Below are 243793 nucleotides of genomic sequence, written 5' to 3' on the forward strand. Positions count from 1 at the left end.
TCTGCATCACCTCGTTCCCTCGTCATTAGTCACCCAGTGTATATATACCGGCTCATTTCCTCTCTTCTCTGCCAGATCGTCTAGTGTGTTTTCTCCTAGCTTTCCAGCGTTATCCCGTGTTTAACTCTTCTGCCTGATCTCTGCTCTGACCTGCATTTTGGACCCTGGATTCCCGATTTGCCTGCTCCCTATCGGATTTGTTTGATATCACTGACCGTCTGCCTGGTTTTTGACCTCTGCTCGTCCAATAAACCAGAACTCTTGTCTACTCCCATAACTGCTCAAGTGTCGTGCTTCTGGGTTCACGTCTGCCATTTTGCGCATCCTGACACTATGAGACAAATTGTGATTTGTGAATATGGGCTATACAAATAAAATTTGATTGATTGATTGACCGCTGCCTTGAGGAAGCTTAAAGGTGAAGTATATTTAAAATCTTGTATGAATATTTTCCATTAAAACAATTGACAAATTCTATCAACGATACAGTTTTCTTTTCTGTTCCTGTCAGTCACACTCATTCTGTTTCCGACCATTAACTCAAACTAGCAGTGGTGAAAATTTGAGTTTGGTTTATTTGATCATATAACACTTGATACACAGTTGAACGATATATGTTTTGTACAGCATAATACATGATTCAAGTAGTACATGAATATGATTCCATGTTTGCATATCGTGTACAGGAAGTACAAAAGCATTTTACCATTTGTCAAGGTATCCAAACTGGCTGAGGATGAATTCTTATGGATATTTCCTAAAAGCATTCATTCATACATTCATTTCTCACATTCAGATGATGCATCAAAACAAGAACGATTTAGAAATTATACTGCATAGACAGGCTAAATAAGAAGATGGATAATTGTGCTTGGCTTTGAAATCTACCATCTGACATCATTACATACTGGAGCTTATGCAGTTTTTGCATTACACTTTACAAATCTTTTATACATACACTTTATGATTGTGAAATTCGGGATAGTTTTATGGACAGACATTTATAAACATTCATTTGGACAAAATATATTGCAATTTATTAAAACATAAAAATGTAAAAGAATAGTTGGGATAGCATAATGACGCAATGTGATTTTTAATCCCTTGGTACTATAACTGATGAAAGAGGCTTAAATCCAGATTATCTACAAGGAAATATGTCCATGTTAAAAAGAAAACGCAAATTCAGTGCAAATGAATACCTGAGAAAAAAGGAGGGTTTCCATTCTGTATGCTAGCTGTTTACCTCTTAGGTTAGTAAACATGGTATCCTAGGCAAAGTTAGCTAACCGCTCAGAACACCAGCTTCCGTATTCATCTATATTCTACGATGTCTCGAGGTTGCACTGAAACAATTTTACATTTCCTATCTTTACTGTAAAAAAAAAAAGTAGAGAAGGATGTTAAGTGGCAAGTTTACAAAAATAAATTTTTCCAGAACTGATGGAGCACATTAAACAATGCTGCGAAAACAAAGTGTCACCCTCATTTGGTTCCATTTAGTTGACAAAGTAAGAATGTGACAGAAGCAAAATCAATCATATATTCACATGTCCTTTAAAATAGTTGGCAAACCAAAGCTTGAACTTTTCAAACATATGCTGTCCGCTGATCATCAGCAGGTCACGTTTTTGTATTTGAGATGTTTGAGATGATCAGGATGGTGAAATAAATGTTTCATGGCCTGTTGTAGCTTGTAAGAGGCCAGTCGGGCAGTTCAGAACCTGGTGCAGCTGTAATGTTACAAATGTAAATGTAGACATTTGGTTTGTTGTCATGTCACTAATATCTCTTTCACATTAGAAGTATGTTTTGTTCCACCTGTTTTTACAGGCAGTTTGACTCATTAAAGAAGATAGAATGGGAATCTATTTTAATTTGAAAATAAAATGACCTAAGATTCTCAAAATCAGGGGAAAAAACGCAATAACGGAAACCAATTTTTTTGACTTTTTAGACGTCTTTATTCTTAGTTTGTTTAATCTTTTTGCAGCTTCGTAGGAGTAGTTGCATTACACTCTTATATCCGCAACATTTGAATGGAAATAGTGTTTTCTCATGGATAATTGTCTACTACAGCAGGACCCTCCAGACGCATTTTGTTCAGTGCTATTGCACTAGTTTACCAAACCTAACAGAAAGGAATTCGAGGAAAACAGAGTTTGTGCCAAATTAGTCAAGTGTCACAATCTCTTCAGCAGTGTTTCATTTTAGAATTATTATATGGGCCTACTTGACATTGCTTATTAGAATTTTAGTCTAAGATTTTCCACTGTATATCATAAAGCAAACACAAGAAAGTGGTGTGAGAACATTGCGGTGACAGCCCCACATTAGGCCTGAGTACAAAAGGCCTACAGCAGTGGAAAAATGTCCAAGATAAAAATATTGTTGTCATCTTCATATATATACGGAAATGATATCAATATATACATATGGAAATGATATCAATATTTTTTTGTGTATATATATATATATATTTATACATATATACACACATTATACAGTACATGGCATGAGTTGTTTAGATCAAAACATCACAAAAAGCCGGTGATACCTGTTGATATTGAACACTCCTTTTATAAATACATACATTCAAAAAGAAAAAAGTTAAATACAACAGAGAACACTAATCTTTACTCCACCATTTGTTATCCCGACTGCATCCCATCACTTACTGGGATGCAGATGTGGCAATGAGCGCTTTTTTCCCCACTCGTGGCATTTCCATGCACCAAAATTGTCCAGTTTTAGTCCCGATAATGAAGTACTCGCTCGCTCTAAAGTGGTGCATGTAAAGGCAGACAGAAAAAAGACAGATCTGAAAAAGTCACACTTACAAGCTTATGAATATGAAACCCCAAATGAGATAGTTTGGATATAAATATTGAGCATGATAAAACCTTAGCCAGTTTAGTCCATGCTATCAGCGTACACTTAATGTAACTACTTAGTATTTAATGTGTTCTATTATACATCTGGATGAACTGGAAATAAAGTAAAAATTTCTGCCACATATGCCCTGGAATGCAAAACACTCAAATCAGCAACACTGAACATTTCTCTTCTGATGACATTGCAAACCCATATACATATGGTGGAAGGGACACAGTTAAATATAAAGGTCTGTTCAGCAGCTTTCACATTTCCCCAGTTTGACACACGGGATCTCTCCAAAGCTCCACAAACAAACAAGAAATCAGTTTATATGCTCACCATGGCTGCTAGCATGAGTGGTGGATGTACTTGTTACACTGCCACACAGTCCTTTGGTTTAAAAAATAAATAAAAAGAATATATATAAATATATCTGATGCTCTTTGATTAAAATGTCCATCCTGGGTGTTGTTCAATTCACTCGTCACTGGGTGGAGGCTCTCCTATCGGGTGGCAGAAGTCCATTCACCGAGGACTGGCTTCTCTGCCACTCCTGGAAGGCTGTGATGCAGTCCTGAAACACTGGAAACAACCTGTGCGTGTTTACCTGTTTGCTTCATGTGTGTGTGCAGGTACAGCTTGACACTGAGCGTGTGGATGCCAATGTGTGTGTGTGTGTGTGTGTGTGTGTGTGTGTGTGTGTGTGTGTGTGTGTGTGTGTGTGTGTGTGTGTATGTGTATGTGTGTATCCAGTCTTCTACTGTGTGTATATGTGAGACTGACAGGAGTTTCAGTCAATGTTGGTGCACATGAGCATATTTCGGTTTAATTTCAGCCTTCTGAGACTCGGCCGCTCACTCAGACGGTGACAGGACAGGTGATGATCTTGTCCTCCAGCATGACACTGACGATGAGGAACACGAAGTAGAGCACGAACATGAAAAGGCCCAGGATCTTGCTCATTCTCCACTTGCAAGACGCGATGGAGATGATGACGAAGAGGAGCATGATGAAGAGGAGGACGATGGCGCAGAACAAGCCGTTGCTGCTCACCTCTACCGGCTTGAAGTCGTTGATGATGTTGTAGACGAGCCAGGGGAATGGCAGGCTGGAGGGAGGATGAAGCACAAGCAGAGAAGAGTTATTTCAGGCTAGGGGATGCTCCCGTTTATAAATGGATATTAAACTTAATACATAGCTATGGAAGTTGATGTTTTCCTTTACCCCACAGTGATGTCAAAGATGTTGGAGCCCACAGAGCTGGACACAGCCATGTCACCGAGGCCTTTTCTCGCCACAATTACACTGGTGATCAGGTCAGGGATTGAAGTGCCAGCTGCTAATATGGTCAGACCCATGATCTCCTCTGTGATCCAGAACGTTTCTCCAACCTGAAGGCAAAAAATACATCACTTCATGTTGCAGCCGCACAGTTTGGAAACTTCATGAAGTCAGGAAGCCAGCATCTTAACTTTTGTAACCATGGCTTTTAAGGTATTAACACCAACCATCTCTGCTACACCTGTAATGAGTGCTGTGATGTAGCTTAGCACTACAACACCATGCAAGATCACAGCTGCACAGTTTGAGGGGAAAGCATAATCACAAGTTGCTGGTAGAAACAAAAAGATTGGTTTACTCTTTAATGGTACGGTTTGCATGTTCTTCTACCAAAGAGTCATTATTACGTGGATTGCAAATGACCAAGAAAATATTTCCAGAAACTTCCTCAGTGACCTTGCACACATAACCCCCTCTTAGGCCTGCGCTGTTAAAATAGAGCGTTACAGGTTGATCTGGCTGTGGATCAAGGCAGATTAGTCGGGATTAGCTGTCGTGGTCACACATTCAACACCCTGACTGCTGCACTCTGATAAGCAGAGCAGCTTCAGAAACAGAGAGATAGAGCAGAATGCACAATAGTTTCATGTTAAATTGACAAACAACGAAAGAGATTAAAAGAAAAGTTAATGTTGAAGTGCGGATTTCACAGATATCTTTGGAATTGTGTTGCTTGTGTGTGTCGTACCTGGTGAGCCCACCACACCATCAGGTAGGAGAAGAAAGCAATCCAAGAAATGGAGCCGATGAAAGTGATGGGGAAGAACCTTGCCGAGCTCTGAAAATAAATAGATAATTATCCTACACATACCTTGTTTCACAGTGTGTTTAAATAATAACACATAGCTCTACGTGTGTTTGTGTCATAGGTTTGTGTGCGTTTATGTTTATGTGTGTGTGTGTGTGTGTGTGTGTGTGTGTGTGTGTGTGTGTGTGTGTGTGTGTGTGTGTGTGTGTGTGTGTGTGTGTGTGTGTGTGTGGGTTGTCACCTCTCTCCTGACGTCGGGCAGTGTGAGCCACAGTGGTAGGACAATGGGCAGAATAACGAGGTAAGTGAGTCTTTTCCTGTTGGTGTCAGGCCAGGCCAGACTCAGAGGCTGGTCTTCATCTTCCTCTTCCTCATCCTGAAGAAGAGTTGCATAAATTATACGGTGCATATCAAGAGATACACATTTTAAGTGATGTTAAAGCTACGGCTGTGTACAATGACGTCAGCGGGTATATTTAGTGGTGTTTTTGTTCTGTAGTTGGTTGACGCTCTATCAAAAATAAATGATTTAAAATGGTGGTAAACATGAATTTGTAACAAGGCAGACAGACAAAGAGCCCACCTCGTCCCCTCCCGCGACACCGTTCATGGGTGGCGTCACTTCCACTGCCACGTTTGAACTGTTGGGGATGTTTTTATCAGCTTGGGGAAAGGAAAAGAAGACAGTTTAAGTGACTCTCATGAGAACAGTGTCACGTTGAAATAAAAATGGTCGTCTGACATAATTGAGAGAAAAGATGAATCTCATTACACATTGCACTTCTTGAAGGTTGTGCCTGGGGCAGGACTCCTATGTTGGGAAACACAATGTATGTGTTATTATCCCAATCCATCCTCACACGTGTGAAAACATATGGAAGCCATTTTATGCCTTGTGAAAACTGATTCACTGCCATATTGACAAATGTCTGGTAAAACTCAGATCATTGGATATTACTGATGAATCAAAGAAATAAACAAATTGTACAAACAATAAAAATAACTACAATCTGACACCACAGAAACTCCAAGCTTTAGCAGTCGCTCACTTTTGATTTTAAATACCACCTGCTTTCATGATTTATTAAAAATATCACAGTGTATTTATATAGTAATGACAGAGGAAGCTAAGTGAAAACTTCAGCTAGCATCTATGACATCTGGGAAATCATCATTTTAAATTGAATAAAGCAAATAAATAAATAAAAAAAGTGTATCTTCAGCTTTGTCTCACGGTTTTATGATTTAATGACTTGTTATTCTGCAAACTCCCCATTGTCCACCCCTCAATTACATTGGGATTCCAATAGCCACAGTTCTTAAGGCTCTTATTGATTTGAAAATTGATTTGTCACTGGATTTATCAGTTGATTATTTCATGAGACAAATGGGTTTACAAGCCGTCACTGAGACCCACCTACACCGTTGGCATTGATAGCGTCGTCTTTACACTTCTGCTTCGCCATTTTGTGAAGAATCGACGCTTTCTCTTTGAAAGGTCCTGAAACAGAGGAAATGGTACATTTCGTAGTCCAGTCTCCCTGACGGAAATATGTTAATTTATTCCCCCTTCATGTGTAGCAACCCAACCATTAACCACAAATGAAGCTTTAGTTAAGCAGATAGAGGTGAAATGTGTCATGTTGTCTCGTTCTAAATGGACGTATTTAATGATTACATACTGTACACAGTGTCACAGAGTTTTACATCACATCTTGTATAGTGGTCTTTGTGTAGATTTTTTGGTTGTAGTGTATTTGTTGTGCAGTGAGTTTTTTCTTACCCATACCTTCATCACTCAGCGGGTCCAGGGTGTGGATCATGAGCTGGAAGATGCTGTTTCTCATCAGTGAGTTGTGTAGAGAAGCACAGCTGCCCTCCCTCTGCAGCCGGGGCTTTGCCTGTAGGAGCACAAACACCAAAACAAAGATGAACATGTACTTATTCCATACCTTGTCATCAATGATATTTTGTTTATTCATTTATGAAACTCATGATACTTCTCCACTCAATCACCGTTTAACTCTCTATCTAAACTGGTGCAAAAAGCAAAATGAGACACAAACACAAAATATGCAACGTTTGTGTTGACTGACTCATACAGAAGTATATTTTAAATATAATGTAAATATTGAACATAAACTGCTCTCTAACACTGCATGATACATTTACACACACACACACACACACACACACACACACACACACACACACACACACACACACACACACACACACACACACACACACACACACACAAGACAAACCCACCATCAGCTTGTTCTCATCATCTACTGGTGCAGCCTCCTAAAGGGGAAAACAGAAGAAAAAAACATAATATGTTGTATAAACAGTATAAGTTATCTTACACAGTAATGTACAAAACAAGGAGTGGACACAGTAATGCCAACACATGAGCTATATACAATCCAATACTTTTGAGCTGCAACAAATGACCTTTTCTGACTCTGTCTCCAGTTTGTGTTGCTGTTGATTGCACCACTACAATGTCAGGGTGAGAAAGAGAATAAGTGACATAATTAGTGGATACAGATACAAAAAAGTTCCAGAACATAACAAAATTGAAATGAAAATGTTTAATCACTTGATGTAAACACACATGAGCAACCAAAGCAATGATGCAGAGTTTAAAGGATTACTTCCAATGATTAATAATCAAGGAAATATTTTTGCTATTCACTCACTTTAGTAGAAATATGGTAAATCTTATCAACAGAAACTTCAAACCAGGAAGAACAGAGACAGAATATAGGGTCTGATTCTGAGATATGTATAATTGAACAGCACTGGCATTCTTTTCATGTTATCATTTTGTATGTGTAATTTTCCCTCAATGATGTGTTTTTTTTCTATACTCAATAAGTATGCTGAGAGCACAGAGAGGTAAAGGCATTGTATAAAAGACAACATGAGCTTTTTCCGACCCACGATATCATTCTAAAAACAACTGATTCAAAATGTTTCTAATTCTCTTGTACCAAGAATATACTAATTTACTTTAGAAACATATGTCACACGTCCACTGTTCATGACCCTGAAGACACCACTGTCTCCTCCTTCTTTACTGCTCCTCAGAGCTGGAGGGAGCAAACCAGAGCCATCCTACACACACACACACACACACACACTTTCTTGTACTTCTATCTCAGTGAGAATATTCCAGCCCCTTACCCTAAACTTAACCATCACAACTAAAGCCCTGACCATAAACCTAACCCTAACACTAACCCTTACCCTATCCCTAACCTAAACCAAATTATAACCCTAACCCTAAAACCAAAACACACAACTGAGTCAAACAGAGATTGTGATGTGAGTGTGTGTGTGATAACACAGATGTGGTGATGTCAGCGGTGGGGGAGGTTTAGGAATCGGGGATGAGGAGAGGTTCAAGAGAACAGATAGGAATATGAAGTTTTGTGTGTTGTGTTTTGGTAAATTTGCTCTTGTTGGCACAACCATTTTTAATGTATTGATTGACGAGGTTTGCTCCAAACGTCACAGTTACATCAATGGGGATTCTTACGTAAATGTTTTAAACTATATATCATTTATTAGTGCTTATACCGTAGTATACAATATATAAACTATCACTGAGAGTGAAAACTCTTACATTTGTGTTTCTAAAGTATGTAGAAAAGTTTGCTCCGAAAAAGAGAGAAGAAACTCAGCAAAGAACCAAAAACTGATTGGAGGTAGAACAGATCACTGTGTATAAAAAATAAAAAGTGAAAGTAAGAAACATCAAGCATCAAAAACTTTGAAACCTCATGTAAATCTCAAGATGATTGACAGGTATTTGAATAAACAAACCCAAAGTATTTGCTAAATTAAGTATAAAAGAATGTCATAGAGCATAAGAACACAACCCTGCGATAATGTGGTTGTACCAGATATTAACAACTTACATTTTATAACAGATTCTAATATAATGGTGGTCAGTGTCCACTGCCATTCAGTCACCTTTGATTAAACTAATATTCAGACTTGTTAATATTATTAAATGGTTCAGGACGATGCTTTAGTAGTTTTGTAATTCTCTGAAATGAATTATATTCTAGAACAAACAACAAATCAACAGAGCTGTCATTATTTGTGTTTGCCACTCAACATCTGTCCACGTTCCTCCTGATGTGTCAGGTTTATATGGACATGAACTCATTCACTATCTCAGCCACACACGTGTGCACTCATATATTTTCATGGGGCCAAACACAGTGAAAAAAGGCAGCCTAGAGAAGCCTTGTATTTAATCAATGAAAATGATGGAATAGAAATTTCAATCAAAGATATTCACATGAAAAGTCAGATAATTTCTACTGAGTAAAGAGCTGCAGTCCCTCTTTTGCCTGAGGTTAATTTTGCTCATATGCCTCTTCCTGACATACTGTCGTGCCAAACCTATAGAGTTATCTTACACAAACAATTACATAGCAGCTGCTCACAGCCGTCTCTACTTCCCTAGTTCATATTACCAAGCGCCAACATCCTACAAAGACACTTGAGAGCCAAGCAGAAGCACAAACACCTCTGTGCTGTAGGTGGGTAACCAGCAGCCGAGAGGTGGAGGGTTTTGTTGTTGACACAATTTCATGATGGAGGCCTCAGTGTTGCAGGAGATAATCACATTAGTCTGCTGCTGATAAGACAGCTGCTGCTGTTATGGCACACACGGCCGTCACCTGTTACATGTCTTTCCAGTCCAAACATGTTTGCGTGGGTTTTTGCAGCAGTTGCTTGAAGACCCCCGGGCTGCAGATTACTGAAGGGGATGTTCATGATTCAAGGTGACAGACTCATCAAATGGAGGATATAACTGGATAATATAATGTCAAAGATGTTGGACTACCAATCTGCATACAAAGAGGATTTCCTTTCTCTGTTTTATATTTTTTTTTAAATTTGATTTTCTAGAAAGAAAACATGTTGATGAGAAGGAAACAGAGGCAGTGGATTCTGTGTCTGTTTGGTCCATGTGATTGTTGAGCAGCCCGGCCTCTGCTGTGATAACAGAGGGCAGCTTGGCATTAGCTCATGTTGTCTTAACACTCACATGGCTCCTGACAAAAGAGAAGAAGAAAGAAGAAAAGAAGTAGCTGGGACTCAAACCTGCAATTAATGATCATTCCATTATTTAATGCAGCTCTCATTCCCCCTGCTCTCCTCAGGGTTCTGGCCTGAACCACCAATAACCACCGCCGAAAAATCCTATACAACATGTTCTCAGGTACAACTGCTGAAGGTACCATGACCTGGTGAATCGTCACGGATATTATTTGTTTCTCATTCCACCAGGTTCCAGCAACAGAATCAAAAACACACAGAACTAATTAGTAACTGCTGAAGCAGCAGAAACATAAAAACAACTGTTACAGAACGAGATAATCTGCACTTGACCTTGTTCAGACCATTAGGTAGTTTACAGCAATCTCTATTAAGTAAGAAATAATCATATAGAGGGAAGATTGGATTATCCAAATGTGTATACATGTGTATACAATCTGCATCTATCATGAAGCCACATGCTGTCGTTCATAGTTCAAAGTTTGATCCTTTTTTTCCCTGTTTTTTTAGAGAATAAATAAGTTCAGCTCCACAACAAATAATATTGCCTACATTATTTTTCAATGGCGGAAACTGTAAGGAGAGGATGAGGAGTTTCTTCGTGTCACCAGAGAAATTAACTTTCAAAAGCCATCTTTGTTGAACAACAGGAAAAAATGCGGGTAATTTTCATTTTTAACTGCTGCAAATTATGAAGCAAATTAGTTTTCTTACATTTAAAACTTTCTCTTTGGAGTAAATGTAGATTTAATGCATGCAAGCTTAAACACACTCAAGCAATCAAAATCTGTTTTGGCAAGTAAAATGATTTCTAACTGACATATTAAGCTCTTTCATGCAATAACAATGAGCTGTTTGAGGTTTGAAGATGATCAGAAGAAAGAGAATGTAAAGTGATGTAAAGTGCTGACGTGGAGGCAGCAGCATTACACAGTTATAATCATCACCGCTGTCAACAGAGAAGCAACAATCAGATCACCTGCACAAAATTCAAACACATGCACGTTCCCTCTCTCTCTCCCTCTCCGCAGCGTCCACCTGACTGTCAGAGCTGTGGGACTTAGCGAGGATTAATCGGCAGAGATCACCGCTTTTAGACTGGTTATTTTCCAGCCTGCGTGTGAAGTCCTGCAGCCACTTTCACAGGTCACTGCGCTGTCGAACAATCACTATCACACTCATCTTTTGAGTTTTCACCCAAACTATTTCTCATCCTGACTCAAATTTCCTCAACAAGTTCCACTGCAATTAATAGGGAATCCTCAATAATTAGAGATACTGTAGGTGATCAAGCATGACATGTATAGGTGACAGTGTGGGAAAGAAATCGTTTGCTTCCTTGCACAGGGTTAGGGTTAGGGGGCTGTTGTTGTCTTCATCAGATTTTGATAAAGTTCACTTAAACACACAATCCACAGTTGTGTTGTGGAACTGCTGCAGGTGTAAAATCAGTCATTTAACTTTTGTGTTAGACAAAGAAAAGTGTCCTATCAATTAATAAAAGGTGGTTTTATCACTTCAGCTGCAATTTGTTGGATAAATGCATCAAACTGTCAGTGTACGGCTGAACTCAGGAAAATCAAACATCCTCGAAACTAGAATTAGCAACCACCTAAACCAGACCATTCCTCCTTTTCTCTCCAGTCACTAATGTCAGGACCGTCACACTGCAACATTACATGCATTGTGATCCATGCAGGGTAGAAATTTATGATTGCAACAAGAATATGAACATTTTGTTTGCAGCGGAGCACAGCCTCGGTGCGCTGGGCTGTGTGTTTGCTTTCGTCACTGCAGGTAAGCAGTTGATAAGGGGATCAGAGAGGATTGGCGTCTTTAGTGCCATCACCAAGCAAACCAGCAGATCTTCTCTCTCTCCCCTCTCCTACAGAGACACTGTATATGCAACATACTGTACATAAATGCGCAAAAACCTCCTGAAAAAACCCTAAATTATGCACAAAAGCCCCATCACGAGCAAGACTGCAGGCTGACAAAGGAGTATCCAACCACTTCTTCCCTGTGATCTGCTGATTCCTGCTCCCCTAAGGAGCATCTGACTATAATTAGCGACTCTAATGGGATTGGAGGGCATTAACCTGGGGGATTACTGAGGAGCTACCAACACATGAGGGCAAGGGAGTTGGACATCAAGTGCCGGACGACAGAAATGGAAAAGCTGCCCTTGTGTTGAGGTGAAGCAGCCATGGAGACCAGCTGATTCCAAAAGGGCACAAATGTCACACAGAGCTCCTGATACTAATAGAGGGTTGATCAGCACATAAATAAGAGAAATTCGACAACTTAAAAAGTTCATATGATGCACTTGAGATCTGGAATCATAAAACTTGTTGTTATTATCAATAAATGATCATAAATGATTGGATTGCGATAAATAAAACACGTTATATATGATTTTCATCTACCTGATGATAATGGAAGAAAGTGGGAAGAACTAAATTATCTAACAATCTATTATTAGGGAAAAATGTAGAAGGGGATATACTGTATATATGATTGTTATACATAAGTGACTGTGATGCAGAAGCATAATAACTAATAACGCTAAAGCTCTAAATAAAAGCAAGTCATGCTTTGTTTCTCTTGTTTAAAATGATCTAAACAGTTAAAGGGAGGAACGACAATGCAGATACAGGGCCTGGTCTCCATGGATTCATCCGAAAACAGGACTTCTGCTGGTCTGAATCACTACAATTAAAAATATTTCATCATTATGTGATTCTACAAAGTGCTTTCAACCCCTATTGTATCATAACAATTTATTCTGTCTCACTTTGTAGCCTTGTAATTATCTAATGTTATGTTAATATCAATGTGGAAAACAAAAGTAGCACTGCACTGCATACGCCCCCCCGGCCAACTGGTGATGGGTGACGCTTGTCTAAGCTACGGGGCAAACTGCTCTAGAATCAGCCTACGTACAGTTTTTGTCACCTGAGAGCCGTACGAGATTACAACATCAGAGAGCAACAGATCTGACTCCAACTGCACACACAAGACAGAACATACAACAGACGGAGAGACAAAAACGTGAGTTCAACCATGTGCATCACATCATCAGTCCCCCAGCCCCGGTTCTAAATGCAGCCTCGAGCTAATCTCAAAATTATAGCTTCCCGTCATCTTCCCCCTGCAGACGTGAAGTGATTGGTTTCGTGATTGCGAAGTGATTGGTATGTTCTAAGTGTGTTCTCATCAGGTCAATATGCTCTCAGTGTGAGTCATGCTGTGCAGGAGCCAAAGAAAAAGAACAAACAGCAAATGATGGATGTTTTGGATTATTAAAACTCAAAATAGTTCAATTTCTCTGTTTCCTGGGCACAGAGGTTCGTTTGATCTGTGTGCATTGATCTGACATGGAGGACTCAACACTTCCTCCACAGTCAGAGGACCCTTCACCCGATGTCACCACAAAGACGAGGGCAGAGAAAAGAGGGCGCGAGCTGATGACGAGAGACCAAGAGATGCTATATGTTGGGTTTTTTTCTATTTGACAAATTTCACAATTTCTTTGCTTCTATCTTTGCTTTTAGTTTCCATGGGATAGAATCCATCTCAACTCTCTCTGCAATAAACAATGTGAAGGTTTCAGGATTATCAACTTAACGTCTGGATTCACTTTGGCCAGAAAACAATAACTGCATCTGTCAAAATAATGGTTCAATAAATATCTCAATGTACCACTGTGATTATAGTAGGGGAAAAAGATAAAAGACTTGATCCCAACATGTTATTTAAAATACTTTTAAACACAAACGCAATGACATACATTGTATTTTTTACGTGGAATAAACCACTAAGCAATTGAAATAATCCTGTTGAGAAATCAACAATTATCTGTTGTACTCATTTATAGATTGTAATTTATATTTTATGGTTAACATTTTACTAAAAGTATTTAACTATATTTTTTCATGCCATTTACACTTATTTTGGCAGGAACAAAAAATCAGTACAGTAAATGTCTGTTAAATGTTTTTTCACAGTGTAGAAAAGCATTAATATTCTCTTGTAGGATCTTATAATCGGAAGAGAAGAATGTAACTAAATGTAATTGTCCTCTCTCAGAGCAGATACAGCTCTTTGTAAAATGTTTGGTAATAAGTGTGACCATAGAGAAACACAAGCATCGTGTTAATTTAGACACTTTTATAAGGAATCGACACATCAAATTTATTCTTCTGAAAAATATCTTTTCATATTAATCCTGTTGAGGTCATTTCAGTGACCCTCTCCGTTACATCCGTCCTATTCTGAGAGACTTTGCTGGACTCTGAAGATCAGGCCTGCTCCTGGACTTAGTCAGCATGAAGACACTGCAGTCTGGCCCTGCGTCTGGCCCTTCATGAGCTGCACAGGTGGCAGGTTAAGACAAATCTTTATATCCTTGCAGAGGGGAACTCAGGAGGGTTTGGCTTCCTGACAGAGGTCTGTCTGTTCAGCAGCTTCTGCTTTAACACCCTCCCTGCCCCAGTGGAACACCCTCTCACATTCACAGAACAGGAGCACTGCTATTCTCAGGATCATTAGCCGGGACGGGTTTTCCCTGTGATCTTTCTCATTGCTTTTCCTCAAATCAATTATCAAGAGATTCCCAGATTTCAGCCCAGAGGCACTGACAAAAAACAGCAACGTGTTTCCTTCCAAAAAACATAATTGTCAGAACAGTTATGGTTTATGGTTTATGGTCAAGTAAAGAAAGAAAAGGAACGGGATCTTTTATATTTTGACCTTAGTCGGATATTTTCCCCTTTTGCTCACTGATATACTACAGGTGCATTTATAGACTTTAAAACATCTTGATGGTTGTTACTGGTGAGTCTGATTAGTCAGTGAATAGTGGTTTAAATGTATAGATGGATGGATGGATGAAGGTTTCTGCTGCTGGCAAGATGGATGGAAGATGGTAACAGTGGGGTAGATACATCAAAAGATGGACAGATTGAGGGAAGGATGGATGGATGGATGGATGGATGGATGGATGGATTAATAGATGGATAGATGTCAGCTGATGCATGGATGGATGGATGAGTGATGGATGGATGATGGATGGATGATGGATGGATGATGGATGGATGATGAATGGATGGATGGATGTCAGATGATGAATGGATTAGTGATGGATGGATGATGGATGAATGAGGAATGGATGATGGATGGATGGATAGACGGATTTCAGATGAGTGATGGATGAATGATGAATGGATGATGGATGGATGATAAATGGATGGATGGATGGATTTCAGATGATGGATGGATGAGTGATGGATGAGTGATGGATGGATGATGAATGGATGGAATGGATGAGGCTCACCTTGGGTGCACTCTCCAGCTCGTCCACCTGGTTGCTGCCCAGCAGGCTCTTGATGAACCTTTCTACTTTGCCATTGAACTTCATGAATGTCACATAGCAGGAGTAGCACATCAGCAGGCTGATACTTTCCCCCACCACAATTTGATTATCCAGAAAGAAATAGATGAGCATGAGCAGGCCAATGATATAGAAGGAGACGTCTCTGAACAGAGGCCACCAGGTGAGGTTCAACACCTCTTTGGAGAACAGGGCGCACATCCCGATCACAAACAGGATGTTGAATACAGCGGAGCCCACGATGGTGCCGATACCTACATTACTGTGGGAGACAAAGACTCCAATGACAGAGGTGAAGAGTTCTGGGGCTGAGCCGCCTGCAGCCATGAAGGTGGCTCCTGCGACATCATCAGAGATCTCCAGCTTCTCTGTGATGACAGTTAGTGCAGGTACAAAAAACTCATCGCAGACGATGGCTAAGGCTATGAACATGTAGAGCATACCAAACATATGAAACGCCACAAAGCCCTGACGTCTATCCTCCACAGTGAAGTAGTCCGTTGGGTAGTCTCCGTGATTCATCTCTATCGCAGATGATCGCATGGCCACCGGTGTGTCGTCTTGTGCTGCTGAGAGGTTGTTATATTGTAGAAGAGTTCTGTGGGGCACTGCTGCCTCTGCTGAGCCCTCGGCATCTGGTCCCAGCTCTGTGGCCACCATCGTGGCCAGCGAAAAGGCACTCCATGAACCCACTATGCTGACCACCACCAGGCTGAGGATGAAGCCAAAGATCCGTCCAGGCCGCAGCTTTCTCTTGACGCTCTGGTAGTGTTGCCTTCTGCAGCTGCTGCGAGGGCCCAGAAGAGGAGAGCTGGAGGAAGACTTCTTGTCTTGACTTCTTATGGGTAGCGTGAAATCCATGGCGTTTGGCGCAAATCGTCAGGCAGAGTGGAAGTGTCTGGAGTCGCCCCTAAAGCTGGGTTGGTGGTGCTGGTGGCTATGAGGGTGGGGGTTTAACAGGCCACGGCGGTTCACCGGTTTGTTTGCATGCTGCTCCCCGGTCTAAATGCAATGGAAGCGCCGCACTCTGATTCCTGGATCTAGCCCATTCAAAGGCTTCCACATATTAGTCACTGGATGACAGAGAAAAACAGAAACACAAGTGTTAATGCAGGTGAGCAGATGAAAAAAATCAAGCTACATGAAGATAAAGCTTCCTAATGAGTATATGACTGTCTTTCTTCTTTAAATCTTCTCCACTCCTCATTTCCATCCACTCACAGGCCTATGCATGCCTTGTTAGCAGTAGTGAAAAGAAACAAAGTACATTTCCTCATCTGAGACGGTTAAGTATTATATACTGATATAAAATATTCCCTGCTTTCAGTGGCAAATACTGAATCTTTTACATCACTACATTTATCTAATAACTGCTGGTGGTTGCCTCACAAGATGATAAAAACACAACGAATATGATTTGATAAATTGTGATACAAACCAACAGTGTATAAAACAGTACAACTAAATTCAATGGTTCTATGTGTTGATGCATTAGTAATAAGGCCATAATATTATGTGTATAGTAATATAACACTGGAAGGGACAATTCAGCATTACAATAACTTAAGCTTTTTGCTATTTTAAGTATATTTGGCCAAAGTAAGAACTTTAATCTGTAATGCTGAATTTTTAGTAGTATTGCTACTTTTACTCAATTAAAGGTCCTGAATAATACAAATAAATCAAATATAGCCTCAGAAAAACTAAAATTATAAATGAAATAACTAACTTTTCTTCTGTTGTAAACAGATTTGAATGAGCTCATTTGAACTGTGATGTCTAAATCTGGGTCTGCTGCTGACAAATATTTAAAAACCTGACTAAATTCAAGGCTCAGATGAAAAATAACTGCGGGTCCAATATTCTGTATAGGTCGACGAAACCGATGATATAACAATGTTGTATCTGCAACAACAGTATTAATGTTACATTTCTTACTCTTCTTATAGGTAGAATTAAAGTATGCACTAGATAGAAAGTAGTAGTTGATAGTAGCAGTAGTAATAGCAGCAGATCTGTTAAAGTGCCGTGGCCTTCTTGACATTGTGCTGAGAAGCTGCAGTCAGAGCTCTCCCTCAAGTGAAGCTTGGACATTATTGAAAGCTCATTAGGAAGCTATTTAATCCCTGAGAAGATATACTTAGATTAGCCCCGCACACTGATGCCACTGCACAAAGTCAAAAAGCTGACACCAACGAAATAAACCCAACGACTAAATCACAAGTTGATTCATGAAGCAGCTGCACTGGAGACAAAACTCCTGAATGTTTGAACCTTAGTCTCACAAATCCTGAAGAATGAAGAGTCTTGATCTGCCGTCAAGCACCAATGTCAGACATCATAAACATACAATTTGAAATCCTGCTGCTCCACGACAGCAGCTCTTCAACAACACCATGCACTTATAACAATCTTAAAGCGCAGTCAAACTAAAGCAGCGCACACACAGATCACACAAGCATCAATTGCTTTGTTCTCGTACCACTCTTGGATGTTTCCCGTTCAGGCAGGACGGACTCCAGCAGGTGTTCAGGTCCAGATTCTCCCCGAGGGAAATATTCCACTAAAACTGAATCCCGGAGGAGTAAGGTCCTGAGGGCTCAGTGTCCAGTGTGAAGGTCTGAGCAGTAAATCCTCTGTGAGATTTTCCTCAGCAGAGGTGGAGCTCCAGTGCATCAGATCAGCAGCTGAGGACCAAGTCCCCCCCCCTACCTCTCTCTAAATATATATTCCTCCCTCCTTTTACCTTTTACCTCCCTCAGACTTCCTTGTCCTCCCTCCCTCTCTCTATCTTCTTGTCACTGTCCAAGAACGAGGATCGCTGCGGCCAATCACCCTCCTCCTCCACCTCCTCCTCCTCCTCCTCCTCACCCTTCCCACCTTTCTTTTAGTGTCATGTATCGTTTCATCCCATCCAGACATCCAAGAAAATGGTCCTTACACAACGAGCTTAAACAGCTTGATGGGGCTGAAGCGTTTTGTGCCATCAGATCACAGTGCCGAGCATGAAGCTTCTGAAAACGATCCTAACAGCTGAGTGATGGGATGCACCGCAGTGGAATTCACTGCATGGATTGAAGCTTTAAAACTTCTAAATTCAGGGGTCATATACATTGGAAGAGGGAAGGGACATTTTGCACAACACATTAAAAACTTTCCTCACGCAATCACATTATTTAGATCACATTTTTAATGACATTTTAAATTTTCTTGTTGATTACAAATATCTGCCTTAAGTTTTACCTCTTTTTTTTTCCAATTCTTGTTTTTGATTTTAGTCTCAAACAGCCAGTTGTTGGACGTGACGTCACCACACCTCCTACCTCTCATTTCCCACATTTCTGTTATTGGTTTTGAGCACAACTGTGATTTACGGAATCACAGTAAAGTGCATGTACTGTGAGGAAGCCCCCTTCCTCATTATGTGGCCAATGCCCTTTTAATTCACCGCCTTGTCTGTTTTTTTTTTTTGGGGGGGGGGGGTTCTTATTGTCTAGCAATTTGTATCATTGTTAAGAAAAGTGTGATACAAATAAAGTTTGCTATTATTATTAAATTCTTTGTTGAAGAATATGAAAAAGCAAATATGTACAAAAATCTTTTCTAAGGGGATTTTGACTGTGGTGGTGTGTCACTGACTCTTCAAGGCAGTTCAGGCTTTACACTTGAGCATTGCACACTTTAATAGCCAGCTGAAGGTGAGTTCAAATGATGACCTATGACAAATGACCTCTTCTGTTACGTATAGCCTGTCTCTTGGCTCCTTCTTCACGTCTACAGGAGCAGTGTGTGTGTGTGTGTGTGTGTGTGTGTGTGTGTGTGTGTGTGTACACTGATTCACTGTCTTCTGGGAGAAGGGAGTAATTTTACAAAGGAGAGACAGAGAGAGGCTGTGGGCATTGAGACAGAGGAGGGGTATGGAGGGGAGTCTAGTATTGTTATAAGGGAACTTGAGAAAATAAAGCAAGGCTTTTTTCAATTGTTTGGGTTAATAAAGAGTATTGTTTTTGAAAACGAATAATGTCTCATGTGAGACTAATTTATTTGCCAAGGTGTATATTTTGGCAGTCTGCGACATATTCCCTGCTGGGAACAAATCCAACCAGACCTGCCGATTGTTTCTGATCTCCTACTGTTCTTATCCAATTAAACCGGAGCATACTTAATGGAATGGGCTGCTAACTTTCTCCTGCTCGCAAAATCTTGCTCTTAATGGCTTAGAGTCAGTCTGTTTCCTAACCCAGCCATGACCACATCAAAGGTTGAACAGCTTCAACAAGCAGGACTGTGTTTTTCTGCTAAAATCTTGTGTCATGTTTCTGGATTTTCTTTGGTTGGATGATCAGGTAATCTATGGACTTCTTTGAATAAAGAGGGAGTAGTCTGTTGAAGGTTGTTGCTTTTTTCTCTACATTTCGAACAGTCTATTTATTTGCACTGTAATTACGTGCTAGTGCCACAGCCTGATGTGACACTTGCTTTGGTGCAGGAGTGCGAGGATTCTTTATTTGGGCTGCAGCTGCTATATTAAGAGCTTTGTAAAGACCTGAAAAGGCTTAACTTGTGACATAACCAACCAGTTAACCGTACGCTACTTCTAGGTAGACCGCGGTACATCGCCTGCAGAACTTGAAATACAATAAGTCTCTTGGCATGAAGAAAACAACATCAACAAACCTTTAAGGTTTCAAGTGAACTTCACAATATTCTTACAGAAATAAATACCAGTACGATCTGATAGGGGGTGACTTTGAGATAGCTGGAGTTAGCAGTACTTTTCACGGTCTATTAAAAGATTTGTGAATGAATTACTCTTCATCATATTTAATCATTCTACATTGCATCAAGGTGAGGGTAGCTAAGTGACCGGTGGCCCAGATGATGAAAAGTGAAAGAGATCGATCAATGTTCCTTTGTGAAGCTGGGATCAGCAGCAGCTTACTGGCTAAAGCTCCTGCCTGAAATAGCCGCTAAGTTATAGGCTACATGCTTTAGAGAGAGAGAGACCCTTTATCTATGAGCAGGGAGATGGCCCAGGTCATCGCTGGAAACTGCCTCCTCTGAGGGACACCGACCCTTCATGGAGCTCTGCACCCTTTAGTTACTGTTGCTACGCCTACCAATCATAACCCAGATTCCCATATGTGGAAGTGGGGGTCGGGGTAAAAACTTGATTAAGGAATATGCACTGGAAAAAAGCAAAGGTCAATCTTGAACGTGGTAATTTGACATCTTGGAAATGACGACGGCGGCTCATTAGCTCTGCGTAGCCCCTCCTCTTAGCGTCAGCCCGTAGAGCCATGACACCAGAGGCCTAAAACTCGTGTCAGACAGACAACTTTACATAATCCGAGTAAAATCCTCTAAATCTCAAATGCAGAGTAGGATTATTACCGGCACCGTGACCCTTGTGTGTTAGAAAAAATGGGGTTGTTGTTGGTGGTTTTATTTATGTATACATGCTGTTTTTAAAGTCTGATATACATGATATATATTATATCTCATGGGGATGGGTACGAACATGATTTCCCTTCCGTTAACACTGGAAGAGAAATGCGATAACACCATGTTAACACTCTTGAGTAAACAGCCCCATCTAGTGGTTCAAATTACTCCAAAGAAGTGACAGGTTTACTCAACATAGCAAAGTATAAACTTGTTTGCAGGGAGCTGGAACACAGTTGGACATTATCATCCGGGTTTTACGATTTTTGTGACAATAACAATTACTTTTGCGGTATCTTAACAACGGTCAAACACCAGAGCAAAGCTGCAAAGAGGTTTTGGCAATATTGGTATTTTATTTGAAGACGTCATCTTTTCAGAACATTGTAGACTTCTCTACAGAGTCTAGACAGACTCCTGGATCATGGCTTAGTGGACATTCATGGAAACACAACAAAGACGATTGATGACAAAAATACAATAAAAACAGGAACCCCACTTCATTCAGTAAACAACATTTTGACAACCAGTCATTCTTCTTGTTGTTGATATTTTGGGCCTGTTAAGGAACATTTTTTGATTGAGCATTATATTAAGGCCGCTTTTAGAAAATTAGGAAATGTATTGAATCAGAACACAGGATCTATCTATCAGACTATAATGCCTCTTCCAATTACATCACGTAACCTGTTGCTGTGTGTGTCTATCCAGGACCTGAACATCTGGGACCTCAGCAGCAACAAACTGATTCTCCATCAAACTCCTTCACATGTCATCTTCAGCTCCTTCAGAATTATCCCCAGAAGAAACATTTCCTCTTAATTTTTGTTTTTTATCCATTTCAAACCTCGATTCCATTCTCAGCACTTTGCCCTTTTGCCGTAGTTGTCCACCACCCCCGGCACAACGCTCTCGTCTTCCTTCACGTCCTCTGTCACCTTTTTGCCGACCAGCTGGTAGATGTCCTCGGCTGCGACGCCCATGGGCTCGGCCACCTTTACCGTCAGCATGTCCAGAGTCAGAACGGTTCCACTGGGGATCTTCACTTTGGCCACCACTGATTTACCCAACTGGCGGAAAAAGGAAGAGCAGAGGGACATTAACAGAAACTGTTCTCTTTCAGAAAATGTCTCTTCAGGACATTAAAAACATTATTTCAGAAATTTGTGTGCATTTTCTAGACGAAAAGAGGATATTTAACCTTATCATGACATGGCTTCTCGCAGGGTAACATCTGCTTAAGGCCACTGCCCAGCGCCCTCTCCACCAGCCGGATGGAGCGGACCAGCTCTGTCAGCTCTGAGGGCTCCAGTGAGGCTGCATGGTCGCTTCCCTTCCACGACTTGTCCAAGGTTACGTGGCGCTCGATGACCTTCGCCCCAAGAGCGACGGCCGCCACTGAAATATTGATCCCAGACTCGTGGCCAGAATACCCGATGGGAATGTCAGGGAATTCCTTCTGGTATTCCTGTGGTGAGTTTGACAAGTAAAACTCGAATTAAAGACTAGTTCAAAATTTCACTTGTCACAATGCTCATATCTCATGATCAGGTGGGGGTGACTGTTTGTGAACATAAATGGTTATTAGCCAGTAAAAGCTGAATAAAGATTTCAATGAAATATTAATATATTTTATGTTCTAGGATGGATTTGAATTCTTAAAATATGGAGGGGGAGTCAACCTGTTTTTGCGGCAACATTTTTATACGAGAGTAAAATCCTATAAGCTTTATTTACAGCGATCACTCGGAGGTTGACGTCCTCGGCCTCCAGAGGGTAGGCGCTGGTGCACTGCAGGATGGCGAAGTTCTGGTTGTGCTCTTTCACCGTCTTGTAGACCCGACGCATCGTCTCCATGGACTGCATCCCGCTGGACACCACCATGGGACGTCCTGACACAGACGGAAAGAGGATGTGTTGCCACTTTTTTTTTTTTTTACTCTCAGAGTAAAAGAGCAGTTTATAAAATAATGTCTAGAGCAGACCAGCACCGCGGCCCAATAATGATGGATTGTTTTAATCGTGAGTTATTAACACCAATTCAACCACTTGTTATATCTAAACTTAAAACATCTAATTGAGTTATAACCATTTACACTCACCCTTCTTGGCAGTCTTCTCCAGATAGGGGAAGTTGTTGGTGTCTCCTGATCCCACTTTGAAGAAAGGCACATTGAGCTCATGGAGAAACTCCACTGCCATCTAAAAAGACAGAAACATTTATGCTCAAGCTCAAACTTAACCGTGACCAAAGGTTTAACATCTGTATCTTCCTTACCTCATCCATCCCTGAGGCAGTGAAGTAGATCCCCACTTCCTTTGCATGTTTCTGCAGCTCCCTGTACTGCTCGTGGCTGAATTCCAGGTGTCGCTTGTGCTCACCGTACGTCTTCCCCCAGGATTGTTTGGAGGTGTAGGGGCGCTCCAAGGCTCGCTTGTTAAACTTGTGCTCTAATTCGCTCTTCTGAAATTTGGCACAGTCAGCTCCGCAGTCCTGTGAAGGTGGATAGAAGGAAGTGAAGATTGGAAGTCACAGTGAATAGTAAGGATTTTAGTCTGAATCTAGTTACAGCCCCAAGGCTCAGGAACAGTCTCCTGTCCCACATATTTTACATCTGATAATGGTAATACATCTTAATTCAAGCTGATTCTGTCTCATGGATCAGTTTATGTCCGTCGTTATTTCATCTTATTCTTACTTTGTTTTTGCATTTCTTTCCTTTTATCTTTATGTACACGTTTGTTTGTTTTTATTCGCCATATAAATAAATCTGACTTAACTTGACTTTTAAGGGTCCTCTAGAACTTCCTAGGAAGCAATTGTAAATTCATAGAAAGGCTCCTGGAGATGAGCTTGTATTCCCTGGTAGGTCAGCGGAACATGGAAAAGAATAAAAAAAATGTAAAAAAGGAAATATACTAATCAGCATATATGGGGAAGACGTTAAAGGGGACATATTATGAAAATTACACTTTGTTAGTGCTTCTACACGTTAATGTGGGTCTACCAACCCAAAAACTCTGGAAAAAACCACTTGCGCGTTTTGTTATGGTTCCTCTAAGTCAGAAACGTCACGCTTGAGTGACTGGAATGAGCTTCCTATGTACTCTCTCGTAACAATACACTGGAAGTCTCCCTACATGGCCTTGGCCCACCCCCCACCTCCCCCCCACACTCGTTACGCCGGGTTAACACCGGACGCGGAAGCGCCGCGCCGCGCCGCTGCGGGGCAGCGCAGCGCCATTCTCAAGCGCGCAGCCGCCTGGCTGTTCACACGGGACGCGCATTTCTCCGCGCTGGTCAGCCCCATAGACTGTATATATAAGGTCAGCCCGCGATTCTGCTTTCTCCGCTTGTTGTTGTACCCGTTGAATGTCGGGGTTCGGGGGTAAATGATGGTCTTCATAGCCCCCCCCCCCCCCTCTTTCTCTCTCTGTCTGTCTGCTTGTGTGCTTGTAGTGGATGGGCAGAGGGGGACATTTAATTATGTGATTGGGAAAATTAAAACTCCAGGACAACAGAAGGGGAATACAAAGTATGGGATGCATATTTGATAATTTATATCATATAAAATATGTAATTTATATCGTTTAAAATCATGGGGGGAGAGGGGGGAGGGGGGAGCTGGCTCATTAGCATTTAAAGGAACAGGCACTCAAAACAGGTCACTCTGTGGAGGGCTGTTTTATACAGGGTAAAAAGGGTGCTGTTTTATATGATCCTTGTGGTATTTTGACCAAAGTATGTTACAGACATTTCATTAAGACCCCAAGGAACCATATCAACTTGTGGTAAAATGGGCATGCTATGTCCCCTTTAAAATAAAGTAAATACTGTACTTGGGTTGAAAAGGAGCAGTACTTATTACTTATAAACTCAACACAACCAAATTAAAATAAAACTCTTATCTTTGTAAGCATTTACCTGTGAGTGCTGCCAAATTACAAAAAAGATCTTTTCAGCAAATATCCCGGGAAATTGTGGATAAATCAGATATCTGCATATTTGGAACATAATTAAATAATAGTGGATGAGTCACATTGAATCTTTTGCCCATGTTTCTGCAATGGTGTGATTTTATGCTACATCTAAAGTTTTAGTTTCTCACCATCTGCTGCACAAAACTTAAGCCACCACTCTCCACACACCAGCACACAAACCCACCAGTGTGTGTCATGTGCTAGATAGGAATTTACACACCAGACTCCATTCAGAAATCCACTAATTTAGTGTTCATGACTCAACATCGTTATGCAAAATCCTCCAGAGCCACTTGGACACAGCACAGTTATGATGTTAACCATGTATTCCAGCCATAGACAAACTAGCAGTGTTAATATTGTATTCACATGGATGGTTCAGAAGAGGAAGTGGGGCAAGCAAGATTTTTAAACCGGTCGATTTTAAGTGGACGACAGGTCCTGACGTGTTTGGGATAAAACAATATGAAACAATACATTCACAGTTTGAGCCGATACGTTTTGTTTCCATGTGATTTCCTTACCTTTGCCATTTTGATCATTTTCTTGGCAATCTCAATGTCTCCCTGGTGATTCTGTCCGATCTCAGCGATGATGAAACACGGGTGGTTCCCTCCGATCATTCTGTCCGGACACAGCTCGAACTTCAAAGGCATTTTGTTTCAGAAAATTACACGTTTAACAAGTAAAAATGGTTATTTAACAGAAGACAGGACTAACGCAGACAGTGACGAGTCGTGTCAGGAAGAGTTAATGTGCTGCACATCCCGGATGCGACGACTTCCGGTTTAATGAAACTACGTAATAACCGTTTTGTTCTCAAAATAAAAGTCTAAAGCTGGGACGATGCCCTTGACAAAGAAGATGTTTAACTGCTAAATAAAAATAAAATAAGAAAATAGAGCTTATGTGGTTTATTTTTTAGAATGCAAGATTATTATTTATCTATTATCTGTTTATTTACAACATTCATTTCAATATTTCTTTATTTTAATTTGGAAGCCCATTTTATTAGCAAAATCAGTTTTTATTTGCTATGTTAATTTTTTCATTTGCAAGACCATTTTTATTCGCAGTATTTATTATTATTTGCAAAACAATTTTTATTTGCAACACTCATTTTTATTCCCGAGACAATTTCTATTTGAAATGTGTATTTCTATTTGAAATGTGTATTTCTATTTGCATAACCATTTCTATTTGCAAGATACATTTTTATTAGCGGAACCATTTTTATTTACAAGATTCATCTTTATTTGCAGTATTTATTTTATCTGCAGGACCATTTTATTTTCAATATGTTTTTTTATTTGCAGGACCATCTTTATTTGCAAGATTAATAGAACAGAATAGAATAGAACATTAATAGAATCATCTATGCAAATGAACTGAAGTTGCAAAAGAAAACCCAACACCATTAATCTTGAACATCCTCCACAAATACGTACTGCATATAACCTCATCCCTTTTTAGATGTACAGCTGGGTAAAAATGGGCAGGTACAGATCATTCCATGTACAGATGATGTTCACACCACACATGAGAAATACTGACATGGTGGATTTCTCAGTTCTTGACAGGGCTGGTGGAGTGACTATTTGAACTTCAGTTAAATAGTTGTGGTGCACAACGCAAACCATGCACCACACCCTGTAATTACTGTCTGCTTGTAATTACATCTCACAGCAACACCCTCTTTGGTTCAACTATCAGCATCATGTGGTAACTTTAATATCTGATCAGATCTGTTCACCCTGTTTTAACTTTTCTCTAGCTGCACTTCTCTCTCTATATATCCCACCTCTTTCTCTTTCACCCCGACATGATCCTCTGCTTGTCTCTCTTCTTCCCTCTGGATCTCTCCATTGACTGTATCTCTTCCTGTAGACACACAACACACCCTGTCCATATTCTTATCATGTACCTTGCTCTATCTTTCCGTTTCCCTTTCTGTTTGTCTGCCTCTTTCTCCCTCAACCGGATCCTGCGTATCCTTTACTCTATCATGTTGGCCAAGATGCTGTCATCCTCCTCCACGGCCACGTTGAGCTTCTTGCCCACCAGCTGCTGCATGGTCTCAGGGGAGATGCCCTTTGGCTCGCCGACCTTCACCGCAAACATGTCCAGGCTCAGTGCGGTGCCTTTGGGGATGGCCACCTTGGCCACCAACGACTTACCCAACTGGAACCAAACAAAACCATTGAAAGATTAATACAAATGACAGGTTAGAAAACAAAATGCTATTGAGCCTTGTAAGCTGCAATGGAGCAAGTTGATGTGTGCCCATTTCATCATCACATTTGTTTTCATCAAACTGACATTTGGTCTTGTGGAAAAAAAGGGAATGTTTCAGTTGAGGGAATTTAATTAAACTTATAAATATGTGTATTCACGTGTGAAGGCAATCATACTTTGAGTTTAGAATGAAACAACGCAATCGAAATGAAAGGGTAAAATGAGCAAAATTGGCAGAGTGGCCCTTTAATTCTGGTTGGTGTAATTTGTATACTATTAACGCAAAAGGGGGTGAACACTAGAAATAAAACTGCTGACACAGACTCAAGTCACACCAACCTTATCGTGGCAGTTCTTCTCACAGGGTAACATTTGCTTGGTGGGTGATCCCATCGCCATCTCCAGCAGTCGAATGGCTCGGACCAGCTCTTTCAGCTCCGATGGCTCCAGGGATGCCTCGTGGTCATTTCCCTTCCAGGTCTTATCCAGGGTCACGTGGCGTTCCACGACCTTTGCTCCCATCGCCACCGCGGCCAAAGTGATGTAGAGCCCCTGCTCATGTCCAGAATATCCGATGGGAACATCTGGAAATTCCCTCTGGTATTCCTTCAGGGAAAGAGAGAGGGTGTAAAAATCTGAGTCTCTCAAAATGTGAGTTGTGTGTAACATTTGTTGTATAGTTTGTTATATTAGTTTATGTGTATGTGCTTACCAACAATGTTACTGTTGTATTAACTGTAAAGACGTTTTTATTCATGAACTGAGTGAATTCAATTATTTGTAAGACAGGAGTGGGAAAGTTACCTTGGAGGTTTGCCTAAAATAACAAAAAGAAAAACATTCCCACATGGTGTCTCACTCGATAATAATCCACTGATGAAAAATACACCCACACACACACCCAGCCACACACACACACACACACATTGTTTTCAAAGATCACCTTTGACAACCTTTAACTTTAACAATGGACCCCAAAATCTGCTTTTCCCCAATTGGGGGACACACACCTCTCATCCCTAATTTGACTGTTTTATATTGTGAAATCTGTCCCCAAAGGTAGCCTATGAAAAAAAAAATATACAAACACACCACACACACACACATGGTTTAATTACATTGACTTGATATAGAACATTATATAGATGAGTAAGACTTTTGTCCCCAATTTCTTAACCCGTCCCCCAATTAAATGGTATTTTTTTTGTCCCCAATGATAGCCTATGACAGAAATACACAAACAAACACACAAACACACGCACGCACACACACACACACACACACACACACGCACGCACGCACGCACACACACACACACACACACACACACACACACACACACACACACACACACACACACACACACACACACACACACACACACACACACACACACACACACACACAATGTTGACTTGATTTCCCAACATACAAATATGCTCTTCCTCCTCCACAGTTTGCTGAGACTGTCTGATGAAGGAGGGAGGGAGACCGCAGTTTCCAGTCTAACTGGTCTTCATGGGAACTCCCCAAACTGAAGTGGAATAAAACAAAGACATTATCATGCGGACGTACGAGAAATGTAAATGTGTTATCTAGCCACACCCTACTCCTGATGGCATGACAAGGCTCTGTGGAACAGTTGGAGTTGCACGCAGCTGTGGTATCACATGATGTTCAGACACTGGAATAGGAAGAAACTGTTGATCCAGTTTATGGTGTATGAGATATGAGAGTAAATCATTGACTACTGACGTTAACATAATAACTGATTTGACGATGCTGTATTCAGATCTCAAATGTGATTTCAAACTCACTGACTGGGTTACACTTAAGAATCAAACTGATTCCTATGCATTCTCGATAGCTAGACTGACATATGCACAAGTGAAATTTGAATTTGAAAAGTCTAAGATCACTTCTTCCTGTATATTATGGACTTTTTTTTAGGGACATTTCTGTTGATAGTATTACAGCTGGAATTATTGAATATACTGTTATCCATGCTTTTGTGAACCATTAGATGTGTGTTGTGATGTCTGTTTTGTGATTTTGTTGGTTTGCTTGTGTGTCTGTTTTGTGTTTTCCTTCCCTTAATTAATGATGTAAGTTGACTGTGAAGAAAAATGAAGAAAAACTTAAATGACAAAAAAAAGTAGGCTACAGTAAATGAGCTTTGAGAATAGGGGCTAACTGGTTATGGTCTGACTCTCTGGGTGTAAACTGTGGGTATAATCCTGCCGTTGGACACCCTCCGCTATGAGAAACAACAATATCCATTAAGCTAGCAACCTACATGCAAATTTAGAAATATTTGTATCATGCAATAAAATCACACCATCATTATACGTATTTAATGAGTTGTGTCCTTTTCTCTGTTGGGAATTACTCAATCGTGGCATCTCAGCTCTCTTGCCGCACCTTCGGGCCATTTTTACAAGGTGCTAAAACGTTTGTCTTCTTTTGTTGAATGACAGCACCACCCAAGATAATTATTACAGACAAAGCAGGGGTGCAGCCAGACTGTTAACTCGTACTGCCAGCGCTGTGGAGATACATACGTACCTTTCATCAGATTTCAACCACTTTAGGGAAACATCCAACATCTTGTCGAAAGGATGGTCTTCACCTGAACAGTGAACATGAACCCAGCAATGACCTTAGAAGCTACGGTTATAAGACTGCACACACACAAGTCTTCGGTAGGTTTAGCAAATGTATAGCAAATAATAGATGGATGAGGGGGGGAAGAAAATCCATCTCAATGAAGACGTGTGCATTAACCTCAAGAACCTGAGGTATTTACTCCTAGTTCTGTCCTGCTGTGTTTGCTGTCTACAGTCAGTTATACAGATGACATGCAGTTATACCTTTCAATGAAACCCTCTAATTTTTAAAAAGCTATTCACGCTGCATCACTGCTTATCTGATCTGAATCTGAGCTGAGCACCACTATGTTAAAATCAGCTACTGTTTGTTCATCTTATCCTGAGCATTATGGTTCAAAGAACCTGGGTTCAATAAACTTTATGCACTTTATACTTGGACCAAAAACTGTGCAGAAGTCATTCACTGGCAAACTGCAACTATCATGTTGTCAGCAAGTGGGAAAGCTAGAAGAGAGCAACCTTCCCACTATGTTTTTGAAACTGAAAGTCCAACAAGCATGGCCAGTTCACACAGTGACAGGTAAGTAAAGGGAGCAGGTTATAAAGTTCAGTTCAATGTGCACAGCTGATGAATGTGTGTTATAAGTTTAAACACGTTTGTCTTCAGCTATGGTCCAAAGTGGACACAGGCCCAGTGCCCTGGAGCCAATGGGGGCCCTTGGACTTGGTACCACAAAAACTAGGTGGAAGGATGTGGTACGGGTCATGGACGAACTCATTTAATTTTGGTGTGGATTCAGATCAGGGTCAGATCCAGGAATTCATGGATCTTGATGAAAAAAACTCAAGCTGATATTCATGGAGTGTGTGCAATTTGGTGCAGATCCAACTAAAAATATGGATCTAGTGAATTTAAATGTGGTTTCATTAGAGGACTGTTGGGCCTTGGCAGAAGTTTCTGCTCTCTGAGTGACATTCTTTATGCATTTTTGTATTTAGACTATTGGAGTAAATGTGACTGAAAATGTTGAATGATTATGAAACTATTTGAGTGTTTTATAAATCAGCAGATTAAATCATGTGCTAACATACACATGTGCTAAGACTGATTCTGATGCTTCATGTCCTGTTAAAGCGATAAAATAACAAATAAAATGTAGTGCACAAGTGATATATGTGTGGTTGTAGGTTACTCAAGGCCACGCAAACTGTGAATGTACCATTTGCATGTGTGCGTAGATCTCTGTGGCCTCCAAGAAGAAAGTCTCAGTATACTGAAAATCATCAATTTCAAACTCACCCCCATCTCTGACATATATACGAAACTTACTGCAGAACCATCAAATCTCTAAATAACTTACAAACCCAAAGAAATAACTACCACCTAATTTTATTGTATTTAGTATTTTAGTTTTTTTTTTTTTTTTAAAGCACCGGACATCCTACTCTAATTAAACTAGTTTTTACTGTATTTAAATTCATTCTGTATTTATTTTGACTATTTTACATCAACAGATGTATTTTATGTTGTTGTGGCGAGGGGGTTATGTGTCTTGTTTCTTTTCTTGTAATGTGTTATGCTGTGATTGTTGTCTCGTCGTGGGCACACAGAGGCAAATTGTTGTGTGGCAATAAAGTACTGAATCTTGAATCATCAAGATGGAGGCTGTGCAGCTCTCTCTACTCAAAGCCCACTCAGACAGGGCCTCAATTGAAGACATTGATATAAAATGAACCTCAAGTGACGGGAGAATTGAAGCACAAGTCTTGGATCACACATTGTTCATCTCTGGAACATGGTGGGGATTACCCAGAGTCAGTGGTGCATTGGATTCTGCAAAACATATTGCATTAAACTGCAACAAGAACTACGACAGTCATGTGTGATACAAATCTACACTGTATCTATTCACACACATTGCATGATTCAGTTTCTCCATTCAGACGAGACTGCTGTTAAAACAGTGAATACAAAGTCAAGTGCAGAAAATCTGAATCTGTTCAGCACAAACTGGCCGGGGCTGTCGGCTACTATGTAGAACAGTTCAGAGTTAAATGTCTGCAGGATGATTGAGTGGGAGGAGAAACTGGTTCCATTCATCTTACCCGGATCACACTGAGGTTGACGTCTTTAGGGTCCAGAGGGTAGGCGCTGGTGCACTGCAGAATGGTGAAGTTCTGGTTATGCTCCTTCACTGTCTGGTAGACGCGACGCACCGTCTCCATGGACTGCATCCCGGTGGACACCACCATGGGACGTCCTGACACAGACAGACGTTTTTTAAAAAGTCACAGGGAGATATGGTGTTTGTTATGGGATGCACGTCCCTTTACATATTTACAAAGGGAACTGGTCTATAACTTTGTGTTGTTCAGCCATGAAACCGTGCATAGTCATGTTTTGTTGATTCTTTTACATCTTGCATTTAAAAATATGTGTTGACCCCAGAGACTCATCACTCACAAAATATCGTGTGACTTAAAACAACATAGAAAAAAGTAAATAGCGCTCCCTACTGGCTTGAGTCAGTCTAAGTAGTGGATGCTGTCAAATATTCAGAACACAAGAAGAAGGCAATGGCAATGGACGTTTCCTGGTAGTAAACAGTCTCTGCTTCACTTCATCTACACAGCAGCAGTTGACATAAACAGGTCAAGAATTTGGTGATTCATCATTCCATGGCAGATTTCAATGGTGACAAGAGTTGTTTCTTTTACACTCTGTTGCAACCATTGTTGAAGGTGTGGTGATAAACATATTTTCTGCTGGATTCCAAATATCAAACAACAAACAGGTGGAATCTATTTACCTCTGAGCTTAGTCTGCAGGCACATGAAACATCCAACAATCAAATTGCAACCAAAATCTTGTATTTTTTTTCTTTTAGTTTTCTTCTGAAACCTGTGGGTTTCAATTTTTTCGGAGGTTTTCAGATTCATTTGAGGTGACGTGCTGTGCAGCGTCATACCTTTTTTGGCAGTTTTCTCCAGATAGGGGAAGTTGTTTGCATCGCAGGAGGCAACTTTGAAGAAAGGGACGTCCAGCTCATCGAGGAACTCCACAGCCATCTTTGGACACCAGTGCACAGTAATTAGGACACAAATACACTGTAAATACACCTCTCCTCTCCGGGTCAATTAATTCAATGTTAAGTAAAAGCAATTCTTGTTTGTTCCTGTCATCTGTTGCTAGTATTCTCTTTTATTTATTTGTTGATTTGTGTAACATAAAAAAATGCTGTAAATATAAAAGAGGCCATTTCTTTTATCCATGTTCCCTAACCAGACATTGAGGATGTTTGAAATGACAAAGTTATTATTCATAAGCATGCAGAACAAAAGTAAAGATTCATGTTCATATGAAAATCTCTCAGGACAGAAGACTCCTGATACAAGACATAAACAAACAGAGAGACAGCCTATATGTCATAATACAGAAGCACAGATGTAAATAACATGAACAGCATATAAAATAATATATGAAAAATAATTTAGAAACAACATATATGTGAAGATATGTTCACACGTTGTCTTAATGTCATGAACAGCCAGTGTCCTGAGATGCACTACACTATTCCTGTGGATAAAAGACAAAGTGACCTGGATCATATTTGGATTATTACCTCATCCATGCCAGAGGCTGTGAAGAAGATGCCAATTTCTTTTGCATGCTTCTTCAGCTCCTTGTACTGGTCGTGGCTGAACTCCAAGTGACGCTTGTGCTCCCCGTAGGTTTTGCCCCAGGAGTGAATAGATTTGTAGGGGCGCTCCAAGGCTCGCTTGCTGAATTTGTGATCCAATTCACTTTTCTGGAACTTAGCACAGTCAGCACCACAGTCCTGAGACGACAAGACAATGAGGCAGGGGAGATCAGAGGATGCTGGCTTCATTTTGACAGCACAAAGCAATATTGTTTGTATTGTAAATTCACAGTTTCATCTCTTTAATTTACCTTTGCCATCTTGATCATTTTCTTTGCAATTTCAATGTCTCCCTGGTGGTTTTGTCCAATCTCAGCTATGATGAAGCAGGGATGGGAGCCCCCGATCATCCTGCCGGGACACAGCTCAAACTGCAGAGGCATTCTGGTGGTGTACGCAGGACAAGTGACGAGTGAACTGCAGACAGGAGTCAGGTGCCCTGTGTTCCAATCAACTGGATTTCAGGACTTAAGATTCAGAGCTCAGAGTCAGATACAGAGTAAAAAGTGAAACGGTTCAATTTACTTTAAAACAAAACTATCCAAAAACCTTTCCAAAAATAGCAAAAGGCAAAAACACAGAGTGAAAGCTCGGGTACCGGTCTGACCAGGTAAGGCAGCAAAGTTTTCCCTCTGCCTTTTATAGGTTAGCCAGAGAAATCCCGCCTCCATATGGACCGCATTTGCATATTAAGTTTTTAGTTATACACACATGACCATGTCTCTCTCCCTCACACACACACACACACACACACACAGCAGATGAGGCAGTGCAGATATTGACGAGAAGATCTGCATTATACTGACAATGTCTAAAACTACTTTGATGTTTGATGTCTAGAATTCAGATTTTATTCTCAACAGGTTCATGAAATATTTCAATAAAAGATCTTTATACTTTTTATTTATATTGATGTTTTAAAAAACTATCTATGTATCTATCTATCTTTTAATCTATCTATCTATCTGTCACGTATCCTTAAGTCATCAGCAGCCACAAACTTAGGTGTGTGTGTGTGATGGCATGTATGCAGTACACCACGTTCGCATCAGTAGTTATACCAGTTTGTATCAGTGATGAATGGATGACCTTATCTTGGGGGCACGTTAAGGTCGGGTGAGACATTTGAGCTCTGACATCGAGAAGTGAATTGTGCAAAAGCTTCCGTCATCACTGGAGTCCTTTAAGAGCAGTCAGTTGATGTGTTTAAACACAGGGAGGCAGCAAAACCTGTTGTTTGTTAAACATTGATATTTATTTTTTCTAGACATCAAGCTCTCTCTCCCAGTGTCAGCTGGAACTGGCTCCAGCCAGACAGCGACCCCACGTAAGCAACCCAGCACCAGGTAGCAATAACAGATAACATTTATGTTGGATACATATTTAATTAGGCTGAATCTATGTGTACATGTTATTGTATTGTATGAATTTTACTATTTTTGTTATTCTTTTTTGTTATCTCAAATTAAATGTGTACGACTGTTGCTCTCTACAGAAGCTCTGCCTCCTTGTGGACACAAACTGGTACAGATTCAATGATCAAACTCACACTCATCTTTCCAGGACCTGCAAGCAGGCACCATGATACTTTCAGTTGACTCAGTGCACCACAGTAATAACTACAGTAGCACTCAGTAGAACACATATCTCCAACAAGGCCCAACCGTCTCTCAGAGGCTGGACTGGTACCGGCTGGGTGGGCCTGAGAGACGAGTGCGAACCCATGACTCATAAGGGGGAGGAAGTACGAAACCAGACGTTTCAATAACATATTTCTTAGAATGGACTGAGTGATAAAGTCCGCTGGGTGACTGTTTTTCAGGGGGTCCCTCCTGACCCCCTTCAAGTCATTACGGATAGTAAAAGCCCAGAAAATGTATTTAACACAATATGGGCCCTTTAATATGCCCGATTTTTTCTATCAAGATTAATGAATTATTCCCTGGGAAATAAGTGAAAATGTCAAAAAAACACATCACAATGCACCAAAACTTAACAGGTTCTTCCCCGACCAATAACACATCCTTCCTCCACGTTCCACGGTACACTGACAACAATCAGACAGGGAGGAAAACAAACTCCTTGGCGAATGTGATAAAAATTGAGCTGAAGAACGACAGGACAATAACTTTCATTCAACTTTTACTGATATTGAAATCAAAAGGACAATGAACACACATGGTCAAGCAACAGCTGGCTGATCGTTTTAGTTATCGTTAAAACCACAAGTGTCTAATTTCAATGACATAATTGTTTTATATTCTGTATATATATTGCCTTCTGTATATGTACAAAGGTACACACATAGAGTACATACACACACTGTTGAGGTTTAAACGCACATACAAACAGCTCACATATACTGTAATGACTGGACTTTGTTCAGTTCCTGACTGGAGAGAGAGGGAGGGGGGACTTTTCAAAAGGAAATGCATAGATTGGAAAATTTAACACAACATATACCACAAGCAGGCTCTAAACACACACAGGTCAAAGGACTGGAGATTTGCTTTAGTTTGGTCCTTAAACAGAAAGAAAAAAGAAAATGCTGAAGATACATTTTTGTGAGGCTGGGAGAACATGGGGAGATGGAGGGCAAATTAAATCCATTTAACAACAACCAACCCTCACAGGTCAAACATTGACAGGATCAGAATGAGTACAGCATCGTGGGAATGATATTGTTTGGGGGCCATGAGAAGCAGGCTGTAGTGTCGCTGTCGGCCCAAACAAACAACAACCCTTCCCTTTTAGTGTCCCAACTCACCAGCCCTACACCAGCCATACACAAGACTACAGAGAACTGGTCTGGTTATTCCTAACATAAGATCTAACTGGTCTTGATCTCGTTAAACAAGGAAGAGGAATTACGAGGTGTTGACTTGTCTGCAGAGGAGGTTCTCAAACCTTTCAGGGGAGCAGAACATGGTGAGCTGGTGCTTTGAGGCTAATCTCTACAGCCCTGCCAGGAGGAGATAGATGGGGATGGGACCACTGGCTCTGTCCTTCCACTGAGGGGGAAGGGCTGTGTATGGCAAACGGATAGAAACAGATGAGGTGCAAGCCCCCTTGTCTTTAGAATACAAATGGTGGGACGTCGGTAGTTAGGTTGGTAGGTGTGTGTGGTGGTAAGAGGGTGATATGGAATGATGCCCTGAGCGGCCTCGGCGGCCTAGCGGACGAGCGGAGACTGCTTCAGGGAGATGAGGACGGAGCGCATGCGGGACACGTCTTTGGCCTGCTTGCTGGACTTGGGGTTGAAGTCGCAGAGCCGAGCCACCCGCTCCCACTCTGTGCCGGGGTTGTTCTCATCCAGATCTGAAACCATGGCCTCCTCGGCCGCCCTACACGCGACAGGGAAGACAAGAATGGAAAGGACAAGGAGTAGAGAACCGTTAGTGGGGGAAGAGGCGAGGTAAACATAAGACATACGTACAGCCCTGAGAAAATCCTCTGCTGATAGCCAACAAACAGAAGCTCTCATGGGGGGGGGGGTTAGACTCTGGCATCACTGACTGATTGGATCAAATAAAGCTCAAATTTCTCTCTGAAAAAGGCTAGAAAAAGACTTATTGGATCAAATAAAGCTCAAATTTCTCTCTGAAAAAGGCTAGAAAAAGACTTGCAACAACAGTAAATGAACTCATGACATTTGAGTCTGTTTTATAGTTTTTCTCAGCTTGGTGTTGGTTCAGCAGAGTCGACCTCAGGACAGGACAGTCCAATCATCGCACAGAGACACACACATCTATCTTAATGCTCACAAAGAGAAACAAGCTACAACAGATTCATCACCAGTCACATGCCCCGGACTCTGCTTACATGTTACAGTCACCTGTATTTAACTCTCCACAACATTAGGGGGCGATACATGTGAAATACTGATGAGAAAACAAATTGAAGCTAAAATAATAATAATAAACATAAGGTGTGAAAAGCAGTTTTGGTTGGTTAAAATCACAGTTCTGTGTAGAACTGAGGGAGGGGAGTTTGCCCACACCCGCCCAGGCATATTTACACTGTTCTCTTTCCTCAACAAGACGCAAGTACAGAGATGTGAAGATCATCTGTATACTTGTCCTTGATTTTAAAAAAGGAACAATAATGACAAGTTCTTTTTTTCCACCAAGCCCAAAAGAACTGGAAGCACTACTGGGCCGTCGCCATGCATTTAGCTGCGGCTGAAAAGCAGGCGTGAATGTGTTCATTTTGATTTCGTGTGCCATCGTCGTGGATATCAATTTGTGTCTTTTTGGTGATGTTGAGGAGTTTTCAAAACCATGAATCAAACCAAAAGAAAAGCAACATTTACACTACAGGACTGACATTATTTTAAATGAAAACACAAAACTGATTTAACAAAGAACAAAAATACAAAACTTGTGCCACCATCACAATACACTTCAGGATGCAAGCCACAGGTTGTGGCTAAAGAAATTAAAACCCTCATCACACCCAACCCACAAAACATTTAGTCATAATTCCACTGCCAGATTTTATTTCTATTTACAAGGACCCCCCGCCCCTACCCTGCCCCCGCCCAATTTAAGCACAGACTCAGCTCTAACTACAACACAGTACACAAAGCAAAATGGGGGATGAGAAGCCAATGAACATTCACCGTCACAACCAACTACAAATACACAAAGGGACCAGAAGGACCACAACATCACAGAAGGGACATTTTACCATTTAACTAGGCAGTGGATCCAACTGTCGGGCTCGTAAACTAGAGTATCTGAGCAAGGTACAAATATCTAACACACACACAAAGAACTGTATCTACCCCCGTCAAAAGAAAATATATGGAGTATTCGGAGGTTCTGGGGTTTTATATTTTTACTTAACTGGTCTAGGCGGTAGCAAGGATGGTTAATGTGTGTGCTTTAAGGTGCATAGGAAAAGAAAACAGGGAGAAACAGTTTCACAAGTCAGAATTTAGAAAAGAGAGATAGAGAGGGGAGGGGACGAAATGAAAGACAACAAAAATGAGCCAAATGCAGATGTTGAAAGCAAACATGCAAAAGCAGCAGTTTATAAAAAACGTATTTGTTCAAAGTGTTCTACAGAAAGAATAGTGTGCAGCCTTTGGTTTTGGTGAGAGTGAGTCCCATGTTAGATTTGTGTCAACAAGGACTTTAGGCTCTCATTTATGAAACTCTGTAGACTAGTTGCTAATGGGTTGATGTTTTTTTTTGAGCACTGCATAATCTTACATAATCCCAAAAAGTGCATCTACAAGCAGTTTTCCTTTCTTTAAAAATCGCTTATTAACACAATTCATTTCAATTACTTATTTTACAATTATGACCAGCTCCAACTATTTTGAGGGATTTTCACAGGCATTGATCAGAGACTGTGTCGAGATCTGTTCATTCTCTTTTCACCTTTTCTTACTTAAAACACCACGTTTGTGTGGGAGGCTGTATTCACATCTTTGAAGCCTACATGTCCTTGCTCGATGTTCATAAACAAGTTCCCAGCAGTCCTCGTCACAGACACAAACCAACAGGACGTAGGAGGAAGAAGGTTTGATTCAGCATCTTTCTATTTCATCACTGAGGCTAAAAAGCACATTGTTCAGTAGTATTGGGGGAAATCTCACATATGAGCTGCATAGGCTGCATTGAGGAGTACACATTATAAAATATAGAGGTTAGTAACATTGTAAGATACTGCTTTCCCTTATCAACAGACAAGAGTAAATTACCCAGCAGCAGACATATATTAGTACTGATGTTACTACACTGTGGGAAAGTGACACCAAGAACAGCTCATTGATTGAATAGGTGAAGGGGAAGAAATACAATGACTGAATATAAAAAAATGTCCAGCTCATATTCTCACCAAGCATGATGCCTTTCAGCTGTACATTAATAAAAACCTGCTACGAGTCCTTTGACTTTGAAAACCAGAAAAGAAATGTGTACACCATAATGCAGACTAATACATGTTCCCGGAAGATTTGATAACAAAACCAAAGGCTGCACAGCTCGGGCTTCTGGACAGCTAGCTTTGGTAAATCAGTGTGTCATCCTGTCAGACAGCAGCAGCTACAGAGCAGCTTACCATCTAATAAAGCGTGAACACAGTTTAGTTTGAAGCAGTTGTGTATTCATGACACGACCAATGGTGCCTCCAATGACAGCTTGCTGTACGTTTTAATTTTAGCAGCACGGACTGCTAACCCGTTTCAGAGCCGACTGTGTCCCAAGTCAAGATTCTTCAAAAGGTAAAGTGAAACACAATTTAGAACCAAAGTCATGGACACAAATCTGGAAACCTGTGTTTCCGAAAAGGTGATTAATGCCCTTAACCTTTACTGAACTTTGTGCAGCATATTAAAGATAAATTATACTTAAAATTATTAATTGTTTCTTAATCCTGTATAGAGCTCAAGTAAAAGCCCAAATACCCTTAAGTAAATAAAATGCAACTCACTAACACACTAATGCAAACACCACGTCCACATATGAACACACAATTGCTTCAAATAAATCTATTGGCATGCTACTCCTGAATATATTTTGTAGATTCATTTGTTTAAAATCACAAGTAGAAAAGCCGTCAAGTAGAAACAAAACACTTTCTCTGAGACTTCATACAGTTAATGTAAGCAAGTGAGAAATGTGGGAAACTCAAGAAATGTATTTGCAAAATGTAAAATAGGTTGATGTGTAAGGCAGAGTGATGACAGAATTCAATTGGTTTCAGTGGATTGTGAGTGTGTAGTAGCATGTAGTCATTCTTCTGACAGGCATCCAGTCACAAATGGCATGCGCACATGTGTGGAGTAAATTACTGCAGTTTATATTTACAAAAAAAAAAAAAAAAAGATAATGAAGAGCTGGATGAGAAACCATTATCCAGGTAAGTACATATGTAAAACTAAAGATGGAACTGAAACATGGCAACACAGCGACTAATGAAAATGATATAAATGATGAGAAGCTGGGAGGGGATGACGATGGAGAAAACAAAACAAAAAGAAAGAAATAAAGAGGAGGATGTTAGTTGGAGCAACATACACATAACCAATGAGCTCAGAGAAGGGCTGCTTGTAGAAGTCTTCATCCAGCACCCTGGACAAACATCCGCCCAAACGACAGAGCAGCAAGAAGGCAGGAGAGAAGAGAGACAGTGGTAAAAGGGAGAATAGGATGGAAACACAAGCATTATAAGTTACGACATAATAATACGCTCCGGCATATAATCAGAGGCTCGGGTTTTTGGATGGACTCATTGCAGCGTCAGGGTGGGCTCGAAGGATCAGGGAGGCTCCGATTTAAAATCTATAATTATACAGCAGTAGTGATGCTCAAAACATCAGCTCCTCACATTTATAAGTCATTATTTACGTGCACGAAAGACTTCAAAACAGTATCAATTTTAACTCTTCCCCTCTGAATGTATTCCTCAACTATTAATGAATCATCATGACACTGCGTGTTGAAAGCATAGGTTATAATTCCATAATACCAAAATATGTGATATTCACATTTTTTATCGTGAGGGAACTAATTTGCTAATTTTTGATTCATATAACTTTAACTGAATACTTTTGTGGTTATATTTTGACAAAAATTGTAATTGTAATACATACAATAAATTTGGAGGAAAGGAATCGGTCTTCTATTATTATTATTAACAATATAATATGATTATATGATTAGTTCAGAAAAACAGAAATTGTTAAAATAGTTGTAGGTTGCAGCACCAACTCAGTAGAATTTACATTTGTAGAATTCTTCGCCATTTGTGTGACAAGTTTTTCAAGGTTAGTATTTTTACGAGACAGACACATCCATAATGTATTGTTATAGAGCAGAAATAGTTTACCAACCAAAAAGAAACAGGATCGTCACATGAGTAGGAAGACATGGCTGCTGATGGTGCATTATTAATAAGGCAGCAGGGATACGTTACAGTGAAGCAGTAACTGACATAGTTTCCACTTCAACTCGTAAAAACAATGAGTTACCTGGAGGCCGGTGGAGGAGACGAATACACCAGCCAACATTTAGTGCATCCTTTAATAGTAATACACGTTAGCAACAATAGGAGACCTCAACGTGTTAGTCTTTTCAAGTGTCGTCATTTTAAAACAAGTCAATACCAATTAACTACATTAATTTGATTGAAGTTTGATTTAGCCAGATCTAACGTGGACAGATATTACAGGCATTTAAACAGAACAGTTGGTTAGTAAAGGGTGCCGTCCTCATTACAACCAATTCTGTATGTAAATGAGTGACAAATTACACAATAGCGTTTGTAGCAGTGTTATTGCATTGGTTTTTACATAGATTTAAAGAGGTATTCATTGTTCCAGGGTTGTTATAGGACAAGATTTGTAATAAACATGACCCAAAAAAGCTCATTTGTTTGTACCAAAGCATGAAATCCTACACTATGACTGAATATAATGTTTTTGACTCATCTACTGTTGCTCTCAGGTTGAACCCTGAAGAATAAAAACTTTCGAGTTATTGGGCACAAATGAGCTGAAAACTGGAGTGTTTGGGCTGATGATGGATAGGTGCAGGCTGACCCCAAGTCTGCTGCTATTATTAAGGAACTGCTAATTACCTTTTAAAATATTCACATATTTTCCAAGAATGTGAGCTGTTCAAAACCTCTATATCATCATCTTGGCTTTTCTAACAGTAATATTAACCTTCCCTCAGTTCCATTAATCTTCTGTCCTTTTTCTATCTGTCTATGACGCCAGTACCTGTTGTTGGTTTTGGTTTTCTCCAGCTGCTCGTTCTGCCTGGCGTGCCACTCCTCCAGCTCCACCTTGGCCTTGTCCTTCCACTCCGACTCCTGCTGGCGAGAGTTGTCGTCTGGGGAGGGAGATGAGCGAGGAGAGGTACAAGAAACAAGTGAAGAGCAGATGTGAGGGTAGAGACAACAAGGCAGGAATGACAGGGAAGGAGACAAGGAAGAAAAAATATAGGAATTGGTAGAGGAAGTATTTATGATTACAGTGTACGGGTTATAGACTATATATCTATATTTGAATCTCCACAATATTGGGCCACAATATTACGCTAAGCTCTTCATGTTTCAGAGAGCAGGGTCAGCCACGTTCACTCTGGTCTTACCTAGCAGCTCCAGCCTGTCGCTTTGCTCCTCCCTCCACTTGCGTAGGCTTTCAGGTTCGGCCTGCAGCCGGTCTGCATTGGAAATTGCTGCATAAGCATCTGATGGCCCATTGCTTTCCTGAGAGACAATGAAAGTGATGATAGGAAACCATTCTCTCAACGATATCACATGTTAAAGAAACCGTCCTCCGTACTGAATTATTCAATAATTCACCTTTCAAACTCTGAACTAAAGGAACAAAGTCATTTTGACTCAGGGACTGTGGTCAGTGTCTTGTCCTAATTCCAATATGCACATAGTTTGTATAGTTTTTCTGTATAATGAACCAAATCTTGGTCACTTGAGAGTTTTATCAGCTTAGTCTCTTTCACAGAAGGACGTCATGACAGTGCAAAAGGAAGCAATGTTGCAACCACAGCACAGGAAAAGGAAGTTGGAGCAAATCTAACAGCCGCATATTCAAGTGTTTTAGGTTAGTACTAAAATCACACTGCCACAGTACTAAAAGTGTTTCCCACACCTCTAGATAAATACTAGACACATTCTTTATACGGTATTCGATGAGAAAGAAAAAGAAACACCAGAGCAATGGTCTACATCCCATTAACATGCCAATTGTATATTAAAGTTATCATCACACTGAATGCATTATTCTGGCTTATTACAACATTGGTATATATATTTTGTGTCTTCAGTCCCATCAGTAGCTGTAACATTGCACACACTAAATTGCTTACATCAGGGACCATGGTCACATCACTAAGATGAAGCCAAGATGTCGAACACTCGACAGCTACCCAAATCTCTTTTTTAGAGTGAAAACTTAAGAGTGAGGTTTTTTTTACTTCAATTCTGCAATGGAAGAATCCATCAAAGATTGCAGACAACTTATTAGTTTAACTTTGACCTGACAGAACTAGATGTAGTTGGGCTTGCTCACATTTTTTCCCTGTACTATAAGTCTATGGGTTTTACTGACATTTTACATAGAATAACTTTCAGATTGACATACAAATACTGTAAAGTGGTCTAGTATATCTGTCTGAACTTTTGGCTCACTGAAAACCTGTCCAATCACCTCCCTGCTTCAGCTGCTTCACCCATCTGACTTCTTTATTGCTCGATTTCTGCAATTTACTTAGTGGGGAAAACATTAGCAACTACTTTGCTGAATACAATTGTAGAAGCCAAAGTTAATGTTTAGCCTGGGCTTGTGATTGTTTGTTTAGGCAACAGATATTTGTTGTATTTAAACTTCCGGTTAAGAGGGGCAGGGGGTGTGGTAAGATGAAGACAGGAGTAGGGCTTCAATATTTACTCTTGACCATCAACTCACACTTTCCCACAAGTATTAAAACAATTTTGAACGTGTCAAAGTAAGGATCCTGCTTAGTGGCGTCTTTTTATTTTTCATGGACAGTTGCTTGCTACAACAATGTTATAACCGATAGAGATGAGATCGACTATGGATTCAGCAGAGAAAAAACCCACAGCTCCTGAGAGTCTGCAAGTAAAGACTATTTTACAAGTCCAAATATCTGTATAGAAATATGTTCAACACATGAAAGATGTGTGTGTGTGCGCGTGATGGGCACAGATAGGCTGCTGTCAAAGTGTTCCCTAATCACAAACAACATACAAGATACATAACTTTGAACATTTATCAGCAAACTGATTGAGAACAGAAACAAAGTAAAGACAGTTTTACCACATGTAGATCTCCATTGACGGCACCATCTAAAAGGAACACATGGGAAATTGAAGTGAGAAACCAAGCAGACAAATGAAAAACACAAACAGGGCAGGAGAAAGGAAACATTATGAGGACTCGACCTCGGCTAACTGCCCTGCACTCTTGCTGAATCCTCACATTTTTAACACACACACACACGTATTTCGTAATATGATATGTCAGCACATCTGACACAAGGCAGCTCCAGCCTTCAGGAAGCGAGGCAGCCGTGGCCAAAGGTGATTAAGCGGCACCAGTTTCCTCATGAGCCCGAGGTTGGACCCACAGCCTATGGGTGAGAGCCAGCTGCACGTAGCGCTGTCAGAGAGGAGCTCCGATGAATGACGCGACCGATCATCTGATGTTATCACACAGCTTCATTCATTTCACAGGCGAGAGCCGGAGCTCAGATAACCACCTAAACTCACCAGTGAACAAGTCATAGTCTCCACGTCACGTGTTTGTGTTTCTTTGACATTTTAAATGACGTGTACACTGGGTACATCTTAACGCTAGCTTCTCCCACTTAGCTAAATTGCTAGTTCAGCTAACGCTAACAAGCTAGCTAAAAGACTCGAGGGTCCATTTAGGACCAGGTTAACGGTTCAAATGAAGCTTTACTGTTCAGTAGCCTCTGTTTAAAGCTAGTCTAACCAACCCAGCTGTGTTAACGCTGTAGAGAGGCTAACTGTCTCCGTTCGACCACAGCGGTCACCCACCATTAGACTCTCCCAGCGACGAGGGGACCTCTCCGCTGTCCAGGATGCTGAAGCCTTCGTCGTTTTCGATCCCCGCGATCTCGCTCTCCTGCTGGGCCAAGAAGGCGGCGGCGGGGTCCTCCTCCGAACCGACACCGTTATCGGCGGCGGGGGCGTTCAGCATGTCAAAATCATCCATGTTGAGTGAGGCTGGACGTGAGAGACGGGGAGCGGCAGGTGTAAGCAGCGGACCGACAGAGATTAATGCTCAACGGGAAGGAAGAGGGGGAAATGCACGGCTCAGAGCTGGGGAAGCGGAAACGGGTGAGCGACCAATCACAAACCGGGATGGGCGAGTGATAGGGGAAACCACCAATCGCCCCGCAGCTGCTTCAAAATTGGACCAATCAAATCTTTGGACCCTGCTGCATCCGGGTCCCGTGACGCGCTGCGTGACGACTCGACTTGTGAGATAAATCCGCAGTCTGCAAATAGGCGAGATTCACTGTTACATGATGATTGTGATCACTGTCAGACCGTGGTGTTATTTCTGTTCGCATATGTTCTGTTGTCAAAGAAACTGTGATGTCATCTGAATGTGTGCTCTGCATACATATATGGTCCAGGTATGGATTTTTATTGCACATGTCCAAAACAAATGACAGAATGTGGACTTGTTGTGTTGTTATAAAGTGTCTTTGATGTCACAGTTGTGTTGTTGTGGTGCAGGCTGCAGCAGGTTCGTCTTGAGTGTGTTTCTCAGTCTCTGCCTTTACAAGCCTTTCAGGGCCCGGAGTCAAAATTATGGTTAATTATTAACTCTCACGGTCTCAAAGGGCTCAGGTGTCAGGTAGACACTCACCTGACCCGAAGCTGAGAGCAACCACTGTCAAACAATCACAATATCATTAAGGTTCAGCAAATACAACAAGTAGTCGTTGTACAGATTCACTACGACAGTGTTAGTTGCTCAATTGGAAATTGTGATGATGTTGAACATGATAAACACAAAGAGCAAGAAGCTTCCAGTTGTTGTTAATGTAACAGAGGTCATTGCATTTGTTCCTTTTGCAACACAGTGTAAAATATGTGTCTGCTTGCTGATAGTTCAGTTAGAACATCGTACAACAGCATCAACTAGGTTTTCTTTGTGTTGGGACATGAATGGTCATCAATGGCAACACATATCCATGGAATTTACAATCAACATAAAATAATTGATGGGAATAAATCATTAAAAAGACAAAACGATTCAAACTGATGAAAAAGTCCATACATTTTTTTTACGTTACGTTTTTATGATGGCTGTAATCTAGGATTAAGTTGAATCACAGCAACAAAACTGGAACAGCACTCAGTAGTACGCAAATCTTCACCAAGGCCAAAGAGACCTCTTTAAGTCACACAATCACAGTTAAACAGATCAGTCACCAAAATATATCTGATCAGATTGTTGATCAAAATCTATGTATTATTCCCTGGGAAATGTCAAAGAAAGTGAAAAAAATGTCCTGCATCCACTCCTTTGTCCAGATGTGTGTCAACATTTAAATGGTTCTTTTGTGGCCCATGTCCAATCCTTCCATCAAGTTTTCGTGGAAATTTGCTAAGTAGGTTTTGCTAAATCCTGCTGTAAAAAAAACAAACAAACAGACCGAGGGAAAAATAACATCCTTGTTGTGAAGTAATAACTAAACACGTGAGGAACAAACAATCTGCATGAGAGTGTCACACTAAGTTTTAGAGATGAAACTGATGGCAGACTGCTTTTAAAGCACAGCAGTGCATTAACTTGAGTGGAAGATCCAGGTGTAAAAGGGACATACATTATATGTCCCTTTTACGTTTAAACATTATGCACTAAGAAACATGGGAGAGTAGGAGAGTAGTGCAATGTCATCCGCAAAGTCGAGGTCCTCCAGATGTTCTGTCAGACTCCACTGGATGCCAGTCCTTTTATTGTGGGTTGATTGTACCATGTCAGTCAATGCACAGAAGTCAATGCACAGAAGGAAGATGAAAGGGGAAAGCAGGCAGCCCTGTTTCACGCCGGTGAGCACTTTGAATTTTTCTTGTGCGCATCCCTGGAAGAGTACGTTGCATTGCATGTCCCAGTATATGTTCTTAATGATGTTGATATACTTTGGGGGGATTCCATAGTGTGCCATGAGTTTCCATAGCATTTCACGGTCTACACTGTCAAATGCCTTTTCAAAGTCTATGAAATTGACATAAACAGGTGTTTGCCATTCTATGGACTGCTCAATAATGATCCTGAGGCTAGCAATTTGGTCGCTGCATGATCTTTCATTCCTGAAACCAGCTTGGTTTTCTCTCAGTTCATCATCAACCCCCTTGCGCAGTCTCTCCAAGATGATGCGGCTGAACACTTTGCCTGGTGTTGATAGCAACATGATCCCTCGGTAGCTGTTGCATCCCTGAGGTTTCCTTTCTTTGGTATGACAGAAATGAGCCCGTCCTTCCAGTCTGTTGGTATGTTTCCTTCTTCAATCCATATGGTCTTTATTAGCTGGTGGAGCATGGTGGTTGAGGTGTCGAGATCCGCTTGTAGAGCCTCTGATGGGATGTCATCTGTCCCTGCTGCTTTGCCACGTCGCAATGCCTTGATGGCCTTCCTCACCTCAGATCTTGTTGGGGGGGCACAGTTGATGTCAAGCGTGTGCGTGGCTGGTGGGATCTCTACCTTTTGGGCAGGGGGCTGTCTGTTGAGCAGCTCCCTAAAGTGTTCTGTCCACCTTTGATGTTGTTCTTCCTTGGTGGTGAGGAGTCGTCCCTGTTTGTCCCTGATCTGAGTGTTTGTCTGCCTAAACTTTCCAGCTAGTTTCTTGGTGGTCATGTAGAGTTCTTTGAGGTTGTTTTTTCCAGCTGCTTCCTCTGCTTCCTGTGCCAAATTCTCAATGTAGTTCCGCTTGTCACATTTTGCACTTTTCTTCACCTCTTTATTTGCTGTTTCATATTCTTTGTGAGCTGCTGCCTTTTTTGCTCGGGTTTTGCTTTTGTTTAGTGTGTCTTTTTTTGCCCTCCTTTCTTCAATTTTCTTCTGTGTGTTTGTTGATAACCAAGGTTTATGGTTTTTTGTTTTTCTCCCCACTACTTCTAGGCATGCCTCCTTCCATATGTTTTTCAGGTTGTTCCAGTGCTCTTCCACTGATTTAGATCTGCATAAACCAATTAAATTACATAGAAATGTATCTAAAAATGTCATAAAGCATGACATGTACAATACAGTTTGTAATGGCACATGCAAACCACATAATCAGAGATACAATATATCTCAGAGAGGCATAGAGAACACCTGGTAAAATCTTCATAAGTCTGTTGTTATGTAATGTAAAAGAACAAAAAGAAAGTTTACCTGATTCAGGCAAATGTTTCTCACTCAGATATCAGTGTAGCAGCGGTAAAGCTAAAACATTTGCTGCCTGAACATTTCATTCACATGAGCCAGCATAGCATTTATACTGATTTTATAATGACCGTGTATTTGTTACATCTTAGACCACTGACTGTACTAACATTCTTAAAGCACTTCTGTTTTTCAAATAATTTAAAAAGGGACAGGAAATGGAAATGTGACATAGTAACTGGACAGTAACTCTTTAATCTGAAAAAGAGATAATTACTCCATACAGGACTTACAGAAAAGTGAGAAAAGCATGTAGAGAGAACAGAGTAGATGATACAGGGGCATGTTTCAGCAACAGTTTTGGTCACATCTGAAACAAGTGTTCCCATTTCTTAGCTGACCTCTCTGTGAGAAATCACATTACAAGTAAAGTGGGAAAGTCCTGTCTTGAATGGGTCATTTTGGCTTGAAAATGGATTTGAGGTGGATTCTAGCCCTGGGACTTTTTCTTTTAACGTTTCCAACATGCAGTTTACCAACCTAACATTTGACCCAGTCAAGGCGTGATTCTCACAGACGTGACAGTATGCAATTTTGTGGAAAACAAAAGTAAAACAGTAACTAACTCATCCAGGTTATGAACAATTAGGACATACAAAATAAGAATATATAAAATATTAGATTTTTCCTTAACAATGATACATTTTCATTCACTCTATAAAATGTATCCTATCTATATATATCTATATATATCTATATATATCTATATATATCTATATATATATATATATATAGATATATATATATATATATATATATATATATCTAGGCGTGACAGGTACTACTTTCCTTTCAGTCTTGCTTTGCTGTTTTTGGTATCGGTCCTAAGCAAATCAAGACTATTTCCTTCAATATGTTCTTCTAGTTGCATAGTCCAACACCATGCTGGCAGCTCCAAGTAATGCAGGTTCCTCCAAGTCTGATGTGACAACTTTGATGCTCTGGGCAGAGACGAGGGCTCTCTCAGTGATGATGTGCTGCACAGGAGACTCGTAGTAAGAGGCCAAGACTCCAGACAGAATCACCAGTGACGGGTTCACTACGTGGAGGATGTTGACAATGCCCACGCCGAGAGCTGTGCAGGCTGGAGAGGAGAGGAGAGGACATTGTTTTAAGCTGATTTTATAGCCAGCAGCCTAAGTATTATTGACTTCACTACACTCCACAATGAATGCAGTGAGTCACTGTCAAACACACCTCTAGGCTATGTTTGCAGACTGCGCAGAAGGAAGGTTTGTTTGAACTCTCTAGAAGTTAAATAAAACACATTTTGCACTTTGATCTCTTTAAACAGAATGGAGTGTGTATGTGCGTATTTGTGTGTCTAATTTGTGCTCTTACCCCTGTTCAGGACAGCGTTGGCTTTTGAGTTCCCCAGTTTGGCTGCGCTGATGAGGTGGGCAGCAGTGATAGGCTCAGAAAGCTTCATATCCATCCCCTCCACCTTCAGCAGGTCCTCTGAGAGACAGCGACACTCAAGTCAGACGCTACAAAGCCTCAAGTATGTTAATGATCCTGTCTGTCAAGCCCTTTTGGAAATGCGTGGTCAGAAACTATATTTACTTTATCTGCCTCAACCACTTTGCTTAGTTGTTTTAATTCTTCTAGATTAGTTATACAATCTAAGACATTTTTTTTAGCAACACAACAATGATAATGATGCAGAAACAAATGTCATGATCTACTCTGTCTAAGTTCAAGCAGTTCAGAACAAGTGAGAGTCTGAACTCGTTAAAAACATTCAGGCTTACATGCATAAGCCTCTCTATTTTGGAAATGCATGTTATTTGAGGGTTAACAAAACTTAAACGTTTTCAGGGTGTGACATTTCTCCACTCTTAGCACATTCCTGGAAGGTTCATGAACACTAAAAGCAAACACATACCGTCGTGCAGCCTCTTGGCCTCTCTCTGCAGGGCCTGGCCGGACGCGTAGGCCTCAATGCATCCATGGCTGCCACATGAACACTCTGGGCCTTCTAAGGAAACCATGATGTGACCCAGCTCTGCGGCGCAGAAGGAGCTGCCATGGACCAGCTCACTGTTATGGATGATTCCGCCTCCAATACCTATAGACACAGTCATGATATTTACTTCCCCACACTGTCAGTGCTGTTAAGTAGGAGATCTGGTTTATAAAAGGAACCGAGTACAAAACAGCATCCCAGATTTACCATTTTACTGGTTTGCACATCGTGTTCACACGACAAGCTCCTTTGAATAATGTCTTAAAAAGGTAAGGGTTTACAGAGCACATGTGAAAGTAGCTTCTGCCTCCGTCTGGGTTACAGACTCCTGCTCCAGCGTTCTGCCTCTCACTCAACAGAGTTGATACAGAGGTGTAACTCTCCCTCCTATAGCAGCACTGTCAAATCTCTTCTATGGAAAGAAGTTAAGGTTTGTCCAAAGCTTTGCAAAAAATGGTTTGATAATGGAAATTGTTTGCGCCATTTCATTTTGAAAGGGCAACAGCCGCTGGGAAAAGTAGTCGAGCTGACCAGAGGTGCAACTTCAGTTAGTCTCAACTCAATTACTCACTCTCTGAGATTCCAAAAATAACATAGCTGGATCAATTCCTGCCTCCTCACCTGTTCCTGTGATGATGGTCACAAAGTTCTCCACTCCTTTGCCATGACCGAACTTCTTCTCAGCCAACGCGGCGCAGTTGCCGTCGTTGTCGACCCAGACGGGGAGGTGCAGAGCATCAGAGATGGGTGTTCTCAGGTTCACCGAGGACCATTCCGGGACCAGCTTTGTTGAGTGCAAGACCACACCTTCTTGTGGGTTTACACGTCCACCTGTGGACACTCCTGAGAAGTGGAAAACACATTTTAACAAAACCATGAGATGATAGAGATGATTTTAACAAAACCATGAGAAAATATTTTCATACTTTCATAATAGAGTGTTTCCATAACGGTGTGTGTTGAGTTGGAACATTTTATGGTTTTGCAGGTTCGGTTCAGAGAAGGAGCTTGAACAGGTTTTATTGACTGGCTAGACTGACATTTTTCAGGATAACAGGTTCTGACAAATTAAACGGTAGCTTACGTCAGGGTCATCATGGTATTACATCAGTATTAAGAGAACAATATATTGCAGAGCAAAGGCCGGCAACATCAAACTTCATGAGAGGGAGGGGGGGGGGGGGGGGGGGGGGGGGGAGTGTCTCTTCACGAAAGTTAATGTGTTGTTGTTTTTTTTTAGTGATAACAAGAGGATTTGAAGTGGATCAAGTTCAATGGTCCTTGTGTTGTTCGAGTAATAAAAATATAATAGTTACAACTTCCCTCACGTCTCTTCTTATTTCGTAAAATTGTGGACTGGAGCTGCTACACTCTCATTCATTGACTCTCTGTGTCACTTCCAGTAATATTCCATTCAAGGAGTGTCTGCCAAGTCAAGTACGACACCTTGTGGTAAACATGTTTTACAACGGCCCAACCCCAGTGAGAGTTAACATACCAACACCAAGTATTCTGCAGTTGAGGTTCACAGCGTCCCGCATGGCATCAGAGCACATCTTTAATAAGAGATGCATTCTGGCCTCAAAGGTCCTTGGGTTGGGCTGAGCGTACTTCTTGACTATCTTACCCTGGACAGAGAGGGAAGGAGTGAATTTGACACACCATCATGGAAAAAAGTCAAAAATAAAAAGAAAGCATCACTTATTCAAATACTAATTATTGATCAATTAATATTGTAAAAAAAGGTACAGCGATCAAATGACAGACGAATAACAAAGTGAAACTAATATCTTCAAGTTAAAGACTTAAGGCCCATAAAAATCTAGCTACATCAGAACTAATGCACTGGTGTGTCTCTATGCAGCCAACCTTCATGCAGATGATAGCCACTCTGAGGTTGGTCCCTCCCAGGTCAACGGAAAGAGCGCTCTGTGTCTCCAGGATGTGATCGATGTCTTGGGAGATGGGGTCTTTCACCGGCGGGAAACAGAAGGTCTTCTGGAGGGGCTCGTCCAGGTCAATGGTGTGCAGGAATTTGAGAATACGAGGCACGGCGTTGCCATCGCCATAAATCTTAGAGCTGACGGGAAACAGGAAAATACTTTTGTTGACATCACTGTGAGGTGTTCACAAGGTTATGTAACAGTTATATACAACAGTTATAAAGGTTTATGTGAGCTAAAGCATCACAGAATCAAGAAAACGTGATCCACACAGAAATCAGAAAGCCTATTTCTAGTTCAGCAAAACTAAAAACAGTGGTCTGCAGAGGAAAGCAGAAACAACTAAAAACACACAAACAGAGATGCTACACCCGCACTGCATTATTTATATACTATCCAATAATATCACTCATGTAAGCAACAGTGTGGGTGACGGTATTCTCATGGTATCTAAATGACCAAATCTTCCGGTTAGAGAAAAAGCAGCAACATTCCAAACATCCACTTATTCCAAACATGAAGGCTTGAAATCCCGGCAAAGTTAGTGGTAGATTTGTTTGTATTTGGTAAGTGATTCACAAGTGATTCCCATTCACAAGCTAATAGCCTGCTAATTACCACATGAGCTCCTAAACAATATAATATAGACAACCAGTGTTATTGTACAATGAAACATAACATCAGGTACAAGTGATGAGAACTTACATTGTCACCTACGCACACTGTTCAAACAAGGATATTTAACACTATTGCCGAATGCACCTGCCAGACAAGTTCACTACTCTCTAGGTAACTGCTATCGTGTAGCGTTGGTATAGCAACTACATTTAGCCAACTCTAAGAGGCATGCCGGTGCTTCCACATTCAGTCGAACCTGTTGTGCAATTTACAGTGTGGACTGAATAAAAAAAAATCTAAAATCAATATTTAGAGGATCTGCAAGAGAAAAACTGAATGACTAAGACAGAGACTTAGTGAGACAGACAAGCAGGACGTTGGTCATACCAGGGGTATCTCTTCCCAAACTGCAGCTCCAGAGCGTGGTAGATCTTATTGTGAGTATCAGCATCCCTGACATGTAGAACATTTTCACCTGGCAGAGGGAAATGTCATAAAAAGGCCATTAGAATTAACAGAATGATACTTGCTTTGGGTTGCTTACATGAAGAAATTGATCTTGACACCTTGGCAGTATCTTTGTCTTCAAGCTGCCCATCATCCTTTACTATTCATCAAAAAACATAACCTGTGTTCGATGATGAAAGCAGCTCTATAATAACACCAGGATTAGCTTAATTAACAGAAGGAATAGATGTAATCTTGGGTTTTGTCTTTCTCACCTGTCTCTCTGCCAGTCTGCCTGGTTCCCAGGTTAATGACGGGGGTGCCGAAGGCCCCTGCCTCTCGCACGCCACAGCTGCTGTTTCCGATCATGCAGCCGGCGTGGCACACCAGCTGGATGAACTGCTCAAAGGGAATGTGCTTCACCGCTCGAAAGTTGGGGTGCTGCTCGATGCCCTTTTTCCTCATCACACGCACCATCTCCTTACTGCCTGTTTACGTAGGAAAGGGAAGATCAAGAGACATATTTATTAATGCAACTATTCAAATATTTTATTAAATCATACAATAACCCTGATGATAGGAGACATAGGTGAAACTAACCGGCATCAATATTAGGGAAGAGGATGAGGGTCTTCTTGTTGAAGGAGAGGAGGGCATCCAGCATTAGTCCATAGATCTTTATGGAGTGCTGGATGTCTGTGGTGACTGGGTGCTGCAAAGCCACGACATAATCATGCCTCTGCACCTTGTCACCTGCAACAAGAGCAAAACACATATCACATAAAAACACACACACAAAAGTTTAACGCTACCTTACTGTGTAATGACTGTATCCCTGCGTACCCAGCCAGCTCTTGATAATATCCATGTAGTCGCCTTTTTGATGAGTTGACAGCAGCTTATCATAAGAAGGGCAGCCAGCCAGCAAGATGCGAGAGTGGTCCTCACACATGGCGATGAGGTACTGCTCCGCCCGGGGTGTGCAGCAGGCGTGGTAATGGGCCAGTTTACTTATAGCGTGGCGGATCGAGTCATCAATCGTACCACTCACCTGCGAAAAGAAGCCAGACCACGTTTTAAGATATAGTGTATGTTATGCGATCTATTCTGTTGCTCAACACTGACGCCTCCTCACCTCTCCACCCTCCAAGTGAAGTATTCTAATGTTCATCAGTGCTGCAGCAGTCGCCAGGGCGAGTGCATCAAAACGGTCACCATGGATGATCAGGATGTCAGGGCGCAGCCTCTGCAGGACATCAGGGAGTTTCACCAGTGCCAGCCCGACGCTCTCCACCATGGCTGCCTCATCCTCTCCTCTCACGATGGTGTGGAGCTTGGAGCCGATGTCAAAGTTATCCTGCTCGATCATGCGAAAAGTGTTCCTGAGGAGTGGAAAGTAGGAAAAAACAAGACAAAGTGACAAATGAATCCTGGAGAAATAAACCTGACAGAATAACTGTTGCACTGTTCTTCAAACACAATTTCACTGTTTTAGGACATATGCAACAAGCTTGTTCAAAGGAAGCTGTTGTAATGGTTGTTCTTACCCATAGTCATCGATGAGATGTGAACCAAGCACCACAACCTCCAGGTCAAACTCCTCAGGGTGTGCTTTGATGCCAAACATGATGGGGGCCAGCTTGGAGTAGTCTGCTCGGTTGCATGTTGCCACACACACTCTCAACCTCCTCTTAAACTACAGTCAAAAGAGGTGAAACCAACAAGCGCATCCAGAGACCATTTAATTTGATTCAAATTTATTACCCACAACTCGTAAAAGCCCACTCCACTTCACATCTAGAGGCATTATTACAAAAAATAATAATACTAGTATTTCCTCACATACCTGATTCTGATCGCCCATTTTCTCTTTCTCCATCGATTCCCTCACCCTCTGCATTCTCCGATAGTAGAGCTCCTGCAAAACAAAGACAGAAGAGAGACTGAGATTGATCCAGTAAAAAGATGGTAAAGCAAAATGTGAACCATTATTTTACAGCCAAAACCCCCCGTAGGTCATACTCACTTGGGCCTTCCAGATATTCAGATGCTGAAGCATGAAAACACAACAAAACTATGCTAAAAATGTTTTGTTTTTTTCATAAACAACACTTTTTTTCCAGAGGTGAGAAACATGCTGTAGGACATTGCTTTGCATGGCAAGGCAACGCTCTGGTCACATGAATAAAACTGGTAGGGAGGAGGGATTCTTTAATACTATTTACTAATTGATTGGTTTGATTGGTTTAATAACCAGAAACTTCATGCTCACATTTAATTTAGGGTCTCCAGTTAACCTAACCATAATCTGCATGTCTATGGACTGTGGGAGGAAGACACGTAGACACAGCGACAACATGCAACAAAGACCCCGGCCAATCTGGGATTCAAACCAAGAACCTATTGGCTGTGAGGCAACAGTGCAAACCACAGCCCCACCATGCCACAGACAGTATAACAATTGTGTCTTTGTTTTCCAACTAAATATGAATCAACTACCACTTTCTTAGTATCTTTCAAAACTCAACACATATGTAAACATTTAGCTGTGTGGAGAGCTCACAATTCCTCTCATGCTCTGATTCTTCTCCTTCAGCCATTTCACTTTTGTTGTCATGTGGACAAAAACTGTCAGACTTGGCTAAACTGGGGAACTGCTTTATACTAAGAGAACCATTTGGATAGCTATAGATGTCACAGGCCTCAGCTCATCATCTGTGGTAAATGCCTTTCTCTGGGCTCATTGGCTGATGAGAAACAAGGCATGGCAGGGAGCCACCACCAAGTAGGTGGCTCCCTGCACATGCCTGGCATATTTGTGTCGGTCCATTTGAATTGAACTGTCCCTCCCTTATTCTTGTCCCATGGGCTGAATACAGCCTCCCGAGGGTTAAAATGGAATCAAGAAATTGTCCAAAACTAATCTGTAGCACAATTGTGATTTTAGCTGATGATTTTACATACAAGACAAAACCGCAACAACACAGTTTCAGTCTCACACATATTGACTTCTCATTAAAGCACATGTTACACATGATGGATCTGCTCTCTGTTCACAGTAAGCTGTTTTAACAGCAGGTGTCACAAGAGTGTTTCACATTCATTAGCTGGACTGTGGATCAAATTATCTCTATACACTGTGGGTTGATTTAGTCTCATTTGTCCCGTTAGTTTCATTAGTGGTTTCTTTTACATAATAACATATAAGGTTAGTTTGATCTTAGTCTTTTTCTACCATTTCTTCATTGCAGAACTGTATGTGGCGCTCTTTCCTTGGCACTTTCAACCTCTCTCTCTCAGCCTTGCTCTTTCTCTAACCTTCTATCATTCTTTCTATAACCCAGTAGAACTAGTATTAAATATTTTATTTTATTTTATAATTATTATTGTTAATAATAATAATAATAATAATAATAATAATGGCCTATTAAAACTATAGTGTAGGATGACAGAATTATATTGTAACTGTTGTTATTTTTATGCAGACAAACTGCTCTCCCCCCCAGCATTTATGTATTTATGTCCATGGGTTTAATTATCTGTGTCAGACTCTGTTGTGGATGTGTTCACTTCAGAATCACAACTATAGCTTATAGTGATACTGCACAATGGATCATTCATATACCGTGTATAGCTCATCCAGCTATTTTAAACTGTAGTTAGTGTTCAAGTTCTCAGTGATACATGCATACATGCTGCCCTCTGCTGCTGTGGATGCATTATGACAGTTGCACTTGCCTAGTTAAGTACTGAAAGTCAACTACTTAAATACTTTTTCAAGGCGGTCTGGTAAACCACAGGGACCTCAAATTCCTGAGTGGATTGACGGCTTGGAATTCCAACAAAAAAAACAACCTCTGGGGTTTGATCGAGTTACTGACTGAGCTCAGTTTCACTCTTCTGCACTTCTGGGAATTGAAGCCAAATGGAGAGTTCAGTGACATGAGAATGAACCAACATAAAGTTCAGGAGAAATTAAATTAGATTAGATTAGATTCAACTTTATTGTCATTGCACAGAGGTACTGCACAAGTACTGAGACAACAAAATGCAGTTTAGCATCTAACCAGAAGTGCAAAAAAAGTGTATGTGCATATGTAAAGTGGAATATGTAAATAAATAAGATATGTACAGTAAGAAATAGATATGGAATATGAACAGTATTGATACAAGACTAGCAGCAACAGAAGTAGGTAGTGTAGATATGATAAGTATATATAAAGTGCAGGTGTAAATATAAGTGGTGGTAGTAAGTGAGATAAAAATTATCACTGTGGTGCAGAGTTCAGCAGGGTTAGGGTTAACAGCGATCCCACTGTGGTACAAATATTAAATTCCATGAAGTTTTCATTTCCTAGTAGACTAGTGTCAGTGGAATGAATAGTAAAGGTAGAATCAATGCCTGCTGTGTATGGACACTTTGTTCTGCTGTAACGTATCCAACTGAGCCACCCACACAGAGGAGCACAATCAAACATTATGGGTCTAAGTATACTCAGAAAGACAGAAAACCCAAATAAAAGAGTCTCTGTATCAGAGAGGAGCAAAGAACATCTCAACTTACACAAACATATTTTAAAAGGCCTGTGCTACATCATGTGACTTCAGCTGCACAGAGAACGCTGCCATACGGTCATAATGCTTAGAATTTCATCCATGATGTAATTCAGTATTCTTATTTGTACCCGCTTCAAAAAGCACCACATTAGTGCAGTAAAGTCTTCATACACTCCAAGGTAAAGATGACATTAAATCAACATTAAAGTACATTTTACTTTCACACAACCACGTTGTTATGAAAATGACTTCATTGCAACAGGTTGCAAAATAGGAACTAATTATCTTCTGACTGTACTAAAGACAACAATCAACACAGCTGAATACTTGCTTAAAGCCCTGCTGAGATTTCAACTATTGCAAAATTACATGTGCTGTGTCTCTGTGTCTCCGATGTCTTGGGCTGGTGATCCACTGAAAATAGTGGCGTCATGCGCTGTCAAACAGATAACCATCAATGATTAGTGAGGGTTGATCAAATATTGTTATAGGCAAAGATCCCAGTCTCAGGACACGTATGCAGGAAACTCTCAGGGTGTAAATCCGTGTAAAGAAACACTATATCTTCTTAAAAAATCATCACTTTTGAGGATACATGTCTTTTTAATATGATGCTATAAGACATTGTATTCTCTCCAAAACAGAAAGACAAATGCTTAGTGTACAGGCACAGCTACTTACTGTAAGTCATGTCATTTTACAATTTATTTGTACAGTTTATATAGGGACGGCATTGTTTCAACAGAACAGAGCCACTCTTTACGACTTCTTTCATTGTAATCAGATGAAATACATTACTTATTTAAAATATGAAACGAGACAAACTGTAAAAAATGGAGGTGACATATGCAGAATGTACTTAGCCTAGCTAGCATTCTGTGGGCGTGGCATGCCTCTCTAATTTAATTTATTTTAATTGATTCCATGGAGCAGAAGCTTGTGGATTGTCTTAACCCAAAAGTGGGGTTTAAAGCAGCTCAAAACCCTTTATGTAAAAAATATTAAGGTATTTAAAACTGTGATAGCGATTTTGAATGTTGTGTTGAGCTTTATAAAATCTTCCCTCTGCTTCCAAAACATTTTCATTGATGCATCTTCAAGGAAATTCATTTCATTCACTGTAAGGGCTGATGTTTTCCTATATTATTTCCTCTGAGGAAGTGCTACTGTTCAGTTTTAGATTTTTATTCCACATTTTAGTCGTCTTATTCGTTTCTTAAATATTTAGAAATGAGTTATACAGGAAGATCAGAACAATATTTAGACCATGTCCTATTAAAGTTCAAACCTACTATGAATGTAGGGTACAAGACCTTAGCATAACAGAGCAAATGTCCATCATATCAGTACGACATAATAAAAGCAACATTAAGATTCTTTTCTGCTTTTCTTTAACATTCATGTATCAGCTTACACACACAAATGAACCCTTCTTGGACTAAGTCCTATGATTTAGCCTGCATCTCATTCAGCACGCCGTGGCCTCCACTCAAGCATCACAAGACAGCATCAGCAGCCGGCATCATGGTATGGGGGTAGGTACGCATGCATAAAGCTAAGGCAGGGATGACACTGCAATAGAGGCAGACATACTGAATATACAGAATAAAAAGAGAGGTAATACAAGATAGTGTGAAAGAAACGGAGGATGAAGACAGAGAATATGAGAGATGGAAGAGAAAAAAAGGCCATTTGACTCACATGAGGGTTGGTGCACAAAGATCCCGGATGATTTTCCATCCCACGCGTCTGTGGATTCCCTTTATTATTTTTCAAATCCCCTTTCTTTTTTTAAATGCCTCTCTTTTGCCCTGCCGCATTAGTCAACAAAAGGAGGGCATGTACGAGCCATCAAGCAGCACAGAAGGAAGGGAGGGAGGAAGAGGAGGAGGGTGGGTGACACAGACGTACAATGGGGGAGGAGCTGCGCCAGATTCGGGAAGGTCTGTTTGGCTTAAAGACACAGTTAGCTGAACGGATGGAAGAAACAACATCCTGAAACAACCTCCTGCCAAACATCATATAAAGCCATCATATAAAGCCCTCATAAATCTATGACTGCTTCTATCACCGAGATGACAAATGACAGAAACAACATGCTTCAGAGGAAATATGCGATGCAAATAATTCTCAGAATTCTTTGTTGCAATCCTTGCTTTTACCTCTACCCCAAAAAAAAGGTACAGGAAACAGAAGGTTTCTTTCACACAAGAATGAAATCAAACTAGATTTTTATCATGTTTATCATCAAAGTGTACGCACCAGAAAGCGTTAGGAATTAGCAGAACCTGCAGATAAAATCTAGAGATGCAACAAAGCCACATTTTAGGTTGCTACAACAACACAAGGTCAACCTGGCCCACATTCATAGCATGACAAAGGTGTCTCTATTCAATGTTTCAGGTGACACAATGTCCTATAGTCTGCATGCTTTCCATTATTAGTCAGAAAATCTCCGTCTCCACTGACTTAAATTGTCCACCTTGATCAGAGGTCAGCTTTAAACAAATCGGTAAACAACAAACACGATTCAGCCTATTGCATCAACCACGTCATATGTTCCTTAAATCACTTTAACTGGTGTCCTCTGTTTAATCAACGAGTTCAGGGACCTTATGGCTTCTGCTTTCCCACATTTATCTGAAGAGTTCAAGGTAACTTTGTTGTATTATGTATTTTTACAAAACCATTCCAGGCAACCTATTTATCTTCTCTTTTAAACTGTAATTATAGAAGTCATAATCTTTGGTTTATGGACATTTTGTGGTTTGTTGTTCCTGAAGTCCGGACTGACTTGGGATGGAAAGCTTTTAGGTTTTGGGGACCTAATGCACATAATAATTTACAGATTGATTTTCAGCTTCAAAACGTAGTTAAGTTGAACAAGTTAATTTAATCTCTTGTAAATTTTCTTGAGTGCACACTGTCTTTGTGCAAATGTTTATGATCAAGTTTTAAGGTTATTAATCTGTGTGTTTGTCTGTTAATTACTTTTACTGTTGAAATTTACTTATAGCACTTTGTAGTTTTGCTCTTTTGAAGAAATTGTACTTTCTTGATTCTTGTTGTTCTGGGTTTGTACCCTCATGGTTGAATGCACTTATTGTAAGTCGCTTTGGATAAAAGCGTCAGCTAAATGAAATGTAATGTAATGTAACTGTGGTGCTGCTATTCTTAACCAGGTCCCCCTTGTAAGTGATGCTTAAACTCAGTGGGGCTAACCTGGTTCAATAAAGACAGAATACATTTTCTTAAGAAATCACGGAAAAGGGGCAGGTGAAAATCACAATGACATTCAGAGTAATATAAAATGCAGACTACAAAAGGAATCCAGGCTTGAAGGCCTTGAAAACAGGAACGCTGTTTGCATGTCTGAAGGGGAATTCTTCCTGCTGCCTCCTCTGGCACAGTTGTGCTAAAAAGTCATGATCTTTGAGTGCTGCCCTGAGGGAAGAAGCTGGGTGAGTCACTCTGAAGAACAGCTGGAAGCACTTTGGTCATTGTAATGACCATGGGGTCCCTCAAGAGTGTCTGTGTTTGTCTTTTGTTACAGATGCATTGTATCTGTATACTCTCTGCATTTGAATTGCAAATTAAAGTTGTGTACATACGGAAATGGAAATACAGGTGAACTCATTGTGTAAATTCTTTGATAGTCTCTGATTAATAACGCCCAGGGTAAAAAGTCAAAATATCTGAGTCTTTAAAACTGGAGCAGAAACAATTTAATTCACTGAAGAGCTGATTGACAGACATTTGTGGCAGTTTTAGTTGATTAAGGCAATTTTTGAGGAAAAAAATTAAGAATTAATTAGTTTTTCTTGGTTATGAGGAATCGTTGGTTTTATTTTACCTTTACGACAATAAATTTGTGGGTTTTGGTCTGTTTGTCTGAAAATGTCCCCATGGAAACTGGGATTGTCAGATTTATCAAAAATAAAAAGCCTTAGTTTGAGCAAAGTGGCAACCCACCGTGACATCCTCCATTGGTTATGTCAAATGTTTCTGAAGCCTCAAGTTTATCATTTTGTCCACTACCATCCTCTTTTTTTTTTAACCTGAAGTAACCACACATGCATACCATACTTGATCATCTATTTCAAACCAAATGGGACCATAACCTAACAATAAACATCATGCTGTATTGAAAAAGACCTGAAACTAATGATTGAGGCCTTAACCTCCATATGACAATGTTAACTGATGTTATAAATCAAGTAAGAAGTCAGGTCATTTTCTTATAATCGTCGACAGAAAGTTACTTATTCTTGCATCTAGTGGAGTCGCCTTTTGCTGTTCATTCCAGAGAATACAAGTTTCGTCCAATAGCACATCGGCTTCACTTTCTGGAGTCTAGCTTCATTTTTATATACAGTCAATTGTTGCAGCCCTATATCCTAACTAAAAAGGGACAGTGGAGATGCCTTGGTCAATAATAGCCAAACATACTGTATTGTAACACAAACCTAATAGGCCTAAAAAGGGATTTTTAGCACCCGTTCTCTAAGCCTGTGTCTGACATGGGGGGGATGGCAGTGTGGGCACCAGAATGGAACATGGACTGAGTAAACTAGCCTCATTGTTGACACAGTTGTGACATCGTGGTTCACATCAGACAAAGATAATGCCACATAAAACCAAACCAAACTCATCAAAAGAGCAAACATAGTGACGGGCTATGAGGCTGTGCGCTCAACCTGCTTCTCCACAGAATTACCATTAAATGACTCATACAGTGTAAATCATACTCGCGCTATAACCGACTAAATGAACAAGCATTGCTTTATTGAAACTGTACTGGAATGATTTTAGCCCAGAGAAAGAATGAAAAAGAGGAGCACTCATTCTGCAACTTCTTCCTCAACTAAATGCTGCCCAAAGGACAAAAAAAACAAATCGACAAATGCTTGACTTAGTTGACTGAGACGACTTGAATCGTCACCCTTCGGGAGGCAACACGGTATACAAGGTTGAATTACCGGTTTACCAACATGTGAGATGCAAGTTTAAAGTTCTCCGAACCAAGTTATAAGGAACAACAACCCAAATTAGTCTTTTTCTTTATTTCTCCTACTGACCCTAGAGCTGTCTATACAGGTATCTTAAAATAAGCTGTGAATTTTCCTACTGTATTCTTACATGGGCTCACTCAGACAATATCCAGTTTTTACAAGGGGGGCAGGAAGGACATACTCCGCAACTGACAACTTTTTCAATTTGACACAGTATTTTATCAAATTAAGTTAAATATGATATCTTATCTTGGAGTGCAGGACGAATGTCTGTTTTATGAAGCTGTGGTTGTGATATAACAATAAAGGATCATTAAATCAACACCTTACAGTGAGACATGTGTCACATCACTGCTCATGACGTTCATAAGGAAGCAGACACGTTGCATTTCTAAATATTTGTACATGAGGCCCTACCAGGTGATGAATTATATCATGGGTTATACTGGATTAACTGGGAATGATGCAAGTCACATGTGTTAAACACAGGAGTAGATGCTGCATGGGTGATGCCAAAGATGCCAAATATAAAAAGGTTTTAATCAAACTATGTGATGATAAGATAACATTGTAACATTAAAGGAAACTAAGACTGTTTATATTAGTTAGTAGCTGTACAACAATAGTTAGCTCTCTGAAACTAATGTGTTTTAATGAGTCTAAACGTCCTTGTTATTAAGTTAAATACGATCTCTGGAGTACAGTAACCATGACTAATATCTGTTTTATTTATCTTATGAAGGAAGTGGGTTGCTGCGTCATAAACAGGAGACACCTTACAGAGGGACACACGAGGATGTGCCACGTAACTGTCCATGTCATCAGATGATGCTTGTGAGGAAGTAGACATTTGGTACATCTTAATAGTTCAAAGTAAGGAACCACCTGATGATGGAGGATACCGGATTAACTGGGAGTGGTGTGGGCTGGTTGTACAGTACATTCATACCGGCTGTTATCACTGCATTATGTAGTAAACACAGCAAGGGCTGCTGGTTGGTGCTAAACATGCCAAAATAAAAGGTTTGCATTTAACTATGTGATGACAAGCTAACGTTTAAACATTAACATTAAACAACACTGTTTAGCAGTTGGATAGTTAGCTAGCTATACCTCCAGGAATCCACTGTGTTTTAAACTGAGAGTGCCTGCTTGTTATTAAGTTGCTGCAACACGTGAGCATCTTCCTAACGTGGCAAATACGTTTAAATTCAAGTTGAAGCGGTTTATGACAAACACGTGAAGTAACCATCAGCCGGATGTGTGTGTGTGTGTGTGTGTGTGTGTGTGTGTGTGTGTGTGTGTGTGTGTGTGTGTGTGTGTGTGTGTGTGTGTGTGTGTGTGTGTGTGTGTGTGTGTGTGTGTTTTAAAAACTTTAGTATTTAAGTTGCTTGTGTCCAAGCGAGGGGCTGTTTGAGCTAACATGAGCATGTTACACAAAGCTCTGGCTTTAGCCGAGGTTACAGTGTTATGCTAGGAGCCGCTCGTCCCGTTACAAGCAGGACAGGGAATTAAACCAACACACACAAACACACACAAACACACAGTTGTATGGTCAGACTTAGGGACACGTTTCCCTCTCTCACACACACACACACACACACACACACACACACACACACACACACACACACACACACACACACACACACACACACACAGACACAGTGGGTGGAAGGAGTAAAGTTAGCTAACATTAGCCGTTGAAGCCTCCTCACAGTCGAGTCAGCGCACGTTTCCAGCCCCTCCCACAGTTCACGCTGTTAGCACGGATTCGAACTCACCTTGAATTAGCCGGAGACAATGCGCTGCGAGCTGAAACCATCGGTGGACACACGCACTGTCTTGTCTCTTCCTTTCCGGCTCCTCAGTGGTTAACAGAGAACATTGAACATCACAAGACCGAGACCGGCAAGAGCCAGGGCAACTGCACCGGATGGGCCTGCTTTGGACCTTCACAATAAAACCAAACAAGGCGAAGGTTCTCAGTTGCGTGTCCGCCAAGGCACACTCCCCTTGTGAAACCACATTTACATCCACTGGATCTGGATTTGTATTCGGATCTGGACCAAATTGCACAAATATCAGTCCCCTAAACATGTCTGTGGTTGTGTGAAAACAACTGCCAATAAGAAGCTTTTTTTAAAGGAGTATTTCTGACTTTGTTTCTTCTCCGGCTTCTTATTCACAGTCCTGAGAAAGTACACATACACACTGTGCCTTAAAGCAATGGAGATTAAAAAGAGGATAAGGAGCTTGCCAGATGGATTGCCTCAGGTTCCAAAAAAAGGAAGCTTCAATTTGTACAGCTTTTATGTGTCTTGGAGGTGTTTTGGTGAAATTAGGATTTCTAAAGGTTGAACAATGATCAGAACTAGATTAAAGATAGATCAATAAAAATGAAAGGATGAATCCAGAACACAGCTCTACCTCAAACCTCTGACATCACATAATTTTAGAGTCAGTTTAGATTAGAGAAGAAACTTGATGCCTCAGGGGAAGGTTACAGCTGCAAAAGAACAAGTATCTCTTGTTCCTGCGAGCTGTCCAACCCCTTGCAGGAGTTTGGTGTTTGAGTGGGACTAATGCCAGTAAGTTTGCTAGTGTGAGGAAATATTTTTCACAAAAAGACTGATCCAAACTTAGCAGCACTGAGAGAGCAAACCCATGTCAAGTCATCATATGTACACTACCGTTCAAAAGTTTGGGGTCACTTAGAAATGTCCTTATTTTTCAAAGAAAAGCACTGTTTTTTTCAATGAAGATAACATTAAATTAATCAGAAATACACTCTATACATTGTTAATGTGGTAAATGACTATTCTAGGTGGAAACGTCTGGTTTTTAATGAAATATCTACATAGGTGTATAGAGGCCCATTTCCAGCAACTATCACTCCAGTGTTCTAACATTGTGTTTGCTAATCGCCTTAGAAGACTAATGGATGATTAGAAAACCCTTGAAAACCCTTGTGCAATTATGTTAGCACAGCTGAAAACTGTTTTGCTGGTGAGAGAAGCTATAAAACTGGCCTTCCTTTGAGCTAGTTGAGTATCTGGAGCATCACATTTGTGGGTTCGATTATACTCTCAAAATGGCCAGATAAAGAGAACTTTCATGTGAAACTCGCCAGTCTATTCTTGTTCTTAGAAATGAAGGCTATTCCATGCGAGAAATTGCGAAGAAACTGAAAATTTCCTACAACGGTGTGTACTACTCCCTTCAGAGAACAGCACAAACGGGCTCTAACCAGAGTAGAAAGAGAAGTGGGAGGCCCCGGTGCACAACTCAGCAAGAAGACAAGTATATTAGAGTCTCTAGTTTGAGAAATAGACGCCTCACAGGTCCTCAACTGGCAGCTTCTTTAAATGGTACCCGCAAAACGCCAGTGTCAACGTCTACAGTGAAGAGGCGACTCCGGGATGCTGGCCTTCTAGGCAGAGTGGCAAAGAAAAAGCCATATCTGAGACTGGCCAATAAAAAGAAAAGATTGATATGGGCAAAAGAACACAGACATTGGACAGAGGAAGATTGGAAAAAAGTGTTATGGACAGACGAATCAAAGTTTGAGGTGTTTAAATTAACAGCTAGAATGCCAAAGGTCTGCAATGCTATAATTGCTGCAAATGGAGCATTCTTTGACGAAAGCAAAGTTTGAAGAACAAAATTTATATTTCAAATATAAATCATTATTTCTAACCTTGTCAATGACTTGACTATATTTTCTATTCATTTTGCAACTCATTTGATAAATAAAAGTGTGAGTTTTCATGGAAAACACGAAATTGTCTGGGTGACCCCAAACTTTTGAACGGTAGTGTACATTATAGTCTCAGTGTTTTATTTTTTTAATTATATATATTGGCACCCCATTGACTTCCCAGTCACATCACAGGCTAATTAGGCTATGGATGAGAGGACTAAGTAAAAGTGAATAGAAAAGTGACAAGGGGGTTGTCTATTGAGCTCTTATTTTCTTGAACCTTGGACGGAAGCGGTGTTGCTTTACAAACTTGATGGTGAACTACGCGAGGAAACCTGGCAACAACGCAGGGCACGGTGAACACAAGAGAAATGTGCACAGTAATGTAGTGTAGCTGACGTCATCTAAGAGGAGGGGGAGGAGATAAACCCACATCAGCATATTCACACATCTGTGCAGGGCAGATGTGTAAATAACTATGTAACACTGAGCAATGTTTAAAGATGTAAACGTTTTTTTATGTAAAACGTGATGCTCTCGATTTAAATTATTAGATGTTTATGCAGAGAACACAATGACAGAATTGGAGACACTCAACGCCATTCCACTGGATGGCGCTGTGGGTAGCCTAGTGGAGTGTAGAACCAATCAATCACCAACCAATTTTAAGTAAAAAATCATGTGTTTTTTTAAAGATCATAGTATATTTAAAAAATATATTTAAAGAAATATACTATTATTGGTATATGGTGAGAACATATGAACCATGTAAATGAGATGTACTGTGTCTGAAAACAGCCCTGCAATGAGATTACACTGATCTGACCTTGAAGAAAAATATTATAAAACACCTATTCTTCTTTTTGGGTATGAACTCTAGATAGAAACATGTGCATTAAGGATGAAGCAGTGCTTTTTTTTAAGCAGCTCCAGTGTAACCACACACAACGGTGCAGGAAGTGGCAGTGTTCTCGTCTCAGCTGCAGCCCCCATAATTCCTGCTGCTATTTTATAACTGCACTGCATTGCAGGGCTATTTCCCCCACAACCAGGGCTGGGGTTGCATAAGAACTGACAGCGTCATTGTGGTTTGGAGGAGTCCTGAGAGCTGGGTGGAGGAGGGGATTTTGCCTGAAGACAGAAAACAAAAACGAAAAGTTAAGAATGAATGGGGAAAAATAAGTTTTTTAGAAGAGTTGACGACTGAGGTTGAGTGTGAAACGGAGTAAGAAAGACAGAAAGAGAGAGAGAAGCGGGGGGTGCGTGTGTGTGTGTGTGGTTGTGACGCAGTAGGACGTGCACAGAGACTGAAATGCACTTACTTTATCTCCCCCCTCTCCTTTCCTCCTTCCATTCAGACCTGAGATATCAGACAAACACAGCTATTTATTACGTGTGTGTGTGTGTGTGTGTGTGTGTGTGTGTGTGTGTGTGTGTGTGTGTGTGTGTGTGTGTGTGTGTGTGTGTGTGTGCGTGTGTGTGTGTGTGTGTGTGTGTGCAGACATGAAGGATACTCTCGGCCTGGGGCAGTGCAGTGGGGTTTTAACAGGGACGTTGCAGTGCAGGACTGGCTGCTGTCTCTGCTGACATGTTCAAACACTGCACATCCTTTTGTACACAACAACTCACCCGCTACTATCCTGTCTATTTATTTTGATGTGAAATTCACAGACACACCTTTTGTCAATGGACAATTTACAGACTAAGGCTTTTCTGATGAACTTTAAATAAACATGGTGTTTTCTTGAATAAAATATAACCTCCTAATTATTTAATAAAACAAATTCGTATTTGAGTTACAGCATTCCTGTGTTATGTGAAGATAAATAGATTGGGAGTATTACCTAATTAATACTCATTACCTTTCCTTACCTGGACAATTCCATTTTTACCTTGTTTGTTGGTGTAATCTAGTTCTCAGTTGTATTGTGTTGTGCTTTCCTTCACTGGCTTATTTTAACACGTAAATCCAGTGTTCTACTGTGCAAATGTGAAACTGCAAACTTCTCCCTCTGAAACTGTACCCTGTAACATATGAGAGTCGAAGCATGGCCCTCTCTTCCTCCTACGTCCACAGGAGTCCGTTTCACAGCAGCCGTAGAGGCAGACAGAAGGAACTGATGCATTTTGATGCACTAACAGAGAAAATGCATCCGAAGGGTTTGGCTGCACAGAATATGGGCCTCACTTCACTGCACCTGGTCAGCTGTTCCTGTGATGCTTTATTCATCTATGAAATATACTCACATGAGTTTCAACATGAAGATTTTAAAGTCAATGTGTAAATGTGGATTTTTGACTATTTCACAGATTACAATTTGTTTACAAAGCAATCGAGCAAAAACTGCTGCTAAAATCAGAAAAACACAGGGAATGTGTGACATGCACTCACACACACACTCAGTCTACAACTTATGACAGTCACATGGTTCTGCCAGCAGCAGAACCGAAGCTGCATTTCTCGTCACACTTCAATTTGTACAGCTTTTATGTGTCCTAGAGGTGCTTTGGTGAAATTAAGATTTCTAAAGGTTGAATAATGATCAGAACTAGATTGAACATAGATCAATAAAAATAAAAAGATGAATCCAGAACACAAGTCCTGAGAAAGTACACATAAATACTGTGCCTTAAAGCAATAGAGATTAAAAAGAGGGCAAGGAGTTTGCCAGATGGATTGCCTCAGATTCCAAAGAGAGGAAGCCAATGGGCCCTAAAAGTCTACAATATAAATTAATAAAGTAGGTGTGGTGCTACGGCACAGAGTAAGGCCCTGTCCTCACAAATGCAGACAGTTTGCAGATTTGAATAATTGGTTTCTGTGTATCCATGTGTTCATGTAAATCAGAGCCTTAGGGAAGCAATGATGATGTCACAGTTTATTTCAAGCATGCACAATATGAAGCTCATCCAATAAGCTCACTGAGCATGTTCACAATATTTTTCTCTGGTAGACGGATCGCTGATGTAGACTTTATCGCCAGCTACTGGCCCGGCATTCTTACTTGAGCATTTGTAGTTGTCTTTTGTTCTCGTCTGGACGGAGACATTTTGTAAATTAATGGTTGTGTGGACAAAGATTTAAAAAGAATGAGGGGGAAAAATCATTAAAAAAAGCCAACCTCCCCCTCCCCCGCTGTACCTGCAAGGCCTCTTTCTTCCTCATTCTTAAACTCCCTCCACACACACACACACACACACACACACACACACACACACACACACACACACACACACACACACACACACACACACACACACACACACACACACACACACACACACCTGAATGTTGCAACAGGGTAAAGAATTTTCTTCTCACTCAGAGATCAGCTTATTACTGCAGTTAGAGCTGTGTGATAACTGGCAGGATTTCCCCCCCATCCGACGCTGAGCAACAGAACAACAACAGCAAACAAACACAGTAGATAAAGAAAATCCCATCCAGACACAGATTATCAACTGTTACTGCTTCGCACCGCTTTATCTGACTTCCTTTGAATGTACTGCCCCTTTCTCTTTCTCTGGCCACCACCTTTTTTTTCAACACAATCCTGCTGCATCACTGATAAGGAGATACTGAAGGGGAGGGAGTGTGTGTGTGTGTGTGTGTGTGTGTGTGTGTGTGTGTGTGTGTGTGTGTGTGTGTGTGTGTGTGTGTGTGTGTGTGTTTTTGTGTGTGTGTGCAGACATGAAGGATACTCTCGGCCTGGGGCAGTGCAGTGGGGTTTTAACAGGGACGTTGCAGTGCAGGACTGGCTGCTGTCTCTGCTGACATGTTCAAACACTGCACATCCTTTTGTACACAACAACTCACCCGCTACTATCCTGTCTATTTATTTTGATGTGAAAATGTGTGTGTGTGTGTTGAGCCAATAAAAAGCTTTTTTTGAAGGAGTATTTGTGACTTTGTTTCTTCTTCAGCTTCTTATTCACTGAGATAAACGCGAGGAGGCGCTATCACTTTGCACCAATTCCTTTGACACCACTGATGCCTTTGTTGACTCGAGCGATGCCACATTGCCAAATGATGGGACAGGGTTCTGCTATTCTTCCATTATATTATATTATATATTATTATTATATTATGTTCTCCATCACCATCAGGCAACACCTCAAACCTCTGACATCACACCATTTTAGAGTCAGTGTAGATTACAGAAGACACTTAAATGATCCCTCAGGGGAAGGTTAAAGCTGCAAAAGAACAAGTATCTTTTGTTCCTGCGAGCTGCCCAACCCCTGGTAGGAGTTTTGTGTCTGAGCGGGACTAATGCCAGTAAGTTTGCTAGTGTGAGGAAATATTTTTCACAAAAAGATTGACCTGTTTCCTGGTTTGGAAGATGTGCTGTTTTTAGGAATATTTTTGGCAAGGTAGTTACCTTTGAGTTATAGTATAAACGACAAATTATTGTAAAAGTCACACCATGGTTGTGAGTTTCTAATTCTAACAAACTGTTTCACTTCTCCATCACACATGCTGTTTTTAGACTTATTATAAAAATTAGTTTTCATCAGTTCCTCATCCACTGAAGTTAGAAACATGCTTTATATCATATAACGCATGTTTTTAACTTCAGTAGGTATAACAATCATTTGAATTATATGATTTCTATACCTTCACACTGAAAAACGTGTGATTTTCAACTCCCATGATGCAATCTCCTGCATTTGGGTGCACTTTTCTATATTGCCCACTGAGGGGCAGCAGCATAACCAGCGTGCCGGTTTCTCTGCAATCATCATGACTGCAATGCCAGCCAAGGTCTCTTTCAAGGACACACATCATATCTGCAAAGTCACACGTAAAGCAGGGCGAGGCTGCATGGGCGTTTTCAGCCGGAGCAAACCGAGTCATTCAGACGAAGGGGAAATGCTTTTTCATTCACCGGGTAGCTTTACACCAGACACAATGGGTCACACACTGATTTCACTATTTGAGGGTGAAACTTTGATTAAGAGCAAAAAGATGACAGCACCGCCACTGTCTTTGTTGTCTTTTATCATAAACATATATATATATTTGTACCTGAAATGTCCTCATTATGTGCTTTGTAATAAAAATCTATGTGCTATTCTAAATAATGCTGCATAGTTTTGTGGGAATAGGAAGTGTGTACTTAAAGAATGAGCAGAGCCTTCACAACTCTCCCCCAGCCTCACCTTTTTATAGCCATCAAATATGCATGGCCCCTCTGAGTGTACATACTGTATAATGTATTCACGGAGCTCCACTGCACTGGAAAGCTCACCCCATCAGCAGTTTGTGTGTGTATGTGTGTGTCAGGGACAAGACATAAAACATAATCAATAAACACTGATTCATGGTCTTATGGAAGAAGGGAGTCATTTTACAGAGTTTCAAAGGAGAGACAGAGAGAGACTGTGGGTGGCATGTTTTGTATATCTCAGCAATAGTGTGTGTGTGTGTGTTATAGTTAAAACATGAAAGTATTATATATTATATATATTTTCCATGTGACCATTCAACCACCATCTTGGACCATCTGCCATCAAACTCCATTAGCCTAGAAGTAAAAATCCTGCATTTCAAATCTCACCGTTTCCTTCCCTTTAACTTGTAGAGAATTACAGACGTTTTATCACCCAAAAAAGACAGTAGGAAGCCGCACCACACCTCAAATGTTTCTTGGGAGCTGAAGTTATATAACTCGGAGTAACAACTAGACCCCGTATTTTTTTTCATCCATGTAAATTGGTAACAAATTCTTGGCCACCCTGCTGTGTAACATATTCCACATTTGCACAATTTTTCTTTTTGTAACTCCCCCAAATGAAAGGCAAGAATTACACCAGACTTATATATTTTAACATGAGTGAGACTCCCAAGCCATGGTCTGCATTTTCATATTTGGTACACACACACACTATCTGAACAGGAGCCAGACATGCTGTAAAACTGCTCTGTCAGTGCATCTCTATCATTGTTGGGCTGTATAGAGTGTGTGAGTATATATTTACCGATCCTTATTAGGGCTTTGCATTGACTTCCATTCATTAGGGACAGCCTTACCTGATTTTCTTTTACTCTTTTTTAATTCTACATCCTAACCACCTGCCTTGTCCACTTACCCTAAATCCAGGGGTCTCTATGTAAAACAGGGGCAAATATATATCTCTGCCTGCGTCTATTCAACCCCTTGAACATATTGTCCCCTAGCCTTAATCATGACCAATTCATGCCTAACCCTAAGCTCAACCTGACCACAATTAACCGTTTTAACCTCTAACCTTAACCAGGAACCTCAACCTCATTAGGATCAGGCTCTGGTCCCCATGAGCTCTACTGGTCCTGACAAGGTCAGTATTTATGCTGGAGAAAAGGTCCCAAAGGGGTAACAAAAATGAGCACACACACACACACACACACACATACACTTTTTGTAAAGATATTTAACATACTGTTGCTATAACTCTGAGGAACATGGGTGCCAATGTGACTGCTTCACCCTGCCAAGTTCGACGACAGAGGGTTTTCTAATTTAAGGAACTCTGCTTACAGCCAAACTCTTTTGGCTATTAATTAGAACGACTCCACTGAGCATCCAACAAACACACACTCACACCCCAATGCTCATGGGAGTGGACAAACACACAAACATATTCATATATGCAAAGATGCACACACACACAAAGTTAACGCTCTAAGAGCAGGGGTGGGGGGCTGGTGGTGGTGGGGTCTCTCATATCTCACGCATCCCTCTCCGTGCTGGCTCTTCTTCTTCTCCTTCTGTTCATCTCTGCAGTCAATCCAGCTTCTCTTCTCTGACTTCAGTTCAAACAATAGCTGGTTGGACACTTCCAGTGTGCTTCTAACACAGGTCTGCATTTTGAAGTCCTGTCTGATATGTGTCCCCTGTGAAACCATGAAACGATTGGATTTAGGCTGAAAAGGTAAAAGTCATATTTTCTTCTGCTGCTCGACAGAATGAAGAGAAAACCACTTCTTCTCTTTGGTTGGGCAGTTTTTACTCTGAACAAACCTTGTTACAGTTCTGTAGGTCTCTTTATCCTTTACTATACAAAATGTTCCTTTTATAATAAAAGTACAGACAACCTTGATCTGTCCGTCTGTTTGTGTAACTGATTTCAGTGCAGTATATTCTACAATAAGAGAAAGTCACTTTCAGGCAACCTGTCAGAGCTGCTCTGAAACTGTCTCCACTGCAGTTTGTCTCCTCGGGCAAACTGGACACTTTGTTCCTGATCCAATTCTTTGTGCTTCTTTCAGATTCCCCTGGTGGGTGGCTGTGTGAGGGCAGTATCGTTTTGTCACAATAAGCTAATGTAAGCATTCACAGCAGTCTGTGAGATAGCTCACACTCACTGCTCTTTGACCACACTGCCATTTTAAATTTGGGACACAACCGCAGATGTTGTAATTTGAGCTGCTTAAAGCTGATGAGCTGCAGGATCAATCCATCGACTGATGTGCAATCATCAATTCTTCTCTGTCTCTACGTTTTATAGTGTCAAATAAATATTATAACAAAGTCTCTGTCACAGTGTTTAATACAGGGACGTTTACACAAGTGCATTAATGGAGAACACAACTGCAAAAGCCATAACACAAATGCAAAAGCCACAACACCACAAAGCAGTTGTGTTGTTACCTTTGCATTGTGCTTGTGTGAGACGTCTCAGCCACCGTGGTTTCGACTTATATTCAGTAAAACAAGTGAATACACTGGCTACACGTTGCACCATGATCGAGATCTTAAAATGTAATTCTTTATCCTTTCAGACAGATATAGTTTTAAATTCTGGTCACAGCAGCTTTTCCTGACTTCCCATGAGGGTTACCAGGGCAGGATGGTCCCAGCTGCGTTATTACAGCTTTTATTCAACTGTGTCATAAATCTGCTCAGAGGAAGTCTAACCCTCTGCTCTGGCTGTCCACTGCAATACCTTTCATGCTCATATTTTGCTTGTGTGGTGGGTGGTGTGTGAATCCGGCTCCCACCGTCTAACGGGCACGTTCCCCTCCTCACTGCATTGCTCCGTGACAGTTCTACTGCACTAGCTTTCTAGGGCACGATGCGCTCCACTCTGGATGCTTTCCAAATGTGTTTGTATAGGAGAGTGGGGGGCCCAGCCTCCTGCAGTATTTCATTCCTATTTCAGACAGGTACAGGGGAAGGTACAGGTACAGCTATGGGGATGTGCACTGCTCACACCCTGCAGTTCAAAGATGTGGACAGAGCAGCCACCAGGGCAAACCGAGTATATGCAACCCGAGAGGTCCAGCCCCAGCCCTGTTTTTGTATCGACAGACGGCACAGTGGTTAATGTCCTCGCACACCTTCTGCACTGAAGCCATGCTGGGCCCGAAGCTGCACCCTTTCCTTTCCCTTTTTGTCCCACTTATCAAGGGCAAGGGAGGAAATTCAGTGTAGCACATGCAGGAACCTCACACTTTTGCACTCTTTCACGTCGTTCTTTATCTTTTTCACCCACAAGTGAGCGTCGTCTCCTCACACTGGAGGGTTTCCAGTTGTCACACTGAGCTGCTTCCTTCATAGCTCCTTCGCCATGCTGTTGGACCTCGGGGAGCGAATGATCTCTTGACACCACAATATGGCGAGCGCTGGTGTCACGGTTGAGTGAAAACCTCGAAACTCCAATAATGGGGATTTACATGTTTAATTAACGAGTCGTTCTGCAAGCAACACACTCAATAGAACTGCACAAAAAACGTCAGCACACAAGTACAGTGAACAAAAACCACATGCATATTAGTAAGGACAAATGTTATTCACAGTAAACATGAAAAATGAAACTACAAATGAAACATATGGTTCAACTCATTTTGAAGGCTGCAGGAGTTTAAAAAAAAAGCTAAATGTAATAGTGCAGAAATTGGTCTAGATTTAGTACACCTGTCTAGATATAAACATATCCTCCATTATTGCAAAGAATTTCCGGGTGTAAATGCATCTAAATGACAATAAAAGAATAGAGCACATAGCTTCTCTGGAGGAGAATATACTTTTCTAACTACAAGATTTAAATGAAGAACAGGAAACAAAACATCTATTATCCGATGCTTTGTTTCCTATGGGTCGCCTATTAAGGGACCAGTGAATGTGCAAAGTTCCTTTTTTTAAATAATAAGGGAGACCCAAAGAAGATAATTGATTAAGATGTTATAAATGAGATGCTGCAGAACTAGAAACACGGTCATGAAATTGACACTTTTCTTGTCAATTAGCGCTATTGTAAAATATTAAACTCTTTGCCTTTTCTCTTTTTCGGCACAAAAGGTTATTAATACTGGGCCTTGTCCCTTGACCACGTTAATAATCTAGCCCCAGCAACTGGGTTCTAACAAAACACACCACAAGATTTTCTTGTGGTAATTAACTTAATTCAAAATTTAGTTATAGGATTATATCTCACTACGGTGAATGGACCTGAATGACAGCATCACCTGTGGTTGTTAGGAAACGGTATAAATGGTATAAATCCCTGATGCAGTCCGTCAACAAGTCAGTCAGCCATTCAAGTCAGTCAGTCAGTCAGTCAGTGTGCCGACTGCATGAGGCCGTGAAGCTGCGATGCCTTTACGCATTGCAGCAGTGCACACCTCCCTCTGTCTGGGACTTCAGAGGTCCTCTATGGGTTGATGGACACACACACACAAACACACACACACACACACACACACACAAACACACACTCACACACACACACACACACACACGCACACACGCACGCACACATGCACGCACGCACGCACGCACACACGCACACACAATTACACGCAATCCCTCTGCCTCCTCCTCGCCCCTCCTTCCTTCCCTCCCTTCGCCTCCTCCTCCTCCTTTCGTTCTCCCAGTGTCTCCGGGGACCTCAGAGCGCAGCAGAAATGATGGACAGCAGACTAATACCCTAAGCTAACGACTCCTCCCCTCTGACTTCACAGAATAGCCTGACAGAGGCCGCCGTGCCCTTCAGATGGAAGAATACGACCCACGATACAGTGTAAAGCAAAATGGCAAATTTGGCTATAATGACGCCCTAAAAGCCTGAGAATAAATTGAGAATGAGAACATTAATATTGTAATCTGCACTCTAAAGTATGAATATTGTGCCTCTGCTTTCCAGACACTAAAGTCACTGAAGACATCACCAGGGCATGAAATCTCTTTCACCTCGCAGTGTGCTGATTCACGGAGGAGTTTCATTCGGACCAAGAGAGAAATATCCTATAACCGAACATAACACATTTACCAAAAAGATCATAAAACTGTTTTCTGGCTGTGAGGTAGCTCACACAGGTTCATTGTGCAGGTCATAATAGCTACCTTTTATCACACCCAGGAGTGGATAAAACCTTTGAGCTATTTTGGGACAGTAACTAAGAGACTTGCTTGAGTCTGCAAGGGGATAGGGTGAGAGCAGGGATGTCATAAAGGTTTATCAAGGAGGCGCCTCCTATTACAGATGTTAAGTGTCAGCAAGAATTTCTAGCGTCCTGCAGTTGACCCTGTCCAACGGGGAAACAATCTATTTGATGTAATGCAATGTCGCCACTCTCAACACCTACACAAAAGAAAAACACGAAGGCATGTCTAACCATCGTGGTTTGATAATGGCACAGCAGTTCTGAACGACATTGAATCCAAAAATTTTTAGATTTTGTTGTGAGGATATTGCAACACTATGAGTTTTGTTTCAAGAATGTATGTTTGTATTCTTGTATCTTTCGTAGCGAAGAAGCAAAGATCAATGACAGCCCTGCTTGCAGTGTCCAGTGTGTTCATCCAGTCAGTGATGGGTAGGGTTCATCTGAAGGACGGAGCCCGTAATCTACGATTCAAATTATGTCTCCAAAAAGCTAATAATATTAGAATTACATTGGATCCAGTTAGTTTTTGTTTCACATTGCAATTCTGGGCGCAGAGTAAAGACCTTTGTATGACATACTGCGTCTATACTGACATTGATTTGTTTGTAGCCGGGTGTGCGTCTGACGTCGGCGTGTTAATTTTGTTGCCACTGTAATATCAACCAGCAAAATGAACATCCTTTTTGTTCAAACATGATATCATTGGAGGCAAATTCTAAAAGAAGTCCTGAGAGCCGCCTCGTTTTCTTCTTCTTCTTCTGTTGTTTAATAATGTAGCAACTTCCTACAATTGGTCCGAAAGTCCAACCTATCCAAGAAAATGTTTTCACGCTGCTAATGATCCAAACCATGGTTCATTTTACCGGACCGATACCATTTCTTTTGCTCAGACTAAATTTGTAAAGTCAGAAGATCCGGACAAACCAAGGTAGGTACGAAAAAGCCCTTAGACACAGTGGCCTAACATATAAGGCCTCCAGAACTAGGGATTGTAGGTCTCACCTGGGGTTCATTTGTCCAATTTGTGTCCAATTCCATGTAACAACATACACGAGGTTCTCCGCATGTGTACATGCAGTAATTGTACACTGATGACAGCTGTCGCAGAAAAAGAAGACATCTGCTGCAGTTACATGATCTATCTTTCTTTCCAATGTTTGATAGAAAAACAGTTTAGGGTGGGGCTCTGTTATATGCAGGACTGAAGCCAGCACATTGCTACATATTGTGTACAATGCTGCATATTGTATCACAATGAATAGGATTTGATGCAGACTAATTACATATCCCTCTACATGCTTCAGTAGTTGATACTTCATGATTCAGAGGTAGTAGAGGTGGGACAGCTGGCTGTGTGTCAGCAAAACAGGCCATCTGTTATGTACAGATGTGACTGAAAGAATACATCTCATACTAAAACCACACATTCTGTGATCTTTCTATCATCTATAGATTGGAAAATAAGATTAAAAAGACAAATGTTGGCTGACATTACACTATATGTTGTGCTACTAATGGCGGGTACTGTAACTAAAAGGCACAGTGAGAGGATTTCCAAAGGTTATTTACTGAGAATCTACTCATGCAGACACATCAATCCTTTGTTTTGCTTCATGCTGCCTCGAGAAATGGCACAGCAGCACTAAGTTGCTGTCCTGCAACATAATCCACGTTTCATTTGACAGCAGCTGTGATGGAAGAAAGGAGTCCAGGGTTGATTACTGTATCAGTATTGAGCACTGGAGCAGGCGAGATGGCTTCAGCAGGTCAGATGTAAGCATGTATATGGACCTGAGGCCAAACACAGCTTTTTTTTCTTTTGTTACAAATTTTGCTGCCGAACATGTAAATACAGCTAAGACTGTTGTAAGGAGTTTAAAGCTTTAAGTCTCGTATGATCACAAACTGGAGGCCATTAATGGAATTCACCAAACTATTTGATTACAAATATAATTCGATCAAACATACTCAAATCTATTGGTTCTTAATTTTTATCGTTTTCTCTAGGGTCATGGTAGCAAAGGTGTGAAAGATGCACTGCTGCTAATCATGCTAGCAACATGGCTGCAGGATGCAGGTTTTGATTCACTTCAATTTTTCAGGCTAATTAGCAAATATTAGCATGCTGAAAAGTAAAAAGAGTTTTTTGAAGATGTTACCTTCAAAACATCAGCATTGTCTCTGTGAGGATGTTAGCATATTGAAGTTACATGACGGCAACCATAAAGTGAAGCCAAAGTGTCTCAATCTCCCCCTTGTGGCTGGCTGCAGTATATGCCATAAACCCTGACTCCTCTATGTTAGTAGATGGAACATGGACCACACGAGAAAGTCAAATTACAAATTATGTTTTCTCAAAAATGCTTTCTGTCATTTTAGGTAGTTTCTATCACAACGTATGTTGAAGTGTTAATTTTCCTGGTAAGCTGGTTTTAATTTTTGATTCTATAAAAACTATCCTCTGGATGCTACTGGCTCCAAAAGCAAGATGGCAGCTTTCTTATGCAGTAAATTTTGGCCTAATTGTGGGAGGAAGTGGAGACACGTGGTCCATCTTTACATACAATCTATATGTTAGCCTCGTTGCTGCTCTTAGCTCTAAGTTGTTAGCTCCAAAATGTGATGTTTTTCAACCTTAACATGAATTACATTTCCTCCGAATGGCGGCAAGGTGTTGTTAATGTCAGAGAATATGCAACAACCTAACTTCAAAACAGCTTGAGGAGAGCGTGGAAACCAGCACCAGTGCAGTGTTTTCATGTGACAGCAGTGATATGTTAATTTGCCCTTTTTGGAATGGCATCCAGTCCCTGCGGAGCTCAGCCGTACATATTTTGGGTATCAAATGCTAATGTAGTTATAAAATGGCATTCATGTTTGTGTGTGTCTCACAGGTTGCCACACCAGCACCGGCTCAGTGTATTCAGAGTGTGTTCGTTCCAGTAGCTCAGGAGTAGATCGGTAACTTTTTTCTATTTTGGCACATGCTCATGGTGACTCAGTACTTGGACGGAAGCCACATGCACACAGAGAATTAAGGAAAATACAGCCGTTTGAATTCCTGTTGTGAGAGTGACAAAAAAAGATCAACGACGAACAAAATAAACAAATTCCCAATACCCAATGAGTCACAGTACCGGGTGTCTGATTACCACCTGGCTGTTATTGTGCTATTCAAAGTGTTAAGTGTCCACAGACGCCCAGAGTGAAATGCTGTTAAAACCACAATAGTTTAGTGTAAACTCTGCATTTTGGTTTGAAAGCTTTGGTCTGCATGGGATAAATATGAGACAGCATGGATGTGAACATTTTTTTTCACTGTACTTGAAACAATAGCACAGTGAATATGGGTCAAGAACAAAAACAGCCCAGTCTGACCTTCAAACCAGGGGACTATAAATCATAGGCATATCAAATAATAAACAAAACTATATGACAGTATGGTGGACGGTTAGAGGACAACAACAGAGTGTGTAAGTGTGAGTGTGTTTGTGGGTGTGCACCCGCAACCAAGTTTGCTGCTGTTGTTTCAAAGCCTTTCTGGGCTACAAACAAGGTGATGGATGCCTGTGCCAGAGTGTGTTGACTGGACGCAGCCACACAGCCTCCTAGGTCTTGATTAATTGATGGGAGATGGGAGCAGTTTAAGCTCCCCTCGGCCCTCTGGTGGCTCTCGCTCTCGCCCTGTGCGACTCACTACGTGTGCAAAGTGCAGCAATGGTATAAAAGCAAGGACTTTGCAAGCATTTGCAGGGAGAAAGGAGGCTTATTTTAGAGCAAGAGGTTGAGAGTATCATCAGAAACAACCTGCCACAAACCTGAAGCCTCTTATTGCTATAACTATTTTAGAGCCTTGTTATTGTCACTTGGAAAAGCGGGGTTGAGATGATCTTTCAATGCCATTTCATGACTGACATATCTACCCATTTTATTGCAGTTATCTATGGATACAACACAAAGAGCTGCCTGAAATGAAAGTAGGGGAACAGAAGAAGCAGACAAAATGTTTGCTGCAAACACTGAAAGACAAAGCACAACATGTCAGCTACTCCCCAGAGAGATTTTTCAAACCAGCTGGAAAAACTGCTATAATTAATATTTTATATCCACAACGGACTAAATGACTAGATGCAAATCAAAGGTACGCGAAGTGACAAACCCACAGATCACCCGACTCAGCTCAGTTCCTCTCAGCTCTTCAGACCATATTTAGTGTCTTTCAGCTCGTGGTTTTGGTTTTTACAGCCCTCTTCACTCTCATCAACCTCTACACCGCCTGCTCAGCACCGAACACACAGCTAGAGTGGACTACTACATATGGTTTTATCAGCTTCGGCAAAAACCAAACCAGAGCAGAAAAAAGAGAACATGACCCCAAATGAACACCGCTATCCTTCTGCTTTTGTTGGTTAGTTTGTGTGTTTATAAGCACGTTTACACAAACACCACAAGACGGATTTCTACGGAACTTGGTGGAAGGATGCGGTATGAGTCAGTGAAGAATCCATTACATTTTGGTATGGATCCAGATCAAAGAACCAGGTTGTTTTGTTGCGAGATTGCAAGATTGGGCGTTTTGCACCATCTTCCTCGAGAATAATTCATGGTTCTTGATGAAAAAAAAAATCAAACACGTTTAGGCGTCTGATATTTATGAGTTTGTACAATTTGGAATACGTTAGGGTTACTTGGGCCTTGGCGGAGGTTTGCGCTCTACTGAGTGCCATTGTAATATTACTCTGCATCTGCTGACTGTGGAAACTATTTGCCAGCATGTACCCTGCAACCTTATAAGCCAGCTTGTGGCCTGATAGTGACAAAATAAATCTAATTATGATGTTTAAAATCTGCATATAACATGTCACTTTCACAGAATAAGTCTTTTTTTATGAGAAAAATCTCTTTCGGGAGACAGTTGAATATATCTTGAATCTTTTGGATCCTTTAGATTAACTTGTAAATGGTAAAAGAAGAACCCGGGATGACGTAAATTCAAATTTTATGAAAATACTTATTGGATGTTTTTCTTACTCATTTTGTTTACCAGGGCACATTTTGTACTTTTAAAAGTAATTCATGTGCGCTTGAAAAAAGCGTCACAAATGTTTCATCTTTTGTGCATTTTGTCGGAAACTAAAGACAAGCCTTCTGCCAGGGTGCTGTTCCATTCATGCACTCCCTCCCTCCCCCTCTCTCCCTCTGCATGCTCTCATCTCCTCCTGCAGGAATACAGCCTCTTCCTCCGCCGCTGCAGCCTGACTCTGACACAACCGGCATGTCCGCAAACTGAGAGCCAGAGAGGAGCCACCATACCGACCCCACGTCCACGCACACAACTTGTGTTTGCCCCTCATCCCGCAGAGGCAGGAAAAATAAAGGTGGTTGTGACCCTGCGACGACGCTTTTTCCTTTTCTTCTTCTTCTTCTTCTCCGGAGGGATACAGACTTGGGAGGAGGATCATAACAAGGTAAAGGATGCTCGTACAAGAAGGGGGGGCGATGTGCGGCTTTTACTGTACGGGACGGGATGGAGGTTGTTGGTGCAAGATGCTGATGCTTCCCTAACGCAGTCTATTTGATCCAGTGTACGTGCACGGAGGATGCAGTGGGTGCAGAAATACACGCAGTGTACAATACTGTCATGTAGCGCCGAGATTCAGCATGCAGGTGCAGTGAGTTAAAGGGTTCACGTGAGGGGAAAGTGATGCTGCTGCTGCTGCTGCAGATGATGATGATGATGAGGGTGAAGAAGAGGAAGGGAACCAGGAAATGATTTAAAGACGCTCGGCTGTTGCCCGATTGCACTTTGGGCGAATGAAAAAAAGTACAATACTAATAATACTAATAATACTGATACTACTACTACTACTACTACTAATAATAATAATAATGGATTGGATGAACGATGTTTTTTTCTGCAATGGCACAGGGATGTTGGCAAAAGGCAGCAAAACTACCAGTGTTAAGTATGTCATGAAAAATGTTAAGTGCAGTAGGTCGCTATGAACTGGGTTTAGAACCATGCAAATCCCATGGAAATATTACAGAAATTATAGAAATATTAAAAATGTTTTTATAATATATGTTTTTTTTTATACTTCCATACTCACAACTGAGCACCCCAGCAAAAGACGGTGTCGGAAATCTGATCGAAACATGTCAATTTCTGTGTAAAGTTATTATAAATTCACAGTTGAGCGGTCCTGAGTACATCACAGAGTAAATCCCAAGAGAAAAAGAACAGATAAGAGTGATAAGAGATGAGAATAAAATGCCATAATGTCTATGTATTTACACGAGAGCCATATATACACATTGTAGGAAAGCAGAGAATCTATAAAAAAAAAAATTCCCCTTTCTCTTGCAAATTAACGCTCGATTGTGTGAGCTTCATGTACTGACACAAAGCACCTGATCATCTTTGACCCCTATCTGTGTTACTTTGTGAGGACAATTCATTTTTTTGTTTTACATTTTTATTCTTGGAGTTATTTCCATGACAATACATTACGAACAGTCTGGCAATGTCAGCATAAACCCCCACAAGATGGATTGTGATCGTAAATTGAGGGCGCAGGTGCCTCGTAAAACTCATGTCCACGGGCTGGAGCTGAAGGGCAAAGCCACTTTAATTCATTTTCATTCATTGGAATAAAGGTGATCACATTTTTAGAGTGTTCAAGATCATACAACTCGGGTATATGAAGGTTTTGATTTGTTTTGGGGGTCCTTTGCCTTTTTTATCAATCGTCTTCATTCTTCCCTGCCCCATCAAACTCCTGAATGTTTTAACAGTGGTGTCCACACAGTTATACAGCTTTTGTATTGTGTCCCCTGGCTGCAGGTCCATCCCTGAAAACGTGACCAGTGAAGGAAGAGAACACAGAACTGCTTCATCATGAATTTTGTAATGAAAGCTGCGATGGGAGGTGAGTAGTCTGCCCGGGCTGGAGGTTGATTTAACAGCACTGCAGTGTAAAGGATTTAAAGGGGATGTTCGGCACCAGAGGCAGCAGTGCTGTTCGAGTACTATACTGTAGCCTGGTAGTTGTGGGTGCTGACACTGGGAAGCGATAGATAATCCATCCGAGCTGCACCCACACTTCAAATATCAGCGAGGATTTCCCTCTTTCTTTCTCTGCATCCATCTTTTAAAAACCTCTCAGGGCAAAAAGTCATGACTTATTAAATAAACAAGACATCCTGTTGGCCAAGTCCTTTGACACTGCCACAATGAGGAGGAGGAGGACGGAAACCTTGCTCCTGGTTTGTTGCTCGACATTTCTCCTCTCGTAGAAAGAGTGACCTGTTTCTGTGACCTGAGTGAACAAGGTCAGGACTGCTGCATATGAAGGTCACGAGCAGCAGCAACACAAGTAGAGCAGTAGGTCTACTCATATAATAATAATGCACCTGTCTAGTGAAAACCTCTTATATCCAAAGTGTCACCCAGAGGTGGGGCCAGAGAGGGGGGATGGGGGGGGGGCTTTCATTAGCCCTTGAAATGCCTCTATCCTGCCAGTAGTCTTTTTTTTCCTTCTAAATAAAATAGTCACTAACTCACAATAATAACAATAAATATGACAATGTGTGAGGTTTTTTCTCAAACTAAAGAGCTAACAATAAACAAGGAATGGCTTAAATGTGCACATTACTAAATCAGTATGGATGTTTACATTTAATTGGCCCCTCTATGTTAATTGTGGCCCCCTTATGACCCCAAATCCTAGATCCGCCACTGCTTCTCTCTAATGCATTTTTTTCGTTTATAGGCAGAAGGATAGCTGTTATGAAGTCAGTGATTTATGGGGGTTTTTGTACGACATTATTAAACAAATTGAGTATTCTGTTTGAAGCCAACTGTTGGTGATGTTTGAGGCAAGAGATAAAGAGCCAAGAACATGAGACTTTTGTCCTTTAAAGCCTTCAGGTATTATCCTTTAGAATATTATCTCAGCGATTATTTGCCCCCTCATTAGTCCTCGTTATAGCCTTGTAATTCAGCCTCCTTGTCAGCTACAGCTTCAAGCGGAAAAGGCAGGAAAGTGGCAGCGGTTATACTGGAGCAGCTGCAAGCACATACTCCGTGGTCGGTCAGCCGGGACCTTGATGCTGAGCTGCTCTCGTTCAGGTTTCAGAGGTGGTTACAGCTGGGACGCGGAGTTTGAAGCGCAGTGCTGGCTCCTCATTGGGATGCAGAGGACGCGAGTGCTGCCTCATTCTGCATACTTGCAGTGGCTCGTGTCTGCGCCCTGAATTCTTAAATCAGCTGCATTGCATTGGGGCGCCGGCTGTACTCCGCAGAAGTCTTACAACATTCCGCCTGCGGAAATCGGGAGTACATTTAACAGTGCGGGTGTTTGCAGGAGTGTGTGGGTGTGTCTGTACTTTGCCTGCAGACATTTTATAGATGCTATAGGACTGTGTGTGTGTGTGTGTGTGTGTGTGTGTGTGTGTGTGTGTGTGTGTGTGTGTGTGTGTGTGTGTGTGTGTGTGTGTGTGTGTGTGTGTGTGTGTGTGTGTGTGTGTGCTGCAACTCTAGGCAAGTTAAATGATGGAGGCTGTACAGGCCTAATTTAGAGTATAGATTTTTGTATGTGAGAAAAAGTGAGAGAGTGAGAATATTGATAATATGTGTGTCTAACAATTGATACTTGTGTCTTTTGTGACTTCTGCTGTCAATGCGTTTCTACATCACATATAGGAGTCCTTTGGTTTTGGTCCAATTTCACTGACTGGGACATAGTGACCTCTTTCCACAGAAATGTCTGCAGAAATGCTGACAGTGTGTTGATCACGAAAGCTTCCTGAGGGGGGGGGGACAAAAATCAGATAATGAAACAAACCAATTAGCCAGCTAATCAATCGGTTAAGCTATCACTCTGGCTGCCAGAGACTGTCAGTCAATACGTCAATGTTAGTGAAATATTCCTAAATCAATTACACTGCATTATTGGGTGGCCCTGTGGCTCAGTGATCTAAGCTGCCAGAGTCCTCGCTTTTTATTCCAGCTGGGGACAATTGTCTCATGTCGTCCTGCTTTCCACGTCCCGTCCCGTGTTTCCTGTCCGGCTTCACGGTTAACTATAAAATAAAGGCAAAAACAGAAGATTAACATATTTTCCACTGCATCCTTTAAAGAAAGATAATTACCATAATTTGGTAATTTGGTCGATCCATCAATTTGTCATACAATTTTCCCTCTGTAGCTTCATCATGAGGTAGACTTTCATGATTTTGAGTAAAACATTTCTACAACAGTTGGACAGATTTCCATGACATTTGGTTCAGATATTCATGTTACCTGCAGGGTTGATTGTAATAATCTTAATCTTTTCATCAGCGCCATCATCAGTTCAAAATTTCAATTTGTGCAGGACTAAAATACCTAAAAAACTAATGACATCACAGCTTGTATTTTTTACACTGTTTCAGCAGTGGGGTATTACAACATGTTCCAAAAATGTCCCAACAGCTTATACATGGATATTTTCATGATTCAGAAATAAAGCAGCGTCCTAAAGCCTGTCAAATTACCGTTAAATGAGGACACATTTTCTTTTATGTGCCTTGTTTTTGTTAACCACACACCATGTGTCCTGCAAACAGGACGAACCTACTGCAGTGAGAAACGGCAGCTGTTGCAGTGATCATGTAAAATAAGGCTATATAAAAAGTGGGTTAGCGCTGCAGGTAGAGAGAAGTTACTTGTATAATTAATAAATAAATCAACAGCACAACGTTAGCATAAAAAATGCTGCTCCACAATGAGTGCAATCACACTCATTCTGGTTATTACATTTGTATTATTAGGATGGATTAAATTCTCGATCTTTCCTCAAAATATACCAGTCACTGCTAAATTGCTATATTAGAGATGACTGGAGTATAAACAGGTATAGAGCTTCACTACCGACATCATGTGTCAATACAAGCTTTAGTCAATATTACCCAGCATCCATGAGAACTCTCACAAGAGACTCTGCATGTTTGTTAAATTGTAATGCGCCACTTCTCCCATCCCAGCAGCCACCAGTCTGCTCCTCTATCAGCCGTCGGCGAGTCCCAGACTGAAACATGTCAAACACAAAGCAGTGTTCATTTATCAGCCTAAAACACACAGTAACCATGTCACTTTGTGACTTTAGACTCTAAAAATGATTTTATACTTGCAAAGAAATGTTTCTGTACCTTCAGCCTTAAAGGAGACATGTAATGCTCATGTTCAAATTCATAATATCCACATGAATTATTGCTTGAAATGGTCGCCAAATAAAAAAAAAACTCATCATGGTGACAAAGATGGCTGAGCTTTTGCTCCAAACCTGCTGACTCTACACTTCCTAACTCTGAAAAGTTGAAGTATAGTAAGTGTGACAGAATATGAGGCTGTTAATTGAGGCAGACTTCATTCCGAGGATTTGACGCTCAGTCAAACCCAGAAGGCCTCGGGCACCAGTCAAACATTCAGTCAGAGGTGCAGCCTCAAAGCCAGCGGTTAAATATAATAACCAGATTTTAAAAACCTTCACTTTTGTATTACTGTATGTCTCATTAAAAATGTGTGATTTGCCCAACTGTGAAACCAGTCTCCTGCAGCATTAAAGATGTCCTGACTAACAGGAACTATACTGTACTCTTTCACATCAGAAAATCATTCATTTTAATTTGTTTGACAAAAAAATTGGTTGTAAGTTAATTTTTTATATGTAAAATACTGGAATCAAAAAGGGGCCGTTCTTATTTTGGAAGACAAAAATAAATAAAGATGCAGACGTGAGTCGGATATTTTCACTATAGGTTGACACCAGAAGTGATAAAATGTATATGCAGTCTGAAAAATACAGCATCTGTGCTGATGACTCTTAAAATAGACAGTGAATGGTCCTGACTAAAGATTTGTGAAGGACTCAATAAAAACAAACTTGTTTAATTTTTAATCCCATTAGACTGCACTGACAGTAGCACTCTCCAACACACACCCTATTGTTTTTTTTTTCTATTCCATTTTGCAAAATGTTGCAAGGATGATGTGCTTGTAGAAGGCAATTTAAAAAAAGGCTGTCACTGCTGCCACTTGGAAAGGATTTAAGACAGGAAAGCAGTGAACCAGAGAAGACCCCTCCTTGACCTCAGTGCTGTGCATTATACAAATCAGCTAATGTTACTGTGAGACTGCTGTCCATCAAAGCATGAAGCTTCTGAACCCTCCAAGAAATTAAAGGAGAATGAATATTCTTTATTTTCTTATTTCTTATAAAAGACCAAAACCAACAAAAGAATCTTACCTACTGACCTCTATGACAGTATAACTGCTGCATTATGGGACATGGTCCTTCATGACATAGAGTGTTTTATTTTATTTTATTATGATAATCAATAATAATTATATTAAATTATTAAAAAAATGTATTAATTGAAGAATAATCCCCCAAAAAACGATTTACTCATGTTTTAGAAACATCAGCTGAAGTGGCATGCTGTTTTAGTAAATTGAAAAACAGTAAAACCCCAAATAAAGAAACTAAATGATTGATATACTTTAGGGAAAATGAGGCTCTACAGCATCTACTGTAGCACGTGTTTCAACATATGTGGGCTGTTTAACGTGACATAGAAACGAGGACACCTTGAGATGGTCCTCCTGCATCTCATCTCCTCCATGTTCAGATAATCCCATTTAGCGGCACTGATGTGATTGGCTGAGGCAATCAGGTCTTTCATGCTTGATAGGTCCACAGGGCCACACAAAACACACACACACACAAAACACACACACACGCATGCACACACACACACACACAAGCACACACGCATGCACACACACACGCACACGCGCACACCCACCCACACACACACACACACACACACACACACACACACACACACACACACACACACACACACACACACACACTTCCCCATCTTCTTGCGTGTTCAAATCCACATGCATGTTTGGCAGTACAATGAGATTTTATGAATAATTCATTCAGCCACTTCCTGACTGGAAAGTCTGTAGACCCATATCGAATCAGTCGTGTTGTTGTGAAGCTCTTCTTCACTGTCGAACACACAAACATCACTATCGCAGCTATGGTGTGTTTGGCTGGTGGATTTACAACTGTCTTATTCTATACCACTGTGTATGCTATACTGATAGAAGAGAGATACAGCAAGCTCCTCTGGGTAATCTGTGGAAACACTGTAATTTATTGCTGTGGGGTGGACAAGTGGGGGGCTACAAGATGGCAGACGGACCATCTGCAAAGCGACCTGAAAATAATCCGTCAGAAGAGTCCTGGTTGATCATGTAAGTCAGACTCTGGCCACACGGCAGCAAAATCTAACCGCTTGTTAATTAAATTCTGTGCAGAACAGAACACAGATCATTCAGTCACAACACATTGAAATCCAAAGATCAAACTTTCCTCCTCCATCATCCATGAAGAATAAAAAGATTTTTCATTTACATGTGAAATTAATCTATCTGACAAAATGAAATTGGCATGTTTTAACTTTGCCGTTGAAGCTTTGAGAGATCTCATCAATAAGATGTGTTTCATCAGGCACTCGTGAACTGCCCTCTTGTGTGTCAACAGTGCAATGCAGGTCTCTGTTGAGCAAATTCAAGATGGCTGCCTCTGTGTTGCTGCTCACTCATGACTTACTTATCTCTCACTTTGACAAACCCTTGGTAAGATTGAACTTTTTTATTGTTAGTAACTCTGATGAGTGATGGCCAGATTGAAGCAGCATTTGTGCTTCATGTTGTTTTAATATGCTGTTGCTAAGTGTTCATAAAATATGATACAGTAGGTTTTTAACTATGTGTATCTCTAAATCATTATTTTTGTACATCATAAAGACTATATGTAATTTAATTATTATTTTCAATTCTGTCAGAAGCTTTAAATGCAGATTTCTTTAACAGTCAGGCCTTATACGGTAAAATGAAATAAAATTTCAAACATTATATCTAAAGATGTATCTTGCTACTATTAAGTTATATTTTTAAGTAAACTATAAAGTGGTGTTTGCTGCATTGCTACATTTGTAAAGGAACAATACTGTACAAGATAAATAATTAGCATGTATAATATATACAAGCATAATATTGTAGTGTATTAGCTACCTTTGCAATGCTTATTTACATTTCAAAAATGTATTAGGAGCTCATTCTCATACACTTAGATGTAGGCATTATATAATGAAAAGGGTTTTATTGTGTTGAAACTGCTTTGAAACTAATAAGAGAATAAATTATAAATAAAGCTTAAGGCATAAACCTTACAAACGTAATGACAAAAGTTACAAACAAACAAACAACATATATTTCTGGAAAAGGGCAGTCATATTATATTATATTATATTATACTATATTATATCATATTATATAAAGCTATGTAAAGCTTCCTCACTTAGGTCCCTGCTGATAAATTGTGCAGCGCTGTTTCACCTGAGGGAAATTTAGGCTGACTCAAAGCAAAACTGCCACCAATTAGAGAAGAAAGAAGTGAAGTAGTGGAACAACAATTCCTCTCTCCTCCTTTTACTACCAATGTCTCCTTTGCCACATTTTTTTCCTGCTTTATAATAAACTGGGTTGAGACAATAGTTTCTGTCCTGAAGGCCAAATCTGGATCTTTACACACATCTGCTTTCCCACAACACGTCGTATTTCGAGAGGGGTTCTCCTGAGGACCGAGACTGGGAAAAGAGCAGATAAGAGCTGTTTATCTGATGCTGTCTAAAGTTCAGGCACTGGCAGAGTCAGCTAAGGTTACTCTTCTCTCTCCCTTGGCCTCAAGACTTTGGATTTAACAAAGACTTTGCAAAGAACTTTAAGAAGGAAAGGGATTAGATATAAGATGTTTTATCTCAGCAGTGACGCAATGTCCAAGTATTGAGGAAAGAAACATGATATAATTCAGCTTGTGGGCAAAATTAAAAGGAGATTGCTGCCATGGGAAACATTCCTAAAAATTTACTATAGGAGGTGATCAGAAAGGTCTTAACCTCAGGTTTGTCATTTGTCATTATCACGTTGTACATTTTATTTTGCCTAAAAGCCACAAATCTTCGTAAACTGTCTTTTGCTTTGCATGATGGAGAATTTCTCCACAAAGGACCTCTTGTCTGTTCTGACTCATTGAAATGTGGATTATACAAAAACATGACAAACAGGTTAAAGGTCAACCTGTCAACTTTCCGTTACAGGCTTTTATTAGCTTATATATTCAACGTCATTTCAACAACTACAAAAACACAATGTGCTGGGCTAAAGTGTGAGGACACTTTAATCAGAAACACTCAAACGTAGCTCGACGCGGCCTGAGAGCTTAATGGAATTATTCTGGTTTAAAAGGACCCTGCTGTATCTTTCACAAATGACTCACAAAGTAGGGGCCGGGATCATAGCTCAGTATAACTTGAGGCTTTGTCTCCCAGGATCCTCTCTGTTTTACATCTGAACAAAGATGATCTCAGTATTCTAATAAGATTTTGTGAAACCAGGCCGAGTTTGTTTTGGGTCGGCACGGTGAAAGGTAAAAGAGTTACCTGAGGTTGTTGTTTTTTTTGTGGGCTGTGCAATCGTTTGACAATGAGGCTTAGCTGATTGTGTGAGTCATTGCTCCAATTACAGGATTGAATGGCAGTGTTTACACGGGCGCTATTGATAGAGATAATTTAGGTACTCGGCTCATGAGCTGCTCCCGAATCCTGCGTCTGCAGTTTTCTGACATTGCTGAAGAAACCAATATATGTTTAGTTTCATTTGTTAGGATTCATTTTGATTGACACACTCTGTACCAGCTCACTTCTCTCCTGACTAAATCATAGGTATTAGATGGCTGCTCACCAAAAGTGAAGCCTCCTCCTCTATAGGTCATTAACCCCACCTCCTCCATGGCAACAGATGGGACATGGACCAAACTAAAGATTAAAAGTACACATCCCATTTTTTTCCCAGTAACTTTGGTTTTTGGTCATGACTGACAGCTGAGACTGACTCGCAATTGGTTGGGCGGGACCTTGCCCTTCCCCGATCACTACTGCACAGACTGGCTCCAAGTAGATTGGCAGCATTGTTATCTGGGATATCTTAGTTAAATTTCTGGACAGTTGGAGAAAGTGGTGACAGGTCGCCCATCTTTCTATACAGTCTATGTGTACACGACAAAAAGGGTGTATCAATGAATAGTCTACCATTTTTTCTGCTGCGGGCACTGATTCTTAATTGTTCCACTTTTAATTCATGTTGCCGAGTTTGCCGATATCATCCGATGACAGGAGTTAAATTTCGCTCCAAGCTGTTTCCTAGCAACGCGGTTAGGATGCTGTAGACCAGCCATCTCTATACAGTGTGTATATATATATATGGAACAAGGTGGCTGGTGGATTAAAGTTGCATATACACACTTCAGAGTCACACTTCAAGTAGGAAATGAGTCGCTATCCAGAATGCTGCTCCACTGCAAAGAAACACCAGATATTTTGCATATATTATGTGCATATGCAAACCCACACTTATGGACATGTACATACAAATGCGTAAAGACAATTGCTCTACCACACAGGAACTCAGTTGCGTTTCACCAAATGGAACTAATCAGTTATTTTTATCCATAAGTGCATATAGAAGCACTTACTGTATATGCACTATAGCTTTATTTCTCCCTCCCTCCCTCCCTACCTTACAAACACACACACACACACTCACACCTGGAAGGAGATAGTGTATCATGGTTGGATGGACAGATATTGCTCTGTCAGTTTCGCTGTGCTGTTTATCAAACACTCATACATCAATTTACTTTGAATATCGTAGTTTCTCCTTGAATTTCCTTCCTCATCTGTCTCTTTCACTTAGATCCAAGTGGTTCATTCATGTGAATAATGTCTTTTAGTTTGTCTTTGCTTGTGTGTAATGTTAATCTCATTGCGGTGTCGTGCACTGCAATTCTGCGAGACCTTCTGTAGGCGTCCATCTTTGTTCTTCTCTTGAATGCGTGGTTTATATTTACACATTTAAGGAAAGCTCTTAACACCCTCTTGTCACAGACTGTTAGCTTAGCTTAGCATAAAGACTGAAAAAATGACCTCCACACGACCACAGCATGTCATTTACACTTCACTTTTTGTACTGATTGTAGTATGGACCAATTTGTGGAGTTAACATAGCTATTGTAGCCAGCTCCAGCCTATTATTTATAGAAAGTGGTATAAAAAACGTATTTTCCCAAATCTCTAGCTATTTCTGAAAAGATTTGGTTGTAAGGGTAATCAAAACCTCATGTTTTTTCTCAGCCTTTCCTCCAGATCTTTTATAGGCCTAATTATATTTATTTATCTGATCCAAAAAACGCACCATATCAAAATTAAGAACTTGAAATTATATAAATTAGAAACGTCATTTTCTCTTTCGACAGACGGCAGTTTCTCTATGTTCTTATGTCCCTGTCACACATTCTTGTTCTCCTTCATTGCTCCTACGCTCATCCCTTCCCACTTCATCCTTTCTTCTCCTCCATCTCTCCTTTTATCTCTCTGCGCATTTTGCTGCACTTTACTTTTATTATGCTGATGAGTCAATACCGGGGGGCAGCTGCAGACTGAAGGAGTACTCTGTCTTTCCTCTTTGGTTGCTTGCTTTCTCTCCTCACATGCCCCTCGGCTGCATCCCACCCCCTCCCTCCTTCCCTACGTCCTAGTCTTCCTCCTATCTTCACCCTCCCTTCTATTTTTTTTCTCTTATTTGATCACTCTTTCATTTACACCTCATTTCTTCCACACCTTCTTTTCCCCCTTCCACACGCTCTGTCGTTTTCCTCTCACAGCTCCCTGCTCTTTTACCCTCCTCTCCATCTTTGTATCTGGTCACACTCCATCCGTCCCTCTCTCTCTCTCTCTCCGGTCCCACGGAAACTGCTGGGTAATCCTACTAACTGGAACAGCTCAGCTAATTGGACTCAATAGTTTCTGACAGATTCTCTCCCTCTCCTCATGCTCCCCTTGTTTTCCTAAATATGTCTTTTTTGCTGCAGAATACTGACTCCCCATCTTCCTTCTCGTCGTTTTCCTCCTCACTTCTTATATGCTCCAGTCTTTGCCCAAATCCCTCAGACCACAGGCTTTTCTCCTTTGTGTGTTTCCTCTTCTTTTCTATTGATGCTTGGTGACAGTTCTCCCTCTTCTCCCTCGGCGCTGGTTAGCAACACTCAGCATTTGTCCGTTTTGGCATCATGACGCATTATTTTATGGGACGTATAACACCTATATGTACAGCAAGAGGGTTTATAGAAGACATATTCAGGGGCTTATGTTTATTAGTATTACAGAAAACATAATGCTAGATCTATTGTTGGATCCCAACCATCAGGTCTGTAGCTACGATTGAAGGCACCAAGGTCATATCTTCACAATTGCTTTTGGAACTTGTCAGGATTTGTATTGACCCAAAGGAGTTTGCATTCTATAAACACAAACGACAACTTGAGATTTTTTTTTGATTGGTTGATTAAAAGGTTGATTATAGATCTTTGTTATTCTTCAGGGCGACTGCTTTTAGGACAAAAGAAATTGAATTGGACATGTCGCCACAAGTTCTTCGTAGAAATCTGACAGGAAGTGGTCTGATAAACTAAATGATGTATATGTCATAAAACATAGTCAAAGAATATCTGAAAAAAATCTGCATCCTCACCAAATGTAATGTTTTCTTTCCAGGCCAAGGTCTCATTGGTAGTTTGTGTGTAATCGGACTAACAAATAAACCAACAAACAGACATGGGTGAAAATATAACCTCCTTGTCAGGTTAATGTATAAAAGTAAAATATAAAGAACAGTTTACAGAAATGTTGTTACTTGTGACAAATGTCCCATGTTTCCCTACATAGGATGATTTGAAGTCGTGACATCAGCCTTCCTAAAGCCCTGTCACTGCACACTGTTACTATTCAAGTATGAGTAACTGTATCCTCAGGCAACTATTTTCACACTACTGACAACTGTTTAGTCACATATTTGTATTAAACTCGAGGGTATAATCCCCCCCCCCCCCCACAGAAACACAAAGCATGTAAAGGATTTAGCATGTAAAGGATTTAGATGCCACGTAAAAGAACCTAAGCTAACCCAGTAAGAATAATAAAAAACTGAAAATATAATATGCTACTGTTTAGGCTTTGATTTGAGGAGAAAAATTGTTTACATGAATAAAAATATGGAAAACATATAAACGGTAATTCTCAATAAGTTGACATTAATTAAAACAATAGTAACAGCTGTCATTGTGACTCCTGTCTCTCATTGTCTCGCACCTTTTCTCAGGAGGACCTCCCGATGTGGGCAAGATGCTGGGAGGAGAGAAGGAAGAGGAGGACCCCGACGCAGCGCAGAAAGAGGAGGAGCGACAGGAGGCACTGAGGCAGCAAGAGGAGGAGAGGAAGGACAAATACGGCAAGATGGAGGCAGAGAGGGAAAGGATGAGGCAAGGCATCAGGGATAAGGTATAACGACAGATGACAGGCTGTTTGATTCTTCAATGACTAAAATACCAAACCATCATCAGAGTAACCAATGGAGAGAAAGGCCAAACAGGGAAAACATTTAAGATGAATTTTCTTATAATCAGTGCTTATATATGAAAATCTAAATGGAGGGTGAAAAGCAAATACTAAAATCCTTCACCACAAACATTTCTTATACGTCGTCAGATCTGTTTGATGACTTTGGAGGCCGTTCTGTCTTGTGATGTTAGCGCAGCTTCTAAACACTTCACATTCTGGCTGCACGACAGCAAAACTCTCTGTATGACAGACCCGTGTTTGAAATCACTCTATTTTTATTTGCTTTTGTGTTATTTTTATCTTCTTCTGAGATTATAAAATGATCAGTGGAGGATCAGGAAGCAGTGGCACAGAGCTGAGAGCAGAAGTAGGAACAGTAGATGAACAAAATCATGATTAATAAAGATCAGTTTAAAATTTTAGACAGAAATGGGTGGAAATCCGAGATCTTTTTTCTTTTCAGTGCTTTAGGTACAACTGTGTGCAACGGTCTATATGAGGTTTATGTATTATGAAGAGGAATATACATTATACATTGTGTGTTTGGTGTCACATTCAGACAGTGTTTGGTTTATTCCTCCCTTCAAAAATGTCAGGCTGTGGGGTGGCTGAGAAGGTAATACTGGCAGTGTACCCACTAAGGTGTAGAGGCGATGTGAAAGACGGGCAGTCTGTGGGTCGGGCAGGTCCAAGGGGACTGCTGCGAATCGACGGTACCAAAAGCAGCACTCCTACCCTCGCTTCGTCGATTCTCCTTAAGCTCTCCCAGAAGAGAACAAAGAAGAGCGGGGAAAAACTCCCAAAGTGCTCGTTACTGAAAGGTTCCCGTCAGCGTCTTCCACGGCTTTATCCCTTTGTGCCAGATACTGCGAGACATGCCAATATCAAAGCTGAAGCTTGCAACTCTTTACTCGGTCAAATCACAGAACGACAGAAGACAGAGCAAACTGAGTCACAGTTGTAAATGTGTTATATTCTGTTAATTTGGGGACATTTAATGATTCTGAAATACTTTGTGTTAAAGGGGAACAATAATTTCCCTTTTTCTCAATGCAAAAAAAATCCAAAAAGCTGGAGTGTCTTTGCACCACCAATATATATCCTAACACAAATACCTAACATGCACTGTCATAGTGTGGACAATGAAAAGCAGCAGCTACAAAACATCTGCTCTGTTATTGCTTCGCTGACAGACACAGACAGGAACAAGAGAAAGATAAGGGTTAGCAGCTGCTCAAACTGTGAGAACTGGAAAATGGTCCAATGGATGAGTTCAATAGGAAGGATGATGGATGAGTAGGAGTGTATGTGCATTATGACACATTCATGTTTTATCAGATTTCTCATAATTATGAGATTCCTATCCAAAAATAGTGCCCACGGGCCCATCTGAGTCTGGATTGGACTAGCAAGCTCTGGTTGAAATGATAAAAATCATACAAAGAAGAATCATACAAAATCATTTGGGTATTCAGATAAATGTATTCATCTTTTTAAAGTGATTTCTGAGCCCCTGGGTGTCATGATGATCCCCAAAGTTGCAATACCCAGAGTGACCACAACAGCAAAATCAAGTTCCAGTAAAGCACTATTCCTGGGGCCAGCACCAATATAGAACAATTAAAAGTTAATTATACTATCACTAGAACAAGGATCTACAGGCAGCAGGTAGCGATCATAGTCTAAAGATGGGCAATGCATCTCCACTTCCACCCACTATATAGAAATCAAGCCAAAATATTCTGGGCACCTATGCTGCCATTTCGTGCCAGAGTCGGCATAGTAGCTTGATTGGAGGATGGAGTCTTGCTATTGATGTCCAGCCAATACATGTGTTAAACCAATCGCAAGTCAGTCTCAGCTGTCAATCATGACATTTCACCCCATTTTTATAATATCAGATAAGTATTTAAAACCAGACCAATGAACACATGAACATACGTCAGTGTGATAAGAACTACCTAAAACTAACACAGAGGAGGCAGTGTTTATGACCTATACTGCAGTCAGCCAGCAGGGGGTGATCAATATGCTCTGGCATTACTTTTGGGGAGCTGTCATGTCGTCCATCTTTATATTAGGATCAGTGTTGTCCACTTGACAAGTGGCCTGCAAACTAATTAGACAAAATATGGTAACATTTTGAGAATAACAGTTTTTCAAATATGTTGTGGTTACCATCAAACTATGGTGGTTTTCCTTACCTGTATTTTTTGCATCATTCACTCTAACTTTAATATATAATACAATAATATATTCCTCCAACTACATGATTCTGATATTTCTGTTTGTCCACCAGTACGGCTTGAAAAAGCGCGAGGAGGCCGAGGCCGAGGCGGCAGCCGCCCAGGAGGAGTCGGTAGCCGGCAGCTTGACCCGACCCAAGAAGGCCGTGCCGGCCGGCTGCGGCGACGAGGAAGAGGAGGAAAGCATCATGGACACAGTGATGAAATACCTGCCAGGCCCACTACAAGACATGCTGAAGAAGTAGGTTAGCTAGCTAGCTAATGCTAACATTATCTTGCTTAGTTCACAGGCAACATTCACAAGGTTGGCTTTAATCAGGGCTTTCTTCCATTCACATGTAAGTGCTAAAAAAAAGAAAGAAAGAAGTTGAAATACATTGCGGTCTTTTTGGTGTTTGGATAAATCGAAGTTTCATGGTTGGGGAAATAAATCAGATGTGAAGCAGCTGTGTGAATTGCAGTCGTTAGACTAAGCTAGGCTAACCCAACGTCCAGGTGAACATTAGCTTGACTGATGTTAACGTTAGCTAAGTTACGCTTATGAAGCTAACAGCGAGCAGAGGGGCTGAAGACACAGTGTTTGATGGTTTAGCCTTTTAGTCTGAGGAATTTTAAAAGTCCTTTTTTCTCTCCTCTGCCGAAGCTGCAGAGCTCTGACATATAATCACCTTGATCACTCAATTTGTACATAGATGAATGAATACATGAGACGCCTCAAGGTGGGCAAACAATCATAGAATACTATATGAAATTATTATACTAACCGTGTGTCTGTCTCTAAAGTAACAAAACATGTGATAACTTGATAAGCCATATTTGAAAAAGGAAATTTAAAGACTATTGTTGTGTGCTCCTAAAACTACTGTTTTGTGTTCGCCCATGTCTGAAATTTATGTGAAACCTTTTGCACACAGTGTCACCCATTCTCTGTAAGACCTAGTGTCCATGTCCCTGGCACTCCTACAGCGCCTGACGTCAAAGTGTATCCATGTAGCGTAGTGTTTAAAAATGTTTCTATTCCCCTGTTCGGTGCGTTTTCCTTCTTACGTCTTGCATGCCATTTGTCTGGAGAAGTTTGTCATGTGAAAATGTAAAAACCCACGCCCCTTGCTCCCTTTTATCCTCTTCTTTGTCATGCAAAAAAAATTTAAGGCAATAACTCCTGAGTTTAAGTGTGTTTTCACTACATGTCAGTGTAACCGTTAATAATATCAGTAATTTAAAAAGAATTACATGTATGCATTCAGGAAATTTGATTCACAGATTTGCAGGGTTTTATTTTATGTTGTTTTGTCTCGGTTTTGATTTAGAATGACCGTGTAGCCGTTCATACAACAGCCAAAACCTTAACCTTTCAGCCATAGACACAGAGCTTACAGTATATACTCTTACTATCAGGATCTACTACTCGGGAGAGAATGCTGAGAGAAAGTGTACGAATAGATAAAAGCATGTGATCATCTGGATTTTGGATCATGTGAATATATCTGGTAGAGATTGCATTTCTCTTAATACACACACACACAAACACAGAGCAAAGTGAATACTACAGTTTGGCTACTGATTTAATTACGCAACAGAGCCAGGATTGTTTTAAAAGAGGACATTAAAAATGCTTGATTCAGTTTTAGTTATTGTTGGTTTGGAGGTGACAGTGAGCCATTGATTAGGATGTGGAATGCCATGAGCAATAAAGGGTGATCATGTATATTTCTGCCTGAGATTCAATAAAAACTTAAAACCTTGTTCACACACATTAAAAATGTGTTTTCCTCTTTTCTCAGTGTTGTGGGTTTGGGCTTCAAACCACCATGAACAGGGGGGGATTCCTGTGTTCATTTATGAGAAAATTCAGGCCTGTGTGAAAAAGGAACTTGCATTTAGTGCTTTAGATCTACTAGGTTTTCTTTTTTTCCACAAAATACTTTCGACATGCCACAGTAGGAAAAGCACAGTTATTAAATGTGAGTGTTTAGATGATCCTGTTTCAGAGTCATGGTATGTGGCATTATACAATAGAACAGAGCAAACACACATGTTGACACCTTCCACTTATTGCTTTCCCTAGTAATTAATAGCAGTTACTTAGTAAATAGTGAATATTATGAAGAATGAAATACAGCTGTTAAAAAGCCCAATCAAAAAGCACATGGTGTCTGAATAAAGAAGCAATCACTCTGGAACAAAACAAAGGTTGAAACTAAAATTATCCCAAGTCTTAGACAGCAGTAATTTGAGTAACTAACCAAGAATGGACAAAATAGTGGAAACAACTCCCCAATTTATAACTAATTAAAGTTGAATTAAATCAAGACAATACGATGAAACCACTTTTAGATTCATTAGATGCAGATGAATTATTCTCAGCAAAATCAACTAAAATGTTGAAAATCATCCTACCTCGCAATGTTAATGTGAAACAAAAGCAAAAATTCCTGCATCAGGCCCCTGATCCGATTCCACACCGAAATGGGTTTAATGGGTTCTCTCTTGACCCATACCATATCCTTCCACCAAGTTCCGTGCTAACAAAGAAATGCAGAAGAAAAGATGTATAACAGTTAATAAGTTACAATAATTAATATTTCATTGCTTCATATTTTGGCTTTCATTCACATCATACCTACAGTTATGACCTTGTCCATAGACTACATCTATGATCTAGTTCTATAGATAAAATGTTGCTGGACAAATCCAGTCTTAACATTACTAATCGATGACCTCTGAGTTTGACCTGGACATAAATAATTAAAAAAAACTTATATCTCGTTCATTGAAAGAGAAAAACTTTGCACTGCAGTGCGAGGACACCTCACACATTCGAACACATGGGTCCAACACATCGCTGCATTGATGCTGAACTCTCGAGGCTCTGCCATCGATTTCCCCACCTTGCATTAACACACAGCCCAGCATCACAGCTACATATGTGTATTCAAATTCTTTCTCTTTAAAATACCAAGCACCAGCCTGGTGTATCATTTTATGTGTTACGTCAAACGCATTATTGAGTATAAAGTTTGGTTCCTCTGCGTTCTATCACAAGTAAATAAGATGGTAAAACTTTGTTTCTCTTCACTGGGAACAAGATTCATATTATTCTGTCTCTCAGGTGAAATCTGAACAATGACAAGGAAACGGGACAACCATCATTACAGGTTAATAAAATATATAATGTATAATGCAGTACAATTCTTTGCATGATGAGGGCACTATGTGGTAGAGAAAGATGGATTCTCTATGCTGTTGTGGTGTATTTCTTCCATTTAGCCACTGCGTGTCACTGTTGTCTCTAAATCGAAGAACATTGCACTCTATAACATCCAGCTAAATGCCAATAAAGTTTAAGCACATGAACATTGTCGGATTTGTATTTTCAAGCTTTATTTTTCCCCTAATCAAAAATTCAACCAAAAAAAAAAGAAAAAAAAAGAAGAAGTGAACCATCAAACAAAACACAAGAGTCAAGCACTAAAATATCAGAGAACACCAGACAGAAGAAAAGAGTCGCAGGGGCCCAGTCCTCGCTGCCTTTCAGCATTCAGATACTGTCTTAAAATGTTTACAACACAACACCCACAGCACCGACGAAACAGGAACAAAGTAGTGGTGACATTAAGTGGGTTAGCGGACTGTTTTTAATCTCTGAGAGTCCGCGTCAGGTGCAGTTGTTGGTAGGAGAGACGGACAAATCTCATCTCAACAGTGTGCAGACCATTTCTGGAAAAAGCGACATTATTGCTCTAGTTCCTCTTTTTTTTTTCTCATTGTGCTGTTGAGTCTAAAATTAAAAGAAATCAAATGAATTGTTACCAGATAAACAGCAGCATTTATCATAGTTGGCTGTGGATTTGGTAATCTGACAGCTGTAAAGACATTAGAGGTTCCCTGTGTTTTTAAATCTGTCTAAATATCCACTCATGAAATAATCCGAACCTCGACTGAGACGTTAATGTGAAACTCGTAATAAACAGTGAGTCAACAGTACCAATCATTTCATGTTAAGGCACACCTTTTTTTTTTTTTTAGCTCCAGTAAATAAAAACAAACAAACAAACACAGTCAACAAAGCAGACCTGGTTTAAAGTGCAGCAGAAATCCATTCGAATACTGTATGAGTTGGTACATAGTCAAAACGTCCACAATTACCTCGATATCACAAGATATCGTTTGTAGAATATTTTATAGTGGGTTCATAGAATATCCAATTTCAGTAAACAAAACTTGAATTGGCAGTTGTCATTCGCAGCCAATAGGATTCCTCTGTAGAGCCTGCTAATATAAATGCTAGATAATGTAACCGTGTAAAATTCACATTTTGTTTTACAGCAAAATGTTTTTATTATACAATCCAGCACAATGGATCCAATTAATGCCAAGTATTTGAATAGACACTGACTCTTTCCCAGGTCTGTTAGAAATAAATATAATCCGTATATAGAAACAATCTCACAGGTTTACAAATCTGTCTATAACTGAAGGTCTGAGGACATGAGTCACTAAAATACAGTTTCAAACAGAGTAGGGAAAACGGCTGTAACGTCAAACTGTCACGACAGGGTCAAAGTGTGACATTATAGTTTTCCTGTAGTTTTTTTTTTCAGTTTTGTCTGTCAAACTAAAAAAGGACATTGGCTTTTGTGTAAAGTTGGTAGAAAATACCTTGTATGTATATGCTGACGTTGAAGCAAGACACCAGAAACTGTTGGGAACAACAGTGATGACCGTACAAATCATTTACAGCACATTGATAATAATAATATAATTGATTAAGCTCAATTGGAACAAGGCTTGTGAAATAGGCCCATCAACTCTCAAATGGATGCGCATTAAAAACCAGACCTCCAGCCCTTCAATATGAAATCTAGACACTTCATAAGATACTTAAGGATTCAAGATGAGATCAAGTTCATACAAATAGCTGTAGATGTTGTTGTCCAAGACTAAAACCAGAGTCAAAATACAAAATTCAGAGAACAAGATAATATTACTCTTTTTAGCATGCACCAAAAGCTCATAAGGACAATGCTGATTAATCCCATTGGATCCTCTAATATCTACTAAAACTGTCAGTAAGAGATTTTCTCCCAACCCTAAACTGAACCCGGCGTGGGGGTCGTGGTCTTCTGAAGGGTCGTCAGAGGTTGTTTACGAGACGAGGCACCGGAAAGGTGACGGGGGTCAAGGAGGGAACATGGGGATTGAAGGTAACCCTGGTTTCTACACATTCGTCCGACACTTAGGGAAGATGGGTCCTCCCTCCAGCCTTCTCTTTCTTACTACAGATGGAGAGAGGGATGGAGGAACACACAAGGGAAGAGAGAGAACAAAGGAGGGAGAGGAAAGAGAGGAGAGGAGGAAGAAAGGGAGACAAAATTAGAAAAACAAACCAAGAGGATTTATCATCATTATCTTTAACTAAAGTAGAGAAGAGGCAACTGAAAATGTTCAGGAAGCAGAACAAAGGGATCAAAGTTTTACAAGTGGCTGCAAAAGGAAATGGCTTTGGCAAGAGCTGCTGAATGGAAAGAAGAGCAAGAGCCATAGGCTGGAAGGTAATAAGAGTAGTGCTGGATTAATCCACTCTGGGTTTTGCCTGATTGGCCAATTAAATAATCCATCATCCATGGTTTGGGGCCTGGTGGCACTTGCCTCATTTTCCCTGTTTGCCAAGTAGGTAATCCATCTTTTGATAAGAGGAATTATAAGAAGAGAAGAGCAGAGCAAAGAGGCCGAGCAGAGGAAGAAAAATTTCTCCTGACAGTGCAGGAACAACTAGAAAAGCCACGCTGTTGTTTTAACTCTCCGCCCACCGGTGCAGTTTCATTGCATTCACAATAATACAAGGTCACCTTTGACCTTTGACTTGAAAGCTAATCAGTTAATCTTTGAGTCCAAGTGACAACGGGTTAAAATGTAAAGAAATTCCCTAAAGGCAGACTTGGCATATCATGTTCAAGAGGCCAAAAACGTGTTTTGTGTGGCCACCTTGATCTTATGACCTTTGACCACACAGATTCAGTTAATCTGTGAGTTTATGTAAATATTTGTGCCAAATTTGAAAGGATAATCTTAGAGCGTACTTAAGATAACGTGTTCACAGGGCCAAAAAAGGGCTTTGTGAGGTCACGGTGATCTTGACCTTTGAAGAAATTCCCTCAGTGTGTTCTTGAGATATCGCTTTCAAAAGACAAGAAATTAAAAGGCCTCAGTGACCTTTGACCAACACATTCTAAATCAGTTCATCCTTGAGTCCAAGTAAATGTTTGCACCAAATTTGAAAGGTACTGTGAAGGTGTTCTTCTCAGAAGAACAGATGGACGGAAGGTCAAGGCTCAAACCTTAATTAACATTAAATATTATTTCCTTTTTGATCAGATGTTCTTACACTTTCTTGGAAACCTTTGGCAACAAATCGTATCATTCCGACAGCTGAAACACGGGAGGCAGTGTGTCATTGCAAAGAGATGACCAGAAGAGGAAAAGAAGGAAGGTGATGATAGGTGCTGTGCAGAAGCAGCAGAATCCCTCAGAGGAGCATGAGAGGAGGTGGCAGCAGCTCTGGTGGTTTGAAAAACAACCAGGAGATGTTGGCAGAAGAGAGGCGAGGCAGAGCAGTCAAAAGGTGCCGTGTTTGTGTTTCAAAAGGTTTCTTCTTTTTTTTCTTCTCTTTCAATACTTAGTCTTGCACTTGAACTTTTTCCCAAAGGCCCTCTCCAGCTCAGGAACAGACAGAGTGAGGGTGAAGGAGCCGTCCGACTCGGACCTGACAACCCGGGCTTAAAGATGACGAGGGGGAGGGAAAACCATGACACATTATGACACTTCCATGCAGCTTTTCAATGGTTTGTGACACAATACAAGCAGACTATGAAAATATCAGGAACTCACAAAAACATAATCTGAACCCAAATGTGATATTAATTCCCAGTTTAATCCTGATCCTGTAGTTGAGGAGAAGAAGGACAAACGTATCCTCACTCTTTAATCTGAAACTGGTTGTGAAGAGCAAATAAAAACACACAAATATGTATAAGTATGCACTTTTATTGCTTGCCCAGGGACTACAGATGAAAATTTGCCTCTGTGGCAAACTGGCATATTTTCAGAAATGTTGTTAATATGCACTGTCCCTGAAAAATAAAGAAATACGTGTAAAATGTCTAAAATTCACAGCGAGCACTTGGGCATGTTGATGATGTTTCTAACATGTAAAGAACGCAAAGCTGAACAAAACTGCAAGAATACAAATATCTCATTAAGAAAAAGAGGTGCCACACACATCTAAGATGCCAACGAAGATGTCAAGTTGGAAAGACAACGAGATTTGAGAGCTTTTAGCGATGAGGGCCAACGCCAGTAGGTGAAAAAAAACTGTGCTTTCCTCAGCAGAGTTTCTATGTCATGTCCTGCCTCCTGCATGATGTAGCCAGGCACCTGAATATTCAGGACATTTTCCTGTTGTTGTGACCGCGTCTGACCCAGACAACCTCCTGCTGCGTTTTTCAAATATTAAAAGGCAAACCCTGGAAAATACCCAATTTTCCGGACATTTCCTGGTCTTCATTGAAAAACAGCTTCTGAGGATATTCTGTTCAAAACACTATTGGTGCAGCATCCTTGCAATCTAACACAATACCAACCAATACATACTAACTAACTCAACTCTTTTGTTTAATAAATAATCTTGCCGAATAAGAAAGGTCAAAAACTGAAATATCTTGTTCCATGTGCAAGAATCATTTGCTCCACTGTGTTTCATTTTTTCCTCTCTCTCATGCAAACAGTCTTTTCTTAGTGCTGATGTCATCACTCAGGAAGGTACTGTTTTGATTGGCTGGGGCTTTTTAGCTGATGATATCACCCTAATACTTGTATTCGAGTCTGATTAAAGTAGAACTCAAGGAGATGTAGTGAAGATAGAGTGTCAGCGCTGATGCACATAACAACTCTAGCGCTGCCAGAACACTGTGTATGAGTTATGTAATTGACTAAAGCACGGTGAGGTGAATCGGTCATCAAATACAGTTTGTACTTGAAATGTTATCCGTTTGAGTCAGGCCAAAGGACTTTTGTCATGTTCCCAGATCTGTTGGTATGTGTTCATGTGCCTGGTTTCAAGGCTCAGGGCTGCATCGTCTCCATCAAGTGTGTGTGTGTGTGTGTGTTTGTGTGTTTGTGTGTTTGTGACTAACCCAGGTCGTTGTTGTTCATCATGGCGTTGGAGCCTCGGAGGCGCGGGCCCTGCTGGGTGAAATGGTAACCAAACTTCAACAGCGTGGTGTTTTTCTCCAGCATGCTGGCTATCTCCATCTCCACTTTGTTGCCTAACGGCTGGCTCTGGAGTTTGGAGAAAGTGTGGGATGGATGGAGCAGGAAAGACAGGAATAGATGGATGAATAGTGGTGGGAAAAAAAGGGGATTTGTGGTAGAGAGCTGGAGGAGACAAAACTGATTGCTAGCACCACTTCAGATAACAGACTGATGTGATAACAGAGGATGAAGCAGTGGGGGGGTAACATGCTTTTTAAAATTTCATTTTTGTATCATTTCAACCAATCGATCCATGGAGCCAAATGAAGTTAATGACACGCAAGAGAAAGTGGCAAGATAAAACATCTGTGAATCATTTAACAAGTTGAACTAATGGGCGAGCAGTGAGTCACAGATTTACGACTCTGCACTATGACACATCACTATGAAATCTAGGCGCATTAGACTGAAGTGGCAAAGATGGTCTGTGTACACGACCTGGCACACACCCACACACACATTTCTCTACATGGTTAGTGTGTAGGAGTCTGCATGTACTCTATGCAAGTGAGTGGTGTGTTGGTACCTGATTGTCTATCTTGAGCTCCTGTAGCGTGGTGTTATACTGCAGTGACCCTATGAGGAAAAGGATTCCCGTCCCCGTGATGAAGTTGGACTCGACGTTGAGGCTCTTCAGTGTCGTGTTCACCCTCAACATCTCTGCCAGGGCCTGAAGAAACACACCACAACACATTACAAACCTTAAGCAGCTCATTGCGTCGCAGCCATTTTTCTAAAATCCTGCTACTGGGTCACTGAAATAAGGGATAATCAGCATGAATGGTCTCTATGACACTACATGATTTTCATGAATATATTTTATTAGTTAGTAAATGGTAATGTGATTATATGCAACACAAATTATTACCTACTAATTCCACAAACTAGTCTTTGGGTTAGGGTTAGGGCTCTGTCTGTGGAACTGATATCTCGCAAACTGTTCATTTTATCAGCTTCAGATTTTGCATGTGAATTGTTAATGTATTATTAATCAAATCTGAATGAACAGGCTCAGTGGCGGTCAGTGGGGCGGGGCTGTGTTGAATTGAACATGTCTTCTACGTTCCACTGTTCGACAACTGGATCAAACCACGGGTTGAAATCGCCACCTGATCATTTTGATAATTTCATTATTTTTATTTCACCATATCTGACTGGCACACAGTCACAGGATTCACAGGTGCTGATCTCTGTCATGGCACCAACATTCATAGAATCACTTCCTCTTTGTCTACAAAGTAAAAGCACAACAATTTATTGCTGCAATGCTTTATATTGAGCTGAATCACAGAGCTTTTATGTTGAAATAGCCAACATGATATGTATGAATAGAGTAAATAATTCAAACACATAAGCAACATGCATGTGATAAAGCCAATTCCATTTGATTTAATTGAATACATTGACTGTAACATCTTCAAAGCAGGTAAACCGGGTAGGATGAACACAAAGTTGTTGTTTTTTACTTCACTCTGCTCCATAGACAGTATATAAAATGTTCTGTTACAGTATATTGGTGGCCTGTTTTGTTATCCCTTAGTGAGCACTAAAGACGAGGCTCCGGAGCATTACCACAAGCCAAGCAAACAGGCAGGTTTACAACGGGCACTGCACTAGCTGATGAAAATATGGTCATTTATACAATATATATGTCATTATCACAATAACAATCACAGGAAGGCTGCTTGGGCCAAGCAACGTTTTGAAGGCTAAAAGGATTTGCATTAAGTATAGACAGTCAGACACTTTTTTTGGTAAAAGACAGACTTAGTGTTATAGCAGTATAACACCTACTGGGAGATAAGAATGTTACAGCTATAACTTACAAATGCTACGGGGTCATTGCTCCTGGTTCCTACGATACTGAACCTCTCCACCACAGTGTTCTTCATCAGGGCCTCAGCGTACGCCTTCAGAGTCGGGATGGGGATGTTCTGTGAACAGAAGGAAATACCAGTGAAACATTACAGCTGAACCAAAGCTCTATGACTCATTTATGATCTATCCTTCAATAGAATGTATGGTCTTCACATACAATTTGTCATAATATAGCAACACTTTTCATGAAATGGCGCACATATTTTATAGAATAAAATGTTGTGTTTCATTATTATAAATTAATTTATGCACTCAAGTTCAGATTGCAAAATAATTATAAAAAAATGGTTGTATATCAATTCTATAAAATCATTAAATCGAAAATAGTTTATATAATACATGAAATATAGAATATATATAGAGTTTGGATATACAACCTCATATTAGACCTTGTTATCCTCAACATAATATTTACACAAACACACACACACACGCTCTTACCCTGATGTTGTTCAGGTTGACTTCAACTAGGTCAGGGTCGTTCCTCTTTAATCTCAGCAGGGTGTCTTCTACGTCAGTGGAGTTGGGCTCCTCATCAGGGACTGGTTTATACTGAGTGCACTGGATCACACCTTGGACACAGCAGAATTACAGAACACACTCTTTTTGTGGACCCAGTAAAAAAAAGCATATAGTCCTTTCCCCGATGTCTACATGTAGTTCACTGAACACCATAAACAGCATCAGCTGAATGTCTGAACAAAGCCCAACAACACAAACCATGGTTCTGCATATTTCAATCCAGTTATTATGTGTCATGTATTTCACATATATTTTACACATGCTGACCATTTTTAAAAGGATCCCATGCCATTCTGTTTTATTTATTACATGTGGCTTGTGACGTCTTAAACCAGCCAATGATTTGATCACGCCTGTGTGATTGGCAACTTCTGATTTTTAAGATTAGTTAAGTTAAGTTAAGATGTCTAACCCAAAGCCATAATTTATTTTGTTAATTATGTTTGTTAAGTTAATTGGATACATTGTAATCATGTGAATTCAATTAAGTAATATAATACGATACATATGATTTTATACATTTTTTTAAATTTAAATTTCAGTTAATTGAATTGAATTTATTTATTATTAATTCCTGAATTTGTATTAACTTAATGTGTAGTGTAAAAAGTATGTACAGGTGAATCATCAGTGATATTCCTGGGGGGTCTTTAGGACAATGTCTCAATACAAACTTGGCTGTATCTGCTTATTTACTCGGTTTTGATGTGTGTAACTGTATTTGTGCATGGAAGAAGTGCAACACAAAGAAAGAGTGAGCCTATTATGTTTGGTAAAACAAACCAACTTTCTGCCAAGATGATATCATTTCACTTGACTCTAACCCAAGTCAAATCCAACTTCAGCATTTTTCCACAATGAGGTGATATTTCCTTCTAACCAGCCGAGTGATCTGCTGCGTTTCAGGCTACTTTGACTTGTTTCTTTGGAAAACCCACCAGATGAGGCTGTGTTTGAAGCAAGTGAAGAAAGCTGGTAGCGCTGGCAGATTTCATGTGTGTGTTTGTGTGTGTCTGTGTGTTTTTATGTACTGTTGAGGCCTTGCTTGTTGACAATGGTGCTGCTGGCCAGGGCTTCGTAGTACTGCTGGTTACTCATCAGGGTGTGCATACCCAGAATGGCTGGAAGACAGAAGAAGGATGAAGTGAAAAAAGAGTCAACAGATTTGTCTTACATCCATACAGTGACCACCATGCTAAAAGCAATTGCAGCATCACAAGCAAGTAAAATCGGACACTGTCTATCAAATAAACCAATCATGCGGTCGTATGATGTGAGGTTTGAGGTGCAGAAGTTGAATTGATAATACACATGTACCAGCTGTGGCGTATCTGCCGTAGCTGAGGTCCTGGTCTCTGTTGGCTGACTACTGCTCTCTATATGACAACTTGTCATGTTACCCTCAACCACCCCAGATACCTTTCTTGCTCCTAAAATACTAAATGTGAAACCATTTAGTAGTTTTTGTGTAATCCTTCTGACAATCCAACCAAACAACAAACAAATGAACAGACAGGGGCAAAGCATTACCTCCTTGGTATTTATCTAATATAGTTCAACTAAAATAATTATATCTTAACTGACTTAAAACATGATATTTTTTTTATCATTATTCTTGATTTTAAATGTAAAATAATACTGGAATGTGATGGTCAAAAGCTATGTCAAAGGTTATAGAGACCTCAGCACCTTTAACACAAAGTGATTCGTCATGATGACATTTAATGCACATTGTCTTTCATAGACATGTTATGGCAACAGACAGAAGTTTGTACATGCAGCAAAATATTTACCACAGTAGTAATGAACACTGCGTTCAGTGTGTTACACAGGCTCTACACAAGCTGTCAACATGAACATAACAGCGGACTATAGGATCACCCCATGCAAATGCTTTGTGCGGTCTACAGATATACCCCGGGTGGTGTTCAGCTAGCAAACAAAGAGATCCGGCAGGGATGGAGGAGGTGGAAAAGATGGAGGGACTGATGGAGAGATGAAGGGAAAGGGTGGAGGGGAGGTGGGAGGAGTACTAGAGGGGATGGAGAAGAGTTAGATGGAGGAAAAGTGGATTAAAAAGGGGCTGGTTAAAAGTGAAAAGATGTGATCACACCGATTATTGACGAACAAGATTCAACCTGCATTTCAGCAAATTAAAGTAAAGCAAGTAAAGTTTATTCAAAGTCTCATTCAGACAATCTTTTTAATTAATAAGTTAATTTTTTAGAAGGTTTAGAGTTTTGTATTTTAAACATTAAACTTTAGAAAACAGATGAAACAGGAAAAACTAAAACCGGTCCCATATTTTTGGTGCATGGAATATGTATAAGGTAAAAATGACCTTATAAATCTACAAGCCTAAATATAGGACTCTGTGAGGAGATGTGTATGGAGGTGTGTGTGTGTGTGTGTGTGTGTGTGTGTGTGTGTGTGTGTGTGTGTGTGTGTGTGTGTGTGTGTGTGTGTGTGTGTGTGTGTGTGTGTGTGTGTGTGTGTGTGTGTGTGTGTGTGTGTGTGTGTGTGTCTTACCTGCAATGTCACACAGTTCAGCATCAGTAGCACTCGCTAGAGCTTCTTCTAGCTCTGGCTCCAGAGTCACGTTCTCTAAGATGGGGTCCACCCTCTTTTTAGGCACAAAGGCTTTTCCTACAACATGATTATTACACAGTTTTAATGCACATAAAACCTCATAAGACCAGTATCACGAGCACCTTAACCTGAGCTGATGGCGTTTTGCATAATTGTAATATTATAGTATTTGCTGGAGACAATTTATGTTCCCATGTTATTGAAGGTCCCATGTCCTTGAACCTCTGCTCAGGTTGAAGATGAGTGGAACATTGCAAGTTATCCGGCCCCATCAGGTACCAGTCGTAATTCTGACTTGAATGTGGCCATGAACGCTTTTCACAGGTCTGCATTTATTATTCTGTGAGATTTAAGTTTTGATATCGGTGCATATTTGGCAAACATGAACGCAGGTACCGATACATCTGTGAAAGGTTCATATTGACAGATTTTTATCTGCCAACCAATAAATCGGTCGGACTCTGAAAGTGAGTAGCTAGAAGCAAACTGGGTGAGCAAGAGGGCAGCAGCAAAAAGAAAACATGCAGTTGTTACCGAGTGGTCGCAGAGAGATTTGCAAATGTCCACACCGTTCATATGATTCAATTTGCTGCTTATTGGCTGAAGCATAAGACGAAGATGTACTTGAATACCTTGGTCACTGGTAGTAAAGTTACAGCTGCTGAGCAAGAAGAGGACATCACTAATTCACTTTCCTCCTCTGCAGCAAAGAGGATGATGATGATGGGAGTGACAGCAGTGACACCTTCTAGTTTCACACAGACATGACTGGTATCTCTCACCATCCATCACTCACCTCTGATTGCTCAAAGATACTTTAGATTCACTATCTATTCATGACTTTGTTTTGCGCCTATACTACATCTGAAAGAGTAGAGAGTCATATAACTCAGATATAAACTCATACATATTCAATATTCAAAGGACCCAAACAGTGTTGACACTTCTTGTCATATGTTCACTTTAAATCAACAGTGCTTTTTAAACCACCTCTTTATCTAAGTAGATTCATTAGGAGACACTTCTCACCTCTCTTCTCCCCTGTGAAGGGAACCGGGTCTTCTGTGTCAGGATGCTCTTTGGCCTGTTTCTCCAGATGGGCCAGGAGGTCATCTCTCTGAAACGTCCCCGTCGGAGCTTTCTTAGTCTGGTCCTTCTGCCGCATCCCAGCCGGCAACAACGCGTTCTAGACCAGCACAGGAATTTATATCATTTAAAGGACTGGCACATGAATATGTTTTCTATTGTCTCACTTATTTCTTCTAATCATCGTAGTTAAATCCAATACTTTGCAACTTTAATGCGAAACATTAAAGGTCAAATTAGTGCAGTATTTCTTCCTCGCTACGCAACGTTACTGAATGAAACATTAATCTTGAATAATGATATCACAATAAAAATGACATGATGCAATATGATCTAATGTGTTCTCTCTATATTTTGCCAATTCTCTATGACAATAAGTTCATAAAATAAATAATTAAATAAGATAAATGTGGAGTTTATTAGTAACTAGAGGGCACCCTGCCACTGCATACCTCCGCCAAGGCTGATTAGGCCACTTATTCACCATAGTGCACATTGACATCAGATACATAAACCATGGACACAGAAATATTGTGCAAACTGTTTACATTAACACAGACAAAATACCCATTCTCTGATACAGCTGAAATAAATGTTTGTTACTGCACATTAACTGAATAAAAATCCCCCCCCCCCCCCCCCCCCCCTTAAAAGTCCTTATTTTGACACACAAAATCCAAATCATCATCCAGATCTAAACCAAATTTCACAGGTTCATAGATATTCACACTCTACAGATGTGTGATTTTTTTCCACAAAGATCTCTGCATTATTTCAAAAGAAATTCACAAACATGTTGAAAACACCCTATGTCACAATGTTAAATAAAGTGAAAAAGAAAAAAGCCCTGGGTTCGTCCCCTGATCCGGATCCGCACCAAAGTTTAATGGATTCTTTCCCAACCCACGATGCATCCTTCCCTCAAGTTTCATGATAATCCGTTCAGCAACAAACCAGAAAATGGTCAGTGGTGAAAACGTAACCTCCTTGGTGTTGGTAATTAGTAAGATTAAAATATACCTTAAAAGCATGTACCCCCAATGGGAGAGTAAACGCTAATTCTTAATACATTTAGCAGGTATTCATTAACAGTACTATTGAAATATGTCCAACATTGATATGGTCTTACTCTCATTACATTTTTAAGGATTTAAGATATTTTAACAAAAATACAACAGAGAGCATCAAAGTATACAACAGAGTGATATAGAGATAATGCTGCAGTATCTCTGCTCTGGTTAATGTAACTCCCACATCTCTATTCCAACACAGGACCAAGACGTTTCCCAGAGCTTTGGTGCATACCAAGTTATTTTCACTCCAAAGCCACATTTAAAAGCCAGCTCTTTAGAAGTGCCACTTAAAGCTTCATATCTTATCTGTCCCCTCAGCACTCAGAGACTCCTCTCTCTGTCCTCATGACTCCATGTCTCTTTCATTTGCCTCTCGCTCTTAATTCATCTGCCGTTAGTCTCCCTCCTTTAACCAGAAGCTTCCAAAAGGATAATCATTACAATACAGCTGACAATTTTCAATTTATTAAATTTCAAACTGCCTTTTTACAAAGCCTATAGAAGTAGAATAAACCTGCTCCCCCTGTGTTCACGTGACTTACAGTAGTATTTATAGAAAAGCCAAGGGTATATCAACACCACCACTGCCAAGCTTTTTATGTCACAGTTTTATCAGCTACAGATAACAGGCCTCTTACACTCACTCCCAGCATGAGATCCTCCTGTCCCCTCTAACTGTATTTCTCTTTCTACTTTCTCCCTCTGATATCACCCCCTGCTGTACCTCCCTCCCCTCTCTCTATCTCTCTCCTCCTCTCACAGGCCACAGTGGTGATCTATAGACAAGGCACGTTTATTTACACAGCACCATTTAGACACAAGGCACACTGCCTCACAGAAATGGCTGTCATGTAAATGACAACTAAATGCGTCACAGAGGCAGCGAGCACATGACTGGGACTTCAGTACAGTATGTGTGTGAGCACTGGTCTGAGATACAGGGGCTCACTTTTCAGATGTGTAAAAAGACAACGTTTTCTGTTTAAATGTGTAATTTAAACCCCCAAAACCAGCAGAAGAGAAAAAATCAATCTAAAACCTTGATATGGGAAGGTTGTTAGTGAAGAGTTGGCTATTTAGACGACAGACACTGTGCAACATGAGCATTTTATTTTGACTTTCTGTAAACCTGATGAACATAAATCCAATATTAACTCTCCTTTTTGATTTGGTTTGGTCACCATCACCACCGACAGATACATTATGATCAGTGTAGCAACCCAGCTACACATTGCAGAAAATACAGTCACTGTAACAAGAAAACAGTGAAGTTGAGGGCCGTAAACTGACACTTACACTATGCAACCTTTTAGCTTAAAATAGTAGCTTCAAAAATAGTTTGATGGGACACTGATTTGAAAAGGGAGGATGGTGCCACTGACTGAAGTTGAAGAATAATGCTGAGCTGTAGGTAAGTTTAAAAGGCTTAGAAGTCATTATGAGTCTATCTCCGATAATTAGTGAGGAAACTTTTGAAATATCAGGAATTATTCTAAACAGAGTTTGGTATATTTGTTGTAGTCGCAACTCTTCTGGTTCAGGACACCGGGTAACAAGGGTAATATCCACCGTTAAGTTATGTTTCAGTTCAGTGAGTGGGACTACGCAGTCACAGTCAAGTCACGGTCAAGAGACTTTCTTTTCTCAACATGAAAATCATTTAATTGCAAAAACATCCAACATAATTCATCACCACGGTGTGGCGGCAGAGGGCGCCGTTGCTCAGTAAAAGCAACATAGTACTGCTTTAAGCACAGGCTTGTGTGGAGTGAAAAATGACAAGGTTTTCACTTTCTATGATTTAATTTGAAATGCTACCCTTGCATTATCCTATTCCAGATTAAAACAGGACATTAGAGATGGGATCCAAAACTGTTTTGGATACCTGTAAACTGTATCCAAAACAGATTACAGGTGAGAGCCACAAGGATGTGACCACGATGTCTGAAGTACACAGATCCAGTTGTACTGCTAGCACATTAGCTGTGACGTAGTACAGTATATGTCCACAGAATGTTATCTGGGTGATTTACAATTTTATCTTTCATAAAACATTTATCTGTCTACAATCACAGGGCAGCTGGCAGACATTGTGTTTTTTGTCCCACATGACAAAGCTTTTTCACAGACTTAGAGGAACTGACGTGAAGCCCTGCTGGGAAAGAAAAGGGGCACTTCACTGTTGTGTAACACGTTTCCCTCATAAACAGGCACAAACAAGGTAAACGCACTCACTGCCTCACTGCCTCACTGCCACCCCCCCACCCACCCACACACACACACTGAGCCCTGCAGATTATACCCTACCAGTCATCCCCTTGGCATTGAGGGGGAATCCAGCCTCTTTATGAGCTGTTGGAGAATTCATGAGAAGGCTACTACAGCTGCTGTCACCACTTCCACCCATGACGCATGACTGCGGGTATGAAGGTATACGTTTTAGAAGTATCAAATGGTGAAGAAAGTAAATACACAGAATCTAAACACAGTCACAACTGGTGAACTGTACCAACTATAGCACAATGACTGCAGCCATGATACCCTAACCTGGCCTCCCATGAACTGCACCACATACAAAACAGACTAATGCTGTAAATCAGTGGTTCCTAGGGATCGGGACCCCCCCGGAGGTTGTGAGCCACAGATGGAGGGTCGCAGGATGATTTCCAGGAATCGAATACTATTATTGTTACAAAAACTAAAAATTACTTTCTTTGAAAGTTTACAGCACCACATGAAACATTGCAACATGTGCATGTAGGTGAATGTGTTTTTGGCGAACATGCTCAAACAAATATCCTTTATAAAATATATAATTCAGTTGCATTTTATTTTCAGGATTTACTAATCTGGATCACTTGACAATTTTGGGGGAAATTATCAGAAAACAGCAAAGAAAAATGTAGCTGCCATTCTGCAGTTCCAAATTTGACACAGTTTTGTCCAACCAACAGTCCACAAACGAAAAGTATTCCATTTAATTTAGAATTTTCGCTGAATAAATATCCTAAACAAAGAAGCGATTATGAAAACTTGGTTGGTTTTCTAACCAAAACTAAAAGTTTAAAATAAAGCTGTACTGTATACAGTACCTGTATGTGCTGTATAAATCCCTAACTGCTTTAATCCTATTTGATGTTAAAATTCAGAGGATTTCTGGATTATTCCAGTTGTTATGATTCTGGTAAAATCCCTGTTCACCCTCAAACTAATGTATAGTTTCTACAACTCGATAAAACTGACAGTTGATTGTGGGTCTAACTTTTCATACAATCTCATTATGCTAGATAATCAGTTGTATTAAACTGTAAAAAATACTGTGTGAACCCACATACAATCTTTAATTTGATTATTATTATTTGATTATACCAGCCAAAAGGTCACATGGAGCACAAACACTGACAAACCAGCTGCCAACAAGCTGCATGTAAATTGACTCTGGAAACTCTGGTTTTATCTAGAGCATTCAAAGCACTGTCCATCAGCTGCCAGTGAAGTACCACAGTGAAACCATTATTTACATAACAGCCTGTGTTCCAGGGCATTACACAGTTTGTCACTAATCAGTTTGACTGGCTTAAAACTGAAATGACCAGCTAACAACCATTCAGATGAAAACACACGAAGCTGCTGTGACAGACTGCATCATGCAAAGTATATTACCTTAGGGATCACTATTAAGGCTTAACTCTCCCCTGACAACAACACAGTGACAGGAACAGCTTCTTACGGACTTAATATTGTAAACTTACATCAGGGTCCAGCTCCTCTAATTCATCCTCTAATCGCTGCAGCTCTTCCTCTGAGAGTTTCTTCAGCAGCTCGTCCTCGTCTATGTCCCTGTACTTCTCCATCTCCTTCCTCATCACCGACATGATGGACAGCGCACCTGGAGACACAGATTCACATGAAATGTAGGCACACATACATACACAAAGTTAAAACTGTTGTCATTACATGGATTTTCTGACAATAAATCAGTGAGTGACTTTCAGGGACCAGAAACTGCTTTATAGGTCAAGTATATGTTCACAGACAAGGGATTTGACATACTCCACCAAGGCCCAACAGTCCCCTGATGAAACCACAATTAAATTCACTAAAGCTGGCTTTTTTTTTTTTATCTGGACCAAATTGCACTCACTCATAAATATCACTCCCCTAAACGCTTGATATGTTTCATTGAGATCCATGAATTATTCTCTGAGAAATCAACAAAAAAATATTCTGCTTTCTGGATCTGTCCCCTAAACCGGATGCAAACCTTTTATTATTCTTTTATTTTTATTTTCATCCGTAGTGATTTCTTTGTTATCATTTGTTTATTTTATGCATATAGTATTTTTGTGTTTTCTTAATAAATGTAAAAATGTGGTCACATTAGCATTCAGGCAAATCAACACGATATCTTGGCATGTTTTCTTTTTTGCAAGGTTTAGATTTCTGAGCTGTGTGTTGAGATATGAGATTCAGAGCTGCCATGCTAATTTTACACTGTACAAACACACCCAGAGATATGAGAGGCATTCCTACACTTCCCTGACCTCAGTGACCCCTCCACGCGAACAGACAAAATGTAGATCAGGAGTCTTAACAAAGAAATATGGCTGTGGATGGAGAAAGCTAATAAGAAAAGAGTAATGGTGGAATAACAGTGTTTAAAGGGTCAGAGATATTGGCTGTAGACTGGCATAGGACAAAATGGCAGATGTGCTATATACTAATCATGCATCAACTCAGTGCTGCTGCTTCTTGCTGTAAAAACTTGACCAAAGTCACTTCAATAACTGCCAGCTCAGGGGTAAAATAAGAGCGAAGGCAGCCGAGTGCCTGCGTCGCTCCTTGGAAAGAGAGCGAGACCTGGAGGAGGCAGAGTGAAGAGAGATTAACCGCTCTCAGAATCAAACGACAAACGCTACAATAAGTCATCTAACCGTTTGAGAGGCAGCCAATCAACTCATTTATGTTTGTCTTTATCTTTGTTGATGATGTAACACTATTGTTCTGAAATTTACGATAACACATCATCACATTCAGGAGGAAAGATTTTTGAAATTTGATTTAGTCCAAACAAGACACCCAGATTGAGGTTAGGTTAATGAAGCCCTTTTGACTGCAATGAGAATGGATACAATTGGCCTTCACTCCCGGGTCTAATGACTCTGCAGTAGCTCTGGCTCCAATCGACAGTGATGGGAAATGACACCAAGGTGAGGACGGTAATTTAGAAGGACAGCGAGATTAGAGGCCGCCTCAGTTTATGGTGCGTTCGTGACGTCGAACATGACGCACCGGACGAAGAAAAACAGAAAGCCAAACTCCTCTGCCAACAGGAAAGGACTCAATCGACTTTTTAAGCAGGTTTATCCAAGTTTAAAAATCCTGCGTTTACCCGCAAATTGTGGTGTGAAACAGATATTAGGGACTTTAAACTGACCGTGGGTGTGAATGTGAGAGTGAATGGTTGTTTGATCTTGATCTGCAAGTCAAGCAACACTCTGGTGACCTGTCCAGGATGTACTCTCACCCATTGGCAGCTGGGATTGGATCCAGCTCCACATGCTATCCTTTAGGGTAAAGCAAAATAGGTCATGAATGCATGAATACTTTGATTTTGTGAGTTGGAGTTGGTTTATATTTTCAAACCAGAAACAAACAAGAAAAAGTCTGATTGTTGTGAGTTGGCAATGAGGCCTTAATTTAGGTATAAACACTTTTTCACAGGCGATAATGACTAAGACTTAATAAGTTATGTTGTGAGAGTTGTAACTTTTCTAATATTCACTTTGAAAAAAGGCCAGACAGTAAAAGCTTACATATGGCTATTCTGACCTTGGTTGATGATGTAGAAGGTGTCGTGAAAATGTGTTTGAAAAGAAGAAATAGGTCTATAAGACTTTACGTCAGGTGAGGCAGCAATGACGTACCTAACAGCAGAAAAGCCATATTACACAAACCAGCTGTTTACCTTAGTTCAACAGACCACTGATGGGTTTTACCACAGTATATACATGGACAATTTCCATGACGTGATCATGGCTGTGGCCACATGATCGTGGATTATGATTACAGCTAGATTGTTTGCAAAGACAATATGCCTGCCCACATATACTACTATTACTGACCACACCTCTATCATTACAGCTGTCATTGCTGCTCTGCCTTCCATGAACCCCCTTAATCTCTTTTTTCATTAATGTTTTTAAAATATTATTATCTGTTAGACACAACATCTATTGCACTTCTGTCCGTCCTGGGAGAAGAACACTTGTGACTCTCCCTGAGGTTTCTACGTTTTTCTTCCCCATGTTAAAAGATTTTTTGGAAGATTTCCCTCACTCTAGTCGGGGCTCAGGGACAGAGGACATCGCTCCTTCTACAGGTTGTTAAGCCCTATGAGGTAAATTGGGATTTGTGAATATGGGCTAAACAAATAAAATATGATTTGATTATAACAGCAGACAAACCTTGAACCAGCACGCATTTGCACCTGTTCCCTTGTCATTTTGTCCGTCTGAACTAATCCTCTATTTCCTCCCAGTTTTATATCCTGTTTCTGACCTCTGCCATGACGCAGTGTCAGAATGCAGCTCTGCTTCTCTTCTCCAAGCACTCTGCACAAAAGGCTAAAAGTCAAAGCCGGGATAAACCAAATATCTTGTGCGGAAATGTGTTTTTTCTCCTACGTTCTGTCTCAGCTGAAGAGACTCTGGATCCGTTTTTCCTCTCACGGTAACTCTCTACATGGCAGGACAGAGTTTTGGCCGTGGGACCAGATGATCGATGATGGGTGAGCTGCAGCGGAACATTTGTGGGTCACATCACCAAACACTTGTCATACGTGCTTGCCCCCGAGTCCAGGTCTCTTACAACTCTGGGTCAGGGTTTGAAAGGAGTTGTGAGCTGCCGCTGACAGATCCCCACATGACAAGACTAATAATAACTTGAGCGAGCCTCCAATGCCGGGATGAGAATTAACTCAAATTAGGCAGAAAAAAGTTTGAGATGGAGTTTAAAAATGAACTGACTTGCAAGAAATCCAGCAGTCGAGCTGCACAAATGTGACTGCAAACTTTACTTTTTGATCTTAAGTATGTCAGCAAGTGTGTTTTGGCTACCCTCCTAAAAGGTAGGGTCAAGCGTGCCATTCTTTTGTTCTCTTAAGCTCATGACAAGACAGGTTTCCAAAACCAAAGATGAAGAACTGGGCCGAACTCCAAATAATGCTGCAAGTCTGCTGGAAGACGCTGACCTGCCCCGATGATATCTAACAGACCTGCGTCTGTATTTATAAGGTTTACAAGCTCCTGCTTCATCCGAGAACATTCACTAGGCAGAGAGGACGAACAAGCAGAGATGACCAGAGTCTGAATGTTCCCTGTTAAGTCATAAACACTTGACTTGGCCCCTAAACCAGGACCCCTGCAGTCACCTCGAACTGCAACACTGATGCACGACTACTCATCCAGTCAGATGAGGGTAAAACCTTGCAAGCGCATGGTTTAATGTGGCGACTGCACACGCAGCTATACTTGTGTATGTTGAGCTGCTTCAACAGCGATTTTCTTTGTAAATCTTTTGGTTTGATATTTAAACATAAACCCCAATGAACTCCCGAGTGGCTCTTATAGCTGGCACATAAAACACAGTGAGAGCACAGCGGACGCCTTCCCTGGTAAATGTCTCCAAACAGCTTACACCGTCATGACAAAAATTGCATGGGAGCAGCACATGAACAGTTCACGTAAAACTGCTGCCGTCTCTAAGCCGTTGTCAAACACAGTTACCGTAGGAGTTTAAACTAGCTGAACTGACCCTGACAAGATTTGTATACTTTTAACTACTGTAAGTCTTTTATAGATTCCGACACAAAATAAAACTTAATTAAAGCTACAGACTCCAGATCCCTCTTAAGATCCCCTGGAACTCTAACCAGATGATAACTGCAGGGTTGAAGGGGGATCCTTAGCTGGAGCTGGGGTCAGATAATCTTTCATTTCCTGGGACTGTGCCCCGTTGAAAGTGCAGGATTGAAGTTGTTAGAATTGTGCTGGTTTCAAAAGTGGCACAGAAGAAAACAGCTGAGAGGCAACTGTCCTGCCCCCCCCCCCGCCCCCATCAGCCACATGTCATAAAACAGAGGCAGCGACAAGCTCCAGCATAGTGTGTGTGTGTGTGTGTGTGTGTGTGTGTGTGTGTGTGTTTTCTGCTCTGACAGTAATAAGGGTGTCCACTTACTGGGTAGATTTAAGTTTAGCACAGATAATAACTAAATCAATAGCCCAACCCTCCCCTTAAATTCAGTCAAGCTGCATCATATCAGTCCCCTGAACAACATCCATTGATTATCCTCTAAGAAAACAAGAAAGACCTTGAAAAACACTATCATAACTATCTTTCCTGGATCAGCCCCAATTCAGATCTGCACCAAAATTGAATGGGTTCTCCTCAGACCCAAACTGAATCCTTCTGCCAAGTTTCTTAGAAATACATTATAGTTCTGTAATCTTGGTTACAAATAAATAAACAAACAAACAGACCGGGATGCCACAATACTCACCATGTGCTTTCTCATTGGAAACGGTTCTAGTTCTGAAAAGTGCCTTGTGATAAAGTCTGTTCACAAATAAAACTGAATTTAACTTAATTAATTCAATATTATTTTCTGAAAACTTAAATCAATCCTTCTTTTTCATAAAGGACGATAAACTCATCAAAAACAGGCCACTGTGTTGTTAAGTCTCCAATTTGAGGACCAGCGTGGAGTCGTATGTCACCATCTACCTTTTCAGAGGCCCAGCAGCTCGGCTTGCTGCCTGGGACCTGAGGTTAGTCCACTTGTGCATTCTGCAGAGGTCAAAGTGTTACAATGTTTTAGCCTGAATCAGAGCGTAGTCTCCGGTTAGCTGCTCGTGTGGTGCATCACTCAGCTCAGAGATCATGAATAGACTAATGGATGCATGTATGCAGGTTTTAGATGGTCTGCAAGACTAAAGAGTGAGGAATCATCTCCTGGAGAGAGATGCATGCTGGACCAAAAAATGTAAACTAACCAACTAATGAAGGTTTACAAAGAGCAACAGCCTGAGGACAACTGCTGCCCCTCACAGCACTTCAGCCATGAACTACGTAGGAGACAGGCTATTGTCTACAGCTACGGCATGTTTGACCTCTAAAACAACTATTTTATTAGATGTTAGAATTGAACTAAAGTTGGTAGCGTCTGCAAATGCAGATTATAGTAATTTATTATAATTATGAACTATAGGAAATTATCAAATTGGTCATAAAAGAAAAATTCACACATTACTCCAGCATGACTCCAAGTAACTGTGCAGGGTTTTTTTGTATTAAGTCTTGTGTCATTACTTTAAGAGGACGTCTCCAACAGCCAAGAAAACAAAAGGAAAGAAAACATTAACATAATAAAAACTTTTCCTGATATTCCACAGAGCTCCTCCATTCTCACTGACTTGTAACTTCTCTCCTTTTCAAACTCTTTCCCTGCTCCATTATTTGCACGCACATATGTGATGTGCACTAGTTTGAGTGTGCGTTTTTTTTGCGTTTATTTCCGTACCTCCTCCCGCGCTATTTATAGCCGGACGGTCCCACCGGGTGACAGCAACGAATACTTTGACCAGATATGGTTTCCTCCAGTCGCCCTGCGAGGGTCCGCTGCGCTGCGAGCCGCGCTGCGAGCCGCGCTGCTCGGGGAGAGCTCCGACCGAGTCCCGCTACAAGACACCGTCCAGGGCCCCGCGGATAAATCCTGAATGCGGCTGATTTCAGCGAGTTCCCAGCAGTTTCCTCCCTCCCCGTCCCCGCTGCTCGGCTCTCAGGAGGGTTTTTTTGCGGAGGCTGAAACTCATCTCCCGCAAAGGGCAAAGTAAACTTCTGTGGGGGGAGAGAGCGAGAGAGAGAGGGAGAGATCGTCCCTCCTCCTCCTCACCCCACATGCGGCTGCCCTGTCACTCCAGTGATGTCACGAAATGCAACTGAGCCCATTATCGGACACACAGTCACCCAATATTTGATCTAACTCGGACAGTGCTCGTTGTAAACCTGCCCGTTTGGATTGTACCGGTCTCTTGTCTTGTGTTAATGCTCCTGGACCTCTTCAGAATTAGTCCTCGTCATTAGCGAGTCCTCCTCAAACAATTCTACAATGTACTGTCACTTTTTTTAATTGTTTGTGTGCAGAGCTTTTTTATAAACAATCTATGGTGCATGCAGAGTGAAGTTAGAAAACTGTGTTCATCCTACCTGGTTTATCTGCAATGGAGAATTTAGTCTATAGTTTTTATAAATTGAAACTGAATCTGCTTTAACACTGTTTGTGTGCATCTTAAAGGGATAGTTCACAGAAAAATGAAAATGCACTCATTATCCACTCAACACTATGCAGATGGAGGGGTGGGTGAAGTGCTTGAGTCCATAAAACGCTTTTGGAGTTTCAGGGATAAACCGCGTTGCAACCAAATCCAATACAATGGAAGTAAATGGTGACCACTTCTTCAAACACAAAAAAAACATAACATGCCTCCATACTGCTGCTGGGATGTCATCCAAGTGTCTGTAAGACCAGACATTCAAATTTGACTCGAAACAGCATCATTTACACCGTGTTTTTGGACTCGTACACTTCACCCACCCCTCCATCCATCAGACATGCACTCTACTCTGGAGGTGTCTGTGTGAATGCAAATGTCCGAGGGAGCGCCTGCGGAGTTTCTGTGGACTTCCACCGCCTGGCCCCCCTAGTACAAAACCTGCAGAAGTCTGGAGGAGCTGATGTGAGAAAACAGCTGGAGATCCTCCGCAGGATTCACCACCAGCGTGTGGGGGGGGGGGGGGTTTATGACGTTTATAACACGCAACAGATGCACAAATGAAAAAAATATATATATATATATATATATATACAGAAAACCAACATTTCTGGGTGAGAAAGCGAAGCCATACACGAAGAAGGCACCGACGAAGATGTCAAAAGAGCTTTTTGTGATAAGAGCCAACACTGGTGTCAATGTGCTGTAAACTAAAACACATGAACTCCGTAGCTAAATTAATATATTACATCCTGTCTCTGCATCACCCCCTCGCCTGAATGCTGGGACAAGGGGATTCGTTGCTGTTGTATACACGCCCGAGTAAAGAATCTCCCGCTGCTTTGTTCATGTGTACCCAATTCTCCGGAGATCCTCCGCAGGACATGTCTGAATACGGCTTCATATACAAGATTTACTTTTCTTGCGTTACTCTTTCATACATTGTATGCCAGCTATTTCTGCAGTCGTTAAGCAACTGACACAATTTTATTTTTAATTCTGCTGGATATCAAGCAATGCAGCAACAGAACAAACATTGTGCTTTGAGTAAGTAGGAAGGAAACTTTGCAAATGCACCGTAAGTAAGCTTTGTTGAGGTCACAGCCGAATGCTGTGTCTCAATTCAGGGACTGCATCCTTCGGAGGCTACATTTGAAGACCGATTGCATCAAAGAGGCACAAATTACTAGATTGTCTCACTTCGAAGGCTCTTTAAATGCGTCCAACAAATGCATCTTTTCAATCCCGAGGAACGAAGGTTCCAACAGGTTGATCCTTTTCGGCCCAAACTATCCCAGGATTCATTGCGTCTTGGTGACGAACTGATTTTCAAAGTTAAGAAATCAGATGCTTGTGTTTCACTCCTCAACTCAACCATAAATCATAAATTCTCATCCATGTTACTGAATGGGGTAAAATTTCATTATTGACAGCTGAGACTGACAATTGCTCGAGCGTGTGTATCATTAGGACCTCACCATCCCCCGATCACTACAGCACAGATTCTGGCTCAAATGCACAAGATGGCAACATTCATATCCAGGATATTTTGGCTCCATTACTGGATAGTGGGAGGAAGTGGAGACAAAACCTTCTTTAAAGTGCTCAGTCATAGTACACCCTCATTCGCTCAAATGTTTATTAGAACACATTGTGAACAACTTTTCAACTTCAAACAGTAGAAGTATTTTTTTCAGCCAAGTAACACAAGATGAACAATTCCAATCATGTTTTAACAACTAAAGAGTTATTAAGTTGTGCTTAGGAGTGCAGAGAAGTTAAGTGAATTGGATTAGTAAAACACATTATTATGTACACAAAACAAAGTGCAAAATGAACCACACAGCAAAAAAACTAATTAAATGAGGTCATATAGTCACAACATAACATGCAACACAAAGGTGACTTAACTAGAAGGAAGTCTGTCAGTCCTTAAAGTCTGGAAAATTATTCCTCAGCAAAACAAAAACCTCAGTGTTATCTTCACAAGAGCCTTGGCTCTTTGTAATTCTTTGATTGGCAGAAAGATCCAGAAAGTGGTGAAACACATGGCTATAAAAGTCTCCTAGGATTTTCAGATTTTAGAAAATTATAGGAACCATCAAAAACAGTGGCTTGTTAAAAAAAAGTATAGTTTTGTAGTCGGAGTCTGATAACTGATTTATTTCCAACCGTGTTTGAAGAGACACCTTACGCAGCTGAAGACAGCTCGACGTCCATGTCGACCATGAGGGTGTGAATCCACAGGTCCTTCTCCTCCAACGTTGTGTCCACAAGATAAACGGTCAACCGGGGCTCTCTCAGCTTGCCTTTAACCTCTGACCCCTCATGCACACTCACCACCTGGGCTACCAGTGCTTTCTTCTCCACATGGTTTCTGAATAAAATGGAGGCCTCCTCTGACCACTGGTGCTTCTTCACACCTGGAGGACAAACAGGAGGAGATACAACTGAATGTGGACAGATACTGAGCTTAACATCTGGGTATCAGTGATCTGGCTGATGACACAAAATGCTCCACTTTGTCTTACCAAGGGTCATTGAGACGCATAAAAAAATCAATCATTTATTCAGAGCAAACTAACCGTGTAAAGTTTAGAGCAACAAATCAACAAAACATGCATACATAGAGTATAGATCCCACACAGAAGCAGCCAGGGATTCTTGCATTTAATGAGGACAGTTTATTTAATATTCAGAAATAGAGTAATAAATAATTGAGAGAGAGAGTTGGATAAATGCTTATGGAGAAATCCCAAGGGCTGAAAAGTAATTAATTCTGACTATAAAGAACACATTTAAAAACGATTCATGGCATTATCCCGCACATATAAATAAAATATTATAAAATTAGACCATAGACTGAGCATCATCAAAGACATGACAGCCCCCCAAAAGTAAAGCCAGAACTTCTCCATCACCCCCTGGTGGCTGGCTGCAGTATAGGTCATAAATCCCACCCCCTTCTTGATAGCAGATGGGCCATGGGACCAAACTCAAAAGTCAAAATACACGTCAAATACATTTTTCTCAAAGACGCTATGTAATTTTAGGTAGCTCTTAATTGATAAGTTGGAGGAAGTAGTGATGCGTCATCCATCTTTATTGACTGTCTATGCAACAGCCAAACAACGACTATTACATTCAAACTCACCTGCCAGTTGCGCAGTGACAGCCTGGAAAGGCAGTTGTCGGAATTCCTCGATCAGGGGCCTGATGAGATTGCTGTTGATATGCTCATGTTTTCCATAGTCGAGCTCGTAGAGAGACACCAACCCGTTGGCCAGAATGTCTTTCACCTGAACGCGGTGCCAGCTGTTGAAACACAATCAACCATTAACAATAGTATCTTGTTTTTGAGAGATTTACACAACTAGCAATGCTCAGGCACCAATCACGAGAATTCATTAGCCTACAACAAAGTATTCCTCCCATGAAAGTGTCAATGCTATTAAAGCCCCTACAAGGAGTTTGTAACTGGTTATGAAACGGTCATATCTTAATATTGCTGCCTCTTTAGGACCTACAACAGTAAAGGAGACAATCAAGGACAAATTGGCTTTTTCTATAAAGTTTTCTCAATGTCTGTGGTCGGGTCTGATTACCCGCGAAGTCAGAGCAACGATTTACGACAGTCAAGCTGGGAAAGAGAGACGGTGGTCTGAGAAGATGATGTAAACTGAGCCAGTCCCTGTTTCATGTTGTATCATTAGAGTAAAAACAATAACAAAAACAAGAGAGCTGCAGTGTTTTCTTGGCGAGTCCTGAACTCCTTCCGAAACGAATGCATGTGCTGTCTCCAATATCAAATGAGATTATCTACTGGACAGAAGCACTTATAATTTAACTTTGAGATCTACACAAGTTTAAAAAGATGTTACTATGACAACATTGTCTGTGTGATGGATGAATGGACATCAAACACACTCTTTGTGTGTAAGGTACAAACTACAAATCACATTGGCATTAACTAAAAACACATTATATCACTTACTTCTTGTCTATTCTGGCAGCACAGAAATCTCCTCTCTGAATGTGTGTGGGGGTAGTGGTCTTGTGTTGGTTATAGTAGAAGATCATCTCCCCCATCAAAACCGTTAGCTTATGCAGGTCCTGCCATGGCTGTAGCACAAAGTACCTGGGGTGGCAGGCCACCGGCACAAACACATCCATGTTCTGACCAGGCTGAAAGAACAGGAAGAAGAGAATGAGGTGTTTACTACCACATGGCATTTTGGACCTTTTTTTTTTTGGAGGGACAGTTAAGGCACATTTATGCTGCCTTTACAGAGGAAAACAGCCGTCCGTTAAAAACTATTAAGCAGTACATCCTCAACAGGGCAGCACAGAGTTGAGAGTTCTGACAAAAACACACATTGTGACGGTGGAGGAGGTTTTGATAAAGAAACTTGAAAAGGCGGCTGTAAATCCCTGTGTCCAGTAGAGGTGAGGAAATTATGTTTTTTCCGATGCATCGCTATGTGGATGACTCTGCATAGATGGCTTAAAGCAGGGGTCGACAACCTTTTTGACAATAAGTGCCAATGTAAAATTTTCTTGTTAATTAGTGTGCCATCAACATTTTTTTATATTAAGTTTTATTATTGAACCACATTAATATTTCCAACAGACATGTCATTTTATTCCATCCATATTGGCTATATATAGAACAACACTTTAAAGAAACATGTTTATCTCATTATGGTTGCAATAATAAGTTTGTCATTAACCCCACCAACCACACTCATATTCAGAATTGCAAAAACTTGCTTCAAAGACTTTGAGAGAGTTGGCTTCTCATACCTGGACACTGCACGTTTGATCGATTCTCCCTTGTCTGCCTGATCTTTGAAACTTCTTTCGTGCTTTGTCTCAAAGTGGCGCTTAACACTGGACGTTCGGCACACAACATTTTCAAATGTGCACACAGCACAGGTACAGGCAGGCAGGCAGACACACATGCACACACGCACGCACACACACACACACACAAACAAATCATGAGGCTAGTGAAGATGCACACCTCTAGTAGTCAGTGATAAAAAAAAAAAATCATGCATAGAAATAAAATTCTTTGATGCATCTGTAATAATTTTGTAATCCAAACATAGCTCTCTGAATCGGAATTGAATTGAGAGGTGCCAAGAGATTCCCACCCCTAGTGCCCAGGAGGACTCTTCTCAAACACTTACCGTTGTTGAAATTTCATCCCCTTGTCTTAATTTCGTCTCACCTGAACTATTGGCTACACTGCACCCCACACACACACACACACACACACACACACACACACACACACACACACACACACACACACACACACACACACACACACACACACACACACACACACACACACACACACACACACACACACACACACACACACACGACGGTACTGCGCAGCTCCGTCTGGTTCATTCATATCCGTAAGCTTTCAGAAGATGTACAAGAATAGGCACAAATTGAATGCAGAGTACTGACAGAATGCTGTGTTCGTTTTTATATACGTATCCAACGTTGAGCATGAATGAGATATGGTTTGTTCCCCTCCACACACCTGGGGAAGCTCCAGTAGAGGAGGCAATGGAAGTGGCTGCTTCCCATTTTTGGTGGTTCCATTTGTGAGCGAGGAGTCGGCTTCGTAGCAAGGCTGGTTTGAAGTCTTAACGAAAGGGCTCGGAACTGAGCTGTTCAGAGTCAACTTCTCTACTAGAACATCGAGACCTAGGTAAACACAAGTACATGCAAAACATCTTCAAATGGAGAGTTCATTTCAAAGTCATTGTGCTTTAAATACAAATAAACAATAAAAAATGTGTCGCTGCCCCAATGTTTTAATTTCACATGTTAGAACAAAGAAAAAAAGGAGTACTAGCCCCTGTATAGTATTACCTGTATCCATGCTTTTGTCACTGCTGGTGACTGTGTAGTTGTTCTGTGTGGTGAGTTTCTGCCACTGCTCAGACTGAGCCAGCTCATGGTTGATGCTCTTGTGCAGTTCCTGGCTGTCAACACCAACGAAGAGGTACATATAGACCAGCAGTGCCCCTTTGTGCTTGTCTAGTTTCATGATCTGAAATGGGGCATATACAAAGTCAGAAAGATTCTAGAGGTCAGCAATGACTTCACACTCCCTTGAAGAAGCCAACCATAACCTGAGCCCTTACAGCTCCCGTCTATCAGGTAGTATTTAACCATGGCTTTATTCGTAAACTTAATTCGCAAAGTGTGTATATTTAGATTATAACTGAACTCTAACTTAGCTGTAAGCTTCACTTGTTAACCATGTTAAATATATAACCTTCATTTTACAGTCTTCAGAGCTCATGACAGCCTCCTCCATCCACTGAACGGCCTCTGGGCTCCATTCGCCCTCTGGAACTTCGAGGTCAGCCAGACGACATTTGATAGCCTGGAGAGATCAAACATTATACAGTGTTAGGATCTTTAGGAAGTTTGTTGATGCCCTTTGCTGAATTATCCTTTAAGTACTATTGACAGAAGGTTTAAATCAAGGAATGAATGCTACTCCAGCCATTGCATTGGTTGGAGATTAAAGCAACAATGTAAGTTTTGGTGGGCAACAGCACCCTCTGCTGGTACATAATTCTGTTTGGCTTTGAGTCCAAGTGGTTACCGAACAATGTATATTCCTTATGATGTCTGGCATACTCAAACAGAACTGCTGTCAATAACAAACATGTCAAACTCCAAGCAGAATTCTTGTTATTTTAAAAGAATCTTTCTTTATCGCTGGTATGAAATTACTAATACATCTTTTTAATGACCTACATTTCAGCATCGTTTTAAAACTTCCTGGACCGGATTCTGACAGTTAAAGCCGCTGACTGTCATTCGGTTTGGCACTTCTTGTGGGAGATTGTACCTGCTCACCAACACTACATAGCGCAAGAAAAAGGTGTGAAGAACATGAGTGGGCTGAAGGTCACCAGCTCTGTGCAGCATGGTCGTTACTTTATGCTAAAATAGTATAATATTGGTTTAAGGTGGACATACCACAACAGCCCAAAACAATAACTGACCTGCGGTGGGATGATGGTGAAGTCTTTGAGTAAAGGAGGGGGAATCTCTCGGAGAGCAGTCACCTCTACAGTTGCAGGGATCCCCAAGTCAATGAAGAGGATCTCCAACACTCTGTTGTTGTACATGTTGGTGATCTAAAAACAAGAACAACACAGAAGTGGGAGCCAAAGAAATAAACGGGTTTATTTTAATACATTTCAATATTAACCCATTTTATGATTATGATCTTACCTCGACTCTGGACCACTTTCCTTTGTAGCTGGCAAGACAGAACTTTCCACTGAAGGGTCTGGACACCAGGGACTCAGACGTCATCTGGTAGGAACAATTACAGTGACTACGTTTACAAAGACAGCAATATTCTAAGCTTTGATTTTATTCACAATAGGACAATATTTATATAATGCTGTTGCTAATGAGTTGCTAATAGAATATTCCATTCACATTCATGTCCACATAATGCAACTAAGATCACAAAGCTCCACATGTCTTAATTCAAATATTCTGAGTGATATCTTATTTGGGTTAAGATAATCAGAAAATGCTGTTTAGATGACAGCATCTTATTCAGACTATTGTCTTATTACAGTTAATATCATAATATTGTTGTTCATGTAGACATACAGTTTTAAAAGAGGAAAATTGGAGTTGAAAACACAAAACGTGTAAAACCCTGAACAAAAGACACAAATGTACAACCTTGTTTGTCAGCCTCGGTCTGCCTGCTCTGAACAAACAGTGTAGATGCCACCAAACAGGTCTGGTTTTATAAAGTACTACGAACCATTTCTTCTTCAAAAGAAAGCTTTGTAATTCAGTGAATTTACAACAGTTAGGATATTTCAAACAGTATCGAATCAGTAAATTCAAACCTGTGACTTGTGTCATCATGACCTGAAACAGCCTCTCTCTGCATCAAGAAGCTCAATAAAGAGACACCAGAAAACTAGACTGCAGCTACTATACTGTCACTTTAAATGTTCCACAACACAGGTGCAGGAGTAAACTGAGATATTTGTGTACTGTGACGTCTACCTGGAAGATGAAGAAGGCCTCTGTTTTTTCCAGTAACTTGTTAAGTTTTGCTGTTCCTCTGGAGGGAAGCTGGCAGTAGATGATGCCATCTGGACTCACTTTTGTGACGCACATGTCCTGTTGGGTAACTTGCAACTACAGGCAGCACAAAGAGTAGAGTTAGATAATACAGCAGGGGGTTGATAACAAAATTGTGTGTCACTGAGGACTTACAAGTTACTGGTTTAATTCAAAACAAATGAAAAATGCAGAGCTCTTATAACACATTTTTGGCTACTAAAGCATAAGACAAAATAATATAAGAACGGTACAAAACCACCACTTGCTGGGTTAGGGCTGTCTTCAATGTACAACAAAAACAAAGGAAGCTTGTAGTTCGGCATTACTACACATGTGATAACTTCATCAAACTTACAGTCAGAGGGTTGTTCATGGTATTGTCCTGCAGGCTCTTGAGGCAGGTGGAGTTAATGTTAATGTCATCATCCTGGGACGTGTCGTACAACACTACCAAAGGCCCCTCGATCTGCTGACACGGCTCCAATGTCTCCATAAGCAGAATCTTCCCAACTACCAACTTATCTAGGGAGGACTGGACAAGTGGGTGGGAGCTGAGAGTCTCTAAACCTGATCAGAGGAAGGTAAAGAAAAGGGAGATAAAGGGTAATCAATTCAGGGCTATTTATAACTATATGGTATTGACCAATGTAAATGTTTTGTCCTTCATTTAGAGAAAGAGTTCTCCTGCGATATCTTTAGGGCTTTCACCGACATCAGACATATAAAAGTCTTCAGGTAAATTCCTTATCTTGCATGTACCTGCCAGTCTCACATTAGTGGCCTGGAAGGGCAGAGAGAGGAAATCCTGGTGCAGCTCCAGCAGATTACTCCCACTCGTCTCCACAGAGAAGCCATAGTCAACATAATACACCTGATAGGCAGACACAAACAAGAGCTCTTTTGATACAGAAACACTGACCCGAGCTGTAGCTACAGAATGCCTTCATCCAACAAACTGAAGGATTAGTTACCTTGACCTTGTTAGGGGCCATAACCTCTGTGACCTGAGCTCTGGCCAACTCGTCTCCACCCTCTCCCCTGACTGCTATCAGCTGACCAACAAGAGGGTTAGACAGAGGGCGGTGGGTGGAGCCTTGGCTGTAGAAGGAGCACATCGCATCCTCCATGGCTTCCTGGGCATTGGAGTAGTTCTCGCCTACATACCTGAACAGACAGAATACATTTTTTTCCAGCTTTATCACAATATGCATGGCAGGCAGCACACATTGACATTGCTTTCACAAAATAATGGCTCATATTTGTTTTCACATTGTTGAGACTGCACCAAACTAATTACAGTTTTCTGTATAGCCTAGTGAACCTGATAGTGTTGGTAAATGTGTAGAAATATAAAAAATGCCAGAAATGTTAATGTGATATATTGTGAATTATTTCAAATATAAATGTAATAATCTGGCATAATACCAGGGTAGTTCCCTCCATGCGCATAACACAAAGTGCCAAAGGGGGCACCACAATTATGATTATCATCATAAGCCATCACTACTCCACTGACCTGACTCACTTTACACTTCAATAACAAACACTGATCACAAGTTATTAGTATTTAGTATTAAGTATTTAAAGTATTGAAAAAAAGTCCAACATTTTGCAGGAATGCAGTTTAACTGCCACACACGACATAATGTAATGTGACGCGCACATCCAGAACGATCCGGATTCATGATCCGACACTACCGATAAAAACTAAATAAAAGGTGATCATCACTTTGTGTGAAGAGCGACAGAGACAAGCTCTCACTCTCACACACACACACACACACACACACACACACACACACACACACACACACACACACACACACACACACACACACACACACACACACACACACACACACACACACACACACACACACACACACACACACACACACACACACACACTCCTGCAGATTATGACACAACACTGTGTTTTAACTTCATTGTTGCAGAAGAAGCGAGGCAGAGTTGAATGAATTCAGCAGGTTATTATAAAGTTGGATGAGTGACACTGTGCCCCCGGGGTTCACAGGAGCGTGCCTTCATTCAAACGAGGGTTGAGCGTCACAACTATGCTTTGATATCAACATAGTAAATGAAAAATAGAAACAATTGGGTTGTTTTATTCATCGTTATGTATTGTGTCTTTATCAGCAAGGTTTTGTACTGTATCATGGCTCAGCAATTAAAATAAATGTTTGGTGAGTGAAACATTTCTTTTCTGTGAACCCTATGTTAAAAATTTGAAATGTACCAATAATCTGAATGTGTGCCCTACCTTATGGTGACAGCATTGCTGCTTTGAGCATCAGTAACTAGCACAGAGGGATACTGCTCTGAGGGACGAGGCAGACCGGGAGTAATCTTGGGCATCGGGACCTCGAGACCAGAGGGGAAGGGACAACTGCACTGCTGCCTTGCTTGTCCGTCTGTGGCTTCCATGTCTGTGCTGTCTGAGATATACAGGATGGCCTGGCCAAATGGAAATATATTAATGACAGACATAATGTATACAAATAATTTAAGATAAGGTCGGATTAACTTGTAAAATGTGTGATATCTGGTACACTGAGTGCCATCGTATTCACTTACCCTGTTCTTGTCATGTGGTATGGGGTACTCCACAGAGCACATATCCAGGAGAAGAGGCAAGTGGTCCAGAACATTCTCAGGAAATGGCGTCTTATATGTCTCAATGAACAGTTTCGGCAAAGCATGGGCCCACAAACCTTGGCTGTACTTGGTCAGAAGCTCCTTTATTCTCTGACGCACTTCGGCCGACACAGTGTCAGCAGAAGTTGTTGAGAAAGGGGCAGAATCAGAGGTAGAGGACAAGGTGAGCTTCGAAAGGGGTAAAATGTCATGACCAGGTGGAGTGTTTTTCTTCTGGGTAGTTCTTATATTGTGATTATCTTTACATTCTTTGGCTGCACGACTGGCACGTGGGGGTATTTGGGGAGCAAGAGCTGGATTGTGGACAGGGCTACGCAACGTGACAGAGGAGAGCTGCTTGCCTGAAGAGGCAGCAGCAGGTTGGGGAGGAAAAATGAAGGTGGGCTGAACTAAAGGGCTTTTGGAGCAAGAGGTGGGTTCTTCAGGTGTTGAGGGACATGGAGAATTTCGTGTGGTGCTGGCTTCTGAGTTAGTGGGAGATGTTAGAGGGGTGTTGTTGGCGGTACTTCGAGGGACAACAGAGAGCGTTTGAAGCAGAGGGGGGTAGACCAGCCTGTCAGCTCGGTTATTACAGGATGTTTGCTCCACCTGTGAAGGACACATGAGCAAGAAGATAAGGGAAAGAAGGAAAGATTCTGACTCTTACCTAAAAAAAGGTTTTGTATAATATGAATTTGTGGGACAAAATATAAGCTATTTACAATTCTGAATCATCAAACTATGTCCACAAGTTGGGGCAACCATAAATGTTTTCTCAAGTTAAGAAATATGTAGATACAATAAAACATTAATTCAAGTATTAAACATGCTCTTCAGACAAATACAAAAACGCAACAGAACCTGGTTTCTTAACATTGGATTTGATTCAAATGCATCACAGTAACCACTTTCAAAAATATAAAATGAAAAGGATACTCAAACAGACTCTTAATGAACTAATCTAAAAAGAATATACAGGGGTGGCCTGTAGTTACACAATTAAAAAACATGTTGATGCGTAATCATCTCACCATACAGATGTGTGTCCACTTCTCCAGGTCTTTGAGCACCTGAGGGTGAAGACTCTGACTGAACATTTTACTGTAGACCTCTGATATCTTTGACATCCACAGTCCACTGCAGTACTTCTTCAGAAGGTGAGTTATTCTGCTCTGCATCAGCCGCACGTCATACAGGCTGGACTGCATGGACAGAATTCATGATTTATCACTACACGCATATCCACATGCTCTTTTGGTTTAGTACAAACATGAACACACAGTAAACCAATTGGCAAAATAAATTCCTTAATCGGTTTGGGTATCATTTGTGTTTTTGCCAATACTGGTGCTAAATCAATACTTTTAAACAGTTCCAGTGTCTAACAGTGCCAGAAATTAGGATTTCTTTTAATTTAAAAAAACACTGCATGTCTCAAAATCTTTTTGCGTGAAATACTGAGACACTTCCAGTGTTTTATCTTAAGGCATTTTGTTTTTGTCGATTCAAGTTTGAGTTAGCTACTTGCTAGCTGTAGGCTAACCTATGTGAGAGTGTGTTGCCACAAGAGTGAAATAGAATGTTAACTAGACACTTGCAGTGATGTTTATGTTGCCTGTAAGCAGAGCGACTATTTTAGTGCAGAATTCAGGCACTGAAATCCGGCACAGAAATCTGCATTGTGATTCGTTCCGGTACATACCGGCCTTGTAGGTACCGGTGCCTTTAAAAGAGTTTATGGAAAACATCTACTGTGACATAACTGAATCGGGTGGGGATACATATTCTGTATAAACAGAAAATGTATATATTTGTCTAGCATACATTTTCTTCTTACAATTTCCTTGCTTAATATAAAAAAAAATTCTCCTAGGCTGTGAAGTAATTTCAATGAGAGACAAAGCTCAGAGATACAGCGATATTTTTGTACCTTGGATAGATTTGGTCTGGAAGCTTGTTCAGGGGGCTTCTCTGTGGAAAAACAGTGCAAATGAAGAAAGGAAATAAAACATTAAAGAGATGCAGCAGAGCAATTTTCCTGGTTGTTAATCTGATTCTTATTTTTAAATATGCTCTGTAATTCCTTCCCCAGGGTCATGTGGAAAATAGCTCAGCAGTGTACAGATCTACAGACGTAAAACTGTTGTGAAATAAATGATCTAAATCACAAGGGTCTGACTTACCTTCAGGTTTCTGGCAGTTTGCAAAGCTGGTCTCTTTCCTGTTGGCAACAAAGCAGTGTTTTTTTGTTTTTCATAGTAACACCGTCAATGCAAATGCCAGTACTACAGTTCTAGAGACAAGATTAAGCCAATACAGGGTTTATCTAGTGCTGTATTGCAATATAATATTAATAATATGTCTTGATATAATAGTCCAATAGCCCAAATAGATAAATATGTTCAGATTCGTCTGTGAATTGTTTTGAGAGTGACACATGAGGAGACTGAAATAACATGAGATGCGCACACAAAAATAATTGTCCATGGTAATATTTTAGCATCAAGTACTGTTTCATTAAGGCAGTTAACATGGTAACTTAGCAGGTTTGTCCACATGTGTATATTCACCTGTCAGGCAGGACACACTGTCTCACAGCTGGTTGAGGAGCAGGTTGTCTGTGTTCGACAGGAGTGATGTAGCTTAACTTTTGGTCCCGCTGCCTGATGTTTGGACACAATGCAAGAGAAACTTAGCATTTTTGTTTTAGAATACACTCAAGACAAGACAAAGCATATTTAGAAGAATAAATAAACAATACTCCATTACAGGATATTTTGGACAACCAATCACTTCATATTTCTGAATGGCTGATGTCCAACCAAGTTGTGTAGCCACAGCTCATCATGTCTCGACAAATCTTTAATGCTGATATTGTCTTTCTACCTGTAGTCTCCTGATGCACTGCAGCCTCTGAAGCCACCGTGACCCCGAGAACGACTTGATGTGCAGTTGGAAGCACCACCAGCTGAGGGCTGGCGGAGGGAGGACCTCGGCCTCACTGAGAGTAAGGAAAGAGGGATAAGAGTTTTGTTTGATGAATGATGAGAAAAATTGTTTGGAGGTTTATGTCCCTGCATCTTATTTCAACTAATAAACAATTTGTGTTTATTAAGTAACAAGTGTCTCCTACAATTGAGCATGAGGGGGTTGGAGGGTTTGAATCTCATCTTGCAGTTGACGACTTGGGAGCGGCCGGATTTCTTGGAGCTCCTCTGCCTGGCCACCAGCTCAGCAATGTGGGCCGTTTCTCTACACACTGTGGCAAAGCATTTCAGCTGCAAAGCAGAGTCATTCATTACACTTACAGACAAATGTATTCCCATGAGAGTCAGAACACTGCTTAGGATTTAGCAAAATTTGCAGAGGTGCAAGGGTGCAAAAATATTAGTCAAACCAATTCAGACTTTGTGAAACAGTGGCCGTAAGCCAAGGTGAATGACAAAAGCAGCACTTACCTCACCCATGCGGTACTCCAACTGGACCACAGAGGGGATACTTCTGAGGAAGTCCTCCAGTTCAGAGAAGCCCAGCTTCTTCAGCGGGATGTTCTGTCCACACAGTGACCGGTACTCTGACTGGAGACTGTTGATGGACACACCACCCTTGCTGGACTGAAGAACAGACCGCAACATTTTGTGGATCGCCTCGCTGTCCGACATCCTGGCGGATACACACTGAAACCGAGACAGCACAGAAATTAAAATCAGAAACACCTAAAGCGACGTGAATCATAATTGTGCTTCCAGAACATTCTGCTGTTCTGCCATTGGGTTCTGTTGTATTTCAGTCAGAGCTACAACCAATATATAGATTTTTATTTTTTAATCAATTATTTATTTAGAGTTGATAAAAACAAAGATTGTAGATCACCAAGCACATCTTAGACTTCCTTCAGGGAAGAGGAATAATCACAGGGAATGGAAGAAAAGAAAAACTGTACACACACACAAATATATTTTTAGTTAAGACTTATTTCAGACTCGTAAGTACAATCATCATATACAGGGATTTAAAACACATACACTTTTGTTCCAGTACTTCCAAAAAACAAGGACTACTTTGTGTATACACACAGTATACATGCACGTATCCACATATCTATGTATACACATATTTTAAAACTACATACATACACATATCTAAATAATTATATGAACTCAATCTATTAAAGCTGTTTGGTAAATTGAGAAGATACCCACTGCAATAAGAGCCCCAGTGAAGGGTTTCCACTCCAGAGTTTGAGGTGATTTACAGTCTGGAAAGGTCAATGCATACAAATTACAGCTGATCATTAATGAATCAATTTAAAAACATGTGAGAATCATGCAAACCAACAGACTTGATGACATAAAACCGTGCGCGTTAAGCACAACGTACTAATGCATATATATAATTAGCCATGTTGCATTGAAAAATGTTACTTAGTGCTCAAAGTATTGTCTCCTTGGGGTTTTAATTGATCCTGTTTATAAAGGGCTAATTGTTTGGCCTGCCTACCATGTGGAAGTTCGTTTTGAAGTTAGCGGAACAACATGCGGAGGAGCAAACAGTCCTGACGTCCACGATGGTCGAACAACAAACTCATTCACTTTTAACCGGAGACTTTCAGGTGGCTTTTAAACCACTAACCTGCGCGGTGCGCGTGTAGTTTCTGTGCTAAGTTCAACTCAAACCCCGGTCGCTCCTCGGTGTGAACCCGCAGACAGGCGACGTCTCAGCGCTCACTTGTATGGCAGGTGCTGGAATAACATGCGTGTTAGCTAGCGGCTAACCGCGGCTAACCACGGCTAAGCGCCTGTCGTGCTGCTTGTAGCCCGCGGTTCGTAGCTAACAGTGAATCACGTGTGTTCGTCTTCTCACAGTTGAACGTGTACAAAGAGCTCGACAATTTTCCCGCAGTGACGAACGACATTAACTCGAACTATTGTTTTTTGTTCAATGTGTAATTTACCTGTAACTTCGACTTGTTTTCCGAACTGACGTGAATCTTCCTCTGCAGCCTCCGCAAGCACGAGCTCGTTCACGTTCACAAGGTCACTACCGGTTACTCAGATTTATTCATGATTTAAATTCAACACGTGTTCCTCAAATCTACACAATAAACACGTACGGAGATAAAACCGTCACGTTTAGGCAACGAGTTACGTCAAATACCGAAAATACTTGATTTGATCTTATCTTTGTTGAACGGCAATTGCTGCTTTTAAGTACAGTAGGAAATTTCAAACATCTAATATAGCTGCACAAACCCTGAAATATAGCCTCTGTGAATTGTGCATTTAATGTGGAAAGCTTGAGCTGGCTCCAAAAAACGACTTCAAAATCCGTTTTACAGTCCCATGATGTAACTTTTACCAATTTGATTTTTATTTCCCTCTGTTTGTGCAACATATCCACATTTTCAACTTTCAAATGCACAGTAGAAGCTTCCTAAGAGTTCGTTATCCTCTTTTGTTTGCACAGGCCTGATGTCTGCAGAGACCAAGAAGAGACACCAAATGTTTATTGCTTTTTAAGACACACTTTTATCTGAACACCTTCCTGATCGTATTTGTTTTAAATTCCCCATTCACTGTCAAGATGTTTTCCCTGTTACATTTAAAAACTGATGATTTTTATTTTAATTTGGTGAGGATTTTATGAGTCTGTTTTATATGGTAAAGCTCTTTGCAATGTGAATTTTTAACAGTTGTCTACACATAAAGTTTATTATTATTATAGAGAAGCTATCCAGTTAGATCTGTATTGCAAAAACCTCAAATACCCAGAATATCTGTGTGATGCAGCTGATTATAATAAAAAGTTATTGTGATTATGTACCAAGGTTCACATCTACTTCTGACTATATATAGACAATACAACAGTTCAAATTTGACTTAATGTATTTTCCAGCAGATGTTTCTAATTAATTAATAAAATCATAAACTCTGCCTTTGCCTTGTGAGACGACAAGCAGCACATTACTCCCTTAGCGACATGGTGATCCACCACAAAAAGGCTCATGTACAATCTTGGATTTCAAGCCTTTGTTTTATGAATAAGAATCAATGGAAATGTTTCTTAAACAGTCCTCTGATGGAGTGACTATGACCTCTGGCAGGGACTGTGACTCCACTTGGCTTGTCTGCGTTAGTGAGGCCATGACCCAAGCCCGCACCAGCATGTCTGCCTGGGGAGATGAAGATGTCCATAACAACGAGGATGAGGAGAGGTGCTGCTTTCTGAGCGGGATCAGATGAGGGTTTCTCAGCAAAGTGTGAAACAACATCCAGTGCCTCCTGGCCTTACTGTTAACAGGTGGTTCTACAAAAAAAGTTAGAAGTTAATAAACTGGAAATTAAAAATAATGAGGAAAGAAATGCACAAATAAAAATATTTTAATTATATCTCGGATCAACATAAGTGCCAGGTCTTTTAAAGGGAATCCTTATTTTGTTGAAAACATATATATAAATATAAATAAATATATACACATATATAATGTGTCTATAATATTTTTTTTTTTTCTGAGATATTTTAGGAAAATGCTTAATTAAGGAAACGATAGCTAATTGACTGGATTGTGGATTAACCATCTCACTTATCTACAAACACATTAAAAAGTAATACATTTATATACACTGACTGCTTTATATAAAGCTTCTCTGACATATTCCTAAGCCCAATCTACTACTTGTCACAGTATGACAATGCTTTGTGAAATACTGTCATCTACTGGATGATGTTTTGCAAGCACCTCAGAGACTGTGTATATGTGTTGGAATGAATTTCATCTCACCGGCATCCATGCTTTCATATCCTCTCTGCATGATGGTTCGGTCTATGCGTGACACCAGCCACGTTCCTACAACGATGCTGCACAGCAGCCTCAAGATGCAGTTGCTGATCCCCATCACCACGTTGTAGAAAAAGAAGAAGTAGTTGAAGCAGTGGAACGCCTTCCTGTAGAAGAGGAGGAGAGGAAAGTACTGCACCATACAGATTTACACTGTTCTAATAAGATTTGACAAAGGGTTATTGAAGGGATCTTCCGCATTGTGAATTGCGATAATTTCATTAATGCCACTTTACACTAATGTTTGCATATAAGAAAATAGTTTCAGTTTAATTTCTTCCCTTGATATTTTCTTTATGCATCATCATCAAGTTCTTGCTTTTCAACGTGACATTAAGCTCTGTGGTGAGAAAATCTTTTTTACATGAATTAACAGATACCTGTGTAAAACTGTGGCTCTACTTTCAGAATCATTCAATTGCCACAGGAAGTTAAAGTGTCAACGTGTCAGAGTGACACAGTCACAGACAAGGACATCAGACTTTCCCAGGAAGATGCCTTTGAAATGTGGAATGATGGAGACATCACCTTGGCAGAGGTGTTGAAGGGATTGACCACTCCCTGTGGAGCACATTGTATTGTAAATTAGCCTGTCCTGGGTTTTTGATGTAGTATTCACCTTTTGTTGTCACAGAAGCATTGACCAACCCACTACACAACCTCTTGTTTCAGACTTGCCTTGATGTAATGGTAGAACCTTAACTCTGAATACTGACCATCAGACAGAGCTGTAGTGTCTTGTTGTGATGTCTGTCTCCACTGCAGAGTGAATGAAACTCATCTGAACCAGCCACAGAATCAGGGCCCAGTCACACACACTAAACTATTACTATACCATATTGCAGAATGTGCTTTGCCTGGAGTCAAACTTTGACCTGTGATATGTTTGAATGGGCCCTTAGACCTGAAGGATTTTTTATTCTTTCACACATGTAAGTGAGGAAATTAAAGGGGACATAGCATGCAAATTCCACTTTGTTAGTGCTTCTACAGGTTAATGTGGGTATCTGGCATGTCTACCAACCCAAAAACTCTGGGGAAAAAACACTCGCGCGTTTTGTTATAGTTCCTCTAAGTCAGAAACGTCATGCTTGAGCGACTCGATTGCGCTTCCTGGGTATTGTGTCGTAACAAGGAACTGGAAGTCTCCCTACATGGTCTTGGCCCACCCCACCCCCCATCCCCCCACACTCGTTACTTCCGGGTTTACACCGGAGGCAGCGAGGCTGCGAGGCAGCGCAGCGCCGTTCCCAAGCACGCAGCCGGGCTGTTCACACGGGACGAGCATTTCTCCGCTGGTCAGCCCGCGATTCACTCACATGTGGCATTTGTCTGGATCGTTGGGACTGGGAGGCTGCAGCAGCTGCTCGGGAGCGACCGCTTGCTCTCCCGTGCGTGAGCTGGAATTTGTGTCAGCGCCACACAGCCAGCAGTGTGGAGGACTTCCGCAGTGTTCAGCGCTACTGTAACCCCCGAACCCCGACATTCAACGGGTACAACAACAAGCGGAGAAAGCAGAATCGCGGGCTGACCTTATATATACAGTCTATGGGGCTGACCAGCGGAGAAATGCTCGTCCCGTGTGAACAGCCAGGCGTCTGCGTGCTGGAGAACGGCGCTGCGCTGCCTCGCAGCGGTCTTCCACACTGCCAGCTGTGTGGAAGACTTCCGCAGTGTTCAGCTCTACTGTATGCCAGGTTACAGTAGTTATGCCGGGGTACAGTAGTTACGCCGGGGTACACCGGACGCGGAAGCGCAGCTGCGAGGCAGCGCAGCACCGTTCTCCAGCCCCATAGACTGTATATATAAGGTCAGCCCGCGATTCTGCTTTCTCCGCTTGTTGTTGTACCCGTTGAATGTCGGGGTTCGGGGGTAAATGATGGTCTTCATAGCCCCCCCCCCCCCCCCCCCCCCCCCCCCCCACCTGTTGTTAAGAGCCAGAGGTTTTTTTCATCTGTCGGAGACATTTTGTCCTGGAGGAAGAAGATCTGAAGATAATCAGCCTGGTGAATCTGGAGATTCACCAGGCTGATTATCAGACCGATGGTGAGACTGAGAGACAAAGGAGAGAAAAGTAAAAATCCATCAGTAACAGTGTCTTTCTCTCAATCTAACCATCCAATCATATATTCACAACCACAGGGAAAGCACTCTTACACAATGATTCCCAGGTTAATGAGCATACTCAGTACTTTCCAATGCATAAACCCATAGACTGTATGGTTAAACCTAAAGAATCTGTTCAGTGTTGACGAAGGGAAATATAAAGTTTGCGTTTTTACAAAAACTGGATCAATGAACAGGATTTATTTTTATAATTTTTATTTATGTATTTCCACAGACCCAACACACTGACCCACACTCGAGCACAGTAGGTGGTGGTAATGCACCATAAACATAAGGTGCCACCCACCATTAAACAAAAAGAAGAAGAAGAAGATGGTCAGTGTTGTCATGGCAGCAGATAAGTATCTGCTGCCATGTTAGCTATGGTTAGCTATTGGTTTAGCCATTAGCTAACAGTTAGCAGCAGCGTTAGCTGCCATAAAAATGTGTGGCATCAAAGGCAGCTGCCTCTAAACAGTTTGGCATCAAAGGCAGCTGGCTTTACATATCAGTGGCAGATTCTGTTGACATGGGAAGTGCAACGAGCTACCGCTTCCACGATTTGAGCTTGTCCTTACTGCGATGGTGAGTGAAGTTTCTATTGTTTCCTTTATGATGCATTAGCGCATGTTAGCTTAGCATCAGTGTTTAAACATCTGTTTGTTTCCAGGCACCAAAGGCTAAGAGTAAGAGTAAGAGTCCCGGGAAAAAGAAACCCGGGAAAAAGAAGTCCTCTGCGGTGGTGGTCAGTCAGTCCACAGAGATGTCCAAGGAACAGGTCAGAAGCTAACAATGCTAACAAGGCTACAGCTTTAGCTTCAGACTAAATCACATGATACAAACTGTTAGAACTGACTCCACTGTTTGGAGATTCTGTTTATATATATACATACACACACGTATATGTATACATATACATGTATATTACATGTTTAGTACTAGTATTATATCAGTATATTATATCACACTTTTCTTGTGGATATAAATATGATTTATTTAAGAACTGTGAAGAGCTCCCACTCTGACCCCACAGATGGAGGAGCTAATTGTTCATCTCGGTGAGGAGCTGAAGCGGGTGCGGGAGGACAAGAGGATCTTCAAGCTGGAGAGTGAAAAGAACCAGTCAGTCTGGGAAACTTGCAGGAGAGACATGGAGAGGGTGAAGGATGTGCTGAGGCAAAGACACCGGGAGAGAGAGGAGTTTCAGCAGCGCCACCGAGTGGAGATCAGTGTGAGTTGCACGTTTGTCCTCTGGTGCCACAATATTTCAAGACATTTTGTATTATTTTATAAACGTGGTTTTTGTTTTTTAAATGATGACAATTTTAGAATGATCAGGAGGTTTTCCTCTGACGCTCAGTGTGATGGTTGATGTCCAGGTTTACAAGGAGAAGATGAAGCACGTCCTGTCTGAGCAGCACAACACCGTCTCCGAGCTGAAGATGGACACCGCCGCCTCCGCATCACTGATACAGAACCAGCACACCGAGTCAGAGCTGGTGCTGCGGAGCGACACAATGCAGGCGGACGCCAGAGAGAAGACGCTTCGCAACAAAAAGTTCATCGAGGAACTCAAACTGGTAAGTCAGATTGAACCTCTACACTAAAACACTCTTTAGCTTTTTCATATTTTATTTATGTGAGTGAACATCGTTTGATTCTCAACAGAAACACCAGGTCGAACTGTTGGAGATGACAGACAACTATGACCGGAGAAACAGAGGTAAATTAACTGAACCCCTGGTGGTCAGAACATGCACTATAAATAAAGATTGACGACACGACGGCGCTCAGAAGTGAAGCCAAATCATCTGTATCGCCCCCTGGTGTCTGGCTGCAGTAAAGGTCATAAACCTCCTCCATGTTAGCAGACGGGACTTGGGCGAAAGTAAAAAAGAAAATCAAAGTAGACGTAAAATAAATGTTCGTCAAAGATGGTTTCTGTCATCTCAGATAGTTTTTATCACACTGATGTTTGTTCAAGTGTTTCTGATCAGTTTAGTTTTAATTAGTTATTTGATGATATAAAGACGTCATGATTGACAGCTGACACTGACTCCTGATTGGTCGAGCACTTTCGGGTGAGATATTTTAGCTTCATCTTTGTACAGTGGGAGGAAGGGGAGATGTGTCAGGATCTTCATTTACAGTTTATGTTTTAGACTCGGACAAATAATGTTAGTATGACGGGATCATGTGATTGATCACATGTAAAATCAGAGAAGGAAATAAATATAGATCAACCCACATCTTTAAAAACAGTTCTTAGAATTTATTCAGTTTGTCTTTCTGCAACAAAATCTGTTAATAATAATAATTTAATCAGCAGGAATAACAATTATGATTCCTACATATTAATGATCTTTCGTAGATAAAAAATGATAATCAGATTAACTGATCATGAATAAACTAATCAGATTCTGTTTGTTTCTATGGACGAAGTGTCAAGAAAATATTTATATAAGATTTATTTCATTAACTATTCTTTAAGCTTTAATAAATTTGTTAAAGTATAAAATTAGACTCATTTACAATCTATTTATAATGCCTATTAAAGTATCACATTTCAAGTGTTAAAAGATTTAACAAATTTATAAATCCGTATCTTTTACTTTAGTTGTTTACAAATGAAGATCTTAAATATTTCTGACACATGTGGTCATAGATGCAGCCTGATAAATGATAAAGTGGTGTAACATTAAAACTATTGTTCTTAATGATTCAGCTAATTATTATTATAAGACAGAAAACTGAGGCTGTAAAAGACTTTTATTCTGAAGGTTTAGGCTTTTATTTTTTTACCTGAATCAGTTTAACCGACATTCACTAACTGATGAACTCTAATTCTTCTTCTGTCATTTCAATAGAACTGGAGGTGAAATTTAACGAGAAGATGCACACGACCATCGAGGTGGAGGAAAGGAAGAGGAAGTCAGAGGTCAATGAGCTTGACGACAGGATGGCCGCTCGAGTTGTGGCGCTGACGGAGGATCACGGCCGTGCTCTCAAAGTAGCTCAGGAGTATTACTCCAGCATTCAGAACAAAGTGCTGGCGGACGAGAAAGTGCTGAAGGTGAGAGACAGACAGTTAGGTTTGAGTGGTCAGAGGTCAAAGGTCACAGTGACCTCATGAAAATGAGTCGACATTATCCTGTTCTTTGAAAATGTTAAAAACTTTACAAGTGTAACTATAATCATCAATTTATTTTGATAACAAATTATCAAAGGGTTATTTTCTCAGTTTTGACATTAAACATTCAGATGTTAATTTTCTGTTTTATGTGTGGTGCTTCTGTTTTTGTCCAGGAGGAGGCAGCAGAGGCGCTGAAGCAGCTGACACGAGTGGACAAGCAGCTTTCAGTTGCTCAGCGAGAAAACAAGCATCTGCGCGAGTCTCTGCACGAAACCCAGCAGCAGCTGCCCGAGCTCCGTGCTCAGCTGCAAGAATACAACCAGACCAAGGCCAAGATGGTGGTGCGTTCATAGCACACGACCTGATCTGAACCCAAACGCATCACTACTCAGTTATCTTTGTTCCCATAACATCGGTTTTCAGTGTTGACGTGTTTTCTAAGTTGGTTTCTCTTCTGAGACTTTGGTCTTGAAGGTTTTAAAGATGATGATTCTGGTTTGTTTCCAGCTAGGGACGATTCGTGGCTCTGACGTTCATGGTTTCAGAGAAAAAAAATGAAACCGTTAATCTGAAAATTGTCTCTTTTATTTAATTACAAAGTAAAAAAATTCCTTGATCGCCAAACGTTAACGAGTTCTATCTTACCCCAGGTTCCATCCCTCCACCGAGTTTACAGCAAATCTGTTCATCCTGCTCACAAACACACAAACAAATAAAATAGATGACGGCCAGACAGGGGTGGAAACGTAACCTCTTTGATGGAGGTTAAAGGTTCAGATTTAGTGACATCTAGTGGTGAAGTTGCATGTTGCAGCTGAATACCCCTCACCTCACCCTCCCCTTCCAAACATGAAGGAGAACCTGTGCTAGCCCTCAGTTGTCAAAACTCTAAGGGTGTTTAGTCTGTCCAGTCTGGGCTCCTGAAAAAACATGGCAGCCTCTGTAGAGGGGACCCACTCCCGATGTTATTAAAAAGTATTTAAATATAAAAGGGCCGATTCTAGGGTAAAGAAAACAACAATTTGTACAATTTAGATGAAACACACTAGTGAAAACATCACTAGGATTATTTTATATTCAGTTTCGGCGAATAGATCCCTTTCACCTACATCTTACACACTGGACCTTTGAATGTTTTTTAATAGAAACTAAACCTCTGTCACATTATTTGTTGAATTGAAATGTAAACTAACGTCTCTAATCGATAATTTTCTTCTCAACATCTGATGGTGTGACAGAAGTCCGGTGCTCGGGCTAAGGTCGCCGAGAAGGAGCTGTGGGATCTGAATATCGAGCACGAGCTGCTGCGGCAGGCGTCTGAAAAGGTAACGTGGATTTTGTTGTCACGTGACGTCCTGTCAGTGCGGCGCCGGGAGTTGACCCGAGGTTGTGGTTGTCGGCAGGTTCAGGAGGAGTGCGACGAGTTGCAGAGGAAGCAGACAGAGGTCAAGTTGGCGCTGCAGCAGAAGAGAGGCCTGGAGCATCTGCGGCTGGAGATGAGGCTCGCCGCTCTGACGGAAACCGTGGAGACGAGGGAGGGTCAGCTCCGCGCCGCGCTCTCCACTGCGGCCGCCACAGACACCGAGAAAAGCCGCGCCGCAAACATGCTTAAGGTGAGTGTCCACGAGTGTGAAGGTTCAGAGCAGACATGGTTCTTCTCCACAGGTGTGCCGTCAGGACACGTCCTCTGAAGACGCCACTTTGTGATTTAGGTCTTGAGTCTGATTCTTCTTCTCGTAGGAAACGTTGGAGTCAAAACGCGTGACCATTGCTGCGTTAGAGGAGGACCTGGATCAGGGACATATGGTGAGTCGTCAGTGAACACGTCAAAGTGAGGCTGTAAAATACGTAATTTCCTGTGGTGACACGCTGAACATGTGACCTGCAGGAGTACGAGCAGCTGCTGCAGACCTCCACCCGCAGACTCAGGGCTCTGGGCGTCCCTCTACATGACTTCCCCTTCAGGCCTGCGAAGCAGAGACCAAGAGTCAACAAGTTGTACGCAAGAGTACAGAAAACTGCACGTAGTTAAACCGTCACGTTTTAGGCAACGAGTTACGTAAATGCCTAAAATACACGTTTTTTGTATCTTTCTTGAATTTCAATTGCTGCTTTTAAGTACCGTAGGACCGTTATATATCTAATTTAGCTGCATTGTGCATTTAATGTAGAAAGCTTGAGCTGGCTGCAAAATACGACTTAAAATCCATTTTCAGTCACTTGATGTAACTTTGACCAATTGGATTTTTATTTCCCTCTGTTTGTGCAACATATCCACATTTTCAACTTTCAAATGCACAGTAGAAGATTCCTAAGAGTTAGTTTTTCTCTTGTTAGCACAGGCCTGATATCTATGGAAGCCCATTTCCGCCACTGTGATGAAGAAAATAAAAATCTGTATCTCATAATTATGACTTAGTATCTCATTATTATGACTTAGTATCTCATAATTATGACTTGATACCGACTGTGGGCGGGGCGCAACAGAGCAGGGAAGCCGTGGTTGAGAGGCTGCGGTCAGGACAGCCGCCTGTCTCGCGGAAGTGAGCGACTATGCATCGAGGCAGAGACATAACATAATCGATTCATGTTTTCTGCTCCGTTCATTGTCTTAGCGATGTGCTGCCGCTGCATAATTATAACCAGCGCTGCTCCAGGATCAGAACAGACGCTCATTAAAGGTCCGGTCGACCTGTATGTGTCGGAGTCTGTTTCCGCCTCACTTCCCCTCTGACCTGCGCTCACTTTACACTTTAACAATAAACACCAGCACTGATCACAAGTTAGTAGGACACGTACAGGACTGACGTTTACTTCGTGTTTGTTTGAGTTTGTAGTGGCCGTTCCATTTGGTTCCACATTACAATGGCCACTTGTATTATGTCTGCTGAGTGTTTCTTGCGTTTGACTCGTGTCCAACATATAGACCCCGCCACGCTGGCTGGGCAACCCAATGTCACACAACTCCAGGAGGCAGGTTAAACTTGAAAAAAGGGTTTTATTTTCCGTTCCAGCACATCACAGACACTCCTAATGATCCTTTATCGAAATTGGCATGCCGTCTTTCCAAACCTGTCACGATGTCCCTTTATCACGTTTCCACAGTATCACGATATCACGGTCAAAACTTGTTTCGGTCCACTCAACAGACTCCACACTCACCACGATCTTCATGCGCCTCCACGATGAACCGCTTTGCGGCCTCATCAACTGTCTCAAACAAAAAAGCCGCAAAAAAGCGCAGAAAACAGAATATAATTGAATATAGCAGACACACTATACAAAATATATTTTAACTGTATAAAACTAAAACTACAAACCTGGATAATAAAAGAAAATATCAAACCAACATAAATATTTAACGACACACGCAGGCTGCATAGTGGCTCTTACAGAGTTCATGAGACACATGAGTCCCCCGCTCCACACAACACGAGACGTTACGCGCCGCGCACAGTCAGGACATCAGGGTTAAAGTGACGGAACGATCCGGAGTCATGATCCGTCATCATCGATTAATAACTAAATACATATTGTAGCCGAGCGTTTTGTTCACTCAGGCCTCAGCCCAAAAAGGACACGAGAGATGGTCATTGAATCGGGACATCACACCCGTTTATTTTGCGTCACACTTAAGAACTTCACTCTTCACAGAACCCCCTTACGTTAGAACCCCTTTCAAAACAAGAGTCCCAACCTACAACCTGCTTATAACAGGAACTACACATCAACCTTCCATAATAAAGTCACTAAATATGATTATCAGTTTGTGTGAAGAGGGACAGAGATGAGCACACAAACACACACACACACACACACACACACACACACAGAAACGCACACACTCCCGCAGACTGACCCTGCAGTCAGTATCTCATAATTATGAGATAACTATGTCATAATATCGTTCCGTCACTTTAACCCTGATGTCTTGACTGTGCGCGGCGCGTAACGTCTCGTGTTGTGTGGAGCGGGGGACTGCGTGCACACGGTGTTTGATACAGTCTATGGTCTTCATCTGTGATTAAAGTATGACTTTGAAGTTGATCAAAGGAATCCTCCTTTGATAGGAATCCTCCTTTGATCAACTTCAAAGTCATACTAGTGTTGTAGAATGAAACAGATCATAGCAAATTAGCTCACCTATTTAAGAGAAACATTTGTCAGTGGAACCAGACACGACGACCGTGAGCCAACATCAGACACACGAGAAACTTCTCTCCAGTGACTTTCAACCATCACAAGACAAGAGAATACTCTACAAAAACTTTCGTACACAGCTACAGAAGAAAGTACTCTACAGAAACCTTCTTGCTACACTGCAGCACCTGTTAATCGACATGGAGAGGATCAAAAGCTCAGGAGATGAGCAACACAAGTGCAGCATGAAGAAAAGGCTCCGCCGAGCCCTCCAGGACTCGCAGAGGGAGAACCAGGAGCTGGCAGCTGAAAACGCCCGTCTGAAGGAGCTGGAGGCTGAAAGCGCCCGTCTGGAGGAGCTAGAGGCTGAAAACGCCTGGCTGAAGGAGCTGGAGGTACTAAACGGCCGACTGGAGGCTGAAAATGCCTTGCTGAAGGCTGAAAATGCCCGGGTGAAAGACCTGGAGGCTGAAAACCAACGAGAAGCTGAGGGCTGAAAACGCTGCTCTCAAAAAGCAGATCACCATGAAAAATAGTTCCTGGGGAGAAGAGAGGAAGAAGATGGTCGAGAAGTTGGAGTATTCTGCCTCACATCTGTTGAAGTCCAAAGACGACCTGACCAGCTTGATTCAGCTCGTGGAGTCTGAAAAAGCCAAAAAGAAGGAGCTGGAGAAGGAGCTCAGAAACATGAACATGAGCTTTAAAGTAAAAGAGGAAGAGGTCGTCTCCCTGAATGCAGACCTGAAGCTCCAGCAGGACAAGCTGCAGCACTACATCCTCAAAAGTGAGGGCAGGTCCGAGGAAATAGAGGAGCTCCAAAAAAAAACGAGAGACTTAGATGAAAGGTGGTCCACCGAGCAAGAGGAGTCCCTAGAAAAGGAAATCAAGCTGGAGGACGCCATAAAACTCCTGATCCAGCAGAACATTGTGCTTCAGGTACGTTACACCAACTCATTCTGATTGAATAATATTGGATTGTTGATTTGTTTCCGATTCAGACTTTGAAAAAGAAAAGAGTGAAACTTATGTTGTCTCTGTGTTTTCAGGAACAGGCCTTGAAGACCGACAGCTACAAGGAGAGGGTCAAGAAGGAGAAAGAGGAGAAGAAAGAAAGGAAGAAGAGCGAGAAGGAGGAGAAGATGGAGAAGAAAGAAAGGAAGAAGGAGGAGAAGATGGAGAAGAAAGAAAGGAAGAAGGAGGAGAAGATGAAAAAGAAAGAAAGGAAGAAGAGAGAGAAGGAGGAGAATGAGGGGACAACGAGGAGGAGGTTCCCCTGTTTTCTCTTCAACTTCAAACCCTCCTAATCTCCTCTCCCATCCTTTCTCTCCCTCTGCCCTGTCAATCATCCCCTCATCCCAGCTCCCCCCACTACCTTACACCTTAACCCCCTACCCTCCCTCATGAACTCAAACAAACACAAAGTAAACGTCAGTCCTGTACGTGTCCTACTAACTTGTGATCAGTGCTGGTGTTTATTGTTAAAGTGTAAAGTGAGCGCAGGTCAGAGGGGAAGTGAGGAGGAAACAGACTCCGACACATACAGGTCGACCGGACATTTAATGAGCGTCTGTTCTGATCCTGGAGCAGCGTTGGTTATAATTATGCAGCGGCAGCACATCGCATACTTAGTATCTCATAATAATGAGATACTAAGTCATAATAATGAGATACTATCTCATAATAATGAGATACTAAGTCATAATAATGAGATACTAAGTCATAATTATGAGATAGTAAGTCATAATTATGAGATACTAAGTCATAATTATGAGATACTATCTCATAATAATGAGATACTAAGTCATAATAATGAGATACTAAGTCATAATAATGAGATACAGATTTTTATTTTCTTCATCACAGTGGTGGAAATGGGCTTCCATAGATATCTGCAGATTTTATGACTAGTCTGTTTTATACGGTAAAGCTCTTTGCAATGTGAATTTCTTACAGATGTCTACACATAAAGTTTATTATTATTATACAGAAGCTATCCAGTTAGATCTGTATTGCACAAACCTCCAATGATAAGCAGAATATCTGTGTGATGCAGCTGATTATAATAAAAACTATTATCAAAGAATGGGCCAGCTGTACCTCCATGTCCACTTCTACAACAGATGTTACAGAAGTTATTGTGATTATGTACAAAGGTTCACATTTACCTCTGACTGTATATAGACAATACAACAGTTCAAATTTGACTTAATGATTTTTCCAGCAGATGTTTCTATAGTCAATGGTATAAACTCTGGAGACAAGACTAAATAAAGCTTAGGTTTTATCAACAACAACAACAACAACACATATTTAAATCTTTCAACCGCATACAATTAATCTCTGGTACCGGTTATCACACTATCATTATATGAAATGAGTAGAAAGATGAAATCTTGATGAAATCACATTAACCAAGTCAAATCAGTCTGATTGTAGTGTCAGGCTTTTTGTCACGAATGAGCCCATTAATAAAATCATAAACTCTGCCTTTGCCTTGTGAGACGACAAGCAGCACATTACTCCCTTAGCGACATGGTGATCCACCACAAAAAGGCTCATGTACAATCTTGGATTTCAAGCCTTTGTTTTATGAAAAAGAATCAATGGAAATGTTTCTTCAACAGTCCTCTGATGGAGTGACTATGACCTCTGGCAGGGACTGTGACTCCACTTGGCTTGTCTGCGTTAGTGAGGCCATGACCCAAGCCCGCACCACCATGTCTGCCTGGGGAGATGAAGATGTCCGTAACAACGAGGATGAGGAGAGGTGCTGCTTTCTGAGCGGGATCAGATGAGGGTTTCTCAGCAAAGTGTGAAACAACATCCAGTGCCTCCTGGCCTTACTGTTAACAGGTGGTTCTACAAAAAAAAGTTAGAAGTTAATAAACTGGAAATTAAAAATAATGAGGAAAGAAATGCACAAATAAAAAAATTAAAAGAATATCTCGTATCAACATATCAATAAGTGCCAGGTCTTTTAAAGGGAATCCTTATTTTGTTGAAAACTTGGTGCATCTTAGTGGACAGATTGAAGCAGTAGTTATTTAGTGGATTGTACATGTCATAGCTACACACACACACACTGACCAGATGGCATGTTGTTGAATGTGGAGTATGCAGAAGCCTTGTGTCTCTCCAGCTTGTTGGAGACGAGCAGCTGACAGAAACACACCATGACTGGATTGTTATGATAGTGGTCAGCAAAGATCATCCCAATCCAAGTACTGTAGCCTGGAATGTGGGGAAATACTGTTACAGCCACACACCATAGATGAGACAGAATAGTATATTTACAATAGTCATGTTTATAGGTATATATTTATATTATATATATTTTTTCCTTAGATATTTTAGGAAAATGCTTAATTAAGGAAACGATAGCTAATTGACTGGATTGTGGATTAACCATCTCACTTATCTACAAACACATTAAAAAGTAATACATTTATATACACTGACTGCTTTATATAAAGCTTCTCTGACATATTCCTAAGCCCAATCTACTACTTGTCACAGTATGACCATGCTTTGTGAAATACTGTCATCTACTGGATGATGTTTTGCAAGCACCTCGGAGACTGTGTATATGTGTTGGAATGAATTTCATCTCACCGGCATCCATGCTTTCATATCCTCTCTGCATGATGGTTCGGTCTATGCGTGACACCAGCCACGTTCCTACAACGATGCTGCACAGCAGCCTCAAGATGCAGTTGCTGATCCCCATCACCACGTTGTAGAAAAAGAAGAAGTAGTTGAAGCAGTGGAACGCCTTCCTGTAGAAGAGGAGGAGAGGAAAGTACTGCACCATACAGATTTACACTGTTCTAATAAGATTTGACAAAGGGTTATTGAAGGGATCTTCCGCATTGTGAATTGCAATAATTCATTAATGCCACTTTACACTAATGTTTGCATATAAGAAAATAGGTTTAGTTTAATTTCTTTCCCTTGATATTTTCTTTATGCATCAAGTTCTTGCTTTTCTACATGATATTAAGCTCTGTGGTGAGAAAATCTTTTTTACATGAATTAACAGATACCTGTGTAAAACTGTGGCTCTACTTTCCCTGGAAGATGCCTTTGAAATGCAGACTGACAGAGACATCACCTTGGCAGAGGTGTTGAAGGGATTGACCACTCCCTGTGGAGCACATTGTATTGTAAATTAGCCTGTCCTGGGTTTTTGATGTAGTATTCACCTTTTGTTGTCACAGAAGCATTGACCAACCCACTACACAACCTCTTGTTTCAGACTTGCCTTGATGTAATGGTAGAACCTTAACTCTGAATACTGACCATCAGACAGAGCTGTAGTGTCTTGTTGTGATGTCTGTCTCCACTGCAGAGTGAATGAAACTCATCTGAACCAGCCACAGAATCAGGGCCCAGTCACACACACTAAACTATTACTATACCATATTGCAGAATGTGCTTTGCCTGGAGTCAAACTTTGACCTGTGATATGTTTGAATGGGCCCTTAGACCTGAAGGATTTTTTATTCTTTCACACATGTAAGTGAGGAAATTAAGTTTTCAGACTTCGTCATCACATTTTATCCTGAGCCAGTCCACATAACACAGCAAATAATTAAATATTACATTTTTAATCTACTGCTTTATTACCAACTCTTCCTCTTTCGACAGTATTTGCAGGCAAATAGATGATCTGAGTTTTAGTGTTGCGTCCATCTGATGTTTTAATGGCGCCCACTTATAAACCCACCTGTTGTTAAGAGCCAGAGGTTTGTCTTTATCTGTCGGAGACATTTTGTCCTGGAGGAAGAAGATCTGCACCAGAGCAACCTGGAGAATCACCAGGCTGATTATCAGACCGATGGTGAGACTGAGAGACAAAGGAGAGAAAAGTAAAAATCCATCAGTAACAGTGTCTTTCTCTCAATCTAACCATCCAATCATATATTCACAACCACAGGGAAAGCACTCTTACACAATGATTCCCAGGTTAGTGAGCATAGTCAGTACTTTCCCATGCTGTATAGGGATAAACAGCACATAGGCCACGAGCAGGGCCAACAGGAAGTGGACAAAATGGACAATCAGATAGCCTAAAAAAGAAAAGAAAAAAAACTTAAGAGAGTCATGCACAGTTATCTCATATTGTATTTTATCACTTTTCATATTTTAAAAATACAGTGGAAGCTACATGTACAACTACTGTATATTTTGTGTAATTATTATGTTAGCAGATTCTTGTAAAGAGGGATCGCTCATATCTACATTTTATGGAATTATCATTGAGGCTAATGCAAATATTTTATTTTGAAGCTGCCTCTGTGATATTTTCGACCAATTTGCTGTATTTTTGTGACACATTTCATGACAAAAGAACAAAAGACTGAAAAGATTCATCTTTTCCCTCCTTTTGTGGGTTCAGACACTAAGTAGAAACAAGACAAATAAACACTGGGTCCCAAAGCCTGAATAAAGGAAGTCCTAATGTAGATCATTCGCTGCTCTTGTTGTTTTGGAAGCATGCTGCACATGTGAGTTGTACACGTGTCTCGGATGAAGCTCACCCCACAGTGTAAACGCTATTTGCCATCCAGAGTATCTTGCAATGGAAGCCTGTAAAAGTCAATGAGAAAATCCTGTTTGTATTTATTAGGTCTTTTGCCCAAAAGAGTGTGTGAAATAAACATATGTCATAATATAAGAAAAATGTATACAAAGAGATACAAACAACAATGCATTTAATATATTTAGACAACTGGTTTGTGTGTGTGTGTGTGTGTGTGTGTGTGTGTGTGTGTGTGTGTGTGTGTGTGTGTGTGTGTGTGTGTGTGTGTGTGTGTGTGTGTGTGTGTGTGTGTGTGTGTGTGTGTGTGTGTGTGTGTGTGTGTGTGTGTGTGTGTGTGTCTTACTACGCTGACAGCAGAACTGGGTTTGTGAAACTTCTCAGGAAGAAAACTCCTCTGTCCTCTCCACAGTCTCTTCAAGTGTTTCCTGTAGCATCATTAAAACATGTAGAGAAATTCCCATTCAATTTTACAGATTTTTAAATATTTTTTAAATAATTTTTCCAACATTTAACAATAATATGTTTTAGTTGAACATTATAGTTTTGATTTTTTTATGGATCTCTAACCTGTAACATGCCAATACATGGAAAGTGTACGCAACAGAGTTGAGACTAGCGAAGATGGTGGTAGCTAGCCAAGACTCTGAAAATAAAGAAAGAAGATAAAGTTAAAGAAGTTATAACGTGTTTCATATAGCAGATGAAAGATTAATTTAGACTTAAGAATAAAGGAAGCAGGACAGGTCTCACATTAATCCCACAGACCATGAAAGCACCAGACTATATGGGGGGTGCAGACCGACTCACTCACTCCGAGCCACGACAATGAATTCTTCCAGCTGTGGTATCATGGCTCCCAGAGCCTCAGTCTGGTTAGAAGAAGAAACCAGTTGTTGCAATGTGTCCTTCCACCTGTCCACTTGGCCAAAAGCCTCATTACTGAGACTGTAGTCTGCGAGAGTCATCTGGAGAAATTACAAAAGAGAAAATGAATACAACTGTCCCTGAAGCACATGCACAGATTATTTACTTGGGTAACATTTTCTGAACCAAGCCCACAGTTGAGATATTTGATTTTGCAGAATTATAAGAGATGTCTTTACCGTATATAGGCCTATGAGGGATATAATGGAAGTGCCAATGATCCTGTTGGGGAACTTGAAGTGTGGGTCCCACTCATACACCCACCTCTGGAACCAGCTGAGTGGTTTACTGTAACACAAAAAGGTCAAAACCCCTGTGGGTGTATATATGTAGGTGTGTGTACACAGATCCAAGCTGCTTTCAAGTGTCATCTGAATACTCGCACTGGAACTACAAATATTGCGAGAGCTGCTGCACGAGTAGCATCTTTTAAACATAACAACTTTCTAACTCGGACTCTCACAATATCAATGGGAACTAACTCTAAAAGTATGGATGCTGAAGTTTACCAGCAGCACATGAACAGAGCTCACTGGATTTAAAGCCAGACTGCACTGAGCTGCTTTACCACACAACAGTAATATACAAAACATTTTTTGGATATGATTAGACAGATTTTCATCTTGATGGATTATCATATTTAAAATTGACTTTCTCAAAATACGTATGATAACACAACATAACAAAATATACTATAATATATACTTATTATAATTTCACATTAAGAGTTTCACAATTAATAGGAAACTAGTAAGAACTTGAAATAGAGGATGTCATAATAGGAAATTAACCCTAACCCCTAACCCTAACAACAAAAAGCACACTTGAATGCAGCATCGTATGTATGAGTGTGTATTGTACCTGTGTGCTGGTGTTTTCCTCAGCAGTCCCTTCACATGCTGCACCTGGTGTCGCTCAATCAGCTCCTCGGGGTCCTGGCAGCAGATTCAGCACAAACATTGTTGAGAAAAATAATCTCTAATCACAGCACATCCCTTCAGACATTTCACGCATGAGTCAAACTGACCTCCTGTTCCAACTGCAGCCGTATTCGAACACCTTTAACCAGGATGTAAATAAATCGACCCAAGAGGAAGAGGAGGGAGAGGATGCACGGCCACTGGATGATCACCTTCTGGTATGGACCTAAAATCTTTAAAATCACACAAAGTCTTCCAGTCATTTTGCTTTTTCATGAGGATACACACTGCAGCCGGCACAATACGCTTCCACAAGCAAGCAGGGGTTCAGTACTCACCTACCTTACCATCAGGACAGGTGAACGTGTCCCACACTGTGACGATGATCCTACAAACAAGGCATGTATTATTTTTGGATAGTAAAATATAGTCATCCACATGTACCTCTGCCAAAGAATTTGTTAAATATTTTTCGCCCTGTTCGATGGCTTGTGTTTTTGTTTGTTTGTCCACAGGTAAAAACTACTAGAAAGATTTCCATAAAGCTTTTACATATTTTCCCCCTCTCTCTAATATCGCAGGAGATAAAGGAATTTTTGGTCATTTTTTTTTATCAATTTCCCAGCTATTAATTCATAGATCTTGATGAAAATAATTACACACATTTATGAGACTGATATTTATGAATATGCGCAATTTGGTGCAGATCCAAATTAAAGTCTGGATCTACTGAGTTTAAATATGCTTTCACAAGGGGACGGTTTGGGCCTTGGTGGAGGCTCTCTGAGTGCCATCCTGCAGAATGACTTCACATTTTGTGATATACATGTAACTAGTATGTCACTATAACATATATAAGTAGGTTAAATACTCACCAGGACAGAGAGTAGAGTATTCCCAGCACAGCACCAGCTGTTCTGAAAGGCGTGGACAGACAAGCAAAGAAAGGAAAATACACTATGCCCACTTCTAAAGCTCCCACCAGGTACACGAGAGCTGTGGAGAACAGTCAGAAAACATCACATCAGTTAATGTATGCATTAACTGTTAACATATGCTAAAGATGTGTGTATATGGATAACAGCGGGAGTACCTCGAGCCCAGGGTGGGAAGGTGAAGGGGATGTAACTTTCAGAGAAGAGCAGCAGGACGCTGCTGGACACTGCACCAAAAGCAAACCCATAGGACCAACGGTTACTGAGGCTGCCTATAGTATCCAAAGGCCTGGGGGACAACAATGAAAGCATTTCATAAACATATAGCTACTTCGCTGAGGTGGGTGTCAAAGACTAAGGGTCCATTTTTCCTCTTCACAGATTTATTGTTGTTGCTGCTGACTTACACCACGATGCCAAAACGTCCCCCCAGGAAGGGCAGTCTGCGGTCGATGGCCAGGCTGTATGCTCTCTTCTGGAGGAAGGAGAGCACCGCTACAATCAACACCTGGAAAACAATAAATCAATATACATGAACAAATCTACTGGAACAAATACATAGACTTGTTCTGTATATTACAGAGGTGGCAGGATGATCTGCTGAATCAAGGGGCCATCTTTGAAAAATATGTCTCATATACAACACTGTGTGCATCATAAGTGCCGCAGCTTGATCCAAAGCTCTCCATGTGTTCCGTTGCAGTGCTACATATTGTAATTCTGTTCGTCCACATCATTTACAGGTTGAGTCAAAATATTGATTCTCAGTATACCTCTCGGCTCCCTTTGACATTCATCTCAGTGCACGACACACAACGAAATGAAGAAGCACAACAAAATGTTAGTTTCAGGGAGAAGTCACTTTCAATGTGGTTACGTTCATGTTGCAGATTCAATGGATGGACGACTTACAGCAGGTATGAGTGACAGGTGCAGGAAGAGGTCCACAGAGATTCCACTGTGACAGACCTGAATTGTGGAGATCCTGGAGAAGCAGTGACAGTATGAACATGAAAATGATCCAGGGACAGAATGAAACTGAGTCTAAATGAACGGGACCAGATGGACCTGAGTGGAACAGACAAAGCCTAAACTTAACTACACAAAACATAATTACTCAAGGAAGGCAGACATCAGCACAGAAGACTGTGTTTGTGCGATCTGCAAATCATTAACATTTTATAGTACCGTTCCCAAAGTCTATGTGTGCAATGCTCTGTTTGCTAATCCTTCCTCCTAAGTCTCCAGGTTCAGGTTTGCTCTTCCTCCGTCTTCAGGTAGCTTATCTCAAACATTAACTTAACGAGCTGACGGTAACAAAGTACAGAGCAGCATCATAATGTATCTTGATACAGTCTGTACTTACTCATGTTCCACACGGTCTTTTACCATCCTGGATCAGTCCGTTGATTGAAGCCTGCTCCACTGTGAAGATAAAGGAAGTGACTGTGGATCAATGTCTCTTCTCTATTTCCTGGTTTCAGTCATGTGACTCACACATTTGACCCCTGGATACAACACTTTGAGTTACGTCTTTATTTGCTCACACTTTGTATTTTTGTCTATATCACACACACACGCACACGCACACACACGCACATGCACACGCACACACATTATGTCCAAATGCACCAACCACACCAAGGCAATTTCCTGTATGTGTAAATATACTTGGCAATAAAAAGAATTCTGATTCTGATTACATTTCGCTGACGCTTTTATCCAAAGCGACTTACAATAAGTGCATTCAACCATGAGGGTACAAACCCAGAACAACAAGAATCAAGAAAGTACAATTTTCTTCAAGAAAGCCAAACTACAAAGTGCTGTAAGTAAGGGCCATTTAAGTGCTACAACCATTTTAGTTGAAACTTTTTTAGAAATGTTTTTATTCAAGGTATAGTCGGTGCACACACACACACACACACACACACACTATTGACTACTGTGTTACTCAGTATAAGGAGTGTAAACAACTAGCTCACCCACCGAGATAACCAACAGATCATTCACCCCGTGTCCGCTTTACAAAGGAATGCATCTCAGATTGTGTTACAGAAGCCAATAAATCCCATTTCCTTTCTTTCCTTTCACCTGATATCAGCTTTGTTAATTCATTATTAATTTATTTTAATTCTAGCCTCTGTTTTACTCCATCCGTCCATTAATCCATTATCTTTACCACTTTTCTGTTAAGAGGGGAGCCGGAGCCAATCCCAGCCGACATAGGGCGAGAGGCGGGGCCCAACCTGGACGGATCGCTAGTCCGTCACAGACCTGTTTTACTCCTATATACATAACCCAGACTTCAAAATGATGCTAAATTGAGTGAGTTATTGATTAAGAAAAAATATAGACATCACAAGAAGAGACTGCTGAATCATATTTAATTGCTCATGACAATTAGAGGAAAATCTTTAGGACAGTTTGGATCCAGTTATGTCAAAGATCCACAATGGACACATGATCCGATCCTGATGAGTCCCTGGTGACGTCTCCTCCGGTGCAGATCAGCAGCTCTCCTCCTTGACGATCAAGATTTCCATCCTGGTTGTTCTGCAAAGAGAATTGTAACATGACTTGTCTGGGATTCATTTTGTTTTATGCGTTCACTTTAGTTCTGAATGAAATCTCAACATCTACTTAACTGACTGGCACAAACTGTACAGACATTCATGGTTCCCAGATGATCCCTATGGGTTTGATGTTGTGGTTTGTGATTAAATACCTGCAAAACTAATGACCTCACACTCAGATGAACTTTGTGTTTAGGATTAATCATTAATCATAACTTTATTGATTTAATACCTTTCACAATACAAAGTGCTTCCCAAAGCTGGACCAATGAAAAACAAGAAAACAAAACATCAAAGTCAATAAGTGACAATGTACATAAAACAGTGGTAAAAGAAAAGGATATATAACATCAAATATATAGCTGATGAGCTAAAATCAATTATGTTAAGTTGGTAAAAGTGAGTTTTGAGAGATGATTTAAAATCAGACAGTAATGTTTTAAGTCAAAGCTAAACTATTAGCATGATACTGTGGGAAACTAACCCACTGATGTTTTGTCATTGTGCCACGTTCATGTTAGCATTTAGCATAAAGCACAGCTGTGAACTAACAGTAGCTTCACAGGGCTGGTAGCATTGACTCCAGGAGACTCTTTAGTAAAAGGACACTGTTACTACCTTAAAACTGAAAATCATGAGACAAAGACTGAGACATTTTTTGATTTGAAAAAGATATTTGAGAAAAAGATCTGAAAACACAATATCCACAAAGATCATCTAAAATCTATTGCTTTGTTCCATAAAGGCACGTGTGAATATTATTCTGTGACCAGAGTTGTGACTGTCGTTTCTGAATAAAGATTAGAGACCTTTAGCTCATCCCCCATGAACAGAATCATGAAAAACAGGCTACATTTGAAATCTTCCAGTGATGTGTTGTGGTCATGGTTCAGTATCTTTAAATGAATTCACCACCAGATGGCGACTGGAGCATTTTTCCCCCCTTCCATAAAGAGAAGACGGGTGTTGTGGAAATGTCATGAGAGAGGAGCAGCTGTGTGTTGTACTCACTGCCTCTGGACACACAGGGTACACTCGTTGGCATAAGTGTTTCCATCGCTGCCGCACACAGGAGCGAGGTTCAGAGGGCACGCCACGATCTCCTCCATGCTAGGACACGAAGGCTGCCAGAAAATCCACCATTAGGATGTGACAACAACAACAATAACAACATCTCAATGACAGCAATAATACATTCGGAATATTCTGATATGAGGTTTGGGTTTTCAAAAGGCTTAAATTCTCCCAACACTACATAAGCAATAAAGATATTGTTTTTGTATATTTGTCTTGGACACACACACACACACACACACACACACACACACACACACACACACACACACACACACACACACACACACACACACACACACACACACACACACACACACACACACACACACACAGCTATCCTGGATAAGACATTGCATTGACTTCCATTCATTGCGGACAGCCCAACCAAAACCTAATCCCTAACTTTAACCTAACCTTAAAATGAAAGTTCGACTCAAAACAGCTTCATTTACACCATGATTTCAGCCTAATGTCCAGTGTTATCCACTTGGATCCGGAGGAGGAGGATAACAGCAGACATTTAGGCTAAATGAATGTCGGGCTTGTGGGCACTGGGATCACACCACAGCAGCAGAATGGAGGCATGTTCTGTTTTTTTCCGTTGTTTTTTTTTATTTTTAAGAATTGGTCACCAGTTACTGGAATTGTATTGGATTTGGCTGAAACGCTGTTTCCCCCTTAAACTCCAGAAGTGTTTTGTGGACTCAAACACTTCACCCACCTCTCCAATTCATGCCTAACCCTGAACTTAACCGAACCACAGTTCACATCTTACCACTAACCTTAGCCAGGACCTTATCAGGACCAGGCTTTGGTCCCCATGAGGTCCACAGGTTCTGACAAGGTCAGTGTTTACACTAGAAAAGGTCATAAAACACTAACTAAAGTGATTACACACACACACACACACACACACTTATATACATAAATATGCTCGTCACCTTTCTCACGAGTCCTGACGTCTTCTCTGCATCTGTGAGAAAAGGCACATGATTTCTATTCATATATAAATCTAGAAATAATGAACCATGATAGAGTCCAGATCAGTATATAAATAACCCACAAATATCATTGACAACATGTGTGTAGACATGAATGAAAAGTAATTTCATGTCAACATCATACGCTACCTGTGATATATTTTATTATAGTACCTAATATTGATATTTCTGATCCATTAATGTTAATACACAACAAATATAGAAACAAATAGAGTATATAAGTGCATACTGTACAAAAAACAAGAAAAATTGTGCCTGTACCAAGCGTTAATACTTTTTATAGACGCAGTGAGGTTTAACTCTATGGTCTCTAAACAGAGAGAACTCAAAGTTTGTCTATAGACTTACATTTTAATCTATAACCTTTCAAATTAGAAGGCAAAAACACCTCAAATTTAGTGTTTGTTACCTGCAGCCAAACAAATAAGCAGGAGTCCCAGGAAAACAGCTCTTCCAGTCATGTTGGTTGATGAATAACTCAGGAGTGACAGGAACCTTTGAATGTGTCAGTGTTTTCACTGGCAATAAAACTGTGTTTGTGTGCGTGTGTGTGTGTGCGCACACTCGTGTGGGAACGCAGCAGGTGAAACTAGTCACACAATCACATGCACAATCTAGAAACTCACAGTCATCAGCACACATTAACACCCACACCCCCAAACATACGGTAAACATATCTTTTGTTCAGTCAGTAGCTACAAACTTCCATTTGAAAGGCCCATGGTAGCGTTTTGTATCTCACAGGCAGGGTACAAAGGTAAAAGATAAAATAATCAGATGAGGAGTCGTCGTTCAAAATGTATGAATTTTTATTTATTTATTAAAGAGTAACTATGCACAATGGGTAACAGACTCAAACTGTTGCTTAATACTTAAAAATGTAAACAAATGATAATATTGAGCACAAGAGAAAAATCACCACCGTAGCACTGTTCTGTGTTCCTCTTCTTATCTCACCACTGTCTGCCATTCACTCGTTTCCCCTCGATCACATGAAACCTTTCATATTCTTCAAGTTTTTAACAAATCCTTTAATACAGTGGTGTGGCTGCCATGTGTCTTATCTGTTTTCCAGTGCAGAGATTTGTTTTTCTCATGTCTGATTTTCAAAATCCCGAACCTCTGCGTGTTTGCAACTTATGGGTAAACGACAAAGTACCCACATTTGACAGAGGGGGTTGGTCCGCTGAGGCTCAGACTGTCAGGATTGGTTGCAGGGTTAAACCTAACAATAGTTATTACAACCCAGAGATAACGGAAACACCCTTCTAAGATACGACACAGAGCACCTGTAATGATAATCTGTCATCATTTCATACCCTGGATTTTGTTTTTTTTGGACTGTAAAGCATCGCGAGCACAACTCTAACTGACGTGGTCCCTGTTTATGTGAAGTCTGACTTATTCACTTGCTCTGGATACGAGAAATGCTCCTTAGTTTCTGACAGCTTATCAAAGTGATTGGACAGAGATCAGAATTTGGCAACACCACTAGAAGATAGACGGCTCTAATGCAGACTGAATGAGAGAGAGAGAGAGCACGTGTATCATTGCATGACACACGCTTTTTTTGTTTGAGTTGCTGGAAATGAAACGAGGAGGATTTCTGTCAGTGAAGTCGATGGAAAAGACCTGAAATAAAAAAAACTTCAAAACACAGCTGCCTCCTCGAGATTATGCTGGTTGATCAAAGATACATATTCAGCTCCGTTTGGCACAGATACGTTTTGTTCACTCCACTGGTAACACTTTTTTTTTTTTTGACTTGACATCAAACGACTGCTAATGTACACAATATCCACATTGGCGCTGGCTCAGGTCTAATAACCCCCCATCGCACATGTTACTGGGACAGATTCCACCTTTAGATCACGTTCGAGCACAGTAGCTGTAAAACCATCTCCTCCATGCTTGGGGGGGGGCTACAGGATCATTTGCAGGAACGTTTCTTTTTACAACAGAATTTGGGTTGAAGCTCCACGTGTATATAATCCCACAACACTGAAGCAGTCCTCTGCAGTCCTTTACACGTTGATCTGACGGCATGCTTTTCTGCACACACACACTAAAGTGCTGACAGTCAAGGTGTGCGGCCCGGTGGAAAGCATGCAATATATATTTCCAACGAACTTTCATCAATCCAGTCCCAACAGTAACTTCATCCTTCTTGTATCCCTTCTCAGCGGTCTGCGGATCCGTTTTAAAGAGGGCAGAGGGCGAGGAAAACAACAAGCCAGCATAACAGACTGCACGTCTCATACGGACATAGAGCAAACACAAGATTTTTTTTGTTTTCTTTTTGACAATAACGGACACAATTAAATAAAACAAAAACCGTCAAGTTTCATTCGTCATCTCCACAAAAACAAATCTCCTTCGTGTGCTTTTGATGCATGTTGCTATCTGTCTTCTACATTCCTCGGCAGCCTTACAAACATTGTTGTTTCAATGGAGTGCTCGGATTCCTCTCCCCACCATGATACAGTATAGGCACTGTGCTGGACAATGTCAAGGACACCAAGAACAAAATAACCACAAAAAAAGACAACTTGGGTGTCGATCTTGATCTTAGAGTTAAAATTAGTAAAAATCATCTTGCATGATAGTTTGTTTCTGACTGAAATCAACTGGATTGTATTTTCACTCACATTATAAAACTTGAGATTGTGAGAGTTTTGACTCTGAATAAAAAAAGTAGTCAGTCAGTGTGTCTTTAAGCAGTTGGCAGTGAATGATCCAAACCGGTTTCTGTTTGTTCTATGCTGCCGTGATTTCACATACACAGTCCCACTGACTACTGCTAACTGTTCTAGAAACGGGGGTTTCAAAAATATAGAGATGTCTGGTCCTGTCGTCCCCGACGCATTGTCCATTGAGTGAGTTGCAGGGGTACAGGCTTCCAGTCTGACGCAGCATAATAAACGTGCTGCTGCTTCAAGTGTTCTAAGTGTTCTTTTTTTTTTTTTTTCTCCTCTCCGTCCGCCTAGTGAAGGAGAAGCACCAGTCTCCAGCCCCCACAGGAATATCTCAACACCTTAAATATATGTATATACGTCTTGCATTGATTTGCATTGAGTTTTCATAGTTTCAGTGTCTGTCGCGATACCTGCAGGTCTCTGCCTTTTCAAAAGGCTGTGCGCTGAAATGCAGGTCCACTGAGAAATGATAACAATTAAAAAAGACTACAAAATAGAAATAAAAAATAAAAAATGATAGCAGTTCATTTCCCCCCTCAGGTTAGTGGTCCATATTTTCTGGGATTGGGGGGGAGGGAGGTTGAAGCAGAGCAACAACCCACTGACGGTTTGTTGTTGAATCAGACGCAGCTCTCCCGAGTCTTGTTGTCTTTGAGAAAGGTGTTTAGCTGGGAAAAGTCCACTACCAAAGCGTCCCGCTTGCTCAGATGGATGTCTTTCAAATGGTCCTCGTCACTTTGGTCCTTGGCGAAATTTACAAACACCTGTAGAAAAGTAAGAAGACGAAAAGGAAATGAGTTTCTGTTCGAATCAAAGATGAAACCTAGTTATAGTCAGAGCTTTGGGCATGTGTGCTTACTTGGTCTAGAGTGGTCTGAGAGACTGAGTAGTCCTCTATGCTGAGCGCCTCCTTGTTCTGGGAGAGCAGGGAGAAAATGCGGGCGAGGGAAGTGAGGGACGAGGGCAGCTGGTACTGCAGCATGTTGCGGTGCTTCTCCTTCAAGTTGCTGCCTGGGAGCTCATGCTCTATGAACTCCATCACCGGCCGAAGGTCTGGGTCCGGCCCGGCCACCCGCAGGATGATGGTGTAGCCATCACCAAATCTGATGGAAAGGAAAAGAAGGATGAAGAATTAAAAGAAGAAGACTTGACTCTTTATCCAATTTCTCATGATATGTCATTTCCTCTGCCTAGAATTGTGTTTTCATCTGTCTTAGTTTGCTCGTCTGTTAGAGCAGGATTACACAAAAACGACTGGATGGATTACCATGAAACTTAGTGGAAGGATGCATTATGGGTCAGAGAAGAACCCACATTCTTTTTAGGTGCAGATCCGGATCAGGGGCGCGGATCCAGGAAATCTTTTTCACATTCTTTAACATTGTGAGATAGTGTGTTTTTAAAATGTTTTGTTGATTTCTCCGAGAATAATTTTGGGATATGCAGATCAGGACAAAAGTCTGGATCTAATAAATTCAAATCTGATTTCATATGGGGACTATTAGGCCTTGGTGGAGGTATCTCTGAATATCATTCTACTTTGCCATGTATTTGTATTGCAAGTCTATTTGATAATGCTCTGGTGAGTGTTCCTACCTGTTCTTGAGGTGCTGTACGCTGCCCAGACAGCGGAACCTGCCGTTGACCATGATGGCCATCCTGGTGCAAAGGGCCTCGCACTCCTCCATACTGTAAACAAGAACACACCAAGATTAGGATAATCATATATAAATTAACAAAGGGAATAATGAAGGAATAATCTCTTGGATGCAGTATTAAGAAAATACTGCATGGTGTATCGAAATACACATTTGTATTGTTGGTTTAACGGATGTAGTACAGATCACTGGTCTAACCTGTGAGAGGTGAGGACTACAGATCGTCCCTCCTTGATGATGCTCAGGATGGCGTTCCACAAGGCCCGACGCGCCTTAGGGTCCATGCCTGTAGTTGGTTCATCCTGTGACAAGGAAACAACAGATTCTCAGCTGCTGCTACAACACAGCGATCAACACACGATGTCTCACAGGGACCTGCAGCCGCGCTTTGTGAAAAATAGTTTTGATTTATTTCCCCACTCACCAGAAACACGACAGGTGGTCCTCCTATGAGAGCGATGGCAGTCGACAGTTTCCTCATGTTTCCTCCACTGTAGCTGCCTGCTGACTTGTCCACATATTTCACCAGGCCCAGCTTCCGAATGCCCCACTCTGCCACCTAGTGGATGGGATGAGTACTTCAGTTTCAAACATTTATACGTACATATTTTTTAACACAGACAGTATAACTCATATGATGTATCATTGTGTGTGTATGTGTGTTTTTTGCTGACCTCGCAGACTTCCTTCTCAGGCACTCCTCTCAGGATGGCGTAAAACTCCAGATGCTCTCTGCCAGTCAGCAGGTCGTTGATAGCATCAAACTGGGGACAGTAGCCCATGTTCTGATGCACTTCATCGATCTCTGAAGTTACACTGGAAAGAGATAAACACAAAGAGGAGGATGATTACGTTTTATAGAAAGCAAAAGAATGTTGAGAAGTAGAGTATTGTGTTTTTTTTAAGAAAATCTGCTTTTTTAAACAATCTTACTCAAGTCATTTTCTCAACAGGGTTTGGATGGAGTTGTTTTGTTCAGCCTTGATTTAACAACTATTTCAAATATCTTTCATGCTGAAAAACCTTCCATACTAAAGAGGATGTGCATCCTGTAATAGTCTATAACAGATGATTGGATGTGTTGGTTATTCTGTGGAATGATGTGTTCTTACCTTTTGCCAGCCAGGTACGCCTCTCCACCGGTCACTAGAGAATCTCCTGTCAGCATTTTAAAGGTGCTGGTTTTTCCTGCTCCATTCACCCCAAGCAAACCGAAGCACTGCAGGAAAGGATACAAATGGTTTACCTCAAGAAAAGTGACTTACAAATTGATTTAAACCCATATTAAAGCTTTCCCTTGTGTTAAACAGTTACAACAGGTGTTTAGACACTCCGTCTGTATCATACCTCTCCAGGGGGGATGCCGACACACAGCCGGTCCACTGCTGGCTTCTGTTTCCGCTTGTAAATCTTGGTAAGCTGCCTGAGCTCCAGGATGTCGGTCTGTCCTCCTCCACCCAGGATCCTCTGTCGCTCTCTGGCCACGTCCTCATCTTCTTCTCCAATAGGCTTCAGGTGACTGGTGGACGACCTGGACAAACACAGAGCGGAAAAAGAGTTGCATTAGAAAAACAGATTTACTGGAGGTTTTACATTTAAATAGTTCTCACAGAGAAGAGATTATAATGATACAATTTTAAAGCTGCCGGAACACCCATAGTAGGCAAGTTTCACCCACCTGGCCTTAATGCAGAAGCGATACTGAATGAGGACGGTGATGATGAAGAAGATGAGGCCCTCTATGGCCATCGCAAACAGATTCTTTCCCACCATGTCCCAAGCCAGAGGTGAACGGAACCGGTTTTCACCTAAAACAGTACAGACAATTCCATAGTTTTAGAAACATTTTGTCAAAACCAGTAAGAGTAAAACAAAAATCCTCAAGAACACATGGCCGTTGTTAACAGAAGTGTGCTGTACTTACCAAATCTCTCCAAAGCATCAGCCATTGCCTGATTCTTCACCATGTCAATCAGTCCTCTGCCCAGACAGAAGTGTGGGAAGATGAGGAACACGTTCTTCAAGATGTCGTTGATGCCACCGATCTCCTGAAACAGTCGTGATGTCAATATTTACAGTTAATATTTAATCGACATGGGTAGAATCACTTCTCTTACAAACATCTCTCCTTCTAGATATTTTTTTCAATCATCAGTCAATAACTTGTCTGCTCCATGGCGACGTTACTTACATTGCTGCCGAACAGCTCCAGCACAAATGTGGAGACACTGCCATTGATTCCTATCAGTATGTTGACGCTGGTCAGAACCACGTAGGCCGTGCTGGGGATCTTAAAGAAAAATGAGGCTGGGTACATCAGAGGGGTGATCGACCACCTGAGAGGAAACACACAGATCATTGTTAGATGAGAAGCATAAAGAAACTGGGAAAATTATGAAATGAAGAAAGTGAATTTGAGTCAAACTCACCCGTAGAGCAGCAGCAGCAGAGCCAGCACTGGCAGATTAGTGGAGGAGACGTAGGCGTCTTGTTGGAAACACATAAAGATAATGATAACCAGTGTGGCTGGGACGATGTAGTTGCACTGCAAGAGAGGAAGAAAAACAGGCTTCAGGGCTTAGAAAAGAGCAGCATGTTCCAATTTAGAAAGACTTTTCTCTTTTAATTTGTCTGATAGTGTGGAGAGGAACCAGTGGAAACAACTGAATTCATTTTCTTACCATATCCCAGACAAAGTTGGCCAGCCAGTAGAGCAGAGGCTGCACTCCACTGATGAACTGCAAGTGTTTTGCCTTGTTCACTCTCTCCTGAATGAGGAAAACCACAAAACTGGCCGGGACGAAGGACATGGCAAAGATCACACAGATGGACACCAACACGTCCACTGACGTTGTCATCCTGAGAGAGAGAAAGAGAGAAGAGAGAGAAAAAAGGAAATGAGAATAAGATGATATTTCTCCAGAATATAATAGGTACAAATTAAAATGCAGCTCAAAATCCTGATACTCACAATGCGACCTGTGAGAGCTGCTCCTTGGTGAGGTTGAGTGGGTGATTGTGGGCGGTGATGCCATACTTGGTGGGGTCTTTGCCGGCTGGCAGACTTGCTCGCAGGATGCCGTTGTTCATCACGTTGAGGAAGGAGCCGATGCTGTGCCAGCCCTTGTTGTTAAACCAGATCTGGAGAAAAGAGAAGCGAAGTGACCTTTCAGTCTCAGTAACCTAAAAAGACGTCTGGAAGTACATTACTAGCTTTGTGATCAGCTGAGTGCCATAAGTGAAAAGTGGAAGATTTTGTCCTTAAAGGAGTATCTCACAAGGTTCTATTGCCATAAAGTGATTTGCTCTGGACTGCATCACTCTTAAGTGAACTTAAGTGAACTTCTGAGAAAAAAAGAAGAAACTGTATGTGGAAGTGTTGTGTGGGACTGTGGTGCTGCAGCTGTGCTAGTGTTTAATCTGCAACAATGTGGAAATCAATTATTATGCAATCAAATTACAGAATACGACTAGAATCAGTGTGCATATTGTGTCTAACAGAGCCTTGTTGAAGAATTTGGGCTGGGAAGCTCGGCAGTAGCATACAGGGCCACCTGCTGTTGTATAATCTGTTTGAGTGCGTGTGTAATTGTGCATGTCTGTGCTAACCTTGACATTATTCTTGCTGTCTAGTCCTTGGACAAAACTGGAGAGACTGTGAAAGAAACGATCAGCTGCCGCTCCCTGAGGGGTGGGTGAGGCAGAGAGAGAGGGAGAGAGGGAGAGGGAGAGAGAGGGAGAGAGGGAGAGAGGGCTCTTTAGTTCAAACCTACAATAACACGAGTCTATAACATCAAAAATGTATAAAAACATAAACATGTTGAAATAATAGTGTCTCATCATGACTAACAGTTGTAAAATTAAAATGTTATGAGCCAGTTTGTATTCAGTAACATGCTGCTGTGGACCAGTTCAGTGTGTATGTAAAGTGATAAAATCATGAAGTCTCTTACCCTCTCCAGGTGGAAGCGTCTCCTCAGATGAGCGATTGCTTCGTCGATATCGTCGCTGTCGGACAGAAGCTGAGAACCGTGGGCACCAAGCGAGAATCCTCCATATCTGTGGAGAGCAGGATCGTTTTAACATCAGTGAGGGACACAGACAGCGGCTACTCAAGTTCAATATTATTGATATATCAGGATAAATCATCTCTGATAATGTACCTGAACTCGTTGACCCAAATCTTGTTCTTCAGGCTGGAAAAAAGAAGAAGATATTCAATATCAACAATTCCTTCTGTGAGAATTAACACACATGTAGGTTTGTCACACACACATATGAGAGATGAGTGTTACCTCTTTCCGATAATCTGAGCGTAGGTTTTAACCAGATAGTCTGAGATGTTTCTGCCAGTCAAATTCTGAAGCGTGTCTTCGTCACTGATCTTCATCTGGAAACACAAACAGGTCAAAACATAGATTAACATTTGTTTGTTTTTCAGTGTGTGCTTTATTGCTTCTCTATTTCGATTATTTAATAACCATTATATTTTTGACTTTCTTAATGTTTGGTGTCACTAACATGTGGTGGTGGAAGTCCGCCAGCACCAGCCGGACACTCGGGCAGCATTCTCTTGCGGCCTTCGCAGCTGCACTCGCACAGGGGAGACGGATTCTCCATGGTCCAGTTGCCGTTGTCAAACATGTCCATCAAACCTTGAGCGACTTGTGGGATCGACCACTCATCCTCTAATGCAGTGCACGAGTTGTTCCTGGAGCACAGAGAGAGATAAGTTAATAATACTCACGAAATCACCATTTTATGTTCATTCAGTACTAATATTATATATTATATATAGATCTACACTAGTATCTATATATTTCAATTGTTTCTATTTTACAGTAAGATAAAAAGAGATAAACTCACGTTATGGGTTCCCCTTCCATGCAGCGTGTTCCAAATCCTGGTTTTTCCATCAGAGCTTGCAGTAGTTTGTTGGCGTGAGAATTCTCAGGCATGTCATTACTACAAACAAACACAGAAACATTAGAATAGCACACACAGATGATGCTAATCAATCTAATATCATTTTAAAAAGTGCAATCATGAAAGATTTGATTGAGGGGAAAATGGTGGTTTGGCAGAAAACTGGTTGGCCATTTTATTTTGATGATATGATATTTAAATGGATGAATGGGAGGAGGAAAACGTGATAAAATGTAAAATCTCACCTGATGAAGGTAAACTGTTCTCCGTACATGCTGGGATCCAGAGCCAGACTGGGGTACTTTCCAAAGGGAGGAACGATCAGGCTGAACACCAGAGCGATACACACAAACACTGCAGGCAGAACAATCTGAAAAATAACACAATTTATTACATTAGTTACATATTACAACAATAAATTGAACAGACAGAGTCCTCATGTGGTTTACTGTGTACCTGACTAAAAAGTAAGTTAGTAAGAAAAAAGCATCAGCATACCTGAGCAAAGAATCCTTTTCTGGAGCGTCGGGCATAGAGGAATCGTTTCCAGAGCAGTGCAACAAACTGCTGTCTCTTCAGACTCCAGCCTTTCACCTGGTATGAACCTTTACCATCTGTTCCACTGAGCCAGTCGGTCTCACGGGACTCTGGAAACAGACACCGCAGCACACGTGAGCAAACTCTGGCCTCATTCTGTAACATTGCTAATAATATAACTGCAATTGCAATTTCAGTGGCACAAAGCATTTAAAAAGACAGCAACAAAAGTGTTGCTATCATTGCACTGCATACTGGGTAGTGCAGTTCTCCCTTGGTCACCTTCAGAGTCGTTGAATTCAAAGTCGTCCTCGGTGAAGGGCTTCAGGCAGCTCTGGTGGTCTCCGAAGGCGTGATGGCGACGAGTCCTTGTTGGTACGACTCCATCTGCAGCCACAGGAGAGTAAACACATTAATTTCATTCTGCTAATATATGTCTTTAACACAAATGTAAAGAAATACAGGTGTTAGGTGCATACATAGTGTAAATCTAACTATCGTAAGTGGAAAATGTCATTAATCTCACCTGAAAGCTCAACAGCGTCCACTCCACTGTCCTCAGCCACTTTCAGGAAAATCTGAGTTGGAAAGCATGAGTTAAACAATGGATAAACTCAAAACAGATGCTTAAAACCACTAAATGAAATGTAATACAACCGATTCATTTTGTTTACAACCATCTGTGGAAGAAAAGACAAAGAGGCAAGTCACCTCTTCCAGGGTGGTGTCAGATATTCCATAGCTGGATATTCCCAGGTCGGTCAGTCGGTCGTCAAGCTCATGGAAGAGCTCCACAAAGGCTCCGTCTTTAGCGGACTGGTAGGGCAAGACATATGTGAGTTCATGGCCGAGATCCTCCACCAGGCGAGCCTCGGAGACGTGCTTGAATATCAAGTTGGAGATGAGGGATACATCTGTAGGAAAGATCGAGAGTTTTGTGAGAGGGAATAAAAAACTGTATTTGTTGCAAAGTTAATCTTGCATGAGAAAAACTATCCGACTTTGAGGGAGCGAATTTAGTGTCAGTTCTTACCGATGGTGGTGGTTTCACTCTCCGGTTCGCTGCCCAAACCAGCATCAGAACTGCTCTCTGATACGTTGTCCTCCTGAACAAAGGACAAAGAGGTTTCACAGGTGAGTACATCAGGCAAAAATATACATCTGAATTTTTTTTTTTTTACAATAAATTGATGCTTACCTTCTCTGTTTTCTTGTAGCAGACGGTGCTGGCAGAATTCCTGCAGGACTGAAGTGTCAGGTCGTAGTCTCTCTTGACCAGGGTCAGGTAGTAGCCTGTCCCCAGCTGAGTCTTCAGGAAAAGGGAGGAGCCCACGCAGCACAGCTTGCCATGGGAGATGATGGCGATGCGGTCGCCCAGGATGTCGGCCTCATCCATGTGATGAGTGGACAGGATGATGGTGCGGCCTAACATCGGGAAAAACACATTGAGCTTCATTTGATGGAATTTGCTGCTTCTGAGGAGAATTTGGCTTAATGACTTATAAAACTACAAAATTAACTACATCAAGGATGGAAAAGAGTGAGAATAGTTTCATTTACCCTGTCTGTATTTAAGCAGCAAGTCCCAGATGCCCCTACGTGCATAAGGATCGACCCCAGCAGTCGGTTCATCCAGAATCACAACCTTCGAGCCTCCAACAAAAGCCAGGGCCACTGACAGCTTCCTCTGCATCCCACCTGCAAAGACAACAGGAAGAAAATGTTAGCGTGACATCTTTCTTGCTTTGTATATCTAAAGTCAAATCATTTCATTTCATTTCAACATTTTCAATATTCACACTGACCGGACAAGGTGCTGGTGCGGGACTTTCGTTTGTGCGGCAGCCCGACATCGTTCACAATCTGCTCCATCTCAGCCTTCACCTTCTCCTCCGGCAGCCCCTTCAGACGGCCGTAGAACCAGATGTGTTCCTCAACCGTCAGCCTGGGTCACAGCAAGTCAACAAATCACACATCTACCAAAACACCGGAGGGACCATGCGTGCTACGAATTTCTTGATATGGAATACATACATGCTGAAAAGTACGTTGTGCTGCGGACAGACGCCCAGATTCTGTCGGATGGTGCTGAGCTCAGTGCGGATGTCCTTGCCAAGGATGTAGGCCGTACCGGAGGTGGGCGGGAACAACCCCGTCAGGATTGACCTATCAGAAACAAGGCAAGGGCACATGAGGAAATCTTCTCAACTGAGTAGATTTCAAATTCCCGTAACAATTCTCTTGGGAGCATTGCACTTATACTGTATGATAAAATGTGTGTTCACTTACATAGTTGTGGTCTTGCCAGCTCCGTTGTGTCCGAGGAAGGAGGTGATCTGTCCTTCGTAGAACCTCAGTGACAGCTCGTCTACGGCCAGCTTGTTCCCATGGCTGTAGACCTTCACCAAATTTTCAATGTAAACACCCGGTTCGATGTGGCTGGGCTCCTCCTCAATACACACAGCTGTGGGTAAAAAAAAGGACAAGAACGGCATTTTAGCAATGACATAACTTGTTGTTTCACTAATTGTTTTATATCTCAAAATTCTGCTAAGTCAGAAAGATAATACTGATAATCATTTGTACCTTCAGCGTTGCCCTTCTTTGACAGAGGGGTGGCGAGGCTTCTGTTCTCTTTCTCCCCGCACCAGTACGTCCTAGTGAAAGGGAAGTACCAAGCCCTGGGGATACCATACTGACCTGGAACAGACAGAATTATTTTAGTGTTTTAAACAGCGTTCACTGAAACGATCTACAATAACTCATAATACTATCACTATTTAACTGTATATCATTGATTTAGATAGTAAAATCCGTCCATGGCTCACCAGGAAACACAGCTTCGATGTACCAGGTCATTACTCCGTACAGAAAGGCATCAAACAGCATGAGGCAGATGGAGGTGGTTAGATTGTAGCTGTCGTCCTCCAGAGGGCTGGCCAGCAGATTGGACCACTGGATACCGACGCCTTGCTCCTCGAACAGGGCGAAGTATTCACAGCCGAACCCAAAAGCAACAGGAGACAGCAAACTCTGCGAGAAGACGAGAGCAACCACAGTTCAGTCTGGAGAAACAAGTAATTCAGGACACAGAATGTATATAGATGTAATGGGTTCGACTTCGACTTCATTCTAATAAACTTGTGTAAAGAAAATAGTGTATTATTGTAATACACTAGTTTATTATTTTATGACTGTTTTTTCTTTGTTTATATGTTTATTTTTTAAGTGTTTTTACTTGTGGGTTTTATGTGTGAAGCAATTTGTAACTTTGTTTTGAGAGTGTTGTATTGAGTGCTATATAAATAAAATGATTTCTTCCACACACCACAAGAAGTTTGGCTCCAAAGCCGACGTAGTCTTGCCAGGCAACACACAGCACATAGGGCAGGTAGAGAGTGAAGTAGATGATGCCCCCGCAGGCCGCTGCCAGGTTGGCACGAGAGAACAGGGTGCTGATGAGGAAACACTGCATGATGGTTACCACGCCGAACGACCCCAGGAACAGGAACACGACACCTGGATCACTGTACGGCAGCAGGTTGCCCATCTGAGAAGAGAAAAAGAGAGAAAACAACGTTAAACTGTTCTCTGGTTGCAGCAGTGTGATATCACTTGTTTGTCAGAAGAAGCAGCGACTATATTCTATTATTTGCTGACATTCGTGTGTAAAGACACCCCTGCATGCAGATGTCTAAGTCCAACACTAACCTTTAATAACAAGACCAACAGGGAGGCGCTGATCAGCAGCGGGATTAAACTGCTGATGAACCAGCTGAGCCACAGAGTGCCATTATTCAGTCCCATGATCCTCATGGTCTCCTTGAGCCGTGCCTCCTTCTCGTACACAACGCCCTTGATGATGATGGCCACGGAGTACATCCACGCCAAGGTCATGAAGAGAGGCATCGACCGACTCATCACCCGAAGGAAACTATGGGCACAAGAAATTACAATCAAACAACCTTTCAAGAGCCTCTACAGTGAAAAATGTAACGTTTATCTTCTCACACAGTTCACTTACATGTCATCGACAAAACAGGGGTAAGGCATCTGCTGAATGTAGACGCCTGTCCTCTCCTTTGAGCCAGTGATGGCTCTGATGATTCCGTGCTCGATGACGTCCTGCAGGTAGGAAAATCCACCCCAGATGTACCGCAGATCCTCGAAGGGGTCTGCTCTGGGACCAGGGTCCCAATACCTACAATACAAGATGGAAATGAATAAATCTAACTCAAAACCTACAAAGATTTAATAACAGTTGGACACGGCCTCTTACCCGTCTTTAATTTTGTTCGTCCTCTCCACATTATCGATGTCCATGCGGATCTTGTAGTTGACATTGGGAGGCAGGTCGGTGCTGTTGGTACGGGCGATATCAGGAAACACGATTCCGGCCCAGAATTTCTGGTTGTTCAGGAGACCCATGGACTTGTTGACCAGTCGCTCCTCATTAGCTACAGGCTCCAGCTTGTCCAGGTTCACACACTGAGAAGGAGAAGAGCAGGTTTAGGCCATACTTTACTAAAAGCGGATGTAAGACAAAAAGCGATATGACATACTCGACTTGATACTTGCCCTGGTTTCCAGAGCCATCAGCATGCAGCTGCTAATTTTGTCTGACAGCTCCAAAACTAATTAGTTTCCTCACAAATATTTTTCTTCGACGACTGTGAACTTTAAACCCTATTACTCACAATTATGTGCCTTGTGCAGACACTAACCATACCAGAGCTGTTAAGTTGACATCCTGAAACCTCCTTCTATATTACCCTCTCACATATTTATCTGACATATACATCATCCCTGCATACCGAGAGTCAGAGAAGCCAACGAGTTCAGAGACCACAATGAAAATACAACATAATGACCCCTAATGCTGCAGGCCTGAGAGTGGTTTATGGTCCAGAGAGGCCTTGACATATTTTTTTGTGCGAGAAAAGCCGGTTTACACACATGATCTTAGTCAGTGGGTTGTTGTTCGTGTTGCTCAACATTCTAAAATACATTATTATGACTGACAAAGATACATAATTGACCTCAAGTCAGGGTTAAAAATTATCTATCTGTAAATGACTGGTACACCACATTATCCACAGTAGAAAGGGGAGACTGGTGGGAGTCTAAGGTCACGGAAACAAGATTATAATCATTGGTTAAATTTAGAAAGATCATCCGTCTATTATCAGTTCGCTGCATCATGAGTCTATGTGATGGATAAAACCATTTATTATAGAGGTAATCCCATAATTAACATTATCAGAGGCACATCATCAGGCTGTTATATCACAGTTAGCAGCAAACCATGATGTGTATTTCAACAATCTCAATGAAGAAATCCCCCTGACACAGATAAATCCAAAAGAAATAATTGCCCATTCACTGGGGCATGAACATTGATTAACATTTGGCAGGAGTCTAGGGGCAGGTTGTTTACGTCTAAGACTCAACTTTGGCACACTGACCCCACATGCAGAGACAGGGAGAGGTGGCACACTGGGCATAGCAATGATTTAACTTGACGAGGGAAGGGGAAAGGAAAAGAACATTGGATTTCAAGGCTTTTAATAGCTGTGCCGAGATCTCAATGCAGTGCATTAAGAAACGACGAAAGATGCTGGGAGATTGTGTAATGCTCTGACCTAAATGGACAATTGGTATTTAACCTATTTCTGCTCTATGGAAGGTATTGGATAAAAGCTAGTTGACAGAAACAACTTGAGACCCATATTAAATGCACATTTATTGCCCCCGTCCATGAAAATGAGGACGGCTACATTGTGATATAATTACACACGTCTGCCACAAGTCATGCGAAAACATCATAACTCGCTCTACATTTTTTTCCCTAAGACGTCAGAACTGTCTTGGCATTTTATACACTGAATGTTTTCTCTGGGGAAACAATTTCCCATCACTGCACACACTTCACTGCTGTCTTTCTTATTTACTTTGTGTGTGTTGTCTTTGTTACATCCTTAATCGCTCACTATGACACTAACCTCCATGAAGCGTGAGATGGTCTGTATGGCCTGGTCGGTCTCGTTGAAGACCTCTCTCCAGGTGAAGGCGGATCCTGCAGGTCTCCGGTCCTCGGAGGACTTGGACAGGAAATTGATCACATCTGACACGCGCCACTCAGTATCACTGAGCTGGGTGTTGAAGAATGCAGCGCTGGCGTTATTCTGCAGCAGGGTCTGTCAAAGGGTGAAACATTTATATTGGTTATTTTATCTTATATTTAGATCTGAAAGTAAACACAGATAAACAAAATACCTTTACAGAAAGCTTAGATTGTGTTTATTACTGACACTGTGCTGTAAAATGTGTGTTGAGAGAGGGTTAGGGAAAATAAAAAAACTGGGGCAACACATTATGACTTTGGGCTTGTATGCTTTTCTGACCTTTGCTGCTGCTGCACTTGTTGCATTTTTGTTTGGCTTGTGACCTTGTGCCTTGTGACCTCTTTTCCTACTCAAGGGTTTTCTCAAAAATAATTGGCTCTGTTAATGTCACCAATGTCCTCTTTCCTCGACAGAGAAACCTACTTCATCTCATAAAATATTGTACGATATAGAATATTATTTACACCCTGATGTTATTAAAACCTGTCATCTGAAGAAAATAAAACTGAAACAAGGCTTTATGTCTCCAGGGTGTCGCAATGTCACAGTAGCAAAAATAAATTTAGAATTCTGTTCACCAATGACGTCAGGTGCAGATGCAGACATGTGTGATTTGAAAGTCTCACATTTACTGACCAAGATTAGTGCCAGTGATAGAGACAGTAATAGAAGCATATTTGCTTGTTTCGGGGACAAGCTTTGTGCATTAAATTGCTTTCTAAGCGTCTGAGTGTCAGTATCACATTCCACCACTGGGTGGAAGTGGTGCTTATGCAATTTGCATAGGAAAAGTGAAGAAAATGTAGGAAAACAGCTACTGAGAGACATGTCACAAACTGCATCACATCAGATGGAGATGTTTGAACTTGACAGTCAGTTTCTGATCCTGCAGAAGAAACTAAATCTTTACATTCAAAAACCTCAAGGCAAAACAAATAATCCTATTGAATTAATATTGATATGATTTAATGCCACACTGACAATCCATCTATCCAGTGTTTAATTAATCAAGTTTTATGCTTGTCTTTGTCCTTTTTAGCTGGATTATCTGTCTGTGTATTAGTTTATCATCTTTGCTTCTGCCCTCTTTCTGTATAGTTTAAGTGCTTTTGTCAGCCTGAGCCAAAAGAAAAAACATGTTTGTGACTATCAGGGGCAGTCGGATATCTGCTTAATGTTAATGTCTTTCTGGGCGGTGGCCTCCACAGACGCCTCAGAACTTGAAAGGCCCTTCCTCCCTGGCAAGTTACATCAGAGACATAATTTCACCGAAGTCATGTGCACAGATTATTCTCTGATGAGTTATATGTGAACAATGTCAGCGCCTCCCACTCACCCTGACTAAGTCCATTTCTTCGCTATTCTCCATGAAGCTCCAAACTTTGGGTCTCATCTCCTCCCACATCCCTCCAAGATCCCTCAGCACGCCGAGCTCCTGGAAGGTCTTATTAACCTGTAGCACACACACAACAAAAAAACATACATATTCAATCATTTGATGTGTCTTAACTGATAATTCTGAAAGGGTCTCAGAGATTATAAGAGCCTCATGTACCTCATGGATGATCCTCTGTGTTGCTGGTGTATCTGGGGTGTACAGGATCTTCCCCATGAGCAGTGGCTTCAGGGCTCTCCAGATCATCCTGGAAATGGGGCTGGACTCCAGACTCCGCATCATGCTGTTACAATAAGGTGCTGAAAGAATACATACAAGACAATTTGAGTCAAGGACCCTGTGAAAAATAACAATCAAGGTTGAAATTGAAGGTACTTCAGACTAGATAGCAGTGGACACTTACTGGAAGAGTTGTCGTAAGAAGTGTGGGGCTCGCTGTCGCTGTCGTTGCCATGGTTTCCAAACAGGGCCTTGTAGTTGTTGTCCTCGTACCAGTTGAGAGACTTAATTTTGAGGCCACCTCCCTCGGGGTGTCCGCAGACGATACGTGACACAGCCTGATACATCTGGTTTGGAGAGCCTGTGGCATTTGCAGTCAGATACAGGATCTCCTTTCGCATGTCCTTCCAACTGTTCATGCTGGCGAGCTGAGGGACAGACACACACAGAAATACACAAACATAGATGTGAGTGTTGGTCTCATTGTCAGATCAGTGATACTAATTCTGAAACATGTGTGTGGAGGTTTTTTATGTCTTGCTTTATGCTGAAAATACAATATCTATTCTGCATTATCTTATATAAAGCTCATTGAATTGCCTTGCTGATGAAATGCACCATACAAATAAACCTCCCCTGCTTTGCATGGATATCAAAAGTTGTACTTTTTGACCCCCGAAGATCGAATCAGCACATCCTAGAGTCCAAGTTTGTGCAGAGGACCCTCGAGGTGTTACTAAGATATCGGGTTTACACATTTGGAACAGACGGAGAGAAGGACACGACCACAAAAAACACCGCCTCCGGCCTGCACCATAAAAAATATTTTAGTCTGGGAATAATGTCTGAGATCCATGGCTGTGAAGTTCTAAATGAGATTAGCTCACAGCAGCAGAACAAGGCCTATCTGTGTTGAGTCTGCTGAATGTACTGTTTGTTATTGGTTTCCCACCTTTTTTGTCAGTTGTATCACCACACCCCCACAACCCACATTTCAAGATTTTTAAACAATACAGGAATCAGTTTGAACTGATATTCCTTTAATCCATGACCAGGGCTATTTTCACTGTGTATCTATTACTGCTGGCTATCTACTTCTTTTAGTGTTCATATCCTATATGCTACATTTTTGTTATTATAAACTTTATTTGTATAGGAAATTTTAACGCAGCTGTCACAAAGTGCTTCGCAAATATGACAAACATTAATCAATGACAACAAGTAATAGCATCTTAAATCAAAGGCAACAAATAAAATACAATAAAAAATCATTTGAAATGAATGGCAAGGGAAAAGGATAAAAGAAACATAATAATAGCTATAAAAATACAATATATAGTATGTTGTATTGTACACGTTGCACTTTTTTAAGTACCCAATAATCTACCCTCAGAAATCAGACACCCTTGGGTGAAAGTACTCCTTGTTCTGAATGATTCTTATACGAAACAGGCGTTTTCTGTCTCTCCTGCCCCCTCATCTGTGTTCAGACCTGTTTCTTTCTTCAGGGACTCTGACATGCCTCTTATACAGTAACTCACAGTGTGAGAAATAAAATGAATATGTCAGCATCTATATTTGAAAGACTATCATCTGTCACAACACAGGCAGCTTATGTGTACCCATGAGTGTGTGTGTCGCTGTAGGTGTGAAGCCATTGAAGGTTATCATGTGCACAATGAGTGGTGTTCCAGATGTGGAAGTATAGTCAAGTGTTGCACTGTGGGATAAAGACCCTTTGCACTCAGCTGTCCGACTGAGTAAGATAAATCTGACCGCTGTTCCCGATCCTGTCCTTCTCCCTCTCTGCATGTATGAGTGTGCAAATATGGATTTGCATTTCTGCCAGATAAGATGATATTACACTGTTACTAATTTAAAAATAATGTACAATCATTCCTAAAGTATGTTAGTACATACTTTAGGAATTTACTGGGATTTACAGCTACGTTGTGCAACAAACTTGTACCACTGCAGTTGCTACTGTTTTGTTGAAAAAGCAAAAGCCAATATGCTTTTAGTGAAATGCTGTTGTTCTTGATTACATAAAATGAGATTAGTTACACAGTCATAGAAGCGGTAGCCTTCTGCAGTGTTTAGGCACTTAAAAATGCAAACAGATATAACTTTTAACTGTAGATTCAACCCAAGCGAAGACCTAAAAGTGGGTGGAAGAACTGCGTAGTGTTTTTAAAAACTTAAACATAAAATTCTGCTGTATTCAATTGTCATTAATGAATGAGAAAAGAGTTCTGTCACACTTGTCTCTCTTGATATCCTCTCAACAGTCATACGCAGCGTTACTGATTCTGATTAAAGTGGAGGTTACTACAGGTCAAAAGACAAGTCAGCGCAAGTTCCCACAGTTTCTGTCTACAAACTGGTCAACCAAACCACACATGCAACTCTGACACCGACTCGTGACGGAGGAGGAATGGAAGGCGGGGGTTTGTGTTTTTGTGCAATTAAAATGAAGGAAGGGAGAAGAAGTTGAGTGCTTTTGTTTCCTAAGAATGAGCCAGAGGGTAGTGCATGGGCTGAAAGAAAGAAAGAAAGACAGAAAGAAGGAAGGAAAGAAAGAAAGACAGAAAGACAGAAAGACAGAAAGAAAGAAAGACAGAAAGACAGAAAGACAGAAAGAAAGAAAGAAAGAAAGACAGAAAGAAGGAAGGAAAGAAAGAAAGAAAGACAGAAAGAAGGAAAGAAAGAAAGAAAGACAGAAAGACAGAAAGACAGAAAGACAGAAAGAAAGAAAGACAGAAAGACAGAAAGAAAGAATGAAAAAACGTGTTTTGTTGCAGTGGAGCAGGAGGTGGAAATGAGAGCAGAAGGCAGGAGTGGAAGATGCGAGAACAAAGAAAGGTTATTATCGGTCATTCTCTTAATAGGCACCTCTGCAGGCTCCTCCACTGGATTGTTACTGAGAACAGACTCACATGGGATGAGGCACAAACACACAGAAGATCCTAACTCAACATGAAACCATTTCCTTGGTTGACTTCTCCATAATTTGTATTCTGCCCGTCAACAAGCTATTCAACACTGTTTTCCTCCTAGAGAAAGTGAGACAGTGCGTGTCTGAAAGCAGATTAAGAGAACTGCTGCGTCTCGGATCCCTCACACATACACCACACACACACGCACATTCTGAGATCGTTCTGTATGCAGTGGCTGCAGCTGAGCCCTCAGCCACATTAAACTGTCACATGCTTCCTTGTTTGTTCACACACAAATAACTGCATCCATCTGTGAGTGTGCTGTGTTCGACTAGGTGCATATCTGGGTCTTTGTGTGGGCGACTTTCTTGTGTGTCTGTCGGTTTGCGGGTTATGCACCGGCGTGTCTCACATATCTGCTTGTAATTTGTACCCTCGTCTCTTCGTTGACGGGAGCTACAGAACCTTGTCAACACACCATTGACAAGGTAGAAACCATAACCTCCTTCTTTTGCTCAGTGCAAAGCGCTCACACATACCCGGGGGCAAACAGGCACCCAAGTTACGACTCTACCAGCTGAAAAACCCACGTGTGAGTCGGCCGACGTGCTGACTGAATATTCATTTGCCCCTGCTGAAAACACTTTTGTGTGACTGAGAATAAGTGTCATCTCCCTAGAGAGCAGATAAACTTGTTAACTTGGGTGACTAGGTGAGTAAAACACGCACACGCACACACACACACACACACACACACACACACACACACACACACACACACACAAACACGCAGACAGGCAGACAGGCAGACAGGCAGGCAGCAGAAGAGGATTGTCCTAAAGTAACCTCGTTGCAGAGCTTTCAAGTTCGAGGTTACTATGGTTCAAATTTCCACTCCAGCACACAACTATTTAGACCAGAGCAGCTCAGGGGCCAGTCATAAATGAATTATTATGAAATGACACATCATCCCCACGTCCAAATCAGGCTGAATATTTTGTCATCTGAAGTAGTTTGTCTTGAGGTTACAAGAGTTCACTCCTGCTCCCTCTGAAAAGATACATCTGAGACTTCAGACTGAATCATAGGGAGAACAGATACGTTTTTTTTAATTTTTTAAATGTAAATAAAAAATGGTTAAAGACTCTTTGATCATTCCTCCATCCAGATAATTATACATGACGACACTGATCAGGCTTTGGAAGAGAAAAGGTTGCTAGAGTTCATTAACTCACTCCCTTATGCTTTGCTGAGCAATCGCTCCAGATACTAACAGCAAACAAAACAAAGAAGATAAATATCACTAATGTTTTTGAAATCCATGACGGTTCAAATTAAAATAAATTGATATAAAAGGATATGTATTTATTAGCTTTGTCAAAGGAAAAAAATCCATGACCTCTTTTTCCTCATTCACCATCCATCCTAAAGACGGCTTCGGTGTTGTTTACAGCTTCGGGAATGAGTGGGAGTTTAGATATTTTAGAGTTCAAACCTGCGCACTGCCAGCCTCCTGAGCTCAACTAAATAATCTGATTACAAACACAAACAAGGGTTAAGAGGGTTAACACTGCAACATAATTAGGACTCAACAGCCATACATTAAGAGTACGGATGTTTAACTGGGTATTAATTGAGAAATTGCTGAAGGATATATTCTCTTTTTTAACACCTTGTTGCATCATTTCCCATTTGGCTGTGAGCTAGTGGGTGATAAACACTTCAGTTTATTCCTCCACAATGCTACACTCACACCTTCTCCTTATCAGCTTATAAGCTCAGGTCAAACAGCGTGCAGAGAAGATAAATATAAACATAGGTCTGATTACAGTGGCTTGGATTTTGTTCTAGCTTTTTTCTTAGCACATTTTGTTTCTTTAATTAAAATACGGTGCTGCAACACGTCCATCTTATTTTGTTATGGCTAAATATAATTTTTTGAAGTGAGAAAACAGAGCAATTCGATTTCATTTTCTAGCCTAAAAAGTTGGTTTATTCTGCCGCTTTTCAAGTTCCATTTCTACATTTTCATACCAGTGGCAGATGTTGAAATGAGCTTTTTCTTCCCTCCTGAAAAGACATTTTGAAAATACATTACCGCCGCTCTATTATTTTTTCTTTCATTCAGCTGTGATAAGCTCTGGATTGAAACACAGGCAGACGGATGATTATTGCTTTTGAATTAGAGGTTACGTGAGTGCATTTCTCCATTCTGCCAGTTTCACATACTGGCATTCATCTACCGAACCAGCCGAGCAAAACCCAAACAATCTGCTCGAAGCAAAGTAACACACACTGAAGAGGAGCACAATAATCCCTGATTAAACAGATGACTGAATATGCCACAGTAAGTTCACAGGTCCTGCCTGAAGTACCACTGGCCTCAAATAAGCACAAAGTCTCAATGTGCGCTCAACCAGAGTTGGTGGAGAACTTCGGTCACTGTTCTTCAACCACTGTCTTTTGCATATTCCTTGGTTTTGTGTTTGTAAATCATTGCCCTGTGACACAGTGCCACGCAGAGAGGAAGCGGATACAGTGCAGAGTGGATAAAAAAACCATTGAGCTTAGGTTTCAACATCAGTGGTTAAGGACCAGCTCGTTGATGTTCTTACAGCTGCTTGGAAAGGAAATGCACAAATCACATGCATACAGCTGGCTCTTTATTTTCTGCCAACTCAGCAGAGCACAAGCCTGAGAGGAAAGGGGCTCTCAACACGTGTGTGTGTGTGTGTGTGTGTGTGTGTGTGTGTGTGTGTGTGTGTGTGTGTGTGTGTGTGTGTGTGTGTGTGTGTGTGTGTGGCTCAGCAAGGCTTTTGTGCCACTAACAACAGGAGCATTTCACACGGCCTGTTTGTTATTGTTTAAGCTTTTATCTGTGGTGGAAGAAGGGGATTCTTTGAAAATTAAAGCAGTTTCACTGTGGTAGAACAAAGTTAAAAAGCCTTAATGTGGCTGAATGTTGAACCAGTGCGTGTGTGTGTGTGTGTGTGTGTGTGTGTGTGTGTGTGTGTGTGTGTGTGTGTGTGTGTGTGTGTGTGTGTGTGGTTTATTTACCTCCACAGCCAGCGCCCCCAGGCTCTCCAGAAGATGGTCGGTTGCAGCTGAGACCTCCTGAACGACTTTGGGATCCGACTTCACGTCCTTCTGTTGGAGAGAAAGGGAATCGTTAATGTGCTGCAGAGGTTTTCCACTGTGTCTTTTGGTTTGTGTACACAACTAAGACAATAGAATTAAACTAAATCCACCATAATGTACGAGCAGGGGAGGAAGGCAGCCATGGCCAGTTACAGAAAGTTTTTTGCACAACAAGAGACCATTTGGTCAAAGGTGAGGGACGAGGGGAGCTGAGAAAGAACAAGTCAGTGTGGCTTTGACCTCCTGTGTTCCTGTCTGTCAAAGTGCTGTGTGTGGGTTTGTGTGCTTGTGTGTGTGTGTGTGTGTGTGTGTGTGTGTGTGTGTGTGTGTGTGTGTGTGTGTGTGTGTGTGTTTGCTCTTGTCTTTCACACTAAGTTGTCAGCTGCTGGAACATCTGACACTCAACAAAAGCACACGAATGGCTGAAGACAGAACAGCCCTCTAGGAAGAAAGAAAGACACTATAGCTTTCTACTTTCTCATTTGCTCACGCTGCTGTCGCCCTTTCTCGTCCCATAACGACCCCTGCCGTCTCCCACAGACATAAAAACCACAGGGTAATTAATGGGAGAAAGTGGAATTATGTAACACAAGTTCGTTACTTAAGGAAAGGAATTTCTCTCTTGCAAGTTTGGACATAGAACAAAATGTATATGTACATATATACTGTATGTATCAGATCCGTATATGGAGCCACTTCACTCTCATACCTGGAGGCAGAAGTGCTGTTAACATTTCACAATACCTTTAACACCACAGCGAGGACCTGCGTTGTTAAGCATTGCTAACTTGATTTATTTCTAGAGCAATGATAATGTTGACCATATGAAAATGAAGACCATAACCATTTAACAACTGCTAGCACGGAACAAAATGTTTTCTTTTTCTATTTCCTGGCACCCCTCACCATTGACTCACGTGTCTGTTGGTCATGGGTATTATGGAAGGTGGGGGGGGGGGGGGGGGGCTGTTTGAGAAGATACAGGCAGGGAAGAGGTGACAATGGACAGGAAAGAGAGGAAAGAGGGTGGGGGGAGGAAAAGAAGTGGATACAGAAAACAGAGTTCTGCAGTAAAGAAAGAAAAGGTATCTGCCATGTTTGCATTTTCTCTTTTGTATCTTTGTGTTTGCACTTCATCATCATGTCCAGATCATATTCTCTCCATTTCTTGGAATATCTATACTGACTTCCTGAAAAAGACACCCCCATCCTGTTTATGCTGGAGGACACCCAGTGATCTTCCAGGAATTTTATGATGAAGAAACACAGGCGAATGATGATACTGTGTATTTTCTAGTTAAAATGAGAAGGGATAGTCTTTCTGGCTTTCTCTTTCAGGTGCCGTGTCCTGGGGAGATCTCGGGGTGGTGTAACACTCTAACAGTGGGTTTCGTTACAACCTGTCTGATCTAGATGGCTCTTGATCCGTTCGTTCATTGGTAGAACTCTAGCAGTTACACCCCAATGGAAAAATCCAACCCAGGCAATTATTAAATATGTGACCATCCAACTCTCCAACTGGTGAACAAGTGATACAGAACAGAGGAACTCACCCGAATGGGTTTGAGGAAGTCTAGGTTGGACAGGAAGTGGCTCTGGGCCTTGTCAAGCCAGTCGCTGGAGGACTTGCAGATAATTTCTTGAGTCATAAGCGACACATTGCGGTCAGCAATGTGGACAAACTCCTCCAGTGTTGTGCTGTTACAGAGGTCTCTGAGGTGGAAGCCAAAACCTTTAGTCAGCACCTGGATAAAGGAAGAAAAACAAAAGTACAGCAGTTTAGATAAAGCAGAGAATTGTGTGAGAGTGTGAAAGGACACGAGAGGAGATAAAAATATATCCAGTTTGTCAGACGCTCAAATGTTAACATGGGTGTTAACATGGAGGCACAAGGGATTGATGAATTCATTGATTGCTCATTCTTCCGTTTACAAAAACACTTTTACTTGGAAACAGACACCAAACAACAAAAAAGTCCTGCCAGTTATATTTTCTTTTCAGGAAAAAATCTCGAGAGAACATTCATTTAACGGGAAACGAGAGTCACAATGTCTTAACAATAACTTCTGCATGTTGAGTAACAATATTTGAGTCCCTTTGGTGCTTGTTCCTGGCTCTCTGTTGCTATGTATTTGTCAAAAGGATTTATAAAACACCTGACGATGAGAACTACACAAAGATGCTCATTAAACCAGAGCTACCATAAGGAAAATAAATGTTGTGAATATCAATGCTGGGCCAAAGCAGGGATTCATACACTGAAGCTTGATTCTACTCAGACTCTAATAAAATGCCATGTATCTTTAGATAAAATTATCTTTGTCATTTCAAAAATTCTTGTCCATCCTTGTGTTGTTGAATGTTGAACACATTACTTAGAATGGACAGTACAGCTGTGCCCGTGTGTGCGGAGTAACAAATGTCTTGGGACATCAGAGCGTTCAAGGACAGACGCTCCGTTTTCTCTGACAGAGTCAAGATGTTCAAACACATGTTTGTGTGTGAGAGTGAGAGTGAGAGTGAGAGAGAGAGAGAGAGAGAGGGGGGGGGGCACACTGACTTATCTTCGAAATGTCCTTGACTGTCTTATGGCATCATGTCTACCACATACAGTAGTGACAGCTGATAATCTTTAAAAAACATCAAGGTTTTACGGCCGTCGGTTTGGAGGAGTCATATTCATCATCCAGCTGAGAATTCAAAACATATTGTTCCTCTGACAGATCTCTATGTCTGTGCCTTCGTGCATTTCACTGCTGCAGGATAATTGAAAAAATGCTCCATGTAACGAGGGGCCCCAGCAACAATATGCTTCCATTCATTTTCAACCCCTTTCCTTAAATAATGTTTCTATCGACCATGCTGGACTAATGGATACACTTATAGTCCTTTAGTCTAAGCTGCATCCTGTTTGATCAATAGATGTCTGTGAGAAAGGTGATTGGTTAACAGAATCCTATGGTGGAACGTGAATGAGTCTCTGAGTCTCTGCCTCCGCACGTGAGGAGAAATCAGGGGGGGGAGGGAGGAGGGAAGAGGGGCAGTCATGTGACTCCCACCCTCCAATTGTAAAGCAGGGATGTTGTGACGGGCCGGGCTGGGAGCTGTTGTTGGGGTGGACCGAGGAAGTCTAATGAGCAAGTGTGTGTGAGACTTGAGTGATAAATAAGGGGCGTAAATAAGTGAGAAAAAGATGAAGGGAGACGAGAAAAATGAGGGTTACTGAAAAAGGAAAATGAGCGAAAAAATTATCTGAAATCGAATTAGATTTTCTTGGTGTGGGATAGGAAACATGAGGAAGAAAAAGACGAGAGAGAGAGAGAGAGAGAGAGAGAGAGAGAGAGAGAGAGAGGTGGGTTAGGTACCCACTGTGACACCCCCTGTCACAGGGATTCTGTCTGGTATTAAGGGCTTATAGCAACTGAGGCCTGTTGCCCGACAGATGCTGTTGAGCCATGGTCACTGGTTTTGTGCACCAGCAGTGTGGCCAGGCCAGTATGATTATCTCATATGTGAAAGGGACACAACAAAGGGGCTTCAGCAGCTTCAGAGCCCCTCTGTGCAGAGAAGTGCAGTTAGAAAAAGAATCTGTTATCGTCACTGGCATTGTGCGGCTCAATAGCAACAGAGGAGGAACTTGAGGAAGGATTTAATATTTAGTTACTGTTGTTTGTGTCTTACTGTACTGTCTTATTTTGTGTTCCACAAATCGGCGAAAGATACATTTCCATTGATGCCTGCATTATTGGACAATACAGTTTGGAACCATAAGAAGGGAATATGAGGTTTCAAATACAGAAGGGATTTATTTAAAGAAAAGTTAGGAAATGTGACAGTTTACCTTCTCCAGATTGACGTCAGCCTCCACTATCTGTTTCAAAGCATGACGAGGAAGTGAGGCATTGTGGTGCAGGAAGTGGGAAAGGGTCTCATTGTCTTTCAAAAAGTCCTTCAACTTGAAACCTAGAAATGAAACATATAAACTTATTAAATCATCATGACACATCTGAGAGTATTATAGCTCTTACAATCCTATAAATCCCTGAGCAGTGAAAACCTCAGAGAAAGAACACATGATTTGAGGACGAGTAATAACCACAGTATTTAATAAATCAAGCCGAGAACAAAAGAATACACAACTGGATAAAATGATTAGCATGCCAAATCATATTTTATATTCAAATAAGAGCTCTGAGAGGCTTTTGTTCTCTAGCTGAACCATTTCTGGAACTGGCCTGAGTCAGCTGTGTGGCTGTAAAAACACCCACACACACTGCTCCCTTTTCTTGAGTCAGGGGTTACTGTAGGACATTCCACTTTAGCCTAGATACTCGCACTCTGCGTCTCCGTCTCTCTCTCCGTCTAACTCTCCTCCTCCCAAATTTTCTTTCCACCTTTTACCTACTTTCAGTTCAACTTTGCTCATTTCTCTGAGTTGAATTATGAGTACATGTTTTAAAGGGGAACCTGTTATATTCTATCCAAACGTGGACAAAGTTTCAAATAATCATGTAAAAATATGTCAAAGTAATCCTTGTGAGACTGAAGGTCAGAGGTCCGACTGTCACACAGAATTTCTAATTGTGTTTTTCTACCTCTTCATCTTTTATATGCTCATCCGCTCCAAGCACAGTCGACTTAACAGGTATTTATTGTTCTCAAGCATACAAATAACCAAGGGTGCAGGTTTAAAGCAGTTGTTTGCAGTAGAATACATTTTATCAGCAATGTTAGATTTTGTATGTCATCATTTTGTATGTGTCCTGCTATAATCTTTGTTGCCTGGATGTTCGTTCTGTCCACTGGTTCAAACATGTGCACATGGATTTGATAAAATGCCCTTTGCGGTCATTTCTGTTCTATTAACTCGTTTTAGTTACTGGTAACCAAAATGTACAGTTTGCTTTCAGAGCCTCTACACTGGTATGAGGATGGAGTTGTGCTGGGTGCACTGGGTGCTGGGTTTTTAAGGAGGCCTGAGCTAATAATCCCCGTCTCACTCATGCTGCTTTTAGATATGCACTGAACTCCGGATCTTCTCCTGAAATAATCCGGAAGGGCTTTAAGTGAGATTCTACATGTACCAGACGCAGACAATGATGTCAACTTGAAAAGATACGAGCTGAGAGCTTTTGGTGATGTGTCTTAACAAAAACACATTATTCCCGCCACAGAATTTAAACGGCATGTCCTGCCTCTTGCATGCTCTACCCAGACGCCGCCCCTCGCTTGAATGCTTGGGATATTTTCCTGTTGTTGTGAACTTGTCTGACCTTGACAATCTCCTGCTGTGTTCTCCATATATAAAAGGAAAACTCCAGAAAATAATCCAAACAATTGGGTCCGGCAATTTTCATGTCTGAAAAAGGCTTCAGAGGCTCAACTTAAGAGCTGCATAAAAGACATGTCCTTTAATCTCCTGTGAACATTTTTCTTTCTATTTTTTTTTTTTAGAGCTATCAAATGACGCACAGACACACACACACAGACACACAAAACAGGAAACGCTTTGCTTTTTGTGAACTGAGCATCCTTTGGGAGGAAGTGAAAGAGAACAGAGTGTTTCTGTGTGTCCGGGGGGGGAACACAGGTCACTCTCCCTCGCTGCCTCCTGACTGAGTGAATGCTATTTAGGTGCGAGTGTGAGTGTGTGTTACACATGCATCCCTATCATTTCTGTCTCCCCATGAGACCTGTGTGTGCATGCAAGTCTCAGGGGTGAGCAACCAGGGAGTGCTAATAAGGTCTAATCAGTGCCTCTGTAGGAAGTCACAGCTCCCATGGTGCATTGCATCTGGAGGCCCTTGAGGATACACTGGACTGAATGGTGCAACAGTTGGTGTAGTCAGTAACGGTGCTTGTTTTTGCTGTCAATTTCCTTGTTTTATCGTAATCTGTGAGTGTTTGTTTGTATTTGCACTGCGATAGTGGATTAAACCTGCGCATTATCAGGCACAGAAACATTTTTAACTAAGACAACGTAAGAAGTGACTAAACGTATCTGTGTGTGTTTTTCCTACGTTGAACATTTGTGAGCCCTTCATTTACTCTTACATGTCGATACATGTTTCTGCTGGTGTTGATCCGGTGTTAAATTAAACTGTCCTGACCTCACACACCCCAAACACCAGTGGCATCACACTTAGACTAGTCCACAAACAGGCGCGAAGCACAGAGGCGTTTCTGCAGTCAGATCACCTAAAGATGGCTGCTGCATAAATTCTGACCGCAGAGGAATCAACTCACAAGACGGTCGTGTGGTGGGTGGATCGCTTTGAGACTTGGACGGAAATAACATCTTAGATTTTATAATTGGAGTTTGACTTTTTTTTCTGAACCTGATTCCTAGATGCCAGTTACAAAATGTGGAAAGTAGGGGTAAAGTTACATTTAAGGCATTTTAAGGCCATGAGAGAAATGTTTTCATGACAAACATTTAGAATATGTAATTCTGAAAAACAAAGAAAAGTTTTAAGGGTGTAATCATTTACAGATGGAGATGGATTTAAGGTTAAAGTAAGTGTTGAGGTTGACAGGTTAGCCTGCTGGACTTGATTTAGTCCTTAGGTTTCCTTTATAGCGATGCAGTTTCAGGGATCTGAGTGTGTTATGTGAAATGTAAAGTAATATGTACAGTCAAGAAAAAAAGGCAGAAAAAGGCTTAGGTGTCCATTTTAAAAGATCGGACTCGGACACATCAGGCCTGTGCATCAAATGGAGTCTTTTAACGCAGCCAGTCAGATAAAATATGAAGGTGGTGAAAGGCTAAAAACATAAGATGTGGAAACCTATGGTGCATGTACATATTCCTCTCTCCTCTATTCATCTATTTGGCATGAAGCAGATTTAAAATCTGTACAGTCTCATAAAGCAGAAATGCATTAGATGATCCTGTGTTGTTTATCTTGTGAGACTATGGACAAAAAGCTCATACCTCTCCCTGACCTTTCCCACCCCCCGGTCACTGTAAATCTTGTTTGCTGACCCCGCCAGTCGCTGAATTATTAACTGACACGTGCAGGGCCTCTTTGAACCATGCTGTTATTCCTATAGTGTAACTGTGCAGTTCGCCTCCTCCTGCATCATGACTGATGTGCCCACGTTACATCAGGGCTTTTACCTCACGTGGATTAGAAGCAAAGATAAAGCATATAGGGATTGAGTGCTATCAGACAGTTGTGCACTATAGAAATCAATTGTAATGAAGTGCGCACATGCAGTGCAATAAAGCAAGGGGAAAAGTTGCATCAGTGCCCCTTCTTGTCTTATTATCCTCCATATTCATTCCATGTTTTTCTTTATGTCCTCATTGTGTTCTGTTGACTGGAAAACAGGGACTGCTCCCAGCACCAGAGTAATGGGTGATGAATTAAAAAACAATTCTGAGCAAAATCTTTTCTGAGCGAGATTAATGTTTCTCTAAGTGAAGTGAAATGGTGGCAGAGGTAAATGCTGCCCTCTTTCCTGTTTTCAAGTTGCTCTGACCTAGTCTGCACAGCAGTGTCATCAATGTTATTTTAGAAAGGTGATTTTTCTCTGCTCGGCAACAGCCACAGCCGCAATGATGACTCTCTCCCCTTTTTCTCTCTCCTCCCTTTTCAGTTTTGAAACCTCAGCACTCATACTGTACATAAGATCATGTTTGAACATGTTGGCAAAAATGTGATAACAGAGTTTGCTGCAAAGTGTGCTCTTTATCAGCGGTAAACAACATGTTTCGTCTTTCCACGTACGCAGGAAGCAGCAAAATTCCAGCCGGGACAACTTGACATTTTAACTGCCAGATCTGTGCCGTGATTGTGCAGCTACTGTCAGGGTGGTGCACACTTTTCTTTCCTTGAACGACCTCGTCATAAGAGACGCAGAGAGTCAACACCCACTGGCTTTTGGGGGAGATGGCCCCCCCCCGCGGCTGGCCAACAGTGATAAGAGCGGGACATGTTACACCCTTGACAAGTCTCCAAAGATTCAGAGTTATATAAGCTGCAGAGGCCCCCCTGGTTTAAGGCACTTAAAGTAGTTTTCACAAGTTATTAATCATTCATTAAAAATTCACTTTGTACATTATTTTCATCTTTTTACATTAAAGTTCTTGGAAATAAAAACTACACTGGAAACAATTCTCTTGCACTTGAAAGCATGTCACAGCACATTTGAGGCAATTATGTTGGGGTGTGCCTTTAAGCTTCAAATGAGCATACTAGCAAGAAAAAGGGATGAATGGGTGATCATGCTGAATGGGGGCGGTAGATGACAGATCTCATCAGTCAACGTGTCATTCAAAAAACGGAATGAAAGACACAAAACAAGTAGATAATGAAACTTACGGGCAGTGTTCTTCTGCAGCTTCCTGAGGGCCCTCAGCAGCCCCTTGTAGCCCTCGTAGCTTTTATCGTTCTGAGTGTACAGCAGGATCTTTTTGGCATCGATGAACAGACGAGAGATTCTGATGATGAAAGAAAGACAACAGATCACAATTATTATGCCGATAAAAGCAGGTATTATATTACTGCAAAAACAATCTTACAAAAACTATGTATTAGGTTTAATGATAGATTATTGAACATGGTTGTGTTGCTCACATAGAGTCATTGAAGTTTCCCACGACCGCGGGACTCTCTCCAGGAGTAGGATGGCGGAAACAGGGGTTGTTGGCGTTACAGATGATGCCTTGCATCCAGGGCAGGGTACCCGCAGAGGGCATGGCCTTGTTTGGGAAATGGCCTGGAAAAATAAGCATACAATCATGATAATTTATAACTGTGGAATTAAAACTTAAGGGGAGGTCAAAGTTTACACACAACCTCAGAGGAGAATATTAGGATATTTGTCTTGCTAATCAGATGAGTGCTCTGATTTTTAAGAGCTTTTTCTCAGCTTCAAATTATTTTTTCTTTACTTGCCACCACAAAAACCTGAGACCCTTGGTTAACTATTTTTATACTTTTTCTCTGTAAACAAACAACACTCAACACTGTGTAAAATATTCATTAAGGAGCTGAAATGACCAATGTAGAACAAATCTGGGAAACATTTAATAAGAGTTACAAAAAGAATCCGCTGGAATTGGACTTTGTCTTTCGTCTTGATTGTTTGGACTGACTTTACTTATCAGCTGTCTTTACTGCCACTGCTGTAATTGACTGAGGTTAACTAGCTTTACAAAGATAAGCATGCGATGCGACAAGTGGGTCAGGAGGTTAAACACGTTTTCACTGGGTTACCCGGGCTCAAACTGACTTGTAGGGAGTGCACTGTCATTTGGTGGCGGTGACTTTGCTCCAAATAGGGAAACTAATTTGGTCAACAGCAAGCTCATATCGATTACGTGACTGCACTTGATGTAGCTCTGTTTATGTGAACATGCATAAACCTGCACAAAATCTCTTCCATGGCACTTGTTCACCCAAAACTCACAAGCACTAACTAAAAGTGAATAATTTTTGAACAAATGAAAATACTTGAAAGGCCTTCAAATAATAAATATCCCCAAGGGAATATTTTTTATTGAGTAATGGATCACTGCTTTTCTTCCCAAAAGTGCAAAGAAAATAAAAGATTTTTTTTGTGCTTTGAACAAGTGAAAATCTTATTGAGTTACAAACTGGTCAAAGTTGTGAAACCAGCTGTGGCGACGAAAGATATTCTATTTATTTTTCTAGGAGCTGAAGACCCGATTGCATGATCACACAGTGCAAACAAATATTGACAAATCCAACAGATACTCCTGTGAGCATAACACAGAAACCTTGGATAACAATGTTGATCTTACCGAGAAGCAAGAGGCAAAAACTTTGTCAAAAATAAGAAATAACGATTGATAGATGGACAAATAAAATCCCAAAATATTTCAAATAAAAAATATAAATATATATCTGTGTGTAAAGAAATGTAATTTTAAAGATGTAATTAGTTTAATGCTGTGTTCATTGAAGATTGCAAGTTCTGTCAAACCAGTCCAAGGCTCAGTGAAAGCAGTTTTCGCAACTATCAGCCCTCCCTCCATCACTCTCTCTACGTCCACTTACATTCATGTTGCTCGTAGGGCGGATAGTGCATCCGCACTGAGATCAGGATGAAGAAGATGAACAGGGGCCAGATTATCTCAATCAGCAGCTGGATCTGAGACAGGAAGACAGACAGGGTGATAATTAAGCAAATAAAAGTGGGAGATAAAGCACGTGGAAATAGATGAGTCAATCATTCCAAAACAGTGAATTGAGAATCTTTTTCTTTGTGGTCTTACAGCGCAGCTAAGGTCAGCTTCAAAAGAAAAAACTTAATCTTGAGTGTTTGTGTGTGTGTAGGGGGGCTGTCAGCTGCTGTCCTTACAAACAATAATCCCATCATGAGTCTGGGTAAAGTATATGGGTTAATTAGGGGGGACACAGCGAGACAGAGACAGATAGAGAGAGACACGTTCTGCAGGGTTTTAGAGGATGTGTTTGTCCATCTGCTCCATATGGCCCCTCTACCTCATCTGTGTCTCAGCCTTCAGCAGCACGGCCACAATGCAGCGTGGAGGGGGACAAACCCACTGTCTTAGAAAATGCACTGTGGCCCTTTGTTGGGAATAATTGGACTGAATGTCAAGCAGGCGCAGCCGTCACATTAAAGAAAGGTTCCCGCCTGATGGACAAATGGTTTGATTGTATGCAGATGAGCCTCCTCACTTATAAAAGAAGCACTATGCTGCAGCTTTGAGCTGAATTTGATCTACATGACTTTGAGTGTGTGGGCATTGACCAGCACAAAACGTCCACTGGATAATAGATTTGACATGTGAATGTGTCACCGTCACATTTTTGTCTGAGTCACAGTTATCTCATGTACTGGAAGGCTTTTCAGTTCGAGTGGCCAAGATAAGAATTACATCATTTTCATTGTTGTGGGCTGCAGATGTCTTAAACACATGTTTAAACATGTAAAAAGCCTTTTTTGCTGATATATAAAAACTGATATCATACATTATTTTCCTAGGAACCTTCAAACAAGGGGACAATATAGTATAAGCGAATGAGTGTATCTATGTGATAATGAACACAGTGTTGAAAACCTGATCATAAAGAACATGGAAATAAAAAAATAAAAAACATGGAAAAAAAAAAAAAAAGAACATGGAAATAAAAGAATAATCGACCAAGTATGAAATTGGGTGTGTTTTCACCCAGTCCATTGTTCTAGTGAGTCGGTAATTAGAAGCACTACGACTTACAGTCTGTCTCCGTCGGTAGGTGAAGTTTTTCCAAAGCAGTAACCCCAGTTGAGTGAAGACCGCCATGTTGTCTTCCCAACCTCACTGCGTGTGCTCCCGCTCCTCGCTGTCAACCCAAAGAAAAGAAAAGAGACAGTGTCAATAACTTCAAACTTAGAATTGGACAACAGGCGACAGTGGAAGTTAAAAATAATGATGAACAGATGACAGAACCAACCATATGTAGCAGCACCAAATATGGCTGCCACTTACAGGACATGAAAAGCGAGTCAAAATCAGACCTTTTCTTGAAATATTGTGAAAATAAATAATCAAGGAAAATAATCAAAAAAAGGACCCAACAAACCTTATCTGGCTGCTTTAAACAATATATAATTTAAACATAAATACACTACACTGCCATAAGAAAAAACAAATATACCTGACAGAGAAAACTTTCCGACCAGCCTGAAGTGCAGCAACACTCAGTGAATGAAGTGGACTGACGTCTGCTAACCCCCGCAGACTGGGGCCCACTTCATTTACACTCATCTGTTCAAAGGTCGACCTGTGGTTCAAATGGCAGGATGATCGGGAGTTTTCCAGTGGCGAACGTTGGTGATAATCCTTTCATCATCACATGTTTCCCCCAATTTACACCTCATACCCAATTCACAAGACTGCATTGGATGTAAATGTCGAAATATCCCTCCGAACCCAGGTCATGCCGTTTGTTCAATCTAAACAAAACAACCCAGTGATTAAGCAGCACTGGTGGGTTTAATCAAAGCACTCTGATTAACACTTTAACTCCTATTTTCTCTCACTTTGGGTTTTGTCAGATTTATCAAATGGCATTTAACTCATTCTGAGTGAAAACCAGTTTCTTGTATGTTCCTGTCCCTATTTGTTTTCTCTATTTGCAGTTTGAAATGTCCTTGAGTTTGAGTACTGATTTGTTTTAATGCAACATGGTCCGATCAGCCCACCAGGTCCAACCCCCTGACAACGCAATTCCGGGAAGAAGACCAAAGCACACAAAATACATGATGCAACTTTGGGATTTTATATATTTTATATCTCTGTAGAAATTTTTTTTACTTTGCCAACTGGATGATAAACAAAACGACAAAGCCTGAGGAATCTGAAACATGTAATAATTTTACAACCCCGTTTTCAAAGACAGGCACCTAGTCTTTCCGAGATAAGTCAGGTCAGGCACTCAAGTACCCGTAACTCCTTATTAAGGTCATCGTGGCTCACGGCACACGGGGAAAAGATTTGTGTTATCTAAAGCAGTAAAGATGTCTCATAGGAAAACGTTTCATTTTTAGCTGTGGATTCATCACAGCTAAAACCACTTCTCCTTTCCCCACACACGCAATACCAAAAATCCCGGGATGTCATGCAACACTGAAAATTTGTCTGAGTTTTGTTTCTGTTACTTCGAATCTGAAGGCGATCCTGTAAATGTTTAGACAGCGAATGAAGGACACCCTGTTTGTCGCGCTGAACGTCCTCTATACAGAATGAAGCGGATTGGTTGTGATAGAGAGTGGTACAGCACAACACAGTCTAGGACACTAATGTTCGAACACGGCCATCCCTAATCAAACGGTGTTCACACTTTTCTATGGTTTAACACATTTTCTCTTCTGCAACCAGAATAACACCATGTTCAGCAGCCTCCATTTGCTCACAGGGTGAATCTAATTTATAACATCACTGCCACAATCTATGCCCTCTGGCATTACATCCATTTCCCTCTACGAGTTGGGAAAAGCCAAGAGGATGCAAGTATCAGTACTAAATACCAGTAAATCAAAATTTTCCACTTCTGCGCGCAGTTGGCTGCATTAAATAAAATAAATCCAGTGGAATGTGGAATATGTTGCAATAAAAAACCAAACAGGAACTTTGGGATCGACAAACAAGAGTGACCGATGTGCAATATCTGTTGTACCGGGGGGCATCTGTTTTCTCTCTGACTCACTCACTTTACTGGCAAGCACGCTCAGGGCTCAAACAGCAGTCAGGCGTTTCAGTGATTAACAATGTAAAATAACTGCTGTGGACTAACTCATTTAAAAAACACACACAGCAATTTCACTGGGTAAATAATTGCAGAAGCAGATAGGGAGATTTCACAAAGACACAATATGAGCCCTTGAAGATCACGTCTTTGTTTAAACACGTTGTTGTTTTTCTCTCTGAGTGTATCAAACTACGCTTCTATGCAAATCCTACGAAAGGAAAGAGGTTAAAAAACACAACGTTCAATTTTGGTCTGTACATTTGCTGTAGTGAAAGTGTGGGTATATATATAGATATATGTATATATCTATATATATATATATATATATATATATGTGCGTGTGTGTAGACTACATAACAGTTTACTCCTGTGGCTGACAAACTCTGAGGGTATTTTTGTCCTCCCTTCCCTGATAAGTAAATCCTACATTTGATCAGGGAAAGGAACTCTACCAGCTCCTTTTAGAGCTTCATATACTCACACTGTGTGGAAATGTTTATCACCAATTCAAAGACCTGATTTTCGTCCATCTGTCATCAGTGCATCACACTTTTCTGATCAGTCAATCTGAGCATCTTGACTCATTTTGAGTTTATCTCCACGTACAGTGTGATTTTGGATGTTCGCCGTCTGGTGAGGGTTTTATCCGTCTGTATGTGTATCAGGCCAAATGGTGCAGAGCCAGGGCGCCCCTAGTGGTACACGCTAAATATTTCGTTTTTGTACTTGTTTACCATCAATCCTCGTTCACGTGTTATATCACACTCATGGATTGTTTCCCTCCATTGTCTCCCCTCGTTTTCTGAACACATTTTTGGGCATGTTGTTAAAAAAGGCAAAAAGAAAAAGGAATGTTTTTTTTTTTAATGCCATGAGGGGGAAAAGGTGTCAGAGAAGCGTCGCTGCTTTTGCATGAAAGAGACATTTTTTTTTTTGCTTCTTCAGACGACGAATGAAAAGAGGAAGCAGATATTTTTTCGATCTCAACTCTTCACACGCACATTAATAGAAGAGAAAACACGAATCACGGAACATTACAGCGCTGCCATCGCACACATTTGGGGGGGGGGGGGGGGGGGGGGGATAGAAATCAAACTAAACAACGATGAAAGGGATGAAAAACGAGGCTGTAATTGAGAATCATAACAAGACATCCTCTGCACTGGGACTTAACATCAACATTGTGTCAGAAAACACATCCGACTGACTTCTGTGCTTAAGTTTCATTGTTCCCCTGAACCGAGGTTACTGTCGGTCATCCAGCTCCGCGATGCTGAGCCACAGCAGCGTCAAGTCGGACACGGTCTACCTGCCAGCACGGCGAACCAGCCTTTCACAATAAAGCTACACCAAATGTGATTCGAAACCCGATTTCCAACATGCTGTCTTTTTATTTCATAAATGGTAGAATATGAGAGATAAGTAATGCACTGTCTTTCCTATGACCTTTTTTATCCTTTTAAGATACATTTTCCTTATCAGATAAATAACTCGCCACAGAGAGGCTTTTATTTTTTAGATCCAGCAGCGGAGGTCACGTGCAGACTGCCGCTACCTTGACTCACACACGGTGGAAGATGAGACTGACTTGAATGATCAAAGAGCAAACACAGCCAAAATCGTTGTTGTCACTTTATCTAAATAACAACATTAGTCTGAACATATACAGTCACTTCAGCACATTGGATCGCATCTTTAACTTTGTGGCGTTAAAACAAATTAAAACAACCCCCTGTTAATAGCCTTGTTATCGGGATGTAATTGCGTTCAACAGCATAGTATATCTTTTTGCATTACTCAGAGTGAACAGAAGCGTTGAGCTAACAATACACGGACAAATAAAAACCATGTTTTAACTGCGACACAACTGTGGCATCTCTCTCTTTTTTTTAACTGATGCTCCAACAAAGAAACTCATCAAAAAAAAGTGTAAACTCACCGAGCTGGCTCCTGAACGCTGTGTGAGTCCTCTCCTTGTCTTCTCATGAAATGAAATTCCTCATCCAGTATTATATTAAACACACAGTAATGTCCGTGGAGATCCACTGGACTCGTCTCCTCTTCTCTTCTCTGAGGCTGACAAACACTTTTTTTTCCTCCAGCAGCTTTTATACGGCCCCGGTCTGCAGCGCAGCAGAGGTAACTCGCGGTCACCGTTTGTTGCTGCTCCATATAAGGCGAGCACGTGCGGCGTCAAAACATGTGTTAAAGGGCCAGCGACACCTCCGGCGCCTCATTCAGTCAACGCACCCCCGACTAACAATGGAGGAACAGCCACTAAATGACGAGAGTTACCTTTACCATATTCCACTAAAATTTCAGAAATGGTTAATATCGTCATTGCAGAAGTGTGCTGCATTCAATCTAGAGAAAAATCGACTCAGGTTGTCTGGATTAGCAGAGATAGCACAGAAATCCGTTGTGATTTCCATCGAACCAACTTACAACCAACTTACCAACAAACCATCCAACCATCCAGTATACCAACCAACCAAACATCCAATTTACCAACCAACCAAACATCCAACATACCAACCAACAAATCATCGAACATACCAACATACCAACCAACAAATCATCGAACATACCAACATACCAACATACCAAATAATCAACCATCTAACATAACAACCATCCAACATACCAACATACCAACCAACAAACCATCCAACAAACTAACCAACTAACCAACCAACAAACCACCCTATCTATCTATCTATCTATCTATCTATCTATCTATCTATCTATCTATCTATCTATCTATCTATCTATCTATCTATCTTCTTACAGTACATACAGTAGCGTGCAACTACAAGTTAATACCCGACTGCAAGCAAGTTGTTGAAAGTTGCATAAGGAACACTGGATATAAAACATTGCAATGGAGCATGATAATGAGGAATAAAGCAGGACAACCGATATTAAAGGAAACAGAGTTTAATGTAAATGTAAATACAATTTATTGCAACATGTGTTATTGTTGTTGTTACTTTAGGAGATTGGCATCTAAAAGTAACAAATCTACAGCTTTAAACTGATTTGCTGGTGAAATGTAACCTAACCATTACGTTCAATAAATATGTTGTATTTGTGGTTATAGGAGGTGATTGGCATCAGATATTAGCTACGAGCACAGCTGACAATTTCACAGAATAAATGCAAACACATGGTTGAAAGTTGCATAAGGAACACTGGATATAAGACCGAGCAATGGAGCATGAGAATGAGGAATAAAGCAAGAATACAGATATTAAAGGATACAGAGTTTTAATGTAAATGTAATGCAACATGGAATTATGTCACCATATACAAGGTCAATAAATGTGTTGTATTCGTGGTTACATGAGGAGATTGGCATCTAAAAGTAACAAATCTAAAAACTTTTAAATGATTTGCTGGTGTGAGTGGTGAAGTTAAGGCCATGGACTATAATATGAAAACATTATGAATAAAACAAGGGATCAGCAGGGTAATCCGCAGAAATACTTGAGGGACTTCAGACGGCAAACTGCTACACTCCATAAATTTTGTTTCATTGAGTGTCTGGACAAAACTCTCAAAAGTCACCTTCTTGAAACCCTCCTCCTTTTTCTTCCTCTTAAAAAGAATAATGAATATCATTACATGTCTGGATGTGTGTTATCCCTGTGACAGCTTGGCGTCCTTGCTGTACCCTGCCTCTCACTCAGTGTGTGCTGGAATAGGCTCCTGCCCTCCACGGCCCTGAACAAGATAAGCTGCTTACAAAATGGATGGATTGATGTTAACTTGCCATTGCTTCATCTGCACTCTCATCCATCAAAACCTAGACTCAGGCCTCGGCAGGGCAAAGACAGCAGGCCACGTGCAGTGCTGCTTTCAGCAAATCACAATGCACTCACTGATCACTTCATTAGGAACACCATGCTTATACTGGGTAAGGTCACCCTTAATCTTACAATATTATTCTCCTAAAATAATTAAATCATCTTAAAATATTACAACTTAATTCTCATAATATATCTCATTATGTTACCATCAGTGTGCCTGAGCAGAAATCCAGATTCACCATGTTTTTACAGTCGTCAACTGTCCAGCGTTGATGAGACTGTGTCCACTTCAGCCTCAGATTTATGTTCTTGGTTAACAGAAGTGAAACCGGATACGGTCCTCTGCTTTTGTAGTCAAGGTTCAATGTGTTGAGAAGCTTTTCTGCTCACCACACCACAGAGTTACCACAGTCTTTCAGGCACAGTCGGTCGGACCATTCTCCTCTTCATCAATAAGCCGCTCAGTGAATGTTTTTGTTTTATGCAAAACCCAGAAGAAACTTACAAACATGCCCTGGTCTACGATCACACCCCTCCCATTCTGCTGTTTGACATTAACATCAACTGAATCTCCTGACCTGTATCTGCATGCTTTTATTGTACTGCACTGCTGCACTTGAACGTGTCAACGAAAATAGCTCAACCCTAGTGCTTGTGGCTGAACAATGACACGACCTGACATGGCCTCTAGATAACAGGACAAATTTACTAACCAACATCCCCCTGTTCAGGAGCAACAGTAAACACTTAACATACCATCAGACTGCAGCGTCTGGTTGTTTCTTGTTTGTCTGGCTGAGTGGCCGCCTGCCAACCACACCAGGTTAAACAGAAGCGGAGAGGAAGTCTGAGGGGCGACAATGTGAGCACCGATTACAAGAGGAATCTTCAGTCCAAGAAGACAATGTTAGGGTCAAGAGGGAGAGGAGACTCGAGGCTCCACGGCTAACAACATTAAGGAGGTTATGTTTTCACCCGTCCCCCGGTTTGCTTACACAAAAACAACGCAGCGGATTTCCACGAAACTCTGTGGAAGGATGCAGTGTAAATCAGGGAACCCATTACATTTCTTGGGCTGCGGATCCGGATCTAGAATTGTTTAACATTGTGAGATATGGAATTTTTCAACATACAGTTTGCTAGGGATTTTTTTTTTTTACAGAACTGATATCTATGAGTCTGTGAAATTTGGTGCAGCTTGATTGGATTTAAGGTGATTGTTGTTGCCTTGGAGTTATGTGTTCTATTAAGTGACTTTTCTTGGAGCCCATCGGCCATCCGCAGAGGATTAATGAGCCAACAGCCAATATTTTGGGGCTTCCTGTGTAGACAGAAGGACTGTACAGTGTTTACTGTTAAACAAGTTTCTTTAATCACATGAGTCATGTGTTTATCCACATGAAACACAGCCGTACGTCTTGTGGGTGTTTTAGTTCCAGACAACATTTTGGCTCTTTTAACAGCCATCAGCGTTTGAATGCAGATAAATAAAAACTCTGATAGCTGATGCATTTCAGTCAATGTGTTCCAACTCTTTATATCCCCATGTGGACTGTTTAGCTGAAAGCAACCAAAGGCTGCCAAAACGTGATTGGTCAAACTAAACACAGAAACCCGAAGACCTCTGGCCCCAAAATCTTGTCCCTGCCCTGCATACTCACATGCAGAATCTGTTTATAGAAATCACAGAGTGCCGTTCTAGTTATCATATGTGGTGCTTCGTATAGAACAGGGTTCATCTGGTTTTAAAAATTTACATGAGAATATTTCATAATATTTGCTGAATGGTATACTCATTTTTATCACGTTGCATAAAGTACATTATGACTCATATCATGTTGGAGAAATCACTTTCACACTCACACTATCATTAACTTTTAAACTGAAGGGCAGAATTTCTCCTGAACTCTTTTCCTACTTAGTTCATGGCATGTTATGTTTGAGTGAGGCTACAGGAGCCTGGTGCACAGTCCTGTCTTACTAATGTACAAAGAACATCACAAACCATCTGGCAGTGATTATCTAGCTTAGTCTGCCTGCACTGTCTTTTATTCAGCTCTCTTCGCTTTAGGGGGCAATTAGCTTAAAGATGGTGGACGGCTAAATGGTTCTTCTTTCCGTCTTTTTCCACTTAAATCTCCAGATCCCCAAATCAGATACAGTAAAAAGGGCACTATTAAATTAAAGCATTCCAATGTGTGAATGACTTGTTTTAACAGTCTGCAACTGACATGCTGGGTATTGTCTGTACATATATTTCTTCATCAAAGTAGAATTTTATTTCTTCATCAAACAAATGGTCATTTTCCTTTGATTGATCCAACTGATTTAGTAGCATGTTAACCTGCATACAACTGTGCCCTTACAGTGCTGTAAGCCCTGCATGGCCCCTGGCAGCTGAAACCAGGAAAGAATAAAAATGTGGCCAAGGTGCATCATGTCTCCTGCTTCACTGTGGATGTGGATCCCCCAGTATGGAGTCTCATTAAAACAAGATCCTCAATCAGAGTGATTAACTACTTAATCCACAGTAGAAGCTCCAGAACTGTCTACATGGATAAAGGCACATGATAATCATCCAAGATGACTGAATTTCAGAGTAAAATACTTTTCTCATCTAGAGAATTCAGGGTCACAGAGAAAAAAACTATGTTACCAGTTTCAGATTGTTGAAATGTTGTCATGAGCTACAGAAAATAATGAGCTTGAAAACAAAATGGTGCACAAATCGTGACCAAATACAGAGAACGCAAGATTAATTAATTTTAATATAAAGGTTCAAAAAGTTTGTTATGTTATTGGTGATTCTAAAATAATATATTGGTATTTATATGAAAGGCCAGACTGTTATCTACAAAACCTGTGGATTCTATGAATGATCATAGATCATCATAGATCATCAGTGATTCAATCTAATCAACCAGTTGATTGATTTATTAACAAAGCCATATATAAAGGGACTGATTCAATCTTCTGACAAATAAAACAAATTCAAAGTAATGAACTATATAATAAAATGACCAATTTGATGTTTCCATTGTATAATGCAAACTTCAGAGGATAAATACTGCATGTAGCATGAAATAAAGAGTAAAAAGAAAACAACTGGCTGATTCGTAGATTCAGCATTTCTTTCTCTCTCTCTGGTCACCTCGTGTCCTTTCAGGGGGTCAGAGGTGACCGTCAGCCACAGAGCAGCTTCCTCGAGCTGACAGGCAATCATTGTCTTGGACCAGGACATTTGAGGACAGTAAACAGTGAAAGAAAATGACCAAAAATCGCATGACAGATTCCAAACAACAAGTACAAGTTCAAGTTGTTCACCTCTGCCACAAAAGTTGGAAGCAGAGCATGAAGGCGACAAAAGTCAGTTTTCTTCTAATTACACTGGAAGTACAGAGAAAATGCAGTACTCTGAAGTCAGTAGTGTTGAAATCAACAAATATCTGTCTCCGTCTTGGACGGTTCAGCAGTTCACTCCTCATTCACTGTGATCAACTGTCAGGCGCACTTATTCTCACTGGCTGGAGAACAATGGTCTGTTATGGCTGGCGCAGCGTGAGCTAGCTTACACACTCGCAGCTAATGGGATCACCCCTGAGATGTTGAAACACTGGTGGATTTCCTTCAAGTTGTTGCTGTTAGGAGTTGACAGTGAGAAAGGTGCAGTTCAAAACTTGGGCTTCTTGTAACAGTAGTTACAGCGTGTTCAATGAAGCAGGCTGCATGTCAGGCATGGAGAAGCAAAGGAATTTGAACACATAAAGAAACTAAGAAAAATGCCTAAAACTATCCATATAATACAAAGTGTGATTTGGCTGGTTTGCAAATATAAGGAATGTGGATCTTGTGGTATTTTGGGTAAGGGGCATATAGTAGTGGTGGAAAGCCATGAATCAACAGTGAAAGCCATTCTACAATAAAACAGTTCATATCAGTATCAGTGTAAAAATACAATCAGATAAGACTCAAGAATTAACTAAATGTTAATCACAAATAAATAAATATGGGAATGTTTGATCACTCAGGTGTGTAACATCATTCAAAAATAGAATTGTCATGGATTGTGATACAGGCTTGTTCACATCCTATCGAAGTGGGAAAATCTCTCAGGAAAAATGAGGGCTGCTGTTAAATGCAAAAAAGGGAGTTAATTTAATGTGCAACATGTACATACATAAAGACTCTCACATAAATGTGTCAATCAAGGTCTTTTCTGTGTTCTTCATGTCACTGTGTGCCTGTAGGCTATATGAGCACATATAAGGTCGTTGGGTTCATCCTATAGTCAGCTAGGCTGGAAATGTCAGATTTTATTTTTTTACTTACAAAACCTGCATGTTTCTTTCTGTCATAGATAAACTTCTTGTGAGCCTTTGTCTGAAAGTAGCCAAGCTTATGTTACCCCCCTCAAATACAAAGCACTTGTCTTTAAGTAATAAGAACAATTAGAGAGTAGTGATCACAAAAAGAAAATATGTAAAGTGTGCTATCAGCTTCTAAGTTTTAAAATCTGTGTGTATATATATATATCAAAAATGTTATATGCATAAATATTTATATATATATATATATATATATATATATATATATATACAATTGATGTATATTTAACAGATTCAGAAACCCATGCAACTTGGTGAAAAGCTACAAACCAGACAATTTAAACTTTAATCTGATTGACTTCTCGACGTGTTGACTTCTTCTGCCTGCTGTTAGAAGAGCGTAAAATTAAACATTTATCAAAACCCCAAAATAAACTTTAACTTTAAAGAGTGGCAACTCCATGATTTATTCATGAGCCACTCACCTTTCCTTTGAACCCACAAGACCACTTATGTGATTTGTGTGGGGTTAAGAAAAGTTAACAGCAGCCTAATCCCCATTTTGCCCAAAGAACCGCCATTGAAGGGTCTCTGGGGAATCTGGGACTTGAATTTTTAAGGATACATTTGTCTGTGTACAAAGAAGGAAGATTTGAAAATAGAGCACAATGGCCCTCATATGAGAAGCTGATGGAGCCTGCACTCTGTTTCTGTGCATCTGGACTTTAAGAATGTCATTCTTTGCTTATTGGAATTTGGGTTTGCTTATGTTTTGCACTGAAATGTAAAAGCTTGTTGATTCACTTGTCTTCTTCCTCTGCAAACATCTTCCAGTGCGTCTGGATTCATCATGAGGGGGAGCACAAACAGAATTCTTCCTCATTTTCATTCTGACCGACAGTAACCCTGCACACAAACTGCAGCAGGAGAATAACGGTGGGTTTTGTGCAGTTCTTCACTTCTCACTCTTCTGATTTATGTCTGGCGGCCTAATAAAACCCTGCTGGAGCAACACATGGTCCTATAGGTGCAGAAGATGACAGGGTGTACAGGCACATATGTGATGCAGGTACTGACAAGTAGGATGAGATGAAGAAGAAGAAAAAGAAGAAGAGGAGGAGGAGGAGGAGGAGGAGAAATCTGTCCGGCAGTAACCCCAGCACGGAGAGTGATGGAGGAGGGGAGATTTGTCCGATAGTAACCCCGCCACAGAGCAGGATGGTGGGAAGCAGGATAGGAGGATAGGAGGGGGTGGTGTGCAGATCGACTATATTTATCTGTGGACTGCAAAAATGTGTCACATCTGTTTAGTGTGGTGAACAATAATAATAAAAACACGTCGTACTTATAATGCATCTGTATTTTGAATCCACGTCAATGTGACATCAACACAAAGGACGAGGTTCGACCCGGATTGAGCGGGACTTCATGTCAAACCTGCAGTAAAGGATCGGACTGAATGATGGAAACACACACACACCCACGCACACACACTTGGGCAGTTGTGTGTTAGATAAACACGATTCTTAGTTTCTCTTTCTGCTTGCGTAGTTGGCACCTATGATGCATTCAAATGCTGCGGGAAATACTGCAACTAGCCTAGAATATGAACCACTTTGTATTGTTTTTAGTTTTTTAGGGGAAACATTCAAAGATACTCAGCCGAGCACTGAAACAGTTCACGCAGGTCTTCATCAGTTACATCACCTTCTACTTGAACTCAATGGCCCCTTAACTAAGTCTGTATTTTTTATTTTAATATTTTATTTCTTTATGTTTTTTTAAATATATATATATTCTAAAAATATAAGGCTGAAATAAAATGTCAATCAATTGAATGCATCTCCTTCATTACACTGTGGTCAGGCAAATATATACATTGTTTTGATAAATGTTTTTTTTCTATTAAATCTCTATTAATCAATTATTTATTTGGATAATTTTATAATAGTCAACCTTCTGCTGATTAGTATCTTTTAAAAACAAGCAAGCACATTATTTAAAATTATTTTCTTTATCTTTCTCAAGACATTCTCTGTTTGTTAATCAGTTTTGTGGTTGCACATGAAGTCACCTGAAATGAAATGTAACCACTCAAGACTTCCATTTGTGTGAGCATGTTTGTGCAATGACATCATCGAGTCTGTTGTTTTCATTCTGGTCCAGTTTTCATTATTTATTCTGATCCAGGTAAATCAGAGTTACCTTGACACTGGGATGGCGGAGCTGTGGAGGAGTCCGTGAACGCACCGTGTTTTGACCGCTGGTTACCTTGCAGCCATCGGAGAAGTGGGTGAAAGGGGAATGATGTCACTGCCTGGCTGAGACTGGCTGAGGTGAACAATGAAGAGCCCACGTCTCCTGTAAAATGGTTACTTAGCAGAAATACAGCGATCAAGAAGCTGACTGGTCAACACACGACTGATGTCTGAGGACAATAATAACTGAATGCTAATGTCACTCAGAGGTGAATGGATGAAGCAGATTGTTTTGAAGTGAAGGGAATCTCCTGTAGTGAAAACACAGAGACACCCACTACATCTTTGTTAATACACAGTGACATCATAATTAATTGTATAAATTAATGTATTCACATTTACATGGAGATTTTCATTATATTTATGTATAATTGTAGATTAAATGTTGGTTGAATCTTCATTAGATCAAGTCAGATAGTGACAGACTTGATGATATCATGTTCATATCTTGTTCCTGCATCTGTATTTGTCAAAATAATGCAGAGATTTTTATGAAAAATAATCAGGCATATGTAGAGTACTAATATCTACAAACAGGTGAAATTGGTGCAGATCTGTATTGAGATTCTTAGTATTTTAGGGGGTATTTACATAAATATATATATATATATATATATATATATATATAAATGTATGATCTCAATGGGCTCGGACATGTGTTATTAATTTTCTCAATCCCTCGATTAGTGAGAGTCATCACAATGATACAGTATCTTATATACATACATACACATACTTGTGACCCTGTTAAAAGTGTTTTATTGTAAACAACACTTGTGACCTATGGGCTCCCATTGAATAATGATTTCCCAAGCAACTGTCATGAATCTCTGTGGCTCTTCTCACAGTGTCCTACTTACACACACTCTATGAATCAGGCCATTGTCGCGGCGCTGGATTTCAGATATATATTTTTTCTGGGAATTGCCTGTAAACAATTCATTTGCACAAGTCATGACCCTGACTAATTACATTGCTGTGATGTGGGGGCGCTATGTCCTGTTCCATTTTTCATTTCTAAATGGGACCTTTGTTGATATGATGTTTGTGACAGACAGACAGACAGACAGACACACATTTGTACTTCCATCTGAGTGAGGACACTCATCGACATAATACATTCCCTAGCCCCTTACCCTAAACTTAACCATCCAAACTAAATGTCTAACCCTAACCTAATTCTAACCCCAACCCTAAAACCAAATCTTAACCCTCAAACAGCCCATTGAAAAAGTGAGAAATGGTCAAAATGTCCTCACTCTGTTGGGTCTATGCTTAAAATGGTTCTCACAAAGATATAAGTACAGGAACACACACACCTCCTTGTGCAAATTGATATTGTTTAATTACTGTTTACACTTTTGTCAGTGACGTCTTGAATCAACTCCGCTTTCCAGTCTGTAGTTGAAGGTGGAGTCGGGCGTCAAATTTCATTCCTGATCCTCCTCTGCCAGAGACATTATTTTTTGTCAGAGTAGTGGTGTTGTATTGATTATACTGCACTGTTTTTCCAATAATTTGTCTTCCTCTGTTACATAAATGAGGTTGGCTTAAAATAGAGCGTAACTGAAGAAGAACTCCACTGATTATACACAACGGTCTGTTTACAGATCTCACAGGGAGCCCATGTGAAAACATGAGCTGCATGAAATCTGATAAATGGCCTAAAGTTATGTCCCATTAGCTTCAACAACAACTCACCTGAATCTCTCAGTTCTTCAGAGGTTCCCATTTCCCGAGTTGTGAAGTCGTTGTCCCTACTTTGATGTTCTCATGTGGAAAATACATGGACGCTGTGAACAAACTGTATTGTATTTATTTGTTTAGTGTGTTTCAACAACACCTTTGACACTTTTTCCAATATTTAACAATCAAGAGCAAATAAAAAGGATCAGGTGTGAAAGGCACATACAAAAATGTATGCGTTTGTTAGAGATGGATATTCAGTTACAAGTTACAAAAATTTAACATTTGTCCACTTCACATTGAAAGATGATATTTAAGCTAAGTGTAAAATTATGTAAATTGGCATATAAGTGATCAGAATCAAGATTTGGGTTTATTGACAAGTAGGTTTACACAAACAAGGAATTATATAAATAAATATAAATATCAGAAACACTAGAAAACGTGTAATAGGAACTTTTCACATGTACAATTTGAACGTTTGTACAGTATGACCGTTCACAGGTGAAGACATTTGTTAGCAGCTGGCCAACTTTAAACCAAAGTTTTCCCTGAAAAGTCTTTGGTCCGACTTAAGATGGCGTTCGCGTGAAATTTCCCAGTCACAAACTTGTTTTTCCGATCATTCCATCACCACATGAACGTAGAATCTGACCAAACCATTTGTGGTTGAGATGAATTGTGGGTCATGTAGGCTCCAGTTGTTGATAAACAAGAAGAAGGCATAGAATAAGAAAGGTGCTGTTCCTCATTTTGTTCGGAGTCTTGAGTGCAATGCTATACAGCAGTGGATTATTCTTTTAATGAACCTATTTTAACTATTAAACCAATATTCTCTATCACAGGGGCTGCACTGTAAGTCCAAGCTAGCTGCAATGATTTAAATATAAACCTATGACTTAAATAACATAATTGAAAAACACAAAGAATTTAAATGGAGGCCCATATCTCCATTGCATCAGTAAACTGGCGTTAGTCTCCCATTAACACTGCTGAAACAAACTTGCCTTCAGCTAAGTCTGATCTATTACATGTTCATCACTAACTCCTCCATGCATTCTTCATTACAAGGGCGATTTTCAAGATAATACCTGTAGCAGATCACGTTAAAAGCTTCTATATGTTTTTTCAGGAAAAATCCCCATATTTTTCTAGACTTACTGATTTGTACAGTCAATTAAATGGAATGAAATAAGTGCATCAGTTCTGTTCACGACACTGTTTTAATGTGACATATCCTGCTCTGGATATTTCACTGGTTATTTTAAGGTTAATTAACATGGCGATGGCACAAAGGACACAGAGTTTCCATCATTGTGCCAGAGCTGCATATAGACAGCCGACATTGAGTGTTGAGCATTGAACAGGACCTGTGAGCACACTTTAATGCCAGGGTCAGAATACTACACAATATCCACCCAGTTATAGATCGGGTGGATTTGGAATTGATCAATAGGCATCGGGTGAGACAATAGATTATTTCATCTCATATAGTTAGTCATAGTGTATGACAACGAATAAATTAGCAAATTGTACTTTTATTAAATGGCTTTTATTTGATTGTATTGTATTGTTTTGATTTATTTTATTTTATTTTATTTTATTTTATTTTATTTTATTTTATTTTATTTTATTTTATTTTATTTTATTTTATTTATTATATAATATTTATTTATTTTTCTTGTGTCCTTTGCCTCTGTCAATATTTTTAAATTATGTATTATTCATCTGCCCTCTTTGTTTTTAGATTTTGTTTACTATAATTAGCTGTATTTGATTTTTGTTTTCTTCATTTTATTGTAAAACTTTTTGAAAGTTACTATACAAATAAAGTTATTATAATTAAAGTTATTAATCTGGGATGTCTCACAACATCTGGACAGAAGAAGGATCATGTGAGATTTTTCTAACCTTTCTCCAATGTTGACCAATAGGAGCACAGTTGACAGGGCTCTGCTGGAAGAGATAAAGTCATACACAAATGTAAAAATGATGTTGTTATTGTCGCAGCATCTGTGAACTGTGAAACAGAACAAAGGTTCCAATAAGGTCCGTCCAAACAAAAGACTTTAAGCACCATACACATCGCTTAGATGCCATATTTGTTTGCATTCTTGTCCCTGGAAGTCACTTGCAAGTGCTTCTTTTCCAGTGATGTAATGCTTGTCTCAAAAGACGGCAACAAGTTATTGGTGTGGAGGCTACATCATGTTTCTTGTCCATGAAACGACAAGAACTTATTACTCTTTAATCGCATAATCAAACACACACATGCACACACACACACACACACACACACACACACACACACACACACACACACACACACACACACACACACACACACACACACACACACATACGTACATCTTTTTCCTGCATCTTGCAGCAGGTATGATTCATGAGTGCGTGCGCAAGCATTTAGTTATATGCGCGTGTGTTTATTTTGTGCTCGTTTAAAGAGACGCCAAGGTGTCGAGAGGCGGTGATGACATCAGCAAACACCTACTCAACAAAATGAGTCAAAGAGTCACAGAGGAAGTCATGTGCTGTGGTCACAGTGTTCAGTGAGTACTGACCTTTAACACATAGGAACTGAGCAGAGGCACAGTCACCATGGACATTTCTACATTAGCAGGATGAGCCTTTAAAACATTGTTAAGGAAAACCAACATTGAATTGGAGTAGTTTTTTCTTTCAGGTAGTAACAATAACTATAGCTCTGTTCCATTTGTGTCTCAAGTGAGTCATCATGCATTATAGCAGAGCCCTGAAACTGAATGGACCGCAGCCCTTGTTAATGTTATCAGGATTTCTGCTGTGTGAAAGGTCTCTAATCCCTGACCAGGAGACTGAGTCTCAGCAGCACCAAAGACAGCTAAGTCTAATTTGAATTCCAAAACAACTGGCGGATTTTGAAGTCAATGCAACTGACAATTACGTTAATAAAACAGAGAATATAAAAGTTGAATTACACTTTTTAGACAATTTTAGGAAATGAGATGCAGGCAAACAGAGCAAAAATCATTTTACCATTAAGATATGTGACTTCAAGCAGAATACATGCGAAATTCATGAATGAACATATAATTACGACCCTAAAAGCCATAAAAGCAGGTGCCAAATCCAACCTTTAAAATTTTTCATGATATTTTTCTCTTGATCTGTGGATTTGCATATTGCGCAGACATTTCCCAAAGTAGGGTAAAACTTTTCTCCAATACTTTTCATGACGTTAAACACTGATTATCCAGCCTTGAGACGGGAGTCAGTGTGGTTGAATTTGAAAAAGCATCAGTGTTATCATTTGTCCTACTTCGCGGATGGATTGGTTTAAGGTAACTGAAGACGTACCAAAACATCCTCAGGTCTACTGTTAGGATGAGGCCTCTTCACCGTGGTCAGCCCGGGGGTGTGTATTTGTTCCGCTGGGTGTGGCCTGTATCAACCTGCTCCCACTATTTCATCTGAGACTCATTGTCTCAGATGATTGTTCAGTTGCCTGTGTGGTACAAACGTCACAGGCAAACATTACTCTGTCGTTTTCCTGTCTGTCTGTTTGCATGTGGTTCAGGTTCATTACCCACTTACCTATTACCTGCCACATCCAGCTAAATCCCCATCTCCGAGCCCTGTCCCCAGCTCAGCACCTCTGTCGACCCTGCCTATAAAATCAGCTGCAGCTTTTGCAATGAAAGACCTTTAAACCTCATCAGTGTCTGAGTGTGTTGTCTGTGCTTTGAGTTCTAGCATTAAACCGCCCTTGACACGTACAACCAAAGTCCAATTCAGAGTTTAATTTGAACTTGACTGTGTACAAACAGGAAGGAATAGATGGGTTAATATGAAGCTGTGGTCAGGACTGTGGTCTATCAGTAAGCTGAATGTGAAGTCAGAGCCAAATATAACATGACATCAAACCGAAAAACATGTCCTGCATACAGTATTTAAAAATCTAAAGTAAAGCATGTGCTCCGACTTGGACTTGCTCCTGTGATGAATTTATTGGATGGAAACATGGTTTATGATTTTAAAACGTGATTAATTCTCTTGAATGTCATCATCTGTTGTGTGTTTTAAAATGGAGCATCTGTTAATGTTTGTATCTGTGGGTATTTAAGGTCAGCAGCTCACAGCTTTGAGTGTGATTAACAGGATTGTTGTTTGTGATGTGAATTTGATTTTCTGGTGAGTGTTGAGAGGCTAAGCGTGTGTGTGTGTGTGTGTGTGTGATGTCTGATTTATTGTATAGATATTCATGGAACATCATCGTTGTTGAAAAGTTTTGTGCACTACATCTTTTAGAAGTATCATGTCAGTCAGATGACGTGTGTGTGTGTGTGTTTTAATTTTGTAATTTTTTTTTACTGCTATTGTTAAATATTTTCCTATAATTCCAAACAAATGTAGAAAAAGGTGCATTACCCACAGGGTGAACACATGTCAGACCTTGACGAGGCCAACATGCAAAAATATTAAGTGATTGTCTTTGTATTTAAATGTTCTTATCTCATCTGAGTACTGACAAATGATCACATGCCAAGCATCAGATTGTTTTTTCACTGAGTGTCCTCATGAGCCTTTCTAACATTTACTCTGTGACTGTCTATGTGTGTGTGTGTGTGTGTGTGTGTGTTTGCATCAGTGTGCTGACTGGCCATCTGTCACCCTCTGTCCTATGTAGTGGTCTATTCATCTCAAACAGCTGGCGGCCACACTGACCTCTGTCTACTCTCTCTCTCTCTATGTCTGTCTGTCTGTCCTCTCTCACTGTGATTATTCAGGTCTCCCTCTGCTTGTGGAATCCCTGGACCATCACAGATGTTTGTCTTTTTCACACTGGGGAAGTCAGGGACGTTTCTTGATTCTTTGGGATGTTTGGAGAATAAATGAGTGGCCACACTCTCTTAGTGTAACTGTAGGTGAAGCATTAACCATCCAATGGTGTTAGTGAATTAGTTACAGTCATTATGTTGCCATCAGGTCAGTAAGACAAAAACTAGAAAATTGTAAAAAAAAAAAAGGTGATGATCACTTCTAAATAAAAACAATTCTAAAACCTAGATTTTCTGGTTCAAAACCAATCAATGCAACATACTATACATTCAACCTATTAAACCAAATAGGTCAGGTCACCCCAAATCTAAAATACACAAAAACAAGCATCTATAACTCGTATAGTAGACCACGCTATCTCTCTCAACAGAGTTTACCTCTGCTCTGCAGGTCCCTGCAGGGAGACTCTGCAGGAATGAGCTCATCCTGTACACAGAGGGGCTATTACATCATGTCTGTGTGCAGACAAGGCAGCACACAGGTAGAAAAGAAGATGAGCCTTACATTGAGATCTGTGATGCCATTCTGGACCAATTAAGAAATTAACAAATGTAAATGTACAAAAGAAATAATAAAAATACAATATGTCATGTCAACCAACAAAATTCGTTTTCACAAACCAAGAGACAAGAGAGAGTGTTACTAATGTAAAGGCATCAATCTCTCCATGCTTATCTTTTTTAAAGTCATGTTACTCTCTGTCTGTACTGTATCCATGAATCTTTCTGTCTGAACTGTTTGCCTTCATTCTCTTCCTCCTGTCATCTCTCCCTATCAACTTTCAGCCTTTTTAACACAGAGCTAATGTTATGTTGTGTTTAGTCGATTACTGTGTGTATGTGGTTGTGTGTGTTCCTTGTCTCTGTCGACCCACCATATGGAATAGTCTTCCCATATTTTTCTTTCGCTCTTTCTGCTGCCGTGGTTGTTTTCTTCTCCTGTCCGGGCCTCCGCTCGACTGTGCTGATTAAGCAACATTTTATGTCCCATGCAAGGTATTCATGCACATGCACATGCACACGCACACACACACACACACACACACACACACACACACACACACACACACACACACACACACAGGCAGATTATTACAGCAAAGCTCTGCTGTAGTTCCCAAAGGAGAACCCGTGGCTATTTTGGGCTGCGGAGGACTTAATACTGAGTGAGAGAGAGACGCTTTACGGAAAAGGAATGGAATTGAATAACATTACGATCCTCTCGACCGAAGAGGAGCCAGGATTATTGCTGCTGTTAATTGTCTGAAGAAAGCAATGACAAATCAGGACCTGTTCAACAGTTTGTGAGAGGGAACGTAAAATAAGAGATAGATAAATTCAGATTCAACTCTCAGCATGAAAATGAAAAAGTGAAAAGCCTCTCTCTTTACAGGAGGAGGAATGAGATTACACAACAAAGCTGTGCTATGCTTGTGAACATTTGACCCGCTCTGGAGGAACATTTTAAGTCAGTAATTCAAAGTTCTCATTCTTGCAGTTGGCCTAAATGTCTCATGGTTTAAAGTATTTGAAGCTGTGAAATCTATCAGAGATTTGGTTTGTCGTTGTAAATATCACAAACATCTCCTCTCTCAGACGTCTCTGTGGAGCTGGAGCAAGAACAGAACGTTTTGTTTCTGTTGTCAAACCCCCCTTTTCTGGGACTGTTTTGGCACAGTCGGGCTAAGCTCCTGTGACATGCTGCAGGCTGCTACAGTACACTGGTAAAACTCACACATCAAGACAAATGGTGACTGTCAGTCAGTGCAGAAATGAGCCAAACAGAGGGTCATTCTCAAACTCAAATGCTCTGGTATTTCAGTAAACTTACACCTTAGCCCCTAGTTTTAAATGATAATCCTCTCCTTGGCTTCGTGACCTCCAAAGATTGTGCAGCATTTCCTCAACATTTTTCAGTCTTGCAGCTGGAGAGCACGCCGATGGAATGAACGGTGTTGTGTTACTATAGTTAAACGGGCCGTGCCGGAGCATGGCTGAGGACGGTGAGTGTATCACAACCTTACAGACACGTTTCTCAGTGGATTCAATGTTTTGATACTAGTATTCATGCAGCACCTGTCTGCTTTGTAAAATAAAAGATGTGGAAATCTCACTTTCTACAATATGGGACCTTAAAGAGCTCTGCTGGTAATCTTTATGGAGATGGTGTCTATCAGTGCTGAAGGAAAACGTGTTTGATTGACCAGAAGCGTACGATACGACTGGATCTATACGACAGTGGATGAAATGAAAATAAATTTTATCTTGGAGATGAAAGCAAAGCTCTGGCGATGAGATGGCGACTCTGAGGAGCAGGAAGATGAAAGGAGGATGAGATGATTACAATGATGGAAAGCAGCAGGGGAAACGAGACAGGGATGCTGAGCACATGCGAAGGGACAGAAACTAAGGTGAAATAAATGAGGTCCAAAAAAAGACGAGACGAGAGCAGAGGTGTGTAGAGTAGGTGAGGAGGGGGGGACAGCAAAGAAGAAGCACAGCTGCCCCAGTAAAGATGCCCAGATGAGCCTTTTTCTAAAATTATTATTCCCCCTCATGTCGCTCTCCCCGCATCCACGTGAGAGAGGAGGGGAAGTCGGGAGGAGAAAAGGGAAGCGGATGGAGACTGCTGAGCACCACTGCATGGCAATCCCGCTGTGCCAAACATCCAGCTTCGCCAGTTGCTGATCGGAAGATTATTTTGTCATTTTCTCAAAAGCAGGAGAAAGAGATCAGCCATAATTATAATAATAGTTATCATCACTATAATAAGTAGACATAATGAAAGATTTACCACCATTTGCATACTTAAATGAAATAAAGAAGTAAGTGATAATGAGAAAGAGACTGGCCTAATTAGAATATAAAAAAATATCATTTGTATCAAGCAAATTATAGGTTTTTTGGTCTTGTTTATTATTATTATCATTATCATTATTCAGTATTGTATAACTTGATGAGAAAATATTCAAGAACATCAATAGTTCTTTTAGTAAAATAACACAGTTACAGTTGCAGATATACTCACCAACACAAACACACACACACATGCTTGGACTTTTTTGGTGAGAATCAGATTAAGCTGTTGATTTTCTGGCCTAATAAATTGAGGATAGAAATAAATCTGTAATGTGATGGGTTTGGCCGGGGGAACGGAGAAATCGACAAGAGTTTTCCATCACTGATAGTCTCGGTAAAGTTCAGTCACAATTAGAGGGATCATCCGTCCTAAAACTCAAATCTATTCACATTACAGACTAAGAAACACAAGGATGTGGGTATTTGGATCTTATTGAAATTTATTTCAAAATAATTCATTTTCCGTTTGAAGTAAAACAGAGAGGAGCAGTCCTTAACAACTCATAAAACCAGTAGACATGTAAGCAGTGACTTTGTGGAGCAGGCATTTGTTTCAGGAAAGTGGCTGACGTCTCATTCTGTGACTTTTCATCATCAGCCTCAAAGAAGAACAGTGCTTCTGAAAATTTGAGGGATCCTGAATTAGTTCTAGCTTTGTTCTGACTGTTGGCCCCGGACATGAAGCACAGAGTGTCGAGTAACCACAGATACATCTTGTAAGAAACATGTGTTACTGTCAGCTGTGTGTACGTGTGTGAGGCACAGAGACCAGATAAATATAAATATACAGCAACTAATAACAACAACAGAAATAATAATATATAGTAATAATAATAATAATAATAATAATAATAATAATAATAATAATAATACAGACTATTGGACTTTAAAATCTGTGATGGTCACAGTGTGTTTGAAGCTGTGCATGTGTGCTCTTCTATGTCGGACAGCATTTCATTTCATTTTCATGTGTGCAAGAGTGCATGGTCATTACATAATCCCGATTAATCAAAGTCACCATGAAGGTCTGTGTGTGACTCATCCTCTTATCGTTGGACAGAGACAGCAGTAATGCTGGACTCCAGCGCCATCTACTGTCCTGTGTGCGGAAAGGCATCTGAGTGAAAGTTATTGCAAGGCCACTGGACTGGAATATGGGAAACATCACACAGGAAATGGATGTGTTATGCTTTGTCCTTTCATGACTACCATCTGATGTTTCGGGGAAATGCTGAGCTGACAACTATAGAAAACTGGGGCCCTGCTGGGAAAACCTACTAGAGGGTGAAGTGATGCAGGGTGGTGCTGAGAAAAGTCAGAATTAACCAACGTTACTGCAACATTTCACTTCTTAAAGTAATACTTTATGAATAGATATCATTTTTATTCCATGCATTCTTCACCTTGTCAAAACATAGTGTCTATACTAATCAACCATAGACTGAACATTTAAAGATGGGCAACATGACTGGTCCCCAAAAATGGAGGCCAAACTGTTTTGATGTCCGCCAGTTGACTGGCTGCACTAAAGTCCAAACTCCTCCATGTTAGAAAAGATGTTTCTTTAATTTGGTTTCTAACATTTTAAGTCATTGTTATCACACAGATGTATGTTCATGTGCTCAATTTACAAATATATTTGGTTTTAGTCTTTTGATGCTTTTATGATTGACAGCTTAGACTAACTCACGGCTGAAGGAGTGAGTGTCTCCCCAGATTTCCACATCACAAACTCCAAATGCACAAGATGGTGGCATTTGTGTCCAGGATAATGTGGCTTCAGTTTGGATAGTGGGAGGAAGTGGAGACGCGTTGTCCATCTTTATCTACAGTCTGTGTTACCAACAATGTGACTGGACTGTTGACAGCGTCATTATCAGAGGGGACTCAGCTCCCTCTGGTGGCCATAACATTTGTTTTCACATGCATAGTTACCCTTAAGACTGAAAAACACACTTTAAAAATTCAAACGTAAAATCTTATCAAAATGTTAACTGAATGTATAACTAGGGTTATACCAGGGTTAACCATGTAAACCAATTGTCTGCAGATTCTTAGTCATCCAGATCATGTTCACAGCCTCAACCTCTTAGATGAGAGGCGAAATATCTTCAGAGATTTACAGCCTTGTCCAATTGTCCTTCATTCTATATCTTATATGCATCACAGATCTTGTAGCTGTACCATTAGATCCACTGTAAATATATTCGGTGTTCGCATTATGGTGATAGATTTGAACTCTACATTACTAAACAGATGACACACAGGCAGGTATAATGCGTAAACTATCTTAATAACAAAGACAGAAAAAAGCAAATGGAGTCCAAAAAACTCAAACTCAGGTAGGAACCAGCAACATGTAGGCACCAAGAAATCCAGGAAATAAAATCAAACCAGCAACACAAGGAGGTCAGACGCGAGAAACAGAACTAAAACACAAGGACAATCAGGCGAACAGCCAGAGGCGAGTATGGAGAAAATAGACTATATACACAAAAGGAGGCAATGATAAATAAACTCTGGTGTGACACGTTAGTGCAGCTGCAGAAAATCATGATGGCGGAAAATCTGATAAAGTCAGGAAGTAAAACACAAATAAAAGCCTCCGTTACATAAAAAGTCCACACAACAGAGAGATACACATAGGTAAAAAGAAAATCCCTCAAAGAGCCTTCGAAAAGTCTCTTAAACGTTTGAAACCGGGGCAGAATCATGACAAGAACTCTTTATATAAATCTGCATTTGTATTTATGTTTGATAAAAACATACCCATGTTCATTCAGTTATAGCTGTAATATCTGTTAGGCAAAAGTAAACAACTCTCTAAATTCTCCCTCTCCATTTCCTCAGGCCCGATCTAATTTTTTTTTACTTTGCTTGATTAAAATTGTATTTCTGAAGAGTGAATTCACCAGTATTATATTATTTTCTCTGTAAAAGAGACGTAAAAAGTTTTCTTGTGTCTAATGAAGATTCAATTTATGATCAAAGAAATACCAATAAATGCAATATGGTCAATCTTGTGTCACAGCAAACGCTCTGATATGTAGCTGGGAGAAAAGCCATGGAGAGCTTTACAAGTAAAAAAAAAATCTTAACATCAATTCTAAAACATACAGGGAGCCAGTGTAAAGATGCTTGAACAGGAGTGATGTGGTCATGTTTCTGTCAAGCCTGGCAGCTGTGTTCTGTGCAGTCGATCAATAGATTTTTGGCTTAGGGAAGTAAAAGGCTGTTACAATACTCAAATAAAATACACCATCAGTCAATGATTTACAAGAGACTGTTAATAATTGCCATAAACAGATAATTGCCAAGCTAAACAGATAGAAGGTGCTGGTAGTTGTTTGGATCTGTGACTTCTGCTTTTATGCAGAAGAACAATATATATATATATATATATATATATATATATATATATATAGTTTGGAGGTTTAACATCTAAAAAAGATGAGTTCATGAACACGTAACAACAATATGTTTTGTAAATAATGAAGAAAAATTGGTTTAATGCAGCTTCACCTGTAGTTTCTTTTATTATGTCTACTTGCAAAGTGAGAAAAGTTCCGGTAAAGGCTGGTTCAGAGTTTTTACTTGTGTATTTGTCTGTTTGTTGGTTTTGCTTGTTGTTGTTAGGACGTTTCACCCAGGCTAAACCAACAGCCTGAGAGTACATTGTAAAATGATATGAAAGTAGATTTATAAGTTACTTAAAGACCATCTGTTCCTTTACTTTTGTTCACCTAAAAATGGGGCAGTGTGATGCAATTATGTTAATATTATGTCCTCCTTTTTTTTCTTCTTTTAATCAAATACCTGCAAATAAAAGCTGGAATTCTCAACTGTTATCTCATATTAATATTCAACAAAAACAAACAAAGGAATTGCTGCCCAGATAGTGATCACTGTAAATGGAGCAGCAGGGTACACTGACTTATCACTGACTCCACACAGATCATTAACCAGCAACCTTTGAGACACAAACAAACTTTTGTAATCTGCGGGTCCACGCTGCTCCACCTCTTCCTCAGAACAGAAAATTAATTTCCAAACTACTTTCATCACATGTGCAGTGATAACATTGTGTTATAGCGCTGACTCAAGGGTCCACACACTACTAAAAGGTGTAAAAAGGTATTTCTTTAACTAAATATAACAACTCGTTGTGAAACATAAAATGAAACGCCTCATCAGTGGTATGTATTATGTGTTGATGGTTGACGTATGGGCGTCAACAGCACAGGTAAATAACATTCAATTTAAATAATCTTACACGAAGGAGGAAACTCTGCCTGCTCAGCAACAGAGAACAGCTGAGAGAGATTTTATGACCTGAGGTGAGACCAACTGTGATAGGCTCTTTATTACTGAGAATGAGAAAGATGTATATCGCAGAGAGCTATAAAGAGAGGTAATAAACATCATAATGAAATTCTAATCGCGTGTAATGACTGAGCAGTGTAGCCTGCATAGTACCAATAAAAAACATGTCAAACTGCGAACATAGCCAGCATTAGCAAGAGCAACTGTTTAATAACTGCCCTGGAAGAAATGTGATGAGTTTAGTGTCAAACTTCATTCCTTTACTCACCAAGCAACACCGGTGTTAACTGTTAGTTTTCTAATGTGCTAGCATGGTAATCTGTTCAAATTTACCCTGGCCCCACCCTCTGTCTAGAAATGAAGCCAAAATCTCCCGGGTACAAACGCTAGTGAGTTACTCAGCCTCAGCTGCCAGTCAGGACATTTCACCATGCTTTCATCAATCAACTCATTTAAACGAAGAACACGGAAAATTGACAGAAACCATTAAAAAAAAAAATTATTATTATTTGTGAATTTTGTTGAGATATCGTTTGTATTGTATTGTATTGAGAATTCAGTTGACCAGCCTCTGATCACAGCTTCAAAGATCGAGGGAAAAGTAAAGACGATAAGAGGGACTCTTTTTCTTGGAAAGGTGATTTTCAAATAATGCAGCATTCACTGGATTTTGTTCATTATAATTGTTAAAATTGATCCACTGAAACTGGTTTTATTCAACATGCAACACAGCACACGTCTCTTTTTTCAAACGCAGCAGTTTAGAGGCCGTTACCTTTTCATATCTTACCGTTCTTTTATTGTCCATAGACAGGTTGTTTCTAATTTATTCTTACAGTTTTGCTGTTTAATTTATGCATCACAAGTGAGAACAGAATTTTTTTTTTTTATAAATTACTGAAAATGTCCTATTTCTGTGAAAGTCTAAATCTAGTGTGAGCACCTAATGAGAAACAGTAGGCAGTGACATTACTGACTTGAAAAGCAGCCACATGTGCTCCTGCCAATTTGCATAATTTGAACATAATTTGCAGGGATATAATTTGATAGCATGTCGGTGGTGATCCACCCGTTGGTAAAACTAGAGGGAAAAACAGAGACAACAACATTAGAACCAAAGGCACTTTTATTGACGAGGATGAGAGAACAGCAGGAGGGAAGAATAACACAGAAGCACTTTGTTCCTACCAGGCATGCCTATGAAAAATAAGTAAATGAAATAAAGAAAAAAATATTAAATAGACTTCTTTATATAAATACCTCAGCTGCTGGCACCTTAAGAAGCAGCCATGTAATGAATATGTCATATCATATAAAAATCCTCCAAAAAGAAATCCAACCAAAACACATACAAATACATTTCTATTTATTTCTATTTAAAGTATAGCCAACAAAGTAACCAACAAATTTGAGAAGAAGAAAGAAATGCAAATCACACAATATGACACGTTTTGATACATATATTATATTGTAATGGTAACACACATACACACAGACACACACAGCAGTTTAAAAACATGTCATAATATACATTACCAGCAGGTTACGGTTAGGGTAGATTACATCACATTACAAGTAAATAAATAAAAACTCTGAAAACTTTAGGCTTTAACATATTCACTTTTCAGTCATCCCCTCCACAGCTCACTCATCACCAGTTAATGATGTTCCTCACATGTCCCCACAGCTTCGTGAGCCACATGTTAACCCCCAAGTCTGTCAGATATTGAATTTCTGGGGTCAACATCTTTCGGCACAACACCTGATATGCTTTGTCTATATTTTTGTTCAAGTTGTATCCCATGATGGACTTTTCTCCGATGGGCTGCCATGGCTGCATGGCCTCCTCATGAATGCTTCCAGCCACAACAGAGTGACCTCCCTCAATGCAGATCTTCACCATCTCTGCATTCCTCATCCTGAGCTCGGCGACATCCTTTGCCATACGCTCTCTTCCATATGCATCCACCTTCTTCCAGAACGTCAGGTTGAAATGTTTGTAAAGTTCCCAGTCGATGCTGTTCCACTGCAAGGCCTTTGCCCTCAGCTCTGGGGTCAGTTTAGACACAGTGGTTTCCTTACGGGAGTTGAGCTTGAAGAAGAGGAGATCACTCATCTCCCAGCAAAGGATGTCCTTAAGCAGAATGAGCGATTCCTCAAAGTGCTCCGTGAGCATGACCAAGTGAAAATGCTCGTCAATGAGCCTGATGCTTTCCTCCACACGAGGGTCATCTGCATCCAGGGTGTTGTCCTCTCCGAAGTCAAAGAAGAGCAGGTTCTTCAGGTAGAAGGAGTTAAATCCATTGGGGCTGAAGTAGAGGGTGGGATCCCGCAGGAACTCGGCCATCTTATCCTCACCTGGTATCCTCCAGGTCAGAGGAACAATATGATCAAAGTAATGGAAAGACGACTCAAAGAGCTGGGCAGGATCTCTCAGGATCGTGATGTATGTCGTGTCTCTGGGCAGCACTTTGGCCACCTCCGGTGCGTTGAAGCGCATGTGGTTACACATGATGTTAAAACACGTGCCAGATCTGAAGCCTTGGACGTATGTGTGCTGAAAACGTGAGGGATAGAGGAAGTCGTTACGGCTGTTGGGGAAGGCAAATTTCAGTTTCTGCTTCTCTCCAAAGCGGAACAGGACGTTGAGGAAGGTGCTGCTCGCTGTTTTGTGGGTCTTCATAAACATGATGTCCACTTTAGGAGTGCAGATGTTATTGTCTTGCTGTGTGCCATTTGTGGTTGACTGGTTGCTGTGTGGGCCCAGTAGGAGAGCACAGGACTGAGGCACTGGAAGCCTGGAGGAAAAGTCAGCATGTGGAGATTACTTACTGTCGCCAATATGTACCACGACAAATTCTCCTTCTACATTGAAAACAATAAAACAACATGTAGTGGTGTTCGGCAAATATAGTGAGCCAATACATGTGCTAAACACACTCCAAATAAGGTTACAAAAACATAGTAAAAATAAATCTTGAATTTATATTTATATATATATATAATTATATCCAAAGGCTGTGTTCACACCTAATTTAACTGTTATCAGGCCATTAAATGTGTGTTATCAACACAAATCTATCGCATACATTTGGGCTTTTAGGGGCTTCCTACACTGTAATACCCTCGAAGACCCACAAAGACTGTACACTGTTTCCCCAACAATGGACCCTGGGTGGCTAAGGACATCAAGGCATCACGCAGGAAGAAGAAGGCTGCCTTCAGGAGCGGGGACAAGGAGGAGCTGAAGAAAGGTTAATATTGAACTGAGTGAAAAGATCACATGTTACAGGAGGAATCTGGAGAGAAAACTCCAGAAAAACAACATGAAGGACTTCTGGAGCACTACGAGAACCATCTCTGGTCATCGGAAAAAGAATGACCAGGGCTTGGAAGGAGACCTGCACCTGGACAATGAGTTAAATCTGTTCTTCAACCCACCCCCCACTAAGACCACCACAGAGCACCACAGGAAGTCTTTTCTTCAAAACACTATCGACCATCAAACTGTACCCTAGTCCTGATCCACCCCACCCCTCCACGGAATTTCAGGGAAATCTATTGTGTAGTTTTTGCGTAATCCTACAAACAAACATGAAACTAATGCAGACAAAAACATAACCTGCTTGGAAAAGCATTAGAATGGTTTAAATGGACCACACCTGCAGACTGGACAGCCCTTATGGGAAAGCCTTCATTTACTGGTGCCTTTGTTTTCCTTTTAAGTGTCAATATATTTTATGACATAGCCATTAGTTGCTACACTACTATTAAATGGAAACATTCTTACTCAGTTGGACTGAAGATGGTCTGCAGTGTAGACAAACAGTAGAGCAGAGTCACACTGATGAACAAAGCAGCCACAGTGAGGCGGCTCAGCACCAGCTGCCACCACGGCCTCTGTTGGTTCTGGAGCATGGTAACGAAGGTCACCTCATGAGAAGAGGAGGGATTAAAAGACAAACACAATCTCTATAACACTTCTCTTCACAAATAACACACACTTTCTCGTATACTTAAAAATGAATAGACTTTCAGTACGAGGTTAATCAAGCTCCATAGCTGCCGGGATTTCAAAAAAAGAAGAATCAATTCAAATGAATAATTGTCTCCTGGTTGGCATAGAGGAAAAAGTCTCCATCCTCAAGAAAATATTTTTTTCTTGTGTGATTACATGTTTTTTTTTTCTCTGTACTGTTAGTCTTTATATGTTTTTTAAAACATCAGCAATCACAAGTTAAACCAAGTCATAAAGATTATCTTTGAACTTGAAACCAGAGAGCAAAGCCTGCACTAGAATCAAGTCTTTTATAAACTAAAAACGTGAAGTAAATATCGTGTTGCTACAGAAAACTGAAGTCTACTGCATAAGCTACATTAGTTCGAGCTGACTGAAATGAATACATCTATTGTAACACATGAATTGTGTTATTGAGTTTTTCAATCATTACATTTCATTTAGCTGACGCTTTTATCCAAAGCGACTTACAATAAGTGCATTCAACCATGAGGGAACAAACCCAGAACAACAAGTTCTAAAATTTTCTTCAAGAAAGCCAAACTACAAAGTGCTCTAAGTAAGTAAGTATTTTCATTATTATATTTCAATCTTCTCACCAGATTAGTTATTCTTTAGACTTTTTGCATGCAAATCAACATTTATTCAATTCTGTTTTTACGAATCTGCACAAGAACAAGATACAACATGTTGATTTGCATGCAAAAAGTCTAAAGAATAACTAATCTGGTGAGAAGATTGAAATATAATAATGAAAATAAAAAACATCACATTCAATTTGAAATAAAAAGCGTAAACCTACCATGTGTGGGACATGTCAGTCACTGGGCAGAGTCGCTGGGCAGACACATTGAATATCCAGCTACAGCCAGGATCTCTTATCTTTATATGGCCTTTTTTATTGTTTCCCTTGTTGTTGCCTGGATGATACTCTGAGCATAAACCTCCCTAGTGACCAAATCAGATTGCATATCAGCTTTTATGTCTCACGTGTAGAGGAGGACAGAGGGATTTTTGTTCATATACCACATCCAGTTCATGCAGCTTGTGCTTAGCGGTGCAAATCTTCAGTTTTCATGAAGCAAATATACATATATACGTGTGTGTGAGTGTGTGTGGCTGTGTGTGTGTGTCACTAGAGTATGCACTCAATCATGTGAGCTGTGTCTGACCACCTGGAGAGATGGACTGAACATGTTGTCAGTATTTCTAGCATGACAGGACAATTGAAAAGTGTATTTTGAAATTACCAGTCCTGATACACCTATTGTTTCAATATATCTGCCACTCTATTTCAGCTTTTGTCAAATGCAGTTTCTCTAAAGACTCACTCTGTAGCTCCTGAATCTACCAAGAATGTTATTGGGTTCTGGTACATTTTTCCATCATCAAGAATCTTCTCAAATGTCATTATTCTTATTTATGTTTGTGTCAGTGTTGGTGTGCTCACGTCCTTGCAGGTCTTCTCCCTTCACGTGCAGTGTGGACAATGCACCCAGTGATGTTCAGCTCGAACCCATTGACCTGCAGTCTGGTACACTACTGGAAGAGCACTTTCAGTCAGTATCACTGCTGGAGTTTTATTCTTCTCTCAAAGAGGAGAACCTTCCACACATGAGGAGGCATGCTCTGTGATGAATTTGAACAAATCCCGATACAGATCCTCTCTCAATGACGATCACCTGTCAGCTGTCCTTCGCATGTCCACCTCAGACATTCAACTGGACATCAGTGCACTTGTTCAAGCCCAACACAGACTAGATGTCTCTCACTGTGCAAGAAAAAAGATCCGAAAAACAGCAAATGAGGTAATTAGACTACAAGCAAAGTAGTAATAGCACTTTGTATAAAGTTAATTTAATACTGATCTTTGAAATACTGAAAAAACATGCATATATTTTGTTCACGATTGTTTTGGTAAATGTTGATCAAATAGTGATATAATGTTGGCGTTATTACTATTTCTGCTTCAGTTTTTTATTGCCAAATCAAAACATGTACTTTTACCAGTAGTAGCTTATCAAAGTTGACTGCAGATAAAATGAATGTTGTGCAGAATAGAGATCAGCCTATTGGTCCGGCCCTCGACAACTGTCCCTGTTTCTCATGTGGCCCCCGGGGAAAAGTAAATGCCCACCACTGGATTAGAGGGACTTGAACTCTGATTGTGTTCAACTTTCCCGTTATCACAGAGTCTGATGGCATCTGACCTTGTTCTATCAGTGCAGATAACAAAACTTTCTCTTGTTTCTCCTTGAAACTGAATGAATAACTAAGACAAAGAGTATTTTACCAAACCACCGACATTTATCAGTGCATTCACCACAACCTTAATAAAGTAATTGCATTAATGCAGAATTAATGTAGAACATGATGTCAGTATTCACTCCCAGAAATTGTACAGGAAAGACGCAGCTACGAAAATGTTTGAAAATGTGTCACACAAGGTTGAGCTCAGTGCAAAAACTCCCACGTTGAACTGCAAAGTCACTTCTACTGCATCAACTGGCAAACCTCTGATACAAAGAATGCACCTTTTAAATATTTGATTGTCCAACTACAACATTTCTGAGATAAAGAAATTTTCACTTTCACATTTTGCCATATGAAATAAATGAATACCTCAGAAAACAAAAAGAGGAAAAAGTCTGCAAAGTCTATTCAATTTCATTCATAAGTTTTTGGTCTTCGTCTAGCATTAAGGAGAAAAATAAACTATTTTATTAAAAATAAAATAAATAAATGTCATCTAGGAACACTGTGTATATTTGATAACATCTCGTTCAAGAGTTGTGATTCTATTTCACAAGTTGACCTTAAAGTTGTATTTAGTTTAAAACATGATTTGCTCCTCACTGTGTATCTCTTGGTATTTTTGTATTAATTTGTATCTTATCAATATATTCGGTGAAGAAGAAAATGATTTTTGATGTGGATGCCAGTAAATATACATGATGATTTTCTCTTGTTTGTTTGACTTTGGTTTACAAGTATCAGCAGCTGTTAGTGAGTTCATTAGAAAAATGGTACAAAGTACTTAGAATACAGCAAAAAATAATGTTTATTTTAAAACTACAAGAGTTAATGTTAATTTGACCTTTTTCAATCTATTGTATCTCTGTGTTTAATGTGTTCAGCAAATATGTGGCAGTTGGGTCACAGTGACCTCTACTGACATACATGTGTAATAACAGGACCATGGTTGTTACAAAGCATGGACTTCTGAGGGACACGGATTCTAACATGAGAAGCAGTGTTGTGCCAGTTCACACGTGTGAACTAGTTCAAAATTCAGTTCATTCAGATGAAAATGAACTAGTTCACGTTCATTTGTTGCATTTTCTATTGGGATGATTTAGGGGACAAACGTACGATCATGTGTTTAGTTGTGAATCGATGGTGTCGGATCATGTCTGCGTGTCGCTCCGCTCAGTTTAACACTGAGTCCTGACTGTGAGCGTCACGTCTCGTGTTGTACTGAGCACAAAATGTTGACCGGTCATTTTTCATGATGTTTAAATGCAGCCTCATGAACTCTGGAGCGAATCAAACAAACACTAAGTAAACTTCACTTAGTTAGTCACCCACCTCTATCCTGCACTTGTGAGTTCTTTGTGTTTTTCTATTGTTTTACTTTTTATTTTCACTTTAGCCATTTGAGGCCCTTTTTTCTAGTTTTCCAGTGCTTTTTTCTGTTTTGTGGATTTTTTTCAACCCAGCCTTGATTAAAGGAAACTTTGTTACACTTTCCTTGCTCTTCATTTTTGGGTCCTCCTGCTTCCACTAAACACGACAATAATAAAGATTGATATACCCATCTGCATTAATTACTGCTGCCATTACTGGAAACTGAAAATGTAAAAATGTAATTGTTTTGACTTCACTGAATGAATATAATATTAAAATTTGTATAATTGTCATTGTTTGTAGTGTTGCTGTTATAATGTAATTAAGCATGTTATTACTATTTATTTCTATTAAGTCAGAATAGTGTTGGTATGAGTTGGTCTAATAGTTACCCAGCAGTTTAGTTGAAAACCCAGATTGGGGTGTTTTCTTTCTTGTGTATTTACTGTGTGACCTCAGGTCTGTGGTCATTCTTTACTTCTGCCAGTTCCTCATCGTCAAGCTGCTCAACTCCATGTTGAAGGGTCAGGTGGCTGCAGTCATCATGTTTAAATAGGTTTAGGTGTCATCAGCATAGAGAGAGTATTGGTACAACCACCACAGCCATCCTGGCAGCCATGGCTAGTCCTGGAGACTCACTGGCTAATGCTCTACAGGTCACATGGACACATATGGAATATAGAATACATCGCACTCTGGTATCCAATCCCTTACACCCACATCCCCATCCGGCTGGCTGAAGGTCCGGGCCACATCACTGTCTCCTACCGCTGGTTTGCAGCTGTCTACATAATCTGCTGCTTGATTGCTGTGCCACTCCTTGTCTTCAGCCTGTCGCACGAACAAATCATTCAGTGTCAGGTCTCGTTAAATAGGTTACAGGCTGTGGCAGTTGACCATGCCATGGGGCTCTCACCACAGCAGCCAGAGACAAACCATTCAGGTTTTAGCATTTTATTTAGAGACCAGGTGCAAACATAAACTTAAATACAACATAAATCCAGCACTTAAGCTTTGCAGCTTTGCTCTCTCCAGGCTCCTCAGGTCCTTGTGTCTCTGTGTCTGTCTCTGAGTGTCCCTCCTTTTGAATCCAGGGAGAGGTGCTCACTGAGCCACCTCCACACTTGTCTTCCAGTCGCTAGCTGTTGTTGGTGTGCTGGCATCAACATCATCAATAATGACATCAGGGCAACACTAAGAAGACTTTCAAGTTGTGGCAGTAGAGGATGACACCGGGGTCTCACCACAACAGCCAGAGACGAACCACTCGCTTTTCAGTCTTGATGACTGCAGCCACCTGACCCTTCAACATGGAGTTGAGCAGCTTGACGACGAGGAACAGGCAGAAGTAGAGCACGACCACAGAGAGAACCAGCAGGATCAGACCTACCGCCAGGTCAGGAAGATTCACATCCACGAACACGTGTTTACCTGAGCTCACACAGAAAATACACACAAAAATGCTGGGTTAAAAACACCACTTTCTGGGTTTTGAACTGAACCGCTGGGTAACTATTAGACCAACCCATACCAACACTATTCTGAAATCTTCAGTACGTTGCATCTTTCTCTTTCCAGCTCCACAGAAATCATTCAGTGATCAACAGATTTCTTCAAACCGCTTCAGCTTTGCATTATAGACAAACAACTGCCCTGAGGCTCCAACAGACCAATATTTACCTCCATATCACTGCACTGTGGTGGCCTGCAAACCAAAGGCAGCAGATACTGACCAGAGCACCGAGGGGAGCTCAGAGGAATATCACTGAGTTGTTATAAGACATATAAACTATACTGAGAGATGTCTTTTTTAGTTTCCTGTAACCATATCAGTTTTATGACCAGAAAAAAAACAATATTGCAGCTAATGGCTACATACATGCTGGATGTGTTTCCTGATCCGACAGCAGCATTGCAGCAGATTCCGCACGGCGCCCTGGGGACTGAGTGAAAGATAAGAAAGAGGGAGGAGAGGTGATAAACTCGTATTTTGACTCGTGCTGAAAAACACCACAAAGCCACAGAAAATGAAAAACAATCTTCCACTTGCGAACCAAACACCAACTTTGCATATGAACGGAAAGAATACGAGAAATCATAACCGTGGCTTTAATAATAACCACATCCGGAACGTGAATTATTCATGAGCTGTGCATCCTCCGTGTGTGAGGGAGCGGGGAAGTTATGGCCTATATCTCCTCGCCTGCTCCACTATTTTCTCATTAAGCTGATGGGTGAGGAACAATGATCAAATTCTTTATTTTTTGGCAACACTCAATCCTCTACTCAAAGCTATCTGTCTCTCTAACAAAATACGGGCTGCTGGAATTGGGGAGGGCAGGAAACAAAGGCTGTTTTTGGTTGAGACGCAGCAGTCGTGACGACAGAACGTGGGCCAATGTTTACTCATCTTGGGAATGAAAGGCTCCTCTGACTTTGCAGTGGATTTAGAAGTTAGACAAGCATGTCCAAACACACACGCATCCATAAAGACAAATAAAGCCCATGGACTAGATTCCTCCTCATTTCCCCGTCTCCCCTTCTGTCTCCCTAATTAGTTGGCCTCTTTTGTTCTTCCCATCTCTGTTAGTTTTCCTCAGTTCTCTTGCTGCCTGTCCTGCTTTCAAAGCAATATATTACTTTGCAGCACGATTTCACAGAGTTTCAGCTTCGGGACATCAGTGTTCAAATGGCTCAGACTGAAGGAACAAGCTGTTGTTTTCATTTGAAGCTGGAAAGAAGTTCATCTCCACCTCTTCGAATCAAACACCAGTGTCTTGTGGATGATCTGACTGTACATCCTTATATGTTCAGTGTGACTGTCGGCAGTGTCCACAAAAATCTTTCATGTGTCAATGTGTTTTTATTTTTTAAGTTCACTCAGTTGTCCTCTGAAAACTTTCTGTGGTTTTATATCTCTTAAACAACTTGGTTTAAATTACTGTGATTCTTTCAGGGACTTTTTCCCCTGAGGTCAGAAGTGTTGTTTGTTGGTTTGTATGTTTGTGAGCAAGATTACGCAAACACAACTAAACAGATTTCCACGAAATTTGGTGAAAGGAAGTATTATGGGTCATAGAAGAACTCATTACATTGTGGTGTTTATCAGTGTAGGGATCCATGATTTATTTTGTTCACTTTATTTAACTGTTTTTCAACATTCTCACAGATTTCCCAGGGTATAATTATTGGGTCTTGATGGGAAAAAAATCGGGCATATTCAGGGAACTGATATCGAGTAGTGTGTGAAATTTGGTGCAGCTTGATTGAATCTAAACGATTGTTGAGCCTTGAGCTATGTATGTGTGTATGTGAACTTTACATTGGTTTGTTTTACACTTCATCTAAAGTCAGTCACCCTCAGTCTCATCAGTGATTTATGCAGAAAAAGGTTTTGGAACATTGTGTTTTCAGTTAATGTCTTGAAACACTTCTATTCTTTCTTAAACTGAGACCTCAACAGTTTTGTGAAAAAATGGATTTGCTGGAAAACCGATAAAATACACTCTAAATGCAAACCATGTCCTTATTTAAATGAAATAGTGCGTTGAACTTCATATATACAAGTGTTATAATTCTACGTGCTTACATCGAGTTTTCTGGAACCCAAGGTGATCAGTTTCCTAATTTTTTAAGTGAACTTCAGTTGTTTGAATTTAAATTGTGATTTTTTAAAATTAAAATCTGATTGATTCAACATTGACATTTTTAACAGTTGTGCAGGAAGACATATTGAGAAAAGTAAATACTGCAGTGAGAGTAGGTGATAAGAAAACGAGTTGGTGTTTATGCACTGCTCTTGACTGAAATTATATATATAAATAAAAACTGATCATTCCTTGAAAAACTTTTGGAAAAATAGCTGTTTAGGCTAAAGCAGTACATCACAACTTACAAGTAATAAATCACACACTGTAGCTCTCCAGCTACATTTCAATATAAATCTACACTGAATTTCTGTTTGACTCTCACTTCATTATTCAGCGGTTTTCACTGACTCATTTTTCATTTTGATGAATTGGGAGATATGGGTAACATTTGAGGAGTCTGGAAACATACAGATCAGCTTGTGTTTTTTTTTACTTAATCATTTTTTTGAAGTTATTAAGTCATCGGTCTTACTCGGTCAACGCGTTTGAAAAAGTGAGAGGGAATGGAATTTATAATGAGAGGATTATATCACACAAATATCATCATCATTATCATCTCCATCAATGTGACTTCCAGATCCTATATTAAGAGGATCTAAAATATTCATAGCATCGCAAAATGTATTCTCTCTCTCTCTGTCTCTCTCTCTCTCTCACACACACACACACACACACACACACACACACACACACACACACACACACACACCCCATTAAGATCATGACATTGATTTACATCCATTTCCTAAAACTTGCTCAAACTATATCCTTACACTATAACTCAAAGGCTCGGTGCATAGGATGTTGTGTCATCTGGTGGACAAGCTGCGTATTACAATCAACTCCTCACCTTCCTAGTGTGAAGGTGAATGAGAAAAGTCCTCTTGAGAGCCACTGTTTGGTTTGTCCTTTATGGGCTACTGTAGAAACATGGTGGCCTCTGTGGAAAATGACCCACTGCTGATGTAGATATAAAGGGCTCGTTTTGTCAGGTGATGGTACATGGGATCAAATCAGGGTCACTATTATTTTGTGCCTGTGAAATAATGCTTTAGTTGTAAATCTCCTTTCTATGTGTTTAAAAATGTGCTTTTTTTTACACATGCACAAAATATTTCACATATATATAACATATTTCAACAGCTACAAAACGTTTTTACACATGCACAAAATATTCAACAAAAGTTGTTTTAAATGTGTAAAAAATATTTTTTTGAGCTTTTTCTTTACAAATGGAAATTTTTCTACAGCTACAAAAGTTTTTACATAAAAATAAAGTATTTATACAGCTTTAAAACGTGTTTACATACAGACAAAGGTGATGGACAACTACATCAAGCACAAAATATAAGTTACCTTAATTTGACCCCATAAATATACATTAAAGAAAATTAAATTATGAATGTTATGTCCCATTTCTGATAGTAGATCCCAGAATGCTTAACCTGACCTTTAAAACATTCAAACATATGTTCATCTTATTGTTCACTTTACCAAAAAGGAAGACAAGTCCCAGTAATGACCGTGTAAACAGATTTAGGTCACTCTTTAGGTCATACACACACACACACACACACACACACACACACACACACACACACACACACACACACACACACAGTGCATGTAGGTTAACAGCTGCTGAACATGGGGCTGTTAAATATTTCAGGACGAACACATATTCTCTCACTGGGCTCCCTCACCTGCTGCCGTGCTGGGAGGTGTTATGGTGACAAGCACATCCATGACTTATTAATGCCACAGAGAAGAATGTCGACTGACGAATGATGGAAGGAAATATTAAGAATCTGGGCTCATTATGAAGTGAAGGATTGTAATTGGTGTTATATGTGTGTGCTTGTCCCAGTGTGCTCATTAAGACTGAGTTCAATCGTTTTTGATGAGGTCACGCATCAAAAACTATTGAACTCTTAAAGGTCTTAAAGTTACTTTAATAAACAAACTTCTCTCAGTATTTCAGGTCTTTCTCTCTCACATACTTTATCTCTTTTACCGCCCACTTTCTATTGCCATCTGTCCTATTAATTTATAAAACCAATTCATTGTTTGATTACGAGGATTCCTCACTCAACTTTTTATTTGTTCATGAAACTTCTATGACCTGACAGAACTGCCTCAGAGTGTGTCCATGGCCAAAGACTCATCGTCATTCTGACTTTGTTAAAGTTGATTCCCTGCAGCCCAAAGACTTGCAGGTTGTGTTGCCCCTGTTATAGACTACACTCATATAGTTCTCTATATTGTGACGTGGGGCTAGGAATCACAGCATCGGGAAAACCAGACAAAGACAGGAGGTAAAGTAAGAGAGACACATTAGGAAATATGTTAAAAAAATTAAATCCCCAAACCAGTCAAAATCAAACTCCAAACACAAAGAAAAAGTCCCAAAAGATAAATCAAAAGTCCACAATATCAAAAATTCATACAACAGAAAGATTCAAAGAGTGAGATAGAGGAACTGGACTCAATGTGCAGGAACGGTTCAAGACACTCGAAATAGATTGAAGATACGAAGATATTTAGTGCAAAGTGCAATAGCGTATATACAAATGTAAATGTGTAAATAATAAGGGACTTATCAGACCCAACAGTACCAAACCAAGTGCAGTAGGGCCAGGAGACGAAGGGAGGAACATGGGAATCCGGGCTGAGGGGCTGAATGTCCTGTAAGGAGGAATCCAGAGGAGCAGGTCAACGCAGTGTTTCCCATTAACTAGTCTGTGGCAGCCGCCATGAGCTCTTTTGTCCTGCCAGTTTCATAATTAACAATTTGTTACACTTTAATGATAACATAAGACATCTCAAACTTGTGTTTGCCACGTGCTCGCTTGCCTCATCATCCATGAACAGAATGCGACAATCTAATTAAAAGTGCAGTTGACATATAGGGAATCTTGACACTTTTGTGGCTATTGACTATTTGTCTATACTGTAATTTAGCTCATCAATTAACCTTGACAGAGACCCACACAAGTGCATCATGGGAGGGCCTCTGCTTTAGAGCTATTTTAAAAATACAATGTTCTGCCTTTAACAGCAAATTAGCGATACCTGCTAATTTCCTTCTCTCAGATTGTTTGTGTGAAGTGAGAAATATTCAGGTGGAATTTGCCGCATATTGTGTTATTTCATTCATTTGTGGGATCCTGTAGCGTTACACTCCAAACACAAAGTGTGGCTGTATAGTTCAGCCCCAGGCCTGACAGTCCAGAGATAAGTTTGTGTCCCGTCAGCAGTATTCTTGTCACTGTGTAGTGAGGGTCAGGGCAGCTGTAAGACTTTGAAGCTGGCTGTAAAACATTAGTGACACAGCACTGGATAGAGGAGGGAGGAGGTGAGTAGTTATTACTGTGCCAGAGGAAGGGGAGTTGGAGTCGGCAGAAAAAGGTGCTGTGGGAGTGTCTCCTTGAGAAAATTGAAGGTGTTAAACACTCTTGTGAAATACAGGCTACACAGCTGCACTGTCATCCAACTGCAACTCCAGATGTTTTCTGACAGAACGCGTGTGACCTGGTCAGCCAGATTTTGGTATTAATTGAAAGATTATTACGAGTGGAATACACGAAACAAGAAGATGTAACGACGGAGGAAGAAATTATCAGTATTATACAAGTGATGTATGTGATTTACTCTTAAAATATGACATTTTAAAAGTGAGAGATTAAGGCTCTGGTTTCATGGTGAGACTTTGTGTCCAGTTGCACAATTTTAACTTTTCTTAACGTGTTATCTTTTCCCTTTTCTCTTTCAGTCTACCCTTGTCTCTGCTTTCTTTGATTTTCCACTCCGATAGTTTTTATTTCTCCTTACACATATTTTTATCTGACTTTGATCATTTTCTTCTTCGTCTTCTCTGTATCTTTCTCTAACTCCTGCTCACATATTCTCTCACTATCCTTCTCCCTCTCTTCCTTTTCTCTTCCTCCTTTACACACACACACACACACACACACACACACACACACACACACACACATTATGGATCACCTCTCTCATCTCCTTGTCTCCTAAACACCCCCTTTCTTTACCTTCCTGTCCACCCATCCCTTCTTCTCTCTCCTACCCCAGTTTTATCTGTTCCTCTTGCTTTATCCACCTGCCTCTTTCATTCATTTACTTTCTGGTTCTTTTCCTCCTTCATCTTCACTCTCATATTCTTCCTCCATAACCCTCCCTCTTGTTCCTCTACTTCTCCAATTGTCCCTGCTAATGGCATTTATACCATTGTATGTCCACAGGCTTTTCTTGGGCCTTTACCTTTGAGCCTTTGTACCTAATAAACAAAAATTCATTTATTATTAAAAGTAGAAAAACAGAAAAGCTCCACCTCTGTAATCATGGAAGCTTTTCCTACTTCCTGGAAAAACAGTGTGTGTGTGTGTGGCAGTACATAATTAAATACAATGCAGTAGTGGTTCCAGCACACAGTGTAAAAAGAACTGCTTAACCCATTCATTTAAATGGAGCTAATTAGAGAAGCTGTCTTGGGAAAAGGCCCTCACTGGGCCATCTGTTTATACTGTATATGTGTGTGTGTGTGTGTGTGTGTGTGTGTGTGTGTGTGTGCGTGTGTGTGTAACAGGTTTTTCACAAGATAAATTAACGCTGCTTAACAGTGCAGTAAATACAGAGGTCTCACAAGGGTATTACACACTTGTGCTCTCTTTATTTCCTTTGTAACTCTCTCTCTCTAAGACACTCTCTCACTCATTAATCCTCCTGCTCGCTCTTTTATTTTAGCGCATCTGATAGTCTCAGAGAGATGAATTCAAGAATATTAAAACAAAACTAATTACGGTAATCTATCACTGAGTTAGCTGATGAAAATTCAGGAAGTATACAAACCTGCAGACTACAAACAAAGCACTGAATGGAATTAATAACTAAAAGTCCTGAGGTTCAACAGTGTGTTTATTTGCAGATATTGCTGACACTTTCTCTTATTTTTAGAGCAGGCATGAGGCACAAAAATAGTTACTGCACAGAGAAAAAAGGAGCCTCATAAGAGTACTGTAAGAATCTTATTAAAGCCTTGATTTATCTTACTATTTTATCACTTTGTTCTTCTAATGACCTGCTCATACTTTGCTTTCTTTCATAATCTCCCTGTCTCTTCGTGACTGCCTTGTATTGTTTGTTTTGTGTTCTCTGCGCCCTTCTTTTCCCCCTTTATCACATGTTATCTTTGCGTTTTTTCCTCCCTACATCTCCAGTTTTGGTGTGTTCATGCAGGATATCATCATTTATCTCCGCACAATACATCATCACCATCCATCACGGTAGGTGGTGATGTTAGTGAAGCGTGAGCGCGGCATATATGCAAGTTTCGAATAAAAAAAGAGAAAACAATAGCAAATGAGCCATTAGCGATGACGAGAACTTAAGATGTTTACAAAGCAGCTGCAACTTTACTGACAGGACAAACACTGAAATGAAGCGATTAATCAGTCAGGCGCGTGCGATCATTTCAGCCCGCCACTTCAAAAGCTGTCATGGTTGACAAAGGATCGCGTGGAAATAAACAGCAGCATCAAGATAAAATGAATCTCCACAGACAGGTGCAGCCAACGTGAAAAAAGGCAGAGGGAGAAATGTGAGGAGGAAAACGTGACTTTATTCTTCCATCAAACTGGCAGGCGCTTGCTTTTTTTTTTTTTTTTATAATGTGGGGGACAATTTCAACTTAATTTAGTTTCCCATTAAAATAGTAATTGAAGCAACAGATGAGAAAGTGATTCAATCAAAACATCAACATCAAAACTAAGATGATATCAAAGACAATGCTGGTTGGTCTTAGCGATGGAGTGTGGATGTCTGGGTGTTTCATACCCATAGACATCATTTTCATGCCAATCCCTGCTCAGTAATTTCTAATTATTTTCTTTGGCAGGTCACTCGTAAAATTGACAGGCACATATCTGCCAAATCATATCTCATTATGGACTACTTAAGAAAAAATGTACTGAGTACAAACGGATATATTTGGTAGAGTGACCTTTGTAAATGAGGGTTTGTGAAGCAGCTCTCCGTTTTCTCAAGATCATTAAAGCCTTTTTCAGACATGACCTGCAGGTAAAATTCGGAGAATTGGATACAGAGTCTTTCACACATGTACAACACAGCAGGAGGTTCTCCACACAGACAAATCCTAAAAGGTGGAGCAGCCGGGTGCAGCAGGCAGAGGCAGGAAGTGACGTATTAAGTCCACTGCGGAGATCACGTGATTTTCTTTACAACACAGACTCCATTGTCAGGTCTTATCACCACAAACTCTCTTGACATCGTCATCGGTGTCTTCTTGTATGGCTCCCCTTTTCATGTTTGCCTTTGTCACGTGTTAAAAGCGTCATCAAACCCCCCCCCACTCACACACACACACACACACACACACACACACACACACACACACTCGCTCGCAGTGAATCCAGCGGGGCATCCCCTGCTGTGTTCTCACATTAAATTCCACTGAATTTCTACGGACTTTATAGTAGCGGGCCAGGCGGAGGAAGTAAAGAAGTAAACAATATGGAGTATCTGCAGAGTTCAGTGCACGTCTGAAAGCAGCTTACAAGTAACAGAGCTCGATCCATTTCATTCATTTTCACGCCTGGGTGATAGACTCAACTGAAGGAGGGATTTGTTGAAAATACTAACAAACAAACTAATTGGGTGGGAATTGGTGTGAAGGACATGCAACTGCAAGTGCTTGTATTGTTTCCAACAGCTGCCATTACATGTCACTAAATGGCTCTCACCAGCCACAATTTACAGACAGCACCTTTAACCTCCACACTAACACCCTTACCTTACCTTACTTTCCAAACATAAGCCATGCAGCTTTTCCCATCTGCAGATCAACACAGTCTGGGCCTCACTGTGAGCCACAGGACATGTGGATAAATATAGACACTACGAGCCACGGCGCGGTGTGTGCAGGTGAATTGATCGTAACAACGCGAGACAACTCCTGGTGGACTCACAACACAAAGCAGACAGAGCCGAACAGCAGCATGCAGCAAGCCATTCCTGAACCTGACTTTGGTTTGGATCCTGAGCGGAGAGGGAATCGTGTGAGCAGGGAATCGAGCCAGACGCATTTGTTACCCTCTTTCCAGCTGAGTGCAGAGACAAGCAGGGAGCAGAAATGGAGACTCAGTGAGTAACCAAAGCAGCTCAGTCATGCTAAAGTAGACTGTTATGTAAAAATACGCTCACGAGGTGCACATAGAAGTGAAGCAACCGATTGCTGCTAAATGAGACACTGCAGAGCCTATTTACCCCAAGGAAACTCTAATATAATACAAAGTATGGCCATTAACAGATAATTATTTATTTTTTTAACACAAAAGTAGAATTTGACTTTCCTAAGTCCTATGCCTATGGCACATTTTGAAGAAGACATTTCATACGCCGAAATGAGTGATGACCTTCAAATCATAGGTCTGCAAACCTATGTTTGATAATATTAAGCAAGGTGTATAAGAGATAGAGACAAATACAAGTGTAAAATGGAAAGCCATGTTTTTCATATTTCATAATAATAACTTTATTTATACCGCAAAATTTAAACAGCCGTTACAAAGAGGGAAATTAATGCAGTATCATTTCAAATCAAAGACAGCAGAGAAAGTTATATAATATAATTTAAGAGTAATGACTAAAGTAAAGAATAAAGGAAACATAAGGAAGAGCAAAAAGCATCAAGTAACAATCATTCGAGGGATGAATCAAAAACACTTTGAAACACAGTGAAGTTTCAAGTCTGAATTTCTCAGGTAACCTATTCCAGAGAGTGTGGGTCCTGACAGCCAAGGCCCTGCCCCCTTTGGTGTTCAGTCCTGACCCAGGAATATCTAATGGAACGTTATCAGAGGATCTGAGTAAAGCTGAGTGAGTAAGTTGAGGAGACGAGAAATGCAAAGCTCCGT

General features: G+C 40.7%; 13 protein-coding genes and 1 long non-coding RNA gene across 24 annotated transcripts; 2 read left to right on the top strand and 12 right to left on the bottom strand.

Annotated features, from left to right (window-relative positions):
- Window positions 1-3628: 3628 nt before the first annotated feature.
- slc24a2 (solute carrier family 24 member 2) lies at window positions 3629-18092 on the bottom strand. Of its 2 annotated transcripts, none has more exons than XM_034598753.1 (11): window positions 17926-18092; window positions 15387-16516; window positions 7238-7273; window positions 6756-6867; window positions 6384-6467; window positions 5739-5777; window positions 5550-5629; window positions 5208-5342; window positions 4907-4996; window positions 4102-4268; window positions 3629-3985 (listed from the first exon to the last, which is right to left on the bottom strand). In XM_034598753.1, the coding sequence occupies exons 2-11, from the start codon at window positions 16302-16304 to the stop codon at window positions 3736-3738; spliced, it is 1911 nt and encodes a 636-aa protein (XP_034454644.1). In that variant the 5' UTR covers window positions 16305-16516; window positions 17926-18092; the 3' UTR covers window positions 3629-3735. The 2 variants fall into 2 exon arrangements, with proteins under 2 accessions (XP_034454644.1, XP_034454634.1); XM_034598743.1 differs by having other exon boundaries at window positions 6750-6867.
- A 3131-nt stretch (window positions 18093-21223) lies between these two features.
- On the bottom strand, window positions 21224-25679 carry LOC117769790 (sialic acid synthase-like). Its single transcript, XM_034598933.1, has 6 exons — window positions 25394-25679; window positions 23167-23382; window positions 22991-23090; window positions 22626-22780; window positions 22090-22356; window positions 21224-21958 (listed from the first exon to the last, which is right to left on the bottom strand). Exons 1-6 carry the CDS (start codon window positions 25523-25525, stop codon window positions 21749-21751), a joined length of 1080 nt encoding a protein of 359 aa, XP_034454824.1. The 5' UTR covers window positions 25526-25679; the 3' UTR covers window positions 21224-21748.
- A 426-nt stretch (window positions 25680-26105) lies between these two features.
- On the bottom strand, window positions 26106-34033 carry LOC117769798 (sialic acid synthase-like). Its single transcript, XM_034598941.1, has 6 exons — window positions 33666-34033; window positions 33337-33552; window positions 32683-32782; window positions 31820-31974; window positions 27444-27710; window positions 26106-27050 (listed from the first exon to the last, which is right to left on the bottom strand). Exons 1-6 carry the CDS (start codon window positions 33795-33797, stop codon window positions 26865-26867), a joined length of 1056 nt encoding a protein of 351 aa, XP_034454832.1. The 5' UTR covers window positions 33798-34033; the 3' UTR covers window positions 26106-26864.
- Window positions 34034-35543: 1510 nt separating this feature from the next.
- clta (clathrin, light chain A) lies at window positions 35544-45264 on the bottom strand. 3 transcript variants are annotated; one of them, XM_034599053.1, is made up of 7 exons: window positions 44974-45264; window positions 44231-44259; window positions 42522-42639; window positions 42149-42260; window positions 40443-40496; window positions 38263-38298; window positions 35544-36758 (listed from the first exon to the last, which is right to left on the bottom strand). In XM_034599053.1, exons 1-7 carry the CDS (start codon window positions 45149-45151, stop codon window positions 36587-36589), a joined length of 699 nt encoding a protein of 232 aa, XP_034454944.1. In that variant the 5' UTR covers window positions 45152-45264; the 3' UTR covers window positions 35544-36586. The 3 variants fall into 3 exon arrangements, with proteins under 3 accessions (XP_034454944.1, XP_034454952.1, XP_034454962.1); XM_034599061.1 differs by lacking the exon at window positions 38263-38298; XM_034599071.1 differs by lacking the exons at window positions 38263-38298; window positions 40443-40496 and having other exon boundaries at window positions 44974-45260.
- A 3217-nt stretch (window positions 45265-48481) lies between these two features.
- gne (glucosamine (UDP-N-acetyl)-2-epimerase/N-acetylmannosamine kinase) lies at window positions 48482-64835 on the bottom strand. Of its 3 annotated transcripts, none has more exons than XM_034598618.1 (15): window positions 59612-59789; window positions 55200-55271; window positions 54901-55049; window positions 54489-54735; window positions 54197-54404; window positions 53954-54106; window positions 53629-53841; window positions 53294-53381; window positions 52215-52425; window positions 51844-51973; window positions 50967-51188; window positions 50265-50447; window positions 49721-49837; window positions 49113-49463; window positions 48482-49050 (listed from the first exon to the last, which is right to left on the bottom strand). In XM_034598618.1, exons 1-14 carry the CDS (start codon window positions 59648-59650, stop codon window positions 49228-49230), a joined length of 2268 nt encoding a protein of 755 aa, XP_034454509.1. In that variant the 5' UTR covers window positions 59651-59789; the 3' UTR covers window positions 48482-49050; window positions 49113-49227. The 3 variants fall into 3 exon arrangements, with proteins under 3 accessions (XP_034454509.1, XP_034454518.1, XP_034454500.1); XM_034598627.1 differs by lacking the exon at window positions 59612-59789 and adding an exon at window positions 64707-64835 and having other exon boundaries at window positions 49008-49052; window positions 49119-49463; XM_034598609.1 differs by having other exon boundaries at window positions 49008-49052; window positions 49119-49463.
- Window positions 64836-82179: 17344 nt separating this feature from the next.
- On the top strand, window positions 82180-99576 carry cplx2l (complexin 2, like). Its single transcript, XM_034599103.1, has 4 exons — window positions 82180-82465; window positions 83842-83926; window positions 95329-95507; window positions 97867-99576. The coding sequence occupies exons 2-4, from the start codon at window positions 83896-83898 to the stop codon at window positions 98056-98058; spliced, it is 402 nt and encodes a 133-aa protein (XP_034454994.1). The 5' UTR covers window positions 82180-82465; window positions 83842-83895; the 3' UTR covers window positions 98059-99576.
- Window positions 99577-101175: 1599 nt separating this feature from the next.
- tmod1 (tropomodulin 1) lies at window positions 101176-123201 on the bottom strand. 2 transcript variants are annotated; one of them, XM_034598911.1, is made up of 11 exons: window positions 122855-123201; window positions 117027-117163; window positions 112145-112301; window positions 111056-111172; window positions 109558-109647; window positions 108446-108576; window positions 107953-108060; window positions 106653-106796; window positions 106009-106153; window positions 104493-104592; window positions 101176-103092 (listed from the first exon to the last, which is right to left on the bottom strand). In XM_034598911.1, the coding sequence occupies exons 2-11, from the start codon at window positions 117147-117149 to the stop codon at window positions 103053-103055; spliced, it is 1155 nt and encodes a 384-aa protein (XP_034454802.1). In that variant the 5' UTR covers window positions 117150-117163; window positions 122855-123201; the 3' UTR covers window positions 101176-103052. The 2 variants fall into 2 exon arrangements, with proteins under 2 accessions (XP_034454802.1, XP_034454813.1); XM_034598922.1 differs by lacking the exon at window positions 104493-104592 and having other exon boundaries at window positions 122855-123198.
- Window positions 123202-125214: 2013 nt separating this feature from the next.
- On the bottom strand, window positions 125215-139598 carry tdrd7a (tudor domain containing 7 a). Of its 2 annotated transcripts, none has more exons than XM_034598516.1 (22): window positions 139357-139598; window positions 137861-138079; window positions 137536-137680; window positions 137289-137403; window positions 136985-137065; window positions 136586-136626; window positions 136333-136373; window positions 135434-135604; window positions 134343-135011; window positions 134029-134222; window positions 132719-132911; window positions 132507-132618; window positions 132103-132314; window positions 131688-131822; window positions 130884-130967; window positions 130652-130786; window positions 129910-130020; window positions 129501-129681; window positions 129166-129332; window positions 127600-127790; window positions 126760-126920; window positions 125215-126028 (listed from the first exon to the last, which is right to left on the bottom strand). In XM_034598516.1, exons 2-22 carry the CDS (start codon window positions 138062-138064, stop codon window positions 125796-125798), a joined length of 3576 nt encoding a protein of 1191 aa, XP_034454407.1. In that variant the 5' UTR covers window positions 138065-138079; window positions 139357-139598; the 3' UTR covers window positions 125215-125795. The 2 variants fall into 2 exon arrangements, with proteins under 2 accessions (XP_034454407.1, XP_034454399.1); XM_034598508.1 differs by lacking the exon at window positions 139357-139598 and adding an exon at window positions 139035-139172 and having other exon boundaries at window positions 125314-126028.
- Window positions 139599-143844: 4246 nt separating this feature from the next.
- On the top strand, window positions 143845-148661 carry LOC117769712 (dynein regulatory complex subunit 4-like). The gene is made up of 11 exons (XM_034598836.1): window positions 143845-143931; window positions 144017-144124; window positions 144380-144577; window positions 144726-144926; window positions 145015-145069; window positions 146214-146419; window positions 146653-146820; window positions 147718-147804; window positions 147883-148092; window positions 148220-148285; window positions 148368-148661. The coding sequence occupies exons 1-11, from the start codon at window positions 143929-143931 to the stop codon at window positions 148509-148511; spliced, it is 1446 nt and encodes a 481-aa protein (XP_034454727.1). The 5' UTR covers window positions 143845-143928; the 3' UTR covers window positions 148512-148661.
- Window positions 148662-152573: 3912 nt separating this feature from the next.
- stra6l (STRA6-like) lies at window positions 152574-160500 on the bottom strand. The gene is made up of 20 exons (XM_034598733.1): window positions 160307-160500; window positions 159853-159925; window positions 159348-159448; window positions 159099-159229; window positions 158881-159001; window positions 158348-158393; window positions 158113-158238; window positions 157947-158020; window positions 157265-157373; window positions 156973-157126; window positions 156729-156804; window positions 156505-156586; window positions 156160-156208; window positions 155571-155688; window positions 155346-155465; window positions 154232-154395; window positions 153707-153850; window positions 153200-153478; window positions 153105-153129; window positions 152574-153066 (listed from the first exon to the last, which is right to left on the bottom strand). Exons 1-18 carry the CDS (start codon window positions 160330-160332, stop codon window positions 153237-153239), a joined length of 1956 nt encoding a protein of 651 aa, XP_034454624.1. The 5' UTR covers window positions 160333-160500; the 3' UTR covers window positions 152574-153066; window positions 153105-153129; window positions 153200-153236.
- Window positions 160501-161310: 810 nt separating this feature from the next.
- Window positions 161311-164140, bottom strand: spink4 (serine peptidase inhibitor, Kazal type 4). Its single transcript, XM_034599104.1, has 4 exons — window positions 164004-164140; window positions 163535-163566; window positions 162528-162640; window positions 161311-161496 (listed from the first exon to the last, which is right to left on the bottom strand). Exons 1-4 carry the CDS (start codon window positions 164053-164055, stop codon window positions 161451-161453), a joined length of 243 nt encoding a protein of 80 aa, XP_034454995.1. The 5' UTR covers window positions 164056-164140; the 3' UTR covers window positions 161311-161450.
- A 245-nt stretch (window positions 164141-164385) lies between these two features.
- Window positions 164386-202549, bottom strand: LOC117769461 (phospholipid-transporting ATPase ABCA1-like). Of its 3 annotated transcripts, none has more exons than XM_034598362.1 (49): window positions 202394-202549; window positions 198441-198546; window positions 197254-197347; window positions 195808-195949; window positions 195553-195671; window positions 191067-191188; window positions 188779-188970; window positions 187145-187234; window positions 181336-181579; window positions 181092-181231; window positions 180873-180989; window positions 179414-179608; window positions 177691-177899; window positions 177436-177612; window positions 177123-177345; window positions 176740-176961; window positions 176240-176444; window positions 175998-176111; window positions 175701-175875; window positions 175446-175577; window positions 175217-175356; window positions 174972-175109; window positions 174610-174836; window positions 174445-174517; window positions 174123-174325; window positions 173938-173989; window positions 173694-173798; window positions 173373-173521; window positions 173120-173244; window positions 172815-172913; window positions 172470-172659; window positions 172244-172338; window positions 172112-172144; window positions 171902-172007; window positions 171558-171632; window positions 170920-171089; window positions 170630-170807; window positions 170378-170493; window positions 170140-170284; window positions 169873-169996; window positions 169627-169756; window positions 169296-169479; window positions 169061-169167; window positions 168623-168764; window positions 168373-168507; window positions 168147-168250; window positions 167887-167979; window positions 167150-167393; window positions 164386-167054 (listed from the first exon to the last, which is right to left on the bottom strand). In XM_034598362.1, the coding sequence occupies exons 2-49, from the start codon at window positions 198504-198506 to the stop codon at window positions 166911-166913; spliced, it is 6804 nt and encodes a 2267-aa protein (XP_034454253.1). In that variant the 5' UTR covers window positions 198507-198546; window positions 202394-202549; the 3' UTR covers window positions 164386-166910. The 3 variants fall into 3 exon arrangements, with proteins under 3 accessions (XP_034454253.1, XP_034454259.1, XP_034454265.1); XM_034598368.1 differs by lacking the exon at window positions 202394-202549 and adding an exon at window positions 198862-199282; XM_034598374.1 differs by lacking the exon at window positions 202394-202549 and adding an exon at window positions 198787-199282.
- Window positions 202550-225762: 23213 nt separating this feature from the next.
- LOC117769746 (galactosylceramide sulfotransferase-like) lies at window positions 225763-229597 on the bottom strand. Of its 2 annotated transcripts, XM_034598863.1 has the most exons (3): window positions 229370-229597; window positions 228340-228482; window positions 225763-227347 (listed from the first exon to the last, which is right to left on the bottom strand). In XM_034598863.1, exons 1-3 carry the CDS (start codon window positions 229370-229372, stop codon window positions 226201-226203), a joined length of 1293 nt encoding a protein of 430 aa, XP_034454754.1. In that variant the 5' UTR covers window positions 229373-229597; the 3' UTR covers window positions 225763-226200. The 2 variants fall into 2 exon arrangements, with proteins under 2 accessions (XP_034454754.1, XP_034454761.1); XM_034598870.1 differs by lacking the exon at window positions 229370-229597 and having other exon boundaries at window positions 228340-228502.
- A 3680-nt stretch (window positions 229598-233277) lies between these two features.
- Window positions 233278-242980, bottom strand: LOC117770016. Its single transcript, XR_004615344.1, has 3 exons — window positions 242903-242980; window positions 234074-234130; window positions 233278-233625 (listed from the first exon to the last, which is right to left on the bottom strand). It is a non-coding gene; the product is annotated as an uncharacterized LOC117770016 (long non-coding RNA).
- Window positions 242981-243793: the final 813 nt, after the last annotated feature.

The sequence above is a fragment of the Hippoglossus hippoglossus genome, chromosome 1, assembly GCF_009819705.1.
Source record: "Hippoglossus hippoglossus isolate fHipHip1 chromosome 1, fHipHip1.pri, whole genome shotgun sequence".
NCBI lineage: Eukaryota > Metazoa > Chordata > Actinopteri > Pleuronectiformes > Pleuronectidae > Hippoglossus > Hippoglossus hippoglossus.

Excerpts from the sequence above, each read along its gene's own strand:
- tdrd7a (XM_034598516.1), bottom strand. The coding sequence starts at position 138,064 with ATGTCGGACAGCGAGGCGATCCACAAAATGTTGCGGTCTGTTCTTCAG. Across the intron at positions 134,223-134,342 it reads TACCACATGACAAGAACAGG|GCCATCCTGTATATCTCAGA; the intron begins GTAAGTGAATAC and ends CCATTTGGCCAG. Across the intron at positions 132,912-134,028 it reads AGCAATGCTGTCACCATAAG|GTATGTAGGCGAGAACTACT; the intron begins GTAGGGCACACA and ends CTGTCTGTTCAG.
- clta (XM_034599053.1), bottom strand. The coding sequence starts at position 45,151 with ATGGATGATTTTGACATGCTGAACGCCCCCGCCGCCGATAACGGTGTC. Across the intron at positions 40,497-42,148 it reads AAAACCAAAACCAACAACAG|GGTGCTGGATGAAGACTTCT; the intron begins GTACTGGCGTCA and ends ATGTTTGTCCAG. Across the intron at positions 38,299-40,442 it reads TCTGAGCTCATTGGTTATGT|CACACACATTAACCATCCTT; the intron begins GTATGTTGCTCC and ends TGCACCTTAAAG.
- LOC117769461 (XM_034598362.1), bottom strand. The coding sequence starts at position 198,506 with ATGGCGGTCTTCACTCAACTGGGGTTACTGCTTTGGAAAAACTTCACC. Across the intron at positions 170,808-170,919 it reads CAGCTCTCACAGGTCGCATT|GATGACAACGTCAGTGGACG; the intron begins GTGAGTATCAGG and ends TCTCTCTCTCAG. Across the intron at positions 168,765-169,060 it reads GCGTACCTGGCTGGCAAAAG|TGTAACTTCAGAGATCGATG; the intron begins GTAAGAACACAT and ends ATCTCTTTCCAG.
- LOC117769712 (XM_034598836.1), top strand. Across the intron at positions 146,420-146,652 it reads CGGACGAGAAAGTGCTGAAG|GAGGAGGCAGCAGAGGCGCT; the intron begins GTGAGAGACAGA and ends GTTTTTGTCCAG. Across the intron at positions 146,821-147,717 it reads AGACCAAGGCCAAGATGGTG|AAGTCCGGTGCTCGGGCTAA; the intron begins GTGCGTTCATAG and ends ATGGTGTGACAG.
- spink4 (XM_034599104.1), bottom strand. The coding sequence starts at position 164,055 with ATGACTGGAAGAGCTGTTTTCCTGGGACTCCTGCTTATTTGTTTGGCT. Across the intron at positions 163,567-164,003 it reads GCTTATTTGTTTGGCTGCAG|ATGCAGAGAAGACGTCAGGA; the intron begins GTAACAAACACT and ends CTTTTCTCACAG. Across the intron at positions 161,497-162,527 it reads ACCCTGTGTGTCCAGAGGCA|AACAACCAGGATGGAAATCT; the intron begins GTGAGTACAACA and ends TTCTCTTTGCAG.
- LOC117769790 (XM_034598933.1), bottom strand. The coding sequence starts at position 25,525 with ATGCCTTTGAAGTTCGAGCTGTGTCCGGACAGAATGATCGGAGGGAAC. Across the intron at positions 22,781-22,990 it reads GGAGAAGACTGCCAAGAAGG|GACGTCCCATGGTGGTGTCC; the intron begins GTGAGTGTAAAT and ends CGTCTGTGTCAG. Across the intron at positions 21,959-22,089 it reads AGAAGCCATGTCATGATAAG|TTGGGTAAATCAGTGGTGGC; the intron begins GTTAAATATCCT and ends TTTTTCCGCCAG.
- LOC117769798 (XM_034598941.1), bottom strand. The coding sequence starts at position 33,797 with ATGCCTCTGCAGTTTGAGCTGTGTCCCGGCAGGATGATCGGGGGCTCC. Across the intron at positions 33,553-33,665 it reads AAATGATCAAGATGGCAAAG|GACTGTGGTGCTGACTGTGC; the intron begins GTAAATTAAAGA and ends TTGTCGTCTCAG. Across the intron at positions 32,783-33,336 it reads CAGCCTCTGGCATGGATGAG|ATGGCTGTGGAGTTCCTCGA; the intron begins GTAATAATCCAA and ends TGGTGTCCAAAG.
- gne (XM_034598618.1), bottom strand. The coding sequence starts at position 59,650 with ATGGAAAATCATCCGGGATCTTTGTGCACCAACCCTCAT. Across the intron at positions 55,272-59,611 it reads CTTTGTGCACCAACCCTCAT|GAGCTCTACTATCGGAGAAT; the intron begins GTGAGTCAAATG and ends TTTGTTTTGCAG. Across the intron at positions 50,448-50,966 it reads GACCATCATCACAGGAACAG|GTATTGGAGGCGGAATCATC; the intron begins GTGAGGAGGCAG and ends CTGTGTCTATAG.
- cplx2l (XM_034599103.1), top strand. The coding sequence starts at position 83,896 with ATGAATTTTGTAATGAAAGCTGCGATGGGAG. Across the intron at positions 83,927-95,328 it reads AATGAAAGCTGCGATGGGAG|GAGGACCTCCCGATGTGGGC; the intron begins GTGAGTAGTCTG and ends ACCTTTTCTCAG. Across the intron at positions 95,508-97,866 it reads GGCAAGGCATCAGGGATAAG|TACGGCTTGAAAAAGCGCGA; the intron begins GTATAACGACAG and ends TTTGTCCACCAG.
- LOC117769746 (XM_034598863.1), bottom strand. Across the intron at positions 227,348-228,339 it reads ACCATCTTCAGTCCAACTGA|GCTTCCAGTGCCTCAGTCCT; the intron begins GTAAGAATGTTT and ends CTTTTCCTCCAG.
- tmod1 (XM_034598911.1), bottom strand. The coding sequence starts at position 117,149 with ATGTCGGTGATGAGGAAGGAGATGGAGAAGTACAGGGACATAGACGAG. Across the intron at positions 108,577-109,557 it reads CAACAAGCAAGGCCTCAACA|GTGTGATCCAGTGCACTCAG; the intron begins GTACATAAAAAC and ends GCTGTGTCCAAG. Across the intron at positions 106,797-107,952 it reads GCAATGACCCCGTAGCATTT|GCCCTGGCAGAGATGTTGAG; the intron begins GTAAGTTATAGC and ends GTGTTTCTTCAG.
- slc24a2 (XM_034598743.1), bottom strand. The coding sequence starts at position 16,304 with ATGGATTTCACGCTACCCATAAGAAGTCAAGACAAGAAGTCTTCCTCC. Across the intron at positions 6,468-6,749 it reads GCTGAGTGATGAAGGTATGG|GACCTTTCAAAGAGAAAGCG; the intron begins GTAAGAAAAAAC and ends CCTCTGTTTCAG. Across the intron at positions 5,343-5,549 it reads GTGTCGCGGGAGGGGACGAG|GATGAGGAAGAGGAAGATGA; the intron begins GTGGGCTCTTTG and ends ACTCTTCTTCAG.
- stra6l (XM_034598733.1), bottom strand. The coding sequence starts at position 160,332 with ATGGTAAAAGACCGTGTGGAACATGA. Across the intron at positions 157,374-157,946 it reads AGGAAAACACCAGCACACAG|TAAACCACTCAGCTGGTTCC; the intron begins GTACAATACACA and ends TTTGTGTTACAG. Across the intron at positions 156,805-156,972 it reads ATTCATTGTCGTGGCTCGGA|AGTCTTGGCTAGCTACCACC; the intron begins GTGAGTGAGTCG and ends CTTTATTTTCAG.